Source organism: Arvicanthis niloticus, chromosome 10 (genome assembly GCF_011762505.2).
Source record: "Arvicanthis niloticus isolate mArvNil1 chromosome 10, mArvNil1.pat.X, whole genome shotgun sequence".
Lineage (NCBI taxonomy): Eukaryota > Metazoa > Chordata > Mammalia > Rodentia > Muridae > Arvicanthis > Arvicanthis niloticus.
In genome coordinates, this window is record NC_047667.1 from 50,353,862 (window position 1) to 50,599,752 (window position 245,891).

At 38.0% G+C, this 245,891-nt stretch overlaps 2 protein-coding genes and 1 pseudogene across 4 annotated transcripts; 2 read left to right on the forward strand and 1 right to left on the reverse strand.

Moving 5' to 3' along the window:
* Positions 1 to 36,237: 36,237 nt before the first annotated feature.
* On the reverse strand, positions 36,238 to 52,931 carry Ntmt2 (N-terminal Xaa-Pro-Lys N-methyltransferase 2). The gene is made up of 4 exons (XM_034513536.2): positions 52,525 to 52,931; positions 44,497 to 44,672; positions 38,773 to 39,022; positions 36,238 to 38,050 (listed from the first exon to the last, which is right to left on the reverse strand). The coding sequence occupies exons 1-4, from the start codon at positions 52,676 to 52,678 to the stop codon at positions 37,779 to 37,781; spliced, it is 852 nt and encodes a 283-aa protein (XP_034369427.1). The 5' UTR covers positions 52,679 to 52,931; the 3' UTR covers positions 36,238 to 37,778.
* Positions 52,932 to 57,853: 4,922 nt separating this feature from the next.
* Positions 57,854 to 58,729, forward strand: LOC117716025 (vasculin-like protein 1 pseudogene; annotated as a pseudogene).
* Positions 58,730 to 106,497: 47,768 nt separating this feature from the next.
* Kifap3 (kinesin associated protein 3) lies at positions 106,498 to 230,235 on the forward strand. Of its 3 annotated transcripts, XM_034513065.2 has the most exons (21): positions 106,498 to 106,829; positions 109,973 to 110,104; positions 113,993 to 114,147; positions 115,977 to 116,032; positions 117,317 to 117,458; positions 121,956 to 122,055; positions 123,447 to 123,571; positions 125,523 to 125,621; positions 133,342 to 133,520; positions 136,831 to 136,993; positions 158,802 to 158,902; positions 165,782 to 165,890; positions 167,202 to 167,314; positions 174,020 to 174,185; positions 174,738 to 174,863; positions 177,255 to 177,353; positions 180,490 to 180,575; positions 194,648 to 194,837; positions 202,816 to 202,915; positions 225,266 to 225,331; positions 228,846 to 230,235. In XM_034513065.2, exons 1-20 carry the CDS (start codon positions 106,798 to 106,800, stop codon positions 225,309 to 225,311), a joined length of 2,319 nt encoding a protein of 772 aa, XP_034368956.1. In that variant the 5' UTR covers positions 106,498 to 106,797; the 3' UTR covers positions 225,312 to 225,331; positions 228,846 to 230,235. The 3 variants fall into 3 exon arrangements, with proteins under 3 accessions (XP_034368956.1, XP_034368955.1, XP_076797614.1); XM_034513064.2 differs by lacking the exon at positions 225,266 to 225,331 and having other exon boundaries at positions 106,513 to 106,829; XM_076941499.1 differs by lacking the exons at positions 225,266 to 225,331; positions 228,846 to 230,235 and adding an exon at positions 206,991 to 207,171 and having other exon boundaries at positions 106,646 to 106,829.
* The last annotated feature ends 15,656 nt before the right edge of the window (positions 230,236 to 245,891 follow it).

Genomic DNA, 245,891 nt, shown 5'->3' on the forward strand with positions numbered 1-245,891 from the left:
CTCCATCTTTGCCATCTTCCATGGTACTATCCTGGAGAATCACAATCTTCCCTACATGAAGGATTCTCCAAGCCTTGCAAGCTTAGCTGTTCACATGCTAAAGTGATCCATGAAAATATTGGCATAAAGGCTTCTCAACAATGCATTGTTTTTCAGAAGCCCAATATTTCGCTTCATGCCTATTTCATATGTGAGATGCTATTTTGGTTTCTCTCTGAGTTCCTTATAAGACAAACCATTATTTTCTGCCAGGTTAATGTATGGGGGACTGTGTTTGGAGATTTAAGACAAAAATATTATATTACAAATGATAAGCAGAGGAGCCTATTTCTCCAAAACATATCTCTGTTCATTGAGTGGAAATTTGTTTTGTTATTCAATAATGTTTTCCAGCTGAGTATAATGAAAGTGACCTCAGGAAAGGATGGGGTAAAAGAAGGAATGGGTGAGGAGCTAAAAGAGGCAGGCCAGGCCAAAGGGATGGCAACTAGAGCATGAAATCCAGGATTCAGTGCTGTACAGAGAAGAGAAGGAGCAGTGTAGACAAGCACTGCACCCATGTAGTCAAATATGAGTTGGGGCAGGAGAAGCTGAAACACAAATCAGATGCAATTCAGTAAACCCTTCTGGAGAGAATTATGAATTAATGAGCTTGTGCAATGATTCTGTGTTTCCTAAAGACTGGGACTCAGAATCATCAGCCTTCATTCATGGTACCAAAGGACACTGAACCTTGTTGAGGAATAGATCATTTATTGAGTTGCTTGTCCAGATGAACCTCCTTGGCTGAGAGATGAGACAGAAGAATGCAACCAAATGCTTCAGGAAGAATTGAAAAGCATACCTCAAGAGAAACTCACTTCGAAAACACTCAGCAACTAAACAGGAAGTTCATATTTGATTAAAAGATGAGTAATGGCTTGCAATCAGTAATGTATGCCTATAATTTAAATGCCATCTTGCTACCTACAAGAAGGCATGGAACATCCATAAGTAATTTGCTCTTGGCTTTGAAGAATTCTATATGGTTTTAGAAGCATATTTTGTTCCTAATTGTTTCATCCTATGGCTGACCTCAACATTTCTTGAACATTTGCTGCCTGGAAAAGAGCTAGCAGAAGATGTTAGTACAACAATCTAATCTTGCATTAAAATACTCCTCAGAGAAAGGTACAAACCCACCATTAATTGACTACACACGGGAGTCACAAAAGAATACCAGGCACTTGGTGGATGTAGAATAACAATTACAATTATTCCTATCCTCAAGGATATTAAGATCTAATGGGAAGAAAATAAAATATATAAAATCAACATAAATGCATACAGATGTGCAAAGAAATTGCATGTGTGTGTGTGTGTGTGTGTGTGTGAGAGAGAGAGAGAGAGAGAGAGAGAGAGAGAGAGAGAGAGAGAGAGTTAACTAGTTAGTTAATGAGTTCAGCTGGTTATTTTGAGAACAGTTAGATAAACCTCAAGAAGATGAGTAAAGGAAACAGAGATTCGGGGTTTTCGGTCATGATTTATGTTCTTTCAGAGAAAAATCTTAGTTCCGTGACAGTAAGTACCTGATCCCACAGCATACAATCTCCAGTATCTAAGACATAACATACCCTCAAGCATCCAAACTAACTGCAAAGTATGTATCATTATATACTTGTCTAATTAGAAGAGTTGAATTCAATATCAGGGAGCTTGCTAGACTGTGCTAGCAAACACGTATATCTACAGCTATGAGACAGGGTTTTCCACAAACCGGAGAAGGTAACCAGAGGAAAATAAGAAATTCTACCCTTTGTCCAAAAGGGAAACCAAAAGACACATTCCATTAAAAAAATAAAAATTATTAATATAGAAGAGTCTAGAAAGAGATTGGAAGGGCTCCGGAATTCTACAGTCTGCTGTAATCATTTGCCTGGCCAAAAACCCACCCAGTAATTCTTTATAATATCTTGAAATAAAGAGAAAGAGAAAGATGTCCATGGGGACCAAAACCATTGAGTAATAATTCTTAAATCTATCCCCACCGTATTATTCATCTCTGCCAGGGTCAGATTTGGCCACTGCATGGCTGGAGGTCTGGGCATGCTGTTCCCAGTTTTATTTTTACAGTAGTTATGGAGCCCTTTATATTTTCAAGGGCCCTCCTGTCACTTATTACCTGCCAGTCCAGACCACCCACCCACATTCCCACACACAATATGTCCAGACACACCCACAAACACTCAGACTCTTTCAGTCTCGTGGTGGCTTGGGATAACCAAAAGGCGGTTTGCTCTGAGTGATGCTTTACACACTTGGAATTCCGCTCAAATAAATCTGTTTTCCTCTCTGGGGACCAATCTAAGAGTCTTACCACTAGGTAAACATTTATAGAGCACCTACTGGGTGTAAGGCACAGATGAATGTAGGGGCAAAAGGAAACTCACTGGGGTGGGGGGCATAGCAGACCAGGAGGAATCTGCTGAGGAAGCCCCTTTGTTTCCTGGTAACCAGTTGTGTGTGTGTGTGTGTGTGTGTGTGTGTAAGAGAGAGATGGAGACAGAGACACAAAGACAGAGACAAAGACCAAAGACAGACATAGAGACACAAAGACAGACAGAGACAAAGAGACAGACAGAAAGAGACAGAGATAGAGACAGAGGCAGACAGACACACAGAGAGACAGACAGAGACAGTATCACTGTTTTCTACTTTCTGAATTAAAGGGTCACAGGAGAGTGGTCACACAAATTCTAAAACAGTAAGAGGAAGGAAAACTCGTGTCCTGATTCAGAAAAACAGACTTGGATGAAACCTCATTTCTCCACATCCCACAGACTAGCGTCTGGTGCACACAGAGGGGCCTGGCTGCTGGGGAGACTGTGGCTGTGGTGAGGCCTTCAGCCTTCCTCAGCCGTCCGGCCTCGAGCCCTTAGGATAATTTATGAGGTGTCAGGATATTCTGACCACAAGGTCGGAATAGAATGGTTTTTACACTTCAACTGCCATGAAAGAGAAACAATTTAATTCTGTTTTCCTACCGCACTGTCTGTTTTCACAATGAACAGGGGATTTGGGTCGCCTGGAGATTATTTGTCTAAGCACAGACCAAGACGGCTGCTAAGATTTAAGATGTCTGATTCGGACCCAGCTTCCTTCTGCTTCCTTCCCAGATAGGGAAAGGGGCATTTGCAGTTCTTACCATAGCAAAATTGGAATGAACCACATTTCACCTGGGCAGTGCTGTGTACCAGGGCATAAACCAGATTCCTAGTGTCTCTCCATCTTCGTCCAAGAAGAGCTCAGGGCAGCAGTTCGCAAGCTATGAGTTATGACCCCTTGGTGGTAGAGGAGTATCAAACAACCCTTTCACTGGGGTTACCTAGTTTATTGATGGTTCCATCAATAAACACAGATATTTACATTATGGTTCATAACCAGCAAATTTATAATCATGAAGTACCAATGAGAACAATTTTAAGGTTGGGGGTTAGCACAATATGAAGAACTGTATTAAAAGGTCACAGCATTAGGAAGGCTGAGAACCACTGGCCTAGTGAGATAGGAGTGCAAATGACCCCTGCTTCTCAGCTCAAATAGGCTGGCTAGTCCCTGCCAAGCCCAGGCACTGAGGCTAAAGTAGTGTTTCCCTTGGCCTGGAATTGTAGCCTCCTGGCTCCTCCTGAAGCTCCAGAATAGAGACATTCCACTGAGTAGCCTGAAGCTTTGCCTGCCAGGAAAACCACTAGAGAAGTCTCTGCATAGCAGTGTTGTCAATATCTCATCTGGCTGCCAAGAAGCCAGGCAAGGTCATTGTGCTTTCTCAGGACCCCATTAGCCTCTTCCTGGGGCTGCACTGGAGAGATCATCTGTGTGTCAGGACTTGACGATGACTTTATTAGAGAATGCTCACCCAGGAAGCTCACAGGGGAGAGAGGGGCCCCTGAATTCTTATCCTTGAAGCAGCAGACCTCACTGGAACAGTTTTTGTGATCTATGTGAAACTCATCTTTTGGGATTATGCATGGGAAAGATGAACCAGAATTTATTTCGTCAAACTTTTAAATGTAAAGCTACTTTAAAAGACTGCAAGCATATATATATTGATAGGTGTCAGCCTTCAGGAAACAGGGAGTATCCGTATGGGTCATGACAACACTCCTAGGCTCTTTAGTAGAGCATATGGTTCTTCATTGACATGGATCAAGGACTTTTGTTTTCCCAGGTTTCTTTGGAATGTTTTCATGGTTCTCATGAAACAGCTAGGCCAGAGATAGTGAGGAATAAGCAATGAACTTTCAGGACAGTAGCATCCATCAATCCATTCCTCCTTATGGTGGGAAAACTTAACTCAGTTGCTGAGAAGCTATGCTGACTATTCCTGGTTGCCAGCTTGACTACATCTGGGAAATAGTCTGTGAGAGAGATAGAGTACTATGCAATGAACTAATTAATGTACAGCCAGTATGTGAGAGGAGTGTCTAACCATTAAATAAGCACGGTGAAATTAATGTCTAACCAGTATATTAATTAAATAAGCTCAGTGTAGGACAACAGAAGCTTACTTGATGGGTTTTTCTTGGAAGTCCTTCAAAATTCAAATGGATTCTTGTTAAGGTCACTATAAATTTATTTTCATTCTTTGGACATTTTAAATTAAGAATTGGTGTTACTTTTGAAGAGTAGTACTTAATTTAAATGGCAAAGTAAAATTTGGAGAAGTGAGGTGAAGAAAGAAATAAGGCAAATGATTCACGATTAGATGTCCTCAAGATCTTGAGGAGGGAACACACATCTTTAATCTGGGTCACACCATCTACTGGAAGTTTATATAAGAACATGGAAGAAGAAAGGTTTTGTTCTTTGTCTACTTACTATTACCTTGCTAACAAGTCCATTCCTTTCACTTGCTTTAGAGCCTACTTCTTGGGATTTCAGCATCTACTGAAGACAAGTTCTGACATCTAAGACCAGTTAGCTGGATCACAGCCTGTAAGTCATTCTAAGAAATCCCCTTATAGGTCTGTGTGTGTGCATGTGTACAAAGAGATTCATTCTATAAATTCTGTTACTCTAGAGTACTCCAGGAAATACAGAAGCCAAACTGAAACAGACCTATTCATGGCTCTGCAAACTTCTCCTTCCATCCAACATTTAACTGATATCCATTTTCACATATCATTGTTATGTGTGTGTCTTTCCATCCTCAAGTCTATTGCTCAGTCTTGATTGTCCATTCCTAATAACTATTCTTTGAAAATGTATAGCCTTGCCATGACTTCAGTGGTCTACTTCAGTAGAGCAGTTAGAGCAGACTCTGGAAACATGGGACAACCTAGGTGCTATGTATATGATCATAGGATCTATAATCCTTGGAATGAGTTCTATCTATGACTCTAACAAAAAATATGTGTGTATAGATGGATCAAATAATGGCCAGTGACTTTGGACATGTTCATGTGCTCGTACCTCCCCACTGAGGAACTCTTGCATCAGCCCCTTCTTCATCATGAGGATGCTGTTAATAATTTAGACAATTTTAATGAAAAAAGTCTCTTAGACAAGATATTCTAAAATGTTTAAGCTAGATTGGTGAAGACCCCAGCTAGTAGTAATGTAATAAAATTTATAAATTCAAATGGATAAAAACAGAAAACTTATGGTGACCAGGTTTAAAATATTGGAATGTGGTGCTGAAATTTATTCAAGATCACTATGCAGTCAATTGGTCAAAGCTATCTTTCCCTGGAAGCCACACTGTTCTGCGCAGCTAATTATGTCATCATATAAGGCCTATATGCTATAGACTAAGAAAAGATCCTAAGAGGAAAAACAGACACAGAAGTGAACAAGAGAATAAGCTTCTACTGGACCAAGTCTGCTTAGTAATCATCTTAAATATTTACATGAAATTTATAATATGATTTGGGAGGTGTGAGACACCCACAATACTTTTCTGTTCAGATGGTTGCTGTAATATAAGTGGTATACAGGTTAATTGTTCAGAACTCTTTGATGTATTCCAGCTCACTTATTTTGGATTTACTTAAGTTATATTTCCTTCATAACTGTCCAGAAGACAGTTCTTTGAGGAACTCAGTAATGATGCCCAAAGAGTGCTTATATGTGAGTGTGAAAGACATGTCATCATGTATACTTCCTATCAGACTATTTGTTGCTATGAAACATACCTGAGAGGATAGCTTAACAGAAGAAAAGTTTCACATCCCAGGGATTTACCATCCAAGGCATTTGCTCCTATTGTTTCTGGGCCAAAGGTGACATGGAGCATTATTTTGAAGAGCATCTAGGGGAGCAGGCTTGTTCACCTCATGGTGTCCAAAAAACAAAAGAGGTATCCTTCAAATTCATACTCATATTCATCCGACTAAGCTCTACCTTCTAATTTTTAAGTTAATTATTTTATTTATTTACATCCCAAATGCTACCTCACACTCCATCCCCCTTGCAGAGTACTCCTCTTCCCCATTCTCCATCTCCTCTTCTGAGAGGGTGCCTCTCCAGATAGCCTCCCAGCCTGGGACATCAAGTCTCTATAGGATTTATACAGAAAGAACTATACAAAATATCAACAAAACCAGGAGCTGGTTCTTTGAGAAAATCAACAAGATAGATAAACCCTTAGCCAGACTAATCAGAGGGCAAAGAGACAATATCCAAATTAATAAAATCAGAAAAGAAAAGGGAGACGTAACAACAGAAACTGAGGAAAGTCAAAAAATCATCAGATTCTACTACAAAGGCATCTGCTCAACAAAATTGGAAAATCTGGATGAAACGGACAATTTTCTAGACAGATACCAGGCACCAAAGTTAAATCAGGAGCAAATAAAACATCTCAACAGTCCCATAACCCCTAAAGAAATAGCAGTAGTCATTAACAGTCTCCCCACAAAAAAAAAAAAAAAAAAAAAAAAAAAAAAAAAAAGGCCCAAGACCATATGGTTTTAGTGCAGAATTCCATCAGACCTTCAAGGAAAACCTAATACCAATTCTCTTCAAACTATTCCACAAAATAGAAACAGAAGGAACATTACCCAATTTGTTCTATGAAGCTACAATCACGTTCAAACCTAAACCTCACAAAGACCCAACAAAGAAAGAGAACTTCAGACCAATCTTCCTTATGAATATCGATGCAAAAATACTCAATAAAATTCTCACAAACCGAATCCAACAACACATCACAAAAATCATCAGTGATGATCAAGTAGGCTTTATCCCAGGAATGCAGGGATGGATCAATATTCAGAAATCCATCAATGTAATCCACTATATAAACAAACTCAAAGAAAAAAACACATAATCATCTCACTAGATGCTGAGGAAGCATTTGACGAAAGTCAACATCCCTTCATGGTAAAAGTCTTAGAAAGATCAGGAATTCAAGGCCCATACCTAAACATAGTAAAAGCAATATACAGCAAACCAGTAGCCAACATCAAATTAAATGGAGAGAAACTTGAAGCAATCCTACTAAGATCAGGGACTAGACACGGCTGCCCACTCTCACCTTACGTATTCAATATAGTACTGGAAGTCCTTGTCCAGAGCAATTAGACAACAAAAGGAGATCAAAGGGATACAAATAAGAAAGAAAGAAGTCAAAATTACACTATTTGCAGATGATATGATAGTATACTTAAGTGACCCTAAAACTTCCACCAGAGAACTCCTAAACCTGATAAACAACTTCAGCAAAGTGGCTGGATATAAAATCAACTCAAACAAATCAGTAGCCTTCATCTACTCAAAGAATAAATAGGCTGAGAAAGATTAGGGAAATGACACCTTTCACAATAGTCACAAATAACATAAAATAGCTTGTTGTGAATCTAACCAAGCAAGTGAAAGAGTGAAAGGTCTGTATGACAAAAACTTTAAGTCTCTGAAGAAAAAAAAATTGAAGAAGATCTCAGAAGATGGAAAGATCTCAAAAAAAAAAAAAAAAAAAAAAAAAAAAAAGGACAAGATCTCCATGCTCATCATGCTCATGGATTGGCAGGATTAATATAGTAAAAATGGCCACTTTTCCAAAAGCAATATAAGGATTCAATGGAATCCCTATCAAAATTCCAAATCAATTCTTCATAGAGATAGAAAGAGCAATTTGCAAATTCATTTGAAATAACAACAACAACAACAACAAAAAAAAAACAGGATATCAAGAACTATTCTCAACAATAAAAGACCTTCTGGGGGAATTACCATTCCTGACCTAAAACTGTACTACAGAGTAGTGGTGATAAGGTGATAAAAAAACAAAACAAAACAAAACAAAACAAAACAAAACAAAACAAACCATGGTATTGGTACAGAGACAGGCAGGAAAATCAATGGAATAGAATTGAAGATCCAGAAATGAACCCACAAGCCTATGGTCACTTGATCTTTGACAAAGAAGCTAAAACTGTCCAGTGGAAAAAGGACAGCATTTTCAACAAATGGCACTGGTTCAACTGGAGGTCAGCATGTAGAAGTATGCAAATCTATCCATTCTTATCTCCTTGTACAAAACTCAAGTCAAAGTGCATAAAGGACCTTCACATAAAACCAGATACACAGAAACTAATAGAAGAGAAGGTGGGGAAGAGCCTCGAATACCTAGGCACAGAGGAAAAGTTCCTGAACAGAACACCAATGGCTTATGCTCTAAGATCAAGAATTGACAAATGGGACCTCATAAAGTTGCAAAGCTTCTGTAAGGCAAAGGACACTGTCGATAGGACAAAACGGCAACCAACAGATTGGGAAAAGATCTTTACCAATCCCATATCCGATAGAGGGATAATATCCAATATATACAAAGAACTCAAGAAATTAAACTCCAGACAACCAAATAACCCTATTTAAAAATGGGGTACAGAGCTAAACAAAGAATTCTCAACTGAGGAAACTTGAATGGACGAGAAGCACCTAAAGAAATGTTCAACATCCTTAGTCATCAGAGAAGTGCAAATCAAAACAACCCTGAGATTCCACCTCACACCAGTCAGAATGGCTTAAGATCAAAAACTCAGGTGATAGTAGATGCTGGTGAGGATGTGGAGAAAGAGGAACACTCCTCCACTGTTGGTGGGATTGCAAGCTGGCACAACCACTCTGGGAATCAGTCTGGCTGTTCCTCAGAAAATTAGACATAGCACTACCTGAGGACCCAGCTATACCACTCCTGGGCATATACCCAGAAGATGATCCAACATATAACAAGAACATATGTTCCACTATCTTTATAGCAGCCTTATTTATAATAGCCAGAAGCTGGAAAGAACCCAGATTTCCTTCAACAAAGTAATGGATAAAAAAAAATGTGGTACACTAAGATCAGGGACTAGACAAGGCTGCCCACTCTCACCTTACCTATTTAATATAGTACTGGAAATCCTAGTTAGAGCAATTAGACAACAAAAGGAAGTCAAAGGAATACAGATAGGAAAGGAAGAAGTCAAAATTTCACTATTTGCAGATGATATGATAGTATACTTAAGTGACCCTAAAACTTCCACCAGAGAACTCCTAAACCTGATACACAACTTTAGCAATGTGGCTGGATATAAAATCAACTCAAACAAATCAGTAGCCTTTCTCTACTCAAAGGATAAACAGGCTGAGAAAGAAATTAGGGAAATGACACCCTTCACAATAGCCACAAATAAAATAAAATATCTTGGAGTGAATCTAACCAAGCAAGTGAAAGATCTGTATGACAAGAACTTCAAGTCTCTGAAGAACAAAATTGAAGAAGATCTCAGAAGATGGAAAGATCTCCCATGCTCCTGGATTGGCAGGATTAACTTAGTAAAAATGGCTACCCTGCCAAAAGCAATCTACAGATTCAATGCAATACCCATCAAAATTCCAAATCAATTCTTCATAAAGATAGAAAAAGCAATTTACAAATTCACTTGGAACCTAGGATAACGAGAACTATTCTCAACAATAAAAGAACTTCTGGGGGAATCGCCATCCCTGACCTCAAACTGTACTACAGAGCAGTAGTGATAAAAATTGTATGGTATTGGTACAGAGACAGACAGGAAGATCAATGGAATAGAATTGAAGACCCAGAAATGAACCCCCACACCTATGGTTACTTGATCTTTGACAAGGGAGCTAAAACCATCCAGTGGAAAAAGGTCAGCATTTTCAACTAGTGGTGCTGGGTCAACTGGAGGTCAACATGTAGAAGAATGCAAATTAATCCATTCTTATCCCCTTGTACAAAGCTCAACTCCAAGTGGATAAAGGACCTTCACATAAAGCCAGATACACTGAAACTAATAGAAGAGAAGTTGGGGAAGACCCTCGAATACCTAGGCACAGAGGAAAAGTTCCTGAACAGAACACCAATGGCTTATGCTCTAAGATCAAGAATTGACAAATGGGACCTCATCAAATTGCAAAACTTCTGTAAGGCAAAGAACACTGTCAACAAGACAAAATGGCAACCAACAGATTGAGAAAAGATCATTACCAATCCTACATCCAATAGAGGGCTAATATCGAATATATACAAAGAACTCAAGAAATTAGACACCAAACAACAAAATAGCCCCATTAAAAAATGGGGTACAGAGCTAAACAAAGAATTCTCAACTGAGGAAACATGAATGTCAGAGAAGCACCTTAAGAAATGTTCAACATCCTTAGTCATCAGGGAAATGCAAATCAAAACAACACTGAGATACCACCTGACACCAGTCAGAATAGCTAAGATCAAAAATTCAGGTGATAGTAGATGCTGGCGAGGATGTGAAGAAAGAGGAACACTCCTTCATTGTTGGTGGGGTTGCAAGCTGGTACAACCACTCTGGAAGTCAGTCTGGTGGTTCCTCAGAAAATTAGACATAGCACTACCTGAGGACCCAGCTATACCACTCCTGGGCATATACCCAGAGAATGCCCCAACATATAACAAAGACATATGCTCCACTATGTTCATAGCAGCCTTATTTATAATAGCCAGAAGCTGGAAAGAACCCAGATGCCCTTCAACAGAGGAATGGATACAAAAAATGTGGTACATTTACACAATGGAATATTACTCAGCTATTAAAAATAATGAATTCAAGAAATTCTTAGGTAAGTGGATGGAACTAGAAAATATCATCCTGAGTGAGGTAACCCAGTCACAGAAGAACACACATGGTATTTGCTCACTGATAAGCGATTAGCCCAAAAGTTTGAAACAACAAAGATTCAACTAACAGACCACATGAAGCTCATGAAGAAGAAAGAACAAGTGAGGATACCTAGGTCTTTCTTAGAAGGAGTAACTAAATACCCAAAGGAGCAAATATGGAGACAAAGTGTGGGTCAGAAACTGAAGGGGAGGTTGTACAGAGACCATTCCACCTGGATATTCATTCCATGTGCAGTCACCAAAAATAGACGTTGATATGGATGTCAGGAAGGGAAAGCTGACAGAAGCCTGATAAGGCTGTCTCCTTAGAGTTCCCCCAGAGTCTGACATACCCAGAGGCAAATACTCACAGCTAACCATTAATCTGATCAAAGGTTCCCAATGGAGAAGTTAGAGAGTAAACTGAAGGAGCCAAAAGGGTTAGTGACCCCATGAGGAGAGCAACAATACCAACCAGCCAGAACTCCCCAGGGTCTAAACCACCAGCCTAGGAGCACATATGGAGGGACACATGACTCCAGCTATATATGTAGGGGAGGATGGCTTTGTTGGGCATAGGTGGGAGATCTTTGGTACCATGAAGGCTGAACACTGAGTGTGTGTGTATGGGGGGGGGGGAATCTGAGGGTGGGGAGGGGGAGAGGGGGGTAGGTGGGTAAACACCCTCATAGAAGCAGGAGGGGGGGATGGGATAAGGGGTTCCTGGGTGGTGGTGGGAATGTGGTAAGGGGATAAAATTTGAAATGTAAATATTACATCCAATAAAAGAGGGGGGAAAAAGAAAAGCGGTTAGAACCAACATCCTTAATAAAATGTCAGCCCTCTTAAAAAAACCTATCTTGATACTAAAATTTGTTTTGAGAATTGTATATTGCAGAATGATCAGCCTTAGTGTATCTACTCATCAAGCAAGCTGGGCTGACCTGCTCAAACCTCTGAGGTCCGGGAATTCCATCTGGATGCAGTGAAGACACAGCATCAAAGGCTTATCAATTTGCTCTCCCCCCCCCCACTCCTCTTCTAATATCTCAATGCCCATAATCAGCTTGAAGAAGCTAATGAAGAGTCAGCGCCCCTATTCCCTGGGCTTGGGGACTAAGGTGGTAAATGTTGGGCTGTCTTTCTAGGGAAAAGTAGTGGTTTTGTGGGAATAGAGAGGATTTGCTAGGATTTATTGCATAACCATAACCTATTAATAGAAATCTATACAATTATTATCAAGATGAAGATATAAATTCTTAAACAGCACCAATTTACTTTGATTACAAATTTTAAGGTTTTTATTGGTACGGGCTTCTTATTGATATAAAAGTTAGATGAATATTGTTACTCTCATAGGCATTGTACCAGTATAACACATTTAGGAATACAAGGCTTAGACCCAGTCCTTCTTTAAATTTTTAACTGATTTGAGGTAGACAGCCTGTGAGTTAAGGGACTATAGCAAATTCATAGCTTGGAGTTATTTGTTAGAGTGTTTCCTATGTTTTATTTAGAGATAGCTAAGTGGAGTTAACAGACAACAGTCCAGATTACCTTACATGGATAGTTGGTTTTTAAAACATCAGAAATCCAGAATTGACGTGACAAACATTTCTGTATTAATGTTCATTTTGATTAGAGACCTGTCTGCTCCTGACAGCTTTCTATATTGAATTCTAAGAAGAAATTGAGCATCTTTGGAGTTACTCCAGTTGTAGTGAGACAGCCACTAGACAAGAATTGCCTCTTTCCATCCACAGACAAGTTATTGTCCAGAAAAGGACACACTTGCAGAATAGTCAACTGATTATATCTGCCTAGACAGAGTAATCAGCCCTTAATAATTCTGCATCACTAAGGTCTGTCAGATGATCCTGGGCCAGAAGGCGGAAGAACAGATGCTCCAACGTTTTGTAGTAGAGGGAGTGTCCAGGTGTTCAGCGGTCTCTATAAATTGGCTAAGTTTTAGAAGCTATGCTTTGTGCTTCCCACAATTATAGTTAACTCAGTCATTCTGGATTTCTGATGGGGTTGAAAACTTATAGCCAATCCTGCCTATTTACCTTGAGAGAAAAGATTTGAGTGGATGGTCGTCAGCTGACATTCATCCTAAAGCCAAGGAAAAAGCCAGGTTCATAACTAAGTGTTTTAGTTAGGATAGATGACAGAGGTTCTGGTTAGTCAACAAAATGATGGATTGGGTATTAGGACTATCTTGTACCTCACTGGTACAAATTGGCATAATTATGCTCTAATTGTATTTTGAGAGAAAAGTTTCATTTTAACAGGAAGGGTTATATATAGGAGGAACTAAGGTGGAAGGAGTACTGAGAGGAACAGAAGGAGTAAGAAGAGGAGGAAAAGCTAGGTGGTGAGAGAGAGAAAGAGAGGGGAGACAGGGAGGCAGATGTTCACGTATCTCCACCAGTCTAAGACAGTTGATATATCTAGGTTGGGTAGTGGGTTACACCTCTGATTAAGCAATACCAAACTTATAAAGCCTTTGATTAACATTTTTTAAAAAATGTTTAAGTGCAAAAAGGAAAAGGGGCATGGGATAGGGGTTTTCTAAGGTGGGGGGAATGGGGAAAGGAGATGCCATCTGAAGTGTAAATAAAATATCCAATAAAAAATGTGGTACATTTCCACAATGGAATATTACTCAGCTATTAAAAACAATGAATTCAAGAAATTCTTAGGTAAATGGATGGAACTAGAAAATATCATCCTGAGTGAGGTAACCCAATCACAAAAGAACACACATGCTATTCACTCACTGATAAGTGGATATTAGTCCAGAAGCTTGAAATACCCAAGATTCGACTCACAGACCACATGAAGCTCATGAACAAGAAAGACCAAGTGTGGGTGCTTCTGTCCTTCTTAGACGGAGTAACAAAATACTCAAGGGACCAAATATGGAGACAAAGTGTGGGACAGAAACTGAAGGAGGGGCTGTCTGGAGACCATTCCACCTGGGTATCCATCCCACGTGCAGTCACCAAAGGTAGACGCTAATGTGAATATGAGAAAGTACATGCTGACAGGAGCCAGATATAACTGTCTCCTTAGAGGTCTGCCAAAGTCTGACATATTCAGAAGCGGATGCTCTCAGCTAACCATTGAGCTGATCATGGGGTTCCCAATAGAGGAGTTAAAGAGAAGACTGAAGGAGCTGAAAGGGTTTGTGACCCCATGGGGAGAGCAACAATACCAACCAACCAGAGCTCCCCAGGGTCGAAACCACCAGCCTGGGAGCACATAAGGATGGACCCATGGTTCCAGCTGTATATGTAGGGGAGGATGGCCTTGTAGGGCATAGGTGGAAGAGAAGATCCTTGGTCCCATGAAGGCTAGATGCCGAGTGTGGGGAAATTCAAAAGTGGGAAGGTGGGAGTTGGGGGGGAAAGTGGGGGTATATCCTCATAGAAGCAGGAGGAGGGGTGTTGGAATAGTGAGTTCCTGTGCGGGGGTGGTATTGAGTAAGGAGATAAAATCTGAAATGTAAATAAAATGTACAATAAATAAAAATTAAAAAAATAAAAATAGCAGGACACTCTGCCACATAGCATTATATAATAAAACTGTTGTTAGTACCACTAGTATTTAGTATCTGAAGTGGTAGACTGTCCTTAAGGCCATTGACATCCTGAACTGGGTGTTTTCTGGATCTTTCAAACCTTTCCAGAGCCCCTATATCATGCCTTTTTCCTGACATGTTAATTCTGTGGCACTTGAAAAGCTTGACACATCTTTATGGACACATGACTATGTTCTTGTATAACTATCCATTTCTCAGAAAAATAAAGTTTATCTTCTTCTTTACCTTTTTATCAGTCTTCCTTAATTTCCTGTGCAAACAGTTTCTGGTGCTTAAATTAGAATACTAATACAATATTTGTTTAAATTAGAATACTAATACAATATTTGTAACCTTGAAAGATAGAAGAAACTATAATCTTCCATGGTATGCTAGCTTTCTAAACATTTCCTGCCAAACTATCCCATTCAGATTTGCTTTCCAATGAGAAAAACTGAGAGGAGTCAGCAACATTCAATGGGTTCGTGGAGGCCTTACTTAAAGCAGAAGTTATATAATGAACTCCCCTGGGAAATGCTGGAGATGCAGGCTGCAGATCCAAGTTGCAGAATCACAAGGCTCAGGTTTGAACTGAGCCACAGAAATGAGGTTTGAGGCCATGGATGTAGTAAGGGAAAAGTGTACGTGTAAATGGACAGACATACAGATGGCAGTTTGCATAGACCATTTCAATGGTGGGGACCAGGCAGAGATGAAGCCTCTTGGACAGTCAGGAGTACTTCGCCTACTGTTGTTTTGATACACGATGGGTGGTCAGGTGACAGATAATTGTTTTCCTCTTGATAGAGTGTAGGTGAGAGAGAATTGTACTCTTCCTTACATTTACTTTAGGTCTGGTTTTCCTAATGGGATTTTAATATATCCATGTGCTTATATGGTTCCTGTTGACTTTGGTAAATCTATAGGATAGTACTCTGTTGGCTTTGGAAAGTCTATGGAATAGTGTTCTGTTGGCTCTGGTAAGTCTATAGAATAGTGCTCTGTTGGTTTTGATAAGTCTATAGGATGGTACTCTACTGGCTGTAGTAAGTCTATAGAATAATACCCTGTTGGCTTTGGTAAGACTATTGGATAGTACTCTGTTGGCTTCATTAAGTCTATAGGATAATACTTTGTTGGCTTTAGTAAATCTATAGGATAGTATTCTGTTGACATCTAGGACCAGATTATTTGTAACTCTTTGTCTCTTCTGGGTGGTGCTGAGCAGATGGTGCTGTTCCTGTGTCTGCCAAGGTCTTCCCTGCTTCTACATTTCCTCTCAAAACAGTCAAGCGATACTTGTACAGTAAACTCTCTAGAGCAAAACACAGCCTGACATGAGCATCTTCTTTGTCAATGATCAGAGGTGGCTATCCTAACAGCCAGGCCTCTGACACACTTTTGGGTAAAGAACTATCGATAGAGAAAGTCTGCTGAGAAGCAGTACAGGTGGGAATCTATAAACTGTTTTCTTTCCAAAGGAGAAGGAGGAGGAGGAGGAAGAGGAGGAAGAGGAGGAGGAGGAGGAAGAGGAGGAAGAGGAGGAAGAGGAGGAAAAGAAAGAAGGAGAAGGAAAAGGAGGAGAAAAGAAATAGAAGAGGAGGAGGAGGAGGGGGAGGAGAAGAAAGAGAAGGAGGAGAAGAAGGAGGAGAAGGAGAAGAAGAAAAGGAGAAGAAGGAGGAGGAGGAGGAGGAGGAGGAGAAGGAGAAGAAGAAAAGGAGAAGGAGGAGGAAGAGGAAGAGGAGGAGGAAGAGGAGGAGGAAAAGGAGGAGGAGGAGGAGGAAAAGAAAGAAGGAGAAGCAGGAGGAAGAGGAAGAGGAGGAGGAAGAGGAGAGGAGGAGGAAAAGGAGGAGGAGAAGGAAGAGGAGAGGAGGAGGAAAAGGAGGAGGAGGAGGAAGAGGAGAGGAGGAGGAAAAGGAGGAGGAGGAAGAAGAGGAGGAGGAGGAAGAGGAGAGGAGGAGGAAGAGGAGGAGGAGGAAGAGGAGGAAGAGGAAGAAGAGGAGAAAGAGGAGGGGGAGGGGGACTTTTTCTTCTGCCTCTAAATGTAATTTGATGAGGATGTGATGCTAGGAGCTGCCTCAGGTCCCCAGCATAATAAGACATATGTCTAAGGAACAAAAGCCAGTGTGCTGAAAATGGTAGAGTAGAAAGAAAGAAGGGGGTACTGATGATGCCACTGGGTTACTGTTACTACACTGAGACAATCTATCTTAAATTTTTAAAGTAAAGCACAAAGCTAGCATAATTTTATCTTGTATATGATAGCTGATTCCAACTAACACAAATGTGCATTTTTGCAAGGCATGCAGACCCCTTTGCCATAGTACATTTATTCATCCTTAAACAGCCACCAAGATGTCAAATAAATATGTCTAATAAACAATGATTTATTAGCAAGACCTTGGTATATTTCAGAACACCACACTCCTATCTTATTTCTTCCCTACAGACCAGATGTCTATTAAATCTTATTTTGCTCTTTGTTTAACTTATTTGATTATGAAATGTTATGATTATCCTATGCCAGTTAACTTTAAATTTTCAAAAGTTAAATTTGTTTTATTCTCTCAAATCACTAAGTTAAGTTTAATTGTAACTCTGTTTTGCTTTTCATGTTCTTACCCAAAATTATCATCCTTTCCTAGACAGAGTTTGATTCAAAGAATGAGTTTGGAGCCAGAAAGACCCAGAGCCTATTTATGAGCCATGCAATTAGGTAAGATATGTTCTACAGAACTTCCTTTTCTCACCTAAAAAGCAATATCTGGGTCTGTTACAAAAATAAAATGAGAAAATGCAGGACTGATCCTTACCACAGAGAATAGTTTGAAAAAATTCGAGAGGTAGAACATTACAGGAAATGAGGACACATCATTTAAAAATACAGGGGAAGAAAGGAAAGAGAACAATCCAAGGAGAGCAAACCACAAAGGATAAAAAGAAATAGACCAAGAAGAAAAAGTAGGAGGCCTTAGAAGACAGAGGTAAGAAGAGAAACAAAAGGAAGAGGGCATGATGGTGGTGGTAATGACTGGGAGAAGGAAAGAGACAAATGTTATCTAGAGATGAAGGCTAAGAGAGAAAAAATTGTATTACGTTTGAGATCCCAAACAAAGCTACTATGTTTTCAGCACAATGTGAATGCCCTGCCCAAAGTGTCCATGTTCTAGATGGTTGACACTCTCTTGTGCAATTTGAATCTTGTCACTCCAAGGATCACACAAAAAATGAGTCTTTCATAAAATGTTTATAATCCTTGGGCAATAATCCTCATATTTCAAAGGAATGATTGATTCATTGTGAGTCCATTACAATTGCAGAACTTGGAGAAGTCACTGCAGTGTGTTTATTCAAATTTGTCACAGCTAAGTTAAGCAAGTGGAGAATGAAAATGAGTGATTTATTGGATTTCTTCTCTAATGGTCTGGAGTTCTTGTTCAGTGATCCAAGACAAGGGAAGAAAGCCTTTTCTCCTTATATAAAAAGGAGTTCTTGGCAATGAGGGCTGAGAAAAAAAACCTCCCATTTGCCATCCAACTGGTTATACAATTGACAGAGAACCTGAAAAACAGACTGAATTATACACTCAGGTATGGATTACAGAGCAACATAGATGAAGATAAGTGAACGGGAAAGAGTTTCAAGGATCTCTCTGGGTCAATGCCTTTACCTCAGCCATTTTCCACCATTGACCTGGCAGGAATAAGAGAAGGCTGTGCTCCTTTATTTCTTGGGTTTGTCTAAGGATACGCAGTAGCTTTCTTTGTCTTCCCATCACTCATCTGTAGCTATGAGAATCACATGCAGCCTTCCCTTCCTGTCCTTATGTTCCATGATTCCCTTGCATACATTTAAGCCTAGACTTTCTGACTTCCCTCAATGACCATACTCTCACAAGATCCCCTCCATTTGCAATTATTTCATCATTACCAACTGTTTCCCAGCCTGGTCCATGGACATGATTGTTATTCTCATCCTTCTCTGTATAAAGGTAGAGATTGTCTAATGCTGCCCTTCATCCCAATACCCTCATCCTTTAGGCCTGTTGTCACTGCCTCCTACTCTGTAACTGTGAGACCTTGTTACTTTGCATCCCAATTCCAGTAGGGTGACTTCACCCAAGACAGACAAAGGATGAAAACTATTGCTTTGAATTAATAGTGGAGAAAGTGGAGACATCTCATCTTTGTAGTGCAGAAGATGCATGCATCGTTTGTTGTGAGTAGCCCCTGGGGAAAGAGAGATTCCAAGTTCAGCGTTTATGTGGCACATTTTTCAATTAGACAGTATACTGTATGGCATTTCCCTTCCTCCCATAGCCCTCTCTCTTTTATTACCACATGACTTCATCTCCCAGTGTGACTGACAGAGCCCATTGGGCTCAACACTGATAAAAAACATCTGTGTGGGAAAAATTGCAATTTAGAAAACAATTAAGTGCATCAATTTCAATTCATTTACTTGCCCAGAAAGGAGGAAAACCTATTTCAAAGAGGTAACTTGATCTGCAGTGGTCTAGGATTAAAGGCCAAATAGATCTGTGTTTTCCAGGTTGCAGCATGGAATGTGTTTTAGCTCAGAGGTCTACATGTGGATGCAAACCTCTAGGTTGCATACTTTAACAAAGAATACACCACCAAGCATCTCTTTGGTTTTCTGACTACTCATTTTAATGAAAATTTTTTCTATTCTTCCTGAATTCCAAGGAACTTAAGCCCTTTCTTGAAGGATGTGTGTCCCTCTGTCAAATGTTCACCAGATGCTCAGTGTTATAGGAGCTCCATAAATGAACCCTGGTTTACCGTTAAAGGTCATATCTGAAGGGCTGTCTGTGTGTGTATGTGTGTGCGTGTGTGTGAGTATATGTGTGCATGTGTGCATATGTGCATGTGTATATGTGATGTGTATGTGCCTCTGTGGGGTTGTGGCATGCTTGCATGAGTATATGTGGTATATGTGCTGATATGACCATATGTGTGCATGTGTATATGTGGTATGTATGTGACTGTATGTGGGCATGCATGCATATGATATGTGATGTGTGTCTGTTGAGTGTGAGGGTGTGTGTATTGAGTGTGAGTGTGAGTGTGCATGCATGCATGTGTGTGTGCTGTGAACATATGTATACATGTGTGCATCTGTGGATGTATATATGTGGTGTGTGTTGAGTGTGCATGTATATATGTGGTGTCTGTACTATGTGCTGAGTGTGTGTGAGTGTATGTATGCTGAGTGTGAGTATATGTGTACATGTGTGCATGTGTATATGTAATATGTGTGTGTGCATGTGTAAGTGTATGTGAGCATGCATGCATGTGTCTATGTTGTGTGGGTGTACTAAATGTGAATATATGTGTGCATCTGTGCATGTGTGTATGTGCTGAGTGTGAGTGTATGTGTGTATATGTACATGTGATGTGTTTGTGTGTGTGTGTGTGTGTGTGTGTGTGTGTGTGTGTGTGTGTGTGAAACCAACAACATAATCAAGGGACTGAGCATATCTCTTACCTAAAAGCATCTGCCGAGTGTTCATACTCACTGCAATGAACACTTCATTTAGAGTTAATCAAATTCTCTAATCAGCCCCATTAAAAGCACCTTATCATTCCTACACCCCCCAAAGTTGATGTCTTTTACTTTATAACACTTAGATGTTCCTTGCATTCATGAAAAATAATTTGAGTTCATATTTTCAAATTTTATAAATTCATGCCCTAGATATCAAATACAAAAAAAAAAAAATAGCAAACATGGAAATGAACTGGCAGGCTTAAATTAGTAACAACTCTGAGTTATAACTCTGTTTCTTTATTTTATTAACAAAACAATGAATAGCAAGATGTCATCAGAAAAAAAGATGCTTGCTGATCAAGATGATGCTGGTAAAGACTGATGACCAGATTTCAATAACCCCAACTTGGTATAAGAGAACAAACTTTTATAAGTTTTTTTCTGACTGCCACACACATAACACACAACACACAACACACACACACATGCACACACACACGATAGATAGATGATAGATAGATAGATAGATAGATAGATAGATAGATAGATAGATAGATAGATAGATAGAGTAAATAATAAATCATGTATAAAATAATCAGTACCTGACCCAAAGTAGTTTCTCAGAATAACAAACAACAACAGTGAAAAAATCTTCATCTGTTCCCCTACTTGTGTCCCTAATTTCTCACAAATTTCAAAAACACTCTACTGTTTTATTACAGTCTCTACCTAATGTCTATCACTCATAAGGTCTAAAGTCATAATAACAAAACAGAGAAGTTACCATTTTGTGTAAACTGACAAAGAATAGTATCAAGAGGCACCACTTGAAGAAAGAACCATTAGTGGAAAGGACTCTACAAGGACTTCATTCATTTTCTTTTAAAGTCTGTCTTGGGAATCAACAAAGAGCACAGCCAATTTCACAGTATGTGTTTCATTTTGCCTACTGTAGATGGGAATGCAATTACAGTAATATCATAAGGCCATATGGAAGTGTGGGGTTAGCTCAAACACTCACTTTGTAATGAACCACCATTGACTGACAGAATCACTCAACAAGTTGACCACATCAGCACTAGGAGGGCTTCGAGACTATAAAACAGAAACAAAGGGTATATTTGATGCAAGAATGAATGGTAAACAGAAAAGGGACCGTTGAAGTAGGTGGTGTTTGATGGCAGTAGTTGGCAGAGGAGCCAGTGGTGATATGGTTGAGCCAAAGAGCCTCCAAGATTACCAAAGTTCAGTATTGGAGCCTGTGCATAGGAAACCTAGGAAGGGTGTCAGAACTCAGTAAAAATGGAAGAAATGATTCTACTTAATTGGAGGGGAGGAGAGATGAATTGGAGATGACACTGAATTTCAGTAATAAAATACTTGGAACATTAGGAGATGGCTGAGGACTAAAAGGTTCCACACAGTTGCTACAGGAGATTTCAGTGCTATACATTGTGAGGCAGGAAGAAACGGAGACTGCTTGCTTGCTGGAGGGGAAAAGCCAGCCAAGAAGAGGCAGAAGTGAGCATGGTGCACTCAAACTATATGTAAAGACTTCTCAACCCTGCCATCCTCTCACCCCAACCCACCATGAGTTCACTCAAGTGAGTGAACAATGGCTTTATTGTGTCATATTCTTGAAGATAATGGAATGGGGACACTGCCTTCTCTTGACTCAAATATATTTGCTAAGAATGGGGAAAGGTGTGTGTGCTACATTGGTCTCAGCTTTTGTTTCTTTTGTTTTGATACAGTTTTAACCTTTCTGGTCAGTTCAGGACAATGAAGTAATTCAGACTCAAAGGTATTGCTGAATGGATCAGAATCATTTGTCTTCTTTGCTTTAAAAAATGAGACAGAAAATGTTGTGAAATAAAATTACTAGTCTCTCTGGCCTCTGCCCTTGCCAAGAATGCCCTGGGACTGCCCCTGGAGAGGCAAGTAGCCCTTCAGGTCACCAGGAAACCCTGGAACTGGCTAGTAAAAAGAAAGCAATTTTCCATGCAAAGTAAACGGATCTCTCTTGAACATCTAAAAGGTCCTGGCCTTCAATGCTCGTGAAAGTTGAAGACGGGATAACAGAAGCTCTTTCTTCAGCTTGAATTTTTACATTATTCTTCAAAGCACAGCAGAACATCTGTGAGGAAATATCCAAAATTATACCCTTGGGACAGATATAAATTAAGCCCTGCTTCATTTTCATTTTTCCCCATTTTCTTTGTTGAAGTGTGAGTATGTGTGTGGGTGGGGATGTGTGTTCACATGTGTATAGAGTATGTGTCTATATGTATTGTGTGAGTGTGTGTGTGCACAAGTGAGAGTGTGTATGTATTACTATGTATGTATGTGGTATATGTATGTATGTATATGGTATATGCATGTAGTATTATGTATGTATGTATGTATGTATGTATGTATGTGGTATATGTCTCACGCACACATGCACACACACACACAAAGAGGGAGGGGGAGGGGGAGGGGGAGGGGAGGGGGAGGGGGAGGGGGAGGGGGAGGGGGAGGGGGAGGGGGAGGGGGAGGGGGAGAGGGAGAGGGAGAGGGAGAGGGAGAGGGGAGAGGGAGAGGGAGAGAGGAGAGGGAGAGGGAGAGGGGAGAGGGGAGAGGGAGAGGGGAGAGGGAAAGGGAGAGAACAACCTCAAGCACCATCTATGTTTGTCTCTATCTATTTTTCTTATGATGGAGTTGCTCATTGACCTGGAACTTCCCAAGAAGACTAGACTAGCTTCATGGCAAGCCCCAAGGATTTGTCTCTGCCTTCCCAAAGCTGGGATTTCAAGGCTGTGTCATTTGGCTCAGTTTTTAGTCATATGGGCTTGGGAATCTGACTCATGCTTTTGTGGTCAGCACTTTGCTGACTGATCTATCTATTTGGTCTTCTTTTCATAGCTGAACTTGAAAGTCTTTTTTTGGAAGGCAGTAGAAACCCTTCAAGACATATAAAATAAATAAAATATAAAATAAATAAAGTTTAGTGATATAGTCTAGAAGGACTGTTTCTACAGAATCCAGAAAACCCCAGTTTCCCCACATCTGGCATCTATCTTTAACATCAACAAAATGCAATAAGAAAATTCCAAGCTAGAATCCTCACTCTGGTCTGAAACCGTTGGACCATTGTGGAAACAAAAAGACCCATATAATAAAATTCTCTATGTTAATTGAAAGAAAGCATATTGTCCACCTAAGCATCAACTTTTATTCATAAAACATCCACCATCTCACTGGTAAAACATCACAAACTACTGCAACAGACAGAGAAGACCATTTGCCAAAGTCCCCTGTAACCTGGAGTAGCTTTACATGTGGCCCGTCTTAAGCAGATCGCCAGATGTGCTGATACTGACGCTTTCCCAGAGAATCTACATTAGCAGAGAAGGCTAATGTAGATTGGGAATAAACGTGAAGATGCAGAGCATCAGTTGACCTTAAGAACTAAGAATGTTATGGGGTATTCTTCAGAAAAGACTGCTCGAACATGGATTTAAACCAATAGAAAATCTCTATTAGCCAGATGACTACACCAGGGTTCAGGATCCCAGTGTATCCCTGAGTCCTTCTCAGGGTGAGGTTTTAAGCACAAAAATCTTGTCCTGATTTGACATACTTCATTCAACAACAACAGTTATCCAGAAGTAGAACTATAGGAGCCAAAAAGCAGTGTTAGTCCATATAGAGACTTTCCCAGAACCATGGACGTTGATGGATTAGGTCTTTGTTTTCATTTTTGGGAGGTGCTGCTGTCTACAGGATGAGTTTTACAGCCTGAATGGCACTTTCATTATGGCGTCAGTTTTGCTAAGGTCTGGGGACCTACCAAGGTCTGGGCTCTTCTACAAGAGAATAAAAACTATTTACTCTGAATTCCAACATCTTGGAAATAAAGGGAAAGCAAATAAAGAAGAAACCCACAGCCTAAGCACTACAACATTTGTTCACAGTTTTTGGATTTACACTTTCTTTGAGTTTGTTGTTTGGTTGTTTGGTTGGTTGGTTGTTTGGTTGTTTGGTCGTTTGGTCAGTTGTTTGGTTGGTTGGTTGCATTTCACTTACTTACTCTCTCCATTAATATTTACCCAGTGCTCTGTGGAATAGCAAGAAAATGAGAAGAACAGAACACAGGCAATATCATCAAGAGTACACATTGTTGTAGAGCAGAGATAAAAGCACAACTAGCCATGGCAGTTGCAGATGCAACGGCAGGCACTCACAATGATCTGGTTGAAAAACAAAAGAGAGAAGGAAAGGGAGAGTCAAGGAAGAGCTCTTTATCAAACAGTTATATATCTGTTTGACATGAAAGAAAATGAAGAGGCAAATTATGTGTGTACCAGGGGGAAAGAACACAAAATGCAAAACCTAGAGGCCGGAATGTACCTGGCCACACATGAAGAGCCAAGGCTTATAAGGACCAGACAACACTGGGAGAGTGGAGCTTCACTGTGGCTCCCTGAAGTTAGAGACATTCTCTCACATGGTACACCTGTAACATCTCGTTCTGTTATATTCTCTATATCTCTCTTAAAGATATATACAGATGCTGCTCAATAAAAATTAAGACATGATAGAGAGCTGTGGAAGGGGATGGAACTTAGGCTGCATTTATGCAGCTGTGGTTGAAGGTGAAGTATAAAGATATCAGTTGACTTGCCTTGGGTGTCCTCGAGCAAGTGATAACAAAGGTCCGGTAGAGAAGGGAGAACCTAGCCCACTGCTCTCGACTAAGGAAATCATGTTGAGACTGAAGACAACACCAGAGCACTCCAGTGCCCCTCCAAGACAGTGGCTATTTTCATAACACCCCTTGTTCCTGAGCCCACAGTGGTGTTCTGTTGCCTCGGGAGAGAAAGTCACATCATTGCTAGTATCTTAAGTGAAGCCTACATAGGCTTGTGTCCTAAAATGCTTCTTACAAAGGACAGAAAGTGACAACAGATTTTTGTCCAATGCTGCCTATATGAAACTCTGGATATTTCCTGTACCCTACCCCTTGACCTGCAATTACCTTACTTGACAGCCTCTTTGACATTGCAAAGCTTATATTATCTTTCCCTCTTTCTTTTGTTTAAATATTCACTTAACAGATTGTACATATTCAAGGCATAGGTCATGTATGTTTAGGGTATGCATAATGACTTTATATACATATATACCTGGCAATGATCATCACATTCAAATTAACCAACGCATCCATCTCAGATCTCAAGAATTCTTTCACCATGAGACTAAAAATGTGTTGAAGACTGCTGCTGATGATAGAAGTAAAACCTACATATGTTACTGATGTTCTAGTCATAGTCCTGTTCTTGGATCTCCATATGAAGTCATTCCTTTTTCCGGGTAACTGATTGTTCATTACAGGATGTTTGGGTGGTGGTGTCCAGAATTATTTGCATATTCTGTAGGTCACATTCCAGTTTGTGGTTTCCAAAATGAATCCATCTCCTAAAAGTTTAATTAGCCTTTCAGCTTTGACCTAAAAAATTGAAAGCAAGCAGAAAAATATAATATAGGGAAGATAACTGGGGATTGAACACATGGCTTAGGCATGCTAAGGAAGTACTCTACCACTGAATTACATCACTGGCCTCATCCAAACCCACAGTTTGGTAGCTGTTGTCAATTCTTTCAAATCAATATTTTTTGAATACTTACCACGTGCTAGCCTTTGCACATAATTATTGGGAATGAAAATGTGAATGATACATTTCTGGCTATGTATTATATGGGAGCTTGTACAGGCAGGAGAGACATTTCTACTTCTAAGTCTACCTTTATCCTTGACTTTTATAGAGCTTGTATACCGAAATGTCATTGTAGTCTTCATAGGCTAAGCCTGAGTGAAATAGCTAAAGTCCAAGATTTAAAAATGAAGGAGAAAGCTCTTCCCATAGAAAATAGACACCCCACACCATTCCTGGACCCTTGCACATTTGATTTGTGGCACTTACCACTATGGTAATCGTGTATTTACTAGAGTGCGTATTCGTTTCATGCCTACATTCACCAGATTTGAGTATCACTTAAGTCTGTCTTGTCCCTTATGTTCTCAGTAGCAAACACAATGCTTGGAATATATTAGCTAGCAGATGGATACTTGTAATGTTAATGCACTAAAGGAGTATTTGAGTGAGTGAATCACATCCTTCTTGCTATAAGAATTTGCTTCTACTTCTACGATGGAGGGGCCATGAGCATCATTGTCTGAATTGAAAATAATGATGAACTGCTGATAGCTTGACGCTCACTGTGTAAAACAGGCTGTTCTTGAACTTCCTACCATCCTCCTGACTCTGATTCCAGCATAGAGCTCATTATGTAAAATAGTCTGGTCTTGAACTTCCTACAACTCTTCTGACTCTGACCCCAGAACAGAGCTCACTATATAAAACAGGCTGGTCTTGAACTTGCTACAGTCCTCTGACTCTGCCCCTCAACAATGCTGGTATCTCAGGTTTGTGCTACCACACTCAGCTAAATTTAGCTGTCTGAACAAGTTCCATACTAGAAAATGAAATGGTTTAAAAAATAATGACTTCCAAGGAGCAGAAAGGTAGGCTAAAACACAGGGTTAATATTTAAATCAGAAGAACATAAGTACATGAAGATTATGTTTTAGAAAAATCTGCCTAGTGTGTGCAGTTATTTCCAGAAGATAGTGTTTACAAAATGGTCAACCCTGAAACCATATACACATAAACAATAAAGATGGACTCAGTAGGTTATATTTATGTATTTTTGCATACTTATACATACATATATGTGTAACACTAATAATCAAAGAAAAGGAGGCTATCAATTTGAGAGTGGAGAAACATGGAAGGGGTTGGTGGGATGAGTCTTGGGCAGGATAGAAGGAAGGAAATATAAAAGGGAAATAGATTGTAATTATATATTAATTAAAACATATAAACAAAATAAAAAGAATCTGCCAAGGTGACAAATTCTAAGATAGATAGATAGATAGATAGATAGATAGTCCTAAATTTCAAAGAAAAGTGGAACTGTTTAGGCACTTTACTTGTATCCTGAGCCATCTGATCTCACTTTTCTTTCTGATCATCATGGTGTTGCATCTGAAAAGTGAGAGAGTGCTTTGATCATTGCTTAGTGAGCTGCATACCAGGGCCTACTCCAAGAGTGTTCGTCTCTTCCTAGCCAAGAGTCTAATATCTTATGCTAGGCATCTTAGGATTCTAGCTTCTTGCACTATTTTTTTCTGCAGCCAACCCTTGAGGCTTCAGGCTCTGCACACATTCCAGAAAGGGTTAGGGCTCCTCAGTAATCTCTGTCCATGCTGCGTCCTTGGGTTGGCAACCACAGAAATGTAATACCTATGGTGAAGAATAAGAACCTGGCCTGTGTAAAGATGAGCCGAAGAAGTTCTGCATTTCTGAGAACAGCTGTCCTGACTTCTCATCTCTCTCAGACATCCTGTGATCAATCAGGGAAGATATTCCTACATTTCAAGCCCTGATAAATCATCCCTCACTCCAGGTATATGAAGGCTTTCTTCTATCACAACTTGACAGTTCTGCCCATATTCAGCATCAGGAGAGCATTCTCCTGAAATAAAGGAAAAAAAAAAGACTTCTGAATTACAAAATTGGGATTCTTTTCCCAGAGTGAAAATTATAGGGCCTAGAAAAGATTCAATTGGTCAAATTTTATCTTATCTTACTGTTATGCTCATTGTATATGTTTAGAACTCTATATTATATGGTTTGATTATAAAGATGAGAAGAGCTGTCTAGACCAAAATGTGGGAATATGAGCAAAGATCCCAAGACAATATCAAACTTTAGAGAGTTATTAGGCAGAAAGGTAATTTTTTTCAAGGAAATCTGGTTAAAGTGATTTTAAATTAACCATAAAAGGTAAGAGAATTTCCTTCAAGTCATCCATCACCTCTGGATCTTAGTCTTTCCACTTCTTCTTCCACGTATATCTCAGAGCCTTGAGGGGGAAGGGTTTGCCCATTTAAGTCGGCATGTTACACCAAAGTAGCTTACTTCAAGTAGAACTTCTCTAGTGAGAACTGATCAATATTTTGATCTATAGGTATAGTGATATGTCACAAGATGTCATTTTATTGTTGTTTCTTTAGCAGAATAATAGTATTAGTTTTTTTCCTAGAACCCATGACCTGTGCAGTCCCAGGCTCCTGGCTACTTTAGTAGTGTCATATATAGGTTCTAACTCATGTAGTGGACCTTAAATCCCATCAAAAAGTGGTTGGTTACTCTCACAACATTTATGCCCTATTGTAGCAATATCTTTTGACATGTTGCTGTTGTAGGTTACAGGATTTGTAGACAGGTAATCTTGATGACTACTTTTCTCTTCCAGTAGTATGTAAAGTATCTTCCAGTACCATAAATTTTAGTGAGTAGGAGTGAAGCTTCCGTCTGGCTACTGGGTCGACTTCATATTTGATAATAGACTTAAATTTTCTTTTCAGCAATGTGGAGTTACCATCATGTGATAGAGAATAACCAAAAGCCTTAGCAACAGCTTATAATATTTGAGGGTGATCTATGGGACCTCTTTGGCCAATGTCTCAATAAGATGTAACTTATTCTAGATACAACAAGACTAATACACACATGAACTTACCGAGACTGTGACCACATACACAAAATTTATACAGATTTAAACCAGACAAATTCCCATCCCCAAGAAAGGAAACAGGACACAAAGCACCACTTCTAATCAGGAAGCTATTTGTAATTAATAAGTACTGAGAAAGTGAATTACATTTTTCCCCAGTAGGGTGTTACTGAATATATCAACCACACTCTAGGGCAGGTCCTATGTGCAGAAGTTGTTGGGAAACAAAAAGCAGAGTCCATATTTTTGGTATACTTTTTGTTTTGCTTTGGTATTTTTTGTCTTGTTTTTTTCTAGTTTGTTTTGAGTGTGTGTGTGTGTGTGTGTGTGTGTGTGTGTGTGTGTGTGTGTGAAGAGTCAGGGAGAGCATGAAATTGGGTAAATGGGAAGGTAGGAAGAGTCTGACAGGAGTTGTGGAAAGAGAAAGAACATGATCAATGCATTTAGAACATTCATAGAAGCGCTTTGTATATATCAACAGTTGTTATTATTGTTGTTATAGAACATTAGAAGTGTGAGTAGTGTGTGGATAACACACAAAAGGAAGAAAGACATCAAAGTAGAAGGGGGACATATTGGGAAAAATAAGAGCTCCTATAGGAAAGAGTAAGAGAGGAGGATGGGTTGAAGGCGACTGAAATTCATTATACACATGTGTGAAACCATGAAATAAAAATGTCAATTTAATATATTTTTATTTAAAAATGTCTTTCCAAAATGAACTCCAGTTCTGAGAGTCAATACCCCAAGTTGTCTTCTAATACATATTCCATTTACAAAGTGAGGGAGTTTCATGGATTTCAGAAAAAGTAATATAAGTGATGATAGCTTTGCCATTGTAATAAATTCTGAAATACCTTTTCAGTAAAGACTTTTTTTGAGAAATGGCTTAACATAGTATATTAGAAAAGAAGGAAGAGAAATCTCATTAAGGCGTGTAGAGAGAGCCAATGTAAGAGCAGGTCCAAGTTTTAATAGCAGAGGGTCAGCAGGTCTTTCTGGATAATTCTCTTGCATAGTAGGCATTTGCCTTCGGCCTCCTCTAGAGTACCTGAGAACCAGCCAACCTGGGTTTACCTTTCTATGAAGTCTAGCTCTCCAAACCAGAAGTCTGCTGCAGTGGGATGACATCATCACCCAGTTCTAAACCTAGCCTTCTTGAGAGTCCATTCCTCCAAAGAAGAATCAGAGTATTCTTACACATGTGAGTGTTCCAAGGATATGGTTGGGATTAAAGGAAGAGAGCTGTTAACACCAATACACTGAGAAACATTTCTAAATTTATGAAGCTGTACTTGCCAACCTACTTATAAGTTTCAGGATAGTTCTGGAAATACTATCATCATCTCTAGTGTTTGCTTAAAGGTTACATACTTTAACATCCAATATACCTGGTATTCAATCCATGATAGATCCTTTAACCAGTCACATGGTTTAGGATTATGTTGCTAAATTTGGTTTCTAAATTTGTAAGATGTCAACTTCTGTATAATAAGACTGTGGGAATAATTAATGATAAATGTACATAATGTAACATTTCCTGTATTCTTTCTACTAGGGTTATCTAAGCATTTGACAGAAACAATAAAAGCAAGGAAATATCAGAGAAAAGTCCTTATCATCTAACTTCAGAGCCAAGGATGGCCAAGTAGCTGGTTTTCTATGGGTAAATCAATTAGCACACTGGAAAAGCTAAATGCTAACTTCTGTACCTCTAAGCATCATTTCAATGCTGCCAAAAAGCACGTGATGATGTTTGCCACACCTAAAATATAAACAGGTACTGAGGAAAGACTGTATGAGACAGAGACAGTGAATGACCACAGTGAAACAATGTGGTGAAGGCAGGGCAGTTGATCATGTAAGCAGGTGGGCAGGAAATCCCACCCCTGACTTTGCACCTACAGGTAGTTAGTTGATGGCTGTTGGAAGAAAGAGGATCAGTATTCTTTAAGGATGTAATCCCTGGCAAATGGACCATGGTCTAGTAAATGGCTCCACACATAGGAGTATGAAGGTAACACAAATTGACTTGATGGCTTGCTACACAAAGAGAACACAATATTAGGCAGGAAACAAAGATGGAGGGATATCTGAGAAAAGTTGTGGAGGGTTGAATCAAAACACAGTGTATGAAATCCTCAAAGAATTGATACAAATAATTTTAAAAGAAACTGAGAAATGTTAACTAGATCCAACTGAATACTCAGAAAGGTTAAATGAGTGAGACACAACATTCCATTAGATACCTCATTGTTTAAGGGCCTTGTCGTAATTTAAACTTGTTTTCAGAATTATCAGAGAGCACTTGGCAGACACAAAGGGCATGTCTACCACTTCCATTTCCTTCTTAACAAATAGCACTTGGCAGATACAAAGGGTGTTTTTCCTTCTTAACAAATATTACTAGAGAGAAGTGAGAACCAGACATCATCCTTGATCATTTTCTTCTTATAAAAACTCTGATCCTTTCTATATTTCTATGGTACAGGAAAACTGTATACTTTCTCTTGCCAAGGCTCCATATGCAGGTGTGAGCTGCCTTCCCAAAAACAGAAAAAAATTTTTAAACCTCAGCTTAAGAGACTGTTGAATTGAACTTTTCTACTGTACTTTATACGGATTTAAATTTATCATCATCACCACGATTGTTACTACTACCACTGCTGTTATTGAATCTCAGTTGCTGAAGACACTAGAGACACTTTTGGGGAATTCTTACACATTTTCCTCCGTTAGCCTTAGGTTTTACCTATAGTCAGAGCTGGAAAAGGATGAACTGTGTATGCACGTTTAGATGGTGTGTCCTAACTCTCTAGCTGCAGTTGATTTGATAAAACATGAGATCTGAACCTGTGCCAGGATGATTGGGACCAGCCAATGAGAACCTGGAAAGTTAGTTGCTCTGTCAGTCATCCCCTGTTGATGAGAAATCTGGGACCCTGAGATTGACCAGGTTTTCTGTTATGTGGACCAGTACTGAGTGAACTTAACCCACACGGGGAAGGAACAGATGCAAAGCCCTTTTCAGAGGGGCACAAAAGCTTGAGATGAAAAGGATCTGTTTCCAAAGGTCTAGTGTTGTGTTGTCTTTGTTTCCCTCACAACACCTAGATGCATTTTTGACCTTGAGTTGTGCATCCATTTTCTACATGTTAATTCTTTCACCCATCTACGCCTGTGAGTTGTGACCTTTACTGGAGGAAGATGTTCACTAGGACCAGGCCTTTGGTGATCCTAGTCCAGTTCCCAGTTCAGCTGCCTCCTGTTTCCTGGTTCCACATGAAGTGAGATTCCATCACTACACAACCCCTGCTGCTGCATGCTTCTCCTTCCTTATCATGATAAATGAGACCTTCAGAAGCCACATGCCAAAGACTTTTCTGTCACCTTTGTCCTGGTGATATGAACGTGCCAGAATGTGAACGTGCCAGAATGGACCCCACCCTTGCTTCACCAATCTCACCTCAGTTTCCTTGGCTGATTTTTTGGCATTTCTTCTCAACAGTCAGGCATTCCAGGGTATGTCCTAAGTCTTCAAGGCTCATCCCTTGTCCCCTTCACTGTTTTTCCCCATTCCTTTGGTAATTTCATGCAGAATCACAATCACAAAAACTAAATCTGCACTTGTGCTTCTAACCTTTCAGCTCAGCCCAAACTTCCCTCTTAGACTTCAAACTTCCATGGTCCTGAGTTCCTTCACATTTTTGCTTGGTGGCATCTCAAAACTGACAGTCTTGAGTTTTTTTCTAATTTCTGGTCTATGAACATGAAAATTGTTTCATCATCGACTTTTTGTACATCGGTGGCAGATGCTACATTCTTCTATTTCAAACGAAATATTTCCACCTCACTGAGTCAGCTTTTTGTGCTTTCCCCCAGACCAGTCAGTCAGCAAATGCAATTGTAAATTTTATATATCCACATTCTAAATACCTCTTAGTACCTCCACTGCCACCTCTCCAGGTCAAGCTGCTAATGCCATGTCCCAGAAGTGCTACAGCATTTTAATATAGTAGTCAACTAAAACATTTTCAGAAGCCATTCCAGATATCTTCTACTCTTTAGACCATGCAATCACTGGAACACCTCTCTGTCGCTCTAATACAATGGTCACAGTGTTCCAATCAATGTTGGTTTACAAAGAGCAACAAAATCTATATGGATCACAAGTTAAAAGTTTTGCCAACCTGTAACTCAACTCCTTTTTTTGTTTCCACCTCTACCTAGTCACCTTTTCTCACCACAACAGCCAGGGGTCCCTTGGCAAACAGAAGTCACATCATGTTAATCCTTGTCTCAAAATAGCAACACCTCCTGTTCTCATTCAGAACAGATGTCCTTTCAGTGACCAGAACCTTATAGTACAACCCCAAGTGCATCCCTGGATCTTGTATCTTATGACATCCTCTCCCTTGTGCTCACCTTCTTTCTGCTTCTCAAGACCGAGGATGTTTGCACTGCCTGCTCCCTTCTCCCAGACATCTACAGAGCTTATTTATGTCCTTATACTTAAATCTCAAATGTCCTTCATTGAAGCCAATACTGACCAGTATTCGAAATTATAATTCTTCCTTACTATTCTCAACCTTCTTCTGTTCTACTCGGCTTTCTCAAAAAGTTATCACATGCTAGCATTGAAATGATATATGTCAATTTGTTCATTGCCTCTCAGTCTCATGGAGAATTTAAGTTCTACAGAGCCAATGAACTTATTCTACCCTGAGATTTTAGAATAGTGGCTGAACATAGTGGGCATTCAAAATGTGTTGAATGGGTCATTGTAGGCTAGTTAAAGTCCCAGAAACCCAGTGAGCTCATCTTTTCTCTGTATTAACTGTATACATGCTATTTGTTCAATGCTTTTTGTTCTAATGTTTTTTTGTTATTTATGCATCAGTCTTTCTCACCTCTAAACCATGGTTTCCTCAGACATTTTTACATGTTTCTTGGCAGGAATAAGTATAATGGTTTTTATGTAGCAAAAGATCAAACCATGCCAGCACAAAGGTGCTGAATACATAGATTTCTCTGACATCAAATTACTAGCTCTGCAAATTAGTTATTATTTCAAAAGTCATCAACCTCTACCCTAAGTATCTGTATATAAACACACACTAATTGAGATAATTTGAAACCATTTTTTCACATATTTGCTTAATTAGCCTGCAGTGACCTCTGTTCTGTGATGATTATAAGAGGTAGTTTTTTTGGCGTGGACACCAAAGCATCAAAGAGTCAGCTGGATATAAGGAAAGCAATAACACAACTGGTTTTAATTACTCGTGACAGGCAGCTGAATCTATCAGACACAGGGCTTCTCCTCGATACATCACTCAAAAAGGCCAGTTAGGGAAAAAAAAAAAAGATGGAGAAAGAAAACAAAGATGGAAGCAAACTGTGTCCATAATACAAAGCAGATCATCTCTTACACGGGTGAGTTTACTCATTTCCTTTTTTACGTTTATGATAGTCTGAAACCATTAACATAGCTGGCTTCTAAAACATGGTGAGCTTCTAGGCTGGTACTTACCAGAGGTTGCTCAGGTTCTTGAAAGGGGAAGCAAGTGACAGCTGCAGCCTTTTCATGAATCACCATATAAACTGAGGGGTCCTCCAAAGTTCATTCAGAATTGCAAACATGTTTGCCATCCATTTATTTATGGAGTGCAGACAAGCACCTTCTACTTCCATTCTATATTCAGTGCTGGATTAACTCCCTCTACAACTTCAGCTTCTTGGACATGTAGTTAGTGGGACACCAATGAGGATTTGGGGCTTACTTTGTTACACCCTACACACAATTTTAACACATCTCTTTCTTATCAGGTCACACTCACCAATGGAATCTTGGGTTTACCGCATCTTTAGGTTGAATCCTCTGAGACACAGACACTAAGAATGCTGTCCTAACTGGGCGGCATTTTTGTCTCAGGACCTACTCTTGCCATAGCCTCCCCTTTGCCTGATTTCTGAGCTAAGGCTTTCTTATTTCTGGTTCTTGTCATTTGCATTCCATTAGTACTTTGAGTAGCCTTGCATACCCTAGTGCCTTTAGAACTACAGAGCCCTTACTTGCCCCTGCTTCTTCTAATTCCTGTTTGCTACCTCCAGAAACCCACGCTGCCCTCATTTCCTACTTTCAACATCGCCTTGCATGCTTTCAACCAGAGCTTTGCATTGCTGCAGTGTACTAAGGTCTTTGGTCCACACTGAGGCTCTAGCCATGAAAATCCCCTCAAAGAGCTCAGAATCTCAAATAAAAAGCTAACCAAACAGATCAATGAATAAAACAATGAGACAATGTGCTAAACAAAGTAGAGCAAGGAACAGAGAAGGCCCAGCAACTGTGGGAGATATATAAAAAAGTTGTTGTTGGTGTTGGTGGTGGTGTTTTTCTGGATTTTTTTTTTTTTTTTTTTTTTAAGAAATCAACACTACATAAGCATTCTGGGACAAATGAAAAATAATGCCATCTATTCTATGCTAAAGAAGTGACATCTATAAATGCCCTAAGCCATACATTATGAGTTGACCAGGGGATTGCAAATAGGTACAGCTGTGGAGGGGTGGTAAAATAGATCAGAAAAAGAAGCCAATTCGAGATTATGAAGTTACTATCCCGCATTCTCAATACCTGGAAATCCATGCTGTGAGTATAAATGGGGTGTCACTGAAAGATTATGTGTGAAACTGTCAGATTATAGTTCAGAATAATTGGTATCAATGTGGAAAAAGTCCCTGCTCCATGAGTCCTTCCCTGTCAGTGCTCTCAAATAAAACTGGATTCTAGAATCAGTTTAATGACATATTAAATAGTTACAAATGATCTGATCCTGCATCCCAGAAACAAACTCAGATGGGAGCTGGGAAATCTCTACTGATGAATTTCTCCAGTTGATTTGGAGGCGGCTAGACAATGAAGCGGTATTTGGGAGCTAAAGTAAACAACCAACTAGACCGCTGGCTTCCAGATGTTCAAATAAACACAAGCAGCCTGTTTAGATTGCTTCCTTTGACTGAAGGATCTGACTGTGGTATCACTGAAGTGTCTTCTTTCCATTGGCTCTATGATTATACTGACAAGACCAGAAAAGAAATTCCTTGTTGGCACCCTCCAAAAATCTTCTATATATTTCTTTCAGCAACACATCCGAACTTCAACACAACCTATTAAGACTTCTTGATCTAGCTTGTGGTCCACTTGTACCTCTACTGCTTTTGGTTTTGATTTTTTGTTGTTAGTTTTCTCTTGTGTCTGTTACTGACAATACACAGATCTGCTGGTGACAACATTTACCTTCAACCTTTTTCTTGGGTAAATTAGGACACATAAAAAATTCAGGAATGTTTGCAGGATAATACAAATTGGAAGACTTTTTAGGTAGAATAGTTAACAATTTTATTCAGCAAGAGAAAGAGAGCTGGTTGGTTTAATATCAACCTCAAAGGCTCAACAGAGTTAATAATCATCTGTTGGTATCTATTGGGCAATTTTCTTTACACAATAAGCTCTGAAAACTTAGAACAAGGAAGATTGGTGAGTGTCAATCATAAAAAAGTAGAAGTTAAGGGATAAAGGAATTAAAGTTGCTGGTATAAAAGAAATCTCTTGAATCAGCCTCAAAAGAAGGTATTTTGAATTTGTTACAAAACATATGAAGGGTAAAATGGAAGTTTTGTCATACTTTCTGACAGATTATTATTATTATTATTATTATTATTATTAAATTTTATATAGTTTTTATTATTTCTATGTTATTATTAGTTTTGTCATACTCCTTATCAATTTTCTATTATTCTAGATCTGTGACATTAAAAATATGTTTTCTGTAGTGGTACCATAGCTATGCAGTAGATCTTCTTAGTTTAAATTGGTTCTTTGAATTTCAGGGTCAAGACATATCACTGTGCTTCAACATAAAAATGCTAAAGTGTTTTGAAGACAACATACTCATTTCAAACATTGTGCTAATAAAAACTGGATTTCATTTTCCTTTTGAGATATTTTAGATTATTTTATTTACACCAATGCCTTTTGTGAACACAGCTAAGTCAGTATTTAAGCATCATTTCACTTGCCAGTTTTTTTTGATGTTTCTCTCTCAAGGTACACCCATTTCATTCAAGGAATGAAGACCAGATGCAAAGAAGCAGGCACTGTTGAAAGCCAGTGGCTAAAATTAGATCATTGACAACATTTACTTATATGGTTGGGGTGAAACTTGAGTGTGTAACATTTTCTCTTGAAAGGAGACACTTCCACATCACGGTAATGCAAGCATTAGTTATCAAATTACATCCATATTACATCACTGGTAGTAAAACTGACCCAAAATAGAAAGGAAAACCATATACTTCTGCCAAAAGATGGGCTAAAGACAAAATTAATAGACTTATTTTCATGAAATTATTTGACTAGTACCTTCTTAGGTAGGTGAAGATGTTTGTTCAAGAGGCCCTGTAACAGTAAAGAGGAAGAAAGTGTAAGATAGCTGATAGAAGAACAGGAAAAGAGGTCTAGACTTTCTACCCTGTTCTATGATAAATGATAAACACAAATCATTGGTGACTAACACAGACTCTCAGTTGTGAGTATCATTTCTTTCTCGGGTCTCCATATACATACTTGTGCAGTGAAGGTGTTAACAAGGACCTTATTAAAGCACTGCTCGGTTGTCTTACTCCATCTCTCGGAAAATCCACAGCATCTGTGACTCTCTCGTTACAGGAAGCATACGTCTAAGTGTGCACACATCACAGTGTGTGCATTATGGTAACAACAGCTTGTACATACTACATTATCAATCATTCTAGACATGCATTGTATCCCTTCTTTCCATATCTGTCTGTATCACACAGGGCACCTGGGAGGGAGGTACACCCAGTTCTGAAGCACCATCTTCCAGTCTACTGGCTCACTTCCAGTGCTGATCAAGAGTGTCTGTCACTGTGCAGGGCAAACATCCACACCGGAACACACTGCTCTGGGAAGCCCTCTTGCTTCTCCTGGCCCAGAACCACCAGCCCACTCTTCCTAATAAGACTTCGAAGGATATCCATGTCCCGAGTCACACTGCTGTCAGACAGGTCGAAGATACAGCCCTCCCGTGCTACATTGTCCTTCAGTATGATAATACCGTTTTCTTTCAGGCCATCTCGACACCGGGAAAGAAATGCAAGAAGGTCCTTATCAGTCAGGTACCCTGCAAGTGGGGCCAGATCGGTAGAGAAACAGGAGGGAGGTGAGTTGGAAAGAAAACAAGGCTAAGAATCAAAACACTGTCTTCTGTATATTCACACAAATTGCTTAATAGCTTTAATTGTTTTAGTTGCAAGAGACTTTGAAAACTTAGATAAACATAAAAACACACACACAAGTTCTCTTTTAGGGGTTTTAATTCCTTGTATTTATATCGTAACACCTTGACTATATACCTAATAGGCACAAGACACAACTGCCCCTCCCAAGAGCCATTTCATGTCCTATACAACATAATCGAGTTTGTGGTGTGTGTGTGTGTGTGTGTGTGTGTGTGTGTGTGTGTGTGTGTGTAAGAGAGAGAGAGAGAGAGAGAGAGAGAGAGAACAATATAATTCATTGCTGTTTCATTTCCTAAGGATTTAAGTCTCAGAACATTTAGTTCTACCAATAAATAATGAGGATTAACCATTTATGGGTCCAGTTTTTCAGTACTTTCAAGTGTTTACATTTCTGCAAAGATGTGGGTTGTTCCCAAGCACTTGCTCTATCCCAAAGGGTAAGAATTGCCAGATTTGTACAGCAATGTTAAGAGAACTTTGGGGGCCTATAGTTGTTGGTAGTTCACAGGACAGCTAGAGCTAACAAAAAGTGTTGTAAGTCCCCAGAGTCACCTTTCCTAACAAGGAAAGGAGAAAGGCGGAAGCAATGCCATGCAACACTGACCTGAGACCCATTGAATCCAGATGACATCATATCTCCCTAAGTGGGGCGTGAACTCCTGCAGGCTGTAGCAGTGGTAACTTTCAACTTTGTCTTCATTAACTTGCAAGTAGCTCTGGGCTTCAAGGAGGAAGGATTCCATCATGTCCACCAGTTCAACACTGCTGAAAACAGGCAACAAGACGTGCTTGCTGACCCTTCCTATTCCAGAACCGCAGTCCAAGGCGCAGCCAGTTCCCGCTCTCCCTGGCCCCTGCAGAAAGATACCTTGTGGACCACTTCAAGGACAGAGACTCACCTTGAGTCTCAGACATTATAATTACTTTTTCAAAACAAGTTTATTTGGCTCAATTTTATACTATAAGATGTTTCATATGTGTGTGTGTGTGGGTGTGTGTGTGTGTGTATGTGTGTGTGTGTGTGTGTGTGTGAGATTCAATGTGTTTGTTGTACAAGTGTTTATAGATAAGTATTTATTACCACATCAATATATAGAACATTTCATTATTTTCCCCAAAGGCCAAATATTTATAGTTCTGCTTTGGCTTTTTTTGTTTTGTTTTGTTTTGTTTTTGCCAACTTTATCTCCTTAAAAAGAATCACAAACTATTTCCTTGGCTTCCAATACAAGGTGAGTTTCTCCAAGAAATGAGCCATGGAGAGGTCTATGAAGACATAGCTTTTATGAGCATGGCAGCTAAATGGATGTGTACACTCGGTTATTACGTTAGAAAAATGCAGAGGTGAGGTGGAGCCCATCAGTGAGTTTTGATGAGTTTCAAAATTGCTCTAAACATGCACTTAATGAGAACATTCAACTTTCTATTGGGATGATTGAAATTTAGTTTTTCTAAGCTGGGTTTGGAGGCACTCAGAATCATCTACTCCTTTTCTATGAGTGGTAAAGTTTGAGACCCCACTTGAGGAATAGCCATTGTCTCTCTGTGTGTCTCGCCAGGATTGTATCATAAATAAAGTTCTGGCAACACACAGCACATACATCTGGATAAAGGGTAGTTTCTTCAGTCTGTGTTTCCTTTAATGCTGAAGGATTTTTTTTTTTGTATTTTTGTACAAGAAACTATTTACTGGAAAAAAAAAAACCTCTTTTTCCAGTATTAAATTGGATTAAATTAACTAGGAAGGGGGATAGGAAGGTGGTGGATATGGAGGAGTTAGCTAATATAAACGTTCTCAAAATTGCTTCTATACAATTAAAGAAAAGCTTTGGATTTATGAAGAAAGACTCAGCTGGTCTAAATTAGTTCGTCATGATTGGGATGGCTGCTGAATAGGTTCGTGCTAGAAATTACAGTAATAGGATACTTGGAGTTAACAATCAAGATCTTATGGAGAAAGCCTACTCTTGATTTCTCAGGAACTAAGGATGAGAAATAGAGTTGGCTACGGATCAAAGGCAAGCATGAGCAGAAGGAAACAAAAAAAGAATTGCCTTCCAGTCCATCCAGAGGGCTTCCCTTACACTAGAAAGGCACAATGACAAGAGCAAAAGGGGGCAATTATAATGTCTTCTCAAATGGAACAAGGGGACGTAATAAGTGAGTATCTGTCATATGTTCTTTATATCCATAATAATTACAACAGTCAGGAAAACCTCTGTAAGTTGACGATGATGATGATTCCCATTTTGGAGATGAGAAAACTCCAGTTTCTAGAATTACATAGCTAACTGCAATAACTAGAATGTGTGGGGAACCATCTGAGCCAAACCCAGACTACAGTAGGAATATCACCGTCAACGCTATGATTCCTTTGTCAGGGGCCATTAATGTGATATAGTCAAAAGCACTCAAAGGTTTCATTCAGACTCAGCAGGAAAGGGATCTATGACTGATCTTGATTGGAGATTTCTGCCTTGAATCTAAGAAGCAAAGCAGTAGGACACTACCATATGCTTGCCATCTCCGCCTTCACTAGGGCTTCTCTCTTGTTCAAATATCGTAGCATAAATATGACTAACTGATTTAAAGTCTTGTGAAAGTCATAATCTTTTATATAAAATCATGAAAGGGGAAGATGGGGAGCGATTATCATAAAGGTATCAGCAATGACTTTAGTTAGATATTGGTGTGTTCAATAGGTGGTTCTTATTAAAACTGTTTCCTGGCATTGCTTGGTTCTGAGCAGCACTATTGGTCATGCCGGTCTCACTGGTGTAACAAGAAACTTAAGAAGTAGAATCACAGACTCAAAGAACCCTAATAACAAGAAGGGCCCAAGAAAGGCTGCTTGAATCTTTCTCCAAAGGAAAAGTAAAATAGGTATCAGAAGTGGTTAGAAGGAGAGAATTGGGTGGGAGAGGAGATGGAGAGAAGAACAGTGCCAAGAGATCAAGCATAGGAAGGGCAGGTGAGAGAGAATGAGAAGGGGTGGGGGCATCTCTAGGACATGCCAGAGACTTGGGACAGAGGGAGACCCCACGTTGGCTATGGGACTGGCTCTAGCTGAAACTACTAGTAGTGGGGGATATGGATCCTGAAGAGGCCACTTCCTGTAGCCAGGCAGGACTCCCAGTAGAGGAATAAGGAGGAATTTAGTCCCATTGTGTTTTATACAAATAAACTGAACTGAAATGTGCAAACTAGAACTTCCGGAACGGTGGTTCTCAACATTCCTTAATGCTGTGACTCTTTAATATGATTCCTCATGTTGTGCTGACCTCCAACCATGAAATTATTTTGTTACCACTTCATGACTGTAATTTTGCTACTGATATAAATCATCATCTAAATACCTGATATACAGGATATTTGATGTGTTACGCCCCTAAGGGATCGATACTAAGGTTGAGAATCAGTGAGCTGGATGAATTTTTTTCCCACCCTCTTCAATTCTGTCTCCTCAATTCAGGCAAGTGATGTTTGGTTACAGCTATCCTTGAAACTGTTACTAAGCAGACACAAATGCTCCTTTCACCTGGGTGCTACAAACTTCCAGCCTCTCCGACCACCACCAAGTTGCTCTGTTCTGCTTTGTCCAGGGTGGTTGGCACTTCCTCCCCTGACCTGGCACTGCTATTCTTTCTCTGTTGATCACAGGCAGCACCTCTGAGCAGAGATATTTAAAGACTGATCTCTGAATCTGCTCTCACCTCTGGGGCTCGATGACTGGAGAAGCTGTGACTGGATTGAAATCGGACACCCTGGACAAATGTGAATACAGCCTCGCACCATGTGTAATTTCAAAACAAGATGACTTTTATTTCTGCCTTCACTCATTGTTAATATGTTCATATCTATGAATTCATACAAGATAGTTTTAAAAGCATTCTTACTTGTGCTGGTTTTTGTTTTTAAGATGCCTGATTGTTTTATTTTGCATAAAAGTATCTTAAGAGCATTCAATGAATCTGACAACTAAAATGTATTGCTTCACGGTGCTGTATAAAAGCTATGCTGTGCAAACCAAATCTCGTTGTTCTCAGCATCCAAATCTCTGGCAAATATCTAAGAAACAAATGCCCAATTCTTCTTATGTAGAACAACTTTATCCTATTGTTTATCAGGTATGCAGCCTTCATCCTGGTGCCATTTGTGGATTGTCTAAAGCAAATACATTTGCAACTAGATGAAACAGCTTTTCCCATTGTCCCTTGTCACTTAGTGTTGAAAGGAAAGCAAAGCTTTAAATTAAACAGTCTGCCTTTTCCCAGTTGACACACAAATAAATCATGTCAGATACTCATATCCCCTAACTCCCTGTTTCTTGACCTAGATACTAATTTAGCAGATCATTAAGGTCAAAGTACTAAAATAGCATTCCTTTAAGCAGACTATTTGTTCTTAGTTCAAGGTCACAGCTTTACAATGAGCCTTGTCTACTAAGAAGGGCTCTTGTATTTGTTTGAAAGAAGCAGCCTGCCTCTTTTCCAACATAAATATGCAAGCATACAATGTTTCCTTTCCCAGGTCCAGAGGCGTGCCTCTGGGCTCTGTCTGACCAGAATACCTGTGGTCAGCTTGGCATTTCTCGTGGAGTGACAAGACAGCTGGATTACTAGCTAGGCTTCTGAAGTGCCTTGGGATCAAAGTCTGCCTTGCCATGAGGCAAGCAGAAGGGACTGCTTAGGGCAGAATAGAGGAGGGTTGGGGTCTATAGTCTGTGTGCAAAAACCAGGGATTTTTCTCCTGCTTCATGAAACAAATGGGGGATGGGAATACATTGTGGTTGAGAGCAAGGAATTTGATGTAAAACCAACCTAGCTGCACTGATACTCAGTGTGTGCAATCTTAAGGATTTCTTTCATCCGTTTAATCCCCAGTTTCCACAGCTATAAAAGAGGAACTGACACCAGTCTTTACCTTTAAGAATTATAAAGAGTAAATAGATAGTGTTCCTGAAAGGCTTAGCAAACTCACCTACCTAGAATAACCATGCCATGAAATCAGCCATTGGTGCAAGTTCAAAACTATTGCAGATTTCTCTGACATGTAAACATCCACGATACCATAAACTCTCTGCTTTTCAGATCTTTGTGGCTGTAACTTACAGCAGGTAGACAATGGGTCTGGTAGACATCTCATCCTGACCATGAGACCACCAGACTCAGACTCAGATATGGGGTGTAGCAGGGAGGCTTAGAACGAGTAGACCCTCGCTTCAACAAGATGGAGGGTCCTCATGCCATCCTTCTGAGAAAGTTGACAGCATGACTCTGAAGCTAAATATTGATAGTACTTCCTTCATCAAAATAAAACACTACCCACATTTTAGTCAAAGGACATTGCATTTAATTGCAACAAATTTTGCTTGCAATTAGGAGTTTCCTCTTCAGTAAGACCACCAGCAGCTTTATTGTGGTTGGATTAAGACAACTTGAAAACTAAATAAATTTGTATGGTGTGTGATGAATACACAATAAGACATCATGGTATTATTAGTAATAGACACATTAGATTTATTTTATGCTCATCTTAGTTGTTAGAAGTGCCTAACAACTCTAGTCTTCTTTGCCCTTCATTTTTCTCCACTAAACAGATTCTGTTGTTACTCTCTAGTCGTGGATAAGAAAACTAAAGATATATATATATATATATATATATATATATATATATATATATATATATATATATCTCCATCCAGGGGTGTTTATAATTAGGTAGAAGAACCATGATGCTTTATAAAGCTTAGAATTTTGGCTCCTACATTTTACCATCTTGTCTCTATACGACCTGGAGATTTCCTCCTCAAAAGGGAAGAGGTCCAGTCAAATCCAGAATAATAAAATAATCATGGTTTTTCAGGTAACAAGATTAACTGTCTACAAAAATTATAAAGGTGTTCTATCATCCTTGGTTTTTAAACTGAACATAAGCATGTATGCTTTTCCTAGTATATTCAATTTGTATTTTAGAAACTTTATACATCAACATGAAATTCCATGAGGCATGCATGAAGTCTCAACAGTCTGGTGACAGCTATTTGCCTCTGAGATGCTGAAGGAGATGCCTCTGTAATCTTCTTTCAGTAATGTCTGAACTTCTAGCTCACCTTCCCCCAACCAAGCAAGATTAGCTGCTACTACAGTGGTGCAGAGTCAAGTGAGATAAGCCCAGGGTTTGCTGAGCTCCGTTTCTCTGAACATCTTAAAACAGGCTTTCTGGCTGACCACTGCGCTGGGTCACATGGCTTTAACAGCACGGGAACATGTGAGCTCAGACTTTACAAGTCTTGGTTCTCTCCTCCAGCATCAGTCAGAAAACTCACCCCAACAAATTTCCTAAGAAATTCACGAGAGGCCAGGATATCTGGGTTGGATAGTTCAATAAAATTTCCCATCATGCCTTCTTCTGTGGCTGGTACTTCTTGGTAGAAAAGTTTGGCTCTGGCATAGAACTGCATCTCACCATCAATGACTTGGCTTGTTAAAGCATACAATTTTACTGCAAAGAAAATATTAGGAAAGGTTATTAAAATTTGTAGGGTGTAACAAGCTCATTTTTAACAATCTAATGAATTTCTTAAAACTCCATAAATTTATGTTGTAGAAGAAATGGTACTGATTTGATTTGATTTGGTTTGGTTTGACTTGATTTGGTTTGATTTGATTTGACTTTTAGACAAGGTCTCCTGATGCAGGTCTAGCTGCCCTAAAACTTGCTATGACCAGGCTTGGTTCAAACTCACATAGATCTGCCTGCCTCTGCCTCCCAAGTGTTGGGATTAAAGACCTGCACTGCCATCCCCAATGTGAACAATGGTGTTAAATCAGAAATATCTGCATTTGAGTTCTAACCTAAAGATTGGCATGCTACATAACATTAAGAAAACTATTTACACCCTGATCTTTGAAAACCTTATCTATAAATCACCTTGACTTCAATTTTTATAATTGAATAGTTAGTTCAATAAGGGTGACATGCCATTTTATCAAAATAGTGGAAAAAATAACTTCACCACATGGTGCTACGTGTTGTCTCTTAGCTCTGAGTGCTTTATGGGAACATTCTCACTCATTCTTGCTGCTCAGCCCTATATTTCACTTCTTTAAAAGCAACGTACACAAGTATGTCTCTATTCAAATATAGTACTCATGTATGATATTCTCAAAACATTCTTAAAGTCAACATTTTAACAACACCCTACTCCAGAAGGCCCCCAAACAAACCATTTAGAAAGTTTAGAATTTCTAAAGTTCTACAGCTCTAGGAAGAAAACTATTAAATAAACAACAGAAAGAAAATTCGAGAGCCGAAAGAAATCATAAGCTCTAACCAGTGCTAGGAAGGATGGACATTCTTTAAAAGCAAATTTACAGACACATTTAAAAATATGAAAACAGAAATAATAAGAAAAGGACTGTAATGTCATTTGAAAAAAAATACTGACCTTTAAATTGAGTAGTCATATTTAGAAAATAAGATACAGGACTCAAAATTATTTGAATTTTTAATAAATAATAATGTATTAATATAAGTATGCAGGAGTATTGCCTCTACCAGACACACACCTATAAATAAAACTTCCTGTTGGTTATGTCATAGTCTGTGTAACTGGAATCTTTTACAAAAGAGCTAAAACTAAGCAAATCTCATCAGAAACACTTGAAGGCACTTTAGTGGCATTTGTATTCTGAGGAACATTTCTTTTGAAGCAAAATTTAACATTCAGTTAACTGTGAGAGTATTTACTTCCTACGAATTCATTTTTCAGAAGTTTCTTGAAGCTGTATTTCAACCCAGCAAATGATAAAATCAAGAGATGTATACAGAAAGATGATGTCATTAACACAGGAATCCACTGAAAGGAAATCCACAAACGACAACTGCTTATCAGATCATGCATAAAACTGTTCATGCTGCAAGAGAAATTATAGGCTGGAGTTCAGCCAATAGACAATGTAAGCCAAGAATCTAGGACACATTGGTAAAATTCCAAAAAAGACATGTTTTAGCTCATAGTCACCAGAAATAAAATATGGTTGAAAGCTCTAGGAAAAATATACAATGGCTCAAACATGCTATTATTATGAGATGAAGCAAACCAAAATGTGGCATAATTGTAAGTAGAGGGAGTCATTCCTAGCCTTGCCTAGGAACATTGACTTTTCTTAGATGACTGCAAAGATGGTGCCGGTAGAGCAGGGCCTTCCTTGATTCTAAAGTCAACAATTATATACTCCCACGTTTTCATTATAAAAGTTTAAAAATGCAATAGATAGCATATGAGCAGGACTCTGCTCTCATTATGGAGTTACAGTCAGATTTTCCAACTTGCACTGGAACTAATGTTTGAGTCACCACTGATTGACCATGGATTTTCTGAAATAGTTATAAGGAGTAAGTTTCTAAATTCTAGATTTATTTTCTGATAATGTTATTATCTATGGTCTCCTCAATGTTTATTAACTATTATGCATGTATGTTCATTTTAAAATACAAATCTTTTAAAGCATTGTATATAAAGAATCCTTTTTTCAATTTATGTACAACTGACCACTGAATGAGACAATAGAAAATTGAAAGTACACAGGCTCCAAAACAATAGCAACTGCTGACCTACCTCTTCCCTTGCTTCCCTAGGTAAAGTCTTATATAAAATGCTTATAAACTCAACAGAGATGTAAAATTCAGGCATAACCACTACAACATTATGAGCATGCCAAATTCTTCTGGAGTTCTCAAAACATCAAGCTAGAATATTACAATTCAGAAGGTCTTCTCAGGATTGAATACTGTTGTAGAATTATGGATGAGCCATGACCCAATGTCTGTCTGTCTGCTCCCTGCCTCTCTTTCTCTCTCTCTCTCTCTCTCTCTCTCTCTCTCTCTCTCTCTCTCTCTCTCTCTCTCTGTCTTTCTCCCCTCTCTCATTGTTAAGGAGACATTGTGCTACAGTACACATATATGGAGATCAAAGGACAGCCTACAAGAGTCAGCTCTCTCATCCCAAAACGTGGGTCCCAGGCATCAAACTCAGGTCATCATTGAGTTTGGCAACTATGACCCTTACTCACCTACCTAACCATCTCGATGACCGCCCTCAATGTTTTTGATCCATGTAAAGCAGCAAAGTCACCACAGTCATCCATAAATGCTTAAGTCACCAAGTTGGTAGGGTATATCAAGTGCCTTAATCTAGAAGTGGACATGGTTCATTTCATCAGCAACATTTTTGTTTCGAGTCAACACAGAGCTCAGCAGGTTTCAGCTTTTCCAGGTGGGCTTTTATGGTTAGAGGCTTGAGTTCTCATTTTCACCTGACAGATGCTTTTCTCCAAGAAAGATATATGAGGTGCTATGGCCAATCCCAGGTTCTACCCCTAAAGACTCCTGAGGAGTTCATGTTGGTCTCTCGTGCCTTTTTACTTTGGAAATTCATGTAGTGGTATTTTGTCACAAAATTGCAATGTCTGTGTAAATGTTGAGATAGTTTGCAATAGAGACTAGGTAAAAAAAAATGGCACCTATTTCTTTACCCATATTAGCTGTAATTAGCAAATCTATACATAGGCAAGAAATATATCTCATTGACAATGTAAGATAAATGTTACATATACCTTCTATAGAAGAAGAAGGTAAGGTTAGATCCCAGTTCTATGTGAATTCAGTACCCGTTGCTTCCTCATCTTACATTTTGACCTAAAACTGCACCAGGTGAGTTTTTTTAAAAAAAGATATTTTTCCTTCATTTCTTTAACAAGAAAAAATGCCCTTTTAGCATCAAGGATTTTAAATATACTATTTTATTAATTCTTTGAGAATTTCATAGACTGTATTTTGATGATTTTTTAATTATGCAATGAATCGTGTATTAATGCCAGTCATGTGGCTAAAATCAATTATACTCAAGAGCTGTATGCTGAATTCATTGTAGAAATTCAAAGTGTTTTAATGGAAATATTCTTAGTAACTCTCTCTTTTAACCATGTCATGTGAATAAGCAGCCACTGTCCTTAACTCCTCCTCAAAGTTATTCTTCTAGAAGGGATTCCTGACAGAAAGGAAATGATACCCATTGGGTCTTCTTGTGTGCCTGGAATTATCCTAGGTAGTTTCATATTGTTTCTTTTAATCCTGTAAGATTGACTCTTAATATTTTAGAAGACTAGAATGAATGATCGCTTCTCATGAGTACTGAACAGATGGGACTTAATAGAACAGTTTCACTTAGCAAAAGACATATTGCAGCAAGTCGAGACAAGATCACTTGAACAAAGTTTTTGTGTTAAACAAAGCTTTGGTCCTTCTGCAAAATCACCCAGAACCATTTCTAAATAACGATGTGCAGGAGGTACAGACTCTAAATAAAACAACTGACACTCACTCATTTTTATGTATGAAAAAATGTAGTTGTATTAATTTATATGAACATCTCCAACTGGGCTACCTACAAGTCCCTTGAAGAACTTATAAACAAACTAAAGGCTTATGATAACATCTTTTCTTATACCAGTTCCTGTTTTTTTCTAAACAGTCATCTTTAGAAAACTCTTTAACCCAAATCTCCAAATGAACTGCAAACTGATGTCACTGAGTTATATGAACTTACTCAGTGGGGCACCATCTGGATCCCTACAGAAAGTCAGTTTTCTTCATGGGCAATGCTTTCTATTGCTGTCAAACTGAAAAACACATGTGAAAAAATTTCACCTCACTGACCACTTTAGTCCATTCACATGGGTGGGTAGGATATGTAACAGCTCAAAAGAAGCCAGGGATACTTATGCCTGGACTTTAATCCTGCCCTGCCACATAACACTCCAACATAACTGGCAAAACATCTACCTCCTGTGCCTAATCCCACAAATACAAGTTATGGAAACTAAGAATACACCCAATAGGATGCTGTAGCAATGAACTGAGGTTTTTAAAAATGTAAAACACTGAGGGCAGAAAGCCTGTTCGCCCTTTTCCTGAAGTCTCTTGAGGTAAACAGCATTGCTTCATCTTCCACTGAACACTGAACAGTTCTTTATGTCCATACATTGCCGAAGCTAGTCAAGGATGCTGGAAGGAAGGTTTCCATGACAGATCTTCTGACATAGTAAGCTGGAATAAGACGGGCTGCCTTACACAGAGGGCTGGAGGGTCGGGAAAAGGAAAGAAAGAATCAAAGACTGGCTAACCACAGTTCTTTCCATAATTACTCCTAGACAACTAGCCCTCTGTGCAGACCCTACAGGAAGGGTTTTCTCATTTAAAAAAAAAAAGGTTCTATTTTCATTTTTATGAAGTCTTAAAGTCATTAAGGACAAGGGAAGCCAAACACTAAAAACACTGCTGTGGGCCCAGGAGGCAGCATCTCGGTTGCCTGTTTTACTTCCAACCTAAAAGGTATAATATCCGCTACAGCCTGAAAACTTGCACATATTAAGTTTATCGTCTTTGGTAATTCCTGCTCAAAAAAAAAAAAAAAAAAAAAAAATGTTAAGTGGTGATGTTAAAGAGGCCTGGCACAAGGAAGCAAAAAAATCTCACACCCACTGAAAGCTGATGGCTTTTGCGTGTATACTGCATGTGATTCTTCTAGTTCTCCTATTACCGTTTTTGAAGGAAGTAATGTTCACAGGCATTTAACTTGCAAAAGGATAACTTCTCTAGTTTGACTAATCCAAGAACATAACACTTAATCAGTTGTAATTCTGTAACTACCTCTTGCCCTGAATATGACTGGCTTGATCAGAAAGAAGCGTCTGATGTAACCATCTCTAAACACCAACGGGTTTTCTTCATAACAGAATAACAGAAGTACTGAATGATTATATATGTGTGTGTGTGTGTGTGTGTGTGTGTGTGTGTGTGTGTGTACATCATGCATAGTCTTATATTTCTGGGCAATAGATTATAAACAAATGTGATGTGTGTCATTTTGGGCTAATATATTTAAAGCTACCAGACAGCCTACAACTCTATCCACATCTGTTTTCCTTTGCTTTGGTGAATAGTGTTATCGGGCTGATGGAGATTGTGTCGTCCTGGAGCCCTATTGCTATAAGGCATGTCAGAAATGATATTAAGAACAAATACATGGGTACAACCAATGATATCTCAGAGTTCATTTGTTACTGCAGCAGAGCCTAACTCACACCAGCTAATACCTACCTCAATTATTGTTGTCACAGAAGTATTGTGGAGACAACTACCTTACTGATTCTCAGAGAAAACCAGTGCCCAGGCTGAATTATCAGACTAGAAATAATAAGGAGTGTTCACTTATGGAGAGGTAAGTAAGTAATGATACATCTGACTTTGGCCTGGAGTAAACTGATTTTATTCTGGTTGCACTCATTAAAGGAAACCTCCTAGCCTTTCAGAGGCCACTGGTGAGGCAAGAACAGAGTTTGAAAAAGGCACCCAAACTCTAAACCTAAGCAAAAATGCTACACATTTCCCTTCATTTCACTTTGGGCTTCCATGAACTATTATGTCTAAAATATCAGTTTTTGCAAATTATTAATCAACCATTCATACAATCGTGAAGGAGAAAAATACATAAAAATAAAAACACTGTAAAAATCAAGATGATTACATTAGATTAAGAAAAGATAGCCAGGCAGTGGTGGTGGTACATGTCTTTCATCCCAGCACTGGGGAGTCAGAGGCAGGCAGATCTCTGTGAGTTCAAAACCAGGCTGGTCTACAGACAGAGTTCTAGGGCAAGCAGGGCTGCATAGAGAAACTCTGTCCCGAAAGAAACAAAACAAAAACAAAAAAAAAAAAAATTAAGACCAAGTGTAACTGGTAGACTGCTTATTTCAAACTAATTCTCATCTAATTTTGAGCAGAGATTGTTTTATACTTAACTGATTGACGGCTGCATTGAGAAACCGGTCCCTTTTCTGTCTGGTAACCATTTTAAAGTCTGTCTGTCATTTTGCCACTAGTGAATCTCTTCTCCGCTATTATAATTCATAGCTTTCTCCAGTCTAAATCACACAGTGTTGCTGAAGACTCTTCCTGAACTGTGCCTCGAAGATTGTTCCCCAGAGTCAGTGATTTGCCCATGTCTGGAGGTTCCAGGGCATTATAACTTTCCAAATGATCAGTCCAGTTTTTCTCGTAAGAAGACAGAGATACATTTATCATAATGGAAGAAGCCTTCAACTTGCTTTGGTGTTACTCTCTCTAAATAGATAATACAGCTTGGAATTTTCTTTCTTTCACTTAGAAAATAAAATTGTAGGGAGGATGTAGGGAAATGAGGGGAAGAAGAGTGATATTTGCCCATAGTGTAGGTGGACATATTTTCATATGAAAGCTATAAATACAAGATGATCGTACCTATAGGACTAGAATTTTAAAACTCAGAAGTAATTTTATAAACTAAGACTTAGATGGCTGCTAACATCCAGATTCTTAGATGTAACACTAAGAACTATGTAGTTCTTTCCGCAGCAGGAAACTGGGGCCAAAGCAAGTGTACTATGGGGCTTTCAGCCAACCTTAAGCAAACAGACCAAGGCTGAGAAACAGCATTCTTGTTTTCACTGGGAGAAAATAGAAATCAAAGAGGCAGGAAGGGGGCACTTCACAGTTTAATGCTCAGTTGTTTCCTCTTCAGTGCTTGTTAGAGGGTCCTGAAGTTTGCTACCTTCACAGAGGTTGAAAAAGGATGCTATAGGCATACCTGATAAGCTCTCTTGTCCCATTTTCCTGAAACTAGGGAAAAAACAAAAATGAAGACAGACTACTACCCCCTGATACCAAAAATGCAAACTAATATTAGCTTTCTTGGTTCTCTGATGATGCTTGTGATATAGCCCAGAACAGACCATACTCACACATACACACACACACACACACACACACACATGCACACACCTTCACTACCTTCACTGCACACATACTACTTACACATGCATGCATGCATGCCCCAAGCATGTTTTGATCCCTCATCATGTAATCTTTGTTTTCAATTTTCGCATAACACAACATGAATAGTCTCAACTCTGAGTAGCCTAACTTTCCAACTTGTGCAAGAAGAAAACACAACATTGACAACTCAAGAACTGAGTTTCTCTAAGCCTCGTAGTCCCTCAGCTTACACCTAGGGCAGTAAGTCACTATGCCTAGGGGCCCATGAAAACCCTGAAAGACTTCAGCCTTGCCAGGCAGCACTCCATGTTCTCCTCTCCATAAAAGAATGTCATTGAAGCATCTCACACACTGACATCGGTCAGTTCTCCTTAGCTGAAAAGCCCCCCTGTCTTACGTCTCTCCAAGCCATCAAATGACTTCATACAACCCATCCAGTCCCTTCTTGTCCCTCATCCAGCAGCTCTCGCTCACTTACCCAGGGGAATTTTTTCCAGCAGGTAGAGGTAGCTCTGAAAGAAGTCATTGCGAATGGCTTTGTGGAGGATAAAGGACATGCTATGACGACAGAGTTCATCGTCAGTCTTCTGCCAGCGAGATCTAAAGGCAAAATGGGCTCCCAGGTGGGCCATGGTGACGGGGGACAGTGATTATGCCTGCAGAGAAGGAAAGCTTGTCTGGCTGCTCCTTTGAATTAGTCTTCTCTTCCTCAAAGAACTTGAGCCTGTCATTTTAAACCAGTCCCAGGTCCCATCTATATCAGGACAGGCAGTCATGAGTTGTAGGGGGAGGGGGTAGCCGACATGGGGAGGTCAGGCTCTTGGCACGTCCACCCACTGTCTGATTGCTTGAGCGACACCACTCCAAGCCAGCAGGTGCTAAAAGTAAAGATGGAAACAGGCTGAGTGAGATCCTGCTTCATCCAGGGAAAAGCACGCTTCCCTCCCTTATGGGCTGCTTCAAACAGGCTCAGGCACTGCCTGCTAACACCCTGAATACTTGCTTTAATTTGATTCTGAAATTGGACCAGCCTAATTTCCATTTCAAAGAGTTGTGAATATTTTGCAGGAGGTCCTGTTCCCTGATTTCCATTGCTCCTGGAGCACGGAATCCTCAAATTACAAGGGCCCTTCAAAGCCATCCTAGCCACTCACATTCCTTTCATCAGGACACTTTTTTTTTTCTCTCAAATCATTTTATGGAGGTGGATGTGTGTTTCCAGTGTTTAAGGATCTTCCAGAGAAGCAATTATTTAAAAGCCTGTTTTTTGAAATTGAATACTCTCCTCTATCAGCAAGCTCCTTGACTTAACTTGTTCTGAGAAATGCCTATTCATTCAAGTCTGTTTATTCCTGTCTACTATGAATATGACTTTCCTTTTATGTACACTTGTGTTATGTACTATCCTCTGTCTCTCTAACTCATTTCTCTGCTTTGTCCATGATGCTACATGTTCTAGAGGCCAACCTGTACTGACTATATCAGAGACCACATTACCTCTGATTCAGCAAATAGATAGTTCTGTAGGAGACAGCAATAATACAGCAGCAGCACTCCCTGAAGACACTACAAGACCACTATATGCTGTAACAAAAACATGTCTTCTCATGTAAACACCCTAGCCTAGTCCTTCTCATTTCTCCTTTGTTTTACTGCTTCGTACCTAGGGATGGCGGTGTGTCAGGTTGTTGTAAGCCCTACTCCTTGTAATTTCCTTATACTCACTATTTTCTTTATAAATTGTCCCTTTCAAAATCAGCTCAGTATCCATCCAACTTGTGATTGGAACCTGTTCTCTGCAGGGACCATATGTTCCTAACACACACACACACAGGCACACACACACACTCTTCATTTACATATATGATATATATTATATATATACTTTATTGTTCATTGTTTATAGTACATAACACTACTGTCCCACTGACCCTATATACAGTAGAAACATTACACTAGGCAGCTTTTGAGATGATTTCTGACTTAGTTCAGGGTGCTATAACATTACATAGTATAGGTGACTTAAACAATAAACATTTATTTCTCATAGTTCTAGAGGCAGAGAAATACAAGATCAAGGTGCCAATGCATGCTGTACCTACTGAGAATTCTGTTCTTGGCTGGTTCTTTTCTTATCACATGCTCACATGTCAGCAGAGCATGCAATTAAGCCTTTATTTCATGTCTTAACAGGATTCTATTCTCACTCAGAAGAACCCCACTTTTCCTGCTGATTACTTTCTTGGTACATCATCTCCAAACCACTTCACCTTGAGGGTTAGGATTTTAGCATAAGAGTTCCATGGAGACACAAACACATTACCTGTAATTTCACCCTCACTTTCCTGCCTTCCTGTTATCCTCTCTCCTTGACTATATAGGCTGAACTGGTTGGTTCTTCTCTAAAGAAAACTACATGCCAAAAGTCATGGATGTCACTTTTAAGATGAGGTTATAAAATGATTGTCTTGGGTATCTTATTTCCCTGATGATAGCCAGCAGCCTGCTATGAGTTTCCTTATGCAGAGGACCATCTATCAAGGAAATTAAGACCTGAAGTAACATAAGAGGAACTGAATTCATGAGTGAGCATGGAAAGACAGCATTTCCTAATCAGAAGTTTTGTTATAACCTGATGGCAAACCCCAAGCCAGTTAAAACACTCCAATTTTTGTTAGTCTGCAGTAATACACTTGTTTTTAAAGTAGCTGAACTTTATGGAAATGCGTTACCATTTGTACCAGAGAATAATTTACTCATCACCCATGTAATATAAAATTGAACCATAGTCTCCTGAAGTTTGCTTTGTGTCCTAATCATTTTTTCACCTTCCAATGTTTCTATATTCTCTTTTCCCACTGTCCAGTGCATAAGGCAAAACTGTTAAGTTTGGTTGCATTGTTTCCATCCCTGGCTTTAGGACTTGCTGAGAACATAGTTTGTTACTGATTTTCCTTTTTCACAGTTCGCCATTTGTGAGCGGGTATTTCTCACAGGCCTGGGCCTATTGAGAGATGGCATCCCATTGGCCATAATTTTTCGTAAGGGTTCAGTCATGTTGTCTGTCATTGTTCATGCCAGCTAGGGCTTCCTGCGCTAGCAAATAAAATCCTGTCTAGTGAAAACATAATCACAAATAATTTTTACCCACTAAATTTTCACAAGGATGTGAGCATGTCTAACTTTTTGATGTTGCAACAATATATTGACATTTACAAAGTACAATGGAGTTACAAAAAGCTCAAAAATATCTCATAAGATTTTAAAGCAGATTTACAATTTTATGTTGGTCCCAATTCCTAGCTGTCCTAAGGTGCATGTGGACTACATGCTGGGCATGCTTGATAGAATCAGATCAGAACAGAGAGACTTCAAAAGGGATCATTTTATAATGCACAATAAAAGGATTTTTAAGATGTATTTTATTTTTCATTATGTGTGTGTGTGCTTGTACATGTGTTCACATACATATAGGTATGTGCATATGTAAATAGAGATGCCCACAGATTCCAGAAAAAGGTGTCAAATCCTCTGGAGCTAGACTTACAGTTTTGAGCTACTTGATTTGGGTGCTGGGGTCTGTCTGAACTCAAGTCTTCTTCATGTACATGCTCTTAACTACTGGGCCATTTATCCAACCCCAGGAAAGTGTATTTACTGGGATTAAATAGATATTGGCTGAGTTGAAAATACTTCCCCTGCTATACATATACGGTAACCTTGGCAAATTAATTTCTTCCAAATTAAATTCTGAGCCTTCCACTTCTGGGTTACAAAGACAATGATAATGCTATGTCATACATGATGCAGGTACTGAATGAGTACTCCACCTAAAACCTGAGAGTGCTTAACACACATGTTCAATAACTGCTAACCATTATTATTATAACCACTGGTAAAAAGCCAGTCATGAGTTGAAGGTCTCCAAAGCTGATAGTCTATGTGGCTATACTTAGGTTATAGTCAAGAAATTCACCACACATACATACTGAGGAGGTGAGTTATATTCAATGCAGTTAAAAACTGAAGGAAAATCCAAATAAAATGATCTGTGGGAGTTCATGTGTTCTTCGGAAAACTCAGGAAAAAATTAAGGCCATCTTAGAGAGTCTGTCTACTAAGAATGTGTGCACTGGTGTGGATGTGAACACACACACAGACAGACATTGCATGTGTGAATGTTTGTAATTCAGTTGTGGGTTCTTAAGTATGAACTTTGCCTATGACAAGTTCTATCACAATGGGTTGTGCTCATTGGGCCGATGAGAACATGTACACTTCTCCTTTGTCAACTGTTTGTCAGTATCTCTAACAGGTATCTCTTAGCCCTTAGTAAGATGCTCATCTTTGAAGAGACCTAACTGACTCCAGGTACTCACATTACTTTTTTAAACAATTAATCTTGGCAAGTTTTTCAGTGTTTTCAGAATCAATTGTTCACTATGAATAATATAGTTTTTATATCTGGGCAAGGACTGTTAAACATTCTAATATCTTTATGTTTAAGATCTATAATTTCTAAATAGGACGAAAGACTGACTGGTTGATATAAAAACTCCTTCATCAACTTAATTTGCTTCTATGGGTCACATTAGATTTTGTGACTATCCCTCCTAGTTTCCAGCTCTTTGAATTTGTTTCCTTACAGTGATTGTATTTCTCTCGTGGCTGAAACGTTCTATTTGTTGCCGCCCCACACCATTCTTGGTTACATTTATGTCTAGTGAGTGAAGTAACTAACAATATGCACCTCAAGTCTACCACAGGCATCTAACTTCCGGGCAGAGAAGAAAAAAAAAATGAAATAGAAGAAAGAAATATGATTTCAGCAAAAGAAGGAACAAAGTGAGTTCATTCATTTGACTTTCCCCTCTCTTACATGGGCTCTCCTGGGAGGAGCAATTAGAAGACAAGTCAGATAAGAAATATATTTGCTCTGCAATGTAATAGTAATGTAACTACGTCAAGATTAGGATCATGAGGACAAGAGCATGTGAAAGGAGGAGCAGAGGTGTGCAGGGCTCAAAAAACATCCCGTTCTGCAATTGGTTTGCTAATTCTGGTAGTAGATGGTGAAGCATCTGGCTCTGGAGCGAGGTGTGAGAAGACTGGCAGACTCCAATGGCCTTTTTAATGTTTTATAGTGATGGAGATGGACCCAAGTTAGAAAATGGTCTCTTTGATAAAGCAATAGACGATTCTTCACATCACCTCTGGAAGCTCAGTTCAGTTTTGGGGAAGGAAGAGAACAAGTGAAATACCGAAATTTTAAAAATTTTTTTATTAATCATTTTATTTATTTACATTTCAAATGATATCCCCCTTCCCGGTTACCCCTCCACAACCCCCACACATCCCATCCATCCTCTCCCCCTCCCCTTTACCTCTATGAGGGTGCTCCTCCACCCACTCACCCACTCCCCCCTCACCACTCTAGTATCCCCTACACTGGAGCATCAACAATATCGAAACTTAATAAGAAAAAAACCTGATTTTGAAATTCTCTTTCTCCTTTACCCTTATCTTTTCTATTTATAATTTTTCTTTGGATTTATAAATAGAAAAGACCAACAAGGAAGGTGTATATTTAGGAGCTTGATACCAAGAAATTTGCCTTGAAAGCTGCTATTCTGTGGCAGGAGAAATATATGAGGTTTCTGTTGGATTCCTTTTTCAAAAAACAAAATGAGATTTCTTTTTTATTATTAGTCGTTTTATTCATTTACATTGCAAATGTTGCCCGCCCCTTTCCAGGTCCCCCTCCAAGAGTTCTTCACTGCATCTCCCCTCCCCTTTGCCTTTTAAAGATGCTAGTCATCAAAAAAGTTTCCAAAGAGGAGCCTGCTGCTGTCATTTCTGCTGCATTCAGCAACTCAGGATCCCACCATACAAATTGGGAAAAAAAGTGTCAACTATGGTCCCGAGTGGCTGTAAGAACTTGATGCCTAAGCTTATTCCACTTTCCTCTAAGCCCAACATATGGCAAGCTAACAGAATGGAACACAAAGCCGGTTCCCTTTCCTCTAGCTGGGAGTCTGCTTTTACCAATCCAGTTTCTGTTACTAAACCAGTGGCAATAGCTGCTGGTGACTGTTCTAAACTCTCCCAAAGAGAGTTCCTCCAGTACTACCCCTCTGATTGAATTCAGTTCCTCTCTCCTGACCAAATCGACCAGATGAGCCAGGAACAGGAAGAGTGAGTTCCTGAAGACTCAGAAGGATGAACAAAATGGAGACTACTCAGAAACTAGAGACTTTGACAAGCTGGGAGTCAGAGGCGGGGTGGGGGGCAGGGAGGAGGGCAGTCACACATGAACCTAAGGAAAATGGAGAACAAGGTTGTCTTTGAAACGGTCTTTTTCTGTCCAAGGTAGAAGGCCAGGAGGTCCTGTCCCACTCTCTGGAAGCAGAACACAGGTGATTAAAGGCAGTGGGAAGGCAGGAATATTCTGAACATGATGAGAGTTGCCTTCTACTCACGGAGGATGAACTCAAGGAGTTCCATGGTGAAAACAGAACTGCCCCGAAGAAATGGTTTGGAAAGAATGGCTTCTTGCAAAGCCAGGCTTCTAGACTCTTCTCCCCTTGGAGAAGCACTTGCATTGCCAAGTGTGAGAACTCGGACACGGTAACCAGCAGCAGTGAGACGCCGATGATGATACCTGGAAGGAGAATTATAAATAATCACAGATGACCTGCCCAGCTGAGCTCAGCCTTATGGTTGAAGAATATAAAGTGTTCTTTTCCTTTCTTATGTTGTTGAGCCTCATAAACATGAAAACTAATATTTTTCAATCCACCCTGAATATCAGGGCTGCAAGAATCAGATTTTCTATATGCAACTATATCCAAATACTTTACAGCTGTATCCAAACCAAAAAAGAAGGAATAAAAACAAGCAAACAAAAAAGAACAACAAAGGAAAAACCAACCACATATGCTTGGTTAACTTACCTGAGCAGTCAAAAAAGATTGAAATAGAAGATTTTTAATACAGAATCTTTTAATCTAAATAAAGATTTTTAATAAATAAGGGCAGACCAGCCACTTGGCCTCTCTATGTACTCTCAAGTAAAAAAAACTCTCTGGATCTATAAATGGCTCAGGGATCTTAAGTGACTAACTCAAGCCCAGTGACTGATAACTTGCCCTTGCCTTCTGTATATAATAGCCTGTACTGCTGCCCATATATTTGGGTGAATCTCAAAACCACGATGTTACATGAACTCCAATTTGCAAAGCTATGATGTTTGTTAGTTAATTAAGCATATAAATTTAAAACATTTAAAAGTACAATGACTTATCAATTTTAATTAATTAACTATTTAATTAAATTAACTAACTTATACTGTCAAACTGAGGGTTGAACTCCCCTGCCTCATACAAGCTAGATCCATGACTAACCCACATCTCTCAGCCCAAGTAATGTGGCTGTAAGAAGAAAACAAATATGTGATAAAATACTGATGGACTCTGCAATCAAGGCAGAGGATCTGCCAGGAACAGAATGCTGAGTCCCTGCATAGCGCTGGCATTGCTTAAGCATGCAGCTAAGTTGTAAGTTGTTACAACTTACAACTCTCAGCCCAATATATTACTCTCTTATTTGTTTTCATTAAATACTCATGCAAATAAAGGCAGATAAACACAAAACATAATCCTTGTACCTGCCGGAACCATGATTTCTGAGTAAAACAGTCTGAAATAAGATCAGAAGAAGGTATAGAGGTTCCCACTACCCATTTAACCAGAGCAGAGCCTCTTATCAGAAATAGAGGCATTAGAGAGAGCCACCCAAACACTTCTAGTCAAGAACTTTTCATCTATGCTTTTATGAAGCAGCAGCTGAGCTGTGCTTTAGAAAGACAATGACAAAATGGCGATATGATGTGGCAGAACCCTGACTCTAGTCATAATCAGAAAGCCTTGATGCTGATCTCATGATTGCAGCTGTGTGATATAGTAAGCCAGCTGTGGCATCAGCCATGATCCTACCCCTACTATGCCGCTGGCTGGGTGTCTAAGCCTGGACTTGATTCGGATTGATAACTTAAGAACTAGGCCATGGTAGTTCATAGGGAAGCCTAGAAGGTCAAAAGCCAAGAACTGTAGCACATGTTTATCATCCCAGCACTGAGAAAACTGTGGCAGCACGGTAGTTGAATATTTGAGCTCACCCTGTGCTACATAGAATGTTCCAGGCTAACCAGGGCAATTTTGTAAGATCCTGACTTAAAAACATAACCAAGTTTAAAAACAAATCAAAAGAAGTTGTCCTAGTTATGTTTTTACTGCTGTGAACAGACACCATGACTAAGGCAAGTCTTATAAAGGACAACATTTAATTGGGGCTGGCTAACAGGTTCAGAGGTCCAGTCCGTTAGCATCAAAGAGGGAGCATGGCAGCATCTAGGCAGGCACGATGCAGAATGAGCTAAGAGTTCTACATCTTCATCTGATGGCTGATAGTGGAAGAGTGACTTCCAGGAAGCTAGGACAGGAGTCTTAAAGCCCAAGCCCATAGTGACACACCTAGTCTAACAAGACCACACTTATTTCAACAAGACTGCACTTCCAAATAGTGTCACTCCCTGGCCTAGGCAAATACAAATCATCACAGAGGTTGACTCTTTTGGAGTCCAAGTTTGGGGATGTATATTGAACAGAGTATCCATTACAACTATAAATAATTAACAATAATATAAACATACTGTCTCAGTTAGTGGTCCTTAGCACAGAAGGTCATAAAGTTCAGGGCTGGTCCTAGTTAACTTTACCTGTGAATTTGGCACAGCTTGGAGTCATTAAGAATGCAGGCTCGATTGAGGAATTTCTTGGATGGGATGGCCTATAGAGGTGTCTATGGAGAATCATATTCATTGTTAATCAGTGCAGAAGGGCCCAGCTCACTATGGACAGCACCATTCCCTGAACTGTATAAGAAAGCTATCTGAGCACAGGTCTATGAGCAAGCCAGCATTCCTCCTTAGTTTCTGCTGTATTTCCTTGGCTGTGAGTTCCTTGGTCAGTGGTATTGCTGCCTAGAATACCAAGTAGGCCTCTTACAATTTCCTGCTTAAGTTCCTGCTTTGACTTATCTTCATGATGGGCTGAAATCTGGAAGCTGAAATAAATAAACCCTTTCCTCTTCTGGGTTGCACTTCATCATGGTGAATGAAACTAGGAGTTGGTTCTTCAGCTTGGCAAGCTCATGTCTTTAAACCTACCTCAGGTTTAAAGGTTCCAGGAATCACTTAATACTTGTTAGTAAAATGAAGATTTCTAGACAAGTCTATGTTTAGGTACAACTAGTATAATGCACGGACTTATTTTTTTCTTTCTGTAGAACTCCTTTTCATAAGGAGTTATGAGCCACTCTCATATGCCTCATACTACTTAGATACTGCATGAAAAATTAAATGCTACTTTCTTGATGAGGCGACAGAATCAGTCTACTGACCCTGCCATTTTAATAGCAAATGCTTTTAGTCATAATGCATGTTTAATGATTTTAACATTCTCAAGACATTAATAATATTTCCACTCTATAGATGCAGAAAATGAAGCTTAGGTGTGTGAAATAAACAGCTATTGTCATACCTCAAAGAAACTACGGTGTCAGAAGCATAATTTCTCCAGTTTTATTTTAAAGTCACTGATTATCCTAGAATGGAAAGTGTTTAAGTTCTACAATTAAATAAAAGGTGGTAAATGAGGGTAGAGGTTGGTGGTAGGGTATTTGTTTAGCGTTTGGTGAGGTGTGGTTTGATCTCCAGTACTGAGAGGGTAAAAGGAAGAGGAGAGAAAAAAAGCGTGAAACTATTTATGTAAGGCAATCTGGACTGTTGTCTGTTAACTCCTCTCAGTTATTTCTAAAGAAAATATAGAAAACACCCTAACAATAAACTCAAAGCTATGAATTTGCTATAGGCCCTTAACTCATAGGCTAACAATCTCAAATAAGTTAAAAAAAAGTTAAAGAAAGACTGGGTCTAAGCCTTGTATTCCTAAATGTGTTATACATGCGCAATGCCTATGATAGTAACAATATTCACCTCACTTTTATATTAATAAGAAGCTCGTACCAATTTAAGGTTTTCATATTTCTTTAGAAATAGCTGAGAGAAGTTAACAGACAACAGTCCAGATTGCCTTACATAAATAGTTGGTTTTCAAAACATCAGAAATCCACAGAATTGACGTTACAAACATTTCTGTAGTGATGTTCATTTTGATCAGAGACCTGTCTGTTCCTGACAACTTCCTGTCTTGAATTCTAAGAAGAAATTGAGCATCTTTGGAGTTATTCCAATTGTGGTGAGCCAGCCACTAGGCAAGAATTGCCTCTTTCCATCTACAGACAAATCACTGTCCAGAAAAGGACACACTTGCAGAATAGTCAACTGATTATATCTGCCAAGACAGAGTAATCAGCCCATAATAATTCTGCATCACTAGGTCTGTCAGATGATCCTGGGCCAGAAGGCTGAAGATCAGATGCTCCAATGTTCTGTAGTATAGGGACTGTCCAGGTGTTCAGCAGTCTCTATAAATTGGCTATGTTTTAGAAGCTATGCTTTGTGCTTCCCATAATTTCAGTTAACTCAGTCATTCTGGATTTCTGATGGGGTTGAAAACTTATAGTCTCATAACCAATCCTTGCATTTACTTTGAGGAAAAAGATCTGAGAGGATGGTTTTCAGCTGACATTCATTCTAAAGCCAAGAAAAAAAAGCCAGGTTCAGAACTAAGTCTTTTATTTAGGAGAGATGCAGAGGTTCTGCTTAGTCAACAAGATGATGGACTGGGTATTAGGTCTATCTTGCACCTTACTGACATAAATTGGTATAGTTATGCTCTAACTGTATTTTGAGAGAAAAGTTTTATTTTAACAGGAAGGGTAATATGTAGGAGGATCTAAGGTGGGAGGAGTAAGGAGAGAAGGAGTAAGGAGAGGAGGAGGAAAAGGAGAGGAGGAGCTAGGTGATGAGAGAGAAAGAAAGAGAGGGGCCAGACATGGAGGCAGATGTTCACATGTCTTCATCAGTCAAAGATAGTTGATACATCTACATTGGGTATTAGGTTACACCTCTGATTGATATTGAGCATTACCAAATTTATAAAGCCATTGGTTAACATTAAAAAAAAATGTATAAAAGCAAAAAGGAGAAGGGGGTATGGGATAGGGGTTTTCTAGGGAGGGGAACTGGGGAAAGGGGATGGCATCTGAAATGTAAATAAAATATCCAATAAAAAAATAAAATAAATAAAAATACTAATAAAAAAGAGCAGGGTATAAAAGTTAATGCAGGACTCTTGGAGGCCAGTGCACATATGCAGCCATGCAGGCAAACATCATACACATAAAATAAAAAATAAACAAATACAAAATTAATAAATGTGAGAGAGGAGAGAAAAGAGTGGGGAGATAAGTGTGGACATATACACAACATGGAATATGTATATGCACAAAAGCTTTTAAAAATACAAAACAGTAACTAGATGTTTGAGATTAATATGTTTAACCTGGTAACTTATACAATCAGAAGAAAAATAACTGTCACTTTGCATGTGACATAAAATCTCAGGCATCCAAACATGAAGATCATAGTTTGATCTCAAGCACTGAGATTACTCAGCAAGAATTGTAATTATGGTAGTACAGTTCTAAATTTATTAAAGTCTTTGACTACACACTTAAAGCAGACAAAATTTGCAGTGCTTAAGTTATAGGATTAGTCAAAATGAGTCTGTTTTCAATGCACACATTTTATAGCACATGAGGCTTTTTTTTACTCATATTCTTCTATTATTTACAACAGGAAGAATATTTTTTAACAGTAAAATGTGATTTGAGCTTAGAATATTAAGAAAAATAGTTTTGTTTTAAGAGAAAGATAACTTGACCAAACCTTTGTAGGCTCCTCCAAACCCCTTGATACTGTGGTTCTGATCATGGTTTTCCATTTGTCCTGGTGAAGCACCATTTAAGGAAGTATCATAAGTCAGCTCAGACTCCCATCTGAAGTTTAAATCCCATGCTGTCGCCGGGCAGTGGTGGTGCACGCCTTTAATCCCAGCACTTGGGAAGCAGAGGCAGGTGGATCTCTGAGTTTGAGGCCAGCCTGGTCTACAGAGTGAGTTCCAGGACAGCCAGGGCTACACAGAGAAACCGTGTCTCAAAAAACAACAACAACAACCAAAAAAAACAAAAACAAAAACAACAACAACAACAAAACCCATGCTCTCACCTCTTCCTTAAAGGCAAAACCAACCTGGCAGTAATGAGACGTGCTTGGTTTCAGCACTTGAGGAGAGACCCATTTCACTCAAGAAAGCTTAAAAGGAAATGGGACAGAGTAAGAGAAGAGAGGGGATCCAATACATGGCCAGCTGTGGGTGTGTCCTGAATGTTGAAGCTGTTTGATGTAAGGATGAATTGTAACAGCATAAAGTTGGATCTAGCTCCTCCCTAAAGAACAGGCAGCTCATCTGGAAAAATTTCAAAACATGAGCACAGATTTCTTGTTTCCAACTTGTGTTGTGTATCAAATAATTTAAAATTAAATTAGTTAATGCTAAATAAAATGTTAAGTTCAGGTTTGTAGTCACACTTTAAGTTCACACGAGCTCCCTTTCAAGTGTTTGACAGTCCCTTTTGGCTAGTGATTACTGTTGTAGACAAGACAGAGCTGATTTCCTTTCCTACAGATGGCTTGCTCAGACAGGACCAGCCCAGGACTCAGTTCTGGGTCCCTTTCTGAAGAGAAATGGCAGACACATTAGCTAATCCCATCACCTGAGATCTTGCTGTAAGAAAACCCACTTCCTGCTCTATGTGGAGTGGCTCAGAATCCTAGGGGAACAGAAAAAAAACTTAAAGCATGACTCACTATGCCATTGTTTTCTCAATTAGAAGCAATTTGAGGGTAGTTTAATTGAATTGCATGTCATTTTCAGAGACTAATGTGATTTGCTGAGGTACTAAGCACACAGCCCTGATGTCTTTGAGCCCATGACCATCTGGATAATTACCTACAATTTCTTGCTAGACTTCTTAAAAACCTTTGGATGCCATTTGTATGTGCTCAGTAAAATTATATTTCAGTCACCCACTGGAATGGCCATCTTGGCATATTATTCTATATTTCCGATACCTTCTACTCAGTCATTATTAAACCTATTCAAGAAAGTTGTCTATAATACAGATAAAAGAATTAAAAGTCTATGATATTATCGACATAGTAGCAAGAAATGTCTTTTCTTAGCCAACAACAGCATTATCCACAACAACAAAATGTTTCATTTTATGGCTCAAGTTATTTCCCAGAGGTTTGTCTGTGAGTGAGAGAAAACACCTTTCATTGTGCAAGCTGCTCCTCTCTCTCTGGGAAAGCAGACATGAAGTGCCTGAGATGGTCAAAAGCTGTCACTGGGGACCAGGGATTAGAACCTGGTCAGGGCAGCAAATAAAAAAATTTAAAAAGCTCTTAAAAGAACTTGACAGGGGAATCTTAAATCTTATTTTAAAGCATTGGGTTGTACTCAGCCTTGAAAAATTCAATCCTCTGGAGGACTATATCTCACTAAGAAAGCTCCACGTAAGTTTATCATGTAGCCAACACCTAGACATTGGGCCTTGGAGACCACTAGGATAATATTTCCTCCGGATTAGCACTGAAGCTTGGAAGTGACATTTGTACGAGGCATACTTTAAACTCTAGGGCTTTTCTGATTATAAAATGATAATTCTGGGGGTAGGGAAAATGGTTACTGCAGAGGGAAGTCCCCATGATTTATACATCTTGGCCGCCGTTCTTCCTTCTCACGGAATAACTTACAATGCTAAGTGTGTTTTGCGTTCTGTTTTGGTTTTAACTGCAGTTGTTTTGAGATTATCTGGAAGTGAGAGCATATTTGTTCTGGTGTGTTTGTATTTCTTCAGTTTCACCATGTCCAAATGAATTATTATGTACATTCTTGTGACTAGTGACATCAGCAGTTAAACTGCACACACAGCATAGACATATCTCTAGGACATGCCATCCTCAGGCCAGAACAACCCTGAGACTTTATTGTTTAGTCTTTGTCAGCACAGACTCAATGGGTCACTCTCAAGCACTGGCTCTCTGAGAGGCTGAAAAGCTGCCCCCAGTCTACTTGAAATGCATCCACCAAGATCTCTGGGATTACTGTGCAATCTCCTATCATTCTAGTTATAAAGTGTACTTCAGATGAATTAAATATCTAGTGACAGCCAAAGTCATAAACTCCTTGACTCCCTGGAGTCACTTTCCAGGATGATTTTATTAGTACTTTGGCCAGCATGTGTGTTTTGTGCCGTTATGAACACTGGCTGGTTTGGGAGTCATAATTTAAAGTAATGCATTTCTCTACTTGAGCGTGTGCACACACCCAGGGTTCCTGGAAAATAGGCCTAGCTGATTTACACTTGAGTCAAATGAAATCTAGTAACTTTTTTTTTCCTTTTCATAGTCATCATCTGGGTTCCTAATATCTCTCTAATGGATATATAAAATCTGCCAGGATGAGAACCAAGGCACGGCTGAATCATAACAAACCTGTCACCTATGCTCGGAAAAGGACTAAGTTGGAAAAATGATCATTATACAGAGAAATATCCATTTCAAACCAAACAAATCCTGAAACGAACTGTTATAAGCCAATTAACAGAAAAGCTAATTGTTCTGCTTTTCCATATTTTGTAGAACAACGCGTATAGTTCTGGTGAGTCAGCAGCCGTGGCTGTAATTTGCTTCTAAGGCTTGTCCTTACCTTGTTTCTTGGACATCACTTATCACCTGTCCTGTCATTATGTCCTACTTCTCTGCTACCTGGTCCCTGAAGATCTTTGTTAGGTTTTCGAGTAGTATGAAAGTTCTGCATGTACTCAGAAGAGTATTGTCAAACTTAATGATAGTTTAGGACACACAGTTTCAGAAAACAGTTACAATGGGTAGTTGGTAGAGGTAAGTGACTCTGAAATAATATTTAACTTCTTTGTTAACTATGATGATATTGAAATAACATGACTATTTTAATACAATGATTGGAAGAAACATTTCAGATTTGAAAAGTTACACTGGCAATTACTACAAACATGAAAAAGACTTTTGGTAGGATATGTGGACAGTTCAGCTAAAATTTTATAGATTTGAATACCTAGCCACTCAGAGAAAATGAGCAAACTCTCAAGCAGTAGGAACTAGCAATGTTGGTACATGGATTGGTGCTAATATCTACTGAAAGATGATCCTTAATCTATTTTACAGCAGTGCCTTCATTAAACTCTTTTTGATAACCTCCCATGATTGGAATACTGTAGTAGGAAGTATGATAAGTTAAGAAGAAAGCTAGCCTTTATCTCCTATATTCATGAGTCTAGTGAGGATAACAAAATTAAGCAGATCATACGAACATGTGTAAGCACACATTTCTATAATTAATCTTAGGAGGGAAGTCCTGCTTTGCTGAGGAAAAAAAAGTTACTAGATTTTATTTGACTCAAGGGTCCTCCAGACCCTTCTAAGACTTTAGAACATGGCTTTACTCCTGTGGTTAAACAAGGAAGAAAACGAAAGCTTCTCTCTGTCTCCTCTCCCTCTCCCTCTCCCTCTCCCTCTCCCTCTCCCTCTCCCTCTCCCTCTCCCTCTCCCTCTCCCTCTCCCTCTCCCTCTCCCTCTCCCTCTCCCTCTCCCCCTCCTCCCCATCCTCTCCCTCCTCCCCCTCCTCCCCCTCCTCCCCCTCCTCCCCCTCCTCCCCCTCCTCCCCCTCCTCCCCCTCCTCCCCCTCCTCCCCCTCCTCCCCCTCCTCCCCCTCCTCCCCCTCCTCCCCCTCCTCCCCCTCCTCCCCCTCCTCCCCCTCTCCGTCTCTGTCTGCCTCTCTCTCTCTCTCTCTCTCTCTTTCTCTCTCTCTTTCTGTGTGTGTGAGAGAGAGAGAAAGAAGAGAGAGAGAAAGAAGAGAGAGAGAGAGAAAGAAGAGAGAAAGAAAGAAGAGAGAGAGAAAGAAGAGAGAGAGAGAGAGAGAGAGAGAGAGAGAGAGAGAGGATGTGTGTTTATGCAAAGATCCTACAGCTTAGGCAACAAATAATCCACAAAAACCTTTTAGACCATTTCAAAGAATTCTGTCTTAATTCCAAAAACCTAGCCAGTTGGGGTGTCTTAAATGGGGGGGGGGGGCGGGTGGATAGGAGCTGACATCATCAGGTTTACATTTGGAAAGATTATCTATGATGTGGAAAACAGATGGAGGTAGTAAAATGATGAAAAGTTTTATTACATAACTCCTCTATTAGAAATAGTTCTAAAATAAAGGAACTCTGTCACATTGCAAAGAGGATGCTCTGGTTATGAAGTATTTAAGTGCTGGGGCTATGCCAGTCACAAAATCAACAGATCAATTTATCTCAGAATACTGCAGCTTTTCTCTATCATCTGCAAGCTACCACTGTTGCCATTCAAAAGTTCAAAGCTGACAGTCAGGCCACCATCGTCTCTTCCTTGGGTTCTAGCTGAGCATCCTAGTGGGCCTCTTTTCTCCCACTGTTTGCCTGACTCTAACCTGTTTTCAACTCTACAGTCAGGTGATCCTTTAACATGGAATCGAAGTATCTGCCACTCATCTGCTCAAACCTCAACAGTGACTCTTCACTCTAACCACAGAACCACTCATGACTTATAAGGGCCTTGAAAGCCCTGCACACTGTAGGCCCTGTGAGTTCTCTGGGCCATCTCTTCAGTCTTCCCTTGTGTTTGCTGTATCCAAACATCCCAGCCTCTAAACTATTCCTCAAACATAACAGATTTCCCAACACCTTAGAGACGTTGTGCTAACTGCTCTTCAGCTAGCAGCTTCTCACTAGAACTTAGCAAGGAAGAACCCCTCTCTTCCTACAGGTGTTTTGCTTAAAATATGCCTTATCATAGAGGCACATTCTGTTCTGATTGCCCTCCTTAAAATGAATGACATTCTGTCAACATCTCACTCCTGCACTGTTGTATTTTAAGATTCTTTTTGGGAATGTCAGGTAACTAAGTGTAGTGGTTTGAATATGCATGGACCCAGGAAGTGGCACTATTAAGAGGTATGACTTGTAGGAGTAGGTGTGGCCTTGTTAGAGGAAGTGTATCACTGTGGGGGGTGGGCTTTGAAAATCCTCTAGCCACATGGGAGACAATCTTCTCCTGTTGACCTTCGGAACAAGATGTAGAACTCTCAGCTCCTCCAGTGCCAACCCTGCCTGGATGCTGTCATACTTCCTGCCATGATGATAATGGACTAAACCTGTAGGCCAGCTCAAATTAAATGCTGTCCATTATAAAAGTTGTCTTGATCATGGTGTCTCTGTATAGCAGTGGAAACCCTAACTCAGACACTAAGAAATGCTGAGAGCAGGAGAAATAAATAGTCTTCGTTGCCTGAGGCCTCTGTCCTGCCTGGCATCCTCCGTGGGGGCAGTGGGTGAGAAGGAATGGAATAAGCAGAGCAGGTGAGAATGTAGCAGCTAGCTCATTTAACTCTCCAGAGCATGCTTTCTATCCTCCACCCACATCCCATTGGTCCCAAGCAAGCATATCCTCCAAATGGCAGTTCCCGATTGGCTGTTATTGTCTGCATCACCAATCTCTAGGCTCTTGGGAAGGCTTCAGTTTGGCCTTCATGCAGAAGTTACCTAGCAACCATCGCCCTGGCAGTGGGGCCTTTCCGTTCCTCCTACAGTTCTTCAGGGAAGAGCATACCAATGGTTATCCAATACCAAATGGCCTTCCCTAAAAACATAAATACAAGTAATATTATACAGACTGAGCAGGTTGACTTACATACTTAAAAATATATGTGTGAATGTATGCTGTATATATGTAAAAATAATGAGATGAGGCCATGAATTTGAAAGAGAACAAGGAAGGATTCTATGGAAGGGTTTAGCGGGAGGAAGAGAAAAGGGAAATGATGTTTGTTAATTTTTAGTACAAAAATACATTTGTACATATTAAACAATAGGTATAATCTTGAGTATGTTGGCATTTCTCTAGGTTGAATGGAAATAAGTATTATATTTCTATGATATTAAAACTTTCTAACTTAGAGCTTTTAGATTAAAATTGAATTATGTTGAAAACGTTACATTCAGTTAAAAAGATTTTTGTTGGCATTTACTTTCTTAAAAGTCATTTAATTTTATATCTTATCCATTATGAAATTAAGATAAAATTAACTTTGTCAGCTGACAGGCCATTGAGAAAATGTTTTTAGAATTCTGAGGCAAAATTGTACATGTGACATCTTAGGCCAATGATCAAGTGTGGGATATAAGACCAAAGACTTTTTGGCATGAAGAGTTACTAGAAACAATTTCTGCGTATCACTTCAGAGGACCCTGATGATCAGGAGATGCCAAAAAGAAAGAGTAAGTCAAGAGTGAAGGCAGAAAGCAAGTGAAGGCAAAGTGAATCCTCAATAAGATAAAAATTGTATAATGTACGAGAATGAAAAAGAAACACAAGCCAGTCATTGGCTTTCTCTAATTCACAATCCTTTCCAGCTCAACAAATACATCTTGAAGTATTTTATAACTTCACAAAAATGATGTGCCTGTTTGAATACTATTGCCTGAAAAATAAATTTGCAAGACAATCAGCGATAGTTGTAGACTTTAGAAGTAATTCATAATTGTGCATGGGGTTCACAACATATTTTCATGTCTGGGTATTTAAATTCCTTTGTATCTGCTGTTTTAAACAAAAAACATGGTGGGCAATTATATTTTTATACAAATCTCAACCCTAGAGGGGAGAGTGAAATTGTGCTGTTGTAAACTTCCTCCAATCATCATTTAATCAGAGTAAGTTTTATGATGTAGAAAAGTATCTACTTAGGCAAATGTGATGAATGAGAGACCATTTTCCCTTTTTTATTTTCCTCAATTTCTTTCACCAGCTGTTAGGAAAGCCAAAAGTATTTAAGGCAAAGAATTGGAATTCCATTAGTCAGCACTGAGGAGAAAAAAAAATAATTAGCAGGACATTGTAAGCCAAAGCTTGTGTTATGGAAATTAAAGGCAGAATGTGATTGCTCTAAAATAAACTGTGGGACACATGGTGTTTTAATGTTCAGGATCCAGAGAAAACAGAGAGTCTATCATTCAACAAGAAATGAAGACCTCGCCGAAGAAATGAGGAAATTTTGTTGGCCAATGAAAAGGAACCTTTTGATGGCAGGAGTGCAGAATTCTAAAAAATTAATGGTCCAGTTTGGTGCAAAGGGATCAGGGAGTCCCACAAGAGGAAAGACATAGTTTAATTACATCAAATGCCGTGAGAATAGAATGGTACAGCATAGAGATGAATCTGTGATAGGTATATCAGAAATTATAAAACTAAAAGGGAGGTGTCTGAGTTACTTTTCTATTGTTGTGAAAAGACACCAAGACCAAGGCAGTTTATAACAGAAAGCATTTAATTGGGGCTTGCTCAGAAGTTTAGAGGGTGAGTCTATTACCATTATGGTGGAAAACATGGCTGCAGACAGGCAGGCAGGCAGGCGTGGTACTGGGGAAGTAGCTAAGAGCTTATGTCTGATCCACCAGCAGCAGGCAGAGAGCAAGTGAGACTGGGGCTGCTGTGGGGTTTTGAAACCTCAAATCCCACCCCCACTGACCAACACCTCCAACAAGGACAAACCTCTTAATGGCTCCTCAACAGTCTACCAACTATGAGTGAAGCCTTCAAATGTATGAACCTGGAGGGGCCATTCTCATTCAAACCACCACAGAAGGTTTTAAAAGAAGTTTATGATGCTATCTTAGCTGATTGGTGGTGGTGGTGCGCACATTTAATACCAATACTCAGGAAGAAGAGGCAGGCAGATCTCTGAGTTCGAGGCCAGCCTGGTCTATAGAGTGACTTCCAGAACAGCCAGGGCTACACGGAGAAACCATGTCTTAAAAAACAAAAGCAAAACAAAATAAAACAAAATGTTATCTTCATAACTACACTGTATAGGTATTAGTGTTGTTTTTAAAAAAAAATCACACTGCCACAAATAGAATGTGACCTTAACTAAAAATCAATTTAAGAGCTTGAGAAAATAGGAGTGACAATATGAAGGTAGGTTGTAAAAAAAACTGTCTTCACTTATCAGTGCACGGATAGTGATAAAATCTCAAACTGCAGAGAAACCAGGAATAGTGATAGAAGCCAATAAATAAGCAAGCAAATGAAGAAAAATGAATTAGAAGAGTTTTTTATAATAGCTTTCATAGTGCCAGAAGGTGCAGCCTTATAAGGAAGAGAAGTGACTATCACGCTTACCCAGCAGTAGACATTAAGTACCATAGAAGGAAATTCATGTCTGACACTGTAAATACAGGATCCTATGCAGGAGGCAGCTACCTACTACTGCTGCTGTTGTTTGTTTGTTTTGTTTTGTTTATTTGGTTTTTGCTAAGGATCTGTGTCAGACTGCCTTCTAAATATTTACATCCATACACATAGATTAATGATACTCTCTCAGTCCTGTTGAACAAGTTTCTTTTTGCAGCATTCAGTCCACACAGTGGTTAATCCAAAAGACTCATAGCTGGTTAAAAGGTTGCAAATACATGACTATTGACTAGCTATCTCTAAAGAGGCTTATAAATCAGCCCCTCCCCACCCCACCACCCCACCACCCCACCACCCCACCACCCCACCACCCCACCACCCCACCACCCCATCACCAAAGGCTCAGGAACATCATCGAAGAGGACCCAGAAAATGAGGAACCATTGTAAACACAGTCTTCGGTACATTCCACAGCTGTTGCACCCACAAACTCACTAGAGTTCTGATTCCCTCCAGAAGACCTGCATAATATTGATTCCCAAAAGATCCCATCGTGGATGGAAGTGAGGCTTATAAAGGCCCACCCTTCCCTAAGGATCTACTGGAAGTTAATGGTTGCTGGTGGGATGAAGGCTCATTCTTCTTTTGGATAGCAACTGGTAAGTTTCCCGTGCTTCAGTTAATATTAATAACCTCAAACACATGCTCAGAGAAGCAACTATAATAAAATTCAGTGAGCCATTTTAAGAAAGACATAATTGTAGGGAAAATATAAATTAGGAAGAAAGAGGAGCTCATACAGAGTAGGAGACTAAGGGAAGGGAATGGGAGTAAGTATAATCAAAACTCATTATGTACATGTCTGAAATTGTCACAGAATACATTTTAAGAATGAAAAACAATTGCCTATAAAGGCAGAAAGCAGAAATGAAGTAGGTTAATGAATCAGAGGACCAGCTGACTTTTTGTCTCTATTTTCTTTACTAATGATATATATCTACCTCCAGTACAAAGATATCAGAATTAATATAAAGGCTTCCTAGAGGCAACCATGTGGTTCATCAATATAGAAAGATACTTAGGATTGAGTTGGAAACTACTAAAGTTGGGCAGACAGGCACTTAATATTATTGCTTCTATTCTTTTTCCTGGAAGGTTAGTGGAAAATGCAGATTGAAAGGAAGGAAAGATAAGGGATGGATGCCTGTACTATTTCCAAAAATAAACATGTGTTGAAGATCTTAAAGCATCCCTGATCTTACTAGTGACCCACCTCACCAAACTCTGCAGCCCTGGGAACCTAAATCGGTTTTTTTTTTTTTTTCATCATCCCTGATGCTGACCTGTGCAGCTCCTGACCTCAGATGAACAAGCTACCTCTTCCATCCATTTATATTCGGATTTTCTTTGGCTATCCCCTTGCCTTTGCAACTTGAGTCTTATCATTCATGCTCCTAACTTTGCCCTAGAAACCTGATCTGAAGCTTTACATTCTTGGTTTTCCTCCAGTTTGTTGCAGTTGTTACCGGTACTCCAGAGTCATTGGTGAGATTTTAAGAGAAGGAAAAGCATTCAACAAAAAGACTTAAGAGACCTCGGGGCTCTCAGCTGAACTCTCCAGGGTTCCTGAGGGCAAGAAAGCCTCTCCCAGGACTTACACAGAACCTGTGAGCCCAACTAGTCACATTTAAAAACTAATTTAGGCCTCTGGGTTGTTTGCAATCCCTTTAAACAGCAGCATCACAAAATAAATGGCATGCCCTTGATTAATCTTCATTACATTGATGTCAACACACTCCGATTTCACCTTCGGGGTTATTTAGTTAGAATGAGACAGAGAGGAGAAAAGAACAGGTAAAGGAGGAATTCAGAAACATATGTTCCGCATAAAAAGGGGACATGCATAGTTGTTTGTTGTCTTTGCCCTTCTCATCCCTTCTTGGGAAAGCAAGAGTGAAAATAACCACAATAAATGCAAACCATTTTGAGAACTCAGTGGATACTAGGTGCTAGGTCTCTGAATACATTAAATTCAATTAGTGACTGTACCAGCTAATGACATAAGTTTTACTAACCCCATTTAATGAATGAAGAATGTAAAATCCTGAAGTATTATATAATCTGTCCATGGTCAGTCAGCTATGAGTTGACAAGAAAGACAAAATGTAATGTAGGAGATGAGAGTCGTGTATTTGAAAAAGCATTCCTTCTCAGAGACACCCTAGGTGGAAGAAGAAGATCGTTTTCGCAACTCTGTGGAAACTATCAAGATCTGACTTATACAATTAAGATTCAAAACTAAAAGGATATCCATTTTATCAGTCAATAGGGAACCAAAACTACCTCTCAAGTAATGAAGTAAGAATTCCTATAAAATCCCACTGACATTTTTTTGAGTGCTGATTAAAGTGAGACTCTGCTGGACTTGGGAGACTAACAGTGAACAGGGAAAGACCTAATGTCCACCTTCCTTATATATTTTACAAGTGTAAGGAGATTAGACATTATGAGTATGACGACAGAGCAAAAAATCTGTGGACAGAAAAGACAAACACAGTTCATGATTTATGAATTCAGCAGAACCCTCTGGAAACAATCCCTGGGCTGAAATTTCAATGATAAGTACAACTGGGGGGAAGTGAAAGCTAAATTTGACTTCACAAGCCACTCTAACAACCACCTGGAGGCTCACGGGTTTCTCTCAAGAGCAACAGCGCAGGTGACTATTACCCTTAACGAAATATTAGCAAATTAAATCCAGAAATACGTAAAAAGCATAGGACCCCACAATGAATTGAGTTTGGCCCCAAAATATGACATTTATTTAACATATGAATATTCAGAGTAACTTGTCACATTATCTTATTTAAGAAAAATCCCTAGAACACTTCAATACACACAAAAATTCATTTGACATAATGCTTTTTCAAAAGCAAATGCTGGAAAGAAATTGTAAAATAAAAATGTAATATTAATTGATTAGATTATCCTTTCCTTACCCCGAAAATGGAGCAAAAGTGATCATCCTATACACTCTTATTGAAAATTCACGCTGAAGTTCCTAGATTGTGTGGCCAGACAAAATAAAATAATCATAGAAAAAAAATTTAAAAGTATACTTGTAGGTGTAAAACTTCCCAAGTTATCTGTGAAAGAACCACCAGAATTGATGTGGTATATCATAATGTTGTGTAATATAAAACTAATATATAAAACTCAGTTGTATCTCTATTCAGTAGCAATTAATTTTTTAAAAATGTTAAACAATGCTATTTACAATACCATCTAGAAACACGAACTTCTTACAAATAAACCTAACAAATGATACATTAAGCCTTCTTTACTACAAAGTATCAAACATGGAAAGAAATTGAAATATACATAAAGAAATGGAACCATACTGAGCATATCAAAACATTATCTATTGTCTTTACTCTGCCATATTGATCTTGGCCCAAGACAATCACAATCACAATGATAGCAGAAGTGTGGGAGTTGGAATGGATGGTTCACTGGATAAAGGGTAAGGACCACAAAGTCCAGATCTTAGATACCCAACACAAACACAGTGGGCACTGCAGTGGCTGAGAAATGTAAACTAAAACAGAATGCTGGAGGAGGATTCCAAACTTCAGCTTTGAGTTCTACACATATGTACACATATGTGTACATGAATCTGCATGCACACACACACACACCTATTCACATGCAAATACACATACACACATACACACTCCACAGCGGCACACATAAAAGTTACAACAGGGCTTCCATGTACTAATAAAGTAACTATACAATATCTATAAAAATCAAAACATATAAAATATGTTAAACAGTCTTAAAAACAACAGTCAACAATGTGGTATCCCTTCAGCCATGATAGTGTGTTATAAGTGACACAGTCAAATAATTTTCATTACTAACTAAAATAATTCAGTTTGAAATGAGAATTCTCTTCAGCAAATGGCTTAGGGTAGCTGAATATCCATATGTCAAAAATGAACCTGGATCCCTCCATCACATACACACGAAAAGTTAATGCAATACGGATCATAGACCAGATGGCAAAGCTGAAACTGTAAAGGTTTAAGAGGAAAACATAGGAGAGTGCCTTTCTGACATTTGTTGAAAAATAGTGTTTAGAGTAAGGGGAAAGAAACATAAAAAGAAAAATTAGTAAGCTTGAATTCATTAAATTTCTGTTTAAAAAGGGTATTAAGCAAACAAAAATTCCAGTCAATGAATATCCTATGTATATTTATGTGCATATATATACATATACACATATATATCTTCAATAAAATTACACAGAGAATGTACAAAAGACCACATATAGCTCAATGATAAAAACAAATCAAGTCAACACATAATGAACAATATTCAACAAAGACACATAAGCAGCTAAGTAACATTGATGGTGATCAGGGAAACAGATTAAAATCACAATGATATAATGGTTCTCATACAAGTACTTCTTAAAAACCAGAAATGACATAACCATCAAGTGTTAGAAACGACGAGCCATCTGGCATGCTAACTTAAGTAAAATCACAAGCTAGTCACTGTGCAGAGCTGAGTTAGAAATCTATGAGGTCTATCAGTGTACAACAGTGTTCTATTTCATTTTTTGTTGTTGGGAAGCTTCAAGGAATTCACGGTGGATAGAATAGTCCCATTCTCAAGTTGTCTGTTCAGAGCAGCGAAGAGTAGCAGCAGGGAACACCATACCCAGTGGGCCTCGCCTCACTGGAAGAGCCACACTACCACTCCATTTCAGCTCTCACACTGGAGCTGGACCAGGTAAACCAACAGAAAGAGCCCAGGAGAAGGCACAAGAAACAGAGACTTACGCATTCGCACACAAAAACACTAAACTGGAAGCCATAATATACACACTGAGGACCTGAGCATGCTGCATACGTCCCTGTGACAAACAAACTACGTGTAAGGGAAGGCAAGCTGTCAATCAACCCAAGTGCATCTTTGGATCTTTGGAGGGTCTTTGTCACATGTCATGTCAGTCATTTTTTTTTTTAATTTTTACCTTCATTTTCTTTTATTTCTTTTTTAGCATACATGTTTTGCATATACATTACAGCTTCCAGCTTTTGGGGTTGTTTTGGAGGGGGGATTCCTGAATATGGGAACAAATGAATCTATTCATCTATATCTGTTTCTTGTAGGTTTTCCTGAGGTCTTTGGCTTCAGTTTGTTTGTATTGCTCTATTCTTATATTTGTTTGTTTTTGTTTGGTCATATCATATTATATTTTATGATATGATATGATCCCTTAGAGCCTAACTGTTTTCTAATGAGAGACAGAAACAGAGTGGATCCAGAGGGGAGCAGAGGTGGGAAGAAACTATGAGGAAGAGAGAGAGAGGGAGAGGAAAGAATGATCAGAATGTATTGTATAAAAAGAAATTCTATTTTCAATAAAAAACAAAAAAAAAAAGACTGATTCTTAGAATCAAATGGAAGCTATTCTAGGCAGAGTAAAACACAGCAAGCCTACTTACAAAACTATAAAATAGCATTATTTTTACACGTGTGTGTGTGTGTGTGTGTGTGTGTGCTCACGCACACATGTGGGTGCTTGTGGGCATATGTGTGTGTGTGTGTGTGTGTGTGTGTGTGTGTGTGTGTGTGGTTGAGTGCCATGCCATAAGGAGGTCTGAGGAGAACCTGTGGAAGTCAGTTCTCTCTTCTGTGTCAGGCTCAGGGATTACCCTCAGGTCACTAGTCTTGACATCAAGCACCCTTATTTCCTGAGCCATCTCCCTGGCCCAAAGTACCACAAAAGCCTCTTTCATATGACGATAAATACATAATTCCCAAACAGACTATTTTGATGCAATTGACCATAAGAGGTGAATAAATTTAAAATAGCATTTATGGGCCCACCATTATTATTCTATTTAATGAATTTTGCATTCTTTAAGTATGTACAAGCACTATTAAATAAATCTAACTGCTCCATTTACTTATTTAATAAACTTAACAAGTATTTATTTTTAAGCCAACTAATAGAAAAAAAATCCAGAAAAAAACATTTGAAATGCTAAATGACAAAATGATCTTAAAGAAACAACATGGGTGCTGAAAGATGGCTGAAGAAATGTTTCAGTAGTTCGGAGCACTGGCTGCTCCTCTAGAGAATCTAAGTTCAATTCTCAGTACCCACATAGAAGCTCACAACTGTTACTGAAATTTCAGGGGTCCATTATAGGACCGTGAAAGGCAGCCTGGTGCCTGGTTAAAGCTAAGGTTAGAAACTCCAGTGACCCTAAAGGGATGGCAGCCATTTTGCCTGGTTCCCAGACACTAGGCTCCCGACACAAGGCCTCAGCCCTCCATAGATTTGTGGCCATCAGTCACATAAGGGCACCGCCCCCCATACCTCTCCACAGGTAGAGGATGTGACCTGTGGGCATGTAAGCTCAAGACAGATCTCCATTTTAATAAGGTACCTAAAGGCCTGAAGGGCTTAGCCAATTAAGCTTTCCTTCCCAGGTACTCCTCCCTGGAAAAGGTTATTTAAGTTCAGTCCCTGCCCTGAGAAGTGGTGTACGATTTTACTCATCCACTTTCCACCATGACAATAAATGCTTTAAAACCATGAACTGTCTCTTTCCATCGGGATCTGCCGTGGGGGGCCATAGAGAAGGCCTTGGACTATAGAGCCACTGTCTAATCTCCTGAGAAAGGTCTCTCTGTGCCCCCAGCCACGACCACCAAGCCAAGACAGCCACCCACCAACAAGTCAAGGACTCCTCCCCGCAGGAGTAGCCGGAGTTCCCTCCTTTCCCCCTTGGTCCCTGGGCTAGATCCAGCCCTGGGGGTCCCCACTCTGTTCTCAGCTCTTCTGTAGCTCCCAGGGGCACCTGGGTGCCCAAGAACCTGAGAAGCAGTCCGCCCAGCCTCAGTGCAGGCCAGCTCTGGTAGTCCAGGGGGCCTCAGATTGTGCTCTCCCACCCCCTGGGATTTCCTCATAGCTGGCCCCAGCGACAGCATTGGGTAAGCGCAGACAAAACTCCCATGCCCTGCCTCCCAGAGCAGCCCTAGCCCTGTGGCTGAGCGAAAACCTATAGTCCATAACAAGAGGCATGCATATGGCACACACATATATGATGCAGGCAAAATAGCCAAACACATAAAATAAAATCTTTAAGAAGCAATATCAGCACATCAGTTCTGCATAGAAAACAGTATTATTACAACTAAATTTTTGAAAATTGATCATTTTCTTATAAAGTGAATTTTTAAGAAATGATTATTAACAGCTGTAAGTCATACGTATTCCAAATGTATTTCAAAGTAGTTGTGTTTGGGATATTTCAATGTAACATAGTGGTAGTCTTGATTAAAAACAAAGCCCATCTGGTGGGGTGGGAGATGCGGGGGTGGGAACATCCTCATGGAGATGGGGGGAGGAGGTATGAGATGTATGAGATGTAACAGTCAGAGGGTGCATCGGGAGGGGATTAAATCTAGACTGTAATATATATATATACATATATGTATATATATATATATATATACACGTATATATAATGAATTTTTTTAAAAAGCTCAAATTTAATATGTAAATGGCATCCAAGGGCAAGGGAACAAATCAGAAAAAGAGAGTTTAAGTATACTTACTTCAGGATAAAAAGAGTGTTTATGAAAAAGGAATTCTATATAATTGAGTATAAATCTGCTGAATATTGACACTAAATTTTGCAATAGTGTCAGAGTTACATAAACAAAATAAACTACCAGAGGGCTTGAGACGTATATAGTCTAGCTAGGGAAACAATCATATAAATTACACATTATGCATAACAAGGTGCCAAAACAATGACAAAAAAATTAAGAGAGTCAGCCAAGTTTTCACAATGAGAGCATCAAAGTCACACTTGAAACGAGTTCACTAATTTGGGAATTAGTGAGTCACGTGGTCTGCCTAGGAGTGTCTCACACAGGAACTGCAGTGATAGTTTCATGTGCTAAGTTTGGACATAAGCAGGGAAACTTCATGAAGAGATTTTAAATAAGGGCATGATGATCAAGTCTGTGTTGTAAGAAGAAGGCTTTGTCAGCACACGGAGGACTAACTAGGAGCCACGGAGGTGGTGATACTGTTGAAGTTGGCTGCAGTTCACTAGCAGACACTGTTTCTCTTGCATTCTGGCTTTGCACCTGCTGTTCCCTGGCATTTTCCCATTATTATGGGCTCAGAGTAACCAACACTAGCCCATCAAAGGCATTTTCCTGTGAGGAGCCGCATTCGCCATTATAAGATGGCGCTGGCTTCTGCTTCCTGGTTCTTCACGGAAGCTTTACTTGAGAATGCGCCTGCGCATGGCGTGAAAACCGAGTATGACAATTGGATGAAAGATTTGAGCCAATGAGGGATCTGCACGTCTCCCAAAGCTCTATTTAAGCAGCGGTCTTTCTGAGCTCAGCGTCCTTCCCCTTTTCTCCATCTTGAAGAGCTGTTCAATAAATGCTGTCAGAAGAATCCTGAGTGTGGCGTTCTCCTTATCGGTGAGGTAGCACGCTACAAGTGGAACCGAAACCCGGGATGAAGCCGAACATCTCGGGGTTTTGACCAGTCACGAAGGACCCTGTTGGCTTGCAGAGGATTCAGAACTGACGGCGCGGAGAGTCTAGACGCTTTTCTGCAAGGAACTCCATTAAGCGGGATACAGTGGAAGACACCCTGCGCTGGAGAACCAGTCGACTGAGCTGGCTGAATTCGGAAGTGAAACAAAGGTGATTGCATAGTAACAAAAACGGGGCAAAGAATAAGTAAATAGAAACAGATGAAAAAGGATCTAAAGATGCAAGCAGAAACAGATGAAAAAAGGTTTTAAAGATGCAAGGAGTAAATTGCAGGCTGCTCTGAGTCAAGAGAGCCAAACAGATAAATAAAGGTTATAGTAACGAAAATGGGGTAAGAAATAAGTGAGTAAAAACAGATGAAAAAGGCTTTAAAGACGCGAGGAATAAATAGAAGGCTACTCTAGACAGAGAGCTAAGCAGAATGATAATGTTAATTGATTTAACTTTCAAAATGGGTGTGATTCTGAGTTGTATAATATTTTTCTGGATAAAAACTCAATGTAAAGGTTTTTCTGGTTACTGGCTTAAGGAAAGGCTAATTTGGAAAAAAAGGTTTTTCTGTGAGTTTTCTGATAAGGTCATTAAGGTAGTAGTTATGTCTTCCAGAATTATATGGATCAGACATGACAGAGGTAGGCCTCCAGAACACTAGATTTCAGAGAATCAAAATAATTATCTTGATACTAAACCTTGTTTTGAGATTTGTATATTGCAGAATACACAGCTTTGGAGAATAAATCTTATCACCTGCATGTTCACTGATGCCCTGGACTTCCAGCTGGATGCAGTTAAGACAGACTTCAGAGACTTATCAATTTACCCTTCCCCTCATTCCTCTTCTAATATCTCAATGCCCATGTTCAGCTTGAAGAAGTTAATGAAGAGTCGGCGCCCCAATTCCCTGGACTTGGGGAGTCTTTTCTTACTTTAAGGAATGGGTGGGGGTAGGGTTATTTGGCTGCATGATCTTTGGGGGAGTGCTGCTTACCCTCTGGTTGCTCTGCAAATTCAAACAACAACATCAAAAGGATAAGGTGGTGATCACACAAGCATTGCTTGCTGTGGAGCAGGGAACATCCCCTCAAGCCTGGTTGAATCTGCTTAAACAATGAGACACCATCACTTAACAGGATATCCTGAGGGCTCATGTTCCCATTGCACCAGGTATCCTAGTGGTGGTCCTCCACACTTCCCGGGGCTCAGGTTCCCATTGCATGGGATAAAAGGTGTGGAGGGTCTCGTACTGTTTAACTGCCTTAAACGCCTATCGGTAGAACGGTGGGCTAGATCGGCAACCTAACAGCCTCAATTGTTGTTGCAGTTTAATAAGGAAGGGGGAGATGTGAGGAGCCGCATTCGCCATTATAAGATGGCGCTGGCTTCTGCTTCCTGGTTCTTCATGGAAGCTTTACTTGAGAATGCGCCTGCGCATGGTGCGAAAACCGAGTATGACAATTGGATGAAAGATTTGAGCCAATGAGGGATCTGCACGTCTCCCAAAGCTCTATTTAAGCAGCGGGCTTTCTGAGCTAGGCGTCCTTCCCTCCATCTTGCCATCCTGAGAGCTGTTCAATAAATGCTATCAGAAGAATCCTGAGTGTGGCGTTCTCCTTATCGGCGAGGCTGTGCGCTACATTTTCCTTCATACCGGACTATAAAATCTTGAGGGTAAGGACTGAGACATTTTCATGTGCCTTCAAATTCCTAGTTCTTGGAACATAAAATAGTCTCAGTAAAAGTTGATTGGATGGATGGATGGATGGATGGATAGTATTTAAGAGATAGAACCATCCTGATAGATGACTCAGTTATACAAGTCATGTGTCAAAGCAAAAGAAATCAAACGTTATTCTGTGACATCTAATATGGTCAAGGTAAAACATAATCCTTACTGATGGAGAGCAAGAATTCAGATGGGAGAGAATGTGTCATCTAATCAGAACTTAACTAGGAATAAGTAAGAGAATAAGAGCAAAGAGAAAGGTTGAAAGGTCTGACAATAACTGGTATAATTTATGAAATTATTCTGAAAGATAGATACATGGTACAGGACTCAGGGCTAAATAAAGTACTTAGAAGTTCTAAGGAGTATCCTGCAAATGTACTTTACTCTCAGTTGAAGAAAATTAAAATCATTTCATTCTCATTTATTTGTGTGTATGTTTGTCTGTTGTGTGTGGAAGTCCCAGTGGAGGGTAAAAGAAGAGAGCGGATCTCTGAAGTTGGAGATTATGAGCCTGCTCAGAAGAACTGAACTCAGATTCTCTGGAATAAAAACTTAGATCCCTCTAACTGCTAAGCCACCTCTCCAGACCCGCAATTAAATTTTTACCCAGTACTCCCTCCAAAGGCTCTTCTGGAAAAGAATCCAAGAGATGGAGCTGTCCGGGTATGACATGGATGGGAAGAACTGGGTCAAGTTAAATACCTGTATAACGAGTGTGACAAAGTGGGCTTCTGGTACATGTGTGGTCATGAAGAAAGCCTCCAGATCTCAGCTATAGCTCTGTGGGTCTCAGGATTGCAAGCTATGCTGTGTAGATAATGAATAACATGATTCCTCTGGAAAGACTTGAACGATTTCTTCTACAGAGAAAGCATATTGTTTGTTAGTGTTGCATTCATTGTACAAAGTTGGCAGCTTGGTAAAGACATTTATATAGAGTTATATCACATATCATATATCATGGCTCTTTGATCTTACTCACCCACTATTCCGAACCCTTTCTGCCTCTCCTATTATTGCTACTCCTCCCCTTGAAAGTTTCGCTTCTACTTTCATGTCTTATACATGATTCTGTGTGTCTTGATATGTGCATATGTATAAGTGTTTGTGTGTGGAATGCATATGTGTGAGTGCACATGTATGAATGTCAGAGGTCAAGCTCCAGGTGTAGGTCTCAGGAGTTATCCACTTGTTTCTTATTGTTAGTTTAGTTTTGTTTTTTTTAAGACAGGGTTTCCTCACTAGTCTGTGTATTGCAATATACAATGGAATCTACTTGACTAACTTCCCAGTGTTGCAACCACAAGCATCAGCCGCCATGACTAGCTTTTTATATGGGTACAGAGGATTGAACTCAGTTTCTAATGTTTTTATAGCAAGCACTTTAGCAAATGAGCCATCATATATATATATATATATATATATATATATATATATATGTGTATGTGTATGTGTATGTGTATGTGTATGTGTATGTGTATGTGTATGTGTATGTGTATGTGTATGTATATGTATATGTATATGTATATGTATATGTATATGTATATGTATATGTATATATATATGAATGATTTATGTGTCTATATAAAATGATGATATAAAGTAGTGGTGGTGTAGTGCTTTTCTAATATTATCAAGGACATGAGTTTGATTCCCACTATCACAAAAAGACACCCTTCAACTTTTAAGCCTATAAATTAACTCCAAAGTCTCAGGAGACCTAACATGTACTGACAATAGTGATATGTCAGTATCAAAAATACATAAACAGAGCAATTTACCTTGAATGCAATATACTGATTATTTTGAGTACTTAACACCATTTAACCAATTGATAGGTTTGGGAAACTAGTTCTGGTTAATTTAATTCCAGTTTCAGATGTAAACATTACCAAAAGCTTTTGAAGTGTATGAGTTAAAATTCAAAGGAGGAAGGCCTAACTCCCAGAGTGAGTATATTTAGAGATAGTGACTTCTCCAAAAAGTGATTAAACTGAGGCTGGAAATGTTGGGATTCTGACCTACTGCTTGGTATCTGCATAACTAATACTCTAGAGCTCTCTGTCACTCCTTTTCTTAATCTACACTGGTACTAAGAAAAAGGTGTATGAGAATACAATAAGAAGCAAGCATTTATAAGGCGTAAAGAGAACTCTAACCAGTAAGCTATCCTGCCAATTCTTAACCTAGAACTTTTAGCTTCTAAAACAATGGCAAAATTAGTTTTCATTATTTAAGTTACTCAGACCAGACCATGATGTTTAGCTATAGTAATGTATACAACCTAATGTAGTATATAAGTAAAACAAACTAGTATGTATGCTTGCATGCATTGCCCCTACATGCTAAGCTTTTTGTAGCAGTAATATAAACCTTGTGTCCATTCAGGCTTTTAAAATGCTTATAAAATAATGTTCTGTGCAGTCCTCAAATCGATCTGATAGCTCTGCTTTCACTTTGAACCAATGAGTTTACTAAGAATGTAGAATGTAGCAAACTAAAGTTAAAAAAGCATTAGTGAGTAGTAGATAGCAACATTTTATCATATCAGATGTCTACAGCATCCAGCAGAACAACTGGTGTAGCTTAATCAAGATAGTAACATCATCAAGTCTGCAAATGTCCAGTAGAAACTGACTCTGGAAGTCCTGTTGCCCAGACATCCTGAGTTTCCAAGCAGAGCAGAGTATCCCCCCAGGTAAGGATTCTAAGTAAAAGAACAAGAGTAGCAGCAGGTAACACCATCATGTCTGCCACTCAGCAATTAGTATGAACCTATTAGAGAAGCTGGAGAAGTTTACTGGAGCGCCCAGTTGTGCTTCCTCTCCATGGATGACCTTCTCATACCTGGACTTCTGGCTTTCCATTTACATTTGGAGAATTTTCTGTTGTGGACCATATAGTGACCTGTGTTGAAAACAGTCTACCTATCTGTCCTCAAGCACATAATTCAAAACTTTAGCCATTTGTTCCTTTCTCTTAGATAAGAGTAAGGGGGCCAGCATGCACCAGGACAGAGAGCTCCGGTGGAGACAAGCAAGCAAGGACCTTCTCAGTCCCAGAGAACACTTTCAACAAGTTTATACAGCACATGATAAGTTGCTAATATTTGGTTCGTTACAAGCAGGAAACAACACATTACAAAACATTCGATTAAATACAATCAAATTCAGGAAAAGGGATTAGAGAAGATGTCATAAGGGCAGGCTTGGCTTTGAATTTATGATGACAGGATGGTTGAATAGAGGTAGTTGAGAGAGTGTGTTTAAAAGGTCAAAAAGAGCTTGAGAAACTGAACAAATGTTCTCATAGCTCATGGAGGACTTGGGATCTGAAGAATCATTAGTGGTGTGTGACTATTTGTGAGACTGACATAGTAACAAGACCAGGAGCACATTCAGGAGAAGTATTCCACAATTGACCATCTCCATCCTGAGCTGACTGTGGAGACTGGGTTAGTTATACCAAGATGGAGGATCTTAGCCATGAATGGCAAGATTTAACCAAGTACCCTTAATCCAAAAGACAGACTCCTCTGGAATTGAAGTTTTATAAGAGAAAATCTCAACAAAAAGAAAGTGTTCTAGCACTGTTTAGTAAGAGTATCCAGTATGGGGTCAGTAAGGGTTTAAAGACTAGAAAAGGCAAAGAAGTTGTGGTTATGAAGAAGTCAGGAATAAATGGTTGACAAAGGGCAAAAAATGGACTAGAATATTCTTTGGATTTATTTTGATGAGCCAGGATGAGGACAAATATTGAGGAAAAATCCAATGAAAATGTAACTTATTCATAGTTCTCACATTATAATAATACCCACCACAATGAGGAAAGAGGGGAAAGGAGGAGACTAAAGACTGTATTGGTTTTCACAGAAGAAATGGGTAAGGGGGTACACTGAGCAAGCTTTGGATTGGATGGCTTAAATAATTTCCATGCTTTCTTGGTCATACAGTAGAGTCCTTAGTTATCTGGTGCCTGGCTCTAAATTAGTGAGTTAAGGCAGGAGAAGTATCGGGCCGGTGTACAGAGTTTGATAAGGGAACTGATCAGAACATGAGCTATGAGCAGTTGATTTGATGCTTCCAGGCAAGTTGATTGCTACATCTAGTCATCAGCTAATTGTCCAGGCAAACGTCCCTCTGGCTTATACTACCCAGACCTTCGATGGGCCTTTGACAAGGACATCAAACAGCAAGAGATCGACATCATTAATCTGAAGAAATCCTTTGTTTCACTGTCTGAAGTGATCTCCAAAAATTGCAAAGGACTTTATTGGACTTGATTTTCTCCTTTACAGTAGAAAAGACTGTGTACAGCTCTAGACTGTGTACAGCCCTTAGAGAAGAATGTTGCTTTTACATAGACAAAACAGGGATGATTAAAAAGAGCATGAAAAAGGCCAGAGAAGGTCTTGAGAAAAGACAGAGAGAGAAAGAGAAAGATAAGAGCTGGTACAAGAATTGGTCTTCAACCTCTCCGTGATTGTCAACCCTACTTCCTTCCATCTTGGGACCATTAATTGGGTTATTTTTGCTTATTTCTTTTAGTCCCTGGGCCTTAAATAGGCTGACTAACTTTGTGAAACAACAGATAATCTGATAGCAAAATCTATTCAGATACATTATCATAAGTTAGCTAAGGAGGACCACAAGACTCAAGATGAGGTTGTTACTCTATCCAGGGTGTTCCCAAATCCCATATCCACCCAACCTAAAAGAGGGGACTTCGCCTCTAGATCAAGCAGAGAGGGGCCACCCAGAACCCCCTCTGACTGGCGATCTGAATTCTTGCTTAGGCTGCGAGGCTAAGCACTGCAAGGGAATATAAATAAAAGTTAAAAATATGTTTCTGGGTTCCCTGAGAGACAAGACTGACTGCATAGGGGTTGATGTCAAAAGTATCCCCTCTCCAGTAAAAAAACATCAAGATGGGTATGGCCCTCATGCCTCAGTGGACAACGACAGGAGGACTAGAGCCATTACAAGGTTCCCTTTAATTACTGGAGGTCAGGCCTCTATCCCCGCCTTGGCAAGATTAGAATCACCACAGCCCTTCTATACTTGGAGAAGGGAGGAGATGTCAGGGTCAGCTCTGCTTATACACTGAAGGCCTAAAATCAGCCATAAGCCTAAAATCAGCAATAGGCCTGACATACATGCCTGCTAACACAAAGTCTTGGGTCTCTGTGGAAAAACACTGAAACAGATGGCTATTAGATATTGTAAACAGGCAGCTTTTGTGGAAATTTACCAGCCTGAGAAGTTGTAGACCTTGTAAATAGGCAGCCTTGGTGGATAGTGCCAACTTAGATAAGGACAAGTGAATCATAGGCAGAGTCATAGTGACCTGTCCCCTGAACTTTTACCCAGCTGATACCCTGTTCTGAAAGATATCTGTACTTCCCCTGAACACCTATGCTCCTGTGTCATCCCCTTCCCCACATCCTGCATTTTTTGTGTTTATAACCTCTGTGTTAAAAAGTAAAAATTATGATTTGATAAAAAAAAGAATTAGTTAAAAAAAAAAGTCCCTCCAGATCCCAAAAAAACCAAAGATCACAAAACCCAGGGAAAAAGGAATAATTGTCATACCAAGTGTTATCTATAAGTGTGTATGATGAAAGAATAGGAAAGAATTGGAAGGTAATGTCAATCTGACCCAGGTCTTGAACAGCTGGAATAAGCTGTTTAGATTCAAATATATGTATTAGATGTACTTGTGTTTTCAAATAGCTTATATGTGTCTTTATGCATCTATATCGATATAAACAGTATAGATAAAGTTACTAGGGTTTCCCCCCTCACCCTGTTTTTCCATTTTATGTTAGAGGCCACAGCACTACCAGGCCATTTTTGGATAACTGTCACATTATTAGGTGAACTGTAGCCCAAAGTATTACACTTTCAGAAATTTATGAAGTTTTCTAGGCCTAATTATATTACACTGGATATGGTAATTTACCAATTCATGCTTTCCTCATGGGTTGAAATAATAAATCTGCCTCCAAAGCTGGAGTTATTATATTGAGGTATCAGTTTTCTGACTTTCGTGTTCTGGCCTAGTAACTTAATTTTGAACATATATTTAAAACAGACACGGTTTTAAATCACATTCCATTAATGGGCTCTGTTTTAAATAAGTTTCTTAATATAAGTAATACTACTTTGTGCTTGATTTGTTCAAAAGCTATTTACAACCCCTTGAACCTCAAATGTGTGACTGCTTCAATGTCATTCCCATTTATGGCGATAGATGTAAAGGGGCTGAAGTACTTTAACTTGTTTTTTTTTTTTTCCTTTTATTCTAATTCCCCAAAGAAACATAATTGTGCTTCTTTAACACAAACTGACAATTTTTTATACAAGATTATTTAACTTTGTTAAAAAGTTACGTGAAGCAATCAAACATGAGCATTAATTAGAAGCATATGTGAGGTGCCATGCATTCTAAAAATGAACGCAAAGCAGTGTTCCAGTAAATATGGGGCCATGTTTCCTTGCCTGGTTGTGCTCACATGAAATCAGAGAGCACGAGAGGGTACAATAGGTATGTGATCATTCATGCCTAGGTGTGTCTGTCTATAATGTGACAAGGCCTGTTTCCACTATGCTCCCAGCAGCCTAGAGAAGCCGTCTCTTGCATACAGCAAGACACATACCAGGATATTAACACTCTACATTTCCAAGAGCCTCTGTTCACACCAGCTCCAGAGTAAACACCATGAAAGAAAGAGACTTGAGCCATTAAAAAAAGCACACAAGCAACAAAGCAAGAGAGTTCCAAATGTCATAAAAATGGCAAGTGTTTCAAAAACAACCGCCTGTTTGTTCAGAAAGTGTCCACAGAGCAGGAGGGTAAATAAGACTCAGTACCTGTTAGGTTTATAGGCAAATAACCATTATCTACAATATGTAAGTGAGTGAAGAGTACTTTTACACAAACCACCATAAGTAAACTTGAAAAGTATAAACTAAGTCTTCACAGTGTGAGCAGGAAGTGAAAGAGAGGGGAAAAAGGAAATGGGAATTTCTGGTGGCATATCACCAGTGTGGGAATCCACTGGCCAGCAGAGTCTGGAACAGGACTTTATAAAGGGACTGACTTGAAGTAGAGTTTCTGAGGCTGTGCAGTAAATCTGACTCTTGATAATAACTCTGCTCTCCAAAATCAAATTACTAATAGGTCATCTATAGGCTAATATGGAAATGTACATCATACTTTTTGCATACAGAGCACAGACTATAAATTCATTGGGAGTTTTTAGTGAAGTAAATTTAAAAAAGAAATGAATCCAGCTCAGTTAGTCATAACCAGCAGCCAAGAATTCCAACTAAAGCAGGAACTTGTGTCTCAGGGCATAGCTAACTCCTACTTGGAAAAGATATTTCAAAAACAGGTCGCTTGACTTTGACCAAGGTTAAAATATCTTTAAATACTAAAGATTATAAATTTGTAAATTAGGACAATTTTTTTCAGGTTTAAAATTCTTCAGTATTTTGTTTACATTTTATTTATTTTAGGTGTGTGTGACTGTGTATTAATGTGTGCACATGCGATGGCACACACATGCTAGTCACATGATAACTTGCAGGAATTTGTTCTCTGCTTCCACCATGTAGACTCTGGGGATCAAACTGTGGGTGACAGTCTTGGCAGCAAGCTCCTCTACCTGCTGAGCCATCTTGCCAGCCCTCACATTTTGTTTACTTTGTACCCCATGTTGTTTTCTGAGGGGTACTGGAAGGTGTAAAAGAAATACTTAGAGAACTATATAAAATGCCTCTGTGGTTTCATTAAATTAAAGGCATCAATGTAATTTTAACAGAAAATATTTTGATGAGGAAGGTGTCACAGAAATTGACATGAGTAGCTTTTGCTTGAAAACCATATGTACTTAAAAATTAGAAAAGAATGTTCTTACAGCAACATAAGATACATTATGGTGAGATATGAAACTGATTTTGCTTAATTTTTTTTAATTAACAGTTTCAGTGACTTCACATTACAGAGTAGAATACAATATTGATGGGTTTGAAATCAGAAATAAGTAATTTATATATGAACCCTGGAGAGGAAGAACTGAAGGAGAAAAAAGGAAAGAAAAGAAGAGAGGGGGAGTAAGGGAACAGCATAACTGATGTAACTGGGTCAGACATGGCTAGATGCAACCACTCGTGATTATCTTTAGGTGCTAGCTAGGAGATCTTGGGAATCTGTACACACACACACACGCACACTGAAAGACAAAATAACTATATGATAAACCTACAGGCAATATCATAGTAAGCGAGGAAATTCTAAAAGTATTTTTTGGGAAAAAAAAAACAATGTCCACTTTCATCATTTCAATTCAAGATAAAGATAGAAGACATATCCAGAGAAATTAGGTAAGAAGAATAATTAAACTGTCCAGTCACAAAAGATGTCAAATGTATCATCAAAGTGTTCTTGATTACAGAGCATACAATCTTATATATAGAAAAGCCTAAAGACATCATGTACCAAAAAAAAAGATAATTTTTTCCATTTTTTATTAGATATTTTACTTACACTTCAGATAACATCCCCTTTCCCCATTCCCCCATTAGAAAACCCCTATCCCATGCCCCCTTTTCCTTTTTGCATTTATACATTTAAAAAAGATAATTTTTAAAAGCTCCCAATAAAATAAAAATTTAAAACCAAAGTCTCACTTAGGGGAAAATATTGTGCTTGGGAGTTTAATTATCAAGAACACCTGTTTGCTGCCTCAGCATTCCCCAGTCAATGTCTGCTGCATGTTTGTAAGCCCCTGGTTTAGTTGCCTAGCTTCCCAACAAGCTACCCAGTTGTTTCTGCTAAAAATTGCAAGCATTGATTTAACGATGTTTTGCTATCTGCTATTTCTAAAATCTACTCCTTGCTATTTATTTTTACTTTTGCTTACTATATACTCAATCAACTCAATCAGACCAAGAAATATGGATATCAATGATTAATCTGTGGAATATATAAAAATAAAAACATTTAATCCTATGACTTATAACAATGGATCAAATTAGAGAGTATTATGTTAAAAAAATAACAGAGAAGCAAATGTGTTCCCACTCATTCATGGAAGCTTAAAAAAGCTTCACAGATATTGAGAGTAGACTAAAATTCACTGGAGTAGGGGGAGCAAGAGTAGGACAGAGTAATAAGAAGGTGGACAGTGGACATTAGATAGAGCTAGGTGGAATAAGTTCTCACCCCACACAGCACCATGGATAACTGTTGTCTAAAGATATCAATTATATGTTTAAAAATCACAAGAAAGGAAGTATTTGAAAGTTCCCAGTACATGGACATGAGGATATTAGAGGATTTAATCATTATACATTGTGTGTGCATGTTAAACTACAAAACTGAATACTCTAAAAGTACAAATGACATAAAAAATAAAATTTAAAAATAACCTATTCTAGTACACAAGCATGACTAAATGAAAGGAAAAAAATCAAAAGAAAAAAATCATGTAAATGAAGGGAAAAGGTAAAAAGAATTTAAAGGAAAATGACAATTAGTGAAGATAGACAAAGTTTGCACGTTGGAAACAATCTTTCCAATCTGCAGTCATTTCTATAACATGTTCTGCCTATCACAGGAGAGGGGAGTAATTAAGGAGGAGAGGGGGAAGAGCAAAGGAAGGAGGATGGGAGGGAAGGTAGAAATGAGTGGGGGAAAGAAAGGAAGGGAAAGAAAATGAAGTGAAAGTCTCGAAGTGAAATTACAGATGACAAAGTTTTGGCTCCTTGGTTAAGCTGTGATTATGCTACTCAATGAAAATTATTTATGTCAATCCCAGAAATATAGATTCATTTTCCACCTAACTCCAATGTTATTTTCAACTGGCAGTTAATACAAACTAGCTGGACTGAGTTGGCAGTTCTTGTTGTACTTAATGACTCAGGGGTTATGCCACAAACATTCATGTCACAGCAGTAACTTTTCTTACAGAGGTGGTGAGGGAACCTCCTCGGTCACCACGCACTTTTCAAGTCATTCCAGGAGAGATGTCTGGCAGTTCTCATGTACTTTCCACATTAAATTCTTTCTAATCCGGCTACTAAAACTTCAGAGGAAACACCTGGATGCTAATATGGCCATAGCTTAAATTTTTCCCAAGTGATCCCATGATCTTTGACTACTTCTTGACCTATTACGTTGGCTCTGAAGTGTGCCTGAAGTATGAAATATGCTCTAACAAAGATGTAGTGAGTTTGAAGTCAATGAATATCTAACTCAAACAATATTTGAGTGAGATTGTGGAATTGGAAGCCACAGAGTGACAGGAAGAGAGGCTGTGGCTTTTTTTTTTTTCATGAGGATTTCATGATTAATAGGTTTAAAAAATTCAGTAGAATGGTTGGTCAAGAGGAAAAACAACACAAAAAAACTGAGATGTAGATGTGTAGAAATGATGGCATACATAGCAAGAATACTGATTGCTTGCCCCCTACTTGTTGGGGTCTCTAGCTAGTTCTTATATCCTCAGTTTTCTGGAGAGTGTTCTGTGCTATCAAGCCTCTCAAGACCTAAATTATGATTCTCCAGTCACATCCTCCTTAGCTTTTATGGAATTACATTTTAGGTCCATGTAGAATATATGGCTATGAATTTTTGTCTCTTTTCTTTGTACTTAGGCTGCATTTAAAGGCACTCTCTCGAGTCAGAAACTATGCCTACCCACAGGTATGCCTATCCAAAGGTAGACTTGCCTACCCAAGTCTAAAGAAATACCTGCTTATATACTTTGAAAAAATTAATGCATCAGTTTATAATAACAAAAGTTCAGATCCTCTCTCCCTTCATTATTCCAAGTACATTTCTCCAAAAGGATAAACATGACAGTAACAGTATCTGTACTCTCTTGTAACTTCTACTTGAACATATAACTCTGCATATATTAAATTGCAAAGACAAGTGTCTGTGACTAAATGCATATTTCCTGTGTATAAAGACAATACATTCATTTGACTGTGTATCATGAGGTTGGCATAGCACATAGCTGTTAAATAATTATTCATACTATAAGAAAATCACAGATTCAAGATTCATTATCCTTATGGGCCACTTTTCTCTCTATTCTGATACTTGGAGTCACCCAGTGATGTCATAATTGTCTGCTATGTCATACTGGTTGTCAATAGGGGTTGCCACCATCAAGAATAAGATGCATTGTAAATACTCCTTTTAACTGAAATCTCCTTTGTATTAAGATGTGTATCATGAGCTCAAATTAATTTGAAAAGTGAGAAGATGACTGCACTAATATCCGGTGGTTGTGGACTCTTTGGACCACAATGGCCATTTGATGATGTCCCAAAGGCAGTCACAAGGTAAGAAAGAACTATACAAAGATTACTGAAGTAAATCAGGATCGAAATTTTTAAATAGTTTATTTGAACTATTTTTATTTTGTTTTTTATTTTATTTACTCACTTTACATCTCAATCCCTCCGCTCTTCCTCTATTCCCTTCTCCTCTGAGCGGGTGGGAGCTCCTTTGGATATTCCCCCACCCTGGCACATAAAGTCTTTGTGGAGCTAGGCACATCCTCTTCCATGAGGCCAGACAAGGCCATGCAGCAAGAAGTATATACCCCACAGACAGGCAACAGCTTTTAAAACAGCCCTCACTCCAGTTGTTGGGACTCTCATAGAGACCAAACTGCACTTCTGCTACTAAAATAGAGGGGGTGGCTAGGTCCAGCCCATGTATGCTCTTTAGTTGGTGGTTCAATCTCTAAGAGTCCCCAGAGTCAAGGTTAGTTGACTCTGTTGGTCTTCCTGTGGAGTACCTATCGCCTTTGGGTCCCTCAATCCTTCCCCCAACTCTTCCATAAGAGTCCCCAAGCTCCATCAACTGTTTGGCTGTTGGTCCCTGCATCTGTCTGAGTCAGCTGTTGGGTGGAGTCTCTCAAAGGACAGCCATGCTGAACTCCTGTCTGCAAGCAAAATATCAATAGTTTCAGAGAGGTCCCTACATTTCCTGTTAAATTTTGGGTTAGAAGTTTTGTGGGTGGGTTGGAGTCCCTATTGTTCCATGAGGTTCCTGCCTGGCTACAGAAGGTGGTCTCTTCAGGTTTCATATAACCAGTGCTGTGAGTCACAGCTTAGGTCACTCTCAGTGATTATTGGGTGCCTCCCCTATCCCAGATCTCTGGCACATACTCTAGACATTCCCCACTTTTCAACCCTCACCAGTTATAGATTTCCACTCATTCTCATAACCATCCAGCCACCTCTCCTCACCCTCCCCACACCTGATCCTAAACATTCCCATTCCCCTCCCCATCCTCTCTCCCACTCTCTTCCCTCCCTCCATCTGCCTCCTATAACTACTTTATTCCTCCTTCTAAGTGAGAATCAAGCATCCTAACTCGGGCCTTCCTTCTTGTTTAGCTTCTTTGGGTCTATGGAGTGTAGCATGGGCATCCTGTATTTTATGGCTAATATCCACTTGTAAGTAAGTACAAGCCATACGTGTCTTTGGGTTTCATCCATTTGGCTGCAAAATTCATGATGTCTTTCTTTTTAATAGCTGAAGGATATTCCATTTTGTAGATGAACCACATTTCTTTATTTATTCTTCAGTTGAGGAACATCTAAGTTGTTTCCAGTTTCTGGCTATTATAAATAAAACTGCTATGAACATAGTTGAGCAAGTGTCTTTGTGGGATGGTGTCACATCTTTCAGGTATATGCTCAGGAGTAGTGTAGCTGGGTCTTGAGGTAGAAGTATTTCCTGTTATCTGAGAAACCACATTGGTTTGTTGGTCTCTAACTTCTTGAGTTCTTTATAATTTTTAGATATTAGCCCTCTGTCAGATGTAGGGTAGGTTAATATCCTTTCCTAATCTATAGGCTTCCATTTTGTCCTATTGACAGTGTCCTTTGCCTTACAGAAGCCTTTCAGTTTTGTGAGGTCCCATTTATCAATTGTTGATCTTAGAGTCTGAGACATTGGTGTTCTGTTCAGGAACTTGTCTCCTGTACTTTGTCAATGAGCTCAAGGCTATTCCCCAGTTGATATTCTATTAGATTTAGTGTATCTGAGTTTATGTTGAGGTCTTTTATCCACTTGCACTTGAGTTTTATGCAGGGTGATAGATATGGACCTATTTGGATTCTTCTACATGCAGACATCCAGTTAAACTTACACCATTTGTTGAAGATGCTTTCTTCTTTCCATTGTATGGTATTGTCAAAAATCAAGTTTCTGTGGGTGTGTGGATTTATTCCAGGGCGTTTGATCCAATGACATTGATCAAACTGACTGTTCCTACACCCATAACATGCCGTTTTTATTACTATTGCTCTGTAGTATAGTCTGAGGTCAGGGATGGTGATGCTACTTCCTTTTATTGTTTAGGGTTGTTTTAGCTATCCTGATTTTTTTTTGTTTTTCCATATAAAGTTGAGAACTTCTCTGTAAAGTCTGTAAATAACTGTGTTGAAATTTTTATGGAAATTGCATTGAATCTATAAACTGCTTTTGGTAAGATGGCCATTTTCACTATGTTAATCCTACTGATCCATGAACATGGGAAATCTTTCCATCTTCTGACATCTTCCTCAATTTCTTTGTTCAGCAACTTGAAATTCTTGTCATATAAGGTCTTTCAGTTGCTTAGAGTTATACTAAGATATTTTATATTATTCATGGCTATTATAAAGGCTTCTGTTTCCCTAATTTCTTTCTCTGCTCATTTATCATTTGTATAAAGGAGAGCTGCTAATTTTTTAAAGTTTAATTTTGTATCCAACCATTTTGCTGGAGGTAGTTATCAGCTGCAGGAGTTCTCTGGTAGAATTTTGGGAGTCTCTTATGTATACTAACATATCATCTGAAAATAACAATACTTTGACTTCTTCCTTTGCAGTTTGTATTCCTCCGATCTCCACTAGTTGCCTTATTCCTCAGTCTGGAACTTCAAGTATTACATTACAATAGAGAGAGAGTGTGGGAAGCCTTGTCTTATTCCTGATTTTAGTGGAGTTACTTTAACTTCTCTCCATTTAGTTTTATATTAGATATTGTCTTGCTGTACATTTCTTTTATGTTTAGGTATGTGCCTTGTATTTCTGATCTCTCCAAGACTTTTAACATGAAGGGAAGTTGGATTTTGTCAAAGGCTTTTTCAGCATCTAATGAGCATCTAATGAAAGCATCATATGATTGTTTTTTCTTTCAGTTTGTTTATATGGTGGGTTACATTGATGGATTTTAATATATTGAACCATCCCTGCATCCCTGGGATGAAGCCTACTTGATCTTAATGGCTATGGCTAATGTCTTTGATATATTCCTGGATTTGGTTAGTGAATATCTTGAGTATATCAATGTTCGTAAGGAATATTGGTCTGAAATTCTCTTTCTTGGTTGAGTCTTTGTGTGGTTTAGGTATTAAGGTGACCGTGGCTTCACTGAATGAGTTTGGCATTTTTCCTTCTCTCTATTTTGTGGGATAGTTTGAGGAGTATTGGTATTAGACTTCAGAAGTCTAGTAGAATTCTCTACAAAAACCATCTGGCTCTGGGTTTTTTGGTTGGGAGACTTTTATTGGCTGATTCTATTTCCGTGGAGCTATAGGGATGCTTAGTTTACCTGATCTCAATTTTACTTTGGTAAGTAGTATCTGTCTGAAAAAATAATCCATGTTTTAAGATTTTCCGATTTTATGGAGTATAGGCTTTTGAAGTAAGACCTAATGATTGTTTGAATTTCCTCAGTATCATGTCTCCCTTTTCATTTCTAATTTTTTTTATTTGGATACTGTCTCTCCATATTTTCATTAGTTTGAGTAAGGGTTTGTCTATCTTGTTGATTTTCTCAAAAAAAGCCAGCTCTTGGTTTTGTTGATTATTTGTATTGTTCTCTTATTTCTAACTGATTGATTTTAGTCATGACTTTGATGATTTCCTGCCTTTTACTTTGTTTCAGTGTGCTTGCTTCTTCCCGCCACCCCAAAAGCTTTCAGGTGTACTTTTAAATTGCTGGTATGGGAACTTTCTAATTTATTTATGAAGGCACTTAGTGCAATGAAGGAAGTTTTCTCTTGACACCGCTTTCATTGTATCCTACGAATTTGGGTACATTGTGCCTTCATTTTCATTGAATTCTAGAAAGTCTTTAATTTTTCTCTTAATTCTTTCCTGACCCAGTGATCATTGATTGGAGAGTTGTTAAATTTCCATGTGTGTGTGGGTTTTCTGGTGTTTCTGTTGCTGTTGATGTCCAGCTTTAATCCATGGTGGTCTGGAAAGATACAAGGCATCATTTCAATTTTTGTGTATCTGTTGAGGCTTGGTTTGTGATCAACTATAACGTCAGTTTTCAGGAAGGCTCCATGGCGTTCTGAGAAGGTATATTCTTTGTGTTTGGGTGAAATTTTCTATAGATGTCTGTTAGGTCTATTGATTCATGTCTGTTAGTTTCATTATTTCTCTGTTTAGTTTTTTTATGATTTTTAAATTTTATTTACATTTAAGATGCCATCCCCTTTCCCCCTTTCCCCCTTTCCCCCTTTCCCCCTTTCCCCCTTTCCCCCTTTCCCCCTTTCCCCCTTTCCCCCTTTCCCCCTTTCCCCCTTTCCCCCTTTCCCCCTTTCCCCCTTTCCCCCTTTCCCCCTTTCCCCCTTTCCCCCTTTCCCCCTTTCCCCCTTTCCCCCTTTCCCCCTTTCCCCTTTCCCCCTTTCCCCCTTTCCCCCTTTCCCCCCCTAGAAAACCCCTGTCCCATGCCTCCCTTTCCTTTTTGCTTTTATACAATTTTTTTTAAATGTTAATCAAAGGATTTATAAGTTTGGTAATGCTCAATCAGAAGTGTAACCCAATACCCAACCTAGATATAAAAACTATCTTTGACTGGTGGAGACATGTGAACATCTGTCTCCATGCCCCCTCTCTCTTTCTCATCACCTAGCTTCTCCTCTCCATCTTCTCTCCTTACTCCATCTCTTCCTCTCAGTACTCCTTCCCACTTAGCTCCTCCTAAATATCGCTCTTCCTGTTAAAGTAAAACTTTTCTCTCAAAATACAATTAGAGCATACTTATTCCTAATTGTACCAGTGAGGTACAAGATAGTCCTAATACCCAGTCCAGTCTATCATTTTGTTGACTAACCAGAACCTCTGTTATCTCTTCTAACTAAAACACTTACTTTTGATCCTTGCTTTTTTTTTTTTTTTTTTTTTTTTTTTTTTGGATTTAGAATGAATGTCAGCTGATAACCATCTACTCAGATTTTTTCTCTCAAAGTAAATAGCCAGGATTGGCTATGAGACTATAGGTCTTCAACCCCATCAGAAATCCAGAATGACTGAGTTAACTGAAGTTATGGGAAGTACTAAACATAGCTTCTAAAACTTAGCCAATTTATAGAGACACCTGAAGAGCACCTATACTACCGAACATTGGAGCATCAAATCTTCAGCCTTCTGGCCCAGAGTCATCTGACAGACCTTAGTGATGCAGGATTATTAAGGGCTGATTACTCTGTCTAGGCAGATATAATCAGTTGACTATTCTGCATGTGTGTCCTTTTCTGGACAGTAATTTGTCTGTAGATGGAAAGAGGCAATTCTTGCCTAGTGGCTGTCACCATACAACTGGAGTAACTCCAAGGATGATCAATTTCTTCTTAGAATCCAGGACAGGAAGCTGTCAGGAGCAGACAGGTCTCTAATCAGAATGGACAATAATATATAAATATTTGTAGCGTCAATTCTATGGACTTCTGATGTTTTGAAAACCAACTATCCATGTAAGGTAACCTGGACTCTTGTCTGTTCACTCCTCTCAGCTATTTCTAGATAAAATATGAGAAACCTCCTAACAATAAACTCAAAGCCATGAATTTGCTATAGTCCCTTATTAACTCATAGGTTAATCATCCCAAATTAGTTAAAAAAGTTAAAGAAGGACTGGGTCTAGGCCTTGTATTCCTAAATGTGTTATACAGGAACAATGCCCATGAGAGTATCAATATTCATCTCACTCTTATGTTAATAAGAAGCTCGTGCCAATGAAAACCTTAAATTTGAAATCAAAGTAAATTTTGTAATATTTAAGAAATTATAACTTCATCTTGATAATAATTATACAGATTTCTACCATTAGGTTATGGCTATGCAATAAGTCCTAGCTAATCCTCCCTGTTCCAACAAAACCACTACTTTTCCCTAGAAAGACAGACCATTATTAACCACATTAGACCCCAAGCCCAGGGAATAGGGGCGCTGACTCTTCTTTAACTTCTTCAAGCTGATTATGGGCATTGAGATATTAGAAGAGGGGTTGGGGGAAGAGTAAGTTAGTAAGCCTCTGATGCTGTATCTTCACTGAATCCAGATGGAATTCCAGGACATCGGAGGTTTGGGCAGGTCTGCTCAGTATGCTTGATGAGTAGATACACCAAGGCTGTGTATTCTGCAATATACAATTCTCAGAACAAGTTTTCGTATCAAGAAAAAAAAATTACCCCCCCCCCAGGGGCTGACATTTTTTTAAAGATGTTGGTTCTAACAACTTTTCTTTTTTTCCCTTTTTAAAATTGGTTGTAATATTTACATTTCAGATTTTATCCCCTTACCCAACTCTGTTTAGTTTTTGTCTGGATGACCTGTCAGTTGGTGAGAGTTGGGTGTTGAAGTCTCCTACAACTAATGTGTGCCGTTCAGTGTACAATTTAAGTTTTAGAAATGTTTCTTTTACAAATCGGGTACCCTTGTGTTTGAGGCATAAATGTTCAGAATTGAGATATCATCTTGATAGATTTTTCCTTTGATGAATATGAAGTATCCTTCCCTGTCTCTTTTGATTAATTTTGTCTGAAAATCTGTTTCATTAGATATTAGATATATTTTATTAGATATTAGATATGGCTATTCCAGCTAGCTTCTTGAGTCCATTTGCTTGGAAATTATTTCCAGCCCTTTACTCTGAGGAAAGGTTTATCACTATTGCTAAGGTGTGTTTCTTGTATCCAGCAGAATGTTGGATACTGCTTTCACATCCATTCTGTTATCCTGTGTCTTTTTATTGGGAATCGAATCCATTGATGTTGAGAGATATTATGACCAGTAATTGTTAATTCCTGTTATTTTGATGTTGGTGGTGTGTGTGTGTGTGTGTGTGTGTGTGTGTGTGTATGTGTGTATTCTTCTCTTGCTTTTCCTGGTATAGAATTACTTATTTCCTGTTTTCTTGGATGTAGTCATCCTCCTGAGGTTTAAGTTTTCCTTCTAGTATTTTCTGTAGGGCTAGATTTGTCATAGATATTGTTTAAATTTGGTTCTGTCTTTAAATATTTTGTTTTATCCATCTATGGTGATTGAGAGTTCTGCTGGATATAGTAGTCTGGGCTAGCATCTGTGGTTTTATAGAGGTTGCGAGATAGTTGTTCAGGCCCTTCTAGCTCTTAGAGTCTCTGCTGAGAAGTTGGTGCAATTCTTATAAGTCTGCCTGTGTATGTTCCCTGTTCTTTTTTTCCCTTGCAAATTTTAATATTCTTTCTTTGTTCTGTAAATGTTGTGGTGGTTTGATTATCATACGGTGGGATGATTTTCTTTTCTTTTTTTCTTTTCTTTTTTCTTTTTTTTTTTTTTTTTTTTTTTTTGTCTAACCTAATTGGTGTTCTATAAGCTTTTTATATGTTTATAGGCATCTCTTTCTTTAGGAAAGTTTTCTTTTATGATTTTGTTGAAAATATTTTCTGGTCTTTGAAACTGGGACTCTTTATCTTCTTCTATTCCTATTATTCTTAGGTTAGGCCTTTTCATGGTATCCCAGATTTCCTGGATGTTTTATGTCTGGAATGTTTTACATTTAACATTTTCTTTGGCTGATGTATCAATTTCTTCTTCGTATCTTTTGTACCTGGGAGTGGGAGTCTCTCTTTGATTGCTTGTATTTTGTTGGTCACGCTTGCCAGTCATTGTTCCTGTTCTCTTCCCTAGTTTTTCCATCTTCAGGATTGCCTCAGTTTGTGTTCTTTTTGCTTCTATTTCCATTTTCAGGTGTTGAATAGTTTTACTAATTTCCTTCATATATTTAATTATATTGTCCTGTGTTTAAGGGATTTATTCATTTCCTCTTTAAAGGCCTCTATTATCTTTGTAAGATCTGATTTAAGGTCATTTTCTTGTGCTTCGGTGTGTTAGGATATACAGGGTTTGCTGCAGTAGGGTTGTTGTGCTCTGAAGGTGTCATATTGCCCTGGCTTTTTGTTGTGTTCTTTTGAGAATTTTTAGCCACCTGGATTACTTTGGTCCCTGGATGTTCCTGTTGTAGTAGGTATTGGGAGTGTACTTGACTTGGATATCCTGGTGTGGCAGGCCTCTGATGGATATCTCTTTCTTAAACCTGCCTAGGATTTCTGTCTTGGGTTAACTCAGGATATGTTTGCTTGTCCCTAATCTGTCTATTATTTTATTCTAAAAGTCACATAAAATGCTTATTAGTCCTTGTATATTGTCCCTATATTTTCTTTTTGTTGGTGGTGGTTATTTTATTTATTTACATTTCAAATGTTATCCCCCTTTCTTGTCTCTTCTCTGCAAAGCCCTATCCCCTGCTCTTCCTTTTACGTCTATGAGGGTGCTCCCTACCCACCCACTCCTGCCTCACTGCCCTAGAATCCCCGTATGCTGGGGCATCAAGCCTCCACAGGACCAAGGGCCTCCCCTCCAGAAAAGGAAACCCTCTACTTTATACTTTATAAGTAGCTGGAGCCATGAGTCCCTCCATGTATATATTCTTTGGTTGATAGTTTAGTCCCTGAAAGCTCTGGAGGGTCTGGTTAGAAAATGTATTATAAAGTGTTATGGCAAACCAAAAAGATGCTTACATTACACGCCCCCCCCCCCCCAAGAAGAGTGTAAATGTGTTACCATATGAGACAATAATATATTTGATTAAAATTAAACACCTGCCTTGACATGGAGAGGTTGTCCTAAAGTTTTCAGATAGTCCATATACATTTTTAAATGTATAAAATATTGCTTAGCTATGAAGAGACAAATATGATGAAACATGGATCAAGAGAACCAGATGAGGAAGGTTTGAGGTAAAATGGCCAGCTGTGGAGACAGAAGAGACCATGATAGAGGAGTAGAAATGGGCTCCTGAAGACCGGAAAGGAGAAGATATGGGAAGACGTGAGGATTGTTCAAAAGGGGATAAATCGTTTGCTCATATCCTGGCTTAAGCCTAGTAGGACTCATTCCATACTTATGACCCACAGAACTGTAAGCTAATAAATGTGTGTTTCAAACTACAAAGTTGAGAGTACTTTGCTCCTGAACAGTATGTGCATAAACTAGTATCAGTGCATAGCATATTTTATCATGGGCTACACTTCCATGACTAAGGATGTTAAATCGTCATGTGTTAATAGTGCTTTTTATTTGTAAAACACTTATTTTAAGTTTTATAATTGAGTTATTACAGTTTTTTAAAAAATTGTAATGCAGGTCATTGATCTTATTTATTTATGAAAAAATCCTTTTCGTCGTAGTCTTACCTTTTCATTTTAATGTACATTTTAAAAGAGAGTCAAATTTATATTTTTCTTTTGCAGTTAGTTCATTTGGTAGTAACAAGACCTTCCAGAATGCTATATTGAAGACCATATGGGAAACAATAATGGGGCACACTGCCCTGGATCCAGAATATTACCCACACCCAAAAACCAGACTCAGAACACCTAACCAGAACACCTGGTTAGATGGCATTTTGGAAATGATAAAATTCTGAGAACAAAACACAGATCCATACTTCCCTGAACTGTTAATGTAGCATGCCACTAAAGGAACGCATGGGAGTTTTGATGCTATTACTCACAGTACAATACTTTTTATAATTCTGGAGATTATATAACTTATGAATTTTCAAAATAGCATAGAACCACAGACCAAGAATAATTCATATTATTGCAAGTAAATTATCTGAAATTAAAAAAATCTTGTATGTAATTTTCAGTAGTCTTTTGGTCTTCACATTCTTGTTGTATAGATATTTCTGGCTAACTTTTTTGCATTGTCTAAGGTACTTCCATTCCAGTTTTTAAGTTGCTTATTTTTGCAGTTTGCAACACATCTGAGATCTAAAGTATCTATTCAACCTTACAATCAGACATGATAGTCTCACATAATTATTCTACTGTACAATCAGCTGTAAATGTGAAAAAAAAAAAATCTCTAGGGCTTCTCGTTCTCACCAGATGCAGTGACAGATATTTTTGCTACTTGGCTACTAGTAAAGTGGAAAATGTTTACTTTATTCTTTTCTCCTTTCCTTCCTTCCTTCCTTCCTTCCTTCCTTCCTTCCTTCCTCTTATCTTTCCTCCCTCCCTTCTCTCTTCCTCCTTTACTTTGTATTCCTATTTTCTCCTTTGCCCATTTTCCAGGTAGGTTATATTTTTTTCTGTAAATAGCAGAGGAACATAACAAAGCCTGAATAGTAACCCTTTCTTAGTTTGTATTTGATGCAAGTGGCTTATGCCATTTTGACTCATCTTTTTGCTGTCTTTGATGTCTTCGTTGATAAGAAGTTTTTAATCTTCACAGCACTTAATTTTTATTTTTAGCTGAATCACCATTCTATAATTAAACGGTTTCCTGCACTGGATTTACATTGAGAATTTCTTTAAGGTAAAGCTAGAACACTGTCTGCTATCAGTTCATGAAAAGAACAGCAAAAATGCAGAGGCCAACTTCATAATAAAGCTACATACTTACACATTCAATCTGACATTGTTGCTGTGATAAAACACTGACCAAAAGAAACCCGGAGAGAAAAGGGTTTATTTGGCTTAACAGTTTCAGTTCATCATCAAGAGAAGCCTAGACAGGAACTCAAGGTAGGAACATGGAGCTAGAACTGAGGCAGACACTATGGAGGAATACTGCTTATTGGCTTGCTTCCAAGCACATATTCAGCTACCTAACTCTCCCTCCCTCCCTCCTTCCCCCCCCCCACACACACTTGAGTGTGTGTGTTATATGTGTTATATATAACGTGTGTGTGTGTCTGTGTGTGTGTGTGTGTCTGTGTGTGATGTGGTGTGGTGTGGTGCGGTGCTGTGTTTAGTTGGGTTCCTTTTAAGACAGGTTCCACTTTTTATCCTTGGCTGGCCTGGAACTAGCTATGTAGACTAGACTGGCCTCAAACTCATAAGAGATCCTCCAGCCTCTGCAAGAATCTTTATTATTTTCATTTGAATGTATATTATATTTTGATCTTTTAATTTTAGGTATATGAAGGCTTTACATTAAAAAGATAATTTTAGTTGTGTGTGTGTGTGTGTGTGTGTGTGTGACCAGACACATGTGTAAGTCGGAGGACAACTTGTAGATATGGGTTCCTCTCCTCCCATTGTGTGGCGCCCAGAGATAGAACTCAAATTATCGGACGAGGAGGCAGGCTTTTGTTACCCAATGAGCCATCTTGCCAGCCTTTACAGGGGCTTTAAAGCAGTGGTTCTCAACCTTCCTAACGCTGCAACCCTTTAATAAGTTCCTCATGTTGTGGTGACCTCCAACCATAAAATGATTTTCCTTGCTCCTTCATAACTACTGTAATTTTGTTACTGTTGTGAATCTTGGTGTAAATAACTGTGTTTTACGACGGTTTTAGGAGACCCCCATGAAAGGGTCCTTCCACCCACAGGAGGAGTCGTGACCCACAAGTGAGAATCGCTGCTTTAAAGTAGTGTGCCCTGCTTTTATTAGTGTTAAAGATGCTGTGCATGATAATTTGTACATTTTGGCCTTGATTTGAAGAATCAATATTTGAAATAGAAAGTCCAGTCAGGAAGAACTCCATATGTGAACTGCTTACACTAATCATCAGAGTGTGAATGGAGAAGAAAAGCTGAACGTCACGACTACCTTAACGATAAGACAGAACTTCGTGACAGCTCATTAAGGAGACTTTGATAAACAAGAAGAACTTAAAGTTTGCTCCGAATTTCTTTCTTGATAGTTTGAAAGAATAGTTACAACTTTAACAGAAATAAATTTAATTGTTGTGAATGGGTAGGGGGCATAAGACATCCTTTTAAAATCTCTCTGCAAGACATGACATTCTATGCATAAAGATCAATCACTATTAACTCATTTGAAGGAGTGGCCAGCAAAGTGGTATGAGAAGACAGTGAAGCACAGGTTAAAGGATTAGCTATCTCATAGCAGAGCAGAGAGCGTGCTACTGCTAAAAAGGCAGCTTTTTTCTCTCTCTAAATTGTCAACAATTACTTGCGTGGGGGCGGGGTGGGAACAATTGCTCACGAATCTTGAGTTAATCAGCGGACGATTTGAAAGTTCAGAAGTTGGCTTGTTATAATGGAAGGGAGTATTTTCTACTTTATGATTTTAAATGCCACTTTCAAAGTTGACTCTAGTCCTACCCATGCCACATCACAGACTATTTTCACCAGCTAGAATTCAGTGCAATCAATGCAGAACCTTTTACATGTTCCAAAATAGAAGTTCCACGGCAGACGTTGTTATCCAAGCCTGAGGACCATCATTAGTTAGCTAAAAGGTTCACTGGTTACATTGTCTCATTTCACGCTAAGGTTTTTAAATTTCAATTTTGCAGATTGCAATGCTTCTTCCTTTCCCATCCTCCAGGGGGCAGTGACTAGGAATATGCCTCCTAACCACAGGCTCCCAGATCAGCAACAAACCCTTCCCGCGCTGTTCCTGGGAACGTCAGATTTGTCGCAGGAGCTAGGGCCTTAAACTGAGCCTGCGCAGACTGTAGCTGTCGCGTGAGCGCATGCGCCTTGCGGAGAGTCCGGCCCTGACGTCTCTGGGCGGGTCTGGGCTGCTCCAGTGTTTTGGGGCCCAGGAGCTGTGGGAGGAGCCGGCGGCCTCACCGTGGTAACCGCTGCGCCGCCGCCGCCGCCGCCCCCGCCGCCGCCGCCCCGCCTTGCAGGCCTCGGAACTGTCATCGCCTCTGCTTTGAGGGTACTTTGGCCGGGTCCCCGGAAGTAGCCCTCCTAGATTCAGAGACACTCCCATTCTCCCCACGCCGCCGCCGCCGCCGCCATGCAAGGCGAGGACGCCAGATACCTCAAAAGGTGACGACCCGGGCTCCGCCCTGAGCAGGTCCTTAGGTGTTTCCTCCGCTGACCATGGGATGTCCAGGGACAAAACTAGATGTGAGAATGGGTGGGATGCAGGGAAGCAAAGAAAGAGGAGAAAATGATGGGGTAGAATAAAGGATGGGCCCTGAGGGGGCGCGAGGACCACTTTGGCTTGGAGGCGTCCTGACAGCATCTGATAATGTCCTTGCTGCGTTAATCTATAACCTCATTAAGAGGCAGGTTGGGAGAGATAAACCCCATATTTTGTGGTTGGTTTTTTTTTTTTTTTTTTTTTTTTTTTTTTTTTCCTGCCTCACTCTCCTGGATTTCTAAATAGATAAATCCCATGGAAACTTGGAAATGAATTCTGTCATATCACCGATTTGTGTTCAGTTTGAGATTCATCAGTCACGGAGGGTGTGTGTGTGTGGAATAAAAACAGGCGTGATGGCTTTTTCTTTATGCAAGACTGGATTGAGATGTTCTGTGAGCTGTTCTTGGTCCATTTTTACTCACTTGATGGTCACATTCACTGTATAATTTCTGTAGGAAGTTCATTATTATTAAGACCTTGGCATGCAAAAGCCTACTTTTTTTTTTTTTGTTGTTTTATATATGATATTAGCTACACCAAAGAAAAAGGAAATTTTGTGAGATTCCTGTAAAAAATAAGACTACCCATGGTTAGAAAAATATACCCTCACTGGACCAAGTGTGAGCAAGCAATGACTAAATTTAAAAAATGCAAATTTAGAGTTCATTTTTAGTTAAAGCTCTGTTGCTAATCCACTGCAAAAAGCACATAGATTTGCTTTGTGGACATAATTGCTTCATTTGAAAATGAGAGACATTACTTTCTGAAATACATAAGGACAAGATATGGAAATACTTTTGAGAGAAGAAACATGCATGTTAGGTGGTAACATTATTTTAAGTCCTAATAAAATTTGTTGAGTATACTTTCCCTTACTTGATAGGGTTCTAGCCATCACAGAAATGTCTTACAAGTGTTAGTGGACTCTTAAACATAGTCACACAATTGTAAGATAAATCAACTATACTGCCTTTTACAGGACAAGGGAACATGGTGCTTTGTCTTTTTCATTTTATATCTTTAATGAAAATGGCAAAGGAGAAGGCTTTCAATAGAGATTTGTAAAAGGAATATGTAATCAAAACACATATATAGTCAGTACTCATTTCCAACATCATTTTGTTAACAACATATACACGTGTACATTTTCCCATGCACCTACACACACACTTTCTTTTTTGTCAAATGCAATACATTTTCTAATTTCAACCTTAAGCCTAAGGTTATTTTAAAGAACGTGCTGCTGTTGTAGCACGTTGTAGCACATTTGCTGATTTTTATATAATACTGTTGTGTCAGAGGTGATTTTACTTAGAATCATGGGACTGGTGTACACCCTCTTTTTTGTCTGTTTGTTTTTCGAGACAGGGTTTCTCTGTGTAGCCCTGGCTGTCCTGGAACTCACTCTGTAGACCAGGCTGGCCTTGAACTCAGATATCCACCTGCCTCTGCCTCCCAAGTGCTGGGATTAAAGGTGTGCGCCACCGCTGCCTGGCAACACCCTCTTTTAAAACCACATCATCTAGAAAACAATACATACAACTGATCTAGTCACTGTGATGTTTTATTCAGAATACGGAAAAAGACTGAAAATCATTGTTCAATGTTTATATATATATATATGCACATATATATGACATACATAATGGAAAAGGCAGTAACTTGATGGATATGGTATGTATGGTGCTTTGTTCAATTTTTTCGCAGTGTATAATTATGTTCCACTTCTGTTATATTATGCTGTGCTATATACTATGTTAACACTTTATTCCTTTTTTGTAACTGAATAATAAATATTCATTGCATGGATATATTACAAACTGTTCATGATCAAGTGTTGATAGACATTCAGGGGGTTTGTGCCTATTGCCTATTAGGAATAAGGTTGCTGTCATCATGACAGGATTTTGTTTAACATTTCTCTTCAGTCATTTAGTGTATACATAAGCTTGGCATTGCAGGAACATGAAGTAGTTCCATGTTGGACTCATTGCAGAGCCAGCAAGGAGCTGGCTCAGTGTCTGTATTTCACATGCGCCCATACGTATGAGGACTCCAGTTTTCTCACAACTTGCCTATTATTTTCTCTTTGTGTTTCACGTGTTTGCTCTGTAATTGTAGCTATTCTAGGGGCTGTAAAGTGATGTCATATTCTGCTTTGATTTGCATTTCCTAATTACGAAGTAAATTGAGCTTCTTTCATCCTCTTTGGTCATTTGTCTTTCTTTTTTAGGAAAAAGTGTTTACTGAAATATATATATATATATATATATGTATATATATGTATTCTAATGTATATATATTAGACATTATTAAATATGCAGTTTACAAACATTTGTCCCAGCCTTTGGTTGTCTTTTTACTGTGCTGACTATGTCAGTACTGTCAACAATTTTGATTTGTTACAGTCTAATTTATTAATAGTTACTGTGGCTTTTTCAAACATTTTTAATTGCTAAATTCAAGGTCATGAAGCTTTCCCTTATGTTTTATAGTTTTAGCTCTTAAATGTTGGTCTTTTCTCCACTGGAGTTAATATTGTATATGGTGGTTAAGAATATCTAATCTTCTTAGCGTTGTTTGTCAGAGAGTGTTCTTTCTCTGTGTGGATACTTGGAGCATCCTTGTTGAAGATTAACTGACAGTAAACATAGGTTGTTTCCTGACCCGTCAGTCCTAATCAACAGATCTATTAATATTAATATCTCCTTGAGCTAGTAACTTACTGCTTAAATTGGGAGTGTTTACATTGGGAGGTGTGAGTCCTACAACATTGCTGCTCTTTATCAAGATTCTGTTTGTTTTTAGGGTCTTTGTTTCCATGTAAAATTTAATGTTGTCTTTTCCTTCTCCAGGCTGTCAGGGCTTTGATAGGGGTTCTGTTGACCCCATGAGTCATCTGGGGAAAATACTGCTATCTGAATAATAAGTTATCCAGTTCTTGAACATAGGATGACTTTTTCTTTTTTCAGTTTAGATGTAGAAACAGGGTGGAAGTTATGGATGTCTTGTGAAACTTTAATCTTTTTTTAAAATTTTGTAGGAAAGTTAAAGGGGGGAATATTGATGTACATCCATCAGAAAAAGCTCTCATTGTTCAGTATGAAGTGGAAGCTACTATTCTTGGAGAAATGGGGGATCCCATGTTGGGAGAACGAAAGGAATGTCAAAAAATGTAAGTTTCCTTCATTTTGTATATGTTATGAAAATAGGAGACTTTATATAACCTTTATACAAATGATATTGTTTTAATCTTCATAGACGATAAATGGTTATAACATCCTTCCAGACTACTTCATCTTAGTCAAGGAAATATTGCATTCAACTATATAAATATGGAATATATTCTAGATAAAGTTAAACTTTTGTAATGTTAAGTGAAATTAATCACAAAAGATATGCTTATCTGGGACTTTTTGCTTAATTTAGAAATTTTGAGTCTTAGAAAATCCTGTATTCTTCCTCCCATGGAATTGCCAGGAGTGTGGTGTGATGTTCAGATGTTCCCAAATGGGGCACAGATCTTGAATTAGCTCCTGAAAGCCACCTAGTCCTCTGAGTAATGCTAGTAAATGACAAGCTCTTTCTTAGACTGCTCTTAGATCCAGTGTCCTGCTCACCTTCCTTTATGGTTTTAAGGGAGTCCCTCGGGCCCTGTTCTTTTTTTCATTATTCTGAAGTTTTGCTGGTAATTTTCCTACCTTCCTTCTATAACTTTATGGTAGTAGAGAAGATTTGATATCACTTTTCTCTTTCAACCCTCTTCCAGCTACACAACATTGACTTGGTAACTAGTTAGAAAGAATTCCTACTTATGCCGTGTTGTGTTGGATCGAGGTTGCTTGGGCTGCTATGTGCTATGAGCACATGTGAAAGTACTGCTTTAAGTATATAACATTGACTCTGGTGGTACTTAAACACTCGGGGGATGTTTTTCCCCCCAAGGAACATTGTTTCCCATAGAGATATTGTAGGCTGACATTATAAGATAGTCACATTGGCATCTAAGGTGGGATACTAAGCCTAAATTTCAGTGATGCTGTAGTTGAGAAGCCCTGGCTTGCCGCACCCTATGAAGAGACGCTGCTTGGTGTCTCAGCTCGTTGTCTCACTGGTTTTCTATTGGCATCAGAAAGAGACTTATTTAATGACTCATACTAAAGATAAATGTGTTCTCTAGACTATATAAGTCTAGAAAACTATGTGTGCATGCTCACACTACAGTCCAGCTTGCTCACACTTTTCTTCTTTTCTAAGTTTTTTTTTTTGTTTGTTTGTTTGTCATTGATTACCTGAGATTATACAACCTGAGTGGGAATGAACAACTCTTGAGATTTTATTTTAGATTTCTAGAGAAAAGTTGTCTTTAATTTTAGAGTCTCATGACTTACACTTCAGGAGAGGAATTTAATTTTTTAGTTTTAAAGGATATACTCCCTCGAAAAAGGAAGATGTGTTTTGATAACTCAAAAGATTTTGTTACTGGTGAAAAAGAGGAAATCTATATAAATTGAGATGGGTGTGGCAGAAACTGTCATTACATTGGAGAAGTCAGTGATGTCCTTGAACCACAAACGTGGCATTTCAGCCTCTTGCATTGCTTAGAGGAATGGTATGAGCCACTCTCAACAGAGTTCAACTTTCTGAAGATTTCATTTTGAGAAGCTGATTGTTATGATACAGAAATTATACCGGCGATATTTTGTTAGGTTTTAGTAGATGTTGGGTGCCTAACAAAAAGGACACGTGCTGATTAAAAGCTGTCGCATAGCCACATGTGTCATTTCAAAATAAAACAAAACTTGGTTTTCTCCAGTTTCCTTTTAATAGATGCAAGACTGAGAAGACTATACATTAAAACCAAAATTATTTGAGTTTGTATAGACTAAACTGTGTTGCTAATACATAGGGTGAGAGGAAGTAGACCTAGAAGAGAATGTAGATCATAGATATATAGATAGATAGATAGATAGATAGATAGATAGATAGATAGATAGATAGATAACACACACACACACACACACACACACACACACAAACAGACAGGAATCACCATACCCATTATAATGGCTAAGGCCCATAACACTGGCAACAGCAGATACTGGCAAGAATGTAGTGACAGGAATTCTCAGTCATAGCTTGTAATAATATACAGTGTGTGCCATACCATAACATGGCATATATTTATATTATCTAAACACAGGTTCATGAAATATCCAGTAATTGTGTTTTAAAATATTTAATCAAATGTGTTAAAAACATACATGTACATAAAAGTCTAACACATATTTTTATAGAAAAATACCCAACAATTGAAAGCAACTAAACTATTATTTTATAGTGTGTGGATCAGCTGTGAAACCTCCATATCATAAAGCATTCTGTTCAAAACTGAAAAAGAAATGAATTATGAAGTACAAAAAGACATGGAGGGACCCTACATGCATATTGTTAACCAAAAGAAGTCAATCTGGAAAATCTACATACTCTACAATTTCAAATGTCTGACATTATAGGGGAGGCAAAACTGTTAATATAATGGAGTTAGAGATTACCATGATCAGGGGAGAGGACATTTTAGAGAAGTAAAGCTTTTATGTATGACACTGTAAGACATTTATAAACACTCCTAGGACACAGAGTGAATGCTAAATAACTACAACCCTCAATTAATAATTAGATGTATTAGTTTTAGTTCTTGGCCTACATTAGGGTTCACTTTCTGTGTTCTGTGAGTTTCGATAACGATAATAACTGTGCCACACAGATACAAGATGGTAATCCTAGAAGTACACAGTGAAAACTGGGAGAGAGGCGAGCATGTGATCTGTACTTTGTGAATACTTCTAGAAAACTAATCTATCCCAAAGCCTAATAGAAATGTAAAGATGTGTTTAGCGAGTTTCACTTTTGTTTTGTTTGGAATGGTCTCATTGTATAACCCAGGCTGACCTTGAGCTCATGGTCCTGCTTCAGTTTCCCTTCCAAGTTCTAGAATTGAGTTTTCTTACCATGCTGGCTATTGATGTAGTTCTCCTGTGCCTCTTCTCAACCAGATTTATTGAGAAACAAACGTTTTTGGATTCTTTGTTAAAATTAAATATAGAGCTTTACTTTGGGGGTTATTTCTGTGGACCATCCTTGCTATATCGACCTTACAATGTTTAGCTAGAACTGTCCAAAATAAAGTCAATTATTTTAAACACTTAAAAGTTATCAACAACAAAATCAAATAGATTTTTAAAGACAAAATAAGATAAAGAATGTCATTCTAGCTAATCTAAACTGGGAAGAATATCTAAGTCATGTTTCTACACTGGATTGAGGAGAAGTCGTCTGTATCTGAATCCTGGCTTCCCAAATGCTGGGTTCAGAGGACTTCTGTAGATTCTCATCCATGGCTCCCTGTAGGAGCTTGCTATCTTCCTACAAAAACAACAACAATAACTATCTTCACAAAGAAATAAGTCTGTACAGTGGGTATTTGGTCATTTTCTCCTTCTGAATGTAAGTCTTGCATAGGAGGATTTACTTGACAATCCGGATTTTATATTTTCATAGTTGTCTCTCATGCCATGAGTCATGTAAGAAGGCCATTGTGTTTCTTGGCACCATCTTTTTTTCTTAGATGCATAGTAGCTATACTGAGCTCCATTTAAGAGGAAGCAAGTCTGGAGTGCCTCGGAGTATGTATATAGCACTTCCCTTGCAGGTGCCTGTTCCAGTACTGTAAGTAAAGAAAAACTTGGAAATGTTGTTATATTTAAGCATAAATTATATCACTTGTGGCAGTATGTATTTCATATTCATTAAGAAGGCTGTTTTGTATCAGAAGTACTGCCGCAAACAGGACTTCTGAATATTGTATCCAGAAAGTCTTAAAAGATTTATGCTGCTTTAAATTTATATAAGCCTAACTATATCTAAATCTTTACTTTAATAAGATTCTTTGGCCAGAAGGTATAGAGTCTATGTATAATTTATAGATCATCTTAGAACAGTATTATTGAATGTGTCATGTGTTTCTATAATGTCTAAACTGGAAATCTGCATGTGCTTGCAGCATCCGTCTGAAGAGTCTCAATGCTAACACAGACATAACCTCTCTGGCCCGGAAAGTGGTTGAAGAATGTAAACTCATTCATCCTTCAAAGCTAAATGAGGTAGAACAGCTTTTGTATTATCTACAGAACCGCCGTGACTCTTTGTCAGGAAAAGGTAAGCAGAAGGAGTCTGGAATTTTAAATTCAATAACAAAGGCGAGCATTTGTCATCTTCAAAATATTATATTTACTTTGTAAATATATATGTAATACAGTATAATACAGTACAGAATAGTATAAAAATACATAGTTCTGAAAGCTGTATTCATTTTGGTGGTGAGTTCTTACCAGTGTTAGGATAAACAAACAGATGTGTTTGTTTCCTGCATTCGAGGTTTTATGCCTCTACACACAGTGGTCAGACTGTTTCACTGGATGTGCATGTGTGCACTATACTGGAATAAGGGGATAAATCTGTCATAACAACTGTAGGGTAAAAGGCATATTTAAGGCAGAAAATATCTTCTCGGTCCTATATTCTAAATTTGCTATTTATACATAATCTATAATTTGTATTGAGTTATGTAAGTATTTTAAGCATTACTATACACATGATGGATATCACATGCTTGCGATGGCCCTAGGATGTTCCTCTCATGTCTTTTCCTTAGGGAAGTGTAACATTCCTCATTGTTATCTTCATTCTTGTCATTTTCCTGTCCTCAGTTCACACAAAAGAACTGGGCCATTAATGTTTTACAACTCAGAAAATATAAAAGATAGTTTCAAATTAAAATGGAAGCATGTGTACAAATGGGTTGTTGAATGTTTAGTCATTAGAATGTACTGTATGAAAAAATAAATATAAAAAGGTATCTACTATATATGGATAAAATAACAAGTCAGTATTATTCTTTCTCTTCACATTAATAGTTGGAGTTTTACTGTGTATTAAAACTATAGTGTTTTGAACTTTTTATACTTTGATAATTTAGAGCCAGAAGCTTCACCCTAAAAGCAAGGAAAGAGGACTGAAGTACATTTGAACACTATGATTCATCACCTTAAATGACTTTTTTCTTTTCTCATCAAAACTTCTTATAATCAGTGATCTGTTGAGACAGAGGTTTGCTGCTGATGATATACCCTTATCTTTCATGGACACTGCCTCTGAAAGAGTGAAGGCTAATCCTGTTTCAATTAATTATTTGTTTATGTGTCCTTGGGAGAACGGGCTTTCCTAACATTTTTATTGTCAAGAGCATGTTTCTCATTTCCGCATAGCAGTTCTTCTTTTTATTAGCATGTATTAATTGTATGTATTACTTGTTTAGAGCCATGGCTTGCATTATGGCAGTTGGAATGTAGCACTCAGTTAGCTCCTGCATCCTGTCACAATCCCTTCCCAATCCCCGTTTCCTTACCAAGTAGTCTCCAGGAAGGGTCAAATGTCTTCCATGTATATTTATTTGTTAATTATACATCTTTTGATAATACTTTTATAATTAATTTATTTTAATGTATGCATGTTTTTGTTTAGAATATGAAAATATTCTGTTAGCTGAATAGAATAATAAATGTCTGTAGTACCTTTGAATGCCTCCTTGGGACTAAATGAGGATTAAGTTGATGTAAATATCAAATATTTATCTTTTAATTTATATTCTTTATTTCACTTTTCAGGCAAAAAATCATTCACAGTTACTTATTTCAGCTTATACTTTTGCTATTATTTCTTACTCTTCATATGTTCACTTTGGTTTTATATTATTTGTTTTTGTATTAGTCGTACCATTTTCTTTATCTTGCTGATTTACCTGGTTGCAATATTAGAACAAATAATGATTTTTATATGGAAATATTTTATTTTATGTATTAAGAAAATTTTCATGAAGTATTTAGTTTTATGTCCCCAGCATAGGCAGCATTAAACTCAACTACTTAAAAAGTCACTCTGAAACCCTTAAAGCCTAATTCTCAGGGGTTCTAAAAATCTTTTTACAGAAAAAAAAGAAAAATCAAGCAAGCCTAAAGACCCGCCTCCTTTTGAAGGGATGGAGGTAAGACCTTGTGAATTCTCTTCTATTGAATGAAAGATCTTCAGCAATAATGTCAATAGTGCAGATGGCCATGTTGTTCACATGTGGGATTTGAAGTGATTCAGTTTAGACATAGCTGAAAAAAATCAATGCTTAATTGATAAAAAAAACAAAAATTGTTGGTGGTGCTTTACAACACATAATTTTAATTTTATTAAAAAACGTGGCAAAATATTCTGAACGTTTTGAAATAAGTTTCAAAATATTTAATCTTTTAGAGTAGGTGCAAATTACATTAAAATACACTGAGAGAAAAAATGTAGAGTTTATATATGTTCCATTTTATTTTGCTTATAATATCAACATTCTGGTAACCAAGGCATAAAATTTCTTTATTTTTATTTTTCATTTACTTTGCATCTCCATCACAGGCCCATCCCTCCTCTCTTCCCAGTCCTATCCTTACAAATCCCTTCCACCATTGCCCCTTCCTCTTCTCAGGGGAAGCAAGCCCCACATGGGTACCACCCAACCCTGTGGTATCTAGTCCCAGCAAAACTAGGCATATCCTCCCCCACTGAGGCCCAAACAGTCAGTCCAGGTAGGGGAAGGGGATCCTGTGGCAGGGAACAGAGACAGAGACAGCGTCCAGCCTCCATTCTACTTGCTAAGGGACCCACATGAAGACCAAGCTACACATTTGCTACAGATGTGTAAGGCATCTAGGTCCAACTCCTGCATGCTCCCTGGTAGGTGGCCTAGGCTCTGTGAGCCCCCATGGTTTCAGGTTAGTTGACTCTGGATCTTCTTGTGGTGTCCTTGACTGCTCTGACTTGCTCACTTCTATCTCCCACTCTTCCACAAGAGCTCCTCCTGATGTTTGGCTGCAGGTCTCTGCATCTGCCTCCACCTGCTACTGCATGAAGCCTCTCAGGAGACAGTTATTACATGGTTCCTGTCTGCAAGCATAGCAGAATATCATTAATAGTGTCAGGAGCTGGCTCTCTCACAGGGATGAGTCTCAAGTTGGGACAGTTGTTGGTTGGCTGTTCCCTCAGTCTGCTCCATCTTAATCCCTCTACATCTGGTAGACAAGACACATTTGGGGTTGAAAGTTTTGTGGAGATATTGATGTCCCCCTAAAATTTCTATCTACAAAAAAATATGGCTATTATCTGTTCTTTGCTTGTTGCTATAAGCAATACATAAGCTATATAAGTAATATATTGGTCACAAAATACCATCCATTTGACAGCGATTCTGTCTGTGAGACTGCTGAGTGTTTCCTTCCTCCCTCTGTTTCAGATTGATGAAGTAGCCAACATTAATGACATGGATGAGTACATTGAGCTCTTGTATGAAGACATTCCAGACAAGGTTCGGGGTTCCGCCTTGATCCTACAACTTGCTCGAAATCCTGATAACTTGGAAGAGCTATTATTAAATGGTGATTTCTTTTTCTAAATACTAAAAGTAAAAAAATTATGTAAAACAAACCACTCTTGAAGTTTGTACTAAGATCTTAAATATTTTATGTTTGCAAATGCACATATACATGTTTCTCATGTATTAAATGTTTAATTTTAAATTTTAATTTTTTTCTTCTATGTATTATGAATATTTTCAATCTTTTACTTATCTTTCTCTCCTCTCTTTACGTGGAAGGTTTCTTTTCCATTCTTTTCTTTTCACCCTGCTTGTGTGTTTGAATCTTAAGAATTTCTGTTAGAACTAGCTTATAACTGGATCACCATGGGTTCTTTAATCTATTTCTGTTTATTGGTGTGTTTAGTCTGTTTAACATTGATGTAATGTTTATAAGATAGTCTTTGTCATTTTGTATTTGCTATGAATGACAAAACCATTAACATGTTTATATATTTTTTAATTAGGAACAGTTTTATCATGATTCTTAACCTTTTTTACTCTGTTTTCTTCTATCATGGTTTTATTCTATGCTAGGTATTTTCTACTTTACCATTTGAAGCTAATTTTCTGTAATTATGGTTTCCTGAGTTATTATCTTAGTGTTGCCTTGACATTAGACAGTTTCAAACAATCTTGTTCAAATTACTACCAACCTAATTTTAACAGTATACAGAAATTTGTTTCAATACACCCTCTGGCTCTGTTCCCTTCTCACTCTATTGTTCTGTAATAATACTAATGACATATTTCTTGCACATGTGTGGTATATGTTCATATCTGTATGCATGTTCACAAGTTCATAAGCACTCATGTTCATAGAAGTATGCATTCTCATATGTGTGTGTACAGGCCTATGGCTGATATCAAGAGTCTTGCTTGGTCACTACCTGTCTTATTATTTGTCTCTCAGTTGAACCCAGAGCTTGAAGATATGATTAGTCCAGTTAGTCAGCTTGTCCCCCTGATCTACCATCTAAGCTCTAGAATTACAGGAAGGCTACTGAGAGAAACCTTGCAGAGGTCTATGAAGAGGTGAGAATGAAAACTCAGTTCAGATTGGCTTCATCAACCTGGATCAAACCTGGGGAGTCACACTAGGAAGTTCATTGTCAGCTTATTTAAAACACAGCATAGTTTAGGGACAAGTTTAGGCAACACTCATTCCAATTCCAGGTGCACAGAAAAGCTTAGGTGTGACTTCCTAGAAACTTTTTTACAAAGTACATGTGACCCTGAGGGTAGATTCTATGGCTAAAAGGCCTAGAATCTAGTGTGGTCTCCGAGTAAAATAGCATAGAGGTCAGTGGTACACGCGACATCTCTCCCAAGGATGGGTTCCATTAGCTGAGAGCTAAGGAGAATGGTCTAGGAAGGGAAGAGTCTGGGATAAACATTCTGGGTGAGGCCTGTCTCTGCAGATAGCCAAAAAGTCACCAGGTCATTAACAATATCTACTCCCAGTTTTCTGGGTGGAAATTCCTCTGAGGAGAGGCTCCTGTGTTTAGCATCCTGGTTCCCTTTTGCTGTGTGGGCACAAGGACTTTTGCCCCCAACAGATGACAGGAATTCTCTTGCAGTTTCCATGTGTCATTCTTCCATCTTCGTATCTGCATGCTTTCTGAGGTGAATCTGCTTATCATCTTCATGATGATCTTTATGATGTATATGCTGCAGTGTTTTATTCTCCATAGATTGCTCAGGGTCTGCTCATTTTGATTGCCCTTACTTTTTCCTTCAGACTCACTAATTTAAACTGTTTATATTAGCTTTTTCTGTGTCATGTCTGCTGCTAAGATTCCCAGTTAATTTATATTTTAGCTTTTGTACCCTTCATTACAGGTTTTCTGGTTGTGGGTTTTTTTTTTTTTTTTTTTTTTTTTTTTGATATATATAATAGCTGTCTCCTTGATAAACCATCATTCTCATTCCCTTGCATACCTGCCTTTAAATCAGTAGAAATGGTTCACTTTAATTTTTATGTTCATGCATCTGTGTATATATCTATGTATTTAAATGTTTGTACATGTGTAAGTTTGGAGACCCTAAGAGGACATCTGGTATCTTACTTTTATCATTTTCTACATATTCTGTGAGGCAAGGTTTCTGCTTGAGTCTGAGACAGGTTTTCACAGCCCAGCTAGATTCCGGCACACCTCAGAGATGCACCTGTTTTCACGCCCTTGGAGCTTGTTAACTATGTGTAAGATGCCTGGTGACATGTTTGGGGGCTGAATCTGGTCCTCATGATTGTGCAGTAAGTGCTCCTCACTGCCACCCCACTTCACCAGCCCTTCCTTTAATTTTCTGAATATAATAATTACTGAGTTAAAATCTTTGTCTCCTAAACTCAGTGCCTGCTTTTTCATGGACAGTCTATTGATGACGTTATTACCTGAGCATGGTTCATACAGTTCTATTTCTTTCTATGTTGAGTTGTTTTGTTGAAACAATGTGTGGCAACTTTGGAAGTCGGATTCCTGCTAGCCCAGGGCTTCTTATTGATGGATTTGTTTGTTTGCTGAGGTCTGTGGATTAATTCTGCAAAGCTGTGATCCCTTCCCTGAGAGAGCCACTGACATCTGAGCTCCTTTAGCTAATTTTAGTCAGCAGTGATTGGGCAAAGATTTTATTAAGTGCCTGATGATGATGATGTCTCCCTCCCTTGCTGAAGCCCTCTGTGTATGTTATGTGTTAAAGCATTTCACACTCAAGTCTCTGCTTTCCCCCTACACACTGTTTCAAATTCAGCCAGAACTGACAGATTAGTGGCTTTCTAGGTCTTTCTGTAGTAGGAATACAACTGTGTACCTTTTTGTGACTTTATAGACTAAAAAAGAATGTTTGACCCCTTTAAAGCTCCTGAAAATACCTGATTTTTAGCTTTGCTTAAAAAAGACTAGTAGCCTTTTGATTAATCCTGCTAACACACTCTTAAGCCTGTCTCTGGCATTATGATGCTACCACAGTGCTTTTCTCCAAATACCCTGAGAATAAGGCTGTTGGCACACAGCAAACTCCAGGTCAAGTAATGATGACTAAACATTCTCTGCACCCTGTGCTAGCTTTTAATAAGCAACTTGTGGTGTGGAATCTAAGGGAAGCTTCAGACTCTGTCCTCCTTAGCTCTTGCCTCTTCCTGTGCCATACCAGTCTGCATGCTGCCATGTCCTGCCTTGATGATGATGAACTGAACCTCTGAACATGTAAGCCAGCCCCAATTAAATGTTGTCCTTATAAGAGTTGATGTGGTCATGGTGTCTGGTCGCAATAGTAAAACACTAAGACAAGTGGGTATAGACATATAAATTGAGGTTTCTCGGTGTTGTTTAGTCTTTTGTTCTCATGTAGTTAGTGATCAGAACATAACCTTATCCAGGTATCCAATTAGTGAGCAGAACATGACCTTACCCAGGTATCAAGTTAGTGATCAGAACATGACCTTACCTGGGTATCCAAATTCCTCTTGCTATTGTTCCTGTGTGCGTGCTACTCCTTCATGGACAGATGCTGTTTCTTCTTTAGGAGACTGTCTCCTTTCCAGGTACACTTCTACATAGTGATGGGTATGCTGTTTTTTTCTCTCTAATTGCTCTACTTAATAAGGCCTGTACCAATAGAATACTGTTAGTGGTTGTTCTGTAGTTTTATTTGCAGTGTATAGAATTAAATCCAAGGTCAGCACCACATGAATACCTGAGGCAGTGTGGTATCCCACTTTCAATTTTAGTACAGACATGTAATTCCCACAGCAAGCTAGCTAGCTAGAGGCAACATTTAGGGAGCTCTGGATTCAGCAGAGAGACACTGTGGCAATGAGTAAGGTGGCAAACAATAGAGAAAGACTCCTAGTATCAGCCTCAGGCCTCTGTGTTGTGTGCATACCCATGTGCAAGCACACAGGCACGACAAACACATCTTCATGCAAAAATAAAGAATAAAAATCTCGCAACAACTTGTTAAAAACTAACCTCATATTTACTTAATATCTCCAAATATTCACCTTCTTCGAACAAAGATATTCATATCCTTCCAAGAGCTTATTTTTTGAAATTTCTATTTTTGGTATGTGATAGTGATATGGAAATATTACCTTTCACATAAATTTAATTTATTTACGTTTATGGAGCTAAATTGGCTATACTGCTCATTTATATTCTGGGTATATTTTAGTCTCTGTCCTAATAGAGTAACTCAGAGGTTAAAAGAAGAAAGCACAGTAATACAGTGGTAAGATTCCAAGCAGAAACAAGTCAGGAAGTGGACAGCTCAGATGATCTTACTGTCGCATTTATCGGATTCACAGTTGATTTCTTACTGCATACACATATGTGTCAGGTGTTTTGAATTAAAGTTATTCTTCTAAATTAGCTTTCCGTATTGGAAAGAAACATCCTACTTTTTTGTTCCAGTTCCATCTTGGCTTTGTTACTTATTCATAAGTAGACATTTAAAACCAACCTCCCTTTATATCAAAGGAGAGGTAAATGATCATATCCGTATGTCTCCTTTTCTTCAGAAACTGCCCTGGGTGCACTAGCAAGAGTCCTGAGAGAAGACTGGAAACAAAGTGTTGAGTTAGCTACAAACATTATTTATATCTTCTTTTGCTTTTCTAGGTAAGTATAGATGCTAAGAGGACTGATAGACCTCTATTGCTGTCTGCCTGTGTCAGTGTTGATTCTCTCAGTCTTTGTCTGTTTGTCCATGCTCTGCGTCTTGTTGCTGGCTTTTTACTTTGTTGTTTTTTTCCTTCAGTCTAAACTCCCTATGCCTACACACATGCACACTTGAGCACACACACACTCATGAACACTCCATTTGGCATGTACACATGGTTTGGCATCTGATTATGGCTCTGGAGGAGGATGATCAGTAGGAATGCAGTGTCTGCTCACTGTGTTTACTCACTGTGTGCTCTTGGTAATTTTATTTAATCTCCCTGGGCCTCACTTCCTCCATATATAAAATATTCACTGTAATAGCCATGTTTTCTTCAGCACACATACTTTTGTATTTCAATTTTTATCAATTTAGTACATACTTAGTGGATACAGTGTAATAGTTTGATTAAATGTAACAATATATAAATGGTTAAAAAATCAAGGTGATTGGCATTTCCAACTCTGTGAAGACTTACCATTTCTTTGTATTCTGCATGTTTGAATTCCTCTCTTCCAGTTCTTTCTAAAATATATTAAATTGTTATGAACTGTAGTTACCATTCTGTGCTATAAAATGAAAACTTATTTCTCTCTTAGTGTAGGTTGCTTTTGGTACTCACTATCTGACTTCCCTCTGTTCTCCGTAACTTCTAGAAGTCTCTAGTCTACTCCCTTTATATCAAGTCAACTCTTTCCTTCCACATATCCGAACAAGGATATATAACATTGGCTTTTCTTTGTTTGACTTATTTCACTTAACATAATGCCCTCTGGTTCCATTCATGTTTCTAATAAATTATGAACTTTTATTCTCTTAGAGGTTAAATATATTTTATTTACATGTATATGTTCTTAAATAAGGATATTATTGAGATTTTATGAAAAATTTCTAGTCTGAATAAACCAGCATTAGCAAATAAAATTTATTAAATAAATACTTGAATAAATTAATTACCTAGCAAACATATATCCAATAAATAAAATGAGTGCTTAGTATTATTATAGTATGAGTTTTGTTAGACAATATTCCAAAATGTATTATGAAACTATTTTAGTAGTTAATGTGATGATTAATCATTAAAACATGCTTATAATATTATTTAAAGTAAGGGTAGCATGTTAACATATATTTAAGATAATCTTGTAATTTCAGATTTTTATTTAAATTTAATTTTTAATTTATTTAAATTTATTTTTAAAATTATAGTGTGGTTATATTCACCCATTGAAATGTATGTTAGACTTATGTTTTGTATGGTTTATGTGAGTTTAGGCCAAAACCACAAGTTCTCCTATATGAACAAAATGGACTCTTTTTAATGTATATTAAAATCTCTTCTTTGAAGCTTTTCTCATTTTCATGGACTCATCACTCACTACAAAATTGGAGCACTGTGTATGAATATCATTGATCATGAGTTAAAAAGACATGAGCTTTGGCAAGAAGAACTTTCTAAGAAGAAGAAAGCTGATATCCTTTAGGTGCCATTTGACCTAGTGCCTATGCTTAGGTGCTTTGGATGGTAGGGTGGGTTTGTTCTTTCCATTTTTTAATTTCTGTCACATTATTTGGAAATCATGCAAGAATGTGTCAAAGGTAAAGATAAAGATTGGAATTATCAGAGTAAATACAGTTTGACATAGACTTTTTGTCTCTTCCCATTTTGACCAGTTACTGAGGTGGAAGAATGAAGCCTGCCGCAGTGCTAGAATATTGAGTAAAAGAGTCTTAAGTATCTGCACATGTGCACACTATGACCATGTGTTTGGTGAAGCTTGGCTCGTTGCTGCTTATGGTCTTCCAAGTAACTTTGGAATGGATTATATTTTTTGATGAACCTAATTTTTCAGGAACACTAACTTAGAGTTTTATGTTTCTATGAAGTTCAGTTTTTCTAGTTAAGTAAAAACAACAACAACAAAAAAAACGTTGCTAATGCAGATTTCAGAGATGTATAGAATGATAGAACCCATGAGATGAACTTTAGAAATTTTCTATTTTGATGTATCTTATGGTCTAAGAGTGGTTTTTTGTTTTGTTTTGTTTTGTTTTGTTTTGTTTTTGGTTCTTTAACAAATGCTTTCAAAATGAAGCATTTTGGGGGGTGGTACTTCTCATTACTTTAGTGTTCCTTTGCTTTTTGAGCTATAGTCTAACTTCTGCCTCTTGATTTAGTCTTTCATACTGAATACAGTGTAATGATACTCTCTTCAGCATTACAGTAATCTTATCTGAAGCTATTTATTATATGGTCTTTACAATTTAATTCTAGCTCAGAGGTCCTGGACTGACTATTCATACCTGTCTTAGCATGAGATGTTTTATAAATCAGCAAGCCATTGTAGGCAATAGCATTATTTTAATACGCTGTGTATTTGTATCTATTAGAAAGGAAAACATCATTCATGTAAGAAAACTGAGGCAGAGAAGCCGATGGACAATAACAACTTACTGAGATTGCTTTAATGAATCACTAAGAGATCCCAACTTTTCTACAGGATGAAGGGCTTAGTGCATGTACACACATAGGTAGCTACCAGGAAGTTACAGCTATTTTTTTTTTTAATTTTTGTATTTTTTCTGGTTTGAATGGGAGCAGGATAGGTTGTTTTCCATACCTGGGCATATAGTTTCTGCTGGTGGAGCTCAAGTCAGGCTGAGACTAAGACTTCCTTTATGGCTAGGGGCTATTGTCCAGGAGCCTGACTCAGTTCTTCTTGACCTGAGACTATTACCCATTGAGTCCTGTTTGACCAAGGGTGCTACATTTCTTAAATCTTTGTGGAACTCATGGGCTTTATTCTTTAGAATGTCCTTCTCTTGGAATCTCCAACCTGAACAAGGTGCTAAAAAGCTTTAAAATCAATGTGCATATTTGAATATTTTGGCTGTCTGCCTGAAGAAGAGTTTATTATTCTTAGCAACTACATGAGTTTCTGTAAGAAAGTAACCTAATGGACCCACTTAGAGTCTGTTAGAGACTTGGCAACTTTCATAAGATATTTACATGTAATTTCTGAGAATCCAAGTATGTGGCAGAGTTCAAACATTTCCTCATACTATGACTACAAGAATCTTATGAGACCTTTGGCTAACATGTCCTGTTTTGCACAGTCCTATGGCTAAGATTTGAGATGGGTAGGGACTATAGCTCAAGTTGCAGCCAGGCGTGGTAACACATGCTTTTAACCCCAGTACTTCAGAGGCAAAGGTAGGTGGGTCTCTATGAGTCTGGGCTCAGCTAAGTCTATATATATAGTAAGTTCCAGGTCAGTCAGAGTTACATAGTGAAACCCTGTCTTAATTAATAATGATAATTATGATAATTTGCATATAAAACATAATAGCACTGTTCTCAAAGTAGTCTTCAGTAGGTTTTCTTCACCTCAGTTCATGCTTGTGATCCTTAACTTGATTTTACTTGATGAAGACCTTGAAAATCAAACCTTGAGAAAGGATTATGACAAAACCTTTAAAAAATACCAAGGACTTGTGGTCAAACAAGAGCAGCTATTGAGAGGTATGAGCTCCTGATCACTTACTGTAACATGGCACTCAGAAACTAATGTAAAATTATTTTAGCTAAAATATTTTCAGCTAATAAAGAATAAATCCTATTTCTAAGATTTGTTTAATAACAACAGACTTTAATATTATATGGCTTTCCCATCACTTAAGATGCAGAGACTTAAGATTTAGTGAGAATGGCATGGATCCTTTCAGTGAGGACTAGAGTCCTGCGTATAGTCAGCTATGGATTTGGGGTATTTCATTGCTTATTTGATGACCTTTGTACATGGAAATGTTTATACATGGATATGTTTTTATTCCCTAATAGTTCTTCTTAGCTTTTATAACTATACTGATTTTTTTTTGAGTTTGCTGTTGTTCTTTTTTGTTTGGCATTGCTTGGAACCAAACCAAAAACTACAGATGCAGGGCGGGCTTCTATGCTGAACCCTGTCTCCCAGCCTCTTTTAAAGAGCTGAAGTTGCATAGTTAAGTTTAGCCTATTGGAGAAGAAGCCAGCCACCTTTTCAACGTTTAGTGTTTGAAAAGACTAGAATATAGTAACTTTTACCTGGGTCAGCATATAAGCCAAAATACACTAGATCTTTAAAAATAATTGTTTTGTTAGTATTTTAAAACACTAAGTTGTTTTTTAACATGTAAAATAGTAAGCCCTATTACTAACAAAAATACTTTATTTATACGAATGTTTTATGTTCTATTTACCAAGTTTTATTGAGAGATAATTGATAGATAGTAAACATAATTTGGTATATTTTAATTTAGGCAAATAATTACTGGACTGTGACATATTCAAGATAGTTATGTCCACCATTCCATAGCTGCCTTGTGTATCTGTTGTCATTCTGCCATTTTTTCTTCTCCCTCCTCTGGTAATTTAGAGGAATAAGTGGAATTATACAGTATCTTGTTTAGTCAGAATAAGGATATATGCATGTTGTTGGAATTATCCGTATTTTTTCTTTTAGTTATTCACATCTGATAATTTTCTGTATTCTCTTGTTTATAGTCATTTGGATTCTTTCTAGTTGTTGGCAGTTGCGTTGCTGTGTTCCTTTGAGTATTCATCTGTAGGCCTTGTATGGGCAGATATCGTTTCATGTTTGTGTCCTCAGAGATGGCATAGTGATCAGTGTTTAGCTGGATAGTAGACTACCACTACATGGAACTGTTCCCCCTGCAGCCCTCCTATCCGTTCTCCCTCTGTTAGTGTATAAAAGTCCCAAGTTACTGAAAACCATGGCTAGGAGCTGGGTGGTGGCACACATCTTTAGTCTCAGTACTCAGGAGGCAAAGGCAGGCTGATCCCTGAGTTCAAGGCCAGTCTGGGCTACAGAGTGAGTTCTAGGACAGCCAGGGTTATACAGAGAAGCCCTGTCTTTAAAAAAGAAAGAAAAGAAACAAAGACTGATATGATCAATATTATTAATTTTAGTTAGCTTATAACTAAATATATTTGTAGTTTTGATTTGAACTTCCCAGCCCACTAGTTAGGTTGAGAGTCTCATATCAATCTGCATTTCTTTTGTTGAAATCTCCTTTCATGTATTTTGTTTATTTCTTAGTGGGATTATTTTGTATGCATATGTATGTATATATATGTATTATGTTTGTGTGTGTGTGTGTGTGTGTGTGTGTGTGTGTGATATGTTTTATATAACTTTACAAAATATATGATTTGTTCACAAAGACTTTCAGTCTGGTTATATCTTTTCACTCATTAATAATGTCTTTTGAGGATCAGAATTTCTAGCTTTTGTGAATTATAATTTGGCCCTTTATGGATCGTTTTTTGGGCACTGTATCTATAATATCTTCCCTAATTGGAGTTCACAATAATTTTTTGCTATGGTTTATTCTAGAAGTTCTGTCATTTCAGGGTTTGTAGTAAAATCAATAATACATTTGAATACATTTGAAATGAGTCTGGTTTTTTTGTTATTTTTTCATATGAATATGTTGCTATTCATGCACTATTTATTTCAAAGAAGGAATTGGTTTCTGTCTTTGCCAAAAAGTCACTCCTCTGTGTATGTGCATGTCTACTTGGCACTCTGTTCACTCATCACGTTTATGTAGTTTTGCTGGTAGACAGCATTCTGATTATAGAAAAGGTTTATATAATTTTAAGTATAAAGCAGAAAAAAAAGAGACTTACTCAATATTGTCACATGGGGAAGAGGATCAAAGAGATACAGAGAAACCCTCAAGTTTGTCTTTGGAATTCTGAAGTGAAATCAATTCAAATAGAGGGTCAAGGAGATGGGCATCTAAGCAGTTCTGGTCAAGATGTGGTCCCGCTCACTATTGACCCATCTTTGTCGGTGCTTCAGTCTCATCCCGTAAGTGGTCTGACAAGTTAGAATTGTATGAAATCTCTTCCAGGGAGACAGATTTCCCCTCTGGCTGGTGCCTTTTTCTTTTCTCGGCATGAGATTCCTGAAGAAATTCCCATTTCTTCAGGAGTTCATTGTTTCATGAGTCTGCTTGTATCTCTTCAGAAGGTCATCATTTCTACCATCTCTACTTCTGAAATTTCCTATTTCATGTTTTAGCATCTCAGTATTGATGTGGAACATTGGCACGTCTGAAACAAATTTAATATACAAAAATACAATAATGGCCAAGGTTAGAGCACATTTCATTAGCACTAAGTACCTGTGCAAGAAAACCATTTTTCATAACCTCTTGGTCACTTTTAGAAGGGCTGGCACAAGCAATTTTGTCTTGTGGGTTTGAGAAACATCTCATCATTAAGTCTAGGTGGGCCTTAGAATTATCTTCTTGGTTCAGCTTTCCTAGTGCTGGGATGCCTGCCATGACTATTTCAGTTCTGACAATCTCCCTCCCTCCCTCCCCACCCTCCTTGTCTCTCAATACTTTCTGAAGGCATTATAGATTGTCTGGCAGTTTGTTCTCCATTGTCCCGCAATGCTGGGGAGCGATTCATCCTAGTTGGTCTGGGTTGGACCAACACTGGGGGAAGAAGGAAAGTGACATTTGGAGCTAGTGCCACTAAGCCTTTCAGGCCCAATTTAACCAGTAGAGTATAAAAGAGATGGCTCTTGGGTCGAGTTTACATGCGGTCCGTTCTGCTTGTCTTATGGGAACTATCCTAGCATCTCAAAATGTTCAGGTTTCTTTGTGAGAAGGTGTACTTGTGTAGACTATTAACAGTTTACGAAAACACAACTACCAGTGATACACAACAGTTTGCTAGAAGGCTTTATAAAATCGGCAATAAAACTATTTTGAAAATTAAGTGAGTACGGGCTTGCAGATATCTAATGCTTTTCAATCTTTAAAAGGCTCACATAGCATGAGTTGTCTCACTTTCTCACACAGGACCTGTGTAAGAATTAGCTCAGCCTAGTAGGAAGCAGGGCATGTTCTGACCTGTTGTGCTGCTAGCTCAAGGTAGCTTCTGGCTGGCTGAAGCTCTCCTTTAGCCACAGCTGGCTGCTGCAAATGCATTGTGCGGAACAATAGCTCTTGGCTGCTTTGTGTGTATGAACTTTACATGCTCTTTAATTATTAATTTTGCATATGTAAACTTTAGATACATAACTGTACACAACTGTACATGTTTCTATTCAGATGCATTGTGCATCAAATACACTAACATCAGTTTAAAATAGTTGCTTTCAACACAGTCATCTAAAGCCTGCAACACAAGCTGATCAGGTTTTGAATTTTTTATTAGAGTTTAACTTGCTCTGTTTTGTTGTTTTAAGATGAAAGCTGAGATCATTTGTCTGAGAGTTTAGTTTAGAACACAAATGTTCCCTCTAACTGCAACCCACATATTTTCATGTTTTTTAATTTATAATTTTATTTAGTTAAGATTAATTTCCATTTCCTTTTTTTTACTCATAGGTTATTTACACAGCAATCATTTTGTTCCAGATAAGTAGGGATTTTCCAGAGATTTTAGTGTCATTGATATATCCTCTTGTGTGTTTAATTTCAGATGATTTATGATTTTTTTCTTCACATTCACTAATCTTTTCTTCCCTAAGTCCCCAGCAGTATGTTTATATTCTATTCCATCGCTAAGGACTTTTGGGCTTTTTTGTTTTTATTTTATTTTTTTTTTGTTTCCCATGTGTCTCCCTAATTTTCCCTGCTTTGGGGTTTTACCTCCTATGCCTTTAAATTGATTGTTTTTAAATAATCTTTGATTGTCTACCAGATGGTTTGAAATGTACACTTTTCCGTATTCATATAAATGATCTGTTATTTGTATTTATATGCTGGAGGGATGGCTCAACAATTTTGAGTACTCCTTGCTCTTACAGAGGACTAGTGTTCATTTTCAGCACACACATTAGGTAGGTCACATCTACCTCTAAGTCCAGTTTTGAACGATTCAGTACTCTCTTGTAGTATCCATGAGCACTGCATAATGTGGTGAGCATATGGACAAGCAGGCACACACCCAAGCATAAAAATGAATTAATCGAGTACTCAGTTATTTAAAAAAAATAATAAATATTTTTGAGTTTTGTTTGGGGAAATAGTTAGTTACCTGGAGAGATTTTTGAGCCTTTCAGGTCTTGATCTTGATTTGTGAATATAAGTAGGATTTAGTGTAAATTTCTCTATTACTAAGGCCATACACTTTGAGAATTTCTCAATTACCATAAATTATAGGATTTCCAGTGTGAGCTATTTCTAGTTTCTTGTACAGCACCATATGCTTTTTCTTCTAATCCTTTTTTGTTGTTGTTCTGTCCCTGGACTCAGTTGGATCCTAAATATACTTGTGCCCAACTGGACCCTACTCCGTACACAGGGAGTTTATAGAACTCCAGAGGTCTCTCTGTAGAGCTCCCCCTTCTCCAGTGCGCTTCCAGCAGACCCTGCAGTCCATCTCCATTGCTTGGAGATTTGTCAGGTTCTACCTGGGTTCTTCTGTGTGTGGTAATGTGGAAACTTTGCCTAGACAGCCTTCTCGGCAGTCACATGGTTATTTCCTTTGTTTCTTACCTCTCAGAGATTACTACAATTCATTGTTTGATGTCTAGTATCATGAAAACCTTAGTTTGTGTATTTTAATCTTTTGTTGTTTGTTTTTATAAAACAAATCTCCAATGAAATTGTTCGAAATGGCTCTCTTTAAATTATTCTCACACAGTTCTGAAGCCTAGAAGGCCAAAATTAAAGTGATCTCCTGACCATGTTTTTTCTGTTGGCTCTAGAGAATAAGTACTACTTCTTTGTCATTTTGGTATTTCTCAGTGGTCTAATACTTCTTAGATTGTTTGTTGCAAATCACTCCCAACTCTGCTTCTATTTCAACCAGGGCTTCAATTACTAGATTAAGACTCTCTCCTAATTGACTATTGCATTATCTTATCTACTACAGTTGCAAAGACTATATTTCCACGTAAAGCCCAATGCTAAGGTCCTGTTAAATTTTAGGTAGGCGCTATTCAACTTACTACATCTACTTTGGCTATGCACAGAAGACTTCTATATGCTCTCAACACAACTTTAACATCTTCTTGCATGGAAGCTCTCAGCACGATGCAGCAGCAAAAATAAATGAGCTAGAGACTCTGCTAGGCTTGTGTTCTCCTTTAGCCCTGCTGCCTCCTACCTGTGTAGATAGGACAGCTTACTTAAGTTATATGCAGCTAGTTTGCCTGTCTATAAAATGTTTATGCTACATTGCTTATAAATAGTTTATAATATTGAAGTTATTTTTCTTGAGCGGTGTGATATCTGTCATACATGCAAGTATAATTTACGTATCTGTGGCAAATTTTGCTAAATATCAACATGCACTAATATAAGTATACAGGCATATATTTGCATATATTTTTGTCTTCTTTGCATTAAGATTTCAAAGTGGATAATAAGAATGTGTTAAAAGAAGGCTGAGGAAGTGATGTATGCCATGACTCTAGCATTGGGGAAGCTTAGATGGGAAGATCACAAGTTCACAGTCAGCCTGGGCTGATGGGAAACTCCTGTCTAAACAGACAAAACCATTCAATGAAATGCCAGAAATAGTACATCAAGATATTACAGAAGACAAGAAGGATTACATTCATCAATAACCTACATAATTTTGACAAAAAAATTTTTTTCAAGCCACACTGTGAAACTTCCTGTCAAGACAGAATGTAAACTATTACCTATCATACGATTCTCACCTTCAGAAAGGAAGTCTTGGTTTCTGTGGGGGAACCGATACCTTTATTACAGGTGTCTAAGGACATTTTATTTAGAACAAGTAGAGCCTGCCCTGATCCCCATCCAGCATAACAGTTGTGGTCAGGAGCCCTCTAGGAAAGGAGAAGGCTACCAGGTGACCTTCCTGACCTTTGCATGGCCTAAGATGAGTGAGCTCTGAGAGGCAAGGTCCCAGGAGACTTCATCTCAGGATGGCTTCTTGCAGCCGATATGCCTTTCCTGTCACTCTTACATAGCCAAAGGGTTCTGAGCACCAGCTCACCCTATTGAGTAGACTTCCTGCAGACCAGCATAAAGATGAACTTTCATGAACTAATGCTGTTTAAATGAATTGATGATTTTATAAAGTTCTGATTTGATTCAAATAATCTTAGGGAGAAAGTTTTAAAAGATTGTTTTAGTTACCTAGAAAGATGTAATAAAGTTAAAATCAATAATATAACATCCACACTCTTCAGTAAAGGCTGTACGATAAGGAATACAATGAACTTTCACAATTCCACTAAGGAGATATAGACTTGGGACAAATTTGTATCCAAAGGAAAGTATTCAGGTCCAAGGATGAAGCCACAGGTGTGCACTATGATAAGGACTTAAGGAGCCTCTCACCGGCCAGGGAGGGGTCCTTGAGCTAGAGACAAGGGAGCCCTAAGAATTAAGCTTTCTTTTGTTTTTCCAATGACTTTTTTCCTTAGAATAGCAAAGAGTTATAGACAGAATTGCCAAAGATAAAGTTTGGCCTCATCACTGACTCCATACTCCTGGCTGCCTTCCTCAAAAAAACAAAAATAAAAAACAAAACAAAAAAAACCAAAACCTTGTTGTACAGTTGTACTTCTCAACTCTTGCAGTGACTAACAAAAACTGGTTTGAATCTGAGAGGTAGATGCTTTTGTGTCCTCTTATGTCTCACAGTACTCCTAGTGATAGCATGTCTCACAGCAGCCCCTGGAGACTGAGATTTTGTGTAATGATATCGTTCCTTATTTTTGTATGTGTAAAATTATTTCCTCTGTTTATTGTTTGCTGACTTATATATCATTAATTGCCATTTAATTACTATTAAGCTCTAAGCTCATGGAGACTGTGAACCATTATGTCTTTTTATGGTCTCAGCTTCATAAGAATATAATGCTTGTGGAGCACATGTGACATGATTAGAAGCAGAAATGAGAGTCCTGGGGGAGCAATGGCACAGTGAGCGTTTGGGGATGGAGTAGAGGGAGGAAGAACAGCAAAGACAAAGGACATTTGAAAATGCACAGTGACGTTTCATATATTCTGTGCTAACTAAAAAATAATAGAATAAGTAGAGGAGTATGATTCTCTATGTGTTATATAATATCTATGTCTCGTTTGATCAAGCTTGAACGTTTTAATTATGTTAAAAATTTTAAATAACACAGAACCGTTTAGAACTGTGTTAATGACCTTGGTAAGTAGAACTGATTTACAATCATTGATTCCATATGCCATTCACTCAGCCCCGGTGTGTTTTCCTTTCCTAGTTGCTCTCTATTTGCTTCTGAATCTTGCGGAGGACACGCGTACAGAACTGAAGATGAGGAACAAGAATATTGTTCACATGTTGGTGAAGGCTCTCGATCGGGACAATTTTGAGCTGCTTATTCTGGTTGTGTCATTCTTAAAAAAACTCAGTATTTTTATGGAGAATAAAAATGACATGGTAATGTACAAAGCTTCTTCAAGTAATCCACATTAGTCATTTTAAAGTTAAGATATTCTGATAAAACATAAATACTTTCTACCCCGACTAAGGTAATTATGAGTATTTTACAACTGTAACAGCTTCATTAGGAAATATCGCTGATATCATTACTATTCTAGATAATTGAAGCTTTCTGAGTATTTTCTAATATTCTATAGAATAGACATACATGATATCTTTAAGAAAATAGCTTATACTTTCGGGTTCATTTGGTGTTAGTTAAACTATTTTACCTCTTATATTTCTGATTTTGGTGTATTCACTAAATGCTTATAATTATGATTATCCTTAAATGGTTAATATATCAGAAAGTTCTAGACATTAGTATTACATTTACATTTAATTTCCAATGATATCATAGAAATGGAAGATAGAAAACAGCTCATCTCATCAAATATCATTTTTATTAGGGAAGAAAAATGAGGCTCAGCAAAGTGAATTACTCACCCAGAGTTATAAGAAGTGCTTCATTTCATGAGAAGTCAGATCTTTACTTCAGACATAAATGCTTCAAGTTTACATGGGAGAAATGCCCTTATAAGTGACAGCATCTTATGAAATTAGTACTTTCAGAACTCAGCTAGCCTGTACATACATGGCACATTTAATTACTCTGATTTTACCCTGAGATAGCAAAGGATCACAGACACCAAGTACTGTCCTAAAAACGTATCTCTAAACACAGCTTGGTAGGCTTGGGGGGTGTTCTGCTCCTGAGAGGGAGAACTTAACCTTTATTTTTGTTGTTGTTGTTTAGTTGGTTGGGGTCTTCTTTGTTCAGTTGGGGGTCTTTTGAGATGAGATGTCATTTAGCCCAGGCTGTCTTCAACCTTATGTATCAAGGTTGGTCTTGAGCTATTTACCTTGTGCCTCTACCCCCCAAGTGCTGGAATCACAGGTGCAAACTCTTTAACTCCACTTGCTTCTTGTTGCTTTCAAGCAAGACTAACAGCAATTTTAATAATGATTTTATTGATAATTTTATATCTTTATATAATGTTTGGATTAAATCTAACCCACATCACTCCTGCCTCCCAATTCTTCCTCTACTCTCCACCACATCCCACTTTCCTTCACAAATTCATGAACTCTTATTTTTTATTTTATTTAACTCACTGAGTCTCTTTACTGCTGCATGTATGTTCATGGTATAGGGTGATTTACTGGGGCATGGATGAGTTCTCAGGGCTACATCCCCTAAGAAAACTGAATCTCCCTCCCCAGCAGCCATCAAGTGCCAATAAAATCTCAGCTAGGAATGGGACATAACATTAATCTCACCTTTTCCATGTATATTTTAAGGTAAACTTACATATTCATCATATTTTAAGGTAAACTTAATTTTTACCCTAAAATCATTTTAATTCTTGTTATACATATTGTAATAGTTATTGTAGAATAGAGATACAATATATTAACCTGGCATCTCATTTATGCATTATAAGAGTGGGTCATATTAGCATGTAATTTTAAGAGCAACTGTAAAAAAGATGGACCATAATATGGGTCTGCTTATTGTTTCTACTAATTACTAGAACAAAGGTTTTAATTTTGGTGAAGTCCAGCATATTAAAAAAAAATGCCTTTAGCAGGTTGTGATCTGATGTTGTATTGAAGCATTCTTCATTTAACTCAAAAAAGCTTCCTTCAAGAAGTTTTGTAGGATTTTGCTGTTGTTTTAGTCTGGTCAGTTCATTTTGAGTTAAGTTGAAATATGGTATGAAATACAGATCAAGATGTACTTTGGGGGTTCAGAATACATGCTGTTTTTGCAGAGGACCATCATTCTGTTCCCAGCATTCATATTGAGCAACTCATAACCACCTAATGCTCCAGTTCCAGGGGATCTGACATCCTCTTTGGGCATCCGTGTGCATTTCATGCTTATACAGACTAGCATGCAGGCACTCACATGTACATAAAATAAAGTCTTTACAAAAAGATTTTCTTGTGAACATTGATGTCACCTTTGGTTTGTTACAGATCTACTGTTAAAAGATGGGTTTTTTATCATTAAATTGTCTTTGATGTATTATGTAATAGTCTTTATTTGCTTTTGTTTTTCAGTTATTTAAAAATGTAATTGGCTAGGGGTATAGCTTAGTGGCAGGAGTACTTGAGTTTATTTTTTATTGGAAAAAAAAAAGAAAAAATCTTTATTCATTGGTTGTGCTAAAAAAGGTGGTGGGCCATATTAGTCCCACTAAGCACAATATGCTGATTCCTAATCTAAAATTTTAGCTACTTCTTGCAGTCTGGTGGTCTCTCCCAATTTTAATAAGATTTCAAAATATTATCCTGAATTAAGCCTAAAAAAATTGATGCTTTACCTTTAGTGTCCCAGACTCGTATTTGCATTTACTAGTCTTCATTAATAGCATAGATAGCTACCTTATTAATCATGTAGATAAAGGACCTGAGGCCTCTTTTCTTAAGACTTTACATCTGGTCTTTGGCTATCATCTGGAACCTTGGATTTCAGAAGGGTTCCATGCCAAAGAACTACTCTGACCTATCACCCCTTGGGTTTACATTTGCAAAGAAAAGTCTGCTACGTATAAGATAATGTTGACTTCCTTACCTGAACATTAAACACCTCCATAATCTGCCTAAGATTTATCTTTAAGTTTCTGCTAACCGCTATATACTTTATCCTGTGGTCATAGCAAAGCGTTATAATTTCCTAAGTAATGTTTTCTTACTGGCCTCTTTCATTCTGTACTAGCAGTGCTTTTCTTAACCAGACAAAGAATTCACATTCATTAAGACTTTGTTCTGAATTTGCAGCCTTCTCTTCTTGATGTGAATGACTCCTTCCAGGCTGCTTCCAGAGCACTTCTGAGCATCAGTTTCTGTGTTTGTTTATTGTTTATTACATAGTATTTGTATTATTTGTCTTACTTGTCCACTCTTTTTAAACAGAGGAAATCTTGAAAGGCAAATGAAACCTTGTCTGTTCTTGTAGGAGGCCGGGAATGTAATGGGTAGTGTTCAGTTATGCAGGATTTCAAGGGTCGAATGCTGTTTGCTTTTCAGCCGATGGCAGCAAAGTGAGGGGAGAGTGGATGATATAGGAATTCGAAGAGCTTCCTCTTTAAAAGTTTGATTTTAATATAAAAACATTTGAGTTACAGATTAAAAAGAGAATATGAGTTAATTTGTACTTATAAAATAGTACAAAATACATTATACATTCAAATAGAAACAGACTATGTTGTAACCTTTATATCTTACTTTGTAATCTAATGCAAATGTATTTTCACTATAGGTAGAGATGGATATTGTTGAAAAACTGGTAAAAATGATACCCTGTGAGCATGAGGATCTCCTGAATATCACCCTCCGGCTCCTCTTAAACCTCTCGTTTGACACAGGCCTGAGGAACAAGATGGTGCAAGTTGGACTTCTCCCAAAGCTCACCGCACTCCTGGGTACGCTTGAACATTGATGATGATGCTTCTTGACATTTGCCATGTTATTGGAAAGTTCATCCTAGTGTAGAAAAGATTCCCAGGCAAAAATCACCCCCTATAAGTTCTTTTAACTGAAAATAGAAGAGTAAAAATCTAAGTATATAATAGAATATGACCTATCCCAGGATCTCCTAGTTGTAGAATCAACTGGCATAGGACCTTAAGCCCTTTGACTTCATTATTCCTTTGTATGGTTTGAATGTAAAATGTCCCCCCCCAGACTCATGTGTTTGAACATTTAGGGCTGGGGGCTGTAGACCCCTTAGGAGGTGGAGTCTTGCTGAAGGAAGTTGTCACTGGGGCCAGGTCTTGAGGACTTATAGCTCAGCCCCACTTCCCACTCACTCTGTGCTTCCCAACTGACTGCGAGTGCATGCCCAGCTATTCCTGATCCTGCTGCCCTGCCTGCCATTTTAAAGAAATATCTGTTGAGGTCTGTTGCATACTTTTAATTGTATTATTTTACTAACTACTACTGAAATTTTAGAGTTCCTTCCATGTTCTGGACTTTAACAATCTATCGAATGCAAGGTTTAAAAATGTTTTCTTTCATTCTGTAGATTCTCTCTTCTCTGCTATTGCCTTTGTTCTGTAGAAGACTTTGAGTTTTATATATTACTACTCAGTTTGGCCTTGTTCCCTAAGCTTTTGGGATCTTTTCTAAAAGTTCATATTCCACTATGATGTATTGAAACATTTCTCCTGTAGTTTTGCTCAATAGTATTGTAGTTATGGGTCTTACACTTAAGTCTTTTTAATCCATTCTAAGTTGATTTTATATACGATGACTAAAAATGTCTAGTGTCTTCTACATGTATATAATGTTCTTGCTAGTGTTATTTATTGGGGAGCTAGTTCTTATCTAATGCCTGTGCTCAGCACCTTTTTTGGGAATCATAATAGTTGCATAGGTTTGCTTCTCTCTCCTTTTTCTGTTCTATTTTTCGGTCTTATTTTTTTATTCCAGCACCTATATTCTCAAGATACTGTATCTAGTAGGTTTTGAAAGCAAGTAATGTCTCTTGCTTTTTATTTCCTCAAAACTGCTTTGATTGACCAGAATGTTGTAATTCCATATGAACTTTAGTATTATTTTAGTTCTATGGAGAATGTCATTAATATTTTGATAATGATTATATAGAATCTGTAAATTTGGGTAACATGAATAATTATTCCATCTCATGAACCACAGGATGCAATGTGTGTGTGTGTGTGTGTGTGTGTGTGTGTGTGTGTGTGTGAGAGAGAGAGAGAGAGAGAGAGAGAGAGAGAGAGAGAGAGAATATTGAGTGTGTGTCCTTTAGTTTCATTCATGAATATTTTCTAGATTTAGAGATACTTCACTTTGGTTAAAATTCATTACCAGGCATCATTTTACCTTTTTAAAATACACCTGGATCATTCATGTCTGTAATTTTTCTATAATTTATTCTTTGTATATAGGAGTTTATTATTCATTTTCTATATTAAAAATTTGCTGTATTTTTAAAATTAAATTAAATAAGATAGAATGCTGGAAGCTTTCTACATATGTGATCATATACTTTGCAAATGATTACAGTTTAGCAGGAAACCTAGCTGTTTTCCATTCAGTATATTGTCTGTGGGCTTGTATGTGGCGTTTATCATTAGGTACAGTGCCTCAGCACATAATTTACTCAGTTTTCTTCTATAAAGGGATATTTTATTCTATTAAATGTTTTGATTTGGCTTGGGTTTTGTCTAATGAGATGATGGATTTTTTTCATTTTGTTTATGTGGTACATAATCTTAATTGACTTGTGTGGCATTGAACCATCCTTTCATTTGTGACACGAATATCACATGATGGTGATGAATTTTTTTATGTGCTTATGTGTGAGCGAATTACTTTTATCTGTGTTCATTAGGATTATTATCTAGTAGTTTGTTGTTGTTGTTTTAGTATTGTATATTTACCAACTTCTCAATTCAAAGTAACATTCAATTTCCATTTCTGTTTGTGTTGTTGTTTTGTTTGTTTGTTTTAATAGCTGGAAGGAGTTGGTATGAGTTTTCCGAATGTCTGGTCGTGTTCAGCAGTAAAGCCATATGGTCCTGAGTTCTAGTGATAGGAGAAAGTCTTATTCCTGATTGGTTCTAATTATTAGTCTGTTCAGATTTTCTGTATCTTCATGATTTTATTTGGATAAGATATGCATGTCTAGGAATGTATGCATTTCTTTTCAGTTGCCGAATTTATTCACATTGAATTCATACAAATATAACAATTCCTTGTATTTCTGTGTTACAGTTACAATAGTTTCTCTTCTGTTTTTAATTCTGCTTTAACCTTCACTTTCTTTTTCCTGGCCTAGCTTGAGTGTATAAATTCTGTTTTTCTTTTCACAAAGCCAATTCATAATTGTGTTGATCCCGTATATATTTTTTTAATTTATTTTTATTGGATATTTTCTTACTTTCATTTTAAATGTTATCCCCTTTCCCAGTTTCCCCCCTGGAAACCTCCTAGCCCATAACCCCTCCCCCTGCTTCTGTGAAGGTGCTCCCCAACCCACCCACCCTCTCCTGCCTCCCCGCCCTCAAATTCCCCTACACTGAGGCATCCAGCCTTCACAGACCCAAGGGTCTCTCCCATTAATGCCCAACAAGGCCATTCTCTGCTACATATGTGGCTGGAGCCATGGGTCCCTTCATATGTACTCCTTGGTTGGTGGTTCAGTCCCTGGGAGCTCGGGGGGGGGGGGTCTGGTTGGTTATTATTGTTCTTTCTATGGGGTTGCAAACGCCTTCAGCTCCTTCAGTCCTATCTCTAACTCCTCTATTGGGGAATCCCATGTTCAGTTCAGTGGTTGGCTGTGAACATCCCATGCACCTCTGTATTTGTCAGGCTTTGGAAGAGCCTCTCAGGAGACAGCCATATCAGGCTCCTGTCAGCAAGCACTTCTTGGCATCCACAATAGTGTCTGGGTTTGGTAACTGTATATGGGATGGATCCCCAGGTAGTACAGTTTCTAGATGGCCTTTCCTTCAGTCTCTGCTCCACACTTTGTCTCCATATTTGCTCCTGTGAGTATTTTGTTCCCCTTTCTAAGGACTGAAGCACCCACACTTTGATCTTCCTTCTTCTTGAGCTTCATGTGGTCTGTGAATTGTATCTTGGGTATTCCAAACTTTTGGGCTAATATCCACTTATCAATGAGTGCATACCATGTGTGTTCTTTTGTGATTGGCGGTCCCTCAGAAAATTGGACATAGTATTTCCAGAGGACCCAGCTATACTACTCCTGGACATATACCCAAAATATTCTCCAATATATAACAAGGACACATGCTCCACTATGTTCATAGCAGCCTTATTTGTAATAGCCAGAAGCTGGAAAGGACCCAGATGTCCTTCAGAGGAATGGATACAGAAAATGTAGTATGTTTAAACAATGGAGTACTACTCAGCTATTAAAAACAATGAATTCATGAAATTCTTAGACAAATGGATGGAGCTAGAAAATATGATCCTGAGTGAGGTAGCCCTTATATATTTTAATCTATTATTTCATTTATTTCTGCAGTGATCATCTCTTTCAATATTGGTTTGATTTGTTCTTTTTATTTCTTAGATGGAATGATAGGTTGTTTGAGATTTACTGACATTTTTGATAGAGATATTGATTGCCATAGAATTCCCTCTCAGAACTGTTTTATCATATCCCTTGGATTTTGGTATGTTACATGGTTTTGCATCTTATAAGGTTCAAGGGATTGACCTGACTAAGGCAGAGAGGAGATGGAAAAAGACACATTCATAAACACAGAAAAGCTGGAATCAGGCCTTCTGTGCAATATTTGGGCAGGGTGCGGGGGTACTCTGGGCTATGGTGGACACACTGTTAACATTCACATTCAGAACATATGAAGACTTTGTCATCCACCTGAGCCTTACTCACCAGGAAAAGGCTTGCCAACTTCTCATGGGTTGAAAGGCTTTGATTCTAAACATGGCGGCTTCTTGTGGACAGCACATTCATCCAGGACTCCTTCACACACTCAGGGCTCTTCTGTGCTCCACAGTGGTCTGTGTTTTCATTTACATTTGGTTGAAAATCATTTTAAATTTTCTCTCAATTTTTTCCTTGACTCATCAGTTGATTGGATGAATATGTTAAATTTTATGTAATTGTATGGTTTCTGGTTATTGATTTCTACTTTTATTAAATTGTGGTTAGGTAAGATACCGGTATAGTTTTAATTCTTTTCATTTGCCAAGGTTTGTTTTGTGGCCTACCATATGATCTGCTGTGAAGCACTCCAGGTGTCAGTGAGAAGTATATGTATTCTGCAGCTCTTGGATGAGTTGTTCTAAATGTGTCTTTTGGGCCCATTGATTGTTGGACAGAATTGAGTCTTGTGATTTTATCTGTGTGATAAGGTGCTATGTTTATCCTTTGAGTTTTTTTTTTTTTTTTTTTTCAAGCTGGCCTCAAATTCATGATCCTCCTGCCTCTGCCTCCTTCAGCAAATCCTACAGGTGTGGGTCACCACAACAGGCACTTTTGAGGTTTTTGATTGCCTTATGTGTTCAGTTCTTTCAGTGTTGGATGCTCATGTGTTTCTGATCATTTTTCTTCTTTGTACAGATGATCCCCTAATCATTATAGAATGATAGTGTATTTCTTTTTACTGCTTTTGATTAAAATTACTTCTTCTGGTGGAGAGGGGCTAGAGGAAAAACTGTGGGACGGGGGTATAGGGAGGAGGGCCTGCAATCAGGCTGTAAAGTAAATAAAAAAAAATTACCTCTTCTGATGTAAATGTAGATGATAACTCCTTTTTAGAATCTATTTGTGTGAAATACCCATTCTTCCCATTAGCTTTTAGTATACATGTGTGGGTAAAGTGGCTGGAAACGCAGAAAGTTCCTCCGGCGGGAAGTTATGTATGGTGGCTGTGGCTACAGCGGCTCATTAAAGGCCTTCTCCACGATTCCTCACGGAGCTGCCCCAATGACATGAGAAAGTCCTTGGGTTTCCAAAATGGCTTTATTGGCATGATGGATGATGGTTGAATCTGGATGTGCACCCCTGTGAAACTCAGGGCAGACCTGAGTTAAATAGGAAAGGAGAAAGGGGGGAGGCTCTGGGAAAGAATGCTTAATTGGCTCCGCCCTCTGGCCCCGGCAGACATCTCATTAGTATGTAAATCTCTCTAAGGGCAGAGGCCTGTAGTCACACCCTCTACCTGTGCTCTTTGGGTGGGGTGCATTGCCCTGAATGTGACTGAACATTGCAGGTCAATGGGGTTCCAAGCCTGTATTCTGGGAGCATGGCAGAATAGATGCCCGTCCCTTACAGGCAATGGACACCTGTTGGGTCTCCGGGCTTTCTAGTGAGTGCTTTGACCAAAACCAGCCATCCTATCATGGTCTTACATATATGTATTCTTAGAAGTATTCATAACATAATTGAATCTTTCCATTTTATTACAGGTATTTCAGCATGTGTATATATGTGTGCACATACATGCATCTGTGGTAGGATATGCAGGTACATTCCACACAGGTGCATATGGTGATCAGAAGATACTTACAGGTGTTAGTTCTCTCCTTTCACCATGTCAGACCCAGCAACTGAAATCAGGTTGCCAGGCTTAGTGACAAGTGTATTTACCCACTGAACAATCATGTGAGCCTTAATTGGGACTCTAAAATAATCCATTGTCCTGACTAAAGAATTGGCTCAGTAAGTGGCTCACAACTCCAGTCCCAGGGGTTCCAATGCCCTTTTTTGACCTCTATACATGTGTGGATAAATATACACATAACCAGATAAAACATTCCTAATAAATTCCATTGTCACTTTGTCCTTTACTTGGAGAGTTTAGTTGTTTTGAATTTAATGTCATTATTCTTGTCAGGGTGTCCTCCAGCCATTATGTAACTTTAAACTGATTTTGTTTTTTTCCTTTGTAGTTCCTTTCTTATCTTCAAATAAAGCAGTGTGCTTATGTTCCAACTCTCCCTGCATTTTAAATTTTTTGATTTTCCATTTTACCTTTTTTTACTATCTCCTAGCTCCTACCTAACATGCTAACATAGTTGATATTTTGTCAGGCTTGCTTTCTTCCAATACTATAAGAAGTCCTGCCCACCCCTGCTTGGTTTTTGAGGGCCTTGCTCTATGTCCGATGTCAGATGACTGGGATACCTTTGAATGTTTTTGTTTGTTTTTTTTTTTTTTTTCTTGATCCTTAAGAGTCCTGTCTTTAACTTTTGGAGCTTGTATACATGTTTATGTTATAACTTTGTGAATTTGTGAGTTTGACTTGGAATCTTTGGCCTTTGTGTATGTGGGTATTTGAATTTATTTCTACATTTAGGAGTTTTTTGTTACAATCTTTGAATAACCTTTCTAAGGCTTTGGCTTCTCAAGTCTGTTTGGGTCTGTTAATTTCAACAGTTGCTCAGTGAGTTCCTCTCCCCAGCCCTTCGTTCACTCTGTGGCTGTTTTCATGGAGTCTGTCTTTGAACCCTGATGTGTTCTGCTGTCGATACCTTCCGTCACGTCTTCCTGTCGTTTAGTATGCTTTCCAGCTCAGGGATTTCTTGGGCTTTGTTACTTTCTTCCTCCTCTTCTTTGCCTGATAAGTGCTTAGTGACTTCTTCCTCTGTGTTCGCGTGAATTTGAGTACTCAGAGTAACAATTTTAAGTTTTCCATGAGTTCATAAACATTACTCAGTTTCTGGCCCTGCTTTGTGCTTGTGGTGAGATAATATGTCTACAAAAATTTACTGATGTTTGTTGGAATTTCATGGACACCCATGCTTTTAACAATTAGATGAAATCATTCTCTGTCATTTGTCCATTTCTTCAAGGACTTCTGAATCAGAATTCTTATTTTCTGAGCCTGTGGTCACTATTGCTGTATCACCACTAGATGGTACCCTAAGTATGAGTTTGCAATTTACTTACCTTCAATGCTTCCGCTGTAGAGGCCCAAAGCCAACTTGGCCTAAATGTGAACTTGATATATTGTTTAAGATGGAGTTTTTGAATGCCTAAAAGGGATACTTTGCCACTTCAAGCCTTTACTGGAGCCAAGAGACACAATGTTCATTTTTATTCATTTCCTGTATTCAGGCTCAGAGGATTTTACTTGGTACTTATCTCACCATGGAAGGATCAGTGGCAAAACTCTGAAGTAACAGTTTGGTACCTGTTCATTTTTTCTCCCAAGTAAACCTTGGTTCTCTCATGTATGCTGCCTGGGCATATGCCTTGAACTTATGGGACTGGCAGTGTCCTGAGCACCTATACCTCAATGCCAGATTGCACCTAGAACCCAGATCCTGTTGAGTCCATGGTGTGACCAAGACCCACCTGAGACTCCTGCATCCAGCTTCAGGTAATGTTAGTGAGGATACAGTTCTCTCTTGGGTATCAGTAGACCAACAGATAGATCTAGAGGTTCTGTTTATAGATACGAGCCTGAGGTCAGGAACTGTTTGGATCCACTGGTGCTGAATTTCTTTCACTTAGCACAGATCTGTGCTTAATTTACTTTTCTGCCATCTAGAAAGCAGAGTCTTTCTCTGTGTTGTATTGCACAAAACTAAGGACAGGACAGTAGAAGATATCACTTGACTGCCAAGGCGTATGTAGCCTGAGGGCGAAGGCCACTGGCCTGGTGCCCCTGCCATGGAGCTCTGTTCAGTACTGTTTCACTGTGGGTCCACGTGGTGTAGGTTCTTGCTTTATGGACTGAATTCTCTTTCTCACTCAAGTGGAAGATGTTTCTTTGGATGCTGTGCTGCTTGCTGCTTGCTGCTTGTGTTTGGGGAAACTGAGACCCAGGCACTTTCCTTCTTGCTTTCTTGAGTGTATCTTTGTAATTATTATCCTAAAACCAGGTGCAGTGATCTCTTACCTGGTTTTCTTCACTGTGGGAAGTGGGTTCTCACATGAGTATATGCCTGACCAGAGTGTAAGTGGGAAGCCTGCCACTGAAGTCTTCACCCACATTTTGCTCTACAATCTTGTTATCTTTCATAATAGACATAGCACTCTCTCTTAATGATATATTCACCTCCCCAAAACCCCAGGCTGACACATCTTCACACAGAAGATTAGGTTTCAATGTCTGATTTTTGAGGGGAGATATATATATATATATATATATATATATATATATATATATATATATATATATCCTTTCAGTTTTCAATAAGTCTCTTAAATCAACTATAGATGTATTTTCTAAAATATTTTTATGTGCAGTTAAAGTAGTAGTGATATGATTAAAGCATAAATTAAGGCAACTGCACTTAAGTCTGTTAGTGGAGTTTTAGGGCAAGAGCCCTGACTCTTCGAGATGTTACTGACTGATCTTGGCTGCCTGCTATACCAATTAAAGAGAGGTAAATGGAAAAAAAACACACACATACACACAAGGGGAGATGTAATCAATGTAGCACATTGCAAAGGATATATATAAAAGAGTTCAGTGGCCCCAAGTACATATTTGGAAAGAGGAAGAATTAGGGAAGGAGAAGAGATTTATGTAAATAAGCAGTCTCAGACAAGGTACGGTCGTGTTAATCATTGTCTCATCTCTGGTCCTGTGAGGTCATACAGAAAAGTTTCAATGGGAGTAGCATAGTTCCCACGGGATGATTTCTTCTGCTCCCGTGGGTAAAGGTGGGATTTCTCACTATCAGAATATAGTCCTCATTTGGATGGTAGTCTGTTGGCTCCCAGATATTCAGGGGTGTTTGGGAGGTTCTTAAGTTATCATAAAGGTAGTTACTGGTTGATAATCTTGTTCCTACAATTCCAGGTAACTGGAATTTTAATCCCACATTTTTAGGACAAAAACAAAATTTCAGATTTTTTTATCCAGCTTTTAGTTACCTTGTGGGCTGAGTTTCTTTGTGCTGGCTCTGCTGTGTGTACATACGTATCATTGTCTTTTATTCAAGTTTACAAATCTGAAGATAATTTATAGTTTAAGGTTATAAATATTATTAGTATGCTCAAGAATGTACACTTTCTGAATGGTTTCAAGACACTGTGTATTTTCCTTTAATGTAGTTTTCTTCCCCTCTGCTAAGCCAACTCGTCTGTTTCCTTTGTACCAGCAGCATGTGGAGAGCAGCGATCTCCCTCCCCTATGTGTTAGCTCCAATCTCCTGAGATTTTGGAAACTGACAACTGAACTTATTTGAATTGTATATTTTTTAAATTGAATTCCAAATAAATTCCCCAAGGTTTTCATCCTGGTAATAATGTTCTTCAGCTTTCTGTAGGGGACTTGCAGCATTTTTGAATGAACAAACCCACTTTCCTTGACTGTTGTGCTTTGCTTTACTCAAAGAAATTGTGGGTACACTTGATTTTCTGGTATTACATTTGTTAGTGTGTCATTACGTGTATAGAAAATTGAATCTTCAGGTACTAACATAATAAGCTAACCTTCCCAGTGGAGTCTTTCAGGGTTCTATTTAACATGTTTGATAGTTGGCCTTCAAGCTTATATAAAAAATATAGTAAGAAACTGTTACCAAAGCTGTGGGTTTGAAAAGGTTAGGACTTTGACTCAGAGTAATATATATTTAATATTGTGGCAGCACAATGCTCACATCGATATGTGATATGTGTGTGTGTGTGTGTATATAAATACACACACAGATACATAGATACGCAATTGTATATATCTGCATGTATATATATGATATATATTTCATTTAGTAAATGTAATTTAGCATGTTTCCAACACAGTATTTATCTTTTTTATATGTAATGTGTGTTTTTCTTATTTTTTGCTATTTATTTTTTAAATACTATTTTGTACTCATTAATTTTATGTCCTCCGATTGATTAAATATTCAACCCCAAAACAGATTTAACAGGAAATAGTTAGACTTTCTCCAGACCTTCAGAAATATCACTGTTTCTGATCTTTTCCTAAGTTTCTTTTTACTTTCAAATGATTTTTAATGTGTTGAACACTTTGTACACTAAGTTATTTTAGGTTATGTTTTGTCGTGTTCCAAGAGTGATCTCATGAAAGAGAAATGGAAAACCCTTGTTTTTGAATATATTTGTCAGGCCATGCTTGTAGTGGAAGTTTTCAGAAGTGATTTGTATGCTGTTGCAGTGGAAGTGTTAGCAATTTTAATGTATCGTCTTCATTGGACATCCGTAATTTAAACTTCTTATCGTTAATAACAGGCGATTGAACTAGAGGACAGTGACCTGCGGATCCTAGAGCTCTCTGAACCAACTTTGTCTCGGGGCACAAGCCTGCTGCATTGCAACCCTGCTGCTAGGAGACTGGCCTTAAAGGCCACGCACACTTCAGTGTGCTTGAGAAATGAGCTGAAGTAACACAACACTTTAAAATGTTGTATAGTTTGAATAATTATTAAAGCAAAGGAGAAGACAAAAGTTCTTTTAGCATGTGTGGCTCTGTGGGACCCAAAAATTAAATATAGCAAAAATATTTTAATATTATTTTATCATATAAAGTATTTTGTTTAGGAATTTTGAAGTTCGTTTATTCTCTTTCTCTTTCTTTCTTTCTTTCTTTTCTTCCTTCTTTTCTTTCTTTTTTTTCATTTTCTTTTAATACTAAGGACACATAAAGGAATTGAATGTTAAAAATCAGTAGGGGTGTGTGTGTGTGTGTGTGTGTGTGTGCGCGCGCGATACACGTGCATTTACTGAAATTGGTTTGTTTGAATAGTTTTGTTCTATTCCTAATCATAGAGAACAGAAGGCTTTATTTCTTAAATGGTTGCAAGATTTTGTTTGGTTAGTTGAAAAATAAATCCTGTATATAAATATTCTTCTGTCTTTTTTTTTTTTTTTTTTTTTTTTTTGACTGCTGTCAGACTTACTGAGTTCTTTTTTCTGTTACTTTCCTGGTATTTTGTAAGGGTCCTTTGCTTACTCCTGCTCACCCCAGTCAATTTCTGTCATCTTTGCACTTTCCCCCAGAGCTTTTGTGTCTGGTTACTTGACCATCTGCGAGGTGTATCATATGCTGCTGTCAGTGAGTATGACCATATGCAAACCAAGTCAGACTTAGAAGCCTTGGCTTTACTCACATGGCATTTTTAGGCTTTTGGTGGTGCTGAATTTCTAAGTCTTTAAAGGTTTTTAGGTTTTGTTTTTTGGTTTGGTTTGGTTTGGATTGGTTTTCTGGCTCATGTAAGAATCAGACTATCAAAAAAAAATAATCTCCTGTCAAAACTCCTTAAGACATGTGGCATTGATGTGTCTCGAGAGTGCTTCCTTATGTCAGAGTAGTCAAATTTGGGAGATGACATGGAAATTCCTTGTCACTATGTATTCATTCATCAGCGCCCTGGGGATCATATGATGCTCTTCCTGAAAAATAACTTGAAAATATGTTTTAAAGTTTTACTGATGTACCAGGCAAATATTTGTTGAGATTCTCTGTGGCTTTGCATAGATGCTTTGTAAGTTAAAGACTGATATGTCTGAGACTGACATCAGCACAGAAACAAGCCTAGATACCCAACTGAAACATGATCACTTGAAGAAGCTAGTTGATTGTGACACTGGTTCCTGTGAAAAGCGCTGACACTGGATCCAGCATCAGCTGTGTTATGAGAAGTGTACATTTTATAGTGGTAGTAACCACACTTTGACAGAATCCCTGGATACTGTGTTGTAAAGTTAGAACTTTAGTGATAGGCTTTGGTATACTTTTTAAATTGAGCAATGTACAGAATTTTTACATCAGCTTTTAAAATATTAATTTTAAAGGAAGTTAAATCCAAGTTAAAAAAACTTAAATAAATATACAAGTCTCATCTTAAATAAGTGAATCTTTGCATTTGTGACAACAAATAAACCTGCTGTCTTTTAGCATAATTCTCACACAGAAGAATGGCCTGCTTTTGCATTTTACATGTCTATTTAGATTCAGCCAGGCTCACTAGACAGAAGCTGGCTCAGGTATCTCCCTTAAAAATCTTCTCTGGTATCATGTTATATAAACTAGCTTTAAACCTATAAGAAAATGAGAATTTAAAAACCAGAAAATACTTTTTAATAAAGTAGGAGAGTACTGCATAGAAATTTTATTAAAATGATGTGATTTTGAGTCCTCCTTCCTGAGTGTTAGGCCCATACTTTGAGAGCTAGTGCACTGGAGCACCGCTTTACTGTTGTCCCCTGATCTCAGGCACCGATTCTGCAGTAGTCATGCACTAGCTTCAAATCAGCCATTTGAATACCACTAAGGTGATTTTTTTTTTGTCAGAATATATTTCCTTGGGTTTTGTGTATCTGATTTTTCTTAGATTTTGTTTTTTATTACATTTATTTATTTATTCTTTAATATCCCCATCCATGTTCTTACTAATAATTCCATATTATTAGTATAGCTAATGCCACAAACCCTCTCATTTGTCCCAGACATTTCACTTTTAGATGTTTGTTAGGACACCTGTCTTGTTCTTTATCTGTGTTTTTCCAAATTACTTGGTGCTGCATGGAATTGAAAAAAGTGTCATGACAGAGAGGAGTCAGGAGGTCCTAAATACAGTGGGGTCAGCATCGTACGATAAATTCTGGTGATTAACATACTAGTAGATGGGAATTCTGTTCTTCCACTTTGTCTTCAGTCTTCCATCCTGAGCAAGTGCTTAGAGTAGAAGGGACAGGACCACAGGGCAGGCAGCACTGGCCTGGAGAGGAGGGCTGGTTCATCCACAACACTGGAAAGACAGCTGCAGGTAGGAGGGAAACTGTAGAGGCTGCTTTTGTTTGTAACTGCTTCTACCTTTTCAGTAAGAGAGGCAATGAGCTGAGAATGAAGATAAGAACATTGTTACCTCATTTCTGCCTTCTCCTGCTGGCCCCCAGTCTCTCCTCCTGCCTGTTCCTCCCATTGCCCATTCCTCAACCCCACCCCCATCTCTCCTCCCTTCTCTTTTTCTCTCTATCCTCATTGTTCAATACACTTGAATATTTTCACCTCCATCTCTCACCTCTACACAACCTCCCTCACACACCATCATCACACCCCTAAACTAGAAAACAGACTTGTGCAGTTGCCTCCTCCTTGAATTGTGGTCTCCTGTTCTCCAGGCTGTGGTCCTTTAGACTTTCCCTGCCACCTGTTCCCAGTCATTTTCAGTCTCCTGCTTCCCCCTCATCTCCCAGGCTACCCGCATTAGAATGCAGCCTGGTGTTTGTCTTCACTGTATCTTCTAACCATACAGCTCCTCTGGTGCCTTGTCCGCTCCATCTAAATACTCCCTGTAAGGATGACTCCCAAACATAAATAAAGTATACAGGATCCCAGCCTCCTCACTGATGCCCCTACTCCAAACAAAGTAATTTATAAGCTTTGTTAGTGTTGAAGACTTACTGCGTTCAGGTTCCGAATGAAGCTCCCAATCTCTTCCTGACCTGTGCGCATAAACTTAGTATTCCTAGACTTCTCTCTTTGCAGTAAATGATAACTTCATCTTTTTAGTTAAACATTCCCAAACTGGAAGATTTGTCCTTGACTCTTTTATTCCTTCCCACTCTACATCCAAACTGTCCACTCTCTTTTTAAAATATAACTACTAATACCCTACACTGCCACAATCCTCTCTCCTGATTTAATTTAGTAGCATTTTAACTGGTCTTTGTGTTTCTACTCTTGTCCTACATTCTGTTAGCACAGCAGGTAAAATGATTCTGTTAACTAAGTTCAGTCCTCTACTCTAACCCACAATTAGGGCCAAGAGAGGTGGTTAAGCTGGTAAGACCATTTGTTGCTCTCAAAAAGGCCTGAAGTTCAGTTCTCTGCATCCTCATAGTGGCTTACAACTTTATAACTCCAGTTCCAGGGAATCCAGCACATTTTTTTTGACCTCCACAATCACCAGACACCATGGTACACACACATGAAAACAGCCAAATAAAATTATAATTAAAAACAACAGGTGAGAGGAGTACCGAGAGGAAGAGAAGGAGTAAGGAGAGGAGGAGGAGGAGAAGAAGGAGAGGAGAAACTAGGTGATGAGAGAGAGAAAAAGGGGCGGGACATGGAGGCAGATGTTCAAGTGTCTCCACCAGTCAAAGATAGTTGATATATCTAGGTTGGGTATTGGGTTACACTTCTGATTGAGCATTACCAAACTTATAAAGTCTTTGATTAACATTTTAAAAAAATTGTATAAAAGCAAAAAGGAAAAGGGGGCGTGGGATAGGGGTTTCTAGGGAGGGGAAATGGGGAAAGAGGGTGGCATCTGAAATGTAAATAAAATATCCAATTAAAAAAAAAGAACATAAAAAAAAAAAACAACCAAAAAAAAAAAAAAAAGGAGATTAAACACAAATTTTAAGCAAAACCCTCCAGTAACTTTACACATCTCCAAGTCAGAGCCTTTGCTATGCCCTCTAGAAATGCATGTGCTGGGCACCTCTGTTTTCTCCCTCCCTCCTGCAGAGGCCACAATGACTTCCTGGGCTGAACTCAACAGGAAACACTCTTCTTCATGGTTCTCTTTCCTTTTGCCTGAAATATCACTTCCTACTAATTTGTGTGGCCTAGTCTCTTGTCTCCTTCCTACTTCAGTGTCTGCTTAATTTTAATAACACTTTTAAACCTTGGATCTTGATGTCACTTTACTCCGACTTTGTTTTTCCCTATACTTTGTAGTTGTCATATATTTTATATGATTATCTTGTTTTGTCTTGCTGCACCACCAAGCTGTGACTCCCACCACTGCCCATCAGTTCTCAAGCACTGTAAGCTTCATGAAAATAGTTTTATCACCATTCCTCACTTCTGTGTTCCTGGGGCCTAGAACATGGTCAGGTGCTTTGTAGGCTGTCAGTATCTGATGTGTGGTTAAGTGGATAGATGGAGGGGAGGACACACGGCTGGGAAGGTCTGTTCCACGTTCACTCGGCCTTTCACTAAAACTTCCATTAATGTATTGTATAAGGACAGGAGTCATAGTCCAAGTATGGTCTACTGAACAGTGCTTGGTTTGATCTGTTAGTAGTAGTGTTTAATGAATAAGCTCAGAAATTGAAAGTACATATACAGAAGTTTCTCCAAAGAAAAATGGTATCCTGAATATATTAACTATTTTATATTTATTTTTGTATCCTTTTTTTAAAACATTTATTTTTATTATACTTTACTAAAGTATTGGTCCTTAACACATTGGGAGGGAAATAAAAACACAGTCTTCCCCCCACCCCCATAGGTAGTTTAAGAGCACTACTCAAATACATAAAATAAGAGGGTTATTCCAGACTTGGTAAAATAAATGTCTGCAAAAGTGGGGCTGGAGAGATGGCTCAGTGGTTGAGTACATACTGCTCTTGCAAAGAACCTAAGTTCCATTTCTAATGCCCATGTCAGGTGACTGACAAATGCCTGTAACCCACCTCCAGGAGACCTGACGCCTCTGTCTCTAGGAGCCTGTGCTCTTGTGCACACAACCCCATAGACACAGATACATACAGTTAAAAATAAATATACAAAATAAATATTTAGAAGTCACAGTAATTAATGCCCTAGGGTAACTATTTAATTCATTTATAAGCAAAAATTAGAATGTTTGTCTTAAAATTGGAGAATTGGATTTATATTTTACATCATTTGAGATTAGCATATATTAAGCATTTTAATATACAATTTATGAACTTATATGTAAATTAACTTAAAAAATTAACCTTTAGAGCCACATTCTCACTAATTCAGGTGTGGCTTTCAATACTATTTGCATGAAACTTTTTTGTATATAACTTTACATACATTTGTATTTTCTTTTTCTTACTTTTTTCTTCTTTTTAAAGATGTGATCTTACTTTCTGCATAGGCTAGCCTAGCCTCAGACCTCTAAGTGTTAGATCACAGGATATGCCATTGCACCCAGAGAAAGTGACTGTTTTGCCTCTCTCTCTCTTTTTTTTTCTCCATAATTTAAACCTTGAATCAAAAACTTCTATCTGCACAAATCTTAGTTTTGCAGCTTAAAGTGTGTAGCCAGGTCATCATTTCTTTGGTTGGCCTGCACATGAGCTAACCTTATTGGGCTCTCTAGGTTCCAAAGCTTACACTGAACCTGTTGTATGATCTCAGTGAGAGTGCTGTTAGGACATAGTTTTCACTGGCAGACATGGTACTTCCAGGGCTTCCTAACTGACACTGGTTCTCGCTCTGTGAGCAGACCCAGACCTGGCTTTGAGGTGGTTTACCTTTGCCTATAGTGCATTCAGGCAGTCTGTGTTTCGGGTCATTTTATTGTGCTGTAGAAAGATTTCATCAGCAGGTAGGGGGTTCATCCAGCTCAAGAATTAAGTGATCAGTGTTTGGGGTTTTTTGGTTTAGACAAATCTGATTTCACTTATTGTTGGAAATCACCAGAAGGTATTGTTGTACTGTAAACTTTGACCATATATATATATTAAAGATTATTTCTTATGACCATTCTGGCATAAAGCCCTAAAAAAGCTGACAAAGTTATATTCCAACCATCTTTGAAGTTCTCCTACCAAGTTAAATTTATAGAATGTTTGTGTGTATGTATGTCTTTAATTTTCAGTTTACCAACAACATCATAAATAAATGAATAAAATGTATCTACTTTGTAAAAGAGCAAAAGTGCTTTGGAAGTAGGCTTTTTAGATTTGTTTATTAAAGACTAGAAATGGTCGGATTAATGCTTTCCCATCCAGTTATTTGAAATTAGTTTGCTCTTATGATATTTTTCTTTAGGAAAATAAGTTCATTCTTTTAAAAAGGGTTGGTTTTGCCTGGTTATTACCAAACTATTAGGAAATTTCACACATCTGCTTCAAAAGGCCACTTCTCATAGACGACTGCATTGTTTAATTTGAATAGGCTCCATTTATCCTGTAAATAAACCTACACTTTCTTACCTGATCAAGTGAGCAAACAATAGGGTCAGATGTGGCAAACAGTTTAACAGAAAGCACATGTCTCCGTCAGGCTGAGGTACAACCATATCAAGATGCTTAAAGTTATTAATGGCAGTAAAATTTATGCTTCCTCCTGTTTTCCCAATTAAATCAAGGAGCCTTTTTCCCCCCTAAGATTCTTCTATCACCAGCTGGTTCCAATACTGTGTGTGTGAATATTGCCTGGGGTGTCTCCATGTTACATGGTGAAATTTGGCACATTAAGTGGATTGTTTCAACTCTGAAATAGAACTATTTCACTGAGCTAGAAAGCGGTTCTTGTTAAGGGATTTATTTTGGTCTTTATCATTTGTATCTGAAGTTGGCCAGATACTAAGGTTTATTACAAACAAGTTGCTACAGTATTCTCTGAACATATTAAAAAATTACAAACAAGGTAATAAACTAATTGAAGACAGGTTGAAAATAACCAGTTCAACATATTTAAAAGAATGAAAAATTTGTCTGTTTTTAAGATTAGAGTACTTTTTTAATATTAGAGTCCTTGGAATAATTATTGTAAATTAGCTTAATGTTTAGCATAATGGTACATTTACCAATTTTATTTCTCATCTTGATATGGTCAACTTGGTTTGTGCTGACCATAAAACCTGTAGATGCTTTCGGTTTTCCCACTTAACTCTTGCTTTAGAATTGTTGTCTTGATCAATTCAGTTCCTCATGTAGCTGCTGTCAGTAAGTCTATTATAAAACAAAGACCACCCAGTAAAATTGCAGTCTTAAAAATTGGTGTGTCCAAATTCCATTGTAACCTACTTAATAGCAATTCATATATATTTGCTGTAATAAACTAAGCATAAAATTATATGGAAGTACCTATTAAGGATGTTCCAGGACTGAAGACACAGCTCATTGGTTACGTGCTTATCAAGCAGGCCTAAGGCTCTAGTTTCAATCCCTGCCACTAGAAAAATAATTTTCAATAATAATCTTAAATTTATTTTAGTACAGTTTGATATAGAAGATATTTGTATTTAATAATTACTGCAGATATGTTTTGAGAGGTTGGTCTAGCCTGTAGCATATTCTTCCTATTATATTATTATATTATTAATCGGCATCAAGAGCTCTAGTGCTGTGTTAGACTTAAGACATGATAGTTGCAGCGTGCTGTATCCATAGAGCGTTCTCAGGGCAATGTTTCACCTCAGTGCTGCGCTGTCCTAGTAGAGGTGTGCTTTTCTTTTTGTTCTTTGCTTGGAGTGTCTACTTTAAGAGGACATGGGGTGTAGACAGGAAGGAGAGTCGGGCTAAGAATGTGGCTCATCTTGTGGGTTTTCACTGTGCTCCAGGGTTGAACTGGGAATGTAACGGGGAGAAATTTGATTTTATATTCTAATGTTCAAAATTCACATTTCTGTTTGAGTGATCTGTAAATGGAAAATCTCCAGTGTCTTACAAAAATAGTGGCTGAGTGACGTTTTTCCTGATCTCTTCAGAGATGAAAGAAATGAGGACATTTTAAAACTCAGAACTGATCAGCATGTGCTTTGCCTCTTGCTTGGCAGAAAACTGAGTATTAGAGCAGCTTAGAAAATGGATTTTCTTCCTGCGTCAGCTGCTCCAGCTGAACTACAGCTGTAAAGTTTTCTAAAAAGGAAAGGGGGCAATACTTCATATAAATTCTTGAATGTACTTTATAAGTGCAATAATTCCCACAAAATCAGTTATTGGAGTTAATGACCAGTTTGTTCAGGTATTAACTGCCCTCAGCTGGGAATGACCAATTTTGGGGAGAACGGCTGCACAAATGCTAAGATAATTCAGTAACACATTCGAATACTAACCCAGCTAGTTAACGGTGAAGTCCTGTGGAAATCCTATCAAAGTGCTTAGACCTCTGCATTTAATAGCCAGTGAGTTCATTGTGATTCATGCTTATTGCCATAAATACCGAAGGAATCATAATGAGTGGGCTGTTTTTTCAACCCTGCTCTTATTGCTTGAACAGATTTGACTAGTTCATGTCCGTTATTAAGACGTATTTCTCAAAATAGTCCATCTGTCCACTGCTCTGCTCAAAATGCACAGAGCCCTTACCAATGCCCACATACCAATGGCTGGCAGCCTCATTTTTCTTGGGATGCCATTAGGGAAAGTTGCTATAAATAACTCTTAAAGGAGTGCTTGTTTAGAAGGCCAGCCATGCATAGTATTGTAGTGTAGTGGGTTAGGTGGGGTTTACGGCTCATGAATCCTGATGAGAAAATCATACCATCCAGCCCATGATTCCTGTAGAGAATAACTAGAAGAACAAGAAGATGGTGACCTTTAGAGTATGAGACTCTCCAAGACCCAAGGTGGTGTAGTGTCTTGGTCCCTGTGGGGAAGGGAGATATTGGACAAGTATAGTCTAACCAAATATAAAGATACCTGCCTTCTTAGAAAATAAAATTGAAAACACTTTTCCTTTCCATACATATACCATAAAATCTATGTAAACATGTTTTTGTGGCAGGTAAACATGATTAAATGTCAAAATAAAAACTATGATTATTAAAATCTGTGAATTGTAGATTGCTCTGATCTCAAAATGTTGGCATCAGGAACACCTACTTTATTTTTAGAGTGTCACATATTTTACACCATACTTTGCTCCAAATAAAATTCATGTCCTCAAATAATAGATATAATAAATACATGTTTTATACAGCTGCTGGCTTACTGGCCTCCATCTTAAGATTACTTACTCTGTTATTACTCTTCCTTTATATTTAAGATGATGATCTGCATATACCACTTCTCTCTCAAGGTCTCCTTCAGCTTTTCTCATTTTCAAGTAAGACACCTGAAACTCACCTTAAAATAAATCAGACTGACCTATTGTAGTGGCACGCCTTTAACCCCAGCACTAGGAGGTAGAAGCAGATGGATCTCTGTGAGCTTACGGCCAGCCGGCTACATAGTGAGTTCCAGGACATCCAGGGCTACAAAAAGAGACTATCTCAAAACAACAGCAACAACAAACAAATAATACAAACTATACTCTCTCCTCAAGTCAGATTTTGACTTGTTATAATATTATAAAGAAAAAATAAATATTATTTCCTATATAGAATACTTTTCCCACATATATCCTACTGTAAATAATTGAATTATTAATCCATAATTTTATTTACTGTAAAAAATATTTACTTGTCTTTTCATATGTGTAACATATAGTATGTATTAATCTGTTTTGTTTTATCCAGAGGAATGCTTTTCATTGCTGATATAAACAGTATGGCTAAGCAGAACTAGAAATTGGCCTAGGGTTTGTACACATGCTCAGCAAGCACTTGAACAAGAAGCCAAACTTCCAGTCTTATCTTTTAGTTTGTTTGTTTACATTGGGACAGATTCTTACTAAATTGCCAGGCTGGCCTTGAACTCCCGACATAGGCCAGACATTGAATTTGAGATCTTCCTGCCACACCTTGGAATAGCTGGAATTATACATGACCTTGTCAGAACTGCCAAAATTAACCGATTTTAAAAGATAATGTTGTCCCAATTTAAAATAATTTTGCATGAAAATGTACTTTATCATCTAATAATCTTTAAAGTTCTTGATACCTGATAATAATATCTTATGTAGCAAAATGTTCCTCCGTATATAAGAATGTGTAAGACCGCTCTAACTGGGAAGAGATTTTGAGAGCAGACAGGCCTGTGCATAAATTTCTGCCCAGCTTTTCCAAAGCTATATGACAAGTACCTACTTTCTCTAAGCTTGAGATTCCTCATTTGAAGGATGTAAGATCTATTTGATGATTTTTCTGAAGATTTGGTGCTGTGCTGTATCTAATGTATGGCTCCTTTGCATGGTAGATGCTCAGTATGTAGTTACTGTTAGTCACTATTATTAATTAATTACCTTGTTGTACATACTAATCTTGGGATCAAACTGAAGCACTTACTTATGCTGTACACATGCTGTCAAGCCCTCTACACTGAGTGAAATCCCTAGCCTAGAGCAAAATTACCTCAGAATTCCAGGGACAGTCTCTAGCCTAGAGCAATATTACCTCCGAACTCCAGGGACAATCTCTAGCCTAGAGCAATATTACCTCAGAACTCCAGGGACAGTCTCTAGCCTAGAGCAATATTACCTCAGAACTCCAGGGACAGTCTCTAGCCTAGAGCAGTATTACCTCAGAACTCCAGGGACAGTCTCTAGCCTAGAGCAATGTTACCTCAGAACTCCAGGACAATCTCTAGGCTAAAGCAGTATTACCTCAGAACTCCAGGGACAATCTCTAGCCTAGAGCAGTATTACCTCAGGACTCTTGGGACAATCCCCAGACTACAAAGAATTTTTGGCTTGTAGTAGATTCTGGTGATGTTTTATTTCTTATGTTCCTGATGCCATTCTCCTTGTTTCAGCAATTCAGTGATGTTCCAGGTTTCATTGCTTAGAACTCAAATATGCTTGTTTATGATATTATATATATAACCACTGCAAATCAACTGTATTAATTTATATTTTGATGCAGTTCTAAGAGAGGGGAGGTCAATGATCCAATCTGCTTCATTCTAGGTTACTGAGGACAATAAATTTTTAGGAATTAAATTATTCTCCCCAAAAATATATCAAGTGGACATCTGTCTTAAAGCTTCATAGTTAATATAAGAGTGATTCAAAGTTCAGGTTTAAAATAGTGAGCTCGACATGTTTTCCTGATTAAGGTTATATAAATATTTGATTTAGCAGTTTAAAAGTATATAACTTTACAAGCTTGAGCACTGTGTGTGTGTGTGTGTGTGTGTGTGTGTGTGTGTGTGTGTGATCTATCATTATCTCTATGATTTGTTTATTTTGTTCCCAGGCAATGAAAACTACAAACAAATCGCAATGTGTGTGCTTTACCATATAAGCATGGATGACCGCTTTAAGTCAATGTTTGCATATACTGACTGCATACCACAGGTAAGAGGCTGAAGTGAGAAAACCATTTGAGTAATATGCTCACCTCTAAATTAGATATCTCTCCTCAGGACTCAGGGATCACTGTGGAAGACAGGATCATATGTAAGAAGACTGTAATAGTCATAAGCAGTGGATGGGTAGATTGATAGAGTCTTCCAGACACAGCATGGCACCTATATCTATGAACTCATAGTTATGACAGCATACGCAAGCCTTGTGCTGTCTGCAGCCAGACCAGCATAACTATGGAGAGGAAGGTAGAGATGAAGTCCTGTTCCTGGCCACGGAACTCTTAGCAATGGCTGCTAGGAGCAAGTTGGTTTTCTTTAATAATACTGCCCCTGGGAGTCCACACAGCAGAATACATTAGCACCACAGTTAGACCTGTGAAAATCCAATTGGGTGAAAGCAAAGAGGGTAGGGATGGGAGTGTGATCTCGGAAGAGTTGGAGGAAGTGGATGAATGTGATCAAAACATGTTGTGCAGAATCCTCAAAGACCTAGTTTAAAAAATAAAATACTAAATCTCTCTTAAAAGATCAGTACTTTCATTCTTATTTCTTAGATCTTCTATTCTTCAAACTACTTCTTAATACTAATAATACAATTTTTATTTAAAAAAAAAAAAAACCTGAAGTACAGAAGTAGGGCTGGACATATAGTGTAGTGACTAGATGTGCTTTGCCTAACGTGCTTGATGCCTGTCACAACCACAAATACAGAGTCATCAGCCATATTCCAGTGATAGTTAACACCTTGGTACCCTTCTGCATTTTTTGTATTTGTTTTTTATTTTTATGTGTATGACTGTCTGTGTTGTGCATGTATACAGTGCCCACAGAGGCCAGAAGGTGTCCGATTCCTTGAAACTAGAATTACGGGTAGTTGTAAGCCATCATTGAAGTGCTGGGAATCAAATACAGGATGTCTGAACGAGAAGCCTGTGCTTTTAACTGCTGAGCTATCACTTCACCCCTTTATGCATTATGAAAATAATTATGTATTAGGTTATATCACATATATCTTCATATATGTCTTGATTTACTTAATGGATCATATGTGTACTCATGTAGTTGAATTTGCTCCACAAACTGTCTCTAATAGTTGAATAATTGTGCTTAATAGCCACAGTTAACTTCTGTTAAATTATGTGCTTAGATTTTTTTCCAGGTTATCACATAGAGCATCAACATATGTAAGCACATGAAGGTAGCATGATAAAATTGGTCATGAATGCTTGTCTACATCTTTGCCATCGTGAGTGCTTATCCACTTCTTTGAGTTTTCTTTAACGTCAGTTAATTACTACAGTAATTTCTAATGCACCACTCCTTGTTTCTCAATAAAAGCAGCGCAAATTTCTTTTCCACTATTTCTTAACCACTGAGCCACGACTCCAGGACACTTTTTCACTATCTCTAATCTATGTCCTTTGTTCATTCTGAATTAATGAGTCAGAATTAAATTTGCTTTTCCAGAATTTTAATCTTTTCTTTACATGCATTTAAAATTGATGCTATTTCAAAGGACTGTTTCTTAGACTCTGTGTTAGAGAGTAAACTCATTGAATGTTTGTAGCAGATAGGTGTCCTTCAAAGAAGCCGTAGTCATCTTGTCAACAGAGCATGTCTTCACAGTGTGACCTGTATGAGCTGATAGCCCATCCGGTGTAAGCAAACTGTCCAGCATGTGTACAGTAACTGTGTCCAAGCAAGGTTACAGGTGATACACTGCAGCCGCCTCCGAGGGTCTCAGAAGTTTCACTTTGCCGGATCTGAGCTTCATTGACTACAGGATATTAGTAAGAAAGCAGCCCCCCAAAAAATGTATTCTCTCAAAGAATGACTTTTTACCCAGATTTAGATTTTTGAAAACAATAACATTAAAAGAGAAATAAATAAATGAGGAAGAGATAGAAAACGTATTACATTGATGTTGAATTTGGAGTTATCCTACTCTTGTAGAATGTATGTTCTCAGATATAAAAAGGAACTGTAAATGGCTAAAAAAAAAAAGCTGTTTAGACTGATTTTTAGACATGGTTGTGATTACAACTTAAAATTTAGTGTATACAAAGTCTCATCCTTTTGAAAAATAGATTTCCTCTGTGTTTACTTGGCAGAGAGTGTTCTGATATCACACGTGTTTATGATGGAATTTTAAAACATTTATCATGTGTATTTCATGAGCCAAATCTTCCAAAACCAATTTAAGCTTTGACAATTTATGGGTTTTATGGTATTTATTTTATTTGTTCTCTTAGTTTTTTATCTTTCTGAAAATTTGATTTTTAGAGGATTGTGAGATTATACATGTCAAATTATATTGTAAATATCTTGAAAATGTTTAGGATGAGGTAATATTTTAATAAAACCAAGTGATACTGTAGAATATGTTTATTTCTGAGTACCATTTAGCCTATAACCTTTACTTCAGTGTCCAGTTTTGACCTACTTAGGGAAAATCTAGCATTCTGTTGTTGCCACCCACTGTTCATTGCAAAATAAAAGGATAATGGAAGGCAAATAAAAATGCAAAATTAGAATATTTTCTTCAGAAATTGAAAATGTCCTCCTGTCAGAGCAGCGTTTATGGTTCTAGTGGGACTGGAGGCTTACTCATGACAGCACACCAGCTGACCTGTGCACTAAAGAAAGCCCTGTCATGGTGACAGTGTCTGCAGGGCAATGTGAGGTTTGTTCTTTTTGAATTATTGATATTCATTTTTATTTAAAGATTAAAGATCTTCCTGCAGGGCAATGTGAGGTTTGTTCTTTTTGAATTATTGATATTCATTTTTATTTAAAGATTAAAGATCTTCAAGTACTACACCTGAATTTTTCAGAGACTAAGTAACTTTGAAGACAAAAATGTAATGGCACAGCAGTGATTCCTGCCTATTTAGTGATCAGAGAGACTGTTTAGTATGATTATATTCTTAATTACATAAGATCACACAATGCACACGCACGTGTACACACACACACATGCTGTCTAGACTGCAAATAAATAGAAGTATAACTTTTAGTAAAACGTCTTTCTTATGCCTACTCATTCACAGTGCAGTATCAGTGTTTTAAGGATAACCCTGTAGTTGGATTAGCATTCACTTCCTGAAAATATTAAATGTCCAGAGTAAGCGAGCTTGCGTGCAGCATTCCTCATAATCTCACCCAATATTGCATCACTTCGCTTTCTTTGTACTTTATTGCCTGTAATTATTCAGTGTGTTCTCATTTTCTTCCCCTATTTGTCATTATTCTTCACAATCTGAGTTCAGGTCATCATTTTTTATGATTTTAATGGGCTCAGTGGGTGGATTGTTTCAGGTAAGCACATTTGGATAACCAGGAGTTAATGGTTGTAGTCTAATAATAGTTAAAAGTACACATTAACAGTTCATTGTTATTTAGACCTCTGAGCTGCATGTTTTGTTTAAATAGGTGCAAATTCCATCCAGATGCTTATAAAAGTATTTATTGGTAATAGAATGGCCAATCAAAGCACATGGTTAGGTAGTGATGTCATGGTGTTATTTAATATTTTGCCCTAGAACAGCATGCAGGAGTCCTCAGAGTGGTCCACATGTTTTCCACCACAGTTGTCCTGTTTGGCCCTACTTTGATCTACATGCTTCTTTTTAGCTGAATGCTGGTAAACGTCCTTTCTGACAGCCCTCTTTGCTCTTGCTGCCATTATCTGCTGAGTTCAGAAACCAGAGCATCACTTCAAACAGGAGAGCCAGGGAGTAGCCAGTCAGAAGAGATTCCTGCGGCATTCACAGTTCTGGCATAATCATTCAAAGATGTTTGGGTAGGGGGGGTGGGGTGGTAGAGGTGTATGAGAATACAGAGAGCTGTGGGGGTTGGCCTCTGGTCACTGGTAAATAAGTGAAGTCAGGTGCCAGAGAGTCTAGACACAGTGATTTCAGTCTTGGGTCTTTGGTATCTGATACTCAATATGGGACTTGTCTGATTGAACACTATTGCTTCTTCATTGCAGAGGCTGAAGACCTTTCAGTGCTTTCCTGTTAGATTAGTAAAAGATGAAAACAGACAGTTAAAACAGAACAAATCTAGTTTTAATATTTCCTAGTTGTCAGTAATTACCTTTGTGTTTGAAGTACCATGGGTAGCAATCAAATTTAAGACAACTGCAGGAAGGCTCTTGGAATTTGAATGAGCTGGCTTTAAATTTGAGTGTTTTAAATGGAAGTGTTTTTATTATGATGAAACAATGATTTTCTATTAGGAAACATTTCACTCATTCTTAAATTTTCTCTCAGTTTTGGGAATGAGGTAATAAAGTTTTCAAACCATACATTCTTTTAAAAACCTGATTCTTTCTACAAGAGATTTAGCAAGGGAATTATTTTTTTAATCCATAGATTATAAACATGTCACCCGTAACATCATTTTTCAGAGGTAATTTTTATACTTCAAAGGCTAATTTGTTACAATATATAGTTTGCCTTCTTAAAGCATTACTTCAGTGGAATAGATTTTCATTATAAAAGTTTTAAAGATAATAGTAACCCATTTTGAATTATAGTATGAAACAGTTATGTTAATCAATGAATAATTACCCACATTTTTTGCTAATTTATTTATTTTTAATTGGTTGACAGAAAATCCGTTATATATATAACAAGTAAATTAAGATCATTTTATTTTTTGTGTAGAGTCTTTTTATAGTATAACATAACTAAGTGTTAATAATCTTCTACTGAGAGACTCATTAGTGACACATTTGTGGTTTGTGACCTGCCCTCCCTCCCTCCAGGGAGGACATGACACATGTCAGTGGTTCAATTGCTAGACAGGTCCTGCACATAGATCATGACTGCCATGTTAGTAGAATTGTGCATGATAATTAGAATTAAATAGTGTTCTTAACTTTGTTTTCAAACTATTTTTTGCTAAGAATCAAAATTACTGATTTTGACCTTGTTGGATATATCTCAAGCTAACATGGACAGTAATTAAAACCTTAGTTTGCAGAATGGGTTTCAAAATAAAACTTAGTTTGATCTATACAAAACAATAATTTTAAAAAAGAAGCTATGAATTTGAAAGAGAATGTTTAGGGGAAAATACATGGAAGGGATTAGAGGGAAAATAGAAATGAAAGAAATAATGCAATTATAATCTCAAAAATTTTTAAAAATATTTAAAAATAATAAATCTGTTTAATGAAAGTGTATAGTTCTAAAACGTATTATTCTAAAATATAACATGAAAACGTTTAGGTTATACATCGTAAGAGTATTTTGTATGTTATAATATATATATTTTTGTCTTATTTTACCTGTTATAAGCAACTTTAATTTACCAAAAAATCTTTACTTAATATGCACTAATTTAACTTGTTGATTTCCCCATAATAGAAGAATGTTTTCTGAATGGTACAAATTTGCTCACTTCTCCTGTTTTATGGACAGTGTATCATAACAAATCTAAATTATGGCTGTTGGCTTAGAGCTGGGGAGATAGCTTAGTTAATAAAAATGTCTGCTACACAATCATGAAGTCCCAGCTTTGATTCCTAGAACCTGTATTTTAAAAAGGAAAAGGTGGAGGTGATGGTACATGGGTAGGGAGGCCTGGGCTGCTCCTCAGCCAAGTGGTGAGTGACATCCAGGCTCCAGCAGGAGACTCTGTCTCACACAGCAGGATACACAGCACCTGAAGAAGGGTCCTCAAGCACAGCATCGTGCCTCCTCATGCATCCACACATGACCACAGAAACACATGAATAGACACATAATAGATAGATAAATAAATAAATAGCTACTGGCATATATACCTTACCTTTTCTTTCTTGACTTCTCTTTGTTACTGTTCAAGCCCTCTCTTCATCCCTATCTGAATCACTTTTTCGTTTTATGTCTGTGAGCACGTTTCGGTGTCTAGTCTGCAATTTCAGAAATCCTCCATACATGACAATGTCTAACATTATACGTCCAATGAAGACATATGCTGAGGCCTTTACTACAGCTTCCTACTGAATATCTGTTCTTACTACAGTCTCACTGGCAGCTTAAACTCCAGCACATCAAACCAAAAGTTTCCCTTTTTAGCTTCCAATCTTCTTACTAGATGTTGGCAGCAGCATCCCTGTCATTCTCAGTGCGAGATCCCAGTAGTCATCTTCAGTTCAGTTATTAGGTCCTACCTTGATTCTCTCCCATAAATATATCTGCATTTACTCCTTTTATTTCTGTCCCAATTACACAGCATAGCTAGCTTGGGTAGTTATCGTCTTAGTCGGACTTTTCCTCTGTTTACATGGTTTTCTACTTATTTTATTTTTGTGTAATATTTCTGTGTAATTTTAAATAAAATGTGATCTCTGTACATCACAAAAGATTGTTTGTCCTGACATCCTTTTTTTCTGACACATTTCCTCCTCAGAGACGTTTAGTAACTTCTGTGTGTCCTTAGGATAAAGCCCAGAGGCCTTAGGTATTACAGGCCCTATAGGGTCTGGCTTTACTTTCTTGGCCTTTCATTTCTTCAGCCCTGCCTGACTTCCAACAGTTCTTCAGAGCAACTGTGTTCTCTGCTGATCTGTTACCTTTGATTGAGCTATTTTCTTGACTTGGACTGTTCAGCTTCCAGGCAGTATTTTTAATTCCTTAAAAGTGTTGAAGTGGTATTTGATATTTCCTAGAATTTTCCACTCTTTTTGGAAATTTGTATTTAATACTTGCCATTTAACTATTCACTACCCATTTGCTCATTTTGCAGCTAAAGCCTTTGAGTCTGTTATAGAGATTACCTTATTTCCAGAATATAATTAAAGAGAATTCTTAGTACATTCTGCTTCTGGGCTTTGTTTTGGTCTTTTGATTAAAATGCAGCCTATGTCTCTTGCTAGCTGATGAAGATGCTCTTTGAATGTTCAGATGAACGAATTGACTTGGAGCTGATTTCTTTCTGCATTAATCTTGCTGCTAACAAGAGAAATGTCCAGCTCATCTGTGAAGGTCAGTGCACACAGCTTCATGGTTAGCCATTTTAGCAAATGATAAATGGCCATACAATAAGAAATAAATAATAGAAGTAAGAAAGAATACAATGTAAATATAAATTCTCTTAAGTACTTTCTTTAGTATGTTTATAATTCCTTTGAGTCTAATAGGGTGCCCTTTTCTGGTAAATATTTTTTTCCTTGGTAATATTTTATACACAAATAGGCTTACAGTTATTATAAAAGTAATGAAATATAAGAATACAAAGTTATTGTTTCTTTAGGATCCTGAAAAAAAATAACTTAGCATTTTTTGTGCCTACTAGACAGTTTTAACCTATTTGAGGACCACATGTTCATTATGAAAAATACAGATGAGCAAATAAAAAAATCTTAAATCATTATTCTGACCAATCAGAAATAGATATAATAAATATTTATATAAATGTTTCTATAAAATTATTAATAAAATGTTTCTTCTCTCTGTGCCTTATAAAATGGTCTTCTAAAACTAATATTTTGAATATCATTCCAAATGATAAAATACTTTTATTAAAAAGTAGGTTAGCAAGATTGCTTGGTGAATAAAGGAGCTTGCCCTACAAGCCTTGTGACCTAAGTTCATTCTCCCAAAACCAAATAAAGGGAGAGATCTGACTATTCATAATTGTTCTCTGACCTCTGCATGCATGCCATGGCATGTCCAGACACACAAGCATCATGTGCACACACACACAATAATAATAATAATAATATTAGCAAACATTTTTAAAATAGATTTATTTAAAAATAAAAGCATAATTGGGCTATGATTTTGTCATGGTCTGTTTATTCTTTGTGTAGTTAACTTGTTGCATGTCTCTTCAAGCATAAGTGGTGCTAAGGAAATTATCCTGTCTTTTAACTCTTTATTTCTAGCTTTGTAGTCTTAAAATAAATTCTTGGAAGTGTAATGTTTCTCAAAAGAGTCTTTTTTTATTTTTTGTGGAGCATAATCCAAACCAAGAAAACACATTCTGTTTAAACCTGTCTTGAAGCTAGGTCATAAAGCTCATGGATGTCTGAAAAGATAAATAGTAGAAGTAGAAAAAGAAAGGGGAAAGGAAAAATAGTTGTTGGGGAAAATAAGATTGACAGGTAGGGCCCAAGGGGAGCTTCTGGAACAAAAAGAATATTCTATGTGTTGTTTATATGGTGTGTGGTTTGGGTTACACAGCACATGTTTGTCTGATTCAAATTGTATCCTTAAAGACTCTGCAGTATACTAGATGCACCACAAATAACATGCTGTTTAAGCTTAGTGTAACTTCCTGCTTTTCTGTTTTAGGAAATGGGCTGAAAATGCTCATGAAAAGAGCTCTGAAGCTCAAGGACCCACTGCTGATGAAGATGATCAGAAACATCTCCCAGCATGATGGGCCCACTAAGAATTTGTTCATTGTGAGTAGCTTCCAGCCTTCTATCTGTTAAAACAGACCTGAGACCATAGCTTTAAGTTGCTGCATTTGGGGAGACAACTTACTGGACTCTCTTTAAATGTTTCCTGGAGACCCAAACACCTCTTGTCTTGTGAGAATCATCATGCACTTAGCTCTGCAGCACTGACAAATGTAAGTTAAGTAAAGGAGAAGAGTCAGAGCTGGGTTCCCATAGAGAGATCTTGTGGTGTCTGTGTCTACCAGGCTTACCTCACTCCACAGTACTTGCAAGAAGAAAGACCCCTTCGAAGAGCCTATTAGGAAGAGAAAAGAAGCAAAGGGGCAAGGTCTGAGGGTTGTGAATATGATCAGAATTTTATGTATGTGTGTGATGGTGTTACAACAAAGCCCATTAATTTGAACTAATTAACAGTGACTTAACATAATTAGATAACCTTCTAACAACCTAAGTTCAATCCCAAGATCCATGTGGTGTAAAAAACTGATTTCCTTAAGTTGCAGGCATCTGCATGCATGTGCACGCACACATTTTCATATTAATATTTTGCATTAATTTGATGCATTTTCTCCTGCAAGTTGTCTTCAACTTTTATCATACTTCTCCATAGCATGCACACGCGTGTGCACGCACAAACACACACACACACACACACACACATACAATGTAAAAAATGAGAATACAGGACAAAAACAAACGAAAATTCCTAAAAGTTTCAGAAAGTACTCATGATTTGCTATTCTCTGCTCTTGATGGACGTGTAGAGCAAAAGCCCAACATGGCAGGCACTGCTGCATTACCAAGGATGTGGTTCCTGTTATCTGTACCACCCTTTGTTCCCCTGAGTTCTGAAGGACAAAACTAAAGAGCTTAACAATAAAGAACCCGAGCTCTGACACAGATGCTTGGGCAGGTCGTTTAACACCTTGAGTCTCACTGTCTCACGCAGGAAATACAGAAAGAGCTCTTTTCTCAGGACCATAATAGTAATGAAGTGTTGAGAAACTCCTGATACCAAGTGAGTGCTGAAATAAATTAGCTGTCATGATTATTCTACTTAAAATTCATTCCAGAGTTAAGGCTGTATTCATGTGCCTCTTGTAGAACTCACATCATCAATTTGTAAATACTTCAAAAAGATGAAACAAACAAAGAGAAGACAAAGGAAGTAATTCAGATAACCCTAGTGCTTAAATTCTCTGATCATGAACTGGCCCAAAATAGGGAATTTGACTCATATTTTTTTCAGAAAAATACACTTTAAACTACAGTAAGAAGTTACTCTATACTTGGCATACTGCTGAAATTGGTAAGATGGTTTCTGGTCATTTATCCCCACTGCAATGTGAAATTATGAGATCCAGGATTTCTGAGGTAATTTAAGATCCAGTTACCCAGACGTAGAAAGCCCAGACAGGCCTGTGCCCAGCTATGTCTTATTCAAACAAAATAGTTTTCTATTGGTCTGTATCAGTAAGCCTTTAATTTACTTGATACAGAAGGGAATCAACTGAGCATGCTATTTTCATAAGCTCCACAAGTGATTATAATGCACAGCCAGAAAATTCACCACTGTTCTAAGTAAATGTGAGGCCCAGCATTATAAGTGTCAGAAAGCAAGAACAGAAAAATTAGTCCTCCAGAGATTATTAGTATCTATACTGCCTTCTGGATGCTCCAGCCCAATCTGCTACCTTGAAATTCACTTCTCTTGACTTGTAAAATGGCCAGGCTACTTTTCTTCCCATTTTGAGCACTTGCTCCAACTATTGCTTACGTGCTGCTTCCCAGAATGAAGGTCATTTTATTATCTGTTTGCTCGTCTGAAAACCTGTTTAATGTATCTGCCTGTCAGGGAATACCCACTAGCTCGTATGAATTCCATATCTTCAACAGTGGGAACCTAAACAACATATCCTCATTCCCATGTCCCAGGCTTATGATCAGATCTTCTTATTCAGCTGAATAGCTTATCCAGTTGCAAAGGTTGAAAACATGACTATCTTGACTTCATCTTCTTCTGCTTGCCATATAACCATAAGAGAGCCACCAGATACTATCAGTTAGTAACTGACTAAAAGCACTCTGAAAACAGGTTTTATATTTTCCCAAACATTTCTGCCCAGTAACAATGTTATTCACAGTTAGCAGGTATTTGTTGAGTTTATTAGTCATATTTGTTGAGTATATTAGTCATAGACTTGTTATTAAATAAATTCTCTCTGACTTGAAGTATAACTTCCAGCCCAGATATCCTAGAATTCAATGAAATGAATGCACAGCCTAATCAAAAAATATTAGAAACAATAGAAGCAATGATAAGAGGAAAGTTCATAGCACTAAGCCCTTTCATAAAGAAATTGGAGAGATATTACACTAGCAACTTAACAGCATACCTGAAAGCTCTATAATGAAAAGAAACAAACACATACATGCAAGAGGATTAGGCAACAGGAAATAATCAAACTTAGGGCTGAAATATCAACAAGAGTGACAAACCCTAATCCAAACTCATGAAAAGAGAGAGAACATCCAAGTTAGCAAAATCACAAATGAAAAGAGGGATAGAACAACAGACACCAAGGAAATCCAAAGAATCCATAGGTCACACTTCAAAACCTGTATTTCACAAAATTGGATCCAAGAGCAGTAGACAGTTTTCTCAATAGGCACCACTTACTTTATGAGGCCACAGTCACTCTGGTACCCAAATCACACCAAGATGCAACAAGAAAGAGAATTACATACCACTCTCTCTCTCTCTCTCTCATGAACATTGATGCAGAAATAATCAATAGAATACTCACAAATCAGACACACATCAAAAAGATGACCCACCATGATCAAGTTGGCTTCATCACAGAGATGCAGGGATGACTCAACATACAAAAATCTGTCAATATAATCCACCACATAAACAAACTGAAACAACAAAAAATTTGCATGATTATCTCATTAGATGCAGAAAAGGCCTTTGACAGAATCCAACATCCCTTCCTGGCGAAGAGTCTTGGAGAGATCAGAAATACACAGGGCATGCCTAAATATAATAAAGGCAATTTACAGCAAGCTGATAGTCAACATCAAATTAAATGAAGAGAAACTCAAAGCAATTTCACTAAAATCAAGAACCAGACAAGGCTATCCTGTTAAGATATATCTATTTAATATAGTACTTCAAGTTCTAGCTAAAACAATAAAACAATTAAAGGGAGATTAGGGGATACAAATATAAAGGAAGAAGATAAACTATTGTTATTTGCAGATAATATGATAGTATACATAAGTGACCCCCAAAAAATTCCACCAGAGGACTCCTACAGCTGATAAACACCTTCAGCAAAGTAGCTAGATACAATAAAACGAAAAAAGAAAATTAATAGCCCTCCTTTATACAAACTACAAATGGACTGAGAAGGAAGTTAGAAAAACAACATCCTTTACAATAGCCATGAATAATATTAAACATCTTGGGATAACTCTCTCCAGGGAAAAAGGAAATTAGAGAAGATATCAGAAGGTAGAAAGATCTCTCATGTTCATGGATCAGTAGTATTAGCATAGTAAAAATGGCCATTCTCCCAATAGCAATCTACAGATTTAACACAATCCCCATCAAAATTCCAACACAATTCTTCACAGACCTTGAAAGAACAATACTGAACTCCATATGGAAAAACAAAAACCCCAGGATAGCTAAAACAACCATATACACCATATACAATGAAAGAACTTCTTGGGGTATCACCGTCCCTGATCTAAAGCTGTACTGCAGAACTGTAATAATAAAAACTACATGGTATTGGCATAAAAACAGCCACATTGTTAAATGGAGTCAAGTTAAAGACCCAAATATAAATCCTCACACCTATGCACACCTGATTCTTGATAAAGAGGCCAGAAATACACAATGGGGAAAAAAAAAAGCATCTTCAACCAATGGTGCTGGTCTAACTGGATGTCTGCATGTAGATGAATACAAATAGATCCATATCTATTACTCCATACAAAACTCAAGTATATCAAAGTATATCAAAGACCCCAACATAAAACCAGATACACTGAACCTGATAGAAGAAAATGTGGAAAATAGTCTTGAACAAATTGGCACAGCAGACAATTTCCTGAACAGAAACACCAAAGCTCAGGCACTAAGATCAACAATTAATAAATTAGACCTCAGATACTGAATGGCTTCTGTAAAGCAAAGGATACCACAGCCCACTGAATGGGGAAAAAAATCTTCCCCAAGCCCACATCTGACAGAGGGCTAATATTCAAAATATATAGAGAATTCAAGAAACTAGATATTAACAAACTAAGTAATCTAATTTAAAAACTTGGTACAATGCCTAAACAATTCTTGACAGAGTAATCTCTAATGGCCTAGACACACTTAAAGAAATGTTCAACATCCATAGCCATCTGGGAAATGCAAATTAAAACAACTTTAAGATTTTATCTGACACTAATCAGAATGGTTAAGACCAAACTCAAGTGACAGCTCATACTGGCAAGGATGTGGCACAAAGGGAACACTCCTCCACTGCTAGTGGGAGTGCAAACTCATCCAAGTGCTTTAGAAGTCAATATGGTGGTTTATCAGAAAATTGGAAATAGATGTACCTCAAGACAGAGCTATCCCACTCCTAGGCATATACCCAAAGGATACTCCATCCTATCACAAGACCACTTGCTCAACTATGTTCATAGAAGCTTTATTCATAATAGACAGGAACTTGAAACAACCTAGATGTCCCTCAACATAGGAATGGATACAGAAAATGTGGTACATTTGTATAACGGAATACTACTCAGCTATTAAAAGCAAGTTCATCATGAAATATGCAGGCAAATGGATGGAACTAGAAAATATCATCCTGAGTGAAGTAATCCAGAGGCAAAAGGAGAAACATAGTATGTACTCACTTCTAAGTGGGTATTAGCTGTCAAGTAAAAGACAATCATGCAACAATCCAACCAGAAGAGGCTAAGTAACAAGGAGACCCTAAAGAGAGGACACAAGGATCTTCTGAGGAAAATAGAATAGATTTTGCAAGTGGACTGAGACAGGTGGAGTTAGGAACAGGAGAGATCAGATTCATAGGGAGGGAGGAAGAAAATACTGGGAGAAAAGACTGGAATTGGGGGGCATCTAGAGGGCGGGGTGAAAACCCAATGCAATTGGAACTCCATGGACTCTACTAGAGTAATCCTAGCCAAGACTCTAGTAATAGGGGACACAGCCTGAATCAGCCATCTGTCTTAACTAGGCAAGGCCTCAAGTGAAGGGATTGGGACACCAACCCAGCCACAAAAACTTCAAACTACAATTTGTCCTGCCTGCAGAGTGTGCTAAGATGGCAGCCTAGCAGGATCATTATTAAGAGACCAGAGAGACTTCATCCAGCAACTGAGTAGAGCAGATGAACCACATTCAAACACTAGGTTGAACTCGGGGAGTCCTGCCAAGAATGGGGATGGAGGAATTGGAGGAGCCAGAGGAGTCAGGAACAGACCAGGAGAACATGACCCACAGAATCAACTGACTGGGACTCTGGGGACTTACAGAGATCAGGGATTCTATAGGGGGTCTAACATAGGTCCTCTGCATTTATGTTATGGTTGAGTAACTTGCTGTTCTTGTGGGACTCCTAACATTGAAGTAGGGGCTGTCCCTACATCTCTTGCCTACTCTTGGAACCCCTTTCTTCCTACTGAGCTGCCTTGCCCAGCTTTGATGTGATACTATGTGCCTGGTCTTATTGTAGCTTGTTATACTGTGTTTTTTTGATGTCCCTGGGAGGCCTGCTCTTTTCTAAGGGGAGAGAAGTGGGGAGGAGAGGTAAAAGGAAGGGAGGAAGAGAAAACTGCAGTCAGGATGTAATATATGAAAGAAGAATAGAAATTAAATTACTAGATTTATTTTCAAGTAATAACAATAATAGCTAATATGTGTAAAGTAACTACTGTATAGATGATTGTTCCATTGTGTGTCCTTTTAAGTTATTTTCTTAAAAGGCAGCAGCCTGTTTTCAGAAATTGGAATATCCTTAAGGTTCACAGCCAGTACATGATGGAGCTATGACTTGAGAGCAAGTCTTCCTGAATCCTGAATCTGGGATCTACAGCTTCACCACAGAGGAGAAAGTAGCCCCTCTTTCTTTATCTATGCACCTTTGTACATAATTACCACTATACTTATTTCAACATGATAGATGGATGGATGGATGGATGGATGGATGGATGGATGGATGGATGGAAGAAAGGAATGAAGGAGAAAAGGAAGGGGAAGGGAAAGGGGGAAGGGGAAAAAGGAGGAAGAAGGGGGAAAGGAAGGGAAAGGGGGGAAGGGGAAAAAGGGGGAACGGAAAGAAGGGGTAAGGGGAAAAGGGAAATGGGAAAAGAAAGGGGAAGGAGAGAGAGAGAGAGAGAGAGAGAGAGAGAGAGAGAGAGAGAGAGAAAGGAAGGAAGGAAGGAAAGAAAAGAAAGAAAAGAAAAGAGAAAGGAAGGAAAGAAGGAAGGAAATACTCCCTGGAGCTGATCATCAGACCTTAGCAAGTTAACTCAATTACATGGAGAACTATGTCTCTGGTTTGCTTTTCTTTCTTTTCTTTTCTTTTTTTTTTTTTTTTTTCTGTTTACAGTGGGTTATCAGTTTGGTTCCTCTCCTAGATTCTAACTCCATTGAAATTCTTCTGTCCTCAGGATTACGTTGGGGACCTTGCAGCCCAGATCTCCAGTGATGAAGAGGAGGAATTCGTAATCGAGTGTTTGGGAACACTGGCAAATCTGACAATCCCAGATCTAGACTGGGAACTGGTTCTGAAGGAGTACAAGCTGGTTCCATTCCTCAAAGATAAACTAAAGCCAGGTCTGTGTTCACTGTAGAGCTCTGCATAAGCTCTAGGTTTTGGATAGAGCTGCTAGTACACCGTTGCGGGAGTCCACTGTCAGCTTTGTTTTGAGAAGGACTATTTGCAAGCCCCCTATTTTCTGTAAATTCTTATTTGTCCTAACAGTTATTTCTAAACATTGTTTCCCTGTCCTGTTTATTTTTCTATTTTTACTGTATTTTTATTAACAAGTGCCCCCCCATGTATACTTACAGATGTGGAAGCACAAACATAAGGTTCTTTGAAACATTGATGAGAGTCTTTTATTGTCTGCTTTCATTATCTTTCAGTTGTATTTTCAAATATATATTTACACCTTTCTATTGTCTCGCCAGTTCAGTAGGCTGTCATGGATAAAAAAAAAAATGGAAAAGAAAAAAAAACATTTATAAGCATGTCAAATATTCGTAGATCCATAGAGATGGATTGGGCATCTTTCACTGTTTTTTTCTGTGCACTCATGTTCAACAGAACAAATGGTTTTGCTCAGGGCACTTCAACTTCAACCTTCCATGCCTTGATTTTGCCAGGTGCAGCAGAAGATGACCTCGTCTTAGAAGTAGTTATAATGATTGGAACAGTGTCTATGGATGACTCTTGTGCTGCACTGCTAGCTAAATCTGGGATCATCCCAGCACTCATCGAACTGCTGAATGGTAACTCTAGTTTTCATGCCAAAGCATACAGGATATTTTCTTTTATAGTTTTAAGATATAAAATACAGTCTGCAGTTATGTGATATTTGTTTTCCATTAATCATAGGATTAACTAAATTAAGTAGTTAGAAAAAATAAACTAACATAAGCTGGTGAGTTGGATTGGATAGAATAATCTGAAAGAACTTGAGGCTGCTGTTAGGAGTGTTGCTGTGAATGAAGCAGGCCTGGACTGACTCCCTGTGCTCCTCCCTCCTTTAACCAAACTCTGAGCAGCACTGAGTCAGTTCTTTCTGTTTAGCTTTATCTTGGCTTGAGTTATGTCTTCTCTAGTGTGCAATCCTTGCTTCTTATACCTTCACTTCTAGGTAAGGATGTTAACTTGAGAACTGATTCTAAACATCATATTCTCTTGTAGATGTACAGGCTATCTTCCTGTGAACTTGCCAGGAAAGTAAATATCATATATCTGCCATTGTTACCACTGACCACTTGAAATGTGGTTGTCGGGAGTAAGAACCTGTATTTTCAATTTAAGTTGAATTAGCTACAGCAGTATGTGTGTACAATACTCCTGGCTTCCATTTGTGGTGCATGTTACACACAAGAGTTCAATCTAGGATCCATATCAGAGAAAACATAATTTTGGTATTGAATTATATCACTGATAAGTTGGCTTTGCTTGGGTTTTAACTGTGTAAGTGAATTCTGGCAGATCTTATCCTATTATGTATTTATGAGCTCTGTCTATGTTACATATAGACTTGCTCTTTTTCATCATTATATATGGTATTGTATTATAAATATATTCCTATCTTTTGTACCATTAATGGGTTTTGTGTTATGGGGCATTGGGAATGGTTATTATTATAAATAATGTGTTTAAAACCTTTCCTTTGGTCATTAGCATAGGTGTTATTTGCATTAGATGTGTACCTAAAAGTAGAAGTGCTGAGTCACAGAGCTGGCATTGTGTTTCGGAAATAGTACTGATCTGTTTCCCAGTGCAGTTGTGCTAGTTTTCAGGCCAGTCACCAGAGCAAGTCAGGTAAAACTGCTCTTTGTCACCAACTCTCTGGGCGCGGGGAGTCCATTAATTGCAGCCTTCCTACCAGTATCTCCTTGTGGTGTTAATTTAAATTTCTCCATAGTTAATGAAATTGAACTCTAGTTTGTAGTTATTGGGCATTTAAGTCAGGCATGGCCAATAAAATGATTACGTGTGTAAGTCTTTTGAATATTTTCTTGTTTGAGATTTTTAAAATTTGCTTCGTAATTTGATATTTTTAAAAGACCATCTAACAATATAGTCATATTTTAAAGTATTCCATCTCAGAGGTGTAGTAGGTATGTATTTACTTTCATGTACCCTTCTTACAGCCAGAAATTTTCAGGATATAATTAAGAGAAACTAGGTAGTTGCAGGTTGGTGAAAATGAAGGCAGTGTAGTGGGCAGAAGATGATGACCTTATGATGCTGCAGGACGTGGGCAGAGATAGGAGATGGCCCAAGTCCTGGAGTGTTGTGTTGTAGTTTGACTGAGGGAGCCAGAATATTTAAAGTGAGTTAACAGCTGGCTCAGAGTTTTACTGTGTTTACTCTCTAATGTGAGCTTACCCCCAGGTGATATGTGTATAATTGTTTTAAGAACTATATAGGGAAAAATATAATTACATATATTTTCAATGTTTAAAACCTCTTAGAGGAAACTCAGAAAAGAATAGCCTGGGTAGTTTAGGAAATCAGTGGTGGAAGTCATTTAAGGCAGGTTAAACTTCAAGTCCCACAGTTTAGTTCACATGACTAGTTAGGCTCTATGTTAACTGGGAAATATGTTTATAACATATCATTGACCTGTTGTTAAGAGTTGGTAGCAAAAACTATATCAATAAATCACATTTCAATTAGTTTTCTATAAGTAATTACATTAAATTACAAGTTTATAATATTAAGTATTACTAGTCACAATTATTAGCATAAAATATATCTATAGTTAGCCATTATGATAGCATTTTGTTATAAAAATTGGATTGAAGCTAAAATACCTCTTTTATGCCAATATATGTAAAGATAATCCTTGTGAATATTATTCAACAAAATATCTTTATAGATTAATCCACTTTCTTTTCCTGTGCTCTAACCTAGGTTGTCATGCATACTAGCTGAGTGCTTTACCACTGAGCCATATTCAACCCCAATAGTCCAATGTCTAATAACGGCATAGGACTTTAGACGGTGTTATTTTTAAAAATGGTTTTCCATGTGAATGAAGGTGGCTAAATCACATGCTGTTATTTGTTCACCTGTTACCATCACTCCGCTGTTTCCAGTGCTTTCAGCTCAGTGTGTGAATAGACAATTCTGTCATGTACGCATCTCTTTCCTTTCAGCTCAACAAGAAGATGATGAATTTGTGTGTCAGATAATTTATGTCTTCTACCAGATGGTTTTCCATCAGGCCACAAGAGATGTCATAATCAAGGAAACACGTATCCTTTCAATGTTTAAAATACACAACGGCAATTTACAATGCAGAAACATTCATTCTTGGTGTTTTCTTTCATGTGTTGAAATACTGTAGAAAACTGCAAACACTAAAATGAAGTTAGAGCACTAGCTCTTTTCTATGGGAATTAGCTGGAATTAACATGGGATTAAAAGAACATCTGAAGTCTGTAGTACTTCAGAATCAGAACCTTTGTGAATGCCAGAATGCCACCAATATAAAACTCATAATGGACCATAGACAAAACTTATGTACACTAAGAATAGCCTAGAAAATGACAGTTAGGCTGCATATGGGAGTTGTATGTATGTATGTATGTATGTATGTATGTAAGACATGTACCTGTAGCATTCCTGGGATCTCCACCACCCTAAGGGTCTCCATTTCAACTTCATACTCATAGGGGCTTCCTGTAGGAAATCCAGCACATCGACACAGTGCCTGTCCTCAAAGACTTTCTCTGGAACCTTGGTGCAATTCTCTACAAGCTCCTTTCCTATTGTTCTGTTGTCTGACTGTAAATTACTTCACTTTTAAAATGGTATTACTCTCTTTAACACCTACAGCCTTTTTACCTTAAGCTGTAATTGCACTTTCTGGCCAAACCCATGTTTTTTTACATCTTTTCTTTGAGCTTTAAAAAACCTAGTTAAAAGAATCCAGCAGAAAGATTTCTCAGCCTGAAGATTATGCTGTCTTGAAAGCTCCTCCATCAAAGTTATTAGTCCATTAATTTTGAATTCTACCTCACTCAGATTTTCAGCACACAGATAAAGCATTAAAAATTCTTGCAGTTTTGGTAATGACCCTTAGCCTTTAAAGACTGAGGTGTCCCTCTAGCCTGTAAAAAATTCTTCATGAAAAGTCATTACAGAATGACTAACAAAAAGAATGACTGCTTTGTTACTAGTGAGTCTCCATTTGTTCTTTGAAAGACAACCCATTTCATCTTGAGGATTTTTTGTGAGTACTAAAGAAGTACTTCACTTATAGGGGCTAAGAGTAGCGTTTACCTACATGTATAACATAGCTACTTAGAAGGCAGTTTGATGCTACAGAAATTTAACCAAACAACAGTAGTCAGATTTCCATAGGGCCTATAACCCTTCCAAGTGTGGGTTTCTGACTGAGTTGACAGTCTAAGAAGAGAGTATTGGTTACCCCCATAACAGTCATGTCACAGTTGCACAAATGGACACATCTTGCCTGGGAGGCTGGTGTTGTATGTAGCTGATAGAATTCAACTCAGTTTTCTCTCCCAGCAGCCATCATAGAACCTTCTGGCACTTTGAAGGCTAACCATCAAAGAGATGATTCCTAGTTCAATTGCCACTTCACTTCTCTATATCTTGTAACCAAAGTCTGCTTTGTCTTTAGCAGTAAGGTCTTCTCATCTGGCTCTTGTGGACAGCCAACAGTAATGACAGAGCATATATTGTTTTGGAGGCCTCTGTGGTCTTTCTTCCTGACCAATAATAACACATGAGGATGTATCCCACATTGGCACTGGGGATTTGCTTTAGTAACTCATTGCCACTAGGAGAAACACTGTTTAGATGCCAGAGTATCTCCCTTCAAATTTCTCTCTCTCTCTCTCTCTCTCTCTCTCTCTCTCTCTCTCTCTCTCTCTCTGTCTGTGTGTGTGTGTATATTACAAAATAACAGATTTTTATACAACTAACATTTTAATTATTGCCTTTTAAAAACCAATGCTTATGTACAGTTTATATATTGTTCAGTTTCCTTGGCTCCTATCTGCTTGCATTCTATTTTGCTATTCTTTTGAAATAACTTTTACTCATATTGAAGCATTTTTATATGTACTAATATTTTATATGTACTAATATATGTAAACAAAAAAGTCTAGAAATTTTAAAACACCGTAAGAGTAGGCAAAGGGGCCAGGAAGACAGCTCATAGTAGAATGGTCTTGCAAGCTTGAGAACCTAAGTTTATTGCCTTGAACCCACATAAAACAGTGGGTATGATGGTGTTGAGCTTCTGATCTCAGTCCCCGGAAAGAGATACTGCAGTTTTTCTCTTAGCCTGACTAGCTAGCAAATAATTGAGACTGTACTATTAGGTTTATTTCACAGCTTTAGGGCACAACAGCTGAGCAGTGTTAATCTACTTTAATTTTCTAAACTAATCTAGCTAACTCCCAGCCAAAATCCCTGAGATAATTGCATGTTCCGGCTTTCTCTGCCCCAGGTGGTTTTCCATGGTATCTTCTGGACCTTCTACCTGTAGTGAATCTCTACTTCCTTTCTCTCTCTCTCCCCATCCCCTGGCTGGGAGGAAGCTCTGCCCTATTCTCTCCTCAGCTCAGCCATTAGCCAATCAGCTTCTTTGTTGACCAATCAGGGAATAATTGGGGAGCAATGTTCACACAACATTGAGACAGGGGATTTTCAGAATAAGTATTGAAACAAGATATGACGGCACAGAAATCAGCATTTGAATATTACAAGGATAATCTTTCCGCAGTGCTCAGTAGCATTATTCCTGCACCTGGGCCTCACTGGCTAGCCAGCTTAGTCTACTTGTTAATGAGGGGCCTCGTTTACAAACATTGTCTTACTCTTGGCCTTGTACTTCTCATAGGAGTCTGTTGTATTTATTTTAAGTTCAGTTTTCACTTTTGTGTTCTTTGTTGAACTATTTTGTTTCTCTGGGCTTTCTAATTCTGAATCAAATTTGCATGTGTGTTTTATTGTTTCTTTAAATTATTTGATTTCAAGATGATTTATGTTATTTTAAATGATGTATTATGTCTCCAGTTTTTCTTCTTAATATATTAACTATATGAGATTTGACTGGTTCATTATTTGTTCATATTTATTGTCTTATGAAATGTTACCCTGAATATCATGGACATAAAAGATGGAGAAAGCAATTTTAGCTCTTTCTGACACTCTCTTCCCACCTCACCCCCTAGTATGTTTGTGTGTGAGAATGTGACTGTGTGTGTGAGTGTGTGTGTGTGTGAGTGTGTGTGAGTGTGTGCATGTGAGTGAGTGTGTGTGTGGCATATGCTGCCGTAATGTTATGTATAATTTCTCTGTGACTGAAGAGCTACAATCTCAATTCATTTTACATCTTTAACCACTGTTATTCAGAAGCTCCAGCATATCTCATAGACCTGATGCATGATAAAAATAATGAAATCCGGAAAGTCTGTGATAACACATTAGATATTATCGCAGTAAGTACTTTCTCTACAGAACCTATACTGATTTTATTTTGTGAAAAAGAAGACATTGTAAACCTAATTTGAACTACTGATGTGAATACAACTTTGTTTTTTGTTAAGATCTAGAAAATTCTTTGATCCAAGTTATGTCTTTTGGCTTTCAGCTTTTAACCATCAGGCTCTTTAGAGAGGTTTTACAGAATTATAATATACAGTCTGATATCTGCATCATCCTAGAATCATTTATTTTTAGAAGCATATAGAAGAAGGGAAATTGATGGCAATGTCGGCAAAATGAATCAAATTTTATTTAAACTATTTTTTCAGTTATTTGATCATTTTATTATATACATAAATTAGTCTTAGAAGGTGCTTGGAAGTAATAGGAAATGCAAAAGTTTTTTGTCATTGTTGATACTGGGGCATTTAAAAGTATACATGAGTAGAGAGATGAGCCATATCTTGAGTTAGAAACTGGCTAAACTTGGATTTTTCTCCAAAAATTAAGATCCCACTATAGAACTCTTCTTGGACTTGAGCTTTAGGCTAGGGGATATGCTGGGATTCTGAATGCTGTTTAACTTTTGCTGTATACTGATAAGATAGCATGCTTGCTGCCTTCTTTGAACTGCATTTCCATCATGTTTTAAGGTTTCTTGATGGTAGCCTATTCATTAGTTTTAGGAGCTTAACAACCTCTTTAAACAAATAGGTAAGCATTTTTTGAAAACTGATTACCCTAGTTCACTGAAAATAAGCGGAGTTAACTAACTCTTCTGTTAGTGATGTCATTGCAGAGTAGAAAATTAATGACAGAAACTTTCTTGTTGATTTCCCTGCCCAATATTATTTTAGAAATTCATCTTATTTGATGTCAGCTGCTTTTTAAACTGGGCTAAGTACCTCATAGTGGTTTTGGATTTAATTGAATAAATACTGTTTTAGCTTTGATCTAAGTCAAAATAGAGAATATATGTATAAAAGAATCTTTACCAATATATCATAGCTTGATAGAAATGGTCATGGAGGTTATAAATATAAAATATTTTAATACTTTGGGGGAACAATTTAATGGCATATATACCATTTTCAAATACATCACCATGTCATTGCATATAAATTATATACTATAAGAATACGGGACAGCTTAGAATTGCACGTGTGTGAATCTCTCTAAGAGAGAAGACAGCAGGAAGCCATCAGTGTAGCACACCTTCCTATGCTCCAGTTCCCTGAGAAATGGAAGGTATGGTTGGACTGGCATGGCAGGGGTTTTACTTCAGAATGTAAATAGATGGTAGCTCTGAAGATAACCGCAATGTAAGAATAGTTGGCACAAAATATAAATATGTTACAGGAGAACATATTTTATTCCAGGTAAACATACAATCTGAGTTCACCTTGCCTGTCTTTTACTTAGAGCTACCTCCACAGTTTCTTCCTAGACGCTATAGCCTCCCTTCTCTGCAGCCTCAGCTTTCTGTTGTTCTTAGATTAAGGTCTGTAGTTTACCTTTTCCTCTCACTTCCTCTGACATTCTTTCAACTTAATCTTGACTTCTGCTTCTACTACTGTATTAAAATGATACTTGTTGAAAAAGCAAAAACAGACAGTAAATCAGGTGTTCGTTTCCCTTTGTCCAGTTTCCCTTCGTTTCATGTTGTTGCTCACATTCTCCCTGAGGACACTCAAAACTTGTAGTCAGCATTAAACTGTAAGGCCACAAAGAAAACAGTGCTAGATAATTATTTTGAAGACCCTTCTTGTCATCAGTTTCAGAGTGATTTGGAAGCCCCACTGTGTTGTTCAACTGGCTTAGATCCTGTTGTGTTTCCTAGACGTGAAATCCAGTAAAGCCGATGGAAAGGCACCAGGATATGGAAACAATCCCTGTTCTACTAAAAACATACTCATTTTATCCTTCTGCCATTAGACTATAAGGTGCAGCTTTAGCTAGAGAATTATAGCAGACTCTACAAACATTATTCCCCTCACTTAGGTAGAAGCTCTGATCATAATTAGATCTTTGACTTTCAGAAAGGAGCAGGTTGATCTCCTATAGCTATAAGTCAACTGATTTTTTAAACATCTATTAAGGAATCTCGGTGACCCCTTTAAGATTGTGACCACTTAGTTTGCAGTGACATCTCTGGTCCTTAGGGACTAGCTGTAAGAACTAGAGACAGTGCTCATGATACATTTAACCTGAATGAGCAGTCAGCCTAGCTGAGGAATTAATATGTTAAGTTATTTGAAGCACCATTTCCCATCTTTGAGGACAAGTAACTATCCATGTTCTTTGCTTTCATTTTGATTTTTAGGTAACATGAGAGATAACCCGCTTGTTGTCTTAATTTATCTCAGATAATTTATCTCAAAGTGATTCTGAGTATGTACTTCAGACAAATATATTGCTGCTTATAATTTATATTTGAAGTTGTTCCTTAGACTGGGTGAATTTGGATTTTTTAAAAATTTCCATGCTATGACAATTTACAAAATAGGGCAATTAATTGCAAAATGTATTTTTTTAAGGACCTTTAAGTAGTTAAAAGGAAACCGCCTTTTCTTTTTTTGTTTTTTTTTTTTTTTTTTGGTTTTTTTTTGAAACTGCCTTTTCTACTGTGGAAATACCTTGTTAGTTAAATGATCCATGTTCTAATTTTATAGTAACTTATTTTCATTTAAATTCAATATTATACTCCCAGCTTTCTGAGCATCCTCACTTGGGGGAAATTTGAGGAACAAAGCATCCTTTTTAAATTCTTATTATCTGAGAATTGTATCCATTGCGTTTTGATCATAATCCCTTTTGACCCACTTCTCCATCTCTTCCCAGATCCATCTCCCTATTCCACACCAGCCCAACTTTGTATCATTTGCTTTCTTTAAATCCATCAATCTCATTAGTGTTACCTTTGTACTCTTAGCTAAGTGTGGGGCCATCCACTATGTGTGTTAGACCTAACAGGGACCATGCCCTTAAATAAATCTTTAATTCTTCCTCTCTGTCTCTGTTTTGTGCCCACACCCCCATGGCTGCTTTTTGTCTGACTTGAACTTGTGTAGGTCCTGTGTATGCTATCAAAAGCACTTGAGCACCTGAGTGCATATAGGCAACTGTCCTGTTGTGCCCTGTTGTGCCTGGTGGTTGTCCACATCTCTGGTTCTTACCCCTCTTAATGATGTGCAGCAGCAAGCCATCTTTTTTTTTTTTTTTTTTTTTTTTTTTTTTGAGTTGAAGTCTCTGATCTTGTCATTCTTTTTATTATTATTAAATTATTTTATGTATTTTTTATTCCAAAAGTTGTCCCCCTTCTCAGTCCTCCCTCCCCGAGTTCTTCACCCCACCCCACCTCTGAGAGGGTGCTCCCCCACCCACTTACCCACCAATCTTCCACCTCAACTTTCCCAGCACCCTCTTCCCTGGGGCATCAGGTTTCCTCAGGATTAAGTATTGCATCCTCTCCCATTGGGGCCAAACAAGGCAGTCAGTCCTCTGCTATACATGTGTCCTGGGCCACAAACCAGCCCATGTATACTTCCTGGTTTTTGGCCTAGTGTCTGGGAACTCTGAAGGGTCCACTTTAGTTGACACTGTTGTTCTTTCTATGGGGTTGCAATCCTCTTCAGTTCCTTCAGTCCTTCTTCTAACTCATCCGTATTGGTCTCTGACCTCAATCCAGTGGTTAGCTGTATCTGCATAAATCCGTTGCTGGTAGACCTCTCTGAGGACAGCCATGCCAGGTTCCTGTCTGCACACACAATGTGGCCCCAGTAATAGTGTCAGGATTTGGTGTGCACACATGGGATGGATCCCAAGTTGGGCCAGTCACTGGGCAGCCTTTCTTTCAGTCTTGTGGCAAGCCAGCCATCTTAATGCATTGTTCTACCTGCACAAAAGCCGCCAGTCTTCCATTCTTTGAGTCACTATTATTGATCACAGTAGAGAATGCAGTCGTCCATCCTAAATCAGTTTCAGGAATAAAAGGAGTTTGGTGTCATTTGAAGCAAGAGAAACATTCGCTGTGAACAGCAGAGTGGTAAAGCACTAAATAAAGACAGCAAGGAACACTGTGAAATTGATGGCTAAACAGTTCATTTTGTAAGGATTTTGTTAGAAACACACCTGTGATAGGAGTGGATGACCTTTTAAGATTCTTTCACTGCTGGATTTGGTTTTCTACAATAACTATGATATCATAATTTGAAAATTAACAACATAGATAAGACCTTTATAGCTAAAGGTCATTTGTATTTTTTAAAAAAAGTATTTGCCACTCAAGACAGATAATGTGGAATAATGGTAACAAAAACTAAGGACTGAAGGCCTTAGGGAAATATGTCATCTTCAGTAAGGTATTTGATCCCCCAATTTTGCAAATACTCTTACCATGATAATTTATTTAATATAGTTGGGCCAGAGGCCTAAACTCACTAATTGAAACAGATGTGTTTCTTTTGGTTCTTTGTGAACCAAAGAGGGTGTATACATTGCATACTGCAGTATCACTGAGGATACCAGTGAGTTGTTGCTGTGACCAAGGTTGCTTGTGACTTAGAGAGACACGGAATGGTGCCAGTGCAGGGAAGAGCGGGGAGCCTTATGAGAGAACTGGCTACCTGGACTTCAGAGGTTTTGATTCAGTGGAGCATTGCCTTTACCCCCTGGGCCTTGGAAATCATGGAAGGAAGAGAACTTACACATTTGTCTACAGAGCTTCTAAAACCCAGTTACACTTGTGCCCTTAGTATTTCTCAGTTTCCTGTGAAGTATTTGAGAACCTTAAAAATTCCTCTCAAACTAGCAAACACATCCCCCTTCAGACATGACTGTGTTGTCATTCATTTAAAGCATGTTATCTGGATGCAGAGTGTGTGCGAGACACTGTGATAACTATGGAGCTGAGTAACACAAAGCCCTGGAAAATCAAAGTTGATAGCCTAGACTCTGGAGAACCCTAGGATCTGTAATCTAAACACGTGAGCTAGTCATCCCAGAACAGTAATGTGACATGGTCCTCGGTAGATATTCTGTGCCAGCTACATAGCACTTACAAGAGAAGGGATTACATACAATCCCATGTCTTTTGTCTTTCTAACCAGTAGTGTTCTGGCATGTGCTTGCATATTAACACATTTGGATGACTAAGATTTGAATAGTAGTTCTTTCTTTTTCAGTAACTAATTATGATCATGGACAGAATGAATGTATTCAATAATCAAATTAATACCAGGTCTAGTATTTTAACTTGGGAAAGTAAGGTATTATAAGTACAGAAAATTTTATATTAAATAGGGCTGATCTATTTAAATGAGATAAACTAATAAAGGTATAAATTGTCTTTTTATACATTAATTGTTAACCTTCCTCACAAAGATTTCCAAGAAAACTTTGATCACACAGAAAAGCTGGCTTGTTTAATAATCTTGCTACCAAGGAGAACACTTTAAATGTATCTATCAATACTAATGTTACAGAGAAAAATATATTGGGTTAGGATTAGAAATCAAGCTTTCAAAAAGCAGAGAATGGTTAAGAATTGAATAAAATGAGTAGTTACCTTTTAAAAATCTCTTTTCCTTTACCTCCCACTAACATGTATATGTGTATATGTGTGTTGCATGCATGTGCTTGTATGTACTGCATGTGCATACATACATATATGTGTATGTGTGCTATGTGTGTATGTGTGTATTTCTCTCTCTCTCTCTCTCTCTCTCTCTCTCTCTCTCTCTCTCTCTCTGTGTGTGTGTGTGTGTGTGTGTGTGTGTTTCACCTTATTTTAGACAGAATATTTTGTTCATTGGATCACATGCCACACTAGCTAGCCCTTGAGCTTCTGGTTATTGTCCTGTGTCTGCCTGCCACCTTACGATGGGAGCACTGGGAGTACAGAGGCATGCAGTGGCAGCCAGTTTTATGCTGCTTCCACAAATCTGAAGTGGATTCTCACACTGGAGGAGTAAGCCCTTTACCCACCAAGGAATCTCTCCAGCCTATCTCTCACTTTTAATTGTGGGTGTAGACACAGCACAGAGATTTTTAAAATGAATTGTTGATAGAATTTTAAAATCATCTTGCCAAACAGCTAGAGCTGGCTCCTGTCTATAGACATAATAAAATTTATTAGTATAAGTACATTTTGTTTTTTTCTTAATTCTATAAAATGAAATTATACTTAATGCCAAGTTTGTTTTACCTTCTTTTGTAGTTCATTTTTGTATCACATAGAATTTAGGATATTTTTCCAGCTTGTTAGAAATTAAACAAAAGAAAATACATATTCATGAATGTTGTTGTATATTTTCTTTACTGATTCTTACATGTCTTGCTTTATTTTGACTACAGTTGGACTTGAAACCCAAACAAAGCATAAAAAAAGAAAATTCATGGTTACTTAATTAAATAAATTTCATATAATTATATATTTCACTATAAGGTCTAACGTGGCACACTTAAAATGCTGTTTGTACAGGTTATTTTCCTCATTGCTTTTAAACAGGTTGTCTGAGGAGAGAATTATACCTAAAGGTGTGCTTTAAAGTTTCCTCAGTTGAGACTATGTGAAGGTCCACACTAGGAACAGCCGTGTTGAGAAAGAGGCAGTACATACATAAAAGCCAACAACTTTATTAAATGTATGTTTATTAGAAATATAAACATATGTGTATTTTTGAGAAAATATTTTTAAGCTATAAAAAGCCTCCCTTTTGGAGCTTCTTAGCCTTAAAAAAACTAGACTATTTTAGACTTGTTTTAATTTAGTATAAAAATTTTTATTAAATAAACCATATTACAGTCTCAATTAGGCGTCTGCCAGATTAAAGAAGGGGAAAAATCTGTTTTCCATCAATTGCTCCAGGACACAAAGCAGATCTGTGTAGCTCTGTGTTATCCTAGAGTGTGTTAATCAGATACAAGGTGTGACGGAAGCCAATGACAAGAGTTTCCCTGATAATGCCCAGACGCTGATAATAGGCTGCGTGAGCCTTCAGAATGTTTCAGTGGTTAAACAGTAAGCAAAGTGATGTAAAACTTCAAAAGGGATGGCACATTCCATGTAAAATCAAACCATAAGTCTTTCATGACACGTCAGAGTTTATGGAACCTGAGTGCCTAAGATCATAATGTCAGAAGCTGAGAAGAGGGAAAAATAAAAGACAAAACATGTTTTTCTTTAAATACAGGATAGACTCAAAACTTAAGACAGAGCCCAGCAACGCATGCCTCACGAAGAGTTCAGCAGTGAGAAGTGTCTCCCTGTAGGAGTGCTACAAAGGCTGATGGAGTTGGAGAGGTCCTTGGCGGGATGGAAGTGCTTACTTCTCACAGCTGTTTCCTGGTGTCCACTGGACACTGGGCATGGGAGAGCATTAGGGATCCAGAGGGATGCCCTAGGGAGTTGATAGTAGTATGTTGAATTTGTTCATTTTTGGCTCTACTCATTTGGAGACGCTAGGCTGTGTACTTCCAGCACTCTTGGTTATTTGGGATAATTCTTTAACTCCTAATGAAGTAGAAGATATTTATAGGAGGGTTTTATTTACAGAATGTTAGATGTTGACTAACTCCTAATTTTTTTTTACAAGTAAAAAACCTGAGACTAAAATTAATTAAAATGTCTTTTTGCAAGATATATATTTTAATTAGCTGCAGGAATATAATTGGGATGAGGTCTCTTGAACGCCAATTGAGTGTCCTTTATATTATACCATATCACATTATTAACTCAGACTCTAGGATACAGAGAAAGGATGATTTTGCTGTGGCTATTAAAGTACGTTCTTGGGGATTCCTGAACAAATGGCTAGCGGTTACAGCATGGTAACCTGTTGGAATATAAGGCATTTCACTGCTTTTCACTGAAATGGAAGAAGGACTATATAAAGATAATCATGTGTTTGTGGGAACAGGGAGCTGGGTTGTGATAATGTTTCTGTTATATGGGGCAACTGGGCTGTAAAGTTCCCTGTGTCTTTAAGGTTGTCACATTTTTAGTTAGTGGATGCTAGTTGATTTAGTTTGGATTTCATTATCTAAAATCATGCTCTTGAACACTCCCACAATATAAAACTCAGGGCCACTGCTTTAAAAGTCCACTCTCAACAGATTTAAGTCTTAGATTTTCGCCAACTCCAATAAAGCTTTTCAGACACAGAAAGTTGGTCTTCAGAATCTGTAGCAAAACAGCCCTCACTTTTTTTTAGCTAACATTTATTATTAAGGAACAAAAGTATTTAAGTAAATAATATGTTATAAATTAGATACTTCATTCTAAGATGCTTTATTGGGTAAGTATTTGTAAACTTCAGTTAGGTCATCCCTCACTAGAAGGAACTGTAACACGAATTCAGTGTCTGTGAAACGTGTTGTACTTAGCCTCTAAATTAAAATGATGATAATTTTCAACATTAGCTACTAAAATTAGAGTTTAGGGGTGACAGATGGCTCACACATAAAGGCACTTGCTACCAATCCTCATGCTCTGAGTTCTATCCACAGAACCTACATGGTGGAAGGAGAGGCAGAAGCAGAGCTGTCCCCTGACCACCGTGAGTGCACCCCATGGCACTCATGCACCCCACACCAACTCATTAAAATGCACACACATATGCACGCACACACACACACACACACATACACACATGCGCGCACACATTATACACCAGGATTTAGATAATGTGAGTGGTTTTGAATAATGTTTAGGTTCCAACAAAGAAAATTACTTTTTAACTATGAGATCAAGATATTTTCAAAAAGCAATGTTCTAACTCGTGAAGATTTTAAAAAGAGTTTTTAAAGAATTTTATCAACTTGATCAAGATTTCTTGCCATTTAACTCATAATGTTCTAATGGAGAAACAAAACTATTATTCCAACACCACTGAGCATGGCAATATGATAGTGTGTTTTCAGCGGGGTCCTTGACAGTGTCAGTGACTACACAGTTGTAAAATCAGACTGTTGTGGGTGCAGTGCTGAGGCGCAAAGCTCATCTTAGTTACTACAGATAGTCTGGAAATCAGAGGATGCTTATTTTAGTTTTATTTATTTTGTACACATATGTGTGTAGCATACACTTGTGACAGTGCACATGCAGAGGACAGAGGACAACAGACAGCTTGCTGATACTTATACTGAATATTTTGCAAAGATCAAACTCAGGTCTTCCAGCTTAGCTAAAAGCACCTTTCAGCCACTGAGCTATCCTGCCAACCCAAAGGTTATTTGAAATGAAAATGGCAGTACAGTGTGTCATTGCTGCTATTATATTAGCCTTGTAATGTTGTGATGCATTATGCCCAGAGGATAAAAAATAATCAATCATAAACTGATTTTTTAAAAGGAGGATTTTAAAGGAATGCATGGAATGACTTTGTCATATCTGCTGCTAGATTAATGCTCACTGCATTAAAGAAAACTTGATTTACTAGAAGAGTTTCAAAAGTCAGCCATGGAGACTGCTGTATATTTTTGGTTTTTTCATTTGGGCTCTTACCAGTCTTCCTTTTAGAAACTCACATTTATGTGCAGGTTCGTTAATTGTTGTGTTGTTGAGGAAGAAGGATGAGGAGATGACTCACATGACATAAAGACCTAAATTCAAATAGTTAATATCCACTTTCTAAAAAACAGGGCAGTGACACCTAAAATTCTACCAATGGGTAGGCGGGAACAGGAGGGTACCTGTGGCTCACTGTCCAGCCAGCCTAGTGTGCTGTCACTTGAATTTTTGATCTTGGCCATTCTCATTGGTGTGAGGTGGAATCTCAGAGTCGTTTTGATTTGTATTTCTCTGATGAGTAAGGACTTTTGTTGAGGCCCACATTCTGCCTCAACACTTTTGGGGCTAAGTGCTCTGGTCAAGAGAGAGTGTGGCTCTTGGGGCAGGCGACGTGAAGAATGGAGACAAGACAGGGTGTGATTCAGTCTCTTCTATTTTCTCAAGTCTCCCTCCTATTGAAGGGAATTCTGAGGTATTTATATACACAAGCAGGAGAACACAGGTGAAAACACTTTACCACGTGCACCATACAGCTGAGGTCACTAAACAGCAAAACAAGCTATGTGGGATAAACAATATATTTATCAGAGTGTGCTTCAGCTGTTAAAGGCTTTTGACAACCAAGTCTTTAATCAGGGTATATGGTTCCAGATGGCTGCAAAGTTGATCCAGCCGCTTTCTACTAAAGTCGGCTCCCAACAGACTTTGAATAATTCCCCTAAGTGCCTCTCAGACAGTTGAGATTCTTCTGTTGTGAATTCTCTGTTTAGCTTTGTACCCCGTTTTTTAATTGAGTTATTTGGGCTTTTGGAGGTTGACTTTTTGAGTTCTTTATATATTTTGTATATTAGTCTTCTGTTGGATGTAAGGTTATATAATAGAATCAGATGTCCCATGACAGAAGAATGGATACAGAAAATGTGATTCATTTACAAATGGAATACTATTTAGCTATTTAAAATGAGCATGTCATGAATTCTTTAGTTTTTTAATAAAAAATAGTTTTTAAGTCTCTTGCCAAATGAAATAAGCCACTAATCAACTATTATTTTTTTTAAAGATGCACTCATTTATAAAAAATAAAAGATCAGAAACACTTAGTTCTGACATTTTATGTGGAACTAATAGGATTTCTAGTTCTGTAAGGTGTATTTTTGGACTGTAGGTAATTTGTGACTAACTCATCTTTAGGGAAAGCAAAAAAAAAGTTATCCTTTCTCTATAATGGTCTGTAGTTAGACCTTTGTGAATTATTTGCCCTCTAATATATTATCTTCTTGTAAATAATCTTAATTCATTGCAGAATAGAAAACCTGATAGACCTAAACACTTTTCTCTTGAGATCATATACAGTCATATACTAAACAGGTTAAAGGTTATGTGTAGTTAGTATTTTGGCTAAATTACATAGAATCTGTCCCCAATGTCTATGTTATCGCTTAGTACTTTGTTACATTTTGGAAAAACAAGTTGAACTCCCCAAATCTGTAGCTTGTAAAACTTCTCCATGCACATTATTTTTAAGCTGCCTCCCCAGTACTCTTGTCCCAAGTATAGCTATATCAGAAAGGACATAATTAAGAATAAAATATAATTTAATGTACTTATGAGACTTAATATCACTTAGTCAACAATTCAACTCATTTACAGAATCTTAGAGCTGAAAGTTGACCCTGTGAGTCATTTTCTATATTTACTTTCAAAATAGACTGGACTGTCCAGTGACCTGACAGATGTCTCTGTATCCCATCTAATTGCTTCTCTCTACTCCAAGAAGGCTGCAGTTCTGCCATAAACCTCGCCAGCTTTGTCCCAAGGCAAATTACCTCAGTGTTTTAGGCCTCGTATTTTGCATATGCAAAACAGGAACAATTAAAGAACCTACTTCAGAATGTCCTCATGTGAGTCACTCATGACATGTCACAGCAGTGTCAGACATGCACCAAGTGTCCTCAGAATAGATTTCTGTTTTCATTTCATTTATCAAGACACTGTGTGTAATCATTGAATAGATGAGTATAAAAATTGCCATCACTTCTAATCATTGTAACCAAAAAGCTTAGCATTTGGATTTATTGTTGATATATAAGTACCGGTTCTAATGTAGAACAACATGTAATGACTAACTGGGTCACACAAGATGAGGTAAAATTGAGAAATATAACCAAATTATACAGGGATTGAAAATATATTCTGTTGACTTACCAAAGGTTAGAGAGGCAAGAGAGGAGAACATTTTTTATGCTCTAGTTAGTTCTTAGAAATTCTTTAGGCAAACATAAACAGAAGGAACGAGCTAGAAGGGTCAGAAGCCAGGCATGTCATAAACCTCTTAAGGTTTCATAGGAAAGCAGAGAGGAACTAACAGCATCAGTGTCTCAGGGACCATTCCCAGTGCACTGCAGATTGTTGACTTAGTTGCTCAGAACAGTTGGCTTGTTAGGGTGTCAGATAGACTGTCAAGTCTGCTGGTTGTATTTATAGCATATTCTGCTTCTCAAGTCAACCTTCGTAAAAAAAGGCATAAAAAAGAAGTCATACGTATATTGTATTAAAGGCTCCAAAGGTGATTTCAGTGTAATTCACTGACAGACAATACATATTTTTAAATGTATAATATGAAATACCCAATTTGACACTTTTAAGAGATTAATTGACAGACTAAAGCTCAAAATTGAATAAGTCAATTTTAATCAGAAATAATGGTAATATATTTATTATAATGTTTCCGAGGTGTTTTTTTGGTGGTCCCCCCACCCCTGACACAGGGTGTCTCTGTGTAGCCTTGGCTGTCCTGGAGCTCATTCTTGTAGACCAGACAGGTCTGATATTCACCTGCCTCTGCTTCCCATATTCTGAGATTAAAGGCATGCGCCACTACCTCTGGCTTTCGGATTTATTCTTCTATTCTGTGTTAGCGATTTTGTATTTGAAAGTCATCTTGGTCTTCAAACTTCTGTGCCTTTGATCAAGTGTCTCTTGACTTCACCTCTTACTTCTCATGGCCAATGTGACAGTACCATTGTATGGGACCCCAGACTCCTTTCTAGTGAGTCTTAACCAAATGTATTGAAAACTATGATAGAGGAAAACAGAAGCTGTGGCATTCAAATGAGAAGCCGTTTTTTTAGCACCATTTTTGTCTCATTTCTCCTGCCCACTTTTCAAATTAATTTGCCCATCAGAAATATCCTTAAAACACTTAAAATAGACTTATTATGTTTCCTACAGTCTCACTACCAAATAAGATCCAAAAGAAATGAGGTTGGTATATGAAGGCATATGCATTTCCAAGATAATAACCAGTGGAAACATCCTAACTGCCCATCAGCTACTGAGTAGATAAAAAAGAGAACAAACACAGCATGCTGTTCAGACATTGAAAATGGAATTGTTGGTTGCAGTTTCAATGGAAGAACCTGGATATCACTGTGATAAATAAGTTAAACAGACACAGAACAGCATGATCTCAGCCATGCGGACTATAAATATTTTACCTCATAGAAGTTGAAAGTAAAAGGAAGTACAGGGTTTAGGGAGTTCAGAAAAGCCGTGGTCACTGGGTAATGAGTTAGGATAGAAGAGGTCTCAGCGAGTTAGTGTATGGTAGAATGACTACATAACTATAATCTGCTGTGTATCTCAAAAAACTAGAAGAACAGAAGTCAAATATAAAGAAGAGATAAGCGAGTTATACGTGTTGGCTTATACCTATAAAGGTGCTCCAAGGCCTAGAACCAAAAAAGAAAAAAGAAAAAGAAAATTAAAGAGAAATGTTTGAGGAAATATATATATGTGGAACTTCATCTAAGAATTATATAATATATGACTGTATCAAAATATCACATACTACCCCAGAAATGCATATATAATTTTCTATATCTCAGCAAGAAAATAAATTTAAAAAGAAATATATACATATACAATATATGAAACAGTGATATTAAGTTCTTTGATAAGCTCTTATCAGTTGTCAATATGTACTTCAATTTCTTTAACCAGGAACTTTCTCTGCATCAAATATTACAAGCATCTGCCAGTGAATGGACCATAGTCATTTCTCAAAAACTTATAGTCAAAACCAGATGAATGTTAAAGAATTATAACTGATTTCATGGTTAGAATAAAATTAAATTCAACTGTGTTATATATATATATTTTTAAATGAACCTTGTCAGCAGTTAAAAACAGTACTTTAGAGGTGTTTTCCTCTCTTAATATCTGAACTAAGTGGTCATGCTAATCACTGTCATGATTTCCACAAATAACAATGGCCATAGACCTCACTGGAGGTAGAGTCAGATTCTTCACCTAAGTTCTGACAGGAGAACCCATTTAAATGTGAGTTTGTGACATTTGGACTTGTAGCACGTGTCCATGCCATTTGTGATTAGTAATCTATTTGGCCACTTGTTTGGCATATACTCCAAGTTCTTTATGGCTGAGACACACTTCTGAACAAGTATTTTAGGTGTTCTCTCTGAAGGCCCTCAAGATTCTCTCCTCATGGCAAAGTATTACTGAGCACCAAGCAAGTGGACTTACAGAGTGACACTCGCTCTTTGTTTGTGACAGGAGTATGATGAAGAGTGGGCAAAGAAAATTCAGAGCGAGAAGTTTCGCTGGCATAACTCTCAGTGGCTGGAGATGGTGGAGAGTCGTCAGATGGATGAGAGCGAGCAGTACTTGTATGGCGATGATCGGATTGAGCCATACATCCATGAAGGGGACATTCTTGAAAGGCCTGACCTTTTCTACAACTCAGGTAAGATGATGACCAAAGCAAACACATATACTCCCTTTGTGTGCCATAAAAAGGAATTTCATCTCCTCATCATGCACACTCCCAAACTCTAAGCAAACTTAGTATCTAAGTGGTCTTCTGTTAATAATTTCAGGTAATAGCAACTATACACACCAAACAAAACTAGTAACATTATTTTTTTCCAAGTTAGTCTTTGGTGTAATCTCCATTTAAAGTATATGTAGCCAGGACAGTCAACAGCTGTTAGATGCTTTCTACTGTGTAGGTTAAACAAATGTCTTCAGGATTTCTGAATTCAAGTCATCAATGTGATACTCATTGTTCTGTGTTCTACATCTATGACCTATATAACTTCTAAGTTTTATTTCTTTTTTCTACTTAATATAAGCAATTTAATACTACCATGGTTTTGTAATAATTCTAAACTGTTAAACTGTGTTTGGTGATTATGGGAAACATTTAGAGCTTTCCCTTCTAAACTGTACTAATACTTTTAAGATTAGAGTCAATGTTATTCAAATGATGTATTTATTAGAACACGGTTGGGCATGGGTGCTTCCAGGAATGAGTTTGTCACAAAGATGATAAAGTTTCACATATTTTACTTTCAACATTTTTGCACTATTGTCAATATTATCAATAGTCAATTGAAATCATTTATAGTTGAGGAGACTAAAGAGAGGATTTCCAATGAAGTCCTGTGGGAGACTCAGCTGAAGGATATCTTGGGGTAGGGAGCTTTCTTAACATGCACAAGGTGTAGCTTCAATCCTGTTACCAAAGAAAAAGAACTAACGTAGTTATAACTAAGTTAATGACAATTTGTGGTATATGATCAATAATTGGATGATAATATAATTTGGCATTATATCTGATCATTGATAATTAATATCATTAATCAGTAATACTGTTCACATATTTTATGTGTCTCACAAATATATACTGTAAAAATTTTACCTATGTATTATATATCATGTTATTTTTAATATAGGCATCTGAATTCCAAAACAGTTAAGCTCCAGTATGCAAATGGAATAGCTTCCTTTCTAACTAAATTCTACAGTAGTTATGAGGTACTGCTCCTTTCCAGCCAGATGGTGTAGGACATTAGTTTCAGCCCACCAGAGTTCTGAGTTTAATAGCATGTGACTTTTCCTTACATATTCAGAATTCATGCAGGAAAATAATGCAGAATATATGATACTTTTGTTCCCAGAAATCATGATATTCTTAGAATCAAGTTTCTTGCTTTGAAGATTGATAGCTGCTTTGTCAGCATCAATCAATTCCAAGTAGCTGCAAGACACCCACTATTCACGGGATCTTTAACTTTGGTTTTTAACACAGTTAACGTTTCAGAACACGTCTTTAAGTTAAACCACATTTCTAAAATTATTTAAATCAGTGTCTTAGAATGAAAATTGTAAATATTTTTATGAGAAACTTTATAAATTAATCATGATACCATTAGTTTTAGTTTTAGTTATATGTGTGTGTGTGTTTGTGTGTGTGTGTACATACATGGTTTATTATCATAAAAGGATATATGTCTGTTTATATGTATCTTATAAACTGAAATTTAGAAATAGTGATCACTGATAGAAAAATAACTTTTCAATGAATGAAGAGTGAATATCATCCCTAGACATCCTTTTGTCTTTGCACACTGACATCCTGGCGTAGACGATGAGCCTTTAACAGTGCAGGCTTTATGTTGTTCATTTGGAGATATCAACTCCTACAGGCAAGTTCTCAGTACTTTTTATTTCCTGGATGTTTACCATTTCCTTCCATGAAGTCCAAGAATTAGATGAACCTCTGTGCCATTTCTTGATATATCTCACAATAACGTCAACCCCTTTAATTATGTGCAGTTACGTTTCAGAAACATCAGGGAACTTTGGGAGGTTGTATTAAATATAGGATTAATATCACTTTGGTATTTTACTTTATTCTGTAATTGGTAGGTTTCTCAAACTCTCATCCTGAGTTATTTGGTTTTAATTTTGCAGAATTTCTGAGTATTTTAATTTAACCTTGTTAACATTAGCCAGATTTTGACAAAATACTAAATTTAGTTTGTATTTATCTTCTTAGCTTCTTTCCTGTCCTTCTGTTGTGTCTTAGAATTCCCCATGATTCCATTTTGTATCTTCTCAATGTTTACCTGGTATTGAATTTATAGAATATTTAATTTCTAGCAGACATAAAATCGGAACCAAATATTGCTTTGACTTTTTAGATTTTAGTTGAAGTTCAATTATTCTAAATTTAGTAAAATAATATTAGTATCCATTGTGTATACTAACAATTCAATAATTAAATAATAGCCCAAGACATTAATAAATGGTTTATGCCAAGTAACTAGTATGGAAATTTTATTAAAATACAAAGCACTATGCTTAAACTTTTGCTAACTATACTATTTAGTTTTACCATTTAAACAATTTTGAATATACTTTTATTTCAGGCAACTGTCATACATATACTTATTTATTTGTATGTCATGGCATATGTCTAGAACCTGCCTGAGTTGGCTTTCTTTCTTTCACTATGTGCATTCCTTATATCAAACTCAGGTCATGAGGCCTGGCAGCACTGCCTTTACCCATAGAGCCATCTCACACAAACAAATGTTGTCATTTAAGTCCTACTGATATTGAAGACTCAAATCATTTATACCTTTGATACTGCCTCTCCCCAAGTAGGATAGTGTAGCCCCTATTAATAGTAAGTAATTCCTCTATATTTTACAGTGTTAATACTCCCCTATTACATATATCTACTTTTTTTTTTTACTATTTTTCTTTTTTTTTTCTTTTTTTTTTTAGATCTTTCATTTACACTTCAAATACCATCCCGTTTCCCCATTCCCCACCCCCTTAGAAAACCCCTATCCTATGCCCCCTTTTCCTTTTTGCATTTATACATTTTTTTAAGAAATGTTCATCATAGGCTTTATAAGTTTGGTATTGTTCAATCAGAGGTGTAACCCACTACCCAACCTAGATATATCAACTATCTTTGACTGGTGGAGATACATGAACATCTGCTTCCCTGTCTCCCCCCTCTATCTCTCTTTCATCACCTAGCTTCTCCTCTCTTTCTTCTTCTCCTCTTCTTACTCCTTTTCTTCCTCTCAGTACTCCTCCCACCTTAGCTCCTCCTACACATCACCCTTCCTGTTAAAAGGAAACTTTTCTCTCAAAATACAATTAGAGCATAATTATGCCAATTTGTACCAGTGAGGTACAAGATAGTCCTAATACCCAGTCCATCCTTTTGTTGACTAACCAGCACCTCTGTCATCTATCCTAACTAAAACACTTAGTTCTGAACCTGGCTTTTTCCTTGGCTTTAGGATGAATGTCAGCTGATGACCATACACTCAGATCTTTTCTCTCAAAGTAAATAGCTATAAGTTTTCAACCCCATCAGAAATCCAGAATGACTGAGTTGACTATAATTGTGGGAAGCACAAAGCATAGCTTCTAAAACTTAGCCAATTTATAGAGACCTCTGAACACCTGGACACTCGCTCTACTTCAAAACGTTGGAGCATCTGTTCTTCTGCCTTCTGGCCCAGGATCATCTGACAGACCTTAGTGCTGCAGAATTATTAAGGGCTGATTACTCTGTCTAGGCAGATATAATCAGTCGACTATTCTGCAAGTGTGTCCTTTTCTGGACAGTAATTTGTCTGTAGAAGGAAAGTGGCAATTCTTGCCTAGTGGCTGTCTCACCACAACTGGAGTAACTCCAAGGATGCTCAATTTCTTCTTAGAATTTAACATAGGAAGCTGTCCGGAGCAGACAGGTCTCTAATGAAAATGAACATTAATACTGAAATGTTTGTCATGTCAATTCTAAGGATTTCTGATGTTTTGAAAACCAGCTATCCATGTAAGGTAATCTGGACTGTTGCCTGTTAACTCCACTCAGCTATTTCTAAATAAAACATAGAGAACACCCTTATAATAAACTCCAAGTCATGAATTTGCTATAGTCCCTTAACTCACAGGCTGACCATCTCAAATCAGTTAAAAAAGTTAAAGAAGGACTGGGTCTAAGCTTTGTATTCCTAAGTGTGTTATACTGGTACAATGCCTATGAGAGTAACAATATTCATCTCACTCTTATATCACTAAGAAGCTCATGCCAATGAAAACCTTAAAATTTGTAAACAAAGTAAATTGGTGCCATTTAAGAATTTATATCTTCATCTTGATATTAATTATACAGATTTCTACTAATAGGTTATGGCTATGCAATAAACCCTAGCTAATCCTCTCTATTCCGACAAAACCACTACTTTTCCCTAGGGAGACAGCCCAACATTTACCACCTTAGTCCCCATGCCCAGGGAATAGGGGTGCTGACTCATCATTAGCTTCTTCAAGCTGATTATGGGCGTTGAGATATTAGAAGAGGAGTGGGGGGGGAGAGCAAGTTGACAATCCTCTGATGCTGTGTCTTCGCTGCCTCCAGATGGAATTCACGGACCTCAGAGGTTTGAGCAGGTCTGCCCATCTTGCTTGTTGAGTAGATACACCAAGGCTGATCATTCTGCAATATACAATTCTCAAAACAAATTTTAGTATCAAGATAGTTTTTTTTTTTTAAAGAGGGCTGACATTTTATTAAGAATGTTGGTTCTAACCGCTTTTCTATTTTTCCCCTCTTTTATTGGATATAATATTTACATTTCAAATTTTATCCCCTTACCATATTTCCCCCACCACCCAGGAACCCCTTATCCCATCCCCCCTCCTCCTGCCTCTATGAAGGTGTTTACCCACCTACCCCCAGCCTCCCTCCCCACCCTCAGATTCCCCCCCCCTCAGTGCTCAGCCTTCAGGGTACCAATGATCTTGTCTCCCACCTATGCCCAACAGGGCCATCCTCCCCTACATATACAGCTGGAGTCATGTGTCTCTCCCTATGTGCTCCTGGGCTGGTGGTTTAGACCCTGGGGAGCTCTGGCTGGTTGGTATTCTTGCTCTCCTCACAGGGCCACCAGCCCTTATGGTTCACGGTTCCTTCAATTTACTCTCTAACTCCTCCATTGGGAACTTTGATCAGATTAATGGATAGCTGTGGGTATCTGTCTCTGGGTATGTCCGACTCTGAGAGACCTCTAAGGAGACAGCCTTATCAGGCTGCTGTCAGCTTTCCCATCCTGACATCCCTATCAGCGTCTATTTTTGGTGACTGCCTATGGAATGAATACCCAGACACAATGGTCTCCCTACAACCCCCCCTTCAGATTCTGACCACACTTTGTCTCCATATTTGCTCCCTTGGTTATTTAGTTACTCCTTCTAAGAAAGACCTAGGCATCCTCACTTGTTCTTTCTTCATGAGCTTCGTGTCGTCTGGTAGTTGAATCTTTGTTGTTTCAAACTTTTGGGCTAATCTCCGCTTATCAGTGAGTAAATACCATGTGTGTTCTTTTGTGATTGGGTTACCTCACTCAGGATGATATTTTCTAGATCCATCCATTTACCTAAGAATTTCTCGAATTCATTATTTTTAATAGCTGAGTAATATTCCATTGTGTAAATAAATGTACCACATTTTTTGTATCCATTCCTCTGTTGAAGGGCATCTGGGTTCTTTCCAGCTTCTGGCTATTATAAATAGGGCTGCTATGAACATAGTGGAGCATATGTCTTTGTTATTTGTTGAGGCATTTTCTGGGTATATACCCAGAAGTGGTATAGCTGGGTCCTCAGGTAGTGCTATGTCCAATTTTCTGAGGAACCGCCAGACTGACTTCCAAAGTGGTTGTACCAGCTTGCAACCCCACCAACAATGCAGGAGTGTTCCTCTTTCTTCACATCCTCGCCAGCATCTACTATCACCTGAGTTTTTGATCTTAGCCATTCTGACTGGTGTGAGGTGGTATCTCAGTGTTGTTTTGATTTGCATTTCCCTGATGACTAAGGATGTTGAGCATTTCTTAAGGTGCTTCTCGGCCATTCGAGTTTCCTCAGTTGAGAATTCTTTGTTTAGCTCTGTACCCCATTTTTAATGGGGTTATTTTGTTGTTTGGCGTCTAATTTCTTGAGTTCTTTGTAAATATTAGATATTAGCCCCCTATCAGATGTAGGATTGGTAATGATCTTTTCCCAATCTGTTGGTTGCCGTTTTGTCTTGTTGACAGTGTCCTTTGCCTTACAGAAGCTTTGCAATTTGATGAGGTCCCATTTGTCGACTCTTGATCTTAGAGCATAAGCCATTGGTGTTCTGTTCAGGAACTTTTCCCCTGTGCCTAGGTATCCGAGGGTCTTCCCCAACTTCTCTTCTAATATTTTCAGTGTACCTGGCTTTATGTGAAGGTCCTTTATCCACTTGGAGTTGAGCTTTGTGCAAGGAGATAAGAATGGGTTAATTTGCATTCTTCTACATGTTGACCTCCAGTTGAGCCAGCACCACTTGTTGAAAATGCTGTCCTTTTTCCACTGGATGAATTTAGCTCCCTTGTCAAATATCAAGTGTCCATAGGTATGCGGGTTCATTTCTGGGTCTTCAATTCTGTTCCATTGATCGTCCTTTCTATCTCTGTACCAATACCAAGCAGTTTTTATCACTACTGCTCTGTAGTACAGTTTGAGGTCCGGAATGGTGATTCCTCCAGAGGTTCTTTTATTGTTGAGAATAGTTCTCGCTATCCTAGGTTTTTTGTTATTCCAAATGAATTTGTAAATTGCTCTTTCTATCTCTATGAAGAATTGATTTGGATACATATATCTACTATTGTATAGTATTTATAAATAAATTATTTTGTGTATCCAGAAAGAAATTCTTTCAAAAGGAATAATATGTATTTATTGTGTATATTTTTGGATCACACTATTATTATACAGGTGTTATGTACAAAATAATCATTTGGTGACTAAATAATTTGCCAGTTGTTTGTCATGTTTCTATTAGTCTGGTCAGTATGACTAGCCAGTATTTATGTCTAGATTGAGTAATCCAGCACAGGAAACTCAAAGTCCTCAAATCCATTCAAATAGTTAGTCAAAAGGCATATACTAAATGGTTTGTTTTAGGCTTAGAACATCCCTGAAGCCATAATACAGATCTCTTAGTGTCCAGTAATTATTATTCTTCTACATCAAATAGCAGCCTGTTTAAAGTCTTGGGAAAACTGAGAGAAAGTAATACAACTCTTAACTCGTTTTTTAAAAACCGACAGACTTAGAGGGATAAATACTTAAAGCACAAACAGAGCTCTCAAACCACATAGCAGTGTAGAGCTCCTCAGGGAATCACGTGTATCTGACAGCATGACAACATAGCTAAATCATAATTAATAACTAATGGAGAGCAAGTTTTCAGAAAATATGTCCATCTTGTTTGAGACCACGGGATGTATAAAGTATTATATATATATATATATATATATATATATATATATATATATATATATATGATAACAAGTTTGTGTGTTTTAATGTTTGCCATTTAAATTGTCAAATGTTTTTTATTAACAAACTAATTTTGATATATTCACAGTTGTGATATATAAATGAAGATATCTGAATATAAAATGAGAAACATGCTGAAGTGTTGCTCTTTACCAGCACTGTGGTGCCCCATGCCTCCTTTGCCTTTATTCATAACCTTTCATTAGCCTGAACCATCTCTCTTCTCCCTACCACAACTGATGCCTTTCTCCTCTTTTGTTCTTTTCTTGTCCACACTTCTGTAATTACCTGCAGGGCAGCCTGTCTTGTTCCTGATTGCACTGTCATTACCTAGCACTCAGTGACTTCTGTATTATTGTGATAAATCTTACTGACCACTTGTGTATGTATGACCTCCGATGCATACTCCAGGGAAAACAGCATGACCTTCGGACATTTTTATTTCCAGACTCAGCAGGTTTCTAATGTGTTGCTCAATAGGATAATTTTTATTTTACTCCCTTTAAATGTGTTTCACTAATCGCTGCTTTGGCTCTCTGTAGATGGACTGATTACCTCTGAAGGAGCCATAAGTCCAGACTTCTTCAATGATTTTCACCTCCAGAATGGAGATGTGGTTGGGCAGCACTCATTTCCTGGCAGGTAAGCAATGTTCCAAAAAAGAACTCAGGAGTGACATCTCCTTTGTTTTTTAAAAGCTAGAGTTTTCTTCAGTCTGCCATTTCTCTGCCTTTGTCATTACAAAGAGGGTAATTTTCATCTCTTCAGGAAAATGGTCATTTTTTTTAGTTACTTTATTAAAAGGTAATGGTTCATTGCTTTAGAAAATGTTTTTTGAAAAAGACAACAGTTTTCAATTTAATGAACACAGATTATTTCCTAGTGTATCCAAAACAAATACAAAAGCACATGGCATATGGTTTAACAACACTCATATACTGCCTTGTTGAAAAGTTGCTATTTTGATTAGTAGAAGACTTTTATAATTGTAGGGTTAGCAGTAAGCAAAACTTATAAGGAAAATAGTATCTCACAATACTTTAATAATTTATAATTTTATAATTATAAATTTTATAATTATAACGAATTATATACAATTTTATAATTGTAACGAAGTTGACTGTAGCAGCATCCAGCTTCATTACTAATGTTCTTACAGATTGTTTAAACTGTTGCCAGAACGTGTAGAAAGCGTTTTCCTCCTTGTGCTTTCATTCCAACTGACCATTGGAATTTCACACTGAACTAGCAACTGAATACGTATAATCTTATTTTCCCTAAAGTGTTTTTTGTTTAAATTACTGATTTAGCTTCTATTTTTAAAACCCTATGTCTAGTAACATAGGCTATATTTATTTATCTGTGAAATATTTTTTATAGAATGTATTTTGATCATATTTTTCTATAACAACTTTATGTTTTCTCACTCTCTAAAAAAAGCAAAAGTTAAAAGAACAAATAAAAATTTAATAAGAAAAAATAATAAAATGAAACAATATACTCACACACACACACAGAAAATATGACTGTTTTGTGTAGGCCGACTACCCCTATGTATGGGGACTTCCATAGAGTTTGGCTGATATGTCTATTGACACTGCATTAGAGAAAACTACTTTTTTCCTTTCCCAGCAGGTATTACTTGCAAATAGCTTCTTGGATAAGAATTGGACTTTGTATCCACTTCCCCTTCTCCATGCTGGGTTTTGTTGGTAGAGAGCTGTACAGGTCTTGTGCATGCTGTCATGGTTCTGTGAGTTCATATGTACATCAGGCCCTGTCATCTTTGTACAATGCTGTTTTCTTGGTGTTGTCCATCACCTCTGACTCTGACAGTCTGTCTGCCTCTTCTTCCAAGAAGATCCCCGAGCCTTGACAGGAGGCCTTTGATAAGCACTTTCCATTGAGGGTGAATTGCTCTGTCCATTGTCAGTTGTGAGTGTCTGTGTTAATTACCATCTATTGCAAGAAAGGGTTTCTTTGAAAGAGTTGAGTGGTGTACTTATCGTTATCGTTAGGGTTCATTTTATTGCTGAATTTCTTTAGCATAGGTAGGTTTTCTCCTAGGAACTATAGACTATCAATTCCCAGGTTCTTGGCCACTTTATCAGTGTCAAGTAAAGTATGAGTTCCAGCTCATGGATGGTCTTTGAATCTAATTTAAAAAAAAAAAAGTGGCCATTACTCCTGTAACACTTGTGCCTCTAGTACACCAGTATAACTTGCAGGAAGTTTGCTATTAAAGGTTGCAGTATTTGTAGGTAAGTAACATTACTTTTTTCCTCAAGTAATTTGCAAAGTATTTTCCAGCACCATGAATGCTAGTCAGTAGAGGTGAAGTGTCTAGTTAGACATCAGCTCAGTTCTCCATGTTCAATGACATGGTGGTGTCTTATGCATCTTACTTTGAGGTTGCAGAGGATAACCAGTAACAAAGTCTAAATCTATTTAAGTGATGCATTCATCACCTTTTCCTGACCACTGTTATCTCAGTGATTAATTGAAATAAACTTGATACAATTATAATTATGATAGTTGATGTAAATATTATTGACTATCTATTATATAATCTATTTTACAAATGCCTGTCTTTTTAAGATTGCACTCTAAATCTTTAAAGCAAGAATTATATCTGTTTTACAGATAAAGAAACCACAGCTAATTGAAGTATCCAATAGAGGTGACCTAATATTCATGTGTACACTGCATGGAAATACTACCTCTATACATAAATTCAAAGCAAAGCTTTCTTTAAATTATGCTTATACTGCCTCTTTTCTAAGTGATATATTCAAGAAATGTGAAGTTTGATCTTCTGTAGTGGCCTCTCAATGACAACACAAGAAATCATTTCATCAGTATACTGGGTTGACATACTGAAAAATCCCTTGCCTCAAGACATAAAAACTAACCATCACTAAATACTAAAAAAATGACTTTGATTTTTTTTCTGAAGCATCTGGCATTCCAGTTCTATTCAATTAGAGTCTGTATAATTATTATATATAACTAATATGACAATTCACAGTACAAATGTTTTTTGTAAATTAAAAATGAAAGTTGATTTGGATATATGATCTTAAACAAAAAGTGCTTATCATTTATAAACCTAATTGTTCTGCCATTGTAATTGTTCTGTCTCTTCTAGTTCATGGTAAGTATTGTCCTATAGATGGTCCCAAACTAAATACAGCAGACTGCTACAGCTCTTGCCTTACTTCCCTAATAAGACCTGTTTTTATTTTGATGTAATTCAATGACTTCAACTAAGTTAAACATTTTGGTTAATATTAAATATGTAGTCAGGAGTGTGGGACATTTGTATGACCCCAGTCTTCAGTAATATAAGACAGGAAGGTCCAAGGTCAGCCAGGGTCATATGCTGAGACTCTGTCTCAGAATGTTCCAATAATGAGAGGAATTGAACATATAAGTCAGTAAATCTTGAGACCAATTCAACAAAGTTTATCATTTTTAATTATAGTTTATAAAACAACATAGCTTTATTAAGAGATATTTAGTGATAATGTTTCATATTTTATAATTTCAGTATTTTGCTTTGCTTTTTATTTCTGTTAAATTTTAGTAACTGGGAAAATCCATAAAACTTCTTTATTGAAAACTACTGTGATATATTCTTTTATGAAGTTAGGAAGCTACCTTAATGTTTTTACCCTTGAAAATGAACCAAAGGCTCCTTTAAAAACAAAAGAGTAATATACTTACTGTAATTATTTTTATTTGAGAATTGTTTATCCTTTAAAAAAAAACTTTCCCAAAATAATATTATCTTTAAGAACTTTATAAGTTTTAAGTCCTGTAAGCATATCGTTTTTTCTTTTTATTTGTAGAAGCATAATTTACTGTTAATTTCTTTGAATTTTTGTAGCTAACGAATTAAATGAAAAGGGATTCTCAAATGTGTCAGTAGAGATATGGCTTACAGCAAAGAGAGGATTTCTCGTAGGCCTTTGTACCTTCTGTTGCAGTTATTATTCTGAAATAATTCTTAGCTAAATAAGTTTATTCTTAATTTACTTTTTCAATTATTCAGGTAGTTTTTATTATTTAAAATTCTCTTTTTTTAAGTGATGATTTTTATTTATTCTTTGAGAATCTCATACATACATAAACTGTGTATGAATTGTTAACTCCCATTTCCTTCCTACAGCTCCTCCAAGATAAGATTCTCCTTTGACAATAGAAAATCATGAATCTTCAGTTGTCATATTTATTTTAATTCTGGAAATACTTAAATTTTAAACTACAAGCTAGCTCTCAGTTTCTGATGTCTAGGAGATAAACCTTAAAACTCAGTAAATAACATCAGCTCGAAATGCTGATTATGAAAATTTCCATTTTATTAACTGACTTTAAATAATATACAAATATATTTTCATAAATGTTCCATTCACTAACCTGAAATTATTGTCTTCTAACTCTCACCTCTCCTGGGGTTAAAAAGACAAAGAACTTAGGCTATGAACAAATAGTATTCTCATTGGATTTAAAGTCTGACAAACTTGGTTACCCCTAGAAGGGAGAAGTGTGGACTCTGGAGCCTCCCCCTAAGTCAGGGAAATACCCAGATGACCTGCCAACTCTTCCCTGCTTCCTTATCATGGTCTTGATAACTAAGCCTAGCGAAGTTATCTAGGGAAGAGGAATAAAGGATTAATGTAGAAACAGTAACAATGTCTCATCAACACTGTTTTAGTGATTGACGGTGACACGTGTGACAGAGCATGAGACAAGTTGCAGCAGTGGGACGTGCCACCGCCACTCAGCTTCCCTGGCTTTCAGGCTTTATTATCGGAACATTTCAATTTGAGTAAATTCCTGTAAAGTAGTTGATCCCGGGTGCCTGCTAGGTAAAGAATAAATTACTAATTTCTATGACATCTGGTGTTTGTTTTTTTTTAATTGTTCAGATTTTTCTATTTTTCTCAAATGATATTTAATAATTAAAAGATAATTGAATTAAAATCTGAGAAACTAAGTCAAATTGAAAGAAGTGTTAAGACCTAATCTATATCGTTGCTTTTCTTAAAGCCCAAGTCAAAGGTGCTTCTAGTCTGAGGGTCTCCATTTCTGTAATATGGTGAGTCAGTTTAATTGGAAACAGTGAGAGCTGTTAAACTCATCTATCTCATTCTACAACAGAGACTGGACGTTTGATACAATAGATACTGGCAGTTGGACAGCAAATCCTTGGCTTTAGACACGTGTCACTATTGGTTTGAACCTCTTGGCGCCAGGATTTCCCGACATTTAGAGCTAATGCAAAATGCATTAGGGCTCCCAGGCATTAGCTCTGAGGTTGCCAGTCAGTGTCAAATGTAAATCTCCCCGCTCTGAACTGGGGTTGGGGTGAAGTGCAACTCGGTATTGAAGCTAATTAAAAATAATGGGAGCAAGGCAAGGTTTGGGGTTTGTTTTAATGTTCTATACTATGTATTCATGCCATATTTTTGAACCTTTTTTATTATAACTCTTACTTTTCAAGACTAACAAGAACCTCATGTTAGGAGTATTCTTAAACTGCTTCCAGCTTTTACAAATCAGTTTTTGTTGCAGTAAAAATGGTCCATTTTCCTTTTATAGGAATCCAATTTTCATAAACTGGGGGGAAAAAAATGCAGTCTGCTTCAGTTTCCTTGGGGCTTTGAAAAATATTTTTCAGAGAGCCTGGCGCTCTTTGTGGTTGGTAGAATGATGTCATCACTGACCATCTTGGTGAGGTCAAAGTGGACTGGGCACACACATGACCTGTTCTCTGCTTCATATGCCTTCATTTTCTGTGTATGTTAGTTACAACCTTTTGTTTTCTTTCTTGGAGTATTTTACTATTTTTTGTTTTGTGCTTAAACTTAAGTATAATGCATATATGCCTCTACCTTGTGAGCCATTAAATAACAGCTGAAATATTGTTGATCAGTCCCAAGATCATAATGAAGTAACAAATTATTTCTCTAGATGGAAGAATACTTTATACTAATTTTAACTATAAATTACACTTCCATATTGATTGTACCTGCCGTGGCATGCGTGTGGAGATCAGAGGGAAAACTGCAGGAATCAGTTCTTTTCTTTCATCACGGGCTCCAAGTATTAAACACAGGTTGTGAGGCCTGCTAGGAAAACATCTTTATACTAAGTAGCTTTATCTGCCTCTTAATTTTTCAAGTATTGTTTTTCCTAAGGCTTAGATTCTATGTACACAAATAAGATTTACTTCTTTCACTGTGAGGCTACCTTATGCTCCTTCATCAGAGCCCTAGCTTACCAGGTTTAAGACAAGGTCATTATCAAACAATATATAATCTTGAAAAATAAAATAAAAACTTCTTAGTTCTGAATGTTTGCAGGCATGTTTAAAAGGACCGCTTGTAGGTTTAAATTGACTTTTTTTTTTTTTTTTTTTTTTTTTTTGTTTTGTTTTGTTTTTCGAGACAGGGTTTCTCTGTGTAGCCCTGGCTGTCCTGGAACTCACTCTGTAGACCAGGCTGGCCTGGAACTCAGAAATCCGCCTGCCTCTGCCTCCCAAGTGCTAGGATTAAAGGCGTGCACCACCACTGCCTGGCTTTAAATTGACTTTTTAAAGTCTTGATTAAAAGAAATATAGAAGACGAGCTGGAGAAATGGCTCAGCAGTAAAGATCACCAGCTGCTTGTTTAGAGGACCTGAGATTCAGTTCCCAGAACCCACATGTCGCCTCACAAACATCTGTAACTCTAGCTCCTAGGGATTTCTGACCCCGTGAGCACCAGGCACACACATTGTATGCACAGACCCAGGTAAACATCCATATATACAAATGAGAAGATAATTTTAAAAAGCAGTTTCTTTATAAATACATGTGTATGTTTATCAAGATGATGACAGCAAGGCTGAGTGGCAGGATAGTATCCCATTTACTTTAAAAAGTGCTTTGTTTTAGACATGGTGCTTCTACCTGAAAATATACAAATTATGCAATTTTTATAATATATTAAAAATTAATTATGAATATTCAGCTATCCAAATGATTTTTAACTTACGTAAAAAAAAAAAAAAAAAAAAAAAAAAAATCTCAAGCCCAGTAGTAAATGCTGTCCAGGCCTAAATCAGAAGAATAATTTTAAGGTCTTTCTAGTTTTGTGAGTATTGATGGAGTAGAAATATGTGTCACAAAATTTCTTGAAATTAATAATCTCATTCATAAGCTATCTAACTAAGGAAATTATACCTAGGATAGTGAAGAGATCGTTCTACTTGTAAACTTGTAGGATGCTAGAGCTGCTGAGCGTGAATGGTGGTGGTGGCTACAAGACATTACCGTTGTGTGAACTAATACAATTGTTTTGTTTTGTTTTGTTTTTTACGTTATGAGACTTATGTGAAATAATCCTATGAGAAATTTTATTTTTCTTTCTGAATATTACCAATTGCATTTTTTCAAGGTAAAATATTCCTAGAATCCTTTAAAACTTTTCCAAGAATAAAATGTTTAAGTCGTTTTAAAAATCTAAGTACACCAAGGCTAATAACTCAAATGTCTCTGACCTCATACCTGCACACGTCACATTTGATCAAAGTCATGTATGTGAGGTGCAGAGTGAAAATAGAAATTAAGCGTCAGAGATTTTTAGGGAACCAACTGGAACTGGGCAGTAATAAAAACTAAAGCCCTTAAGCTCGGTACGAGGAACAGCCTTTGTTCCACATGGTGACGGCATCCAGATGACAAGGAGATACATTAATTCTGGTGACCTTGGTTTGGGGAAGTTGAGAAAAAAATGTTTTTAAAGGGGAGATGTAGCATTCACTTTGTAGCAAAACAAATCATAAACCTATTTTGCTTTAATACATTTGCACATGTTTTCTTGCAAATTAGTATTTCACATTTACTTGAAGGCAAGCTGCAAAGAGTTTATTAATTCATTAAATAATTGGTTCATTACCTTAAATTCTCTCTATGATTAAATCCAGTAATATTAAGATGACAGTGAAAAAAGGAGATTGTCTCAGTGTCAGAGAGTGAATGCCTTGTGCAAGTTACTTCTTCAGCTAACGATGCTTCTCTGGTTAAATACAGCCCTGTGAGTTTGCAGTATTTGTCTTACTTGTCATTTTTATTTACACTTTGTAGAGAGAGTCTTTCTAGCGGTGAAAAGGCTCCCTCCACTGCTTAGACACTAATTATTTGCATTGCCCATGGAAAATTGAATTAGATTTTATTAGTAAATTGGGGCTATAACCTTTAAGGCTAGATTTTATTAGATTATTAAGGCTAGATTTATTAGATCAGCATTAGCAAACTGTAAACTTTACCAAAAAATAGAAATACAAGCCAAAAATCACTGGAACCTTGGGAAGATGTCTTACCCTAGAGAGGTCGCGGTGCTTACTTGGAAAGGTGTTTTCAGTTATTTATTTTCCTTTACAAATTTAGAAGCAAGAGAGCTTGGCAGTGGACCTGTCCTCACTGGGGCAGTGCCGTTTCTATCTGGTGGTCAGAGCAAAGCTTTTGAATGTGTACTAGCTGTGTATAAAGCCCAAAGATTTTCTCAAAGGAAACTAACTACATTACTGAGACTTTATTAAGACTTTTGTTTAGGAGGAAAAAATAACTGCTATAACTGAATCTCAAGTAAAATAATAGAACTGAATCCTATAAAAAATGTTAAGACATTGACTGTGCACAGCATTGTGTTTAAAGACATGACATGGGTGTTAGCCCTGGCTTGGCTGGGAAATTGAACACATCCCCACCATTTAAGAGTGATTATCTACTGGTAAAGCTTGTATGGTCTTCCACGTGTACTGGTCACATCTTTGTTCACTGTATAGATACAATTGAGAGTGGATTTAGTCAGGTGTGTTGGTGCATATCTGTATGCACAGAATTCAGGAAGCTGAGGCAGGAGGATATGAATTAAAAGAAAATCTAAAGCTTTTAAGCATAGGTAAGTGCTTATAGGAGATGTTTGCTATCATTGAAAGTAGATTTTTTACTACAGTGCAAATTCCCATTTCAAATGCTTCCTTATTCATAGCCATGTGGGCTTGTGTAGCTGATTTGCATTTAGTTTGAATAGGAATTATACAGGTTGGATGTAAGTCATAAAAGTAAATCCATATTCCCAAGTTAAATGTGAGAGTGAAATACTGTTATAATGAATGAGGAAGGAATGTACCAGTGACAGCCTGCTTTAATGAGCTTAGTGACTATGCTCAGTCTTAACTACAAGAAGTTTCTTGTTGTTGTGTTGGAGTGGGGAGTTAGTCTATAAACCTTCTTGTAGAAGTATCTAAGACAAAAACAAGGAAATATAATGTTCTAAACTCAGCCAGCCCAAACCACTTGAGCTGCTATGACAGCTCATAAAACTGAGAGTAGTTTTTAACTGGCCTCTGTTTTACATTGCCAAAGTGAATTTTCCTTGCAGGAAGTAGCCAGAGGGTTTATTTAGTTTCTAGCCGTGGCTTTGATCTTGCTGTACTGTCACATCTCGGGTTACATAGCCCTTTTTCACTGCAGTAAATCTGCAACAGTTAATGAGAATAAAATTTCCTCCTCCTTACTGATCGCATGCTGCTACATGCCAAGCCACAGCCAGCTGCCTATCTGTACAGTTTCAGCAGGGTGTACAAGACAGTGTGACCAGTTTAATCTTGTTGTCTTTGTAATTCAGTTTATTGGGTTTTCTTCCTTTTCAAGTGACCTAGTTTTTACCAAGTCACATGGTCGCAAGACAAAAACTGAAAGTAAGTTTTAGAAAGTGAATAATACTAAGAGATGTTCCTGGGGTGAAGCAGAGAAGTGGTGGGCTTGGTGTGTTAAGATGAAACTGGTCACTGAAATGCTTAACCAACCAGAACCTTTCTGTCTCCTTTGGTTAAGTTCTATACTTAGTGTGAAATTAAACTTATGCTTATTAGCTTAGTGAGTAAGAATATTATTTTTTACTTCAGGTACAGAAAGAATTCCATTACACTAAGGAAATTTTGAAGTTTTCAGAAATCTTTGTTTCTACATTATAAGAGCTACTCTTAAAACAAAAATAACATTATTAAACCCACGTAGCCATTTTATCAAGTGAATAAGATTTTATCTCTATACATATAAATACTACAGTTATTCAGTAAATTTATTAAATTCATTGTTCACTTGTTTTTTACCTTTTCTATTGACTTGTTATGATTGGCAGTTAGAAGCTAGCAAGTTGCCTGAATGATAGCCAAAGTAAACACATTTTATTATGTATTCTCATGGACCATATATAAAAATACGGATATTATTAAGTAAAATAAAAAATTTAAATCAGTTTTGTCATTTCTTACCACTTAAGTCACAGTTACTGTTATAACAATCATATTCCATAGAATGAATCACTTCTCATAAAAATGAGAACATCGGAATGAGTCAGTGTGTAATGCCCATTCACTTAGTATGTCATGCCCATCCACTGATTCGGCTGATCGTAAAAACAGTGCTTAAAAGCAGATGGAGAAATGAGGAGGATATTTCTGAATTAGAGACCATCCAATCAGATCTCTTAGAAATAGAGGATCCACTTTTTAGAAAATGCTAACTGTTGGTTGCTGCATTTGAAAGAGAGGGCCAGCAAGGCGGCCAGCGGCCGTCACTGAGCCTGCGAGCCTGCACTGGGTCCTGCCATTCACAGGGTGGCATGAGAGAGCTCTCCCAATGTGCTCTCCTCCACACACATGCCATGGCATATGCACACACGTTCACACACACACACATACACACTTTTATTTTTTAAGAAAGAAGTACAGAGGAAGAGTGAATGAAGTTTTAAAAAGAATTATAGTACTTACTGCCTGTGGCTTCTTTAGAAGGTTCTAGGCACAATATAGAAATGTTGAACTTTGAGCTATGGCTTCCTGCCTTCTAATTATTGCTTTCAAACATGCCTAAGATCTTGTTAAGTTATTCTAGAATTTATATTGATACTGTCTTTTTGCAACTTCAGCCCAGCCAAAATTCTGGTTTTAAAAGTCCACAGAACATTTCAACACAAAGTAAACATTTTAAAAATATTTTTGTAGCTCTTTAAAAAAGAAAAAGTACATCTTAATCAAATGAAATTACTCAAAAGAGCTCATGTTTGTGTAACTTGAACAGTTCAATGCAGGTTCAATGACATCACTGCAAAGCACTAGAAACCATACTGGTGTCGATGCCTGGCCATGGTAATCTTTATTCTCGATGGAGTGTTTGAATGGTTACCCCATTAATGGTTTACAATCTGTCTGTTACCTGACATGATCATTAGTAATGAAGGTTAACATTTACTAACATGCATGCAGTGAAGGCTTAGGAAGCAGAGTGCTAATTTCTATTGCTACTGCCTTTGTGAATTTACTGTTCACAACTGAATAAAGCCACTGTTTAAAATGCATGCAGAATACAGCAGGTTACCCAATCTAGTCTATCCAGAGACTCATACTTTTATCCATCTTTCTTTCTTTCCCCTTGTTACAATGATGGAGGTGACCTTTGAAGCCTCTGGACCCCCGTCCTCTGCCTTCCTGAAGATGTCTTCTTTGTCCCCACCCTTTTCACTCTAGTGGCTCATCCTGTCACCATGAAAAGTCCATTGGCCTCAAGTGACATTCTGCCTACTGCTCATTTCCTCACACACAAAATTTCTCCAAAATCTTCAGTTCTGGGGCTAGAGAGATGGATCACAGTTAAGAGCACTTGTTGCTCTGTTCCTCATGCAGAGGACCTAGCCTTAGCCCAGCACTCATGTGATGGGTCACAGCCATCTGTAACTGCAGTTCCAGGAGGTTTGACAACCTCTTCTGACCACACTTCATGCATATACATGCATTGAGAGAGAGAGAGAGAGAGAGAGAGAGAGAGAGAGAGAGAGAGAGAGAGAGAGAAAGGAGAGGGGGAGGGGGGAGAGGGGGAGAGGGGGGAGAGAGGAGAGAGAGGAGAGGAGAGAGGAGAAACTCCAGTTTTCTTGTGTTACTGAAGCAAAGACTTTTCTCCTTTAAACTCCCATTGGTGCTTACATCATAGTTGTCTGAGCCTTGCTTTTCAATACTCTCTTATCTCAGTTCCAAACATGCCACTTTTCTGATCTCTCGTCAGTTCCTCCTCATCCCTTCCCATTGTTCTTTGGCAGATAATTCCTTCTGCTCTCTACCTGTAAATGCTGGTTGCCTCAGCCAGACCCTCATCTGAGAGCATCTTTTCATTCCCACTGCTTACAGGGCCATCCTATTAGTCTTGAATAGTATCTGTCATCTTACATTTTCTACCAAAAATTGATCTGAACACAATCCTTTTCTCTCTTCCTATTTAACATAGCTAATTAAATGCTTGTAAAATTATCAAACTGCTGCATTTATATAAAATCTTTGTATCTTAACAAGAAATACAACCATCCACCAAGTAGTCAAGTCAGAAACTCTGGGGTCTCCCTTGATCTTTCCCTGCTATTTGGACTTTTCTCACAGTGTATACTGTTAGCATTCTTATGCAAACTGCTGCTGCCAGCATCACTCAGCTCCTGCAGCCTCCTAACTAGTTGCCATGGTGCTGCAGCTGCCTCCCCTCCTCTTGTTCCACTTGTTCCACTTAACCGGTTTCCCAGTCTTGTTAAGTCAAGCCCCAGCTCTATGCACCTTTAAGAAAAAGCAAATTCCTCCAGATAACTGACATCTGACACCTCTGCTTCCTCAGCCCCATCTGCAAGTATCCAACTGTGTCTCTTCCTCCCTGAAGAATTGCTTCCTACTCTGTCACCTTCCTTCCTAGCTTGAGTAGTTATCAGACTTTAAATAACTGGCTTTTGTCATTCAAGTCTCAACTCCGTATTATTTCCTCATAAAGCAACTTCTTCACCCCACCTGCTCTAATCGGTCATTTCCTTGCTAATCTGTCTCTTTCCTCAGCAGTACACACTCCAGAGGAAAAGGCCTTTGACGGTCTTGTTCAAAGTTGTATCTTTAGTACCTGGCACACATTGGATTCCTCAGCAGGCCTGTCTTTAAACACGGATGAACTTTTTCCACTTCCCAAGTTATAGTTTATTTTCAGTGTGACCTGAATTTTCATAATTTTTTACTTCTATACTTAACCATTACCATTAATATGTCATCCTTTCAAGTGTATAATGCAAAGCATGTATTAGATACATGTTGCCATGATATGTTGTCTTATATATCCTGCATATAGCACTATAGGCTATTTTTAAATTGTTGGCAGATAGCTTTGTATGTGGAAAAATATTTTAGTAATCCAAATAAGGGATAAGTCTTTCAGTTATTTTATTTTATATAGATAGATGCTAGCCTTGATGATTAAGACCTAGTTAACACTCTTTGTATACTTGCATCATGCATCTACATATTAAATTAAATATTCTAAGTACTCATCTATGCCAAATGTAAGCATAATATCCTATAAGCCACCAACCAAGAACATACACGAAAGCCAGCCCATGGCCTCTGGCACATATGTAGCAGAAGATTGCTTGGTCAGCGGAAGAAGATATGCTTAATCCACCTTGTGAGACTTGAGACCCAGGGAAGGGGGAGGCCTGCGGGGTGAGGGAAGCACCCTCTTGGAGGCAAGGGGAAGGAGGAATGGGATGAGGAACTGTGGGGGGGAACCCTCAGGGAGAGGGCAATGACAGGAATGTAAATAAATAAAATAATGAAAATTGAAAAATAAAATAAAGTAAATAAATTTTACAGTAATAAAATCAAACAAAAAATTAGTATATTAAAAACTACTTGCTATTAAGGCAACATTAATGTAAATATAGCATAGTATATTAGATGTTAACTTGAAATTGTGTTGCTACTTTTACAATATTTTATTATAGTTTCTTAGAAAATATAAAAAAGAAATTCAAAATGCTCCAAATTATAAGCAGAATCTATAAAATTATATCAGTAGTACATCTGATTTCATCTACCCTAAAGAAACCTTATAGCTTCACTGTAACAATGGAAGAAATAGTATTCACATTAAAAGTATTGTTAATCGTAATAACCAACTTTTTAGAATTGCTAGGGGTGCCAGGGTTGTGGCAGAGTGCTGGCAAGATGCCCAGGCTTTGATCTCCAGTACTCCCAGCACTTAGGAAGTAAGAAGAATCAGGAGTTCAAGGTCATCCTGAACTACATAGTGAGATGGAGGCCAGCCTAAGCTGCATGAGACCCTGTCTGAAATATATACATATTTTTCTGGAGATAAGATTTATTTGGAAGATAATTTTTCATGCAGCAAGATAAATGCAATATAAACATTTAGGCCTCACATAAATTTTATATGTAGTCAAACCTTGGAGTGTTTGCCCTGAATATCTCTTCAGAGTGTGTAAGTACATGCCAAAACAACAGCATGTATTTTAAAGTTGTATTTCTAGAAAATGGTGGAATAGTCAAGGATGTTATAAACACATGCATTAGCTTCCAGGGTCGAAAAGCAGACATTCTACAGTGACCAATTCTACACTGTCGTCCTCCATCCCGTCCTGCCCTATCCTTGACCAGTAGTTGATTAGTACATTGGAAAACTCACACATGCCTACAGAGCCCTGTTGTCACTGTTCTATGATTTCTAAAGTGTTTTCAACTTAGTTTCTATTATGGCATTCAAAGTTAAAGGAACACAATGTAAGTATATAATCAAGGTGAAGATATGCATTCAATGTTTTATTTAAATTTTTGTTTGTGGTCTGATTAATTGATAAGCATTTGGATAGGATCTTGAAGGGCAGATATCAATATGATACAAAATTTATAATGTGTTTGAGCGCCTTGCTTATTATTCTTTGCTTCCTTTCTTATTGTGTTAATATTTTGAGGGTAGTAGTATTATCAGGCCTAAAAGAAGGCCTGAAGCAGCAACCAGGGAGCCTGCATGGGTCTGCCTTAGCCCTCTACATACATGCTGGTTGTTCAGCTTGAGTTTTTCATTAGCCTCCTAACAGTGGGAATGAAGCTATCTCTGACTCCTTTGCCTGGCCACAGGACCCTTTTTCTCTTACTGGCTAGCCTCATGTAGCTTTGATATGAGGGTTTGTCCCTACTCTCATTGCATCTTATTGTCAGCCCATGTTCAATTGTTATCCCTGGGAGGCCTGCTCTTTTCTGAAGGGAAAAGGAAGAGCAGTGAATCTGGGGGAGAGTGGAGGTGGGGAGGGGACTGGAGGAGTGGGAAGGATAACCTGTGGTCAGGATGTGTTGTATGAGAGAATAAAGAAAAAAGATGAATAGAATCAGATAGAAAGAACAGAATGTCTTAGACAGTGTAATTTGGAAAATTATGAGGTTTGAGGGAAGCTACTGTATCAAGGTATCAAAGAGAATGATGCAAAAGCTGATTTTAATGCCTCTCAACTTATGGGCAAAGATTTAGTCAATAGAAGCTTACTTTTCACTTTAGATAGGTGTGTGTGTGTGCGTGTGCGCGCGCGCGTGTGTGTGTGCACATTCCAAAGGGAGTAGATGGCAAAAACAAAAACTGGATTGCTTGGCTGGAACTCGGACAATACAGTAGGTCGTAGGCTGACATGGTTCTTGTGCTGCAGCCTCCTGCTTCCTGGAACTTCAGGCCTGAGCCACCATGCCCAGTTAGAAAGTTAAACCTAGTTACTGAAGAACTCTTTAGATTTTTAGATTATTGTAGTTTTATATTACAAAGTTAGAATGTGCCAGGTTCTCATTCTTAGAAAGAAGCAGAATACACTAGAGCTGATAGTCATTTAGAAATGTTGTCTGTAGTTAGAAAGATAAAGTGAAGTCTGTATTCTTGTCCAGTGGAAACAGAAGGTAGCATGCTCAGACCTCCATAAATAAGATAAAATTTAGACCCACTTCAGAGGGACAAGGTTGACACTCTGTAATAAAGTGTTTCAAATACTGCAGTATGGTTTTGCTTGAGGAGAGTAAGTTTTAATCTTTATGCTTCCATTAAAGCTAGTCTCATGTGTAAACACACACACACATACAATTTCTGTTTTAAATAAAAGCTTTCTTGCTCTTTAAGCTCTTAGTTTAAGTTTTTAGTACTCTTGAATAGAAACATATCAGTTATTTTGTGAACATAGTCAGTGTTCTGTCTCAAATAATGAATGGTAATCACACACACCCATAATTTCTTTGTTTAGCCTTGGAAGAAATTGTATCTAAAATTGGTGTATCCCACTATTTTAGGAATTCTTTCCATTTTAGTGTTTATTTGGATGTTTAACAGGAAAATATATATTTGTGTGTGTGTGTTTGTGTATGTATGTGTATTTTTTTCTGGGGTCAAGGATTTTATAGATAGAATGCAATTTTTATATTTACTTCCTTCTCTCTATGGAGAAAAAAAACTGTGTTTGCCTTTTTCTTCCAACACTTGGGAAAAGGCAGTGTTATTTATCGTCAACAAGTAGGGATTAGAGTTATTTAAATGGAGTCACTATGTTCCTGGCCCTAAAACTTGGAGCAACAAATGTAGGTCTGCCTCCATGGACACATGTCCATGTGAAATACAGACGGTTAGAGCACATCCCCTCACATGAGAATTTCTCATATCTCCCCAACTTACATGTAAGTACTAGATTCTCAGGCTTTTCTACAGCACCAAAGGCAGTAGAAACCACAGAATAAAATATTACACCCTAAGTGTTTTCATGTCCTGTGCTTCTGACTGAAGAAACGATCACTATCAGTCTCCTGAGCACAGGGAGGTGTACAGAGTGAGAAGTAGATTGCATAAATGGCTAAAATCCTCCTTTAACATGAGCTGGCTCCTGGGATATGAAGTAAGACATTGCCCTCACTGTTCCTAAAGGTGTTCTACATTTTCATTATCATGACGTAGAATCTGAGTGTTTGATTGAGTTAACCAGTTTACATAAGCAGTCCACTCTTGCTGTGGCAAGAGGAAGGGCTGATTGGCCCTGACATTATTTTACTACAACAATAATTAACATGCCTCTGCATAGGCATAAATCTCCATGACTTATGCAGAAGCCTTGTAAAGGCAAACAGAAAGCATGTGCAAGAGGCATGCCACGTGCGATGGACTGTCTCTTCACTGTTACTGTATCGTATGTAGGAGCCAGAGTTTCCCAAGCATTTCTGGATGCATCCTTATTATCCCATATAAGGTGACAGTTATAATCCAGATATAAACAGTGCCAAATATATACCTAAGAATGGGTTATACATGGAAGACACTTGAAACTGGACTCATCTGAATAAAAGAGATAGATAGTCAGTACTCCACAAAGACAGAACTGACAGACTTACAGAAAGGCAGCAGTCCTTCCCGCACATTCTTACTTTGATGTCACTGCCCCTCATTAGCTTTAATAAAGCTGAGGAATTGCCAGTTTGTTTCCACGTCAGTTTCACTAAATTCAGTAAATTCAATTACCAGTACTTTAAATAAAGGGAAATGCCATGTACATCGCTAATAGAAAAAAAATTCTGCAGTGTCTCCATAACCCTTTGAGAACAATTCAAGGTACGGTTGTGGGTGTCCATAAGAAATCCTTGCTTCCACATTCTTGTCTCCACTCCATCTGCCTGACATAAGAACAGTGCTTCCTTAGCCCTGCACTTTGAAGACAGAACAGTCATGTCCTGTTGTATTATCAGAAGACCTGTGACCAAACAATCTGTAGTTAACTTAAATGTGGGTAGAAAATGGATTGAGCTCTACTTTGTAAAGCTAAGCAGGCCTCTAGAGTAAATGCAGAGTTTGCTTTGATGCTGGCTGGAGTCCGCACTCTGAAGCATTTATCTGGCATCTACCTGTACTTACTGCTGAGGTGGCTGACTTAGCAACTTTAGAGTAGCAGTCATACTGCCCAACACAAATTTTAAAATAGCCTAAGTCGGCAAAAATGCTTTTTCATATATTTACAACCTAAAATATACTAAAATATACTTATAATCAAATTTTCAGATGTCCTTGCTTAGCTCTTTCAACATAGATTTTTAATGAGTTTAGCTATAGTTTTTGTAATCTACATATTTCAGTTCATAAGTTTCAAGAACTATTAGTTTAATTCATCTTCCAAAAAGTCTTTACTGACAAACCTGTTTACGATTTTATCACTGACATGAGGTGTCTATTATTTAACAAAATAAGTGAAAGAAATTGGTGAACAGTCTCAGATAAGTTGGAAGCTTTATGTTAAACATCTTATTTTATGACAATTTAGTTTTTTTAAAGATTCATATCTGTCTATGTCTTATGTATAGAGAGAATAGTTTCAAAACTATATTAAAAATTTCCCAAACTATATTTATTGTTTTAGGGAGTTTTAAGGAGTTTTACAGGAAGTTAATAACATGTTTTCACTTAAGAGAGACAAGAAGTCTCTTAGCAGGGATACCATCCCTGCTAGATGGCTGCATTACCTCGGACGGGTTTCAAATATCAAATCTCTCTTTTATAAAGAAAAGGGAAAAATTGATATAGCCTGTTATTTTGTATTAATCAGGGTGATTTGAGATTCTTTTCCATTTCTAGGACTTACTCATTCAATAATGTAGTCTAACTGGAACTCTACTTGGTGCTTAAATTACAGTAACTAAATATGGTTATTTACGTTTTAACCAGTCAGTGCAGCTAGAGCATGCTAGTGCTCCTGTGCTAACTGTGGGTTGTGTTCAAGGTATTTGACTTTACAGCATGTTTAGTTTCTTTTCATTTCTTATTAGTATTCTTCAGTACCTAATAGTCTCCTGCCCCCACCTCCAACAAGAACTTTGCTCTCTGTTCAAACATCGAAAACACTTTCCTTTTGGCATGTGCTTTCTAGCTCCCCGAGCAGTATAAGCAAATTGGAAAGTTCAGCTGTCATTCTTGGAAGGTCATAGATCACACTAGCAGCCCAAGTAATCCAAGAGGTTTTAAGTATCATAGCATTTAGTTTAAAGTGAAATTTGCTCTGACAGGGCTGGCAGACCAATAGGAAAAAGAAATATTTGTGCTTGGAAAAGTGCATGTGTAGAGACCAAGAGCATAGCTGATGGCTGGAAGTGATTTCAGTCTAAAAAAACAAATCATTAAGAGAGTGCAGAGGGGTAAAACACACAGTTCATATTTTAAAGCGTTTCAAAATGAACCAGCAACTAAGGTTAGCATTACACAGTAATTAGTTTGGGTGTTCACATTTAACTCACTCAGTACCAGACAGTGTGGTTGATCTGTCACTGAGAAAACATTGCTACCAAGGCGATGCTCTCTACTTGAAACCTCTAACAGTAACTTTTGTGCCTTTAAAAAGAACAAAGACATTATGGCAGATTATATAATGTCGAACCAGTAACAGACAGTTATTTAAAAGAGGTGCTAATGACTCCGTTTATTGATGTAGAAGTCACTTAAGCCATCTGTAAGTGCTGGGATGGGAGGCATCACTTGACAGTATAGAACCCACCAGTAGCTTCAAGAAGTTCTCATGCACAATTGAAGACATGTAGTCAGAGACCTAGATGCTATGCCCTAACTAAAGGACGTCTCTAGAAGTCAGAGACCATTACAGGCTTAGGTGACTTCTCCCTTCAACCTGATACTCATATGTGACAAGTTGCATTAAACACTCCAAATAAAGAAATGGAAAGTACCATTTATTAGCTGCAGGTTTTTTTTTGTTTTTTTGTTTTTGTTTTTGTTTTTGTTTTTTTTTTGTCAAGCTGTTGTTCTCTTTGGAAAGCCAGTCTTAAATCAAACAAAACAAAATTTTTAAGTATTTTTCTTGAATGTCCAGAAAAGATAAAACAAGAATAGAATTTCTAGTAAGATGGAAGATGAGCCTAGTGAGAAAGGGCTCTTAATGTGCAGATTTTAAAAAGAAAAAAAGACACAAATTCAGAAACCACTTCCAAGTATGGAAATGCTTGTGACTTCCTTCATGATTGACAGTGTTAGCCATTACTCTGAGCTGGTGGAATAAGAGCATCTAATTCTCTCTCATTTGATGATAAGAAGACAGGTCTCTAAGTCCCTTCATTTCTGTCTCCCTGCACTGTGCGCTGTGCAGTCTGGACTCCCAGAAGTGGCTATGGTACTGTTTGCTCAGAGGTGTTCCTTATCTTCCCCATGAGTCTGCTCACCACACTGCAGAGTGTGGATGAAGACAAGTATTAATTGAGATTAGAGGAGAACCAGTCAAGTAGAATTCATTACCGATTGGAATACATAAAGGACACTTCTTACACATGCCCCCTCCATTGGTGTGCATTCGTTTTTATCTGAAGCCTCAGCTAGTCACTAACTGAATGAATCTGCCCCCAGTGTTTTCCCCTTACAGCTGACAGATGGCATTAACAAAACCTTTAATGAATCCCAGATGAATGACTTAAATACAGCTTCCCAGTACTTACATAATTTGCCCCCTTTTTTGAAAAAAAAAAAAAAAGATTTCATTTAAAAAAAAAAATATTTATGGGGCTGGAAAGCTGGCCAAGTGATGAAGAGCAATTTCTACTCCTCCGAAGGACCTGAGTCGGTTTCCAGCTCCCATGTCAGGCAGGCCACAGCTGCATCTGACTCTCACTCTGGGAATGCAGCACTGGCTTCTGGTCTCTGAATGAACCTGCACACACATGGCATACACAGATATACACATAAAGAAAACAAAGACACCTCCCAAGTATTATTTATGTTTTACTTTGTTAATAATAAAAGGCAAAGTATAATTATGTGTATACAACACACAATAAATGTAAATGTAAACACATAACAGTAAATATAAAATTATAGCTAAACTCTGTGTGTGTGTGTGTGTGTGTGTGTACACATATGCCAAACTAATTAAAAAACTGCATAATTATATTCTTGGATTTTATTTTCTCAATGATACAATTTTAAAACAAAAATTAAGACCTTAGAGAAATCTAAAATATGTGTGTCTTACAGTTAAACTTATTTTTTAAAAAAATGTATGTTTTTGATGTTGGTTCCATGACGGTTTTCAAACTATGCAGTAAAAATAGTACTTTAATGTGCAGGTTAAATTTTCAGTCGCAAGCTAGCTAGGCATAGTGGCTTGCACCTTTAATTCCAGCATTTGGGAGGCAGAGGTAGGCAGATCTCTGTGAGTTCAAGGCCAGCCTGATCTACATAGTGAGTTCCAAGACAGCCAGAGCTACATCCTGAAACACTGTCACAAAAAAAAAAAAAGAGAAAAAATGTTAGTGCCAAAGACAATCAGCTTAAGCCCCACAGTCACAGATTTTACATTCAATGACAGGTGTTTCCTATTTTGTGTGAACTAAATTATTTCACACGTATAAAATTGAAGACATTAGTTATCTAAAGAAGCAAAACTGCACTCCATCACTGTTAAATACAGTTTAAATTCAATTAGCTTTGTTTTAAAACTTAGTGGTGCGCTCTGTGTACAGTGGTAAGACAAGCTCACCATCTAGTGGCTAGTTTGTAAATTACATTCAAATGCCAGTTGAAAGATCTTGTTGGGTATTATTTGCTTGGGTGACATTTCTTTTCCTACAGCAGGAATTTTAAAAACATGGCATTTCCTAACTATTAAAGTAACTAGCCTCCTAACCTGTCTGACTTAGTCCCATGGAATGCCTTCGCCATGAACTATACTCCTGGGGAAGGTTCTTTCATTCAGATTATCTGTAGTTATTAAAACTTTCAGCCAGTTTTAAAATCCCAGCCTTAGCTCTCAGTTTGAATCTAGTAAAGTTTTGCAGCTAAAGTTTCATTTCAAAAGCTACCAAAGGTAGGCCAACAAGATGCCCCATGGCTGTCGGCAGTTGCTGCCAAACCTCACAAACTCAGTTCAGTCTTAGGACCACAGATGGAAAGAAAGAGGTGCATTATTTCCACACGTGGTTTTTTGGCCTCCGCAGGTGTGCGCACACTGTGGACTGTTTCTTGTGAACTGTTAACAATTTGCTGACTGTTGTTTACAAGGCTCCAGGCATAAAGGCTCTTATTTCTTCATGTTGGGCAGATAAACTCCCTGGCAAATGTTTTCTGTGTGTTTGAGCTCACTCAGCACCCTTTTCTACCACAGATAACTTTCTGAAACACAGAATAATTTTAAAAAAACTATTGAATTCTCCAAATTTGTGCAGTTCTTAGTGGCATAAGAAGAGTTTACATCTAGTCCACTTGTCACTTAAGACCTGAAGTCCTGTTGCTTGCTCAGTGCTGCTCTCTAGCTGCTACTGTGTCTTGCTCAGGCCTCTATGCTGTCTGCATCTCTTTTAACCCGTGTAGTCCTGCCTTTCTCTCCAGACTCATCCATCCATACACTGATACTCTTCGTTCAAGTTACAGTCTTATTAAGTACATTATTAGTGTACATTAAGTTACACTAATAAAATCAAGAGATAAATTCCCCCATGTATGTGGTACTTGGTTCATATGAGATTGGGCACATTCAGGGTGGGGCTGTTGCCTGCTATAGTGCTTTCAGAAGTATCAAAAGTATCATAGACACTTCAGATTCTTCATTTTAAAGAAATAATGAATATCAAAGTTATTTCAGAAAACATATGAAGCAGAGACTGGCGAATGTGTCCCGATGACTAAACTACCATGGTAGTGATTAGAAGAAGAATTAGACTTTGTGCATGATTGCAAAGAGTAATTCTACGGTTACTTGGATAGGGTTTCAGAAAAGTGTAATAAAGAACTTTCCAGCAGTCTGACATATCTATACATGGAAACTGCCTTCTCGGAGTCCCAAGCACCGCATGTCTAGGAGTTGAGACAACGTCCAATGAGCTCCATCAACAATGTTGGGAGTTGAAGTACAAACAAGATTGTTTCAAAATATTTTCAGATCTTAGACCCTATGAGCCTATGAAAAATAAAATGGATCAACAGTATTCTCTTTCATGCTAACATCCACTAATGAATTTATTACGTGTTTGTACTTGTATTGATGACTTAGTAGTTTAAAAGAAGAAAAAGACAGTTGCTCTGGTCTAACCGTAGTGAGATAACTATGATGCTTTTCACTTACACAGCACTGTCCATCCAAGGATTTCAAAGTGCTTTGCAAATATGCACTAATTAAGCCTCAAACAGCCGAGGTAGGTGCCTGTCTTCCCTTTCTCAAGGAATGTCCCCTGTGGCACAGAGTCTGACTGTGCAGAGGCTTCCTGTGGCTGCCATTTCCCTGCCCTGTGCTGCATGTCCAGCGCCACCTCTCCTTCTCAGATTTTGTTTTCCCCAAATCATCATCACAAGTTGAGAATCTTAGTGAATGTTGCTTGAGGACTTGTTTCAGATCCTATTAATATGGACAGAATTCAGTCTGCTTTCTCTGTGTCAGTGAAGTCTGTAGATTTATAAAACCAAATTCTAAATGTGCTTAATATTATATTATTGTTGAATTATAAGAATAATTTTCACTTTAAGGGCTTTTTTTTTCTATTTTCTTCTCCAGGGTCCCCTAAAGTCATTGTTCTTGGGTATAAAACTCAATAGAAGATTGATTTGTTGACATCACCATCCCTTGTTATCTTTTTACCAGAGAGCCTTTTTCTTTGGACTAGAATTATCTGTTATCAAGAAAATATACTAGGTTTCGGTAATTAAAGGATTTAAAAAAACACTTTATCTGAACACTAAAGACAAAAGTTAAATATCACTAAACAGTCACGAGAAGACAAAGCAGTATAGTGGCTGCATGTGCTAACATAGAAGGAGTTACAGGTTTTATGTAGTTTCAGAGTGGCAGAAAGAGAATTTTTTACATATAGAGACACACTAAGTATATTACACTTAAATACCATATGTATAGCCACACGTTACAAACTGTTATCTAAATCAGTGGCCAAGCAAAGCTCAGATGTCACACATTACAGCTTAGTTCCTTGGGTCCCTAGGTCCCTGGTCAGGGCACACAAGTGTCCCTGATAATATTAATGCCAAGTCAAGTCCTCCTAAGTCAGAAAGGCACAAGTTTTCTGCATCACTGTACCTTGGTATTTGTGTTTCTATCCCTTCCAGAAGAACTTACTGTCTGCTTCCATTTAAAATATACTGATTGTTAGACTCGTGTAGTTTTGAGCCAGAATCCCCATTAATAATGGTGTATCCTTTTATCAAGAAAGGAAGTAGAATTAATGCCCATGTGATCCAAAAGAATATGTCTGCAAGTTCTACTGTCACGGACAGCTCTGTCCTCTACTACTTTAGAATAATCCAAATAAGAGACTCAAGAAGACAACTGTAGCTTCACAACTAACTTCATTTAAAAGACGGCCATAACTACAAAAGGATCTATACCATCACAATACTCTCCAAGCTGGTTAAATATGTCAAATGTCCTTTAAATGCTTCATCTATGATACATGAAGGATGAATCAAAAAAGCCACTTTTAAGAGTTAGTTTCATTTTCTTCCTTAACACAACCTCCCAAGTGCTGCACTACACATTGTAGCATACACTCAAGGGCCATGAACTCTTGGCTGCAGACACAGAACCTGCCAGAGCAACCTAAAGACAGGGATACTGAAAGGTTCCATACCTGAGGATGGGTTTTACCTTCACTTCCTGGGAATATAGACTCTAATTGGCAGTGTAATTGATATATTCAGAAAAGGGGAAATGGGATTTGATATTTATAGTGAAACGTGTAGCATATAGGCAAATCTAAATATATTCATTTGACGTGTCACTTAGGAAAGCAGTGAAGAGTTTGCCTATCCACCATAGAAATATGGAAAACAAGTCACTCAACTTGAATGTAGGGCAGTCTCAGTCACTGAGACTCTGCTAAGTCCCTTCCTCAGTGGCAGCTCTGGCCTGCAAAGGTCTGATGGTCCAGGCCACTGACAGCAAAAGAAGTGCTTCAGCCTCTGATGTCCTAGTCTGTGCTGGCATGGCAGACTGCCTGCCAATCATTGTCCTTACAGAGTTTCCCAAAGCCCTCTTTTGAGACAGTCAGTTTCAAAAGTGCTTTCTTTGTTCAAAGATCTACTACAAGCCTCTGATTTCCAAATCTCAAAACAAGGTTTGAGAGTGAGAAATGACAACCAATTAATGTAACCTGGTATGTCCCCAGCTGTCAGCCTCTTAAGAGGCGCTAAGGAGTGTCCAAAGTGCCAAGAAGAAAGACAGGGAAGGAGTAAATTCAAATCCAGCAGCTATAATCACCCCTTCCATGTTAGGAATTATGACAATGCATGAATATGCCGTCTGAGTACTTAGTGGTCAGCAGCAGCTGTTCCTCTGATTCTGAATAGATGGGCCCTGTGGATAAATAGAAGTTTGATGAATCCACCAATTTCTGGGATATATTTTTTAATTAAATTTATTTTTTGACAGTTTCATACATGCATATAATATGTTCTAATTACTCTAACCCCCCTACCCTCTCTGAAGCTATCTCTAGAATAATGTTTTCCCTTCACCTCAAAGTTTAATCTCTTCAATGGAGGAAAGTACAAAGGGGTATTTATATTTTTACTATTTCAAAATAAGACACAGACTTACTATTTAGATGTAGTCTGACACATATACAAACACCTTAACTTGTGCTATTAGCATTTTAATACTTACTAGTGCGTTTCAATATAATCTTACTTGGGAGAAGAATTTAATACAAATGTGAATATATTGTTAATCAGATTGACATTTTGTTGATGAAATTATTTTTCTGATTAGTAAAATCTCACATAATCTGAATTTATTTAAATGGGCTTTATGTTTTCAAAGCTTTATTTCTGCATTGTAAATGATTTCCCTTGGTTTTAAATTGAGCTCCACTAGCATTGGCTGCATGCTGTGTATGCATGAGCATGAAGCTGCCATATGTGCCTGGCAAGGGAACATTGTGTCCTTTCCTTCAGCGTTGGTAATTCTTTGCTAAGATGCTTTTGTAGACCAGCTTTTATTCCAACAGTTTATTCATAGACAAAACAAAATTGTGAATTCAGAGTGAACTGTATCTGTGCTGCAGGCTGTCTTTGTGACCCTAGGGCTTCTGCTTGCATAGAGTAATAAACCTAAACATACAATCGTGTCATTTCCACTAACAAGGAAAGATACACAATTTGGCTTTCAGAGTTTCCAGATCTACTCTGGCTTGTTTGCGGGCTGTATAGAGTTCTCTCTGGTTCTCTCGGGCTCATAAAACTTATATGTGTTGGGAGTTCGCTGCTAATACACAGATTGCATATCCTACTAATTGGAGGTTAGTCTCTATTCCACAAGACAAAGAGACTGTGTCACAGTCAGCAAACTCTTGCCACTGTTAACCATTTCCCAGGGGTAATGCTGCTCATTGCTTAAATGGGATTTTTTCCTGTTCTTTCATAAGTGCCATGTATGTGGATAACTTGTTAATTCAAATTGTTTTCAATTGAGTCTTCTGCTTTATTTGGAACAGTCTCTCCTGACAGGTTTCTGATATTTGGACATATTTGTCAGAGTTATATATTTTATTATATACATTTTAATGAGAATATATAAGGTTAAAAATATCTCTGAAAATTATGTCACTGTCAGGGACTCTGAAGTGTGACATTCTGGGGCCCTGACAATGACCTGCTGTAGATAAAAACAGAGCAGCTTCTAACCTGCCTTTCTCTTTCCAGCCTTGGAATGGATGGCTTCGGTCAGCCAGTGGGAATCCTTGGACGTCCTGCCACTGCATATGGATTCCGCCCTGATGAACCTTACTATTACAGCTTTGGGTCTCGATAAAATCACCCCTCCCATGTGGACACTGAGCTTGGGAGAGATCTGTATGCTGTAGGTTAACCTTGAATCTTGACTTAATAATGCATGTTGTACTCCTGTGGGGCTGCGTTGCTTATTTCTCCACATTGTTAGCTTCAGGTTAACTCGAACCCTCACATTTTTTGTTAAATACAGTTGATGCTCCACTGTTCACTCATCCAGCCACATCTTGAGGTGAATAACATCTCCCACAAGACTGTTGCGAAACTGCTAGCCTGGAAAAGCAGATACTACATTATGTACATTAAGTGACTAATTTCTATTTAAAAAAAAAAAGTGAGATACACACAAAGGAATGAGCCAAAGTCATGTGTTCATATTTCCTGTGTTTCACGGGAACCCACTCAGCACATGGGATACACAGACTTTTTCTTTGCTGCCTCTTTCTACTTACAAACTTCTCAGTGTTTTGTGTGAGCCATGCTACCTTTAAGTTTTACTTTAAATGAACCTCATCCTTTTTATTCCATTCTGTGTCTGGAAGTTTCTTTCACAAAGTTATTAACTATATGAGTTTTTTAACTAACAGTGAAATATGCTATAAGTAATATTATACATTAGTGTAGTCTACTGAGTGATCCACAGTCATAGCGTGTTAACTGCAGCAGAAAACTGAGGAGCAGGATCCTGTGTAAATGGAGCGGGAACAACGCTGAGCTTCTAAGTTTTGTTCTTCTGAGATGTACAATATAAAATGTGAAGATGCTAATTATTTTTGCCTAACCTAGAAAATTAAGGAAAGGACTCCGTGTTTGTTCACTTAAGATAGAAGTGGGTAGTGGGAATGCAAAGGGACACAATGGTTAATAATGAGTTTTGAAGATAATTCATTGATTGTAAAATATTGAAAACTTTACTTGAGAAACCAAACCCATGAATTCAATATGAGCATAGATTGTTGCCTGATCATCTCCTACTGAAGAAGACATAAGCTTCAGAACAGTACAGATCAAAGGGAAGATTTCTGCTTTTAAATTTAAAATCCCTCTGATCTAAGTAGACTATTTACCTTAATTCACGTTTAGCACAAAGTACTAGAGCTGGGAAAGTCCTTTGGACAATTCAGTCCATCCGCTTGAGAAATGTAAATCTGACCAACAGGTATGTCCTTACCTGATACATATAAGGTAGTATATGATCTGGGACGTTGTTTATGTTTGTGACTTCACAGTTCTGAAAGCATGCAGTTATTGTCTTTGTTTCCCTTTTACCCACAAAATATTAAAGCCAGAAAGGTTTGAATCAGCACTGTCCAACTCTCATTTTTATGATTAAAATGAAACATCTGTGGTGAGAGCCAGCGGGATGACTGGGTAAGTAAAGTCACTTGCCACTGAGCCTGAAGACCTGAGTACAAGTCCCAGGAAGGAGCGAGCCAATTGCTGCACCCTGTAACCTTCACCTACACACTGTGATATATATGCACCCCACACAATACAAAGACAAGTCAGTGTAAAGTATGTGTTTCTTTAAAATTGAGATGAGATACTAAATGACTTATCCTTGTTTCTATATTTAGCCAGTGATGTTGCCTGTCTCTTTGGTTTCAGTATAGCAGTCCTTGTGCAAATACTTAACTGCTGTTTATCACATACACAGTCTACGCATACAAAAGTGACATGAATAGAAAAGTAAGCTGACGCTTCCACACTGACTTAGAAGAATACTCTTGATAATTCATAACATTTCTAAATGTCTTATTGTTGTAGAACTTCACAGATTTAGAAACTGTAATCTTTCCACTCAGGCATGGATAGTTTAGCATTCTCTCGTTTATGAAAGTTTGCCAAATAGATAAACAATGAAGACTAGATATAAATTCTTGTGTATGTCAGAGGACAAAAAGGGTTGGCTCTTGGCACTTCTAGAAATGCCATTCATAATATAAATCATATCCTAACCTCACTAGATTTGGGTTACAAAGTAAGGTCACACTTAATTTAATGACAAATACTAGAAATTTTCTTGGGGCATAAAAATTAAAATTTCCACAAGCATCTTAAAAAGCTGGAGAATAGCTTAGTGGCACAGAATTTGCTTAGCATATATTCAACCTGCGTTATATCCCCAGCACCTCAAATAAAATAATTTTAATTTCAAAATAGCTTAAAAAGAAAAACATACAGTGCTTCAAAGAACAAACTGCCTTCAGTCTTTAGATATTAAGTGGCTGACAATCCGGGTGTGAACTATAGACTTGCTTCTTTTTGTTGAGGGATAGATGGATTCGGAACTGAAAAACACTTCACTTGAATAAGCTTCAGTTACTTTTTTAAAAGACAGCTTTTCCTCCTCTATGTTTTCCTTTAGTACTAGGGATTTAACCTGGGTCCCTTACACACAGTAGTTAAGCACATTAACCCTGACCTGTGGAGATTCCTAAGAATGAGGATGGGAAGTAGACCCATCCCATTACCTCCCCACCACACGTTTAATTGAAAATAGATTCCTTTCTCATTTAATATATCCTGACTACAATTACTCCTCCTTCTACTCCTCCCAGTTCCTTCCACCTCCCCTCTCATCTGGATCCACTACCTTTCTTTCTCTGATTAAAACAAAATAGGTTTCTTTTTTGTTTGTTTGTTTTGTTTTTTCTTTTTCTTTTTTTCTCTGTTGATATTTTATTTACATTTCAGATGTTATCCCCTTTCCTCGTTTACCCCTAACCCAGAAACCCCCTATCACATCCCCCCTCCTCCTGCTTCTATGATGATGTGTCCCCACCCACCCACTCCCACCTCCTTGCCCATGAATTCCCCCACACTGGGGCATCCAGCCTTCACAGGACAAGGAATTCCTCTCCCACCTTTGTCCTACAACGCTATCCTCCCCTACATATACAGCTGGAGCCATGGGTTCTTCCCTATGTGCTACCAGGCTGGTGGTTTGAACCCTGGGAGTTCTGGTTGGTTGGTATTGTTGCTCTCCCCATGGGGCCACAAACCCTTTCAGCTCCTTCAGTCTTATCTCTAACTACTCCATAGGGAACCCCTTGATCAGTTCAATGTTGTTGATCATGATGTGAACATGTCAATGTCAATGATCAACACTGAGCATCCACCTCTGTATATGTCAGACTCTGGCAGACCTTTAAGGAGACAGCTATATCAGGCTCCTGTCAGCATGCACTTCCTGGCATCGACATCAGTGTCTACCTTTGGTGACTGCACAGGGGATGGATACCCTGGTGGAATGGTCTCCAGACGGCCCCACTTTCAGTTCCTGTTGCACACTTTGTCTCCATATTTGCTCCATATTTGCTCCCATGAGTATTTTGCTACTCTTTCTAAAAAGGACCAAAGCACCCACACTTTGGTCTTCCTTCTTCATGAGCTTCATGTGGTCTATGAGTTATATCTCGGGTATTGCAAGCCTTTGGGCTAATGTCCACTTATCAATGAGTGTATACTATGTGTGTTCTTTTGTGACTGGATTACCTCACTCAGGATGATATTTTCTACATGGTATTGGTACAGAAACAGGGACAGGCAGGAAGATCAATGTAATAAAATTGAAGACCCAGAAATGAACCCACACACCTACAATCACTTGATCTATGACAAAGGAGCTAAAACCGTCCAGTGGAAAAGGGACAGCATTTTCAACAAATGGTGCTGGTACAACTGGAGGTCAGCATGTAAAAGAATGCAAATCAATTTATTCTTATCTCCTTGTACAAAACTCAAGTTCAAGTGGATAAAGGACCTACACATAAAACCAGATACACTGAAACTAATAGAAGAGAAGGTGGGGAAGAGCCTCAAATACTTGGGCACAGGGGAAAAATTCCTGAACAAAACACCAATGGCTTATGCTCTAAGATTAAGAATTGACAAATGGGACCTCATAAAATTGCAAAGCTTCTGTAAAGCAAAGGACACTGTCAATAGGACAAAACGGCAACCAACAGATTAGGAGAAGATCTTTACCAATCCTACATCTGATAGAGGGCTAATATCTAAGATATTCAAAGAACTCAAGAAATTAGACTCTAGACAATCAAATAATCTGATTTAAAAATGAGGTACAGAGCTAAACAAAGAATTCTCAACTGAGGAAACTCAAATGGCCGAAAAACACCTAAAGAAATATTCAACATCCTTAGTCATCAGGGAAATGCAAATCAAACAACCCTGAGATTCCATCTCAAACCAGTCAGAATGGCTAAGATCAAAAACTCAGGTGACAGCAGATGCTAGCAAGGATGTGGAGAAAGAGGAACACTCCTCCATTGTTGGAGGGACTGTCAGCTGGTACAACCACTCTGAAAAGTAGTCTGGCAGTTCCTCAAAAAATTGAACATAGTATTACCTGAGGACCCAGCTATACCACCCCTGGGTATATACCCAAAAGATACTCCAACATACAACAGGGATACATGCTCCACTATGTTCATAGCAACCATATTTTTAATAGCCAGAAGCTGGAAATAACCCAGATGTCCTTCAACAGGAATGGATACAGAAAATGTGGTGCATTTACACAATGGAGTACTATTCAGCTGATAAAAAGAACGAGTTTATGAAATTCTTAGGCAAATGAATGGAACTGGAAAATATCCTGAGATAACCCAATCACAAAAGAACATGCATGGTTTGCACTGATAAGTAGATATTAGCCCAAAAGCTCACAATACCTAAGATACAATGCATAGACCATAGACCACATGAAGCTCAAGAAGAAGAAGAAGGAAGACCAAAGTGTGGGTGCTTTGGTCCTTCTTAGAAGGAGTATCAAAATACTCAACCAGACCTCCCAGAGTCTAAACATCCAGTCTGGGAACACAAAGGGAGGGACTCAGGGCTCCACCTGTATAAGTAGTTTAGGATGGCCTTGTCAGGCATCAGTGGAAGAGGAGGGCCTTGGTCCCTGAAAGTTTGGATTCCCTAGTGTTGGGGAATTCAAGAGCAGGGAGGCAGGAATGGGTAGATGGGTGGGGGCACACCCTCATAGAAGTAGGAGGAGGGAGGATAGGATAAGGGGTTTTGGAAGGGAATGGGAGAGGGGATAACATTTGAAACGTAAATAAGTAGTCAATAAAAAACAGATAATGGATCTGGCTATTGTAGTCGAGCAATTGAGACTGTCAACACTTTATTATGGGGATTCCTTATAATCCTCAAGGACAAGGTATTGTGGAAGGGGCCCGTGGAAATTTAAAACAGTATCTTCATAAAATAAAAAGGGGGGTATATACCTGAACACCACAAATTTATTTAAATCGTAGTCTTTAAGTTAAAAAAAAAAAAAATTGGATGCCAAGGAATTTTCAGATGAGTGTCACTGGCAACCTTCAACTAGGCATACTTATGCTTAGGTGAAAAAGAAGGATCCAATTACAGGCATATGGCATGATCCAGACCAGGTATCTAATATGGGGAAGAGGGCATGTTTCTGTTCTTTCTGTGGAATGCTATAGGAACATGGCTGTTGCTGAGACAAAGAATGATGTGACCTGTGAGCTTGCTGAGTGCCCTGACAAGGGTGATTGGGAAGCTGTATTGGACATATGTGCCTGAGTCACCTTTACTTGCCTATATCCCAGATGGGACAACTTTTTTGCCTTGCCTCAAATTTTTAGACCTTGTGGGACAGAGAATCAAAAAAGAGAAATTATAATGTCTCTTGTATTTTTCTTAAAGGTGACCAGCTTTTAGGACTCAATAATGTACTGGTCTAGAAATCAATCCAATATGGGAAATAACAGTCTACATTTGGGAGGCTGGAAGTGGACATTTTCAGGGACATATTTGGAAGTTAGCTGCAGTTCTCTATGATGTTATGATAGCAAGAGATACAGTTGGGACAGGATCTGGATTTTAAACAAGGGTTAGTGCATGTTTTAAGGCTCTTTTGTCAAGCTAAAATTGAATTTGTCTCTTACATAGTATTTATTGTAAGTTGCATTGACTGTATACTCTCTAATTGTGTTAGTCTATTGAAACCTGGCATGTCTGTTATGGGGATCTATCAACCAGCTTTGGTTTTACTGCCCTGCGTATTAGAAAACCTTGATTCTTTGAAAAAAAAAAAAAAAAAAAAAAAAAAAAAAAAAAAAAAAAGCTTGAAAGTTCTGGAAAAAGTAAGTTAAGCTTTAGGCAGAAGCAAGAGGGTAGTGGACTTGATTATTGCTGGTATAACAACTTTAATTTCATTAATTGCTAGCACCACTGCTTCTGCAATAGCATTGACACAAGGAGGTAAGACAGCTATTTTTGTTAACCATCTAGCAAAAAAAATGTTACTAACATATTGAGTATACAAAAGGATTTATATAAGTGTCTGGAACAAAGGATTGATGCTCTATATCCTATTCAAATTATCTGAAGGAAGTTCAGGGTTCAAGAGTTAAGAGCCATCTCAAGTGTCATGACAAATATCATTGGAGTAGTGTTACTTCTAAAATTTACAATGATTGTCATTATAATTAGAAAAAAATCTAAAGACACCTGTAGGGTATTTGGCATAATCCTAACACCTCTCTGGGTGTTTTAACTTTGCATAGTGAGATTATAAATTTAAAGAATGCTGTTCTGTTGAGCTTTGATGCTGCAGATAATGCCGATAAAATAGTCCATGGCCTGAGGTCAGTATTTCCATTTTGGTCAAACCTCAGGAATGGGATATATAGCTTGATCATGCTAGCCCTTCTTGTCCTGGGAATACTTCTATTCCTGCCCATTGTGTTAAAGCTTGTCTCTAACTACATCACCAGGCTGGCAGCCAAAGTACATGACTTAAAACTGAAAATGGACCTCCAGACAGAGTTATTGATTTAACAGGCTGTCAAGCAAAGGACGGGATTCTGTACAGAGCCTTACCAACCTAAGACAAAAGTGCATTGCCTATGATAATGCATATTCCAGAACCGGTAAGGAAGGATTTCTTGTCAGAATGACCTAAGACAGGCTCAGCCTGGTTTATGCAATAAAAAGAGGGAGATGTGGAGAGCTTTTAGGGCTGCCTGGCAAGAATCTGACTTTGGCTAAGGACAAGGAAATAGGCTGCTCGGAAGGAATCTGACATAGGCCAAGGACAAGGAAATGGACTGCAGGCAGGAATCTGACATTAGGCTGGAACAATTAATTCCAGGCAGAAATCTAAATCCTAGGCTAGAACAAAGAGGAAATTTCAGGCATGAATCTAAATCTTAGGCTAGAACAAAGAAGTACTTTTCAGGCATGAAAATGACTTTGGGATAGGACAGGGAAGTAGGCTCAGATATTTTGGTCATCCTGATAAGCCCTTGGAAATAGTGATCACAGGAGTGATTACGGGACTCTGTTTATTGTCTTGTGTGTTCTTTGACTATCTGGGTTTATTGTCTTGCTTGTTCCTTGACTATTGTATTGCTAGTTCCTCAACCTAAACTGACCTTAATACCTGCATGTAATTTAAACAGTATAAAGGCAAAAAAGGAGGAGGAGGGATGAGATAGGGGATTAGTGGGGTCTGGGGGTGGGAATGGGGAAGAGAAATGGCATCTAAAATGTAAATAAATGAAATATCAAAAAGAAGAACCACTCTTTTAGGAAACAAAGCATGTTCACATTTTGACAGGCTCTTAAATATTTAAAAATGTATTTTTATCATTTATGCTTTTATTAAATCAGAACATTTGGCTTCAAGGAAGTTCTTCCAGGAAAAAAAAATTGGGGAGAAAAATTCCAAGTAAACAAACTCTTTCTTCACTTTCTATTCTTTTGATAGTACTTTGTCTTAAAACCAGCTACCGTTAAATACCCAGGATTTCACACTGATTATTAATTTCTCATTTTGAAAATAAGTTTACTGCAGATATAACACTGGTATTTTCTAATTAAAAAAAAGATTTACAATAACTTTTGCCTTGTGATAGGCCATATGATTCTGAATTTATTTTTAAAGTCCTATTGACCCTTGCAATGAAATAAGAGTGATGGATATCATGCTCAATTCAATGCCAGGACACAGAACATACTGTTCAAGGATACTTCAGTAGCCACTGAATCCCATGGGGATAAAGCCAATAAGTCAACCTAGTAGCCTTAACATGTAATATTCATCAAGATTTGAACCTGGTACCCCTAATGACACTCATATGCCATAATCTGAGAATATGACAATTTTGCCCTTTTTTTTCAAGATAGAAATAGAAAATTGTTTGCTCAAAACTGCTGACAAATATTATTTACCCCTGAGACAGCAATATTAAAATTAGCTGTTGACACACTGTATGGGGAACAAGAGAAAGAAACAAAGCAACAAAATGCTGTTACTGCTCCCAAATTCTAGAGTGACTAAGAGTCAGAATGAATTCTGCTGTTCCAGCACCCACCCCCAGTCTATTCACTCTCTTTGGAAGAGAGCACCTCCACCTTCTGTGGCAGCACATTCTTGATACTGCCACTAACTAGGAAAGAGGAAACAGTCATTCTGGTAGAGGGCTGGTCTTGTCACTTAGTTTTGGTCCATGAAGTCAGGATCACAGTTTTTAAGCAGGCAAGAGAGACCAGGATTCTGTAGATGGTTCATTTACTGCTGTCTTCAGCATGTAATTCTATTTCCCACCATACATTTGTGTTCCTGCAAATACAAGCAAGTGTGAAAGCCTTCCACATATCCTGCATGCTGGAAGCAACAACAAAGCATGTCAGCTGGCAGGCTGTCTCTTGGAAGTGGCCCAGATAGGAACTCCCACTGCCATTCAGTTGCAATGATACTAGTCCCTATGACACTGTAATAGTAGATATAGGTCAGTTATACCTGTTAAACCCCATGGAATATACAACCCAGAGAGTGAACCCTGGTGCACCTTGGGCTTTAACTAATGGTACTATTCAACTATATTGGTCATCATTAAGGACTGTGCTAATGAGGTAAATTAAGGAAGGGAGCCAAAGAGGCAAGTTGAAACATCTACTTGTTCAATCTTTCTCAAGCCCCAAACTACAACAACAATTTTGTTCATTAAGAAACAATGTATTTCGAAGGACTTGACCTTCCAGACATAGTCTCAGAAGCAATGCGGACAATGAGGATCACAGACTTCAGATCCTGCTACTGTTAGTGTTTGAACCTCAGCTACACAACACAGTAACTTTAGAAACTCAGGCAAGTTCCTATACATTCTGTGCCTCATATTCTTCATCTCAGAGGACTAAAGGAATAGGCCTGGTCTCTCCGGTTCCCCAGCTTAGATACATGCTGAGGATTCTAATTACTGAATGGGGCAGAAATTCACCACCACTGCCACCACCACCCAGAAGTAAACTGATCCAAGAAAGACCGACCACTGCTGCTTCACACACACACACACACACACAAAGAGAGAGAGAGAGAGAGAGAGAACTTTGTATAAATTATCATCAAGATGGGAATTCTCTCAAGCCTATGGCAGATTTGAGGATATCCAAGAGAAACACCATTTGTAAATGAGATTTTCTCTCATTTGCATGACCTGCCCAAGTTGGACCTGATTGTTTTGAACTTAGATAGTATAAGAAGGCATCTGATAGTTTCCAAAAGATTGAAGGCTTTGGCAGCTGCTATGGAAACATGAAAAAAGGATGTCAAGCACTGCTTTCCCACATGCAGAGGAAAAACTGTATAGATCATTAAATAGCATGCTTTATACAAGAATTCACCTTACCTAGCAGGAACAAATTTCTTTGCTGAAAGAGAAAGAAAACTATTAGTTTAGACTAGTGACTTGTAAGCAGATACGATGAATTTACTTGACTCATCTGGTCTTATACTCTCAGGATTACAGGACTCTGTAATAAACATTTGGAGGTGATGAAGGTAAAATGCAGAGGAGGAGACATCCAAAGACCACAGCAGCTTTCTGACACCAGGAAATAGGGGCACGCTCATCTTGCCTGATTCTTCTTCTAAGTTCTAAGAAATCCAAAATCTATACTTTACATGGAATTTCCCAATGTCTAAATTTCAATTTTTAATTCAAAAACATTTAAATAGTCTGTAGACCAAAGGGACCATGGGAATGTTTCCTATTCTAGTATATATGTGTGTGTATACATGTGAGATATATATATGTACATATATGTGTATATATATATATATATATATATATATATATACACACACACACATTTATATACACACATATATATGTGTGTATGTACTGGATGTATGTGTGTATATATGTGTATATATATGTATGTGTGTATATATATATATTCCTGATATATTATCCTGATTATACACACACACACACACACACACATACACATTTATAAATCTAGACTATTTCAAGCAATGTTCTCAGTTACTTGAAAGTATTTCATCAATTCTCCCAATAGAATCGTGGTATAACTACAATTCTGATTGAACATCTTGGAGGACACCATGGAATTTTATGTGAGTCACGCCCCCTAGAGGTCAAGCAGTGTTAGCACAGTCAACATGGGCTTCCTGAAATTTTAACATCAAATTGATTAATAAATCCTTGTCCTGAAACTTTTGCTTGATTCCATTGCCATTTACTGGGGCTATTTAAGAAGTAGGTTCTACTCTCTGGATTCCAATGAAACTTTTCAAGAGGCCATAGCTCATTAATTAGGGGAGAAAAGGATATACATACATACATATATACACACGTACAAGTTTCAAATTCATTTTTGGAGTGGACGCTTGAATTTACCTTTCTTCCGAAAGCATCTCATCAACAAGTAGAGCAATGAGGACAATGTCAGGAGAGAGGCTCCTGCCGCAGAGAGTGCAACTACCAAGGGACGGTCAGGGTTGGCGGGGGCTGAGGAAACAAATTGGAAGGAGAAAGTATAAGCAACGCTTGACTTCTGTGTCTTTTGGCCCTGCCATTTGGCCTTTTCTCTGTATATTCATTACCATCAGCAGGAGAACCACAAAGCAGAGATGGCATTGAAGATTTAATCTATGATAATGACGCCTAACAGGAGACAACAATTAGCAAGAATATGGTCCCTCCATGATGGTCTGATGTGCAGAGTGAGGGTAACGAGATCATACATCACCAAAGAGCATGGTGTGGGCCTTGAATGCTTCCAAGTGGTGCCAGAAAAGGAAAGAGAAGAAGCCTTCCATGCAGGGTTTGCCCACTCTTAGCTTGAGTTTCACATTGTGGCTTTTTTGCCCCTAAAACTCATTCAATACTAAGTTTAGGTCTAATAATGCCAGAACTGGATGAGGGAAGCTGCTTGTCTGAACATTCTTGTCTTTTCTATAAAGAGAATTAAATTGTATTGCTTCTATGCCCGTATCAAAACAATCCTTGTAGGTGACAAACATCAAGCTGGGGATATTGTCATCACTGCTAGCTCTGAATTTCAGAAGCAGGAGATACAATGTGAACATGGAGCATTATTTTCATGGTTCTGAGTTTTACATTTTGAACTGGATTTCCCATTCGTTGTTAATTCTTACTCTATGACAATGCTGGTAAATTAATATTATTAATATACCCTAGTTTTGAAACAAACAAAAGAAAACCATCTTCATGTTACTTGCATACAGGCTTCCTGGCCATGAATTGATTTTTTTAAATCAATGGCAGAGGTATATCTCTTAACCTCACAATTGGTATCAATAGTTAACAGAGGAGACCTGATGTCTTTGCCAGTGGCCAAGATAGAAGATGACAGACAGGTTTTTATTTTTTAAATGAAAGCCTTAGAAGAGATGGCTTTTTACTCACCTTTGCACACTGGGATTTGTGGTGTCCACTGCCCTTGTGCATTGCATTCAACTTGGGCTGACCCCTGCAACGTGAAACTTTGGTCACAAGTGAAGTTGCAGGATGACTTAAAGGCAAGTTCTCCAGCTGTTGAGTTGCTGCAGCTCACAGAGCCATTCTGAGGCTGAGAGATGACGTCACAAGTCACAGCTGTAACACAAGCAACCGTTCAGATTTAGTAAAGCTGGCTTGCCCCTTTCAAGCCTTGGAGGAAGAGAATGCAATGAATCTCAACCTAGAAGAACTCTCTCTACCTTTGCATGATGGTGTCTCATTGTCCCACATGCCCGATAACGTGCACTGTAAATTCTGAGCTCCAACAAGCCTGTACCCTTCCTCACAATGAAACGTGCACATCATGTTCCATGGATAGCTCCCAGGATTTGAGGAACACTTCCTGACTCCGTGGGCAGGGTCAGTCAAAGCTTCACATTCAACCACTGAGGAGATGAAAGAGACGAGAGAGTTTTACTCAAAGAAAATAAATGCTTTCATTTTCTCTTGAATTAGGATTTATCAAAGAAGGTGAGCCTGTCTTCAAAGGGCATAACCCAAACTCCTATGCCAGTTCTTAATAACATACAGACCGATAATGGATGTTTTAGTCTTTACTGTACTACAAATATTTTCATTTTTTCTCATTAATTTTCACTTTGGCTATGATGGGTGGTCTCTGATCTATTTTACTACATGTAGAAACAACAAAAACAAAAAACCAACAGCCTCTAGATCAAGATCCACGACTTGGTGTAAAAGCAATGTTAGCATACAAAAGATCTGAGCAGTGAATCTTTTCGATTGCTCCAGAGAACTAAGATTCTTGTGCAAAGAGAAACTCCATGGTCAATACAGAGCTAAAGAAGGCTCCATTGCATGGGAGAGCCAAACAGGAAAGTCAGTGAAAAAGTTACGAGGCTGTCTAGATATGTTTTCACTGTCTCCATGGCACCTTCCTTTACATGTCACTAGAATCGCAGAAATACCCATTTTAAAAAAATGGAAAAATTCTATGCTAAGCCAAACAGGTACCAGAGAGAGAAGAATACATTTTCCACAGAGTTGGGAAAAGTTACAAGTTGGGTAAAATCTAAGGCAATGAGGAAAACTGAAAAGGGTTGACTCATACGGAGAGTTACCAAGACAGGCTGGAGCAGGCGCACTCCACTCTCCAGAGGACATACACCACACGGTCTCAGTGCTGCTGGGCAGGTAGCCCCTTTCACAGCCAAGGGAGCAGGAGGCATTGTAGCTGAAGAGGCCAAAGGGGTGGGTGCAGGTCAGGTTTCCATGGACAGGTGGTTCCTGTGCTTCACAGGTCACAGCTGAAAAAAAGAATCAGGTCACACTTCTCCTTACCACTCCCCTTTCATTTGAGAGAGGAACACTGGTTCCTACATTTATTGCCCACTGAACATTGTCTGTGGGTCAAGCTCTATAGAACCATTAGACTATGGAGATATATCTATTATTATCTTCTTAGTTCCTAGAACCTAAACCACTAACCTATAGCTAGTTGCCACATGACGTTATTTAGTTTCATCACAACTGAAATAGTCACCCTGTAAGACCACTTTGTCAAGTTATCATAAATAATATGGGTAGTAAGTCTGGAGTTTGACCCATGAGGGTCTGATCTCATAGCCTCGGCTACTGTTTCACTCTTACTCAGTGTATTCAGGTAGAGGAAACGCATGGGCCCGACAGACAAGCCATCTGGAGCATGAGAGGGTGTTCCCCTTCGGAGGAGAAACAGGGGAGGTCAAGACTTACTTTGCTCACAGTTGGGTCCCAAGAAGCCGGGGTGGCACTTGCAGGTGTAACTATTGATGGTCTCTACACATTCACCATGACCACTGCAGGATGTATTGGTACACGAAGCTACAGAAAGCACAGTCCATATTATGGACAGTCAATTATTATGGTGCTCTTCATGAGTTTGCTTGTTTGTTTGTTTGTTTGTTTTTAATTTAGAATCAGTGCAATCCAGTTAAGACCAATGGCATTAGTGCTCAAGATTTTGACTGACATGCCAGATCCACGTTCCAGGCTCATCTGTTGTATATTTTGGTGAAAATAAAAGCACATCAGTAGAATGCAAACAAACAACTAAAGCACCTATTTTATGTGAGTATATATATATATATACTCTGTACTTCGATAGAAATATATATACATATATATATATATACATAAGTATACATGTATGTATAGTTGTTGCCTTTACTCACAACAATCAGTACAGAGATGTAATTACTATTAAAATCACTTATAATCATCTCTTGGGAAAAAAACAAAATGTGCAGAGACCAATTACTTTACACACACTAAACCTGTCAGGCTGCCTCCACACAGAAGCAGTCTTCCGCCGCACAGAAACTTCATACCTGTGTAGCACAGAGCCAGTTTCTTTTTGTCACATCTCTCATCATTCCACATGCCCGAGTCTATGGGTCATGGGATGTAGATCTCCACACAGTCCTCATTTCTTTGCATGTTGTTTGGTTCACCAGTTCTTAGCTCCCTCCGTCAGAGGCTTCTGGGTCCCCACCCAGACCCATATGTTATTGACTTTTCTGATTCCAATCCAATAATAACTTTCTGAATATCTCGGACTATGGTTAAGGTATTTTATCTCTTCCTTATTCTGAGTTGACACAAGATGTATGTAGTCCCACTGACAATATGCACTGGTTCATCATATGTAGTAGTGGGAGGGAACACCCTCATAAAAGCAGGAAAGGGGGAGAGGATCGGGGGGATACTGCTGGTGGGGAGCCAGGAAAGGGGATAACATTTGAAATGTAAATTAAAAAATCCAATAAAAAATGGAATTCTTACATGTGGGAAGAAGTTGGCTTATTCCCAAGGAAGAAAGAACTCCTTGTGTGTGTGTGTGTGTGTGTGTGTGTGTGTGTGTGTGTGTGTGTGTGTGTGTGTGTATCTATCTTTTTATCTGTGTGTGTATGTGTGTCTGTCTGTCTATCGGTATGTGTCTGTGTCGGTATAAGTGTATGTGTGTATTTGTGTATGTCTCTGTGTGGGGATGGTGTATGTGTGTGTTTCCATATGTCTTTCTGTGTGCATATCCCTCTATATGTGTCTGTATTCCTCTATATGTGTGTGTGATATATATGAGGATGTATGTATCTCTGTGTGTGTGTGTGTGTGTGTGTGTGTGTGTGTGTGTGTGTGTCTGGGAGTGTATGTGTCTCTCTACATGTGTGTATGAATGTATGTATCTGTGTGTATAGGGGATATATATATATATTTATATATATATATATTGCAGTGTATATATCACTCTGTGTGTATGTGTATGTGTCTGTGTCTGCGTGAGTGTATCTATATGTGTGTCTGTGTGAGTGTATCTCTCTCTTTGTGTGTATGTGTGTGTGTGTGTGTGTGTGTGTGTGTGTGTGTACATGTGTTGCATTCACTTGCTTTATCTTGCCCTCAGGTTCAGGAGGACTCTACACTAACCCCACTCTTTGAGCTTCCAACATGATGAGTGACTTCAGTGGCTTAATATGGCTTTGCTTCTTGCTTGGCATGGCTTGGCTTCCTGCTTGGCAGCACCGTATCTCAAAACTTCCTAACTTTCTGTTTGAGGATTTAAGGAATGACTAATGGGAATATCTTCTAAATGAGCCAACTCTGGTGAAACACCAAAGGGAAGAAAAAGGGAGGGTGGACTGTGTAACAGCTGGAATCTTCCTGACTGTAGCCAGGCTTCCTGGTGACTGCTGGTTCCAGGGGTGAGAGAACCTCAGGATGAAAGAAAAGCATCCTGGTCTGTTTTCCATGGCCATTGTGCCACTTGTTTTAAAAGTTAGGATTTTTTCTCAGAAACTCTTTTTAGCTTTGTTCCCAGTGCATCCCAGTAGAAAACTCCTAGCCTGATCATGTTTCAAAACATAACTTTGATTTTTATTGTTGTCAGAGAGAAGATGTAGAAGTCCCAAATTACATTAAAACACACTAAAAGTCCTGGAAGAAAGGGTCATTTTTCCTCAAAATTAAAAGTAGGTGATTTGAAAGAAGAGAAATAGGAACATGCCTGAGGTTTCTAGGTCTCTCTACACTCAGACCCGTCATACTAACCTGAATAATATGACTCATTAGGCAAATGTTCTCTATTTGGACAAGGCTGTGTAGTGAATGTGAATATTTAAATGCAGTGTTAATGAGTAGTCAAGGCTGACCACTGCTTTACATATATTGCTTTGAACTTATATCACAACCTGAAATGTAGACATTAAACCCATCTTACAGAAAAGAAATCAGAAGACCAGAGAGGTTAAAAACTGGTCTGTTTTTTATTGGTTTTATTTTTTCAGTTACTAACAGGCAGAACTTGAGTTCAAATGCACATCTGTATCATCCCAAAGCTTGAGTACTTTTGGTAAAGTCATTCTCTCTCACAGCTATCACCTGGAAAGTACACCTTTGTTTCCACATAAGTAAATGGTCCAGCAGCTTACTCCCACTGTGGCTCTGTAGGACAGCATCTCAGGTTAGGATTTTACTGAAGAACCCAAGTCATAATGTGGTATGAGTTACTTATTTAAGAGATGATCCTGAGAAACCCTACAGGGTGGTAAAGAAGAGAGACAGGAAGGATGAATCTCACACAATGGTATATTAATAAAGCAGTTACCAAAGGGGGCAGACAGAGCTCGGTTTAAACTGAGCACTCTGCGAAGCAATACTCAAAACGTCACAATGTCCATCTCCCATGGTGGAAAGGCAATCCTGGGAAGGCATCATTAACTCCCCTGCACTTCCCCATGGATGACCGTAGCCAGAGAAAACCCTTCACAATGAATTGTACTTGTGCATCCACAGGACATGGTTTGAATGCTATACTGGGATACTGTGGTCTTATTCAATTCCTTCTAAAATTCTTATTATGATGCATTTAGTGGTGTGTGCCCACATGCACACATAAGCATGCATGTGACACAGGTCAGGAACAGAGGACAACTTGAGAGAGTTCTCTCCTTACTGTGTGGGTCCTGGGATTCAAACTTGGGTCATCAGGCTTGGCAGCAAACACTTTTGTCCTCTCAGCTAGCTCAGCAGTCCAGCTTTTAAATTTTTCTATTGTTATCTTAACAATTTATTACAAATATTATGGATATAATCAGCACATATTTATTATGAATAGATTGGGTTCTCTCCC

Bases quoted from the DNA above. Each gene is read 5' to 3' on its own strand.
- Ntmt2 (XM_034513536.2), bottom strand. From the start codon at position 52,678: ATGGCCCACCTGGGAGCCCATTTTGCCTTTAGATCTCGCTGGCAGAAG. The intron at 39,023-44,496 runs GTGAGTTTTCTG...ATCTTTCTGCAG, and splicing joins TTCTTAGGAAATTTGTTGGG to GGGCCAGGGAGAGCGGGAAC. The intron at 38,051-38,772 runs GTCAGTGTTGCA...CCCCACTTGCAG, and splicing joins CTGGATTCAATGGGTCTCAG to GGTACCTGACTGATAAGGAC.
- Kifap3 (XM_034513064.2), top strand. From the start codon at position 106,798: ATGCAAGGCGAGGACGCCAGATACCTCAAAAG. The intron at 174,864-177,254 runs GTAACTCTAGTT...CTTTCCTTTCAG, and splicing joins ACTCATCGAACTGCTGAATG to CTCAACAAGAAGATGATGAA. The intron at 180,576-194,647 runs GTAAGTACTTTC...TGTTTGTGACAG, and splicing joins ACACATTAGATATTATCGCA to GAGTATGATGAAGAGTGGGC.